The 229,583-nt window shown below is 40.5% G+C and overlaps 3 protein-coding genes across 9 annotated transcripts; 1 reads left to right on the plus strand and 2 right to left on the minus strand.

Moving 5' to 3' along the window:
- Window positions 1-9,248: 9,248 nt before the first annotated feature.
- rnf111 (ring finger protein 111) lies at window positions 9,249-76,757 on the minus strand. The gene is given in 16 exon segments (XM_052040409.1): window positions 9,249-10,399; window positions 11,247-11,368; window positions 11,529-11,624; window positions 11,734-11,814; window positions 17,823-17,955; window positions 18,661-18,786; window positions 20,434-20,752; window positions 22,220-22,466; window positions 24,263-24,567; window positions 26,354-26,527; window positions 31,579-31,742; window positions 48,187-48,313; window positions 75,857-75,880; window positions 75,883-76,183; window positions 76,185-76,364; window positions 76,397-76,757. Coding segments are annotated over 16 exon segments (2,805 nt in total). The 5' UTR covers window positions 76,685-76,757; the 3' UTR covers window positions 9,249-10,281.
- Window positions 76,758-105,401: 28,644 nt separating this feature from the next.
- Window positions 105,402-157,859, plus strand: sltm (SAFB-like, transcription modulator). Of its 4 annotated transcripts, none has more exons than XM_052040634.1 (21): window positions 105,402-105,574; window positions 106,644-106,722; window positions 112,033-112,097; window positions 125,361-125,549; window positions 128,504-128,563; window positions 130,098-130,125; window positions 131,470-131,941; window positions 132,628-132,674; window positions 133,101-133,231; window positions 133,321-133,470; window positions 135,779-135,894; window positions 137,051-137,226; window positions 137,433-137,527; window positions 139,114-139,268; window positions 141,326-141,506; window positions 145,819-145,943; window positions 146,713-146,853; window positions 149,056-149,439; window positions 150,199-150,346; window positions 150,673-150,839; window positions 156,763-157,859. In XM_052040634.1, exons 1-21 carry the CDS (start codon window positions 105,440-105,442, stop codon window positions 156,896-156,898), a joined length of 3,180 nt encoding a protein of 1,059 aa, XP_051896594.1. In that variant the 5' UTR covers window positions 105,402-105,439; the 3' UTR covers window positions 156,899-157,859. The 4 variants fall into 4 exon arrangements, with proteins under 4 accessions (XP_051896594.1, XP_051896595.1, XP_051896596.1 ...); XM_052040635.1 differs by having other exon boundaries at window positions 105,406-105,574; window positions 131,524-131,941; XM_052040636.1 differs by lacking the exon at window positions 156,763-157,859 and having other exon boundaries at window positions 105,417-105,574; window positions 131,524-131,941; window positions 150,673-151,247.
- A 10,271-nt stretch (window positions 157,860-168,130) lies between these two features.
- mindy2 (MINDY lysine 48 deubiquitinase 2) lies at window positions 168,131-229,358 on the minus strand. Of its 4 annotated transcripts, none has more exons than XM_052040519.1 (10): window positions 228,207-229,358; window positions 227,689-227,746; window positions 226,411-226,575; window positions 220,265-220,329; window positions 212,787-212,945; window positions 209,106-209,208; window positions 206,251-206,393; window positions 177,796-177,969; window positions 175,076-175,225; window positions 168,142-172,117 (listed from the first exon to the last, which is right to left on the minus strand). In XM_052040519.1, the coding sequence occupies exons 1-10, from the start codon at window positions 228,912-228,914 to the stop codon at window positions 172,007-172,009; spliced, it is 1,836 nt and encodes a 611-aa protein (XP_051896479.1). In that variant the 5' UTR covers window positions 228,915-229,358; the 3' UTR covers window positions 168,142-172,006. The 4 variants fall into 4 exon arrangements, with proteins under 4 accessions (XP_051896480.1, XP_051896479.1, XP_051896478.1 ...); XM_052040518.1 differs by having other exon boundaries at window positions 175,076-175,252; XM_052040520.1 differs by lacking the exon at window positions 226,411-226,575 and having other exon boundaries at window positions 168,131-172,117; window positions 175,076-175,252.
- Window positions 229,359-229,583: the final 225 nt, after the last annotated feature.

Here is a 229,583-nt window from a genome sequence, read left to right on the forward strand (position 1 = left end):
CTCAAACCCGAGTCAGAACTTGTAGCCGGCGGCAAGTCATCCACATGTATCACTGACCTGCATTGTAAATTGTTACTACAGTAAGTGCCAGCCTAATCCTAAATGTTGAGGGGCAGCTGGGCTTAGAACAATGTAAAGGTGTTGTGTGGCCAGGGGGAGGTCCCAACCATAAAAACAGCTGGAAAAACTGGCAGCTAGCTGACCCACTTGCTAGTCAACTCTCAAACCTGTCAAAGATTGACCGCATATCCCTGATATTAAAACCTATTAAAATCAGTGAAATTAACAAATAAAGCACGACACGTTTAAAATAATGTAAGTTAATGTGTTTGCCCTTGTACCTCAGAGCCCTGTTCTTGGCTCGGGTCTCATCTGCTTCAGTCTGAGCAGGCAGATTCCCTGGAGTAGCTGCTAGGTTTGCATTCTGCTGCCGTCCAGCCAGTTTGGCACCTCCGTGTTCACAAGTTCTAGCACAGTAAGTTATCTTGCAATGGTTATCCTAGTATCCAGTGTTTGCTTAGAGTAGGCATGAATGAATACATTGATTGTTCTTGATCTAAGAAATAGAAATTACATTTAGATAGCACCTTTCATTATCATCAGGGAACCTCAAGGTGTATGTAATGGTTTACTGTATAACTTTTTTAATGCAGCATTTGCATTTGGAGAAGAGATAAGCAGCAGGAGGAACTCAGTGGGTCAGGCAGTATCTATGGAGGGAAAAGGACACAGCTTGGGGCTGACACCCTTCATCTGGATTGAAAGAGTAGCCTAAAGAGGAGAGGGTGGGGCAAGAGCTGACAGGCGATAGATAGATTTACGTTGGGGGGGGGGGGGTTCATCGACAGATGGAGTCCGGTAGGGGAGGGAAGGGTGGAGATAGCAACAGAGGCTGGGAGGTGACGGGTGGAGGCAACACAGGGCTGCTGAGTGGAGAGCAAGGTGGAGCATGGAACCAAATAAGGGAGGCGGGGAGGGCAGATGGGAACCGTGGGAGGAGGGGGCCCAGTGGGAGGGGTGTGTGGGCAAGAAGCAGATGGAGTAGGTGGTGGGGGCAAAGAAATTGGGTGATGGGGGTGGACGGGGAGTTGGAAAGGTGGGTGTGTGGGAGGACCTGGGTAGATCAGAAGGAGCGTGAAAAGGGACAGAGGGGGAGCTGGGAACTGAAATTGGAGACTTCAGTGTTCATGCCATTGGGTTGTAGACCACCTGGATGGAACGTGAGGTGCTGTTCCTCGAGTTTGTGCTTGGTCTCACCCTGGGAGTGGAGGTGGCCAAGGACAGACAGGTAGGTGTGGGAATGGGGAGGGGAACCAAAATGCCTCGCAATTGGGAGCACCAGATGGCCATGGCAGCCATTGCATTTGGAAGCTGTTTTTCATGACAATCCAATGTAATGGTGGCACTCACCTGACGTACCGTGAAATAGTATTAATTGGCAAAGTGATGGTATCTTTCAAGGCATGCCAATGTACTTCACACCACGTGTCTTAGAGACTGAAGATTGGCAACTCATCCATGCATGACAATGTTCCAAGAAAGTGAAGCGAGATGGATGACCAAATGATGTTCAAATACCATTGGCTGAGGGATGCATATTGGCAAGGATACTTAGAAAAACCATCTGCTTCTTTATTTACTGTCCAAACTCATTACGATTTTGCATACCTTTTGTTCAAATCTCCTCTCAATCTTGTGTTTGACCAGAGCAACCCCAACCCCTCCGATGCAATCTTGTGGCTGAAATTCCTCATTCCTAGAAATCCTAATTAATTGATTTTGCACTTAAGGATTCAACATGATCTCACTCTGTGCCTCTATTATAAAACCCAAGGTCCTACACCTGTACTCATTGTGCTTTCAACATGCCCCATCGTCTTTGGAGATTTATGCATGTATACATCCAAAGCCCCTGCTCCAGGATATCTTTAAGAACTGTGCCATTAAACCCATTTTGTCTCCTTTCATTCTTGCTACCAAATTGCATCACTTCGCATTCCTCTGCACGGAATTTCACCTGCTGCGTCCATATCCAGTCTACATCCTCTCACAGCCAGTACTGTGCTTCTCACTGCTTACTTCACCTCTGAGCTTGGCATTATCCACAAATCTTGAACTTCTACCTCACACCCCCATGCCAAAATCATCAATATTTATCGAAAGCCTTGAGATAACCTTGTACTGAAACCCAGAAATATCATTACCCATCGAGCTGCAAACTAAAAACAAAAGTTCCCACAACCCTGCTTTCTGCCCTCAAGCATCTTCTTCCACCCCACCACCTCATCCCACCCAGCACCACTCCTACCTTCAATCCATCCAGTGCCCCAACCTCTTTATTCCATGGATGTTAAATTTTCCCAAGCCCTTTGTAGGATTTTGTTAAAAGATTTTGGGAAATCTGTGCAGAGACCACCTACTGCATCACCTTCACCCAAAAAAATCAAGTTAGCCAAAGATAATTCCTCTTAAGCATCACATACCGGCTCAATCAACTCAAAACTTGTCAAAGTGCCCATTAATTTTTCCTCGACTGTTGTTCTAAAAGCTTCCCTTCCAATGGGGTTAAACTGTCGCCTCTCCTGCATTCTGGGAGGGTATGGCAAATGGTTCCGCAACCTCCATCCAACTTCCTGCAACGACTTGGTGAGCATCCTATTTGGGCCAAATAACTTACATCGCACATTACCAGCCTTCTACTATCCGTTAAATTTCCTACCTCTTATCTTGCAAGACTGTGGGTATTTCCCTTGCTGAAGGCTGATATTAAATGCTTATTGAATATTGCAGCCCTGCCCTGCATCTCTCAGAACTCAGCTCTTTGATTACAAGCTTACTATTCACATGCCGACAGAAAATTATCTTCTTTGTGTTGCACTGCCATTCTGTTCTCATCTCTTTGCCCATTTTAATTTTCTTTTCCACCTCTCCTTTCTACTTACTATATTCATAGTCAGAGAGCATAGAATCAGGCTCTTGGCTCACCTTGTCCATGCTGACGATGAAGTATTTATACTAATCCCATTTACTGACACTTGGTCCTTAGCCTTCTATGCACTAGCAATTCAGTCGTCTTGTCACTCGAATTATTCACTTTAAGTGCATCATGCACTTCTTTGTTTGGCTTTATTCTCTGTCGTTCGGGGAACAATGGCTTTGGTCCAATCCCCCTGTGGGAATGTACTGAACTGGTACTTCAAACATCTCGTTAACAATCTTCCATTATTTTACCCAAAACCTTTCAGTGCCACTTTAAACCGATCAGATTCTCTTCATCGTTTGAAGTTAATCCTCCTCCAATGAAGTAGATTGCTCCAGCTCTCTGCCATTTCCGGTTTAAACCTTGTGTGTGATTACTGTTGCTCCTGGTGACATTTTATCTACTTGACTTACCCCCAGAATCAGACACCGTAATGCCTCCTTCCTCACTGCGCCAAAAGTGTAAGAATGTTCCTGAGTACTTGTCAGAAGTACCCTACCTTCTTCAAACTGAAGTCCTCCAGTTTCACCACTCCATATATTTTCTGCAGATTTGCTCCATTTCCCTCTCACTGCTCAGTGGCCAAAGGAATATCCCTTTCAGCACAATAACATCCTCCTTGCTTCACAACTCCAACTAACAGGATAATGACAGAATGTCACTTTAGTGAGTGATACCTTTTGGGCACAGCATCAAATTGAGACCTTTTCTTTTAAGAGATCCCATGACACTATTCAGATACAACTCTGGAGTCCTCGCTGATGTCTGAGACAAAGTTTATGCTTAACCATCATCAATGTATATCTGGCCACTATTATTTGGAGGTGGAACTTATTAACATGACAGCAAGTACATCATGAAAGTGATTATGAGCTGGAAAATGTTTTGAGACACCCTAAAGTTGCAAAGACACTAAAAGCAATATTTTTTTTTACTTTTATGACTGTATTTTACAAGATGGATTAATGAAAATGATGTTTTTTTAACAAGTTATAGGTTGGTAAAATTAGCATGTAATAACTAATTCTTCACAGAATAACTTTTTGAATTCAATTCAGTTATGGTTTGTTCACCATTGGCAATTGCTGTAGTGCAATATTTCTGTCCTAATGAAAAGACAACTTTCATTGAATCTGAAAGTGTATGATAGTTTCATGACCCAAGAGTTTTGCAAATAAAGCAAGCAGAAGTCAATAAATAACACAGCTGGATCATCCTATTTACCCAAGTGGAGAAGTGTATGTCAGCAGGTCCAAAGTTCCAGGAAGAGCATATGTGCCAATTGATAGTTTCTGCAATTAAATATGTTCACCTTATCAGAAGGCTTTACTGGATGGTTTCCCACTGCCTATCCAGATAACACTCAACCCACTAAAGTGTTTGCTTTCCAGCTTGCACTTAAGAATATTGATCTGGGAATTGTAAATCTTCTTTTAGTTGGTTGTAGTAAGTTTAAATTGATAAAAATATATATATTGCATGTAACAGGAAAATGTTGATTTACAGCAAAAATAGCAATGTGAAATAGATTCTTTCAGCAACCCCCACCCCCCAGAATATTTCTTATTGAACCAAGTACATGTAAAGATCTTTCATAATTTTTTTCCTATAACATCATAAGAACTAGGAGCAGGAGGAGGCCATCCGGCCTGTAGAACCTGCTCCGCCATTCAATAAGATCATGGCTGATCTGGCTGTGGACTCAGATCCACCTACCTACCTTTTCCCCATAACCCTTAATTCCCCTACTATGCAAAAATCTAACCATCTTAAATATATTTAATGAGGTAGCCTCTACTGCTTCTCTGGGCAGAGAATTCCACAGATTCACTACTCTCTGGGAAAAGCAGTTCCTCCTCATCTCCATTCTAAATCTACTTCCCCGAATCTTGAGACTATGTCCCCTAATTCCAGTCTCACTTACTAGTGGAAGCAACTTTCCTAGAGAGACAAAGGACTGCAGATGCTGGAATCTAAATGAAAAACACAATGATGCCGGAGGATCTCAGCAGGCCAGGCAGCATCTGTGGAGAAAAGCAGGTGGTCAACGTTTCGGGTCAGGACCCTTCTTCAGGACTGAAGATAGGAAAAGGGGGAAGCCCAATATATAGGAGGGAAAAGCAGAGCAGTGATAGGTGGACAAAAGAGGGGAGGCGGGGTGGGCACAGTGTGGTGATAGGTAGATGCAGGTAAGAGATAGTGATAGGCAGGTGTGGGGGAGGAGGGGAGAGCAGACCCACCGGGGGATGGGTCAAATATGAGGATAAGAGGGGGGTAGAAAAAGTAGAGTTAGGTTAGGAAAGGGAAGAGGCATGGTTGGGGTGGGTGTGGGGATTTCTCCCAATTTAAGTAGGCATGAATTTTAAGTAATCCCCACACCCACCCCCAACCATGCCTCTTTTCTTCACTTTCCCCTCTTTTTTTTCTACCCCTGTTTTTCCTCCTTACTTTTGACCCATCCCCCGGTGGGTCTGCTCTCCCCTCCTCCCCCGCACCTGCCTATCACTGTCTCTTACCTACATCTACCTGTCACCACCCTGTGCCCACCCCGCCTCCCCTCTTTTGTCCACCTATCACTGCTCTGCTTTTCCCTCCTATATATTGGGTTTCCCCTTTTCCTACCTTCAGTCCTGAAGAAGGATCCTGACCTGAAACGTTGACCGCCTGCTTTTCTCCATGGATGCTGGCTGAGTTCCTCCAGCATCATAGTGTGAAACAACTTTCCTGCTTCTATCTTATCCCTTTCATAATTTTGTGTTTCTCTATAAGATCCACTCTCATTCTTCTGAATTCCATGAGTATAGTCCCAGGTGACTCAACCTCCCCTCATCCCCAGAATCAACCTGGTGAACCTCCTCCAAAGCCAGTTTCCCACAAGTTTAAAAGTCTGAGAATATTCAAGCTAAAAGTGACAACCCACACATTTTCATGTGAAAATGACAATATTTTGGCCAAAGCATCTAGTATTTCTGATAGGTAAAAGCTACATCCATTTCAAAAAAGCAACTCAATAGCTTATAATTCAGCCAAAAGAAAAACTTAAATGGGAAGATGGTCTTCAGGGGAAAAAAAAGTGCTATAGGGTTTAGCATTAATACAGCACTGAAGCTGTATTAACACTAATACAGCTTCAGTGTTTGTAAAGGAGAAATCAATCTAATACGAAACAAAACTCTTACAATGCAAATTTTCTCAGAGATGGAAATTTTGCTAATCGTCTCAGTGCTAATTTCTTCTTTGTGATGAGGATTACTTTTCAAATGATCATGCAATACTTCAGTTCAAAATTAAATGGGAAAGTCCACTTCAGAATGGGAAGAATATCCCGGTTAACATTTTTTTTCCTTACCCTCTCACTGAAGGTAGTGGCCATTTCTAGGATGAGATTTCAAAGGCTCAGCAAGCCCACCAATGTCAGCACGGTTAAAGTCAATGAACTCTTTTATCTTGGAGGGACTGGAAAGGATGATTCAATCCTCCAACAACATCCACTGACCTGAAAAGGCCACTGCATCACTGTTTGAAGCACTGACAATTTTCTCCCATTCCAAGTCCAAGTGTGTCACATCTAACTGTAGTAGCTTAATTACCTCCTTTGGTACAATCAACCTACTCAAAACACATGTTGAAACTATATGGAAATGAGCCTCCTGCTACCCCTGCTGTGACATTACCCTTGTTAGACAACGGACGGGGAACAATTTAAAAACAAGTTAGCAATTAATTGCTGCTTTTTAGCACTCTCCTGTATGAGAGTGGTCTGTCTGTCTTCCATATCTTTTAACAGCATTTCCAAAGTGGCAAATCTTTGGTCAAGCTTTTTATCCAGTTTAGAGATGGCTTCCAAAGTGAGTTGAGGGTCTCTGTTACCCTTGCTATCAGCTCCAGCCTTAGCTCTGGTATTCATTCCAACACTTAGAAGTCAAAAATCAATCTTGTAAAAGTATTATAAAGGTCTTAGTAAAGAGTGGTGCATAAGGAGTTAAAAAGGTAAGTGGAGCAAAGCCAAGATATGACCTACTCCATGTAGCGCCACCAAAAGACTCAAAAACAAAAGTTATAGGAACAAAGTACCAATCTTTTGTTACTGAATGTCAGATCTTCCTAAAGAAAAACACAATGATGCTGGAGGAACTCAGCAGGCAAGGCAGCATCCGTGGAGAAAAGCAGGTGGTCAACGTTTCAGGTCAGGACCCTTCTTCAGAACTGAAGATAGGAAAAGGGGGAAGCCTGATATATAGGAGGGAAAAGCAGAGCAGTGATAGGTGGACAAAAGAGGGGAGGTGGGGTGGGCACAAGGTGGTGATAGGTAGATGCAGGTAAGAGTCACTGATAGGCAGGTGTGGGGGAGGAGGGGAGAGCAGATCCACCGGGGGATGGGTCAAAGGCAGGAAGAGAAAAAAAAGGCTAAGAAAGGGAAGATAAGCAGCATGGTTGGTGGTGGTGGTGGTGGGGGGGTTGGTGTGGGGACTACCTAAAGTGGGAGAATTCAATGTTCATGCTGTTAGGCTGCAAGGTTCCTTGATGGAAAATGAGGTGCTGTTCGAGTTTGCGCTTGGAATTCTCCTGGCAGTGGAGGAGGCCGAGGACTGTCATAATATGGATAATGTGGGAGGGGGAGTTGAAGCGACCGGCAACAGGGAGATGCAGATCGCGGTTATGGAAGGAGTGCAGGTGTTCTGCGAACTGGTCACCTAGTCTGCGATTGGTCTGACCATTGTAGAGGAGGCCACACTTGGAGCACCGAATGCAGTAGATGGTATTAAGGGAGGTGCAGGTGAATCTCTGCCTCACCTGAAAGGACTCTTTGGGTCCTTGGATGGAGGTGGTGTAGGGGCAGGTGTTGCACCTATGGCAGGGGCATTGGAAAGTTTCCGGGGTGGGAGTGGAGGAGTGAACGAGGAAGTCGCAGAAAGAGTGGTCCCCGTGAAAGGCAGAAAGGGGTGGGGAGGGGAAGATATGTTCGGTGGTGGGTTCCTGTTGGAGATGGCGGAAGTGGCAGAGAATGATGTGCTGGATACATGGGCTGGATGAAATGTGAGGACAAGGGGGACCCTATCGCTGTTGACTCTGGGAGGGGTGGGGGTGAGAGCGGAGGTGTGGGAAATGGCAGAGATGTGGATGCGAGCTCTCCTCGACCACATCCTTTATCTCTTACTTCAAGTACACCAAGAAAAAAGGTCTAAGAGTACAAGGTCACATTATTAGGCACTGGATTATGTTTAACTGGGAAGATATGAAACCATTTTCAGGGAGGCACTTGGTACCACTAATGTGGATAATGAAAAGCTCCCTGTCTTCAGCAAGTGAGTGATCCAACACTGCCACATTGCCTAAAATATGCACTCTTAAAGTTGAAGCTATTGGTCCATTTTAAGTTCAATGGCCTTCAGCTGCAGAAGCCAGGTATAAATCTCTTCACTCAGTGATGCTGCTGACAAGTATCCTGTGGCAATCATATGCCTTTGTCAGTGGATGGACATGAAACAACACTAATGTAGGTGATTTATGGATGCTTCTTGGTAGAAGGCTGATTAGTACCACCAAAAGCACCCACAGAACAACACAGAACGCAAGTGCAAGGGTAAAAACCATATCCTGATTAGGTTAAACTGACACTAAGGCATTCTAATGAATGATCAATTTTCCTGTTATCAACAATAAGACCAAAGGTTCTTGCCTTATTACGTTTGTCAGATGGTTTAATCATTAAAAATAAAAATCACACAAAGCATATGTTTGTGCTCATTTATTTCATGTAGTTTTATATATTTTGGTTTCCACTGGCTGTTATATTTGATACATCATTAGGGCCTTGATATTACATTGTGGGAATACAATGGCTTAATCCAGGACTATGGAGCCCCATTGTTCATTATCCTAATAGGGTTGTTTACCTAATTTTCAGCAACTAAAAAAACCTTTAAAATAGTGAGCAAAATAATTTCATAATAGCTGTTTGCACTTTAATATCCATGGAGCTGAATTTCAATGCCCATAATGTTTGTGGCATATCACTTTCCTCATCAGATAATACAGCAACAATTTGGTGTTTCAAAATAGCAGATGTCTGATCACACACACAAGGACTCAATGTTGAACTAGTTTTTGATGCTTACAAATTCCAGTCACTGTATGAAATAAAACCCCCAGCATTCTTTCCATCCTAGCCATGAAAATGCTGCAGATATATTTGACCCAAATGGAAAACAAAAGCATTTGTTGAATGAGGTAAACACTTTGATATGAAGAGAAATACAAACACACATGGAGTTAACTATCTTTATTAACTTTAAAACTAAGTCACCCTGAAAAATGCATCCAGGGACCTTTACAAATCTGTGAATGCATGGATACCTGCCATTAGTACTGCATTCCAACATTTCACCTGAATCTTTAACCATTATTCTGAAATCTGTCTTCAAATTCATTACCTAGATGTGCTCATTGATGACTTCATCAGGAACCCTGTTCTACGATCTGACTAGCTCACCATTACAAATCATCAGATGTGCAAGTATACGCAATACAGCTAATTTACTTAACATTAGTGTTTGTTAGAGCTGTTTAATGGCAGCCAAACAGCTAAAATTGTAAAGAAAAAGGAAACCAAAATAAATCAGAGTGAATGAAGACAATGAAATCAAATTTGTGAGCCTGTTAGTCTCATAGAATATTGACATTCTTAAAAATTACATTTATCACTGTGCCAAACAAGAACGGATTTTTATTAAAAACCTAGAGTTTATATGGTTGGATACATATTTCTTGCAATGGCAATTGGTTGGGATAGGATCCCATCAACTGATTGTTTGCTGTCTGATGAATTTCTACAATACAGCAGCCGTTTTCCTAATCACGGAATGTCTTGATATTCCTCCTTAATGAACAGATCACAATCTATATACACAATCTAGTATAAATGTTTAAATTAAAGTCCAGGGTTAGTGACTGATGACATATTCTATTCCAGTAAAGCAAGGCATCATGAAAATGAATTTGTTTCTATCTAGAGCAGCTAATCTTGCCTGCAAGTCTGAGGACACAAAGCCCGTTATGTGCAAAGAAATGCAATCCAAGGAACCATGCAAAATAAAATGACTTGGAAAAACATAAAAAGCCACATAAAAAAGCTTCATAAATACATTAAAATTTAAACTCTATACTGAAATATCATTGTAGGCCTAGCATAAATTGTACTATGTGGCTTAGCCGCACTCTAGGTTCAATGCTTTTGAATCTGCGCAGGTTATTCATGCCATCTTTGGTTGACTGCAGTACTGAGAAGAGTTAATGAGATGTCAACTATCTGCAGACAGCTGAGCTTCAATGTCCACTCTGCAGATGGGGCATTTCTTGTTGGTAGTCAGCCACTGGTCCACACACACTTGATGAAAGAGGTGCATGCAGGGTAGACGTCTGTAGGAAAGAGGGTAGAAAAAAATGGTCAGAAATATCATTCTGTATTAATTAAATCTACATTTATAGATTTTTTTCACACTTAAGATACATCTAAATAAACAGCCTTGCTCAACTTGTGAAAGTATTAATTTAACACGGGACCCAGGTATAACCCAGAGATCAGAGTTTTAAATACACTTATTTATATTCCCCATTGTTATAGATTGAAGAATTTTCCTATTTTCAAAAATAAGTCTTCCCATCATTTTCTATTAAGATATCTGATATAGTTTTTAGTAAGGAATTTGGATATTAAGAATCTGTGTGATGGAGTAAACAAAATAATTTACAATGATAATAAGTTTAAAAAGTGTACATTATTCAAATTGACATGTATTAATTTTCCCAAGAATGAAAATCAAACAAAAGCAGACAAATTTAAGTAAAAGCAGACAAAAAAATCTTGACCCCAATATTGGCTTGATTCAGCAACCATCACAACCACGTTTCCTTAAAGCAAGACAAGGTTCTATGACATCATAGGCAGGCAGTGCAAACTAGTTTATAAAGGTACATAATAACAAATACATTTTTCATTTTGGTTCAAACATCGATTTACAGCAAGATCTAAGACATTTGTGTACAGAGGACATCATTGATGTCAACCAGGTGCAGTGCCACGAAAGGTCCAATTCACACAACAGTTCATTGACTGGAAAAAGTTCTCTACAACTGTTTGTCAATTAAGATTTTTTCGGCATTGAATTGTTTTAAATCAATTAACAGTCCACTACAAAGTATTCAGACTCTCAGAAATGATTGTTTGGATTTACCCAGAGAATTTTTTTATTAAAAGCTATCTTACCTAACATCTTCTCCTTCTTCTAGAATAGACAGACAGATGGTACATTTCTCCTCAGTGTCGTCCTCTATCCCATCCTCCTCTTCCTGTTTATACTGCAGTTTCCTCTGTAAGTCAGTTATCGCCTTGTTACCACAAATTCAAATTTGTCAGATGGTTTAATCATAGAAATCACACAAAGCATATGCAGTATTCATTTCAACTTTTGCTTAAATATTATAATTTGTTGTAAATATAAAGAAAATTTCTATAATATAAATTTAAAAATACTAAACTAGATTTTACCTTTTTATATTTATGTGGGTACGTGCATCTCTCGATTGTACCCTGTGAAGCACCTCGATTAACATTACCCAGTCGTTCTTCTAAATGTAGTAAATCCTATGAAAGAAAATATTCACATATACATAAAAGCTTTAGATGGTCACATTTCAATATATTATCACATCAACTGTAAGTTAATGTACTTCCTTGTCCTGATTGTACCAACCTCATAGGTGGCTCTGAAGCCGGGAATCCTTGAGGAAATGTAGCGAATATGAGGGTAGCCTGCCATGTCTGGAGGTACAGCCTACGTAAGACAAAAAAATCTTTGCTGAGCTGAAATAATCACAATATTTCTGAATCTTTGATTTATGGTCACATTTGCAGTATCCACATTTTTTTAAAAAAAGATAGACCTTGTTTGTGTGAAAATGCTGAGCAATATTCTGCAGTTACACTTATGGCAGTAGTTCATATTAAAAGTGTTCATGTATTATTTTGGATGTATACAGCTGTATAACGAAACAATTGCAGACCCTTGCTTGTAGGATGGTGTTAGGCAGCAAACATTTGTAACCTCAGGGTTCAAATAGTCTTGGAACCAGCTGTCCACCTGGACTCGCTGACTGCAGTTGCTGCCCACCTGCACCTACTTTTTAAATCAGATACACAGGGCTGACCGAGTTGACCTTCTGCACCCAACAGATATTAGGCAAAATAGAGTGGGCTCTGTGCCATGAGAAAGCCTCAAGTGGGATACACTGAGGCCCTTCACCCAAATGCCCTGACAGCTTGAGCACTTGCTGGCCGCCAGATGCTGTAAAGGGCTTTTCAACAATGTTTAAATGTTCCTAGGTTAGGCATATTTAAAAATTACTGAAGAGTTTTATTTCAAAAATAAACTTTATTCACAATAAAAAAATATACAAAGGGATAAAACAGTGCAAAATACAAAACCTTAACATTCATGGTTGTTACATTCAGTAGTGTAAAACCTGAAGAGAAAAAAAAAACAAACATAACACCATTATGTGGCTCCCTGAGGTGATCCCCCTTTCATTGTTCGAGGGGCTTCCCCACCCAACTCAGCCCCTCCATGTCCTGGAGGAGAAGGAGCCTAGACTGTGGTCCTTCCCCACAGAGCCTTAACATTGGCTGCACCAAGCTTCAGTGCGTCCCTCAGCACGGACTCCTGCAGCCTGGACTGTGCTAGTCTGCAGCATTCCTTTACGGATATCTCACTGTCCTGGAAGACCAACAGGTTTCAGGTGTCTTTCACCCAGTTGATGATCCTCCAGCAGCACTTGATGTCTGCCTCGGTGTGCATCCCCGGGAACAGCCCGTAGATCAGAGAGCCCTCTGTTACAGCTGCTGGGGATGAACCGGGACACAGATCCTTGCATCCGTCTTCACACCCTCTTAGCAAATCCACAGTCTGCAAGGAGGTGGGTGACCATCTCCTCCCCACCACAGCTGTCCCGAGGGCAGCGTACATTGGGGGTGATGTGTCATCTGTAGAGGAAAGCTGTGACTTGGGTGGGGGCACACCTCTCACCGCCAGCCAACTGAGGTCTGGTCAATTAAAGGTAAATATAAAAATACAAATAAATAGTTACCTTACAAGTAGGTAAAACACCATTTCACAGGATGGGGAACCACATTTACATGATGGGGGCTGCTATTCCTTTGCTTGGCACAAAGCTGACCTCAAAGTCAACGGTCAGCCAGCATCACCCAGCCCAGTGGTTGGAAAGATGCAGAAGGGAAATGCCAGTCTGCAATGTGTGATTAGACAGCAAAGGACACATTATAGATATCTAATATCGCTTCAAAAAGTGATACATTTGAGGTTTGACAGCAATTCTCCAAATCACAAAGATGAAGAAACTTCAGCAGATATTGTATATACTCAGACTTCCAAAAACTATTGACATGGTGCCATGTAAGAGCCAAGAGTCTGGAAAAATAGAGGCAAGATATAATCACAGATGCAACTTACTGAGAAACTGATCACTAGTGGTACCATGCAAGAACTAGAACTTGGACTGTTGCTTTTTGCTCATGATTTAGAGGGAGGCAGCTCTGGGGTTTGCAGACATACAAAGATTTGGACAAGTGTTAGAACTGTCACCAATGCTCAGTCTGCTAGGGGATTGCCGTCGTGAATGGCAAATGTTTAATTTGAAGCTGTATAATGTTGTGCATGTGGGCTGAGTGAATACCAAACAATGTAAACCATACAGGTAAAAGATTAAAGTCAGCAAAGACAGACAAAGATCCGCTACACAGGTCTCCATAGATTCACGAGCAATGAACAATGAACTAAAGTTACCTATTTTGAATGCATTTACAGAAACCTCAAGACAACGAGGATGGCACATTGGTGCAGCTGATAGAGCCACTACCTTACAGTGCCAAAGACCTTGGTTCAAAATTCTGACCTTGGGTCATGTCTGTGTGAAGTTTACATGTTCTCCCCGTAATGCTTGGATTTCCCCAGGTGCTCTGGATTCTTCCTATATCCCAAAAATGTGCAGATTGGTAGGTTAATTGGCCAGTGCAAATTGCCCCTAGTGTGTAGGCAAGTGGGAGAATCTGGGGGGAGTTGATGAGAATGTTGGGAGAATAAAATATGGAATTAATGTAGGATTGGTGTCAATGGGTGGTTGATGGCTGGCACACTAAGTGGGTCGAAGGGCCTGTTTCTATGCTGTTTCCCTCTAACGTGTACTGTTTTGACCTCGAAGAAGACCTGAGTCAGGTATTGCCAAGAACAGCATAGTCTAAATTTGCTCTCCCCACGAAGTGAATGATATTGAGACTTCCTGATGGAGAACTTTAAAATGAAAGTAACTAATTTATATGCAAGTTTATTCAAATTAAATAGATTGGGAAAGCATCGGTAACAACTTTTAGTTGTGCAATGTCAGAAGATGGTTCTTGGCCCAAAGAATAGCAGAAAACTAGTTCAGGACACAAGTGCACACAATGGACACAAATTCTTTAAACACCAGCTGAGCCTGTTTTTGTCAGTTCCTGCAAGAGTTAGACATTGGATAGAATTATCAAGATCAGATTAATCTTTCTGACTAGTTTTGAATTCAAAGGGTGAAAAACACGATGATGCTGGAGGAACTCAGCAGGCCAGGCAGCATCCGTGGAGATCCATTCTCCACTGTTGCTGCCTGGCCTGCTGAGTTCCTCCAGCATCATTGTATTTTTCATCTAGATTCCAGCATCTGCAGTCCTTTGTTTCTCTTGAATTCAAAGGGTGTTAGGGGAGTGAGGCAAGGAGTCATAAAAACTTAACCAGGTCTCTTCCCCCAAAATTTGCCTGGGTTTGCACCACTTCCAGGAGAGATAGGTTTTGGATGGGTTAAAGTGTGTATACATTGTTTCCCTACAAGTCTGGCTGGAACCAGGGTGTTTTTTTTCCCAAGTTACCATTGTTCATAACATCTTATTAAACACTCTGCATTAACCAACAGGGTGGGGGTAACTTAGTAGAAATATTTTAAACTTATGCTACTGCTAATGTGCCATAATTTTGTCACATTGGGTAAAAGCAAACTGACTAGATAGTACCATCCTATCTGTTGCTGTCAAGTTTCAAGACTAAGTTGTCCAGCACATAAACTGAAGTCTCATCATCGGTTTCAAGTTCCTTCACAACTTTTCCTACATGGTTAGTCTACTGCAACTCCAAACTTCCCGTCTCTATAACACTGCTCAGCTCCCTTTCCTTTAACTGTGGCCAGTCCTTTGGAGAATACATTTTTGTTTCAAAACACCCTCTTGCCATCAATCTAATTTCTTTTTCCACTTGCTTCACAAGCTGAAAGCACCCCAGCTCACTGCTTTCCTCAATCATAGCTTCAACTTTCTCTTCTCTAGTTTAACTTTCTTTCATGAAGGCCTCTTGAGAAGCTTTCATACATGGAGACAGCTAAACAAATCTAAGCAACTAACATTTGTTACTTTAGTCATGGGTATTTTGTAATAGCCCCCGATTAAGTACGATTGGGAACATGCATTCATAACTTCCTAATGATGGAATTCCCCATGAAATTTAGCGTGGAAGGTTTAAAATTTATAAAATGTTTTATAACCGAGTTTAAACAGCAAAGAAGGTTTGCATCGAGAATGTTTCGTCTCCATAGTAACTGACCTGATGTACTTTCATCATTTTCTGTTTATATTTTGCTTGCTATACTGTGTTTCATAGATCCCAATCAGCTTAAGTCACTTAAGTAACCAAGTGATGGCCAGGACATTTGACCAACTATGAGTAAAGACCGTAGGAAGTGAGGCAGAAACCACTCAGCTAACTTCATGGACCCTGCCAGATTTCAAAATGCCTTATTTACAGATCTACGGTATTAGAACAAAATTATTGGCTTCCAAAGTATATAATTAATCTTACATTTTAAAATCAAAAGCAAAGATTAAACAATACTTAAAAATTTTGAAAATTGCGGGGTTATCTATTTTTCTGGTTTGTGTTGAGAAGTATATTTAGCACCAGTCCTTGCTTAGTTCTGACCTTCCCTGAACAAATCTTGTGCCGGTGTTCAGTTTCTTCAGTGTTGGACCAACTGTAGGTCAATGGGTGAAGTCATTCCCACTAATCTGTTTCTTATTCTGAATAGTTTATCAACCTTGCTTTAATAATGACAGAAGAGTTTTAAATAATATTTAATGTACAGTTTTCAGGTGATAAATACCCAAGAGGAAATATGGAAAGTGCATTTAGGCTCAAGTTTATCATTGTTTCTTTCACTGCCATGAAACTGCTGAAAGCCCCATAGCTTCAATAGTATATATCTGTTTATGAGACTTCCATGGCAGCAATACAAGGCGCACCCAGACTATTCTCATCCTATCTGAACCCAAGCTGAATTTCCAATGCTTGCCTCTACCATTTGTTGAGATCTCATCAGTACATTTAGCTACTTCAGAGTCCTCTTGAACACCTTGTAGCTTCCACCCTCTGCAAACCAAAGCCCATCCAAATTTCTGCAGCCTGTATTGTAACTCACACCATGACCCATTAAGCCATTACCCCTGTAGTTGATGTCCCACAGAGGTTCCTGGTTCCGTCAAAACCTTGAATTTTTACTGACCTCCCATGGGCCCACCCTTTCCCATGTCAAGTAATCTCAAGTCCATAATCCTCCAATAACTCCTTGATTTTCTAATTCCCGATTTACACATATCCACAGGTGACCATACTTTTAGCTCCTTGACATTGCATTGTGCTTTCATTTATTCTATCCCAAAATATTTGAATAGCTTATCTAAAACCATCTGCCTCCATTACAACATTCCTTTAAATCTATATCAGTAACCAAGCCTCCTTCTGTGGCTTTGATAACACCCATGTAAAGAGCTAAAAATGCTATACAAGTACAAATAGTTGACTAATTAATAAATCAGAATCACAAAATCAGATCCTCTCACATGTAGACTTATGCTGTGTAAAATCCAATGCACTCGTTTTTATATTGAAATCTTGAAATGAAGTATTCATTATTTTTCACCTCCCATTAATAAGGAGAATTAATTCAGCAAGATATTTCCTATATCTCGCAATGACATACAGTCCAGAATTCACTGGTTTTCCACAGATATTGGTTTTGGTTGGGAGAAAATAGCTGAACAACATCTGTTCATTTGGACATCAGCACTTTAATCAGCCTAGAACCATCTAACTGATACTCCTAACTTGTGCAACAAATGCTGCTAGATTAAATCTGGGCAGAGCAGAAACCCAAAATGAAAGTGTCAGATAGAAAAGAAAATTCCTCTGGATGCCCTCTGATATAAACTGGTAAATGATTAAAAATTTATGGTTCATAATGGGGAGAGCCTTGTATTGAAAGTACACAGCATAGGCTTATCTTTTGAACATGGTAGTGCTTTTTTACCCACCTGATTCTATGAACGGTTAATTGATATATACCCGCTGTAACCTACTAATAGCCTCCAGTGAAACCAGTAGTGCACAACCAGCACCCTCACACAAATTAGGAATCAGAGACATTTTAGCAACACCAATGTTGCAAGTCTGTAACCTTTTTAAAACAACGTTTAACAGGGTTTTACAGTGCAAACCATATACACAATACAAAACTAGAATTAAAACATCAAAACAATCTATCATTGTGAATTCTATGAAGGTGGATTTAAGTTTAGAACAATGATATTTTGAATATTTTTGCATTGAAGTGACTTGAAAAAGCAATTGTTATAAACATGACATGATCACATTTAGAATCATTTTAAAACTGGATTATGATCCATTAACTTGCTCACCATAAACGGCAATGCTCCAATTGGGAAATGATGTAGTCGAGGAGGTGGAGGTGGGTGGTAATGAGCCAAGTGAGGATGAAGGTGACTTGGTGGATATGGTGCTGCAGTCACCCCTGGTTCAATACCTAGATCCCTATAACAGGTTAAACAAAGGTTTATTAATTCTTTACCCAATTTAAACCCAAACTGCATTACTATACAAAAATTCTCCAATTAATCATAGTTACAAAAATATTTAGCAGAAGAAATCAGTAACTAATTGAGGGAGCCAACAGTTATCATGACTAGAATCACCTGACCAGCACTATAGACCTGCAATGAGTAATTCAAATTCTGTTTTTACCAGATGGAATCCCAGAGCTGTGTGTGGGAGAATCTGCAATTTCTCATTTTTTGTGTAAATTCCAGAATCTATGGCCTTGTGTAAGACAAGTTAGTGACATGCAGAATCAATCATTTTCTGTTAAAGTGACAAATAATTCATAGTATTTCTCTGACCATGATTTTCTATTCAATGTCACAGTGCATCAGTTATAACTAGCAGATATTTATAATGCAAAACAGAAAAGACTGGCAATGCGCTTCAATTGTTGGCCAGAAACCCAGGTTAACATCTTTGGGAAAGAATCTCTTTCCATCTTTGTAGGCAAGTATGATTACTGTTGTTTACTCACTTCTAGATTTACTCAGAACTTACTGATATTAAAAGTTAATGATCTTCAATGAATTAAAAAATTACACCAAAGCATCATGCCATGCTAGCCCCAGCCATTTTGAAAATAAGGCATTAAATGGCTACTGGAATAAACCTCTCCTCTTCAGAGAATTCTCCACTGACCATGTTGGCCTCTCTGGTGGCTGTCGTGGATGCGAGGACATTGTCTGAGGAACATGAATATGATGCCCATGGCCATAGTTAGGATGCATACGATGCGGATGTGGTGGTGGCCGTTCATGTGCTCGACTGGGGAAGAAACACAAGAGCTTATTCAAAAGAAACCCTCTATGTTAATAACTTATATCAATAAAAAAATGCTGATCAGTGAGGATATAAAGTATGTAACTTCAAGGACTATTTTCTTACTGCATGATTAAATAGAATATGTAAATGTTGTATCATTAAAATATCTTAGGATATTTGATCTTTTAAATGGGTTTTGAAAGTAAGTATTTTTGTTAAATTTGCAGTTCTTTGCAGCTTTGAACCTCAAAGGGGTTGGGCAGAAATTAGCATAGAACATCACTTAGGAGAGCCTTTTACACAGTCAAGATGCCAGCTACGTTGACCACATCAAGAAAGTCTGCAACTTAAAAGCTTTAAAGTATTGTACCAGTTACTACGTATCTATTGATATTTGAGTTTTACCAAAAAAAACTGAAAGAATATGAAAGAAAGGGCTATGGGTAAGCCTAGTAATTTCTAAGGTAGGGACATGTTTGGCACAGCTTTGTGGGCCGAAGGGCCTGAATTGTGCTGTAGGTTTTCTATGTTCTAATATCAGTGTGTCCCAGGCCATATACTGCTGCAGCTAGTAAAGCTAATGTCTCAAAGCTCTGGCTACCCAGATTCAATCCTGACCTCTGATGCCATCTACTTGGAGTTTGCATGTTCACCTTCACCACATGGGATTCTTCTGGGCGCTCTGGTTTCCTACCACACCCAAAAGACATGCATGCTGGCAGGTTAAATTGCCCCTAGTGTTTACATGAGTGGCAGAAACCAGGAGATGTTGATAGGAATGTGGATAAAATAAATTGGGATTAATATAGGATTAACATAAATGGACATTTGATGTTCAGTGTGGATTTGGTGGGCTGAAGGGCCTGTTTCTACGCCGTACAACTATATGTCAAACATCAACATTTACAGCTGGGATTTACATGTGCCAAAGGTTGTGGGATCAGCTTTTCCATCGCCCAGTGTACTGCTGGCACTGAATTTGGTGAATTTTCTGTGGTCAGATTAATTGGCAGAACTTTAAATAGGCTGTTGTGGGTATCATTGGCCATTCGTAAAATTTGCCATCAGATTGAGGACAGGTGGTGGTTCTTGCTTCAAGTGTTAGATTGTCACAGCAGTATAACAAGGCGGCAGCCTCACAGAATGCTGAAATCTTCAATATTGGTAGATTTTAATCAATCATCCTACAATCAACTGAAGTGACTACTGTGGCCATTTCTTTTTTTGGTATCTGGTGCAGCTTACACTATGCAGATATTTCCAATGGCACTAATGATGGGCATATATGCAGTCCTATCATTGTGATACTACAAAATGTGGTGGTTAGCTTTTCTGGTATATCTAATGTAGGACACAACAGTGAGAGAACACATTCAATCAGACCTCTCATTAAATGTTCACATTTTGAATCGTGGATTGCGACTGTTTTAATTTAAAATGGTGAAAATAAACAGACAAAACAACAAAAAGCATTAAGTAGCATGAACTGTGTACATTTTGGCTTAGAAAGCTGACAAGTATCAAAACAAGATAATCCAGCTTTTACTTTTTGAAGGGGTGTATGGAAATTTGAAAGCATTTATGACTTAAGTGCCCCAATTTCTACAGTGCAATAAAGAAATTGGTGCCACAGCAAAACATTCAACTTACGTTGGGTGCTGCATCATTCTTCTTCGCTGTACCTCCATTCTCTGAAGCATTTCATGATGGTGTAGTCTCTGAGAAGGCGGCGCAGCAGGGATATGGTGTGGCATTGTTGCTGCTGTTGCAGGAAGATGCGGAGGTGGGGGAGGAGCTGGTGGTACAGTATGAGTTGAAGGATGTGAGGGAAGCTGTGGATGGAAAGGGTGCACTGGGTGTGGAATAGCATACTCTGGTTGGGGAGGTGGTTGTGGCGGAGGGGGAGGATTTCCATGCGCATGTGGGCACGTGGGAGCTTGGTGGTGCAATGCTCTTGACAATGGGGCATCTAGAAGGAAACAATAAATAATCAGAATGGCTAAGCTAAGCTGAAATATCTACATTAGACAGAGCAGAATTTCCAAAACTTCATGGGGATAGAATGAACATGCAAGGAGACAAAAATTCCATTTGTGATTGATGACTGTCCTAATTCTTTCTCATTAACTCCCCATTAAAAGAGTAGAGCCCATGTTGAAAATTCTTTATCTGACATTTATTTGGCCACTTATCATGTATTAGCTCAGAGAATAATATTTCATGGATCAGAGCCAAATTACCTTTGCATGCTCATCATGGAGTGCAACATTCTCCCTGGAGCATGGAGCTATTTCAGACACACAATGTCAGTCCATAACATTAAAGCAGGCAGAGCAGAATTAGATGCAGATTGAAATTCCCACCATTTAACACAGAATGGCATTCTCTTGTACAGGAGTAACAATATTTCAGTTTCTTATAGGAATCTTTGTGGCTCTTCTGTGCAAGATTGAAACCTAACGGTGTAAGTAAACTGATATTGTGCTGCAGGTTCGAGGCCAGTCAGAACTCCAACGGTGGATTCAAATGGTATTTTTCCATGGGACCCTTCCAGAGGTGCAAAACTAATAGTTAACTCATTGCATCACTTACTCCTTCATCGCAAGTTCATATTCTGGATTACTAATCAAAGCAGATAATAAAGTTATTGGTGGTGCCACTGCCACCCAGTCCCAATGCACATGTCTAAATGGAATCAGCTAATTCATCTCCACATTTCAAATTTTTCTGTAAGCAGTGGAAGAGATCCACAAGGTTAACTATACACAATTATACACAGGGTGAACTACGGTTCTAACACAATAACCAAGATGTTCATAATTGACTAGTTTGAAACAGTGCAGATTTTGCTCTTTATACCAATGGTGACAGGAAAGTAATTAGGCACTGTGCAATGTCAAAGGAAATTTCCTCTGTGGTCCTCCAGGAGTAAAGTTCAATTTTTGCCATATGTGTGTAGGAAGTGGTTTTCCTCACTAAGGAAAGCAAACAAAACAAAAATCAATCGATTCCTCAGATCTGAAAAATCCTGGAAACCAAAGCAACTCTTAAGAGGCAGTGAATATGAAGAACCAAACCAGGTTTTGGTGAAAGGTCATTAAAAAGTTAACTGTTTCTATTTCCAGAGGCTGTTTGTCCTGCTGAGTATTGCCAGCATTTCCTGATTTTATCTCAAAACCTTTCCCAACCTTGAGATTTCTGCTCTCAGTCATCTTACAAAAAATTGTTGCAGGGTAAATTTAGCCTCATAATAATTGCAACTAAAAATACCCACTCATTTAAATAATAGCATCATTTTCATATTGTACATATGACTAACTTTACCATTACTGCATTTATAGATAAAGTTTGTTGTCCTCCACAGAGTAAGATTATGCTAGAAGTGAACTTAAATGACAAGGTGGTACTTCAAAAAAAAACGAAAACTAAGGCTTACAGGTAGGATGTATGTAATGTCGACAAGAAGCAAGCGGAGTCTGTGGTTGACCTTGAGCCTGTCCTACCATCCCAGAACTATATCCTTCGACAGTCACAGGCTGGCTTGTCCCAGCTGCTGCTTGTGCTCCGTAGACTGCAGTTCGTGAGGAATTCCCAGGACAGCAGGGATCAAATGCAGAAGTACCATGGAAGCTCCCACTTCCATGGCTTCTAACAGCACCACTACTTAAATCAACAGGCACAGTCTGTTTAAAAAAAAAAGTCAATTATGGAAGCAGCAAATTACATAATGTTTTGTCTATAATTTCTATTGTTATGCATATTCATTTTCCAGTATTTATAGTTCTCTACCAAGTATGGCCTTTGGCATTGGGAAATAGCAATAAATGACAAAAGTGAAAAGCCCTTTGCCATCTTCTGTCAAATGAAACTTTAAATGTACAAGTCAAAACTGGCTTTTCTGATGCAAACCACATTGCTCTGAACATTAATTTTCCTTCATATGCCCTGAAGGTTAGTTCCATTTTATGTTTCCTCATTTTATCTGTCTTTTCATGGAGAGTTATATCAGAAGCCTTCAATTTCTGGCACAAATTCTAAAATGCAAGAGTATTTGAAAAACTTTAGGCAGAGCTCAACATCCTAGAATACCACAAATTAATACAGCTTCTTCAATTGGAATTTTTTCCCCTATAAGTCTTTATTTAAGATGCTCATCTTTATTGGATTATTCTTTGACGTATCTACATTATTTATGACCATTTCTCCTTGTAATGTACTAATTTAGCTTCCTAGCCCCTCAATTTCTTCTCAAATTTTCCATATTCACTTGATTATCTTTAGAACTGTTAGCCATAGTTCTTTCATGTCTTCATGCCTCATCTTAATGTTGTTAATTAATCCAAGAAACTGTTGTCTTTGATGTACCCCCATTACTTTTTGTGGAAATGTAGGGGTGTTTCATGCTGGAGTAGCCAAAAACATAATATGCTACAAGATCAGGACAGAGTCTAGGAATCCTGCGGCGAGTAACTCACCTCCGTCCTCCCCAAAGCCTGTCCACCATCTACAAGGTTCAAGAAAGGAGTGAGAAGGAATATTCTCTACTTTCCTGGATGAAAGGATTTTCAACAATCCTCAGGATGGTTGAGACCATATAGGACATAGAGCGCTTGATAGGGACCCCATCCACAACCATTCACTCACTCCACCACTGACAGACAGTTTGTACTATCTACAGGATGCACCCAGCAACTCACCAAAACTTCTCAGACAGCACCTTCCAAACCCATGACCTGTAGCAGCTAGAAGGACATGGGCAGCAAAGGCATAGGAACACCACCACCTGGAAGTTGCCCTCCAAGCCACACACCATCCTGATTTGGAAATATATCGCAGGTCCTTCACCGTCGCTGGGTCAAAATCCTGGAACACCCTCTCTTACAGTATTGTGGTCAGAGGTTCAAGGCTGCAGCTCACCACCTACTTCTTAAGGGCAACTAGAGATGTGCAATGAAATGCTGGCTCAGCCTGCAAAGCCCACATGCCCTCAATATATAAAAACTTTCTTTCTGTTCAATGGATAAATAATAAACTTTACATATCCCATGCAATTGCTCAGCATGTGCAAGAGTTCAAACAGAGTAGTCAACATTTTTTTTAAACTATTGAAACTGTAACTGTGGAACACTAAGCCTTTGCTTCTCAACAGCATTGCACTCTCCAGAGTTATTTTAATAATTACATATGGGTGTGATAGTTTAAAACAGCTGAAGTTAAAACAGAATATGATTGTATAATTAAACATTTTAATTCTATTTACAAAGAATTAAATTAGAGCAACGTTAAACATGAATTCAATTTAGAATTTTGCAATTTTTAATGCTCAGTTTTCATCAAATACTCCAAGATAAATGAGTTGCACGATACATAGCAGCTTTTGTATCATCGAAACAATATTCCTACTATTAGCACCTCAGATATTTGACTATCCTGTCCCCTGCCCAATTACTTTGTTAAAAAGAGATGGTGGAAAACAAACCTGATATAGGCCACCTGCATTTCCATTAGCTCCACAAGGAGCGGGCACTACAGCAGGTCTCTCCAAAGGACAGTTTGATTCAGGAAACGAAGGCATTGCTGGTGGCACTGCAGAGTGGGCACCAGGGTGGTGCTGAAATTGGTGGCTATGTTGCTGAAGACAGCTTGGATGAGGGTGGCCTAATGAGTTGTGTCCTTGCAAAGATCCGCCACATGGTGAATGCTGAGGGCAGCAGGACGGGAGCCTTGGCATTGCCCCAGGACCAGCTTCTGGCACTGTACTTAACCCAACTCTCCGAACATCATCTTTGAGGAAAAGTAACAAAGATCAAACTCTAGCCCGGCAAATTTTTAGCATCTTTATATTATAAAAATAATTCTGACAGCATTGTTAAAATAGAGATGTGTGACATATTAGCTTCACCTTCCAGTATTCATGTTTATTTCTGCCACAGAAATATAATCATAATTGGGAAACCAAAAGTTACCACTAATAAAAGGGAAATTAGTTTAAAAATCCAAATGTGAATGTTATTTGTCTGTACAGAATGGAATGATCAGACACAGTATATACACAATTTTCTAACAAGATCTGTAATGTTTTCAGGTCAATAAGAGATACACGTGGCACTAACTGAAAAGAACATTTACTTGCCTTCTGTATTAAGTGCTACAGTGACATAATGCTTGCCCAATGCTTCTTTTTTTAAAAGAGAAAACCTTCTGCAGATTGGAAGTCTTTTTGTTAATCTCACCAACCAGCTGCAGTGTGAGAAACAAATCACTTTGATGCACAATTTTGCTTTTCCCACCTGATCTCAGTGCATTATTCAAGTATCTTTCATTTCAAACTCCCCCTACACATTCCCCAGGTAACTGGTTTACACTGCAAGCAATTTTCTTTAATCATATTCGTACCACCTTCTTTTGGAACAGTTGTCACCAGCATGCACATCTACCTTCATTGCACTCCACATAGAAAATCAAGCACCATTGCTCTTCACTCTTACTCTCCCTATGCCCTTTGAAATATTCATTTTCAAAAGATTCCTCATAACTCCTTTCCTTAATAACCCTTCCCTCCAAACTTCTTCAGGCATCTTGGACACCTCGCAAACTGTGCTTGGATATTTTATACGAGAAATTTCAGAGGTAAAATTTATTCCTTTTGTCAATTAAGGCTACACCACTGTTGTACACGATTCTACTGACTTCATTTTATAGAAATCTGTTGCTCTCCCTCAGAAAAGCAAACCATGTGGGACCTACCTAATTGTCTAAATAATGTGTCACATTTCAGGTACACTAGCACATTGTAATGAAAACTTTCATCTTGATCAAAGGCAAGAAAATACTCTTATTTCTGACACTTAATGTTTGCATTCAGCACTCCCAAATCAAAAGCAAATGTGTCCTGCTTAAATACCAAAAGCTACACTTGCCTCCCTAACCTCAGCATTCAATATTCTAATTTTAATGTTTCCATTAATCTCTTGTTAACATGCTGGTTCGATTGTTGGTTATCTCATCAAATCATACCTGGTACGTCTTGATGCCTACATATTCTACGCCAGTGGTATTTCCCCATAAACTTGGACTGATCAGGAGGCAGAAGGACCAATCTTTTTTTCCCCAGCACCTTGAGACAACTGGTCAACAGACTTCATGCTAGAACCAGCAAAGTGCTCACAAATCCTGGCCCTCTGATATTCAGGAAGCATTTCAATCCAAGGAAGATCCAACATTTGCACCCCTGGTCAGATATTCTACTTCACCCAGTTCAGGAGAAGCTCCACTAAGTGGGTTACATTTTTCAATAGTCATTTTCCTTTCAGTATCTTACTCCCCTTCTTATCTATTCAGAGAACAATTCCCTCTCCACTCTATAGGTGAGAAATCCTGCTCGTAGGGCTACCAAAGCATTTATCACTGAGCTTCTCATTAAAGAGGCTTAACAATTCACCACAAACAAAGCTCAGCAAGATGGTGTAATTCAAATTTCAGAGTACTAAAGTAGCACCTATTAGTGAAGTATCCTTGGAATATACAACTTTATCAAATAGCTTCAAGTAAGACAAACTGATGGACGTACCCACTGCTGAAGGACCTGCTGCACCAATGGCCGTAGGAGCTCCTGAAGACTGCGTCACAGAGGCAGGCTGTGTGGTAGAAGGACCGGGAGTTGTACTTATGATCTGGCCTGAGGTAGGTACATTAGCGGCAGGTTGTGATCTAGCAGCAGAGGTCGTTGGCACCACTGTGGGTTCTGTGATCAAAGTACAAACAGAGATCGAAATTCTATATTCTTAAATGTGAAGAATGGACACAAAGTTGAGAGAGTGGGCAAATCTTAATGAATAAACAAACTTTATGAATGTGTTTAAGCAGGAGTATTTATGACTACTGCCAGCTAAAGATTGGAGTGAGGGCACGGCATACGGCTCTCAGCAGTCAATTTAATAATTAGTCTATTTTAAGAGTAGAGGATACAATCTGCAATAACTTGTGTAAAAACAGAGCAATTTCTCCAGAGAAGTGCTACGTGAGAGGTAATTACAAGGAAATTATCTAAAACTGGTTGTAGCCACTTACTGTTGTGCGGTCACCAAGCTTGACTGACAGGAGAATTACCCAATTATCTCCAGCACAGTTGCCAGTGGCATTGCCACTACATGCAGCCTTTTCAAAAACTAGATTAATAGATATAACACCCTGCGGCAGTACTGTATTCCAATTATCTGTCTAATAACTGTGGATAGGACACATTTTCTGAAGGGTGGAAAATAACTGAAAGGGTGCTTAAAATCTATAATCAAAATCTTACCCAAAAATTAATGACAATTTGAACCTTCACCATAATCAGATCAAATAATTATTCAAAACTGATTTACATTAAAGTACACACAAAAGCTACATTGTTTTGCTCTGATTTAAACATTTGATCATACAATATCTATAGCACAATTGAAGTTTCATTACATTTTCCACATGTAGAAGCAAAGCACGTATCAGTAATGGTCATGATAACACATTACAGGTGGAGAGCAGGGTTGCAGAGATAAAAGCAAAAAAAAATCAAAATTAGAAAGCTAATTTGTATTTCCTCAACCATACTGATGAACTCGTACTGTAACGTGGTTGACACTGATGAAAAATTTTGGTGAAGCATCACATTTTTTTTTACTAATACCAAAACATTGACTATTTATTTCCCTCCATAGTTGCTGCCTGACCGGCTGAGTTCCTCCAGCATTTTGCATGCATTATTCCAGATTCCAGCATCCGCAGAATGTCGTGTCTTGTTTTTAGAGCTACTCACGCTAATTGCAATTATTACAAATAGGGGAAAACAAATTCTTTCATATTATCAACACCAAAAAACTAAAATTGATTTCAACATACATAGACAGCAGATAGGTTTGATTAGACTAAATAAAGAGAAACCATGCTTTGATGTAAATTCTGTATGTTGCTCTGATACAATTCTAACCTAGCTGGTTCTACTTCATTCAAGGCTATTGAATAATCAGCTCATTATTTCCGTCACCACCCAATTACAGTTCAGAGGTAGGCAGAAGGAAAGCAGCTGGTTTCTTTGAAAGTTATCTTGCTGCTTGTAATCTTTTCATCTTCCAATTCCTATCCAGCAACACAATGTCATTCACATCAGCATCTGAAGGGGTAAACTGACTATGAAGACTCATTTTCCGTCTAATTTTAGATCTTTCAGTTAAGTACATTGCTTTCACTGATGATTTCTTTGAAACAGCAAAAAAAGGTAGGAAGCTCTTGCTGGGAGATGAATTGATGTGTCTTTGTCCTCAGTTTTAAGTAGCGTCACATGAAGACGTCCAATTGAAATGTGTTAGCTTGTCTCTCTATGCCTCTCTTTCACTGGGTGAGGTGAGGTGAATGAAGTGGGAAGGGGAGGAGGCAGGGAGGGAAGAAATATCAGCAATTCTAACTATAGCCAAAGTGATTTGAAAATTTACAAGGAACAAAATCTAGAAGTAACTATTACAGAAATTCTCATTTCTTACTCTTGGAAGAGTACTTTCTGAGAGATAAATTATTGACCATGTACATTTTCACAAGTGTGAGATGGAAACTGGGTACAATTTTTAAAATACCTGTAAACACACCTGATGTGTGTCCAAATTTTATTACAGTTCCAGGTCTCACCCTTGCTGCCAAGGTGGGCTGGTGATGGTGGAGTGGGGACAAGTGCCCTTCTCCAACAAAATGAACTCTCTGGTTCATGGTGGACAGCTTTTCTATAAAATTTGATAATCAACTGCATAGTGATGAACAAATGAAGAGGATCATAGAATATCAACCATTAAGGTCAGAAAATAGCTCAGAGAATGCCTATAAATGTTCACTAATTCAACTTCATGTCATGGCCTTTCAGGAATGATTTCATGTGTGCCCAGAGCCAAAAAAGAATCAGATTTTAATTGACAAAGCACTGAGGAAATGTTGAATTTATTCATTAAGTGATAACTCTAAGTAGGCTAAACAGAACAAAATATAAACCAGTCCTGTTTTTTTTGGTCGGTGAAAATTTTCAACTAAAGAGACTTGTTACGCAAATGATTTATTCCTTGCTCCTCAGATAAACCTGAGATCAATCATTAGGCTTTAAGAATTCTTACCAACTGAAATGAAGATGCAAGGCTCACAGAATGTAAATAATTCACCACTCTCTGTTGTCACAGAGCTAACAAAGAAAACTCTTATTCTATAAAAACAATCTGACATCGCTCAAATTCAGTTCAATCTATGACAGAGTGATCCTGAAGAATTACAACTTGAATACTGTATGAAACTGTGCAACAGTCAAATGTGAAACTACACTCTAGAACTTTCATAACCTTTGCATTGCATCACAAAGCTTAAAGTCAATGTTTTGTCAAATAACATTCTGGATTAGTATTCCGACCAATATAATAAATTTAGCAAAATTATTTGGGTAAAGCGGTTTTTAAATTCATGCCTGCATGAGATTTTTATGCAACTTTACATTCTTTCTTTCCAAGCTCCATCACGAACATTGTGCTAAAGAACTAATGACTCCAATAGCATTTCTAAATTAGTTGCTCACAAATGACAGCCAAGTTAATACAGGTAATCTTTCAAGTTTCTGGATTTACAACAATAATTCATAGTTAACATTTAGTGATGTCAAAAGCACTGATGATTATTTTTAAGAAGAGGTTTAAGAGTTAAGAACAGAAGTTTCTCTCCCAAACCAATGGAACATTGCAGATTTTAATGAGAGATGTTATCTCATTTAGTTAAGTACTAAATAAATCTTTGGGATTTGCTCATTTTCAAAACAGTCACCACAAATCATTTGCAATGTATATACTTAATTTGCAGTTACACAGTGCCTTTTCACATACTCAGGGAACAACATAGTAAATTACCATTTGAGATGCAGTCACTTTGTTAAATAGCTTCTACGTATATGCACAGGAAATTCTCAGAGCAAATGAGATAAATTGTATTTTTGTATGGAAGTGAACATGGGAAACCATTGTTCAAACACTTTTAGATTTATTTTACATTTACATAAGTCAGGGCTTTAATTTAACATCCAAAAAAGCATCCTTTCACTTGGAAAAGTTGTGTCTGTAGTGATTGGAGCAGTAGCTGTAAATATTTGCTAAAATTTAGGTATGAAGTATGAACCTACAACCTCCAACTCAGTCTAACTGACAGTAATTATTGGTTAAAGCATTACTTGATGCCTGGTTTAATAATAAAGCTAAATAGAAGAAACATGATAGTATTTCAGCATAATGTTTTATCAAAAGTAGACTTGCAATACCAACTTGAAGATGGAATTAACAAGCTCAGAGCAACTTGCATGCTGTGTGCTACTGAAACAGGCTAATAACACCCAATGTTACAGATTAGGTCTGCTTTGAATTTAACACTCATAACCTAGATCATTACAATTGATTTCATTGTCCGTGGATGGTGAAAATTAAAGACAGGAACAAATGCAAAGGAATTGAAAGAATGGAGTGGAGTCCTTAGGAGGAGGCAGGGGTGGGAGAAGTATAATTAAGATAACTGTACTAGTGTGTGGGCTTCGAGTAGATGTTGGTGCAAGCCTATCCCTTGAGATGGAGACAGAGCTCTAGAAATGGAGTCAAATGGACCACGAGGGTGAAAGCAGAATAGAAATTGGCTGCACAATGATGAAATATGAGTTCTGCACAAGTGCAGGAAGCAGCACCAATGCTTAGAGTCAGAGAGAGATACAGCATGGAAACAGGCTTCTAGCCCACCAAGTCCGCACTGACCATCAACCACCTATTTATTCTGATGCTGTCTTAATCCCAGTTTATATGTTCTTCCTGCATTCCCAAAAACTTCCTCCAGATTCTATCACTCATCTATGCACTAGGAACAATTCACAGTGGCTAATTAACCCACTAACCTGCATGTCTTTGGAATGTGGGAAGGAACCTGAGCATCTGGAGAAAACCCATGCAGTCACAGGGAGAACAAAGCAAGCTCCACATGGCCAGCATCTGCAGTCAGGATTGAACCCAAGTCTCAGGCACCATTCTACTAGCTGCGCCACTATGATGTATCAGATAAGGAGTTGGGGAAGTGGGCCAGAGCAGGACTGAAACAAAGACTGTTCCGCATACCCCACAAAAAGACAAGTGCGGCTTGGGCCCATGGCTACACCTTCAATCTGGAGAAGAGTTGAGTTGAAGAAGTTGCTTAATGCAAGGACAAATTAAGACAAGTTTCTTAATGCTAATTACTATACAATGACCACTGAAGAAATTGCACAGATGAATTCCATTTTAATCTAAAAATAACTCCTTCAAGGGTGAATCTAATTTTTTTCAGTGAAGGTATCAGTAACATTGGGAAACTGAATATATACATACATACATATATACATATATATATATATACATATATACATATATATACACATATATACATACATATATACATATATACATACATATATACATATATATATATATATATGTATATAATAAAAAAAATCAGACACTGGCTGCTTGCTCCAGATTATAATCTTCAGGAAACAGCTGAACATTACAGTTGTACTTAATTTCCAAGAATGTACAAAGTAAAACTTGCTATTGAGTGACCAGTGAAACTAATTCAAGGTATGGAACACTGATATGACAACTGATTTAAAAGTCAACATTTCCTTTTATCCATTAGCAATGAAATTCATAAGATCAATTAATGATTTTGCCTCACAAATTTACCGTGAGCTTTGTGCTCTCCCCAACTTCAGAACCAAAACACACTTACCATCTTCATCCACAGTAAGATCTACCACTTCTGCAGTGCTTTGTCTCAACGGCTGGATAACTGTAGATATTCTGTTTCGGCTCCTTTGCTCCTGAGGTCTGTTCTGGGAGCTTGAGCTTTGGCCCCAGTGTACCCTTGAGTGACCCACAAGTGTGGTGTAAGACCTGGAAGCAAAACAAGTGAAATATTAATCCGTAATGATATACAGGTGACCTATGCTCTACCACGGGGGTGCTTTCCTAGAAAACTGTATCGCGATTTTCCGTAACGTGAAGCCGTGCCATCTGTGTCTGCGTCAAGAAACGTGAGTGGAAAACAAAATTAATTTTGTATTTACAACTTTTGCCAATTTAAGAGAAAATTTTATTCTACATCTCAAATTTCTGGGTAGTGATTTGCAAATTCTGTAAGGGTGAATTTCCATTACCCCAATGGCCATAACTCAGGATATCGCCTGTATTGAGGAAAATTGATCATGGTCAATCGGAACTGCGAATCTAGACTTGCTGAGAAAACTCCATGATAATGTTGATATTTTCTAATAGTGCTTACTGGGAGATGAACGTTCTTAGTCTAGGTGTAAATCACATACAATTTTTTTTTGTTTTACTGAATGTCTACAATTATTGCTGTATTATTGCTCAACCATTGTTAAAATCTGGTGGATAATGTGGAAGGAAGAATCCAGGCATAAAAGGCAAATAATCCCACAGATTTTATTTAACTGATGAATCGTACTGAATGCTAACTGCAAAATAGCTCAAGTTTTTGTCATTCCATACATCAGACTATTAGCCTTAAAAGGTAAAACAAAAAATGAGCATATATATCAGACTAAATGATGCAGTATGCTATAATGAACATGGACTTCAGGATGTGAAAGTGCAATTACAACAAATCCATGCCAAACACTGAGCTTTCAACATTCAAGATCAATGTGTATTGAAATTAAGTATGTCATTGTCTGTTACTTCAACATTTTACCTGGAGTGCAAAATCCTATGAGTGCTTCAAAAATACCTTGCTTCTATCAATTTAGTTCAGACAGGCCTCAGTGCAAATGAGATTGAACCTAGGATAACGATGAAACTAATCTTCACATCCAGGCCTGCTCAATTTTACTTTTAAGGTCAAAAAAGTTATAGATAGAAATAATATTGAAGTTATAGAACAGTACAGCAGGGTAGGGGCCCTTCAGCCCATGATGTTGTGCCAATCTATATAAACAGCTACTCCATGGTCAATCTAACCCTTCCCTCCTACACAACCCATAACCCTACATTTTGTGCTGATCTAAAGATCTTTTAAATGTCCCTATTGTATCAGCCTCTACCACCACCCCCAGCAGCACATTCCAGGCACCCATCACTCTGTGTAAAAAAAAAACCTACCTCTGACATTCCCCCTAAACTTTCCTCCTCTGAGCATAAACTGGTGTCCTCTGGTATTGGCTATTGCTGCCCTGGGGAAAAAGGTGCTGGCTGTCCACTATCTATGCCTCTCAATCTTATACACCTCTATCAAGTTGCCTCTCATCCTGAGTCACTCCAAAGTGAAAAGCCCTAGCTCGCTCAACCTATCCTCATAAAATATGTTCTCTAATCCAGGCAGCATCCTGGTAAATCTCCTCTACACCCGCTCTAAAGCTTCCACATCCTTCCGATAACGAGGTGACCAGAATCAAACATAATACCCTCAGTGTGGTCTAACCAGAGTTTGATACAGCTGCAACATTACCTCGTGGCTCTTGAACTCAATCCCCTGACTAATGAAGGCCAGCACACTGTATGGCTTCTTAACCACCCTATCAACTTGCACAGCAACTTTGAGGGATCTATGGACTTGGACCCCAAGATCTCTCTGTTCCTCCCACTGCTAAGAATCCTGCCATTAACCTTGTACTCCGCCTTCAAGCTCGATCTTCCAAAGTGTATCACTTCACACTTCTCTGGATTGAACTGCCACTTCTCTGCCCAACTCTGCATCCTACATCTTGTTGTAACCTACGAGAACCTTATACACTATCTACAACACCTCCAACCTTCATGTCATCTGCAGACTTACTAACCCAACCCTCCACTTCATCATTCAAGACATTTATAAAAATCAAAGAGCAGGGGTCCAGAACAGATCCCTGCGGAACACCACTAGTCACTGACCTCCAGGTAGAATATCTCCATCTACTAGCACCCTCTGCCTTCTGTGGGCAAGCTAATTCCGAATCTATGCAGCCAAGTTCATGACTGTTGTAGTCATAAGTAATACGCTCCATTCTATGGAAGAATATTTATGCCACCATCTCAAAAAAAATCTAAATCACATGCAGGAAATGCTTAATCTGGACCATCAAAATCAAAAACTAAGATGTAAGCAACAGTAAATTTTGTTACAACCACCCCTTTCCTTTTGTTATGCTACATTTGAGCTACCTCCCCAGTGCTACACACTTAGCACCAAACTTGCAGCATGCTTCTGCTCATTTTCATTCCTTTTAACCTGCACCTTGGTGCTGTGTCTGGTGCAATCAGGGTAGCATAACTGATTAGTGTTATTCAGTACACTTATATACCTGATGGGGGGGAAAAAAGCAATTCTTGGTTTTAGTTCAAGGTTACATTAGCTTAGCAAAAATGAACTCAAAATCCCATAGTTCTCCAATAGCAATACTTGCAAAACCTTTCTGCCAGAAACAGGAATACTTTATCTTAAAAATCAAGTTTGCTCTCTTCATTCCAGCCAAAATATTTTCTATAGCAGCACACAAAAGAGCTGGAGGAGCTCAGCAGGACAGGCTGCATCAATGGAGGGAAATGAACAGTCGACGTTTTGGGTCGAGACCCTTCATCAGGACAGAACATTGACTGTTCGGTTCCCTCTGTAGATGCTGCCTGACCCGCTGAATTCCTCCAGCTCCTTTGTGGGTTATTCCAGATTTCCAGCATCTGCAGTCTCATGTCTCCAAACTATTTTCTATCATTGACATATCAGTCTGATGGTTGTTCTAATCAAACAACATATGCCTAATTATATAGAACAGCAAAGAAACAGGCAATTTGGTGCAACCAGTCTATGTGAATGTTAAAGCTTCACAAATGTTGCTGCCCACTTTCCTCATAGATGAGCATTATCTTCCATTTCCTTTCCACTTGATATGCTTATCTAAATCCCTCTTGAATATAGATGCAGAAGCAGGGGTTTGACCCAAAGTGTCAACAGTTCCTTTCCTCCCACAGATGCTGCTCGACCCACTGAGTTCCTGCAGCAGATTGTTTGTTGTTCTACCTCAACAATTTGTAGTTTTGAGTTCCACATCTTCACTATTCTGTCTCTTCTTGATCATCATCATATATTAATGGCATTTTAATTGTACATTTTCCATTAAGTGGGAACATTCTCCCTCTGTACAAAGATTTATTAGATCATTTCATTTAGGAAAAAAATAATCAATCCAGCCTTGTAATTTTTTTTTGTATAACAATCACCTGTGTACTTGTTTGATAATACAGCAAACTGAATTATACAGGTCCCAAACTTGGTGCAACTAAGCTTCAATGCCAGTTTGGGGTAAATTCTCTAATTTTCAATTTTATCCTCGAGGAATAAACCCCAATGCTTGCTTTCTCCTCATATGAACCCACTTCTAAATTTTTGTGACTTGTATATTTGTATTACGACCTGCTCTTCTTCATACCTAAATATAATTCATCTGCTAATTATGTGCTTTTCCAACTTATAATAATTTTGTTGCTGTCCTCCTCAGTACTGATAACCCCCTTAAACCCAGCCCCCATCTTTTTATGCTCCAAAAATTTGGTGCAAATATGATCAAGAAAGTTTGATTCTCAAGTCTAACCTCCGAATATAAATGTGAACAATCATGGTCCTGGCACTGATCCTTACGGGAGCTACTTTTCCACTGTCGGCCCTTTTGAATAGCTCTCGTTAATTCCTCCTCCCCGCTTTCCATTTTGAAACATCAGGGAAAGGAAAATGTGATTGTAACAGAAATATACTCTTGTCCAAGTTCTTGTTTTATAATTTTATTGTACCAAACTTTAATTTGCTAAGTTGTTTATGCAAGGATGTTTTTCCCCCTTCTTCATAGATTTACCATCATCATGAACTATTTCCTTTCGTAATTTTCCTCTGTTCCTTGCAAAGATATTAACCCAATGTGATCAACAATTTCACAAGCAAGGTAATTTCAGTTACAGGCCCTTGCACAAATGCAATCAGTAGCATTTGTAACATGCATATCAAAATACAAAAATTGTACAAGTTGGAGTAAGTGAAAATGTTCATCTGTAGAATTCAGTCATTCATTCTTGCATGGATATTTCAATAACAACCTAACTACTAAAGCTGAATCTAATTAAATGCTCCAAAACCAAAGCTGGGAATCCGAGTTGAGAAGTGATAGAATCAAGGAATATTTATGACACAGCAGATCGTTCGCCCCTTTCAGTCTAAGCTGGCTTGCATAAGAACAATCCCACCAATCTTTCCCCACTGCCCTGCACGATATTCTCTTTCCCGTGTCTATCTAATTCCTTTCAGAAAGTACCGAATAACAGTGAGGTTCTTCAGTACAAGATGACCATGCAGAGTCAGCAAAATTCTACCAAGCTTTAAAAGGTTAAATTACAAATGACAGACTATAAGTTTGGCATTATCTCACTGGATTCAGATGAATCAGGAATGATCAAATTCAGTTGTTTAAAAAAAAATAACTGTTTTCTGCTAAGGCAGATACAGAGAAACTATTTCTGCTAGTGGGGAAATGACTGAACAAGTAGCATGTTCTTTCTATCCAGATGATTTAGGACTTCACATGTTTTCACACAAATCTAGAACTCGCTCTCAGATTGTGGACGATGCTCAAATTAATATTTTCAAGACAAATCTACAGATATCTTTTAATTAATATCATGGGAGATGGAACAAATAAAAAGGGTAAATGGAGCCAAAGTAATGATTAGCTTTAACCTAAATGAATAGAACAGGCTTCAAAAGTTAATTGTCTATTGTGCTTCTATGTTTCAATTACTAAAAGATAGAACATTCATATATTCATTCTCTGAAAATATAATGCCCACCAATACTCACTCAGTATTGAATCACAATGTCTGCCCAAGTTAGAATTTTAAGTCCTTGAATAGTTTGTGAAAAGACACTTAAGTAATGTGCAAGTATTCTCTAGTAATCACGACACAAGTGATCACAAAGTCAGGACTTCTGAAAGCCAGGTACGTTTCAGCAAAAATGTAAAAAGAACTGAATGAACAGATTTTAAAATAGCTCTTCAGAAATGGAATTTTTTCATTAGTGCTGCTGTGGAACTCACTGCAATATCTACAAAATTCATTTTGAAGTGAGTAGATTAAACATATGGTGTTTCTTGAAGATAACAGATCAAAGGTTGAGGGAAACAGAATTCGCACTTGCAAAGGAATTAATAATTAAAGTATTTTTGACTTCAAATAGTCCCGGGCAGACACATCTTGCAATGGACATAATAGAGAGGAAGCCCTAATTTTGAGGTCCAACTCCTCTCCACAATGCAATGGTTTGGGCTGCACAACTTTTGGCCAACTGCTTCTTTACAAGTTTAGACAAGATTTAGTAGTGTCTGGAGGACTGAGTGGGTGCACATCTGTTACATATGCTCCCAAAAGACAAAAGCCATGTTTCCATCTTGACAACAGAAAATCAGACGTAGAAATTACTGTTTCACAATACAGAGCATCATTGTAGTAAGCTTGAGCATGTCTGCACACCTTGTATTCATAATGCACTTCTACTGAAGTTGTAAGGATTCTAATTCTCAGTATTTTTTGTCTACTCTTTCGATTTCACTCAAAGGCCTTTAACAAGGCCCCACATGGGAGATTGGTCCAAAAGGTTAGGGCCCATTTGATCCAGGACAAGTTGGTAAATTGGATCCAAAACTGGCTTGGCAATAGAACATAGAGGGTGACGGTAGTCTTTATCATTGGATGCTGACAGGAATTAGTGCTGGAACCCTTGCTGTTTGCAATATAGGTGAAAGATTGGATCTGGATGTAGGGTGGCATGATCAGTAAGCTTGCAGATGACATGAAGATTGGCAGAGCTGTGACACTGTGGAGGGTAAATCTAAGGTTACAGGGTAATATCAATGTATTGGTGAAATGGTCTGAAATGCAGATGGAGTTTAATCCTGATAAATGTGAGGCAATGCATTTTTGGAGTACTATTGAGGCCATAACATATACAACAAATCGCAAGGTCCTGGGCAGTACTGAGGAACAGAGGCACCTTGGGATCCAAGTCCAAAGATCCTTAAAATAACAGTACAAGTACATTATATGGTTAATAAGGCATATAGGGTGCTGGCCTTCATTAGTTGGAGCACTGAATACAACAGCAGTGCCAACTTTATGAAACATTGGTGAGACCTCAGCTGAAGTAGAGTGCAGTTCTGGTCACCACATGACAGGAAAAATGTGAAAACGCTGGAGAGGATGCGGGAGAGATTCACCAGAATGTTGCCTGTGATTGAGCAGTTCTGTTATAAGGAGAGACTGGAGAAGCTAGGTCTGTTTCCTCTGGAGCGGAGGTGGTTAAGAGGGGACATAATTGATGTATATAAAATTATGAGCGGTATAGATAGGTTAGATGACAGGAACCTGTTCCCCTTATCAAAGGTGAACTATATTAGAAGACAGATTTAGGGTAAGGGGTAAGAGATTTAGAGGGGATTTGAGGGGGACCTTTTTCACCCAGAGAGTGGCAAGTACCCAACTGCACTGCCAGACAGTTATGGAAACAGAATTACTTACAGTATTTAAGAAGTGTAAAGATGAGCACCTGAATTGCCTAGGCATTGAAGGCTATGGGCCAAGTGCTGGACCTGGATGGATGGATGCCCACCGGTCAGTGTGGAATGGTGGGCTGAATGGCTTGTTTTACTGCTGTATTGCCCTATGACAATCTAATTTAAATGTGCTTTCTTTATTAAGCAATAGCTTGTGCTGGCTTCAAAAACTAATCTTCATTCAAATAAAGGTACTTTTAATGTTTAAAAAAGTTGCATCAAAAATTCAGAAGTACTTCTCACCAGAATACATACAAGCTCCCAGTACTTGTTAATGCACATAAGGACAACTCAGTACATCTGAGAAGATGAGAGCGACTGCAGATGCTGGAATCTGGAAGATGACACAGATGCTGCAAGAATTCATTGGGTCAATCAGCATCTGTGGAGCTAAAAGGTGCAAGTCGATATTTCAGGCCAAGACCCTGCATCAAGACTGACGGGGGAAGAGGAAAAGTTGCCAGTATATAGCAGTACGGGGCGGGGGGGCATGCAACATGCGACATGCAAGCAGAAGATACTCCGCAAAATGGTCTCCCAGTCTTCACTTGGTTTCACCGATGTAGAGGAGGACATATTGTGAGCACCAAAATGCAGAAGAACAGGTTGGAAGAGGTGAAGGTGAATCTTTTCCTCAGTTGGAAGGGCTGTTTAGGTCCCTGGATGGTGAGGGAGGAGCTGAAGAGACAGGTGTTACACCTCTTATGGCTGCAGGGGATGGGAGGGGTGGGTGCAGAGGGACAGGTGCAAGGGTTATTCAAGCTGGAATCAGGTTATTCAAGCAGCCTGTGGATGTCAATTCTCAATATACAAGGTACATTAAGACCAGAACAGCCAAGTTACACTGGACGAAACAATCACTTGTGCTGCAACATTCTATATTCAACAACCAGCTTCTATTAATTTCATTAACACCACACACTCATTGTACAGTAAAACTCCCATAATCCACTATCCAACTATTCGAAAATTCCCATGGTTCGGCATCTGCTCAGCAGATGATGTTTGTCGCACTTCCCTTCCTGATCACTGTGGCCCTGGTTCATGGGACAGTTTATTATATATACTAGAACATAGAACAATTACAGCACAATTCAGGCCCTTCAGCCCACAAAGCTGTGCCGAACATGTCCCTACCCTAGAAATTACTAGGCTTACCCATAGCCCTCTATTTTACTCAGCTCCATGTAGCTATCTAACAGTCTCTTGAAAGACCCTATCGTATCAGCCTCCACCACCGTTTCCGGCAGCCCATTCCACGCACTCACCACTCTGAGTAAAAAAAACTTACCCCTGACATCTCCTCGATACCTACTCCCCTGCACCTTAAACCTATGTCCTCTTGTGCCCACCAATTCATTTGCAATGAATATTCTGTGCAATATTTTTGTAAAAAGTGAATTAAAAGCATTTTGGGGTATTATCAGAAATAACATCCTATAGTTCAGAAAACCTGTCAGTCCAGCACCCAAGTCTCACAAGATGCTGGAGAAACTCAGAGGGTCGGGCAGCATCTGTGCAGGGAAACGGACAGTCGACGTTTCAGGTCAAAACCCTTCACCTGGACTTCAAAACTTTGACCGTCAACTTCCCTCCATAGATGCTGCATGACCCACAGTGAAGCAAGGAGGCAATCAACTGTGCTGTTTGTTGCTCCAGATTCCAGCATCTGCAGTCTCTTACGTCTCCAAATGACCAAGTGAGCTAGATTCTAGGAGTTTTACTGCATAGGGCGTATTTTCTGTAACTATGTCATTCATGCAGCAATGAATTGCTCAATGCATTGAAGAATATTTTCAGCTAATCTTGTACTTCAATTGACTGAAAATTAAAAAGGCCGATTCCAGAGCTCAGCTTGGGTAGACAAAAGCATTACCACGGGTAGAAGTACTACTGAATGAAGTACAGGCTAACATTTAAAATTACAATGAGGAACAATTTTAAATTGGCAGATTGAGTTCAACCATGATAAGTGTGAAGTGATACACTTCAGGAGATCAAATTTGAAGGCAGAATACAAGGTTAATGGCACGACTCTTAGCAGTGTGGAGGAACAAAGGGATCTTGGGGTCCACATCCATAGATCCCTCAAGGTTGCCACGCAGGTCCATAGGGCGGTTAAGGCGGCGTATGGAGTGTTGGCCTTCAGTAGTCGGGGTATTGAGTTCAAGAGCCATGAGGTGATGTTGCAGCTCTATAGAACTCTGGTCAAGACCACACTTGGAGTACTGTGTTCAGTTCTGGTCACCTCATTATAGAAAGGATGTGGAAGCTTTAGAGAAGGTGCAGAGGAAATTTACCAGGATATTGCCTGGATTGGAGAGCATGTCTTATGAGGATAGGTTGAGCAAGCTAGGACTTCTCTTTGGAGAGGAGGATGAGAGGTGACTTGATAGAAGTGTACAAGGTGATAGAAGGCATAGATCAAGTGGACAGTCAGAGACTTTTTCCCAGGGCGACAATGGCTCACACGAGGGGACATAATTTTAAGGTGATTTGAGGAAGGTATAAAGGGGATGTCAGGGGTAAGTTTTCTTTTTAAAACACAGAGAGAGGTGAGCATGTGGAATGCACTGCCGGCAGAGGTTGTGGGGGCAGATATATTAGGGACATTTAAGAGACTCTTAGATAGACACATGAATGATAGAAAAATAGGGGGCTATGTGGGAGGGAAGGGTTAGATAGATCTTAGAGCAGGATAAAATGTCAGCACAACATTGTGGGCCGAAGGGCCTGTACTGTGCTGTAGTGTTCTGTTCTACATTGACTGGGTAAGATTTTTTGCATCAGATATTTAGCAACTACAATGTTTATTTATAAATTTGCACTAAATATCAATATTTCTCTCTAATTAACTTTTGATATTTCACTATTGCAGATTAACATGAACCACACAACCAATCTAGTCTTTAGCATAGGAATGTCTTTTATACTCTGTGAAAGGTACTCTTTTGCAGTTACTAACAATCGAGATACCTCATCAAATACTTTTCTGTGAAGCAACGAGACATTCAACTGTGCAGCACAACACCTTTTACTGCCTTCATAAAATGCTTGCAGAACAAACTTTATTAGCAATAACCACAGGAAGGATCACGGTTGAGTGAGGTGGTGGCGGCTAGGGGACAGATTCCTTTCTTCACACAGATGATGTAGAGACCAGTGGTGGCCAGATGCCTTGGCCTAGACCCGGAAATATCATAGAATGGGAAAGGATGAAATGAACACTTCTGACCGTTGATAAAACTATATATTCTTTCATAAATCTCACGACTTTAGTTCATTGCAAACTAAAACAGAGCTCCATCCAAAAGAACAAGGTGGGCTTGATTCATAATGAAAACCAAATACAATTTCAGTACATTAGTAAGAAAAAATTGAACTGTATAGAAATTGTTGTATTAATCTGAAAATGATTTGAATCAGAAATGAAATTTCCAAAGACTGGAAATGGTTCAAGTATGCAATTTCGTTTTACATGTAAAGTAGCTGACTTATTTGAAAATGTAAAAACTCATACAATTCAGTCCTGCTTATTGAGTACCAGTGGCTGTACAGCTAATGCACAGAACTCAAGCCTTCGGTTTGTGTACTTCTTCAAAATATGTCTTTGAGGAAAATACATAGATTTAAGTTGATTTCATCTTGCATTATCAGATGAAACAAGAGCTCTTAAAAAAAATTGCTGAGCTGATTTTGAAGATATTCAAACTTGTACATTATAAATCGGTAGGTTTTACCATATTTATAGGGATTTCATTGCTAAACCATAAGCTTCAGAAATGATCTAATGCTAGCTTTAAGATATTTCTCTATTTGGGCTTCAGATCATCAGATAAAAATCACCAGGAGCACCACATCCTTTTGTTACAATAAATTTCTGATGGACATCCTTCAATGTTTTCAATCAGTACAGATCTTTCTACAGTTATTTCAAAAATAGCAATAAAAAAATTCAGATAATACAAGTGAAAGACATTGCATGCCACTTCATCTTTGAACAAGTCACATCAGGAACCCTGCTTACAAAATCAGTTATTTATTTTTGTTTTTTTTCCAAAACAACTCGTATCTGTTTTGCATATCAAACCCACAGATGCTCAGACGGTTATTTCTCAGATAATTTCAGTTATGCTACTTTCATATAACGCTTTAGGTATTAAGTGTGCCTTTTCTGGCAAAATGCCATGTAAAAGCACGACAAAAATTCATAAGTGTGCATTTGCACTTTGTTGCTGAAGATGTTTGGAAGAGCACTATGTTTGAATTGTAGCAGAAAAGCAGTTGCTGTGAAGTTCTGCCAAAATGGTAACCTTTCTGCCTGCTACTATCATTCATATATTTCATGGAATGAAAACAGCTGCCTATTTCACAATTTTTTTTTTAAATAAATCATCAAATAGGATTCTCTTCATATGTTCAGCTATGCAACTTAGTCTTCACATTGTCACATTGATGTGAGGGCCCATTGAAAAATGTGTTCCTCACTTTACCAAGTAATCAAATTCATTTTTCAGACTTATAACAGTGCTCATGCAAGTGTTTTCCTTTTCTCCCCCCCCCCCCCCCCCCCCAAACAGTTATGGTGAATTTAGGGCTGGGTTAATACGCTACTGGTACATCAGCTACTGCTCAAACAGGTTTGGTGCTTCTCCATCCACTTTCTTATGAGGAAATCGAACTCTTGCCTTGTGCTGGCAAACCAAAGCCTCTCACCAACTGGCTTGCAAATGTTGCCAAACGCATATTCTAGCAGTTCATGAGATACAAAAAGCTAGCATGCTGGTACAACATGCAAGTAGGCTAACAAATAGGAGGGCTATGAAGTATAAACATAGAAAAGCTTGGAGGCACCTTTACAGAGTGTGCCAGGAGTACAAAAAGTTTTGTTCTCCCTATTTAGACTTGTATTGGAGGCAATGCAGTGGAAGTTCACTGTTGAGTCCTGGGATGAAAAGGTTGACATATGAAGGGCAGTTGAGCTGGCTGGGCCTACACCCATTGGAATTTAGAAAAATGAGAGGTGATCTTACTGAAAAATAAAAGATTGTGAAGAGGATTGACAGAGTGGATGCAGAGAGGATGTTTTTCCTAGTGGGGCCATCTAGAACAAGAAGTCATGGTTTCAGAAAAAGGGATTTCCACATCAAATGAGGAAGAATTTCTCCTCTCCAAAGGTTGTGGAGCTTTGGAAGTCTCTACCCCAGAGCAGTAGAGATAGTCACTGAATATCTTTTAGTGGAGACTGACAGACATTTAAACTACGAGGGAGTTGAAGAGCATGGAGAGTGAGGAAGTGGTGTTGAGGCAAAGATGGGATAAGTCTTATTAAATTGCAGAGCATGCTCAAGAGATTGATTGGGCAGCACCCATTTATGTTCTTGTAGTCTTTAAATTTTGGTGTCTTTCTTTCCTGCTCACTCATTAGTGAAAAAACAAAACAAATATGAGGATCAGAAAAAGGAAACGAGGAAAGGCCAAAATAAGAGAATGCAAAAGCTAAAATATACACCATGGCTTATATCTAATGAAATATTAATTTTTTTGTTTTCTTTTCTCATCCATTTCCTTAAAACAAACAGCAGCAGATGCTCACATAATTACCATTAAATGGACCTTTTCCTTGACCCAAAATCTGTACCAGTAGCTTGGCTCTGAGTGAGCATTTTTGTCACAGAAAAGACTGTGGCCTAATCCATGACAAGAACATATGGGTCTGGTGCAACTTTAACGAGGCCATTCAACTCCTCTTGGAATTTCAACCTCTTTTTTGAATGAATACAAAACTTTCATTATCACATTTCTGTCAATATGGTGTATATTTATTGTTCTTATACCAATTCCGAGGCAAGAAATAGAAACATGAAGTCAAATGACATTTTAGTGCGGCTTTTGAGGCCTTTACCACTTTAGATTGCTTCTACCACCATTTTTCTTTAGTTACTGATCAAAATGTTTTTACTAAAAACATTCGAGTTTCGGAGGACACAATCACAATATGTATTGGAGACACAAGAGACTGCAGATGCTGGAATTCACTATATATAGTGGTTTACGTGCATCTCTGTTTAAGTGGATGAAAAGAAAATGTTAGGCACATGAAATTATTCCACTTTCTGATGTCTCTGTGTATGATATTAGTGGTTTCACACAAATTTTGTGCTTTTGTAGAAGTTTGTTTCAAATGAAACATTTTGAAATATTAATCTCCATTCATTTCCACCTATGTGCAGGTAATTTTTTTAATGCTGAAAATGTACTATTCTGTAGATTCACCAAAATACACTAACTTGTACCAAAAGTTGAAAAATTAGATTAAAAATATATTATAAAATCTATTCGAAGTCTCAAATCTGCAGTTAAACATTACAGATTAGTGATCCATGGAAGATAATCCATTCTTGTCACAAGCAATTTAATACCATTGTTTTCTTTGAAGCCAAAATCCTCTCAAAATAATGAAAAACCCTTAAACCCAAGTTAAATTTTTTCAGGTTGACTAACTTTCGTAAAATATCATTCAAAATTCACCAACATGCTGACAGCAATCAAAGTGGAAGCTTTTGTGGATACCAAAGAATAATTAAAAGTAGGAAAGGTCTAGATTTTCCTGCCACTGACTCTTAAGAAAAATGCTCACAAAGCCTCAGTCTCACCAGGTGCATTCTCCAAAGATCTGTGGCACCCAGCAATAGTACGCAAGCTGGCTATGCAGCCAACAAGATTCATTCTGAGAGCCAGGAAATCAATTTTTTCTTAAATAACTTTCAAAACAGAACAGAAGTCACGTGGAATACCAAGGTGAAGTATCAAGTTTTTCAAACAACATACAATATATTAAAATCCATGGAATTTTCAATTATTCAGGGGAATCAGATTCCATATTCAAAACCAGTTCTAGTAACAGGTTATTCAGCATTAACTGTGGTATATCCAGCCACTAAAATCCCAGTTATAATTTATGTGAAGCATACCATGTTTTTTTTAATACAAGATACAGGATGCACTCAGCAGGTCAAGCAGCACCCGTGGTGGCACAGAGTCCATGTTTCAAATCAAGGACCCTTCATTGAAACTTGAAAAATGAGAATAACAAGCATGTTTTAATTTGCAGAGACGTGAAGATTGGTGAGAATAGAGGGAAAGTCGTAAATATTCCGTTCCCAACATCGCCCCCACAAATGTACAAGTCTTGATGAGAATGTCCAAGATTTTCTATTGCTGCTTTGCATTTCCAGCACTTCCAGTTTCCTTTTGCTCCGTGACTATTCAATTCATTGTCATTTCTCTTCCACGTGCGTCCACCTTGAAATTCTGCGCCTCTCTCCAGCAGGATTTCCATTTATCTCTAACTTTGTTTATTCCCTCTAATTTTTATTCCTCCTCGTTTTTGCTAAGCTGTTGACCAAATCTCCCTTCCATAGCCATATCTCTTTCCTTAAAAAAATGTCTCCGGCTCCAAATTATTCTATGTGGATTTCAACTTAAATTCCAGTGTCAATGTTTTGGATCCACTCATCATCATTCAAACTATCAATTATTTCTCGAATCACTGCTCTCCACAGTCCTGAATTATAATAATCTTCTGGAGCTTCCTCCGCCTTCAATTTCCTCCAACCCCACCTCTCCCTTCAGTCCCAACCCTGGCTACGTTTTCACTATCTTTTCTATTATTCTATTCTAAGATTCTGAATGATCGTTCCTCAGAAAATGCCTCCGCTTCATTGCCTACATGCCCAGCTTAATCAATTCCAATGCCCATATGACATTGAACTCTTTGCCACCAACTTCACCTCAGTACCCATTTTTTTTTGCCAAGCGTTTTCACCCAAGACTCTGGATTCTTCTTTCAGAATTCCCAATTGATTTGGACCTATGATTACTGCCAAAGGACATTGCAACCCTCAGGACTTGGCACTGAATTTAACAATTTAAAGTAGAATGTACCCCTACATTAGAGCAGCTCAGGGAATGGAAATTCACCCTTTATGGAAATTGCATATCACCAAAAAATAAATTACATAATAGAAATTAGCTCTTATGGAATTTTTGAGAAAAAATAACTAAAGACAAAATAAGAAACAAAATGTCAATTTTTCTCAAGGATTACATTACTGATAATTGCAATACAGATTGTTTTCTAGGAATGCAACCCCTCATAATGCAGGGCATGCACTGTATTACCCTTCTCTCCCCCCCAAAGGATGCCGCTGTACCTTTGTTTCAATTTTATTTTACCCTTGTCTCTAACTGCTGGCTTTTGAAGTAACTGTTACCATGACAACTTTGTACCCTATCACAGACACTTCCTCTGCTCTTCACCCCTCCTCCTTTGCAACATCAAACATTTTCCAGTTCTGATGAAGGGTACTTGACATGAAACACTGACTCCATTTCTCTCTCCATGGATGCTACTTGACCTGCTGAGGGCTTACAGCATTTTCGATTTTTGTTTTAGATTGCCGGCATCTGCAGTTTTTTTTGTTCTAAAATACTTCAATGGTTTTTTACAGCAAGAAATGAGAAATATCAAAATTCACATCAATTTACTGATTCTGCATCACTTACTTCCACCAAGACTGCAACAGTACACCCCAAGGGCCAGAGTTTCTCTAACATCAAAGTGTGGTACAGCATGTACTAACACAAGAACAATCAGCCATATTCCAGTGATGATTTGATACGTTTAAATATAATCTGCAGAGAAGAATCAGCCTGGTTTCTATTCAAAACCCTTTTTAGGCTTTTTAATCACCCCGCCCCCCCCCCCCCCCCCAAATCAACTGCTGGCAAACCACCAGATTAAGAATAAAATCTTAATCATACACATCGTAATATATCCTGCTATTCTTAGTTTGTAACACATTTGTTTTTACATTCACTGCAAGTCAGAGAAACTCTCAGTTTAACACCTAAGACAGAACCTTTCTTCAGCATGGGATTGAGGTATCAACCAGGATTGTGCACACAGGTCAAAGAAATAAGACTTCAATGAGATAAAGTTCTAGGATCTTTCATACATAAGCGCCTTTAGGGTGCTTCTCTTGGGAATTATTTCTTGCTCAAGGGAACATCTTCTCTGGATAAAGAGTCAGACAGTTAGTACTCTGATGAGGCAAAGCTTTTTCAGTCAGGGGGATGTTAATTAATATTCATCAATTTTGCACTCAAAATCAAAGGGCAAGAATCAGGTTGGAAAATGAGATCAAAATAAAGGATTAGCCATGCTGTCATTGAATGACAAAGCAGGCCTTGAGGCTTATTCCTGCTCCTGTTCCTCTTGGTCTTGACCACAACAAATTGACTCAAAGGCAAGTTCTAACACTAAGTCAAGGCTGACACATTCAGTAGCAATTTTACACAAGGACCATCATCTTCAAGAGATCCTAAATACCATCTGGGACTACCTAACGAGATTCCAGTCAAATTTTTATTATTTTGGATTATGGCTTTAAAGCTATTTGTTAAAACATGTACATGCCAAATTTAAAGTTAATTTTCTTCAGGAAGTATGTGAGGAAAACATTTAATTGTAATTTTCTTAAATTAACAGAATCAAAATGTATGAATGCATGAAGTTGTCCATCCAGAAATGCAAAATCCTAAATCACATTTCATTCATATAGACTATTATTGCTGTCACATTACTGCATCTAGTAATTATAAGTTTTACTTTAAACATTCCTCCTAGATCTTGAAAGAATACGAGAGTATTGCCTTGAAACAAAACAACATTCTCAAGTCCAGCTCACCTGCAATTGTCCCCAACAGTGACAATCTCCACTTCACTGTCCGTTGAGGTAACATTGATTTCTTCATTGGCAGTAACCTGGGGAGCTGAGGTGGCCTCAATCACCACAACATCCTCATCAATATTTCCTGGAAACAACATAAAATTCATAATCAGCAACAATCTAGCATGCATACAAAGTGTGTGGTCTTGAAACTTCAGTTACACCCAATGTGACCTACATTCAGAGGTATCAAAGGCAAGATCACTTCAGGTGGCCTATCATTATTATATAGTTATTAACATTCATCTTGTATATCATCAAAACAAAAATGTTCAAACCTCTTGTTCTACATTTGTTATATTTCATCTAGTGGATTTTTTTCCAGAATCAAATTTGGTCTAGTAATAGGTACACATTACTACTCTGCCTGCATCTATACATCTAACAAACCCAGTGGTGAATGAAAATGCATTGTCCCGCAACAGCCACTTACTCCAGTCACCTTGACTTAGTTTACAGTTAGCTCACCTCTGATTAACAGAAACGTAAGATTTCAACATCTAGGGGAAGAAAAACAAAAAAATTCTGAAATATCATGAGTACTTAATTAGAACAAGCAATGCTAAGGTTTCAAATTCACTATTTAAAATATTAGTTTGCCTTTTCTTTGTCATAACCTAACAGACCTGCTGCATATTTTCCATCTTTACCTGGATGATATCTGTGGCATATTTCTGCACCTGTCACAGATAAACCCTGGGGCAAAAGAGAAAAAAAAAATGTACCTTTGATCTTTTATTTGTGGGCATTTAACTTGCAGATATTAGTTTCAAAATTATGAATCAGTCTGTTAAGGTTTTTGCCAAATACAAAAAATTCAGTTCTGTGGAAAAAAACCAGCACAACTAGTAATGAAACCCAAGTCAATTTCAAAGAAATTCTGCCCGCTTTGCATGGCTACTTTGAGGGCAATTGCAGAATTCATTTGCATCAAAAGATAAAGCTGCAAGTGTTCAGTTTAATACTTCCTCCAAAGAGGCTGGTTATAGTTTAACAAATTTCTGAAAGATTAGTTTGTACCTTAAATAAAAATTGAAAAGCAACATAGGAAATCTGATATTAATAATCACCTTTGAATTACATCCAACACCATTGTCTAATTATTCAAAATTCCTGTCACAATAATCAAGTCATCCATGAGTTAGAATTAACAGGGTTTAAATACAACGGCAGGTTCAGAATTTGAAATTGATAAAAGGAAATCTCAGCAAGAATGAAGATTTTAAAATTCCAAATTGTTCATTTCCTTTGAGGAAGGAAATTTGTTGCCCTTGCCCAAAATTCATAGCACGTGACCCTAGATCACACCTTGGTTAATTCCAAAATGTTCTCTCGATCAAGCTATTCAGTTGTATCAAAGCTCTAAAAAGCATTATAGTAGGAGCTTCTTCATCAGACAGATAGCAATGATTTAAGCTGCCCCACCCCCTCCTCGGTACTACTACAGATCAACGATACTAGGAGTCCCAGGATCACCTGCATGCTACAGTATATTGAAAGGAAAATGATTTAAGGACATCTTCAAGTATAAAGAATAGCAAAAATCTCCCATATCTCTAGCAGTCTTGTATTTCTTTCACTTAATATCAACATTATTTTCCAGGGGTTGTTCTGTGTCCTGCATATTTATGCTAAAATCTTGACAAACTCATTAAGCAGAGACTGGAAATCTGAATTTGGACCTTGGGACTTTCTGGCTTGCATGACTCAGAACAACTTATCAACTGAGCAATGAAGAGAATTTAAGTGGAAAATTCTGACATTTTAATGGTGAGGAAAGGTCACTGGACTCTTCAAATGGTTGAATATTAAACAGAAATTATAAATGAACAGGAACATAGTAATAAAAAATAAAACTGAGTAACAAACTAAATCACAACAGCTGTCTTCTTTTTACCTCAGCTCTCATTAAGAGTGAAAAAAATACTTCAGCCAAAAACAAGTCAAAAGGGCTTAAGTATTATCAGTTTGCAACTAAAGAACATGTTCTGTAGAGCTGCAACAAATGGAATTTCCAAAACAAATATAGCAGAGTGAGCTCATCATCATATTAGAATCTCCTCTAACACTGCTAGTTACTGGCTTGGCCCTCTTCAAGAATACCTCCCACACAAATAAATGGATAATTGCATTTTAAGAATTATACAGAGTTAATCACTGAATTGTTCCAATAAACATTCTCAAAAATTCTGAATTACTTTCCAGAAGTTGGAAGAACCACAGATTAGGCAGTTTAAGCTGTTAAATCTTTCTACTAGCTTTTTTTCCCATGACCACTCAAATGGACATGAACCTTGAAACAATCAGTTTTCATAATCCAGTATGGGAACTCAATATTTTTCATGGTAGTTCATTTTCACTTCAAATTGCATAGTTCTTTGAAGCAAGAAACATTTATTTTAGCATCTTTTATCTTTTCAAGACACCTTAAAACACAGAGCCAATCAAAAGCTTTTGATGGCATCAATATGTTGAAATCAACAATGTGTTAAACAGATTTATCTAGATCCCAAAACTACTTGCAGGTTTAAAGGTAATAGAGTTAGCATGTCTCCTGCTCCTTTCACTCAGAAGATAATGCTAATTAAGTATTTTATAAAATTCATCTTTTTCATGTTTGTAATTTTAGGTTAAAATACCAACCCGATGGTATTACTGGGACTAAGACTATTTTATGTTGCTGCTGATCAGACCCAAAGAAGAATTGTAAAATAAAATTAAATTCAGCATTTACTAAAATCCTATGTCATACACATTTCAACAATTTAATTTCTAAAATACTACTAAGTTTATGCTCTGTGTAGCAGCCTGCATAGAATATGGCTGCATGGTATTTGTCATTCTAGTCTACATGCAAGCCTGTCTTTATAGAGCTGCTCATTTTGTTTTAAACTTATTTAGTTCTCCATTTTATAGTAATAAACTTAATACGTTGCACATTCTATGCAATGTTTGAGCAGAAGTTCCTCTCCCAATCACACTCACACACAAAGTGCAAGAAAACCCTCTCAACAATGTGAAGTCACACCTTAATCTCCTACACCTGATCTGGAAGGACAACTTCAACATTTCCAACCTCCTCCCATAAATGAGGCTCTCTTCATGAATAGGCTCCTTGATGATCTGTGAAGCGTTTATGTTTTAACCGAAGCGAGGTGCCCAGAACTGCCTATAGCACTGTAGCATGAAGTCCTATCAGAGATGAGTAAAATTCTAGTGATTGCTTTTATAATGTAATTAATAAATCCAAATAACCTGCATTTTCCATATACCTTGTCACCTTGCTCTGTACCTTCTAAAATAAACCACACTGGTCCTTTAATACTTGTTTCAAAAAAAGCATACAACTTCAAAATCTGAGTTTCCAGAAAAATACCAAAATTCTAGTTTCCTCTCATTCTAATTCCAGGATTCCCTTTATCCCTAAAGAATGGGACATTATATTCATCTAGGCCAGCATTTATTGCCCTCCCCATCTGTCTTCGAGGAAGCGACGAGTCACCTTCTTGATCTGCTGCAGTGCTTGTGAAAGTGCACCCACAGTAACGCTAGGTGGGAGGTTCCAGGATTTAGACCTAGTGATGAAGGAAGACTGGGTCCTAAATTTCCAAGACTGGATGGTGTGTGATCTGGAAGGGAAACTGCAGGTGTATCTACTGCCTTTGCCCTTCTTGGTAAGAGTTTGTGAGGTCTTATTGGGATAGCTTTGATGAGTAACTGCAGTGCATTTTGTAGACTTGGATATTGCAGCCACAGAGTGCTTGATGTGTAGGGCAATTGATGTAAAGGATGGTGGAAGGTACCAATCCAGAGGGCTGCTTTGCCCTAGACGGTGTCGAACTTCATGACAGTTGCTGGTGCTGAACTCTTCCAGGTAAGTGGAGGGTATTCCATCGCTTGTAGTCGGCGGAAAGAACAATGTGCTCTCACGATGAGTCACTTGCACAGGGGATCCAGCTCTGACCTGCTCCTGTATTTATGTTGCCCATGCAGTTGAACTTCTAGTTAATGGTAACATGTAGAAAAGCTGATCTCATATTTCTTATGACAGAGGAGAAATCATTTCACCCACTGAATCTATGCCAGCTCTCAGTGTCCCATCTATCCCATTCCTCCACATCATTCCCTGTAATGTTTCCCATAATATGCTCATCTACTTCCCTAATTCTCCTACCAAACATCTACATTTGGGCAATTTGCAGTAGTCAATTAACTCACCAGTATCTCTTTAGGAAGTGAGAAGAAATGGGAAAATGTACAGTCACAGAGGGAATGTACAAACTCAACACAGAGCACCTGTTTCTGGAGTGGTGAAGCAGCAGTACCACCTCTATCGTGAGTGGCTTGCAATGGTAATACCAACTTTTGGGAAGGATAGGTTATTAGACTTCCAATGGCTGGAGACAGTAACTGGCTGGAACTTGAGTGGCAGAAGTGTTAATTACCACAGATCAGTCGATGTCTGAATGTCATCTAGATCTTACTGCATGGACTACAGTGTGGACTGGTTCATTTGCCAAGGTATTGTGAATGGAAGTTAATACATTTCAATCAGCAAATATCCCTATTTGTGATGCTATGACTGAAGGTCTTGATGAAGTAGCTTATAAGAGCTGGCCAAGGACATAGACCTGAGGAAATCTTACAGTAATTGCCTTGGCCTGCAGTGATCGAAACCACAACTATCTTCCTTTGCGTGAGGCACGACTACAAGCACTGGAGTGTTTGTGTCTCGATGCCCATCAACTTCACTTTCGGCTTTATGGCTGTTACCTTCAGGAACCCGGCCCCTGCCATCGCTGGGACTTTGTGGCCACCGCTGCCAAGTGTCCCCTCCCCAGGGACCTTTGCCTGTTACTCTTGTTTTCTCTTTGATGACAGGAGAGGATTGCCTGTTGGGGGCTCGAAGACCGTGCAATACATAATTCATTAACAGATGTCTTTACTTTTTATTTTACTTTAATGGTATCTGTGGCATACCTCCACACGTCACAGATAGGAACTAGGGCAGGGGGAAAGAAGTGTACATTTTAAGTAAAGCTGTATCAACACATGCTCTCAGGATTTAATGTGCAAGAGCACCAAGGTCTCATTGATGGTACACTGTTTCTCCATGTCATGACAGCCATTCATATCTCCACACAGATCTCCAATTACCTTGCTGCTGTTCAGATAACCACCCTGTTTATGTCATCCCAAAGTTTATAACTATCTTATTAATTGGTTTGGCAAGTTTCATAGTAGCTCCATACTTCATAATTCTGCTACTCATTAGAGCACCGAACATATTCTAACTACAAAAAGTCACAGGCTCATAACAATCCACCCTCCCCTGTCCTCTATCACCTTGTCCTCACCCCAGCACTAATAGTGATCTCTCTCTCAGCTCCAATCCACTGTCCCATATTACTTTGCAACTAGCAATTTCCTAAAATGGTGGGAGAATGCACAAGAAAATTCACTGTGAATGATGCTTTTAGCTTCTTGTATAGTTGAACTTACAAATTGTGGCCAGCAGGCCAAATCAACACTTGTAGGTCAATACTCTCAGCATCCTTGGTTTAAAAAAAAATTCCAAGCAGTTAACTTTTGAACTATATGCCAGCATCAATTGTCTCTCAAAAGCTGGAAGTGCAAAGAGAGGATGCCAGGTTAGTATTAAGGGCATTCAAAGCCAAAATCAAAGCCACCCAACCTTAAACTCAATTCAATCTTGTGTGCTACTGTAGAGGGGTATAGAAAGAGAGTTTTAATTTAGTGCATAAATTGAAGGACAAATCCAGGACTAGAACAGCAAAATCAAACAGCATCATTAATTTGAGACAGGCTGCCCACACTTCCATGCTGAACACCCGTGTCTTCTTGTACTCGTGATTTTCTTCACTTCCAGTGCCAAGCATTCTTTATAAACTTAGTGAAACTGTTGGTCTGAAATACTGGTAGCTTTTCAATTTGCTGCATGTCAAAATTCCTTAAATTCATTTGACGCTGGAACCTCACATACGACACTATCTGCATTGTACTCAAATTAAGGTTACAGATGAAAGGAAACAAAACTAAAGCAAATTAATTATAGGTCCTCTCTGGGTTAATGAATGCCTGATTGAAAACACAGACAGTACATATGAACGAGTGTTTGGGAGATGGCAGGATGGGTTTGCCGGGTTACTGCAGGCACCTTCTGCTACCTGGGAGCACAGTTTAACGGCCACACTTCTAACTTGCGAACTGTCCTGGTTATGAACAGTTCACAGGAGTGGAACCCTGCTTGTAACCTGGGGCCTGTAATCTGACCGCAGCAACTTGCTTGATATGGAATTAGCTGGTTGCATAAAAGAACTCCAGCAACTCTGTTCTTCACCCTTATGCATGAAAAATACAGTACACTACAGAATTAAAGATTAAGTCCCATTGGATTTAATAGATTGGGTATATAAGCAAATTCAACATACTAATGTTTAAATGTCTGTTCAACTGTGATATGGAGCATTTGCTAATTACAGAAGATTCATAACCATCAAATTCAGTCTCTGTTACATTGCACCCTATCCTACAATTGAGGGAAGGGAAATATTACATTTATCTTTAAATTATTAAAGAAAATAACATGCAAGTTATTTCAAAAATGCTTTTAAAAAGATTACCAGTATTCATTCCAGAATTTTGCCCATAAATTAGAATTAACAACTCATTCTTGCACCAATAATTTCCATCCCTAGTTGAAAAAATCCCACAATGCCTATCACTCATGTTATAATATATCAAATGATCCCGTTTTTCCAGGCATGATTGATAACAATCTAAAAGTGATGAGGCTATAACATCACTTGTTGCAAAAGTTGGTGCCAATTGTAGAGTACAGATTAAAATCTGACTGTTACTAAAATTTCAACATTATTGGAAAAAAGCAAGAGAGTAAGTTTTCAATTACTGGAAATGAAACAATAGCATACCAGAGGGATGAAAGGATGAACAGAGGAAAAAGAAATGCACTAAAAGTTTTTCTACAACCTTAACACTGCAGAAGACCTGTATCACTTAACAGTAATATATTACATCGAACTGCACCAGACAGTTAGCAGCGGAACAAAGACATTTCCTGAACGCTAGAATTTTCTGATGCTCCAAAATGCCACTGCACAGCACAACACTCTAGTATCTTCCTGTTGTGGGTTGCCTACAACCAACTTGCATTACACCACATCTCAATATCTGATCTAAAATATTTTGGACAGTCCCACAGATCATGGGATATGGCCCGGAATCATGGTAAGCTTTCCATGGATCTTTTCGAAAATATACAGGGTATCTCATCCACCAAGTTAAAGGCAACCCCTGCATTATGGCCATTCGGTTGTTGTAATTCACAAATTCACTATGCAAAAATTTGAGATATGGAATAAAATTCACTCACAGAATTTAAGTGGAAAGAAAGTAAATAAAACACAAAATTTTTAAACTTGCATTTCTTGAAGTGTGCACAAATGATGTGGCTTCCCCTTGAAGGAAAAATCACAAATACGGATTATTTTCCCTAGAATCCAACCCCCTGGTATTAGGAAAAGCGAGCAGCATTTTATTTAAAAAATGGTTAGAGCAATTCTATTTGAATCCACCCATCTCAGAGTATGCACAAAACGATTACCAACAGAAAATAGTGTTGCCTTTCCAATGATTAGAGTTTAAAACAAACAGGCTGAAAACAATGTTCTTTTTCAGAATGAAACAACGTATTTTTTTCATTTTAAGTAGACCTTCCAGATCATATTTCCTAAACAATGACGCTAGAAAACATTAACAATTTCAAGCCTAAGGAAAAAGTGGTGGACAAAATTAGTTTGGTGTGGGCAAAAAGGACTTTAGAGGCAGTTTAGCGTAGTGATTTGGCCGTTATATCACAGTACCAGAGACCCTGGATTGATCCCAACCTTGTGTGCTATGTGTGGCGTTTGCATGTTTCTCACCTTTGACTGCGTAAGGTTTCTTTTGGGTATTCTTATGGGTTTCCTCCCACATGCTGGATTATAGCTTATTTGGCAATTCTAAATTGCCCCCAGTGTAAGTGGGTGCCAGGTGGTAGGAAAAATTCCGGGTGGGATTGGGGGATGGGTAATGGGTATCTATCATAAAGTCACACAGACCAGAAACAGGCACTTCAGCCCACTTGGTGAGATAGCATCTGGAATAGGCCAGATGTGGGTTCTGTGCACTTAGCCACGGGGGGGCAGTGAGGGAAGTTTGAGAGGTCCGTGCGCTCTGTTCATCATTTACACTGGCCTTCTCTGTACTCCCTGATAAAGGGACTCAGATTCTCAGTACCACTCTGAATGCTCCATTTTGGGTAGTAATGAGCAAGGAATTCCCACAAGTTGGTGGGATATTACAATTTTTCCAAACAGGCATCAAGGACAAAAAAACAAACCACTGAAGGAAACTCAGGTCAAGCAGCATCTGTGGAGGCACAGACAGCCAACGTTTTGGGTTGAGACCCGGCATTGGGACTGACTGTAGAGGGGAGATAGCCAGTATAAGAGGTGAGGCAGGGGTGGCAGATAATAGACGGAAGCAGATGAGTAAAGGGGAACAATGAGCAGATGGAGTCAGGTAGGGTGGAGGTAATCAAAGGCTGAAAGGTGACATGGAGATAAAGAACTGGAATCTGATGATGAAGGTGGATATTGAACCAGATAAGAGAGGGATGATGGGCAGATGGAACCAGTGGGGGAAGAAGGAAAGACATTGGGAAATTGGGGGGTGTGGTGGTGGGGGGGGGGGGGGGGGTTGGTGGGGTGAGGGACAATAGAACCTGGGTGAAATCAAAGGAAAGAGGAAGGAACACCTGTCCATCATCCCTCTCTTCTCTGGTTCCAGGAGGTGTTGGGTTACCTGAAAATGGAAAATACCATGTTCAGTACCATTGGGTTGAAGACTACCCAGGCAGAACACGAGTACTGTTTTCCTAGCTTGGCAGTGGAGAAGGGCGGCCAGTGACAGACAGGTTGGTGTGGGAATGGGAAGGGGAATTGAACTGGCTTGCAATCATGAGCTCAAGGATGGCCACTGCAGACAGAACAAAGGTATTAAGCAGTCGCCTACTCTAACGCTTGGTCTCCGTTGACAGAGACCACATTGCGATCATGGAATGCAATAGGCAAGGTTGGAGGAGGTGTATGTGAACCTCTGCCTCACCTGGAAGGGCTCTTTAACGTCCCTGGATGGTGGTGAGGGAGGAAGTATAGGGACAGGTTGTTGAACCTCCTACGGTTTGCAGGAGAAAAATGCCAGGGGACAGGGGAGAGGTGGGTGGGGAGGAATAAACAAATCAGGAGTCACGGAGTGGCCCCATGGAAAATAGAAATGGATGTGAGATAGCACAGCAGCTGGTGCAAATTGTTGAAGGGGGACATGCTGGACGCAAAGGCTGTTAGGGTGAAAGGTAACAACCAAGCGAACTCTAATCTTGTTGTGTCTGGAGAGAGGCAGGCAGAACAGAAGTGCAGGAAATGATGGAGATTGTGGTGAGGACAAAGTTGAATTTCTGATCTGAATATTTATTTGCTTATTCTGCCATGGTTTTAAAAGCAGCCAAAATCCCATGCATAAAGGGAAACATTGTGTAATTATTCTGACTTCATAGAAATTTTCCAATGCAGAAATTAGAAGGCTTGAAAGAGCACACTGCATATCAGAGCCACGTGGTGATTCGAGAGCTGTGGTTTGAGCAACGCTGGTTAAAGTATTAAAAATGACAGTGAACAGATTTCCTATTATATACACCACAATTGTACAAGTTATATTATACAAGCCATTCCACCATTTACTTGTTATGTTATTATTCAGTTTCCCAGTCTACTGTATGATTATTTTCATTAAAAAACAGTGAATAATTTGATTTAAAAATTTGCACAGTACAGCACAGGTGAGAATTTGTACCAAAAAGAATTATATCATATGATTAAGCAAAACCAAAAGAAACGTGGGCTAGTCATTTGTAAACTATGGAACCGTTTATTTGCTGATTTGCAACCAAAAAAACTAATGAATTCTAAAATCATTATCAGAAGTTCAACTATCAAACACTAAGTATCGTTGGTGTATAGTACACTATGTACGATTAATGGCAAGCTTAACTTTTTTCCTTAGCTTTGATATATCCAGTTGGTACTCAAAAGATTCAGTAAAATAGAAAGTCCTTTCAATAAATATTTGCATCAAATGTTATACTTCTAAATGATTGGCAAAAGATTCATAGAAGTACTAGAACTTTTCTTCTGTTTTTCATGTCTTTAGGCAGGGGAATAATATTTCAAAAAGCATTAGCTTTTCATCCATTCCACTCCAAGGGAGGATGCAATAGAACACACGAGTTATCTAATGAGATAAATTCCAATGTCCTAAACCTCCTACCTTTAAATATAAATCAGGCATAAAATTTTGTCTACAAAATACTTACAGCATCCCTATGGAAACCCAAGGAGAACCAACACGAATGGTCACTGAACCTGAAAAGTTGGTCATTTCTCTCTCCAACAGATTCTACTTAACCAGCTGATATTCAGCATTTGTTTTTATTATGGATTTATTTATATCACACCAAGTAAAGTAGATCAAGATGGTGCAGTTGCTGGATACATCAACATTCAGAAAGGATTTAACTAAGTAAGTCTGAAGTCACTAAGTTATAATTATAATTAATTGGAAAATGATAGCACCGAAACCAAATTTCTGGGCGGCACTGTAGCGTAGCTGTTAGTGCGACGCTATTAACAGCGCCAGCGATTGGGGGTTCGATTCCTGTCCGCTGTCTGTAGGAGTTTGTAACGTTCTCCCGTTGTCTGCATGGGTTTCCTCTGGGTGCTCCGGTTTTCCTCCCACATTCCAAAGATGTACGGGTAGGTTAATTTGGGTTTAAAATGGGCAGTGTGGACTCCGTTGGCTGGAAGGGCCTGTTACCACGCTGTAAATAAAATTAAAAAAAAATTGACTCTTGGGTGGGGGATGGATGGATTGGATGAATTTCTTGAGACTTTGACGTGGATTGCAATGTTTCCCAAAATGTTTATTTTAACCTTGTATCTATTTAAGATATATTTTTAGCGGCACAGACTTGCACGTATGAAGTATGAAATCTGGCAAAGTGGTAGATAACAATGAAGACAATTTTATGCTTCAAGATAATAAACACAGGATGGTGAAAAAGGCCAGAAGGATGGCAGTTGAAGTCCCATCTGGAGTGTAATGGAGGGATACATTTTGAAATGGACTCATATCCATAGTTCTGAGAAAATGTGGGATATGGGTTTTTATATAGAAAAAATCCTTAAAGTAGCAGAAAAAGTTGTAACTAAAGCATACAGGTTACTTGCTTTTAAAATTTTCTTCCTTTATTTGTAAACTCAAGTGATTTTTAGGAAACATTATAAACAACAGTTAAACCACAGCTAAAACACTACCAAAAATTTAGGTACAAACTTTAGAAAGATTCAAGGCTTTTAGGAAGGGGGTGAATCTTGGAAAATTACCAGAGGAGGCCACTGAACTCATCATGCCTGTGCTAATTGGGGGTAAAAAAAAAGCCTCCCAACCTTAACCAACTATCCACCAGTAGATCCATAGCCCTGCAGGCCACAACTTTTCCAAGTACACATCCAAGTATTTTTTAAAATGTTGCTGATGGCTTCAGCTTCTACCACCCATTCAGGCAGCACATTTTAGACCATTACCAGCCTCGGTAAAAATATTGTCCTTATTTCCTTTCCTAATCCTTCAACAAAAACTTTAAGTCTATGCCTTCTTAGTTTTTGACTTGCCTGAAAAGAGAAATTTTTTCTATCTCAATTCAGTCTCCTTTGCTTAACGTCCCCCATCCCAACTCATCCAATCTTTGCAAAGGTAGGTTTCCATTCCTCAAAACTCCTGCGCACTTCATTTCAGTGTAATCACACCTTTACTGCAGGGAGACCATCAGCCATGACTCTATAACACTAGCCTAACTAGTTGTTATAGAGTCAGAGTTGTACAGCCCAGAAGCTGGGCTCTTCCTCCCTCTCTCCCACAGCCCTTGGGTCTCACTTTTCCCAATATGCCTTGCTTCGCAATTCTGTTTTCATCCTCAGTACATTGGCTTGCTGCTAGCTTGGCCCAGGTGGTTTCCATTTCTGGTTTCAGGCCTCGAGTTTGGTCCCAGCCATCATCTCAGTTATATACAATCCATTCACCGCTGGTCCCAAAGATCTTCCCTCTGCATCCTACAATCTATCATCTTTGCATGAATCAGTACCTTCTGTCCCTTTCTCTCTTCCACAGCTCCAGGCTTCACTTTTTCAAAAGCACCCCTATCTGCAATTCCTTTTCATCCTTGGTTTTCACCTTTCACTCCATTAGCCCCTGCACTCAGCACATCACCCTTCGCCATTTCCGCCAGCTACAACAGGATCCCACCACCAGCCACATTTCCCCTCTCCCCCACTTTGATTTTCCGCAAGGACTCCCTGGCCCACTCATCCTTCTCTACCCATCCCATTGCATCCCCTGCAACCATAGGAGGTGCAGCACTTGTTCCTACACCTCCTCCCTCACCACCATTTAGGGACCAAACAGCTCTTCCAGGTGAGGCAGAGATTCACATGCACCTCCTCCAACCCGATCTAGTACATTCAGTGCTCTCAACGTGACCTTCTCTACATCAGCAAGGCTAGTGTAGACTAGGCAACTGTTTTGTGGAACACCTTTACTCTGCCCAAAATGGCTATGTTAATCTTTCGGCTGCATGCCATTTCAACCCATCTTCCCATCTTACACTGACCTGTCTGTCTTCACCCACAGTGAGACCAAACACAAACAAGAAACTCTCCTCGTATTCCACTTAGGTAGCCTACAACCCAATGGTCTGAACATGAAATTTTGCAATTTTAGATAACCCACACTGTTCCATCCCCCAACTCCTGCCTAGGTTCTCTCTCCCTTTGTTCACCTTTTTCCATTCCATCCCCACCTTCCCCCCCCCCCCCCCCACCCCCGTACTTAGATTCATTACCTTACCCCACACTCCCACCCACCTGGTTTCTTCTCCCTTGGGTTTACCCTTCCTATCCATTAGCCCAACAGGTTCCATCTGCCCATGATCCTTCCCTTATTACCTTCTGGCTTTAGTCTCTACCTTCCCCTTCCCATGGCTCCATCTGCCCAATTTTTTTTTCTTATGTTTCCACCTGTCAGCCATCAGTCTTTCTCAAAACTACCCCCCACTTCACCAAACTCCACCTGCCCATCATTCCCACCCCTCCCACCACCTCATCTGCTCCACCTATTACCAACCAGCATCCGTTGCACCCCCCCCCCCCTTCTCATTTTCATATACTGGCTTTCTTCCATTTATACAGTCCTGATGCAGGGCCTTGATCCAAAACATTAACCATCTCTTTGCCTCCATGGATGCTGCTTGACCTGCTGAGTTCCTCCGCAGTTTATTTTTTCCTACAGAAGTGGACCCTTTGGCCCACAGCGTCCATGCCGACCTTATTACCCATTTACTCTAATCCCATTTGCTTGCATTGGGTCCATAATCTTCTATGCCTTGCCTATTTAGGTACCTGTCTAAATGCCTCTTAAACGTAGTGATTGTATGTGTTCCACCCACCTACTTTGGCAGTGCATTCCACACATCAACCACTCTGTGAAAAAAACTTCCCCCTTTACATTCCCTTCACTCACCTTAAACCTATGCCATCTTGTTTTTGATACCCCTACCAAAGGGAAAGAGATTCAGACTATCCACCTCATCTATGCCTCTCACAATTTTATATACCTCAGCCTCTTGCTCCAGGGACAACAAACCCAGCCTATCCAATCTCTCTCCATAACTAAAGTCCTCCAATCCAGGCAGCAGCCTTGTGAATTCCCACTGCATCTTCTCCAGCTTATGTAATAAACAGCAACTTAAAAGAGTTATCCATTTTTTTAAGCAAGTGAACATCGATAGGATATTCAGGGAAGTGACTGATGCTGTTGGTGAGTAACACAGATGGTGTTAATACTGTGTAGAGTTCCAGCATAACCTCCAGGTTCTTGTATTCTAATTTTCAGTTAAGGCATGCTGTACAGGTCCTTTCCAGGTTATGACAGGGTTCTATTCCTGTAAACTGTTTGCAACTCCATAACAGCTGGCAAATCTAACACGTCAGTCTCCCAAACCCTTGTATGTACAGGCTGTTAGAAGTTGGGTGTTTGTAAGCTGGAGAGACGTGGGAAATCTTACTGAACTGCCCTGCTACCTTAGGGATCTGTGGACATTCATGCCAAAGTCCATTTGTACTTGCACGTTACTCAACATCCTCTCATTCCTTGAATATTTACTTGTTTTGCAACATCTCCCAAACGCACTACCTCACACTTCTGTAGGTTAACTCTCATTCATCACCTTTCTATGCAACTGACCAGACCATCCATATCTTCATGGTGTCTAAAGCTTTCATCCTCACTCTCAACATACCAATTTTATTACCTGCAAACCTCTATCAAACCCCAAAGGTCCAAATCATTAATGTATTTTATTTTTGACTTGGGTGTTGAAACCTGGAAGCACTCAAGCAGCACACAGGTAGTCAGGGATCAGTTAATAGAGCCTCAGAGTCAGAATCCCATGTTCAATCCTGACCTTGGGTTCAGTCAGTGTGGAGTTTGCACATTCTCCCTGTGAATGTTTGATTTCTCGTTTCCTGCCACATCCCAAAGACGTGCAAGTTGGTAGGTTAATTGGCCAAATAAATTGCCCTTAGTGTGTGGGGAATTCAATCGTGGTTGAATTTGGGGGAGTTGAAGAGAGTATGGGGAGTATAAAAATGGTATCAATTAGTGTAAATGAGTGGTTGATATCAATGTGGACTTGGTCTGGAGGGACTGTCTCCGTGTTGTATCACTATGACTATTATCGTTCAATCACCATCACTGAAACAGATTACTAGATCATTTCCACACTTCGGTTAAGGGAGCTTACTGTGTGCAAATTTTCAGCTGCTTCCTACACTGCACAACCTATCAAAATTCTTTGCTTTCACGTGTCCAACATTTGTGAAAGTCAATCTAAATTGAAGGCTAAATATTTTCCCTTAACTGCCTGGACAAAGATATTGCAGATAACTTTTTTTAAACTCTACAAGTCTCTTGTCTGTCCCCTATAATAGAATCCAATAGATTTTCCAAATTATAAATTGAGATCTGCTCAGCTGAGCAAATGAATTTCTTGTAACTTGTAGTCAAAGAAACAAATGAGAACTCTAACAAATTTAACTGCTTCCTTTTAAATAACATTTATGCATACAATTGAAACAATTAATAGTTCTTAAACAATGGCCAGAAATCCATAAATGCAGTAATACAACTTTTTTCTTGACTTGGTTTCAAAAAGGTTTGTTAAATACCACACTGTTTGTTACAAGTCAATATATAAACTTGGAAATTTACTATGACTTACAAATTATATAACTGCTCATTGTTTTAAAATGGAGAATTATTACAAGATGCTAATGTCAATTGTGAACTGAAGATGCAGCACAAGAATACTTCCTGTTTATTTAGTACACTCTGGGTTCAAACTATGCTAACTTTTCTAAGAATTGATGCACATTACAGTACTCATATACAGTGACCATCATGTCTGCCTCTAAATTATTTTTCAACAAATTACTTATCTAATGGGCTGCTTTCAAAACAAATGCCTGTTCTTTGCAAACTTTAAAAAGTACATTTGATGCAATCTTGTGGAGCAGTAATAAGCCAAGAACATGGGTGTGTTCAAAAAGGATTTTTTTTGAGAAACTGATGTATTACACCATAGGCAAAAATCATTTGGCTCATTCCCTTTTCTTTATTTTCCTTAGAGCTTCTCTCTCTCCATCACGCCAAGAGCTTCTCTTTTTATACTCTGCCACTTGCCTACATCGAAGGGTGCATTTCAGTCGCTAATTAATGTGGGAGGAAAACAGAGCACCTGGCAAAAACCCACACAGCCACAGGTGAGAATGTGCACGCTCCACAAAGACATTGGTCAATGTCAGGGTCGAACCCCGGTCCTAGGATTTGCAAAGCAATAGCCTTTGTGAAGTACTTCAATTTTTAACCAATAAATTACAACTCATCTATTCAGGGAAGGGTGCATAAATATTTATTTAATGAACTAACTGACAATTCAGAACTAAATCAGTGTTTCCAATTGCTCTAATAAAATCCATTCAAATCTCAAAGGAAATTCCCAACACTTGAGTTCTGTAATTTTAAGCAGCATTTATATTAATGTAAATTAATGTGTATGGGTACAAGTTAAGATGACTATACACTGCACTTGCACATTAGCTGCAAAAGATTATGAGCTTTGCAGCAAGATAATCTAACAATATTAAGGCTTCAGATTTAGTGAAGGAGAAAAAGCAATTGGACAACATAGGTGCATTATCCAATTCTGGGAAATTCAACACCGTAAATTTTAAATTCAATAAATTGGCATGAAAATATAATTTTGTGATAAGAGTTGCAGTAAAATTCGGTTCATATTCCATGTGGTGATTGTACTGGCTACATGTGGCTAGGTAAGGAATCAGAAGTGCAGTCCCACCCAACTCAATGATAATGAAAGCGCAACTGAGGAAGTTTTTTGATTTAGTCATTTTCCAACAAATCCAGCATTTATTGCCCTTCCCTAATTGTTCTTGACATGATGGGGCTAAGCAATGACTCTCAACAGAAACAATGCAGTTGCTTAAGGCATTCCCACACTGCTTTAGGTAGGGAGGTGCAGGATTTAGCCCCAGTGACCATTAAAGAACAATGACATACTTCACAGAGCAGTGTGCAATCTGTGAGGGCCTCCTGAAAATGGGGGCATCCCATATGCCAGCTCCTTTGTCCTTCTTGGTGGTAGAGGTAAAAAAATTCAGGTGCTACTGGAGTTGCCTTGGCAAGAAATGCAGTGCCTGTTTTACACGGTACACACAAACTGTGCAGGGTAGTCATGTGGAAGTCGAGTAGGCTTATCCCTCCTGTTGGATCACTCCCTAATTTGGCAGCCACATCCATTGTGACTCAGCAAGCTGTCAGTGGTGGTACAAGTAAGCCATGATTGGTGATGGAGTTTTAAAGCCCTCCGTCAAGGGTACATTCTGCACCCTTGCTACCAAGTGTCAGGGGCTTCCTTCAAGTGTTTTTCTAACACTGAGCACTGATTCATCAGCTTATGTAACGTGTCGGCATAACATTGTGGGCCAAAGGGCCTTTACTGTGCTGTAGTGTTCTATGTTCTATAACAGGTTTCTTTGCCCACACTTGACCTAATTTTATGACAAGACAAGGTATTTGAGGTTAATGTGGAGAATTCTCAGGCTACTCCCTTCCAGCTTGGTGGATCCAGAGGGAAGATTTAAAGAGAGCTGTGCAAGTTAAGTGTAACTGCTTTTTGATCCCAACAAGCCTAGCGAGCAGATCCTGGTGGGAAGACTTGAAAAGAGCTGAGCTAAAGCGAAGCAGCCATCGTGAGAGTGGCTGCTGTTAAGGTGCAAGTGCCGAGACTATCTCAAGAGGCTTCGGTAAGGAGGCTGAGTGACTGAGCAGTAGTAAGGCAAGATCGTTTGCTTTCCTTTGTAGTCTTGGTGGTTTAGAGATGAAAGTCAGGGCAGTCATATACTCCTCCTGCAGGATGTGGGAGATCAGGGAAACTTTCAATGTTGCTGGTGACTGTAACTGTGTCCAGCTGCAGCTTGACTGACCACATTGAACAGCTGAAGCTGCAGTTGGACTCACTCAGGAGCATCTATTACGCCAAGAGCATCACAGACAGGAGCTATAGTGAGGCGGTCACACACAAGGTGCAGGAAGCTCGTAGTTGGCTGACCACCAGGAAAGGCAGTAGACCGAGAGTGCAGGATTTCCCTGTGAATATTTTGGTAGCGTAGCAGTTAGCGTAACGCCTTTACAGTGCCAGGGACCCAGGTTCAATTCCAGCCACTGTCTGTAAGGAGTTTGTACGTTCTCCCCATGTCTGTGTGGGTTTCCTCCGGGTGCTCCGGTTTCCTCCCACATTCCAAAGACGTACAGGTTAGGAAGTTGTGGGCATGCTATGTTGGCGCCAGAAGCGTGGCTACACTAGCAGGCTGCCCCCCAGAACACTATTGCAAAAGATGCATTTCACTGTGTGTTTCGATGTACATGTGACTATTAAAAAAGCTCTTATTTCCCTCAGTAACAGGTTTATTGTTTTGGATTCTGTTTGGGTATGTGGAGGTCGTGTTGGCCTTTCAGAGCAGAAGTACACACAAGAAAGAAATCAGGAGGACAAGGGGACATGAGATAGCTTTGGCAGAACAAGGTAAAGGAGAATCCCAAGAGATTCTATAAGTTTATTAAGAGCAAAAGGATAACTAGGGAGAGAATAGCTCCCTTAAGGATCAACATAGTTGTCCATGGAGCCACTGGAGATGGGTAGTGAAGGCAGCTTTTGGCATGCTTGTCTTCAGTCAGGGCACTGAGTACAAGAGTTGGGATGTTATTTTACAGCAGTACGAGACACTTGTGAGACCACACTTGGAGTATTGTGTGCAATTCTGGTTTCCCAAGTATAGGAAGGATGGCATTAAGTTGGAAAGGGTGCCAAAAAGACTTGCAAGGATATTGCCAGGACTGGACAGCTTGAGTTATAAGGAGGGGTTGGATAGGCTGGGGCAGTTTTCCCTGGAGCAAGGGAGGCTAAATGATGACCTTAGAGGTTTATAAAATCATGAGGGGCACAAATAAGGTGAATGGACACATTCTTTTTCCCCATGGTTGGGGAGTCTGAAACATAGGTTTAAGGAGAGAGGGGAAAGTTTTAAAGGGGACCTAAGGAGTAAATTTTTTTCCCCCACACAGAATGGTGGGTATATGGAACGAGCTGACAGAGGAAGTGGTAGAGGTGGATCGCAATGCTTAAAGACATTTAAACAGGTATGCGGATAGCAAAGGTTTAGAGGGATACGAGCCAAATGCAGCTATATGGGACCAGCTCAAGTGGGCACCCTGGTCATTGGCAAGTTGGACTGAAGGGCCCGTTTCCATGCTCCATGACACCCAAAACACCTTAACATATTAATGCACATCTAACACTTGTGGCATGAAATCCCAGCATACTGACACACTTCTAAAATTTACTCTGGTTAAAATCTGAAACATAAGTCTTTGGATAAAGTGGAAACTTGCCAAACTGAAATAAAAAGGGTCCAGCTATTTTTTGTGCATTACTTGTCCTGTTTCCATCGGACCATAGAACAATACAGCACAATACAGGCCCTTCGGCCCACCATGTTGTGCCGCCCCACAGGTCACCTCTGCCCCTGGAGAGATCCCAATGGTCCAAGGACCTGACCCCTTCCCTCCTGCACCAGCTCCTCAGCCACACATTCACCTGCCCTGTCCTTCTATTCCTCCCCTCACCAGCATGTGGCACTGGCAGTGATCCAGAGATTACAGCCCTTTCAATCAATCCTTAACTGTATTTCTATTTCAGTCAGTGTTTGGTGATCTCAAAATGACTTGCACAATATAGCTATCTGCGTAATTGCAATTTCAACAGTCTATTTACATGATTGAAAATAGTTGCTTTGGCTGTATTTGGCTTATTTAGTCTGAAGCATTTCAGCAATTTTCAAGTGGGTCCGAGGTAAACACAATTGAAGTTCTCATTCCCACTCTATGATCTAACTGGTCTGTAGAATTAAGAAGAGCCCCTGGGAAAGGTGCACAATGTACCAATTTCCTTTCCATAAAAGGACAGCGGTCATTATGCTTGGCAGGTTCCCGGCACGGGTCATTAACATAAGGCTTCCAGCTATGTGGGACAACCTTTGCAACCACCTTATAGCAAATAAACTGCTAACTTTCAGTGCATTCTTTCCTTATGTCACTGGGAATAAAACAAGAGGAGATGGGTATTTAGCCTCTCAAACCTTGAAGGGCATCTTTAACAAAATTCACTCAGTTTTGAATTTTCCAACAGACTGGTTCAACAGTGAGTCAGGAAGGAATAAAGAGAGCTTCAGGATTCATCATACTTTGTAAGTGCTTCCTAACATCACCTTTTATCTGGCTTATTTCCAGAGAAATAAGGTAATTTTTAAAATATTCTTGACACCTTGAGAGAAAGGGTGACATTAGTTGTTTCAATTATATTGGGACCAACTCATTAGTTTTTAGTCATTTCTCCCCTACCCGTCCATCACCTCGTGAATATACAGTAAAACTCCAATAATCCAGCATCTAATTATTTGAATATCCTGATGGTTTGGCATCTGGCTCACTCATTAGTCTGGAATGTGGGCTGGGGATTTGGAGTGCAAGCAGGGTGTACAGCCAGAGGCAGGGTCTGGAGTGTAGTTCAAGCAGTGGTGTGGCTGTGGCCAGGTCTGCAGCTGGAATGATATAGTGCTTGTATATTTCCCACTCCATTTAATCTCCAATAGTCTGGAAAATTACTAGTCCAGCACTACCTAAATACTGAGGGTGCCAGATTACTGAAGTTTTAGTGTACTCAGAAACTTTTCTTGAACCCTTGAGTTTCTCACATCCAACTCTACCTACCAGTTATGCTCTTTTTCCACTGCTCAATCACTCCCTCCAAGTTTAGGCCCAAATACATAATTCGCAGTTACCCTGATTAAACACTAATCCCCACATATAATTTGGAACTTGGAATGAAAAATATTACAATGGTTAAGCACTCCATGGACCAAGAATTGGAACATGAGCTGAATTGTCTCTAAAGCCCCACATTTAAATTCAAGAGAGATCAACCAGTTGTTTGAAATGTTAAATTACTTCTCCAACTTCAATGAATAGCTAAATGGTGTTTAACAGCTGCACTACAAGAGCTTGGAAAACTGGGTTGGGGAAGCAAGGTTTAAAATAAGATATGTCTGATAGAAGTTATTAATTCCTCAAAAATAGTTTGATGAGCAGCCCAAGATTGTGTTACATCTTAATTCAGAAGCAATGAAGTTTATCTAAGCTTTGTTGCTTCACCGAAATTCTGCTTTATTAACCTTATATGAAAGGTGTGCTGGCCAGTAATTCTATAAGCCCTCCAGCTGTTATTCACTAAACCTATATGATGTCTTTACTTAGTCATGAGTCACGTAAGCTGGCAAAATACAAGCAGACCATAGTAGTAACAGATCAAGTGTTTTCTTTTTGAGGCTTATAACAGTCACACTGCTAGTCTTCAATTTTCTAATCAAATTGTTTGCACATCCTTTAATACTTTGAGAAAAAAAACTACAACTTCAAAAGGTACCTAAAATGTATATAACAACCACCAACTTTCTCCACCTTGAAATAATATGCTTGAAAGAAAACAATTAAAGCATTTCCAATATAATAGCCCCATAATGTTTAACATATAAACCCTGCTCAATTTGTGTGATGGGATAAATTGAGCGATCTCAGAGTGGGGATGTCAGTGAGCAAGGGTCTGCAGAATCATCTCAACACTGGGCTTTGGTTCAACAGTGTAACATTTGCACCTGTTGTGTAGGTGGTTGGTGAGTAGTTTCACTTTTTATAGCTCGTATAAAGTGGGGGAAAAAGATTGGATTACATTTTAAAGAGAGGCTTTCTAAATTAAAAATTATGGCAAGCAAGCTCAGTCCAATATACTTATGGTTTGCATGGGGGAATTCCAAGACGCTGCTTGTGGTCTGGATGACTACATCTGCGGGAGATGCCTACAGTGTGACCAGCTTGAGCACCGTGTTAAGAACTTAAAGCACCACAATGCATAATGGAACTAGTACAGATGTATATTTGATGGTCAGCACGGACATGACGGGCCAAAGGGTCTGTTTCTGTGCTGCATGGTGCTGTATAAGGCTGAAAGTTCTGTGTATGGCATGTCTTTAGCAGTGTTTATCCCACTGCTTATGGAAAGAAACTAGTGCTCACCAGACAGAGGAAGGGAGGCAGGCAGGCAGGGAAGCCTCAATGCATCTTGCTCCTAAACAGTTTCTTCATGTTAGAAAGAGGTGGGGATGAATGCATCTCTGAGAAGTGCAGCCAGAGCCAAGATCACGGTGGCACCACACTGTGATCACACTCAGCTACACAAGGTGTCAGAAATTTGATAGCGACCAAATTTCAGGTACTTCTGAGGCCACAGACACTAATCTACGATGGTGTGTTGCCTCCCTGATATCAGAATCAAGGATGTCACTGAACAGTTGGAGGGGAAAAGGGGAGCGTAAACAATGAGGAGGGTTTACCCAGGAGGGTAAAGGGTAAACATTAGTACTAATAACATAAATAAAGAGAGATGGGGCCCTACAAAATGAACTGAGAGAGCCGGGTCACAGATTAAAGATCAGGAATTCTAAAGCTGCAATCTCTAGATTACTTTCATAGCTATGTGATAGTGAGTATAGGTCAGGTGAATGTGTGGCCGAAAGGACTATGTAGGAGGGAGCTTTACAGTTCTCGAGAACTGGTACAGTTTCTGGGTTAGGTGGAACCAGTACAAGCTGGACAGGTTGCACTTGAACAAGTCATACATTTTTGCGAGGATGTTTGCCAGAACTGTTGTGAAGGACAACTAAATTGGCAGGACAAAGGAACAGAACAGATGTATAGTTGGGGATAAGATGCAGTCAAATATCGAAGGAAAACTAAGTCAGTCCAGAAGGCACAGAGCAGACACGGGTGAGATGTAGCACATGAGCAATGCAAGGCCTAATTATATCTATTTTTAATGCAAGGAGTTTGACTAGTAAGGCAGATGAACTTACAGCATTGATTAGCACATGGGAATATGGTATTGTTGCTATAAAAAGATGTGGATGAAAGGAGGACAGGACTGGTAACTCAACATTCCAGGGTACAGAATCTACAGGTGTGAGGGATGGGAATGTAAAAGGTGTGCAATATTGACTAGTGAAGCCATTACGATAGATATCCCAGAAGGCTCTTCAAATGTGGCTATATGGTTAGAGCCTTGTCCCCTTTTGTTTTTTTTGTTCCCATCACTTAGCTGGGCGTTTACTATAGGGTCAACAGGAGATTCAGCAGATACGTAGGCAAATCAGAGAGAGGTGCAAGAGCAATAGGGTTATTGTAGTTGGGGGCTGCAACTTCCCAAATATTAACAGGGATTACTTAAGTGTGAGAACTCAAGGGGGTGGAGTTTTTAAAGTGCACCCAGGAGAGCTTTTTGAGCCAACTGGAGGAGTAGTAGTACTGGACCTAATCTTAGAGAATGTAGCTGGGTAACTGGCTGAAGTGGGAGAGCATTTGAGACTGTTATCGTAACTAAGTTTCTAGGTAATCATGGAAAGGGTTAAGGATGACCCAAAAATTAAGGTCTTGATTTGGGGTAAGGCTGACTTCAATATCATAAAACAGCACCTGGGAGTAGCTACTTGCAAATAAGTTGACAATGGACAAGTGGGACTCAAAAAGTGAAACAGTGAGAGTTCATGGCTACTGTGTTTCCATAAGGTTGAAAAGTACAGACAAAGGATATTGAGGGCTGGATAATTACAAAAAAGCATACAGCAGCTTAGAGAACTGAACATGGGAGGGCCTTCAGAAGTGTAGTGAGATACTTAAAGAAATTAGGAGCACAAAGAGAAGGTATGAAATAACACAGAGTCAAGAGTAAGGAAAATCCCAAAGCATTTTATAAACAATTTTCAAGGCCAGATTAATCAGGGGAAGAGGAGGGCCCATTAGGGATCAAAACAAGAATATATACACAAGGGCTTAAATGACTACTTCTCATTAAGCAAAAAGGACATTGTAGTTGGAAAATTTAGGGAAGGGTGCGATGAAATACGTCATAATGTTAGAATGCTAGAATATGTTATAATTGTAAAGGAGATAGCATCTGATGTCCTTGCATGCTTAAAAAGGTGGGTAAATCCCCAGGGGATGACAAGATGTATACCAGGTTGTATACATTTGTTGTTATGGGAGACAAGGGAGATTGCTGGGGTCCTGAGAGTGTTTTAAATGGTCATTGGGCAGAGGCAAGGTACCAGATGATTGGAGGACAGCAAATACAGTATAATTATTCAAGGTCAGAAGGGATAAACCAGGTAATTACAGGCCTGTGAGTCTGACATCAGTGGTAGGGAAGCTATTGGGGGAAAAAAAAGAGGATTAATCTGCATTTGGAGAAGTAGAAATTCATCAAGGGTAGTTAACATGGCTTTGTTAAATTCTGTCTGACCAATTTGATTGAATGTTTCAAAGAGGTATCAAAATGTATTGATGAGGGTAGTCTACATGGATATCAATAAGGGTTTTGACAAGGTCCCACCCGCACGGGAGACTGGCCCAAAAAAGTCAGAACCCAAGGGATCCAGGTCAAGTTGGCAAATTGGATCCAAAAGTGGCTTCGTAGTAAAGGCAGATGGTGATGGCGGAGGGTTGTATTTGCGATTGGGAGCCTATGACCAGTGATGTAGCACAAGGATAGGTGCTGGGACACAAAATGTTTGTAATCTAAATTAAGAATGTCAAATGAATATTAAGTATTAATAATTTGCAGATGACATGATAAATAGTAGTGTTGTTGATTGTGAGGACAGTTGTAGGCTGCAAGATGATATTGATCATTAAGATGGGCAGAACAATGGCAGATGGAATTTAATCCTGATATGTGCAAAATGATGCACTTTGGGATGACTAATAAGGTAGAACATACACAATGAAGACTCTTGGGGAGTATTGAGGAGAACAAGGACCTCAGTGTATGTCCAAGAATCTCTGTAGCATAGGTAGAAAAGGTGGTGAAGAAGGCATATAGGATACTTGCCTTCATTAGCCAGGGCATAGAATACAAGAGAGGGATGTTATTATACAATTTTATATAACATTGCTTGGGCCACGCCTAAAGTACTGGTCATCACACTGTGGGAAGGATGCAATTGCACTGGCGAGGGTGTAGAATTTCACCAGAATGTTGCCTGGATGGAGGAGAGACTGTACAGGCTGGGTTTGATTTCCTTCGAGCGGAGGAGGCCGAAGGATGATTAAATGGAGGTATACAAAATTATGAGTGACAAAGGTCAGGTAGCTAGTTGGAATATTTTCCCCATAGTGGATGCGTTGTAAACTTGAGGGCACAGGCTTAGGCTGAGGGCAAGAGGTTTCAAGGGAACCTAAGGAAGAACATTTTCATTCAGAGGGTGGTTGAATCTGGAATGCAATGCCCGTGTCAGTGGTGGAGGCAGGTATTCTGACATCATTCAGGCATCTGGGCAAGCACTTGAATCATCAACACATAGGTTACAGACTGGTCAATAGGTTTAGTAAGGATAGGTACAGTGGTGAATGGGTTTAGTAAGTGTAAGTGACAAATGGGTTTAATAAGTACAAGGTCAACTCTAGGTGTTGAAAGGTAAATACACCTGCCAATCTACTTCAGTGGAAGGATGATTACTGGCACTGTTAAAAACATTTGCTGCCCCTAAATAATAACAAAATGGCTTGAACTTAGAAGCCTTTTTTCTTTTACTTTAACCTCTAAAAAATTGAAGTTTTTAACCATAACAAAGCACTAATGACAACTTGAGATAAATATACTGAGCTCAATGAGCAATTCCAATGTTTGGTATGGCATTGAGAAACAAAACCGAAGCAGATCTGATCCTGATCTGCAAAATGTTGCCTAATATTAGCCATAATAATGGTGGGTAAATGCAACGGGCTCAACGATCCAAGGCTAAGAAATTATGGAAAAAAGTCTGCAAGTACCTCTTAATTATCATTACACAAGAGTAATTTTGCATGAATATTTGTTGAGAACAAATTTATTCACTTTTTGTTGAGACTCAAAGAAACGATAGAGAATTAGCAATGCCCATAGAATTTACCAAGATTACCACCTTCAAGATGGTAAAAAATATTTACAAGGCAGGACAAAAATGTTTGTCTGCAAATATGAGCCTTTGACAACCAGTTTTTGTTGTACTTACTTAAAAGTAAATAGATAGCAAAAGCTAATCAGCATTGAGGACTACACAGTTCTGATTATACTTTTCAGGTGGGAGAAGGTGCATGGGAGAGGCATTTAAATACAAAATTGAGTCACAGAAGGAAACTGAATTGTGTAGATCTAGGTTAAGGTCTACACGTTTAGGTCCTTGATCACCATTTTGCGTTAGCTATTCTTTATAACACTCCTGCTCCTTTTGCATTCCTATCAAAATAAAAAAAGCTAAGGAAGCACAAATTGTACTGGATAACAATGAATATTTACAGATGCAAGTATATTTACACAGTGCCAACTTGTTTCTGACTTGCATACATTACTGCTTACAACAACTTATTCTGAATATTCACTGAAACACATGGCAATGTACATGTAACCAAGGTTACGTGGCAGGTACCTTCTCCGCGAGCAGGAATTGAACCATGCAGAGTATCATACAACGAAGCAGAATAGTACAGTGTAATCTGTATGACACTGCCATATCTTCATTTACTCCTTCATTCACAATTTAAGCATCTTCCTGGCAAGGCGAACATTTATTGTCCCACATTAATGGTCTTTGACTGGATGGTGATTACAGTCATAGAGTCATACATCATGGAAACAGGCCCTTCAGCCCTAATGGTCCATGCTAATCCATTTCCACCTAAACTAGTCCCATATCTTTCTAAACACTTCCTATCCATGTACTTGTCCAAGTGCCTTTTAAATGTTGTTAATATACCTGCCACAACCACTTTCTTTGGCAGCTCATTCCCTATATTAACTACCTTCTGGATGAAAAACTTGCCCTTCAGATTCCTTTTAAATCTCCCCCCTTTCACCTTAAACCTATGTCCTCTAGTTCTCGATTCCCCAACCCTGGGAAAAAAAAAGTGTGGGCATTCACCCTATCTGTGCCTCTCATAATATTATACACCTCTATTAGATCACCTCTCATTCTCCTATGCTCCAAGGAATAAAGTTCCAAACTGCTCAACCTCTTTCTATAACTCAGTCCCTCGAGTTCTGGCAACATCCTCCTAAATCTCCTCTGCACCCTTTCCAGCTTAATGGTATATTTCCTATAGCAGGGTGACCAAAAGTGAACACAATGTTATCTGACTCCCTGAAATACTGCAGCCCTTTTGACAAAGCAATGCATTTCCAAGCCAAGATGCCATGCAAATTTAAGGGAAATTTTAAGGTGGTGGTGCTCCCATGTACCTGCAGTTTTTCCCCTTCTTAGTGGCCAAATGCAATTAAACTTCAAGGTTCATCATTTGAATACCTATTTGCATTATAATGGTAGAATTTCTGCCATTGTTTCAGTCAGATCAATGCCAGACACAGGATTTGCATTTTAACAATTATCCCATACTAAGATTACCAGTGTGGCACAAATGCCACAGAAAATCAATCAGCATTCTCGACGGTGTGGCAATATCACAACAGTCTAAAACAACAGAGTAAATATTGGGGAAGATGCACAATTAACATAATCGCTCAAATACCGATAATAGTTATATAGCCGCAGTAGCTGGAAGCAATGAAAAACAACCTGAAATCTTTCTTGCAATATAGTAAGTTTCTTCAGTACAACTTCACATCCATTATTTTTCAATTTCTGAAAGCTAAAAGTTTTACCTGAGGCAACTGTTGTATTATTTGGTGGCTTTCATTCCTCGACATATACAAATCCTCATCCCCTTCGGTGGAAGAGCTGGAGGAGGATTCGCTGCTCAGGTCGTTATCGCCTGAACTGCTGGAACTTGACAGTAAGGCATACTTCCTGCGAGCAAACACTTCCCTTTTCTTCCTCTGCAATAAAATCCGTTCCTTTTGTTTTTGTGTCCGTTGAGAAACATTGGGTTTATTAATTTCTTTCTCTGTTGAGGCCCTTCGTAGACTGCTATTCGGGAGACAAGGTCGCTTGATTAAAATCCCTGATATAGATTCCTGTTCAGACCTAGGCCCACTTGTGCATTTTTGAATCAATTGTTCTACTTGTGCCACTCAATACTGTTTGGGAATGTCTATCTGGAACCTCCTCCTCCTCTTCTGAAGTCACTGTATCAGAGTCTCCAAAATGTAGACTTGAAGAAGGTGATGAAACACACTCACTAAAAGAAGAATCATCTGCATGGTCTTGTGACTGTATACGATGGCCTCAGACCAAACATTAACTGGATGATCTTTCAAATTAGAGTTCTGAGTTTCTGACGGACCAGCCTGCTGGCTCTTACGTTTTTTTCTGACAACAATCATTTTCTCCTGTTCTAATCTGTTCTCATTCATGTCCTTGATTGGCTTTCCAGAATCACAAATATGAGAGAAGTCATTTCCAACCTTACTTGCAATCATTTCAACGTCTGTACTGAAACTTTTTGTTGCCAGGATTGGCTCAGGGTTCATTAATGACTCCTTGGAACTCTCCTGTCTTCTGGGTGCATCAGATCTTATCTCAGTCTTCATATCCAGGTTGAATATCAAATTTATACGAGTTACATCTGGAAGTCCGTAAAGGGACAGGGTGATCTTGTTCTTGCACTAATGTCTGGAGGCAAAAAAAAGACAAAATATTAGTCATGTTATAAAACATGAATACAAAATGGGATACTTATTTAATTGGACGATTATCTCTAAAATACAAGTACAATATGGAAACAATGGAGAAGGTACAATGAAAATATTTACAAATATGATATGAGTATGGGATCACTGTCACAAATGATAAGATAAGATCTCTTAGTTAGTCACATGTACATCGAAACAGTGAAATACATCTTTTGGGTAGAGTGTCCGGGGGCAGCCCGCAAGTGTCGCCATGCTTCTGGCGCCAACACAGCATGCCCACAACAGTTCTTTTCTCCAGTAAATTGAAGGCTGACTGGCGATCTAAAAGCCATTTATACATTAGGACATACAAAATTAGTAGTCATATTTTCCAAATTGTTGTTAGTAAATCCAATAAGGAACTAAGGAGAATCTTTGTCACCATGAGTATGATTAGAATTTGGAATGTGTTATCACATGAAGAAATGTAAAAGACTGCAGATGATAGAAATATGAAATAAAAAATACACTCCGGTAAGAGTGATGACCTTGCATCAGAATTAGGAAAGTGAGAAAACAAGAGTATTTTAAGCTGCAGAGAGGGAGAGGGATGGCGAGAACAAAGGACACATCTGTGTTGGGATGGACCAAGATTGCACAGGTGACAATTGATTTCAGTGCCTTCAACAGGAAAACGCAGATAATCTGCGATCCGATTGTTTGGAAACCCTGATGGTTCTGCATCTGGCACACTCACTAATCCTGAGTCTGGATTTGGTTTGCGGCCAGTGTCAGGATTAGGAATGTCAGGGGTCAGGAGGGTGGGTAGATCTGCAGCCGGAACCAGGGTCTGGAGAGCTTACAAATAAAATTCACCAGATTCTGTTTCTGTGCACTCCCTTTAAACTCACTGGGGCTCATTTTCCCACTCCCTCTAAACTCATCAGGCCCATTCTCCCACTCCTTTTAAATTCAGCAGGCTATTATACTACTGTGTTGATTAGATTATGTGCAACATGTAAAAAAAGTGATAAAACTAATGTTGGGCTATGAATAGGAAAAATATCCAATATTCCTGAAAATCTGAAGCACTACCAAAGTCCCAAGGAGCTTTATTGTAGTTAATCATAGCCGACCTGTCTGGATTATAATTAGACAGATGAATAACAGCAGTTAAACCAGCAGTGTGTTCAAACCACAAAATGTTGAAAACAGCAGGTGCGATATCATTGGATGATCCTGCATCAGACCTGGCCAGTTCTGATACAAACAGGAAAGGCTGGCTATCTGAAATTGTTGAATTCAGAGTCCCAAGGGCTACAATGTGATTAGATGGAAAAGGAGGTGCTGCTGCTTAATATTACATTGAACTTCATTGGAATACTAAGAGGCCAAAGATAGGGAGATCAGAAATAACAGACAGCTCGTGTTCTGTATCTCAATTCCAGCAAGCTATTGTTGCGATATTTTCCCTCCTCTCTAACTGCCCTCATTCAACTTTGAATATTTACAGAACTCTAGATGGAGGATTAACAAGATAGTATCTAAAGGAGGAGACTGAAGATGCTGGAATCCGGAGCAACAAACAATCTGCTGGAAGAACTCAACTGGTCGAGTTGCTCTAGTATCTAAAGCAAATGTGTCACCTGGAGAACCTTAGCCTGCACCCAAAGGCATTCCCTTCATTCTTTCCACCCCTCCCCCTCATCCTCCTCTCTGGAACTTCAAATACAACTGTTTTATCAACTTTTCCAGTTCTGATGGAAGAGTCATTGACTTGAAATGTTAGCTCTGCTTCTGCAGATGCTGCCTGGCTGCTGAATATCTCCAGTATTTTCTGCTTTTATACAATATATTATAGGTGAGCTGAAGATCATCAATGCATTTGAGAGAGAAATTAGATAACTATACAAAAGGAGGAAGGAACAGCAGGATATGCTGAAATCTAAAACAAACTAAAAGCACTGGAAATACTCAACAAATTAGGCAGCGTCAGTGGAAAGAGAAACAGAGTTCATGTTTTCAGGTCAATGACTCCTTGTCAGAACTGGAAATGTGAGAAAATAAGTAACTTCTAAGTTACAGAAAAGAATATGCTGGAGTTAGAGAAAGTGAAGGCAGTGCATGCGGAACATAAATTGGCAGTTGGGCCAAATAATCTGTACATTAAAATGATAGGTAGAAGTACTAGAACAGCATTAACATGATTTAATATGAAGATTGATTTTTCAAGCTCCACTCCAAGTACATATTCCAGTTATCATATTCTCCTTTTCTACTTTCTTCAAAATTATGCAAGATAATCATCTGACATCAACTGCACGTCACCAGATACCATTTTGCATCCATTTCAACTTTTTCTTAAAACTTACGTACCTCAAGTTACACATCTAAACCAGATGCAGCTAAATGGGTCTATTGTAGATGAGTATAATGGTCAGCATGGGCACTGTGGGCTGGAAGGTCTGTTTGTGCTGTGCGACTCTATGACTACATCTTCAAATAGAACACACAAAAAGTGGACCAAAAGCTAAGCATCAAGTTACAAACCACATCACAGCCTGTGATGAATATACTTAATTCTACAGACACAACAGTCCTGCAAGCATATGTAGCAATTTAGAATTCTATTCTGATGAACACCATATTCTTTATTCTGTTACCGACAACCCAATTTTACAGTGGCATGTTTATGTAGAGTTAAGGGCCAAAGGGGTCTGATAGGGCTATTTACTCTGATGCAGAAGACCATTCTGCCTATCGAGTCCAGGCTGGCTCCCAGCAGAGAAATCCCAACAATCCCATTCCCCCTCTCCTTACTTCCGTAGAGCCCAACGACCTCCCTCCCTCATGGCCAACAACTTCACTGTTATTCTTTTTGCCACTTGCCTCCACCAAATATCAAATTACTTTCCTTGAAATTGATTTTACTTATAAAACAGAAATCTGGATCTTGGTGCGACCTGTTACTTTACAATGGCTTGAATGTTGTGAGAATACCGACAGTTATCTGTCAAAGTCCATTCCGCCAGTACATCAAGTGCAAGATGAGCATCACCACAAATTTTAGTGGAGATTAACGGCTGTGAGTTAAAGTAAGTTTTAACCAATTTACAATGTTTACATGCTTTGGTTAATTTTACAGTAGAAAGCTTGTTTTAAAAAAATACAATTATTAAATTTCAATATCTTTTAATCACTTTGGAATATTTAGGACATGCAAGCATCTTTAATTTTCTTTTAATTCTTTAATTTTAAATTTTCTTCAATACCTGACATCCTTATTATTTTCAGGACAAATTTAACAACAGAATGGTTGTAATGCTGTTCCTAATATTTACACAACTCAGCACAGCACTGGGTGTGTTCCTGCCACATAGCTCCAGCAGCCTGGAGAGGGTCCTGTCCAAGCGAAGCTTGCATATTCTCCCTATGGCTGTGTGGGTTTCCGCCACCATCTTCCAAAGTTGTGTTGGTGGGTTAACTAGCTACTCCAAATTATCCTGAGTTAGGTGGGTGGCAGAAAAAAAAATCTGGGGTGGGGGAGGAGGGGGAATGAATGGGTATGAGAGAGAATAGTTTACAGGGAAATAAATGGGAGAATGGGACTGATGAGAGAGCACTGACAACAGGCATTGATGCAATCGACTTAACAGACTCCTTTTACTTCATGAAAAATGAGAAATATTGAGGTGGCTAATTGTCAGTGCTTTGTCACTGACATCTACAGAACTCAAAGGTGTCGTTTGCTCTGCTGCATTAATTCACTTATGTCAAGTTATTTATCATATTTACCAAAATTATGTGAATTTGCTACAAGTTGACGTTGCATTTCCTTTTCCGGCATGAGATAATCAGCAGGAAAAGTAAAACTACAAAGTTGTTACTGCATATGACAGGTAAGAATCATTTTAAATTTGGAGGGATTACAAGTGGATAAACCTTAGAATCTGAAAGCCTTCTCTGCTTCTCTGAAAGGTGAGGAGATTTGAAAGTTGTTCAAAATTACAGAAGGATTTAAAGTAAACAGTTGATAAAAGGCACAAATTTAAAATAATTGACGAACAAGTCAGAGAGGAAAGGAGAAATTTGTGTCTGAAGTGTTAGCATTTGCAAAGCAGTGCACAAAAAGATGGTGAATATAGATTTAATACTAGCTTTTAAGAAATAGGTTAAGAAGGGAATAAGTTTATGGGGAATTGGGATTGCACTGAGAGCCAGCATTTATTTGATGGACAGAAAAAAATTTCAGCAGCCAATTCATCTACCATCTCTCCAGGATGTGGAAGGAAAACAAAGCACCCAGTGGAGACCCATTGGACCATCTGGGAAACAGACAGAACCAGAAGTCAGAATCAACCCAGGGTAAGGCAGCAGCACAGTTGTTCAGCAGCTGGTGCCGTGCCCCTTTTACAAACCTCAAACTTTACTTTGAAGAGAAGCTTTAAGTTCCACTGCAAATTCTACATTCATTTTTAGAGCCATACCATGAAGAAACAAAGTTGTTGTGGGTAAGTTATTGGTTGAGTAATTCAAAGGTCTTAGCCAAACAATCCAGGGGAAAACATTTAATTTCTAACATGGCAGTTTGAGACTAAGTTTTAGTTAAAAAGAAAATTGCAGTTATCTATAATGGTGACCTTGAAACTTAAGATTTTCTAGGGAAGGAAATCTGCCACCCCTGCTCCATGTGATCAGTATGGCTTTCAGTCCTAGACCTACGTAGGCTGTTCTAATTGAAGTCACCCCCACGGTCAGGAAAGAAATCAGTGATCTTACCTGTCATTCACACTACACAATCAATTTCAACAAACTACAGAATGGTTGTGCATGAGACAAACTAATATTGCATATCCTGCTAATATTCTGCAGGCCATTGAATTGTTAAAACTTCCAAACACAATTCAAAAATGGTAATGTTTTTACTTGATGCATTGCCACCAGTTTGGACAGCATATCAGACTCGTTCTCTGTCCATTATTCTACTCTTCCACTGTTCATATATTTAATGTGAATGTTATTGTACTTCTGCAGAGAGAGATCATTTAAAGTCCATGTTTGATTTCTTTTTGATTAATTGGCTTACAACAGTAGCAATAAGTGCTTCAAAAGCTGAACAATTTTTTGGGACATCCTGCCTTTGTAAATGGCATTGCACTATTTTCCTTCTTAACATTACCCACATGAGAGTCTGATTCAAAACATCATCCCCTTTCCCAATCATAGCTTCCAAACTCATCCACATTAGAGAGAGGCCAGTGACAGATTCTGCAGTTTAAGCCTGATTCATCCATTCAAAAATAAACATTTCTTCCCTAGGCCTTCAATCTGCTTTCTGGACCTAAACCATACCTGACAAAGTTTCATACAGACTAATAAAGAAATACAGTTCAGTCTGCTCAAGGGTCTAATAAAAAGTGGCCTTTGTTGTAACCCAGGCATTGATGCAACTGGAAGTACACTATCTGGCAGCAACATTCTTACTGGGAATGAAGTAATCTGTAAAACACATAGTACATGGCAGCTGCATATCTTTAGACACTGTCATTATCGCCTCAGCTTAAGGGTGCAAGACGTCATAAAAATATAAAAAAAACTTGTCCAATTTAAAATGCAAATAAAGATTTTAAATTATCCAATGGTGGAATTATATTTATAGGTAGTACTTTATATTTAATTTATAGGTAATTATATTATCAGCACGTATAAATAACATTTATATTTAGCATCAATGTGTTAAGTTATTTTTTTCTACACAAGGACATGGTTCATTATATGTCAGGTAATAGTTTTGATAACATGTTAGTTAGAAAACTAAGGAAGGTGTGGGAAGGGGGGTGGTATGGAATTAGCTCACGGATCAGCCAAGCTCTCAATGAATGACGGAATTGTTTTGAGGCTTTAAATGTTTCTCTTTATATTTGATGGGTGCGTAAAGATTTGCAGCAGAGACAGTATTGTTAAATTCAAAACACAGCTCTTTAATATTCTACCAAAATCTCTAATTTGAGGAAAATGAAGTGTCAACTTGATCCCATAGCAGATTCTGCTCACAATTATCAGCGATAATTTTCCCCTCCCCATCCTCCTAACCATCAACAGACCAGTTAATGCACCCAAACATTATGCAAGTTCTCATCGTCAAGGGGTCTTTTTTCAGGGCTTCCTCAGGAACATTATGTAGTACATAGGTTTTTGTGAATCTCTCAGTAAATAAATGCATGCTATTGTCTAATTATTTCTGACACCTAGTTAGTTGTTAGTCTCGTATGGACAACCAATAATTCTTCCTGGATTGATGAACTCTATCTCACCGTCTCTAGCATTATATAATAAATTCAAACCATGAGGATCAAATACTGGATGGAGCACAGCCATCTAGGGAAGGTCAACCCAAAGAAATCTCCAGCCAAGAAAAATAACAATGAAAGATTAAATAGACATTATTTTGCCTTAATGTAATATGGCAGGATGGGAGGTGTTAAACATAAATCACTTAAGCATACAGAGGCCGGTTAAAAATAATTTTTCTTTGCTTTGTGCTAAGTTGTGAACTGTGGCTTAGAAAATGCCATGCAGAAGTTACCTCAGCTTTCTTGCTGTAGTGGTTAATATGCAAGAAATTTCCACAGCATTCAGTTAAAGGAGGAAAATATGCTTTCACTTCTACAAAATGTGGTCCAACAAATCATATGGATGAGCAGTGCTAAAACTATGATAACACCTCATAACTCACTGCAGTGGAAGTTATTGATATGAATGAGAATATTTGCATATATACTGCATTTCAAAATTTGAAATGTGCGAATTATCTAATGGCCAACAAGTAAAAATGGAGGATTTTCATACAAAACACCATCAACAAAAAGCTGCAATTGAAACAAGGGAACAATGCTTTACAGAGTTTATCCTTTTAACAGATTGAAGAGGTGGCAATGAGAGACAGTGTTACACTGGACTGCATTTGGTAGAAAGGAAGTCATGCAAAATAACTTCTCAAAGTCTCAATTTAGTTCACATTACACAACATTGTTTAAAACTCTGCACTTATTTAATGATAGCACTAGACTGATTATTTGGTTGATAGGTTAGAGACTGATAGATTATTTGAGCAGGATAATGCAGAGGAGGATGAGTTAATAAATGTATATTTAGGCACAGGGATGGGTAATAGATTGCTCTCAAGATCACCTGAAGAATCCATGCAGGCCAGGACCTGAAAAGATATGTCATCTGTTTACAGCTTTGATTTCCTCTGCTTTAACAAAGGCATACAATGGAAAGTTATAAACTCCAGTGCACCTTATGAATTACCTTCTGCAGAGCCAATATGACAGTGGTATTGAAGAGATTTGGATGACAAAACCACTCATCTAATTTAGTACTAAATCTGAGGGTACAGTGTGCAGAAAGAAACTATCCATAAGGCCAATGTCCAATCCTTACCAGCAGTGAAATAACCATACCTAGTGATGGAATTGTCAGAAAAGCAAGGTGGCCAAATGTCACGAGTCACTGATCACTACATAACTTGTATTCTGTGCATCTATTGAAGCAGCCTACATACCATTCATGAGTGATACAAATCAAGAAAACCGCAGTTGCCGGAATAAAAACACTCAGCAGATCGGGCAGTAACTGTGGAAAGTGAAGCAATTAACATTTCTCTTTCAACAGATGTTGCTTGACCTGAGAGTTCACAGCATTTTCTGTTTTTATGATTCATAAGTGTTTTTTCAAAAGCTACCACTTAGTCAATTTTAAGAGGTTATTACATCTCTTACTCAGGAGTGAGCAAAATTCAAAGTGGCCCCTGACATCAACACATTTGTTGGACAAATGAAATAAAATTGATCAAAACAATTGATAAGAATAAAATATTGGCCCCATGAAGAACTGGGGGGGGGGGGGGGGGTGGTGGAAAACAGCCTAATAGCTAACCAGCTTTCCATTAAATCAAAGAAAATAACACTTAGTGTACAATAATGGCATCAGCTATGACAAGTTGCATATCTTACAGCTCATGCTCTGTGCTAATCCAGGTTTACAAGTTAGTTGAAAGACTTATCCTTCAAACAATAGTCTCATGATTGATCTCCTGAGTGCAAATCAAGCAAATTTCAGATCAAACAACAATGGCAGTAATGACATTGAAACTACCAGAAATGAAAATCCAAAAAAAGTGATGCTAGAAGTATGAACAGGTGAAGAGTCTTTGACCTGTAACATGAACTGTTTCTCTTTCCACAGATGCTGTCTAACCTGCTGAATGACACCAGCATTTTCTCTTTTTAAATACAAATTTCCAGCATCTAGTTTTTATTTTATCCAATTGTAGCCTTCTCCACTACATGTGTGCTGAAATCACTATAATGGCCATTAGCAGTCCCTGCAGTGTAAAATAAGCTGCATATACTTAGTATGCCATTTAAAAACTAATGCCCTCATGGAACTGAACCACAATTACAGCCCTATTAATTCTGAAAAAAAATGTGTACAGCAATTTCCATACAAATTATAACTAGGACAAAGAGTCAGTTTCATAAGTTTCAAGGCTAAGGTTTATAGTCAAATATTTTAAAAATTTGTTCTTATGGTTTTGGAGAACTATTTATGAAGATGGCATTTGTCAAGCACTACAATATCAGGATATCATCTGAAGGCTGACATCAAAGAGTATAAATCCATGACTTTTTGCAACAAAAGTCAAAAAGACAGTTTTGATTTTCCTCCATTTAAACAAAACAACCACAAACATTTCATTGAAGATGGACTTACAATTATAGAGCAACTCCCACATTCCATTTAAGGACATTCAAAAGTTCTTTTTAATTGAAAAGTAATTCTCTTGCAATTTTGGGAAAGAAACAACCAATTTTGCCCCCTAAAGATCAAGGCTACAGTGACAAGATATACAAGATTTTCTTTGCTAACATGGATTGGTATGTATATGCTGGCCTGGACACCAGGGATAATCCCCCTTTGCACTTTTGAAACAGTGCCATAGAATCTTTCACATCTGAAAGTGATAGGCCTTTGGTTTTAGGTCTTGTCAAAAGCTGGCATCTCCAACAATGCTATGTCCCTTCACCATTGAACTGCTGTGTTAGTCTAAATCCTGTGTCCCCATTCTGGTCACAAATCACCTTGTGATTCAATGATACACTGAGATCTGGCTGACAACTTCCTGAATTACACATTGAATGTATACCACAGATGTTTACTCTCAAACCTTCCACAACTTCCTCTTCCTCTGATCCTTTAAAGCAAATAAAATAAAAGGACATGTTTAATCATCTCATTTCCCTTTAATTGCAACTATGCTGAATGCATTAAGTTCACATTTTAACTTCTCAATGGGTCATAGTTTTTTTAAATTTATGACTGTTGAGGAACACCTTATTATGATCCAACTGAAAATAATGACAAATAACTTGATTACCAAAATAGCCAGAACAACCCAAGGTTTCAATAGCCAGATGATAAAAACCCTAGGTATAATATTGCTCCCTGATGATTTTCAGCTTCTCACAAAAGGCTATGAACTTAACCGAATGAATCACGTACAACAGGCGCTGGGAGGTCAAAAAAGTTGGTCCTCTGCAAGATTGCATCTCCTGACATCAGATGGGAGATCAATTTACAGAATCTCCTTTGTTGTGCAGAGCATGTTGCGTCTAATCCACTAGGGATCTTGGTTTAAGGCGTGGGGTTTGTACATCATTTTAAGGAAATTAGAGTCAACAACTAGATTATACTTTAACACAAAGAAGAAACTTCAATGTAACTCGCGTCTACTCAGCAATAAATCTGACAAATTTTGCACTGTGGCTTTAACCTTCCATAACATCCACAATGGTGTAAGGTATGTGCATTCAGATTTAATGTAAGCATCCAGGAGAGCCCTTTGTGACTCCCCTCTGCTGCTGAAACAGTCTTCTCAACTGTTCAGTACATAATTCCAGACTGCACTCATGGGTTTATACTACTTGGTTTCCTAACTGGTTTCTTGCACTTAGTCCAAGTTGTATATCACTTTATGAACATTTTTGGGCAGCGCCAGCATTTTCTGTAAAGTTAGAATCCAAATAAAGTAGCACTGTATTAAACGATGGAAGCAGCAAAAATCTCAACTGTAAATGAGAGAGAATGAGAGAAAATTGATAATCCGACTCGATGAGGAGAGTGCACTGAATGGAATGCAAGGCATCCTGTCAGACATGCTTTTCTTTTGAGCTTGTTGCTGCAGAAAGAACAAATGGTTCTTTCCACAGCAGCCATCCCAAACAAACCAATTTGGATTCCTTCATCTTTTTAATTGTGAAGCAGAATAAAATGGCATCAGTACCTTCTCTAGCTGGTGGTTCTGACTTCCACCTCACACTCCTTTTCATGCGGTTTAACTTATTTTATAGAAAAGAATAGAAATTCAGTTTAAGCAAAGTGTAATTCATCCTACCTTGAAAGAGCTATAGTTCTAAAATCCAGACAGAGAAGTGCAGATTGCTTTTCTGCATTCCTTCAATTCTTAACCATCTGACTCTATACAAAATGCAAAGACAATAAACCAAAAAAAATGGATATCCCCATTCAGAACTGTCATGCCAGCTAATTTGTAGAGATTTCCACCAGCAGACAAAAAACAAAAATCCAAAGGGGACTACACTATTTAACTTGTAGGTTCTAATCTCTTCATTACCCTGTTGTCGATAAAGCAGTAACCTAATAGTGAATGTACACTTACAAGCTGTTCAGCCAACTCACATTTATAACTCCTTGGATCTTATTAATCACATGAAAGTAAAATATTTACTTTTAATAAGAGCAATGAGAGATATCCTGGCCAAAATTTCTCAACCATAACTTTTTAAAAAAGTCATGGAAGCACATTACATGAAATCTGAGCCTCTTCTTGTCCACGATTACACCTTTCAAAGGAGTCACAAGTACCAATGAATAAATTGGCTCTGTTGACTGATTTCCCACTCACTTAACCAAGCATGAGAACACTAATACCTCTGGGTAACCTGCTTCGACCCAGCTTTTATAGCTCAGTAGCATACTTTAACAGCACATGGGAAAGCAAAGGTTCTGTTCCCAAAGCAACAGATAGGCAACTATAAAATTTAGCATTTTTAAATTTGGGTGTTCATGGGATGCAGATAACATTAACAATGCCAACATTTATAAGTTGCCCTGTGAGCCGAGAAGGCAGTTAAAAGTCAACAATTCTGGTGAGTCTGGAGTCACAAATAGCCCAAAACAGGCAAGGATCGCAGATTTTCATCCCTGAAGGACATTATGAACCAGTTGAGTTTTCACAACAATCTGACAGTTTCATGGTTTCAGAGTCTAGCTTTTACTTTAATTCTAGATTTAATTACTTGAGTTTAAATTCCTTAGCTGGCAAAGTAGGAATCAACAGTCCTGAGCTCTGATTGTTGTTCCACTGAATCAACCACTATGCCACTGTACCCCACCTGATGGACTGGCTCCAGTCACATCTTTTGAGAGTTTCATTCAATTAAATAATAGCATAATCATGCTTATTTTACCTGAGATGAGATTGAGTTCTGACATAAGACGACCGATGACATCATACACTTCTGGTAGAGCAGTACTGAACTAATACCAGCAAGCTCTATTATGCTATACAGTCACCAAAAAATGATTAATGTCCACTGACCAATCTTATTGATCTGTCGGGTTTGCAATGAGGGGATCAAGTTTAACAAATTCAAGTTTTACTGATGACACAAATCTAGATGGCAGCGTGGGCTGTGAGGCTGAAGCTGGGGGACAGGCTAACTGAATAAACAAGGACATGGCCAATGGAATGTAAAATTGAATGCAGTGGAAAAATGTTAAGACCAATTTTGGTAGAAAACACAGAAGAGCAGAGTTAAATGGTGAGAGGTTGAAAGGTGTTATTGTTCAGAGGGACCTGATGTCCTTGTACAATAATCACTAAAAGTTAACATGCAGGTTCAGTAAGCAATTAGAAAGGCAAATGTAATGCTTTTTTTGTTGCAAAGGGATTTAAATACAGAAGTAAAGTGTTGTAGAGCATTACAGTGAGACCACATGTGGAAAATTGTGCACAGATATGATCTAATGGAAATATGTGCAAAAGACGACATGCAACAAACATACACCACATTGATTTTTGGGATGGCAAGTTTGTCATATCAGGAGGAATTAAGTAGACTAATCCAATCTCACAGAGTTTAGAATACAAGATGGTCACATTTTAAAAAAATGCAGACACAAGAGACTGTAGATGCTGGAATCTACAGCAATGCACAAGATGCTGCAGGAACTCAGCAGGTCAGGTAGTATCAATGGAGGGAAATGGAGAGTCGACATTTCAGGTTGACACCCTTCAATATATTCGGAGGGGTGATGTTGGAATGAGTGCCCCACCCCAACAGAACAGGAATAGATTTCCCCTGCTTGCCCAGGGAGAGAACACATTCTGCCTGGGTAGTCTACAACCTGGCAGCATGAACACAATTCTCCAACTTCAGGTAAAGTGCTCCCCCTCTGTCCCTTTTCTCTCTCCTCCTGGTCTACCCAGCCCCAATCACCATCTCTTTCCCCTCCTCCTCCCTCTCCATCTGCCCATCACTCTCCTCCCACTGGTTCCCTTCCCCCACTGTTCCCATCTGCCCTCTCCACTTTCCCCCATGCTCCACCTTCCTCTCCTATCAGATTCCATCACTTTCAACACTGTCACTTCCACCTATCACCTCCCAGCTTCTGGCGTCATTCCCACTCTTCCCTCCCGCATCTGCATAATCACCCCTCATCTGGATCCATCTCTTGCCTGCCAGCCCTTCCCTCCACCTTTTTATACTAGCTATCTCCCCTCTTTCTTTCAGTCCAAATGAAGGGTCTCGAACCAAAACACTGACTATTTCCCTCCGTAGATACTGCCTGACCAGCTGAGTTCCTCCAGCATCTGTGTTGCTACATTAAAAAATACAACACTTTAAAAGGGACTGACAGGGAGGTATGAAGTTGATGGCCAGGGTATCCAAAACCAGGGATCAGCCTTAAAACATGGGCAGGCCATTGAGGATAGATAAGAATTCTTCCTCAAAAGATAGTGAATCCTTTACCCTACTGGAGAGATTGACAGGTCATGAGGAACTAGAATCATTTTCTTACACTACCCCAGTAATGCCAAAAGGTAATATCCTTATGAATGCTGACCTTTGCACAGAAAGCAGTGAGAAACCCAACATTGTTCTGTGCAAGTAAATCACATTTTTAGTTTGTTAAATAGGATATATACAGTAAATTGCAGGGACCTCAGAGTGTTGACATATAGAGGGAGCATGGGGTGTAAACTCATAACTCCCCAAAATTGGTTACACAGGTGGTTAGGGTAGCAAAGGTGGCATTCAGCGTGCTTGCCTTCATAAGCCTAGTCACTGAAGGTAAGAGTCATATTGCAGCCATACAAAACATTCAGACTATACTTGGGAGTGAAATGTACAGTTCTGGTCACTACACTACAGGAAGGCTGTAGTAGCATTAGTGCAGAAGAGATTTACCTGGGCGTTGCTTGGAATGGAAGGTTTACCAATAAGGAGATATTGGGTAGACTGGGTTTATTCTCACTGGAACTGAGAAAGCTGATCTTACAGAAATCACAGGGTAGAGACTTTTTTCCTGGGGTGGGGCACTCTAAAACTAGGAGGAATATGTTTAAAAGTGAGGGGAGAAATTTAAAGGAGATCTGTGGGTCAAGTTTTTAAAAACACAGAGGATGGTGGTTATATGGAACAAGCTGCCAGATGAAGTGGTAAAGGCAGATACAATTACAATGTTTAAAAAGCATTTGGACAGTTTCTTGGATAGGAAAGGAGTAGAAGGATACGTTCCTAATGCAGGCAAGTGGGATTAGCGTAGATAGACATCACAGTCAGCATGGACGAACTGGGCTGAAGGGCCCATTTTTGTGCTGTACAACTATGACTATAACAACTTACAGCATCATCAGTCCTCAACTACAATCTATAAACCATGGAGTTTGTTTTGCTGAAATCCAATAGTATTACATTTCAACATTAGGCATGATTGGAAGTCCACCTTTAAGAACTGCAGCATCAACTGAGACAGGAATAAAACAGAAAGGTTATTACTAGAGATATAACATTTATTGCCCCAAGACAATAAAACATTTTTTTTTAAAAAAGTCTTCAAAACAATTCTTTTGTAAATATCTAAACAGTTCAGTAAGAGGTCTTCTAATCATTCAAAGACTGGCAATGGACAAAGCCAAAGAACACAGTTCTAGATTAGTTGAAATCACACAGAACACTCATTTGCTCAAGAGCCTCCGGAATTGGGAGAGGCATGGAAAATCTAACTAGGCTTTGTACTCCTGATTATTTATTCAGTGTCTTCTGCTAGGCATGCATTTCAGTGGACTGGACGGAGAGACAATCCCACTCTTCAAAAGACTGCTGTTGGCCCTACATGAAAGAATTGCAGGTGCTAGAAAAAACACAACTGCGGAGTGAAAAACAGGCTGCAATACCTGCCTGTATTGTCCAGACGCAAAAACAAATAATCACTTGGCTAACACATTGCAAAGGGCAAATGGGCCAGAGACCAAACAGCAGATTGCTGCTTTTTTCTGGAGGGGGCAGGCATGTATCAAAACAAGTACATCATGAAAACATCCATGATTAAACAATTTGTTGGGTAGATGGTGGTAAGACATAGCAGGGTAATGATGACACTATGAAAAAGATTTGAGAAAATTTTGAACATGAAATTCAAGATGGCTGCTGTTGAGTAATTTTTGAAAGAGTTCATTAGTTGGCTTTGTAATAGTTGCTGCTTATCCACCGGCAGCTCATTTTTTTTTGCTGCTCAGGATTTGCTCATTTTGCTGTGTACTTGCATTAGGATTTGAACGGTCTATTCAAATCAGAGGATCTGATTGAGAAAATAAGCAAAAAGATGCTCTCAATGCATGGACTCAGCCAAAGCCTTGCGGCAGCCTTACCACCTTCAAGTAGAACAACTATTCATATCCTTTCATGATTTTGCAACAGGAGGGAAAAGATAATAGAGGGTAATACATTTGCTAAATGTGGCTCCTGCTCCTGAATCAATTTCAATATTTCAGGTAAGAACAATTTCTTATGAATGTTTCTGAACTGTTTAAAATTATTTGGCATGCATATGTAAGGCCTCAGTAAATAATATTCTCCATCCCAAACTCAGCACTGCCCTGTTGTATTTCACCATTAATTTAAACAGTTTCATGAAAATGGAGCACCATATTGTATCTCAGCAGAGTTGATGAAACACAATGATGGGAGTTTTCCAGAAATTACAGTTGTTACATTATAAACAGTCATGCTGAATAACTATCTCTACGTCATGAGTGTGCCTAAATTTAAACAATATCTATTTCAGTAAACTTCAATATTTAATGTTCATTATTTTGCTTTTGCCCAGACACAGATCAATTAAAGGCACATTTTCCAAAACTTCAAATGAGTAACACAGAAACTACAAATTTTATGACAGTGCTGTTTTACCTTTTTCTAAGCCAACCTTCAAATTCTGAATTTGGTGGTTTCATGGCAGCACTTTCAATTCAATTTCAGAATGCTGTGTGTGGTGGTGGGAGGAGGTTTGGATTAAGGACTTCAGATGAGAACTTGGGAAATGCAATTGTTGGAAAAGTCATCTTTCTGTTCAGGTGTGAAATCAATACTAGTTTTCTGCTTGTCAGGTACCTTAAAAAAAATCCTACCCAAAAACTGCCCTGATCAAATATTCTTATAAATACAACCATGAACAGAAATTTTTATGTTTTACTTTCAAGGCCCTGCAGTGGACAAAAAGGGTTTACCTACAAACATGGATGACTGCACCTTTAGAATAAGTGGTTTATAAACAACGACATGAGTTACATAATTTTTTGCCAATAATAAAGAAAATGTGGTTACTCGCATTTCATTAATAAAACTATTTAAAATATTTAACAAAATGAACCATACATTTTGCATCAATAAGTACACTCGGAAAAGAGTGTATACCAACAAGTTGTATTTATTTTTGGTTGTATGTTACTGACTCATGCATTTATTGAGATTGGGTAACTCAGAGGAAAACAATCCAGGACTAGTAAAAATGCAGATGACAATGACTAACCTTTAGTGTGCAGGTACTATTTGTCATTCTTCATTATCATGCTTTTTTTTAAAAATAGAAACCAGGAGTGTCCTTGATACTACACTGATACAGCAAGATGAGTGGTTAGCTTTGTAAGAGGCATTGCCAGAGTTTTAAAGGTGTGGAAAAGAATCATGCCCCTGTTCTTCAAAACATACGCTAATAGAAAATAAGAAACAGGAGTAAAATTAGGGTAAATCAGTCACTCTCACCTGCTCTGCCATTCAAAAAGATCAGACCTCAACAGAACTTTTGTGCTCTCCCTCCATATCCCTCAAAATCTTTTAAATATATTAAATTACTGCCTCCCCCAAGTCACAGCCCTCTGGGAGAAGAAACATCTCATCCAAGTCTTAAATGCATGACCCTTTATTCTGAAATTATGCCCCTAGCTCTCAAAAAAACCCCAGTAGGGGAAAATATCCTCTCAGTACCCACCCTGTCAATTCCCCTCACAATCTTTCATGTATCAATACAATCATCTTTCATTCACCTAAATTCCAATCTGTACAGGCCCATTCATCCCAATTATAATATGGAGACCAAAACTGTATGGGGTCACACCAATACCCTGTAAAGTTGGATCAAAGCTTCCTTACTTTTATACTTCATACCCCTTCCAATAATAGACTCCCAGATCCCTCTGTAGCACAACGGTCTGGAGTTGCATTGAGTCGATAATTGAATTTTCTCTGTGTGGGAAAATGCAATTATCTTCATTTTGCAGAGTATGCAACCTGGCCTCTCATGGCCAATGAACTCCTGTTAGATTCACATAACCCTCAACCACCCCCCCTCCCCCCCAACCCCAATTCTTTCAAATATTTATTACCTCCACTTTAAATACTTCTAATAAGCTAGCCTCCACAACTCTCTGGGGCAGACAATTCTAGCAATTCACCACCCTCAAAGTAATTTTATGTACCTCAGTTTGAAATGACCAAACCTTTATCATGAATGTATGTCTCCTTGTTTGAGACTCACCTAGTAGTGAAAAGATCGCAATATCTCCCCTGTTATGTCTCCATAGGATCTTATATGGGCAGGCACTGTAGTGTAGCAGTTAGCGTACGTTATTACAGCTTCAGCGACCCAGATTCAATTCTGGCCGCTGTCTGTAAGGAGTTTGTACGCTCTCCCTGTGTGGGTTGCCTCCGGGTGCACCAGTTTCCTCCCATGTTCCAAAGACATACGGGTTAGGAAGTTATAGGTATGCTATTTTGGCGCCAGAAGTGTGGTGACATTTGTGGGCTGCCCCTAGAACACTACGCAAAAGATGCATTTCACTGTGTGTTTTGATGTACATGTGACTAAGAGATCTTATTTTATATGCTTCAATAAGATCACCAAGCCTCCCCTGACAGGGCACAGCACTCCAGGCGTGGCCTCACCAACACCTTGTACAATTGTTACAAAACTTCAAGCCAACGTGCCATTTGTCTTCTTCACTATTTCTTGCACCTGCCAACATTGTGATTTATGCCCAAGAACACCTAGATCCCTCTGTACTTCACTCATTTGTGCTCTCTTCATCAAGATAATAATCTGCCTTTGATTCCTCTTATGAAAGTGCATGGTCTCTCACTTTCCCACGTTAAACTTCATTTACCAAGTCTTTGCCCACTCACTTGATCTATATTCTACTGTGATCATAAGATCTTCAACACAACTTGTCTTTCTGCGTATTCCCAAATTGCTGGCAAACAAAATGAAGTCACCTTACCAAACACAATGAAAGGCATCATTGATGCTCGAGTTTAGCTAATCTGTGGTGAACATCTGATCTTTCTTTTGCATTGATTGACTCAATTAAACATTTGCATTGCAACAAAATAACAGATTTCCTATCAAAACACTTTCCATTTGAACAACTGAGCTTAAATACCAATTACTCATTGACATCATTACTAGCAGAATCTCCACACAAAAGTTTAAAAATGATTGCAAGTGAGTACTGCAACAATTTTGAATTGTTTTTGCTTGAAAATGATTCTTCTCACAATAAATTAAAAACTGCTGCATTCAAAATACACTATCAGAAGTCAAGGAGGAAAAACAATAGGCAGTTTGGTATAGAACCAGATTGCTCGAGGGTGGACCAAATACAAGCCGAGTAACTTGTTCAGCTGTATTTTCAAGATTCAAGGTGATAAGAGTTAGAACTCTTCCATAAACAGTTGTGGAAGCTAGTTACTTATGAACCCAAGGTTTGTGTTAACCAATGATTAAGGGAGATGGCACAGAACACATGAAGCCACAGATCAACCACGTTAACCTGAATAATCATATCGGCCAAGTGATACCTGGCACATTGGCATAGCAAGTGGTATGGCTCCGTCTCAGCTCCAGGAGCTCAGGTGCTGTGCTCCAGTTTCCTCCAACATCCCAAGGATCTGGTAGGTTAATTACTTTAAATTACTTCAGTGTAGATAAGTGGTAAAATAATCAAAGGGAAGTTGGTGGAAATGAGAAAACAAATACATTGCAGCACAAGAGAGAAATGCGAGGGGAAATGAGATTGCTATGCTGGAAGCCATTATGGACCCAATGGCCTGTATGTTATAGTAAGCAACGGTCCATCCTATTCACATATTGGGTATACAAACCTTCCCTTTGCCTAATTATCCTTGCTGAATATTGACCGAAGTCTATGCACTTCGCATAACAATCACTAACCCTATTTCCTGTTGAAAATGTACCCTTTGTAAACATCACCTTAAATTTTTCTGCTTTGCTTTTAAAATTCAAAAGTGATGCACTGTGTTCATTCTTATATTATTCATACAGAGCAATCTACTGAAAGTTAACAATGCAATTCTTAACTAGTATTTGTAAATTCTCTTTTGCTCTTTGAATTTATACTTTTAAGCAGTCAATTATTCTACAGTCTTCTCAAGTGCTTGACTCTGACATTGAAGCTTAACAGTCCCAACACACCTACCACATCTCCTACAATAAATCCAAGTCCCATCACTTTTGATTTTTCCCTATGTAGGCTCTCCTTCAGGGTCATCAAAATGGATGAATAGGGAACATCTTCTAAATATATACAGACACCAGCCTCTGCCTCTTTGCCACACCTTTTTAAATACTTAGCTAATATCAAACTTGAATGAGCAGCAATTTCCTTTAAAACCAACTTAATCAAGAACAAAAAGACACTCATTGGCTCCTGTCTCACTGTTCATCCACAGTCCCATCTCTTACCAGCTCACTTAATCCAAGCCCAATGAAAATCAACCTTGGTGTTTTGGTTTACCCTGAAATAATCTTAAAATTCCACATCATTGTCTCTCCTTCAAAATCAAACCACAAACACTGTAGAACTTAAGGCTTAGATAGTTGTGACAAGCTGTCAATACCATTTTTAATATAAATGTTGCAGAGTCATTTCAGAATGTACTACATTAAAAAATCTACTAGGCGAAAGTGTTAACTGTTCCATTCTGTTCATTAACATCGAATTTGCATAAAGGAAAATTCAAGTATCAAATTTGTCACTCATTTTGCAGTGAAGGACCATTGCAGAACACAATAGAACTTGGTCTTATCAGAAGTAGCCCACCAACTTCTTTTCCAGTATCCTCCAGAGGTTTAAGAGAGGCCTTATCAAATCTATAGAATGAATTTAAAACATTTTCTTCTTTAACCTAACATTCTTCCTTTCTGTATGATTAGTGCTGCTAATTTGTTAATTTTCACTCATGCGGTACCCCTTTCAGAAACAAAGACTGTGGTTATGAATAAGCTGGTATGCATACACCAGTGCTAAGGCAGCAACATGAAATGGTTAATCAGGCTGCAAAGCTCTCTGCCATGGAAGTTCTATGCATTTTTACAAGTGCAAGCTTTTACTTCCTAGCTAGTGAATTTTGATTCCCCCACCCCACTGAGCACAGGTATGAGCATCCACCATTTCAAAACATTAAAAGACTAAAACACACTTTGAAACTATTGTAGCTCAAGATATCTACCCCAGCTTTACCAGAAATGCAAATACACACTTCAGTGCCAAGCCTCAATGACACAAGGGTTAGACACCAACATATTGCTGTGGACCATCACACACAGACCAGGCAGGGCAAGTTTGAAGGGGTTTAACAAAGATGTTAATGAATATGTGACAAAGTTAATCTTTTACTAAATCCAAATTTCAACAAATTTAAATTCCTCTGAATCCAGATCAGTAACCCTGGTTTCTAGATGCTTATTCAGTAACTTAATTATTACATTACTAAACCACCAGTAAAAGCAAAATATTAAAGCATTATAACATTTTAAAATCTAGATTCATTGGAATAAAATGTCTATGTATATATTACCCACACTTCATCTAAGTCTAGATGAAGAGCCTCAGCCTGAAACATCAACTGTCCATTTTCTTCCACAGATGCTACCTGTCCTGCTGATTTTCTCCTTCAATTGTTTTTTTGCCGTGTGTCCGCATTCAAGTATCACGGAGTTGTAAATAGCACCAGAAGAGGTCAAAAAAGTAAAAAAAGTCCCCAAAGTCATACATTTCAATTGATACATATAATTTGAACAGCTAAGAACAGTTATAATATAGGACAGCTGATGCTTTTATCTGTAAGACAGGAAAAGATGGAGGGGTGACTTGAATATTAAACAAAAGAGCTTGAAGGGTCTTGAAGGATGTGGAGAAGCTGTTTCTTTTAGGGCAACTTAAGACTAAGGATCTCTATTTAAAAATAAGGAGACACCCATTTAAGAAAGATATGGCAAATTTACCTCAGTGGGTTATGAATCTTTGGAACTCCCTTTCTTAAAGGGTAGTGGAAGCAGTGTCTGAATTTCTAAGGCAGATGTAAGGAAGTTCTTGGTATGCAAGAGGGCACAAGGTGGAAATGCAGGGTTGAGGTTAGAATCAGATAAGCCATGATCACATTGAGTGGCAATGCATGCTCAAAGGACCATGTGGCCGACTCATACTCCTGATCTTTATGTATAAAAATGCATTAATATTACTCAATAATGTCAATTCTTAACCATAAAGACCAATGGTCTTCAAGCACTATATTCAGTAACTCCACCTGTGGTTTATTTCAGTCAAAGCTATCTGTTTGACAGGATTGTCAAAATATATTACCCTAATGGAAGTATTTTCAATATTATAGAAAATGTTCAAACCTGTATTCCCATTAAAAATTGTGTTGTGCACACATCTGAGGTGTCAACAGCTAAACAATTTTGACTGTAGTCACTGTAGATGCAGCATTAAAGCTGCACATGCTGTTAATGTATTTTCATACAACTGTTACACAGATGGAGGCCATTCTGCCCATTAGTCTGTGCTGGTTCACTGTAGAGGAGTCCAATCAGTCCTCATCTCAGACACACACGAGACTGCAGATGCTGGAATTTGGAAAAAGTAGGCAGTCCTCATCGCAATTCCTTCCCCACAACACTTCAAGTTATTTACTTTAAATATTTATCCAATTTCCCTTTGAAAGTCACAATTGTATTTGCATTCACCACACTCTGAGGCAATGTACTCCACTTAAATAACTACTTGCTTTGTAAAGATGTTTTTCCTGGACTTTTTGCCTATCACTTCAAAGCTGTACCCTTTGGTCTTTCATCTTCTTCTAGTAATGAAGCCAGTTGCTCCATTCATCCTATACCTTATGATTTTGTACACTATTTTGGTTGACTGTAGGATTATTCCATAAATCTGCAACTGCAAAAAGCAGAAGTACACATATAATTGAGGTTCATGTAGTCCTGAGAGTATTTTGCTCAAACTAATACATGTTTTTGTCAAGGAATAGTTAACAAGTAACTCACTGTAGAGATTTCTGCCTCATTACATCCCAAATCCAAGACAACACTCAGAAAGAATAAAACAAGTGAGGGAAAAAGTGACAACATGGAGTTACTGGAAAACTGCAGGCCCGATTTTAGTTGGGTTTAGTAAAGCACATACAAGCGGTTAAACAAAAAACACTATTAGCAAAAATTGCTATTGGTGAAAAGAATAAGTAGAGGGAGGGAAAGTGAAGGCACGTGTGATCACATTCAAAAGAGCAGAAGTGAAAGGGGACAAAAAAGGGAAGGGATTAGAAGTAAAAATGACTAGCTATGAAAAATGTTTTCTTTCATATTGTGACAAGTTGTATGCAAAAGGTAGGAGAATAGAATCGCCAAATTTGGGATTTGAGCAAACCTGGGCTTTGTGAAAAGTTATGTTCTTGAATACTGAATCATCTTCCAACCATGGTCTGGAACTTCCTTTTTGGAATACAGAAACTATATTCTTGTTGGATGAAAAATTTATTTCACTTGCATGTTTAATGCTAAGATGAAGGTGGCTATATTTTGCTTTCTTTGATATGCACTTACTATTAATAACAAACTGTACAATTTTGAATAGTTACACATTGTGCAATGGAAGTGTTGAGCAAATCAGTACTCATATTCAGCTGAGTTTTTGTACCCAGTGAGGTTTTATTTGCATTAAAATGGATTACTCATAATATTGTTCTTGTTTTTCTGCTATTTGACTTGCAAGAATAAATTCATTTCTGAATTAATAGTAATCTTTATTCTGAAATTGCTTCCAATATATTGAAACATTCAAAATAACAGCTTGGCATTTCATAAATTATGCAACTTTTTTTGTTAAGATTAGTCCTATTTCCCTGTTGGTGCATAAAGTTAAAACTTTAACAAGACCTAAAACTACAAGATACTATTGATAACATGAGGCCTTTGCTTAAGCAAATGTGAATGGGAGGAATATGCCTCCAATGGAGATTTAAAATATATTAAACAAAGCCTTATTGCACAAATGGCATTCACCATGATAGCTTGTGGAAACTGCACCTTAGCTCAGAATATCCATCCTCAGCTAGGACTTCAAGAAATAGGGAAGATGTATTCAAGATTAAAAATGCCCATATGGCCTGCATAATGTGCCATAAACCCATGCTGTTAAGGTGGAGTAAATGAAAAGTTGGAAAAATTCAGTTAGTTGTTGAAATTTTGAATTATTTTTGTCACATTTTATTGAAAGGAATATTTAATACTTCCTGCAAGGTTATTGTAGTTGTTGGTATGTAAAGCATGGGTAGAATATTGTCCGTAAAGTGCCTCTGTTGGAGTAGAATCATTTAGGTACAAATCAACTTGCCAGAAATTTTTTTCATATAAATGGATGATTTATGTTTAAATAGAAATACGAGATAGGCAACTGAGTCATTAAGTTGAAATTTCCAAAGGCTTCTAAATAAAAATGTTTGAAATAGAAAACATTTGTCCAGAAATTGGACCCAATCTGAACCTGTCTTTCATGCATAAATAATAGACAAAAAAAATTGAAGTGTGCCCTCTCCCCCTCCTTTCGGGAAATTGGAATGGACACTTCCTGTCCTGCTTCACCTGAAGTGTCACCTTCCTGTCTCATTTCATGCATGTGAAGGCGTGATCAATACCAACAATGTGCATCAGACTTGTGACCTTTGTTATGAATTCTCAGTTGAATAAAGAGAACATCATGCCAAAAGTACTGAACCTTGCATGATTTGCATGTCCCCACTAGGGCATCATTTTTATATTTTCAAAGGACTTGTAATTGAAGGGGTGGGAGTAGTTTATACTATATTACATATCTCATTGCTGGAAGCCCTGAGCACAGATCAAAGCAAGCTAACGCCAACCATGTTGGTTTGGGGCCAGCCACAGCACAAGCCCAGTAAAAGTTGGTGAGTGGGTCAAGGGGTGGGGAGGAAAGAAAAGGTGGGAAAGGAGAGGGGGCTTTTAGCTGGAGACCCTTTCTCTTCCCCCCTTCAGCAGTTAGGCAGCTATATGGTCCCAAAGAATCAAATCCAGTGGCCTGGTGCTGCCTGAGCTACATATGGCACCAGGCCCAATTAAGACATTAAACAGCTCATAGAATCCTCCCACAAATTGTCCTGCCCACCTCAGTGTCTCATCTCCATGACCCCGAATGGCTAGCAAGGAAAGATCCCTCGAACAATGCTGACCCATTTTCCACAGACAGCATGCAAATGAAACAGCAGGTTCCCACTGCTGCTATTGGTAAAAGTGCAGGACAGGTTTAATACTTTTACAGCAAATAAAAGTGAAACTACACCAATCTCATCATTTTTTTTGGGTGGCCTCTGGTTAGGTATGACAACAAACATGGCATCAATTTAGTGCACCAAAAGTGGACAAAATCCAATTTCCAGCCAAAAGAATCCTTAATTATCTTCCAGATACATGTTGTTTTCTGCTGCTTCTCCCATTAAATATATTCTTGAGTGTATGTTTCTTACAAGTACATTGCTTCCACTTATTTGGTCTTCAATAAAACCTAAATATGTTGTTTTAAAACCCAACAAGTTCCAAAAATATAAGTGAAAATGTTGTTTCATCTTTTCCGTGAAAAGTGCCATTTCTAATGATATATGCATTGCATTATTATACTTCAAACATTTATAATAAAATTGATTTAAACTTGTTTCTCACCAAAATGTTCATCACATTTAATATCATGACTTTCAATTTTGAATGACCAATTCATAGTCAACAAAACTAAGCACCAAGGACAGTTAGTATTTCTCTTTATTATTCAGTTTGAATGTATCTTGTTTGTACACATTTAAAGCTTACGTCCCATCCAGACTTGCAGCAACTCATTATCTTTATGATAAGTGATTTTCAAGACTGATAGTTCCCAAATATATATTCGAGCAGAAGTCAATATAACGACGTAGCAAAATAAACTACATCTCTACACCAACTGCGTCATTGATTCACCAGAAATTCAACATTTCTTCAGACCAAATAATTCATTCTTCAATTCAGTAATAATCTGTAGTCAAGTTTGAGACCAATATAAATCTGTCACACTCCTCTTCTGACTTATTACTGCACCATTTAAGTACATATGTAATTACGTTAACACAAACACAAACTCCATTCAGTAATCGAGTAGGAAGAGAGAGGATGAGCTACAACTGTTGATTTGAATCAATTAGATCCTAGCATCAACAACTGGCCAACTGTCTTTTGTAATTGAAGTCTTTGATCATGCCAATCATAATAACAATATCTAATGAATTAGAGGATATACAACACTGAGCAGGCTATTCAGCCCAGCTGATCTGTGGCAGTATTTATACTCCACTGAAGCCTCCTCCCAAACTGTTCCAAACTTATTTGCGTTTGCTGCTTTCTCCCTCATATTTAACTAGCTTCCTCTCAATGATATCCAAGCTTCACCTCAAATACTCTTCCCTGACAAATGTCAATGCACACACTGGAGACACAAATGACAACAGGAATCTAGAGCAAAACAAACTGCTGGAAGAATTCAGCAGCATACGTGGAAGCTAAAAAGATGGTCAACGTTTTGTGTTCAAACCCAAGACAAACATGGGTTCATTTAACTGTGGACTTATATCAATTATAGCCTACTGCAGCTTAATAAGATAAAACTATTCTTAATTTCTGGAGAGAATTGAATATAGAAATATTAAGAAAAATGCAACTACCATAGAACAATATGTTGCAAGCACAATATTCTTCAAAACAGTCTAATTAAGTATTAAAATGCATTAATTTAAATATTTTATACTGACAGAACAGTCTTTTTTATGAATCTCAAAGTTCAGCAATGATTACAGTTAAATCAGACTGAATACAGATTTATATCAGAGTTTGTTTACTGTGCAAAAAAATGATAAAAAAATTAAATGGAACTCTTCATTTATCTTTGTGTCAGCTTATTTATGAGAATAGCATAAGATCCAAAATAAATTCTATTTCATACAATTATTTGTTTGAATCAAACAAAAATATACAGCACAAATGCAAGTAGCATTTGGTGGAACAACCTTAAAAATCAGATGGTCTATCCAAAACCCACAGACACTTCATTAAATACAGTTAACCTCAAATAAATTTCAGCTAAGAAAACGGAATTTTGTATCAGCCACATAGCCTGATGATATGTATGCCTACTTGAACAGTCAACTAGGTCATGACTTTATTAGGAGCATGACAACCCTACCTCTCATCCAAAAGGCAAACTGCGAAACCGACAGCCAATGGCTAGGTAACAAAATGGATAACAACATTTTTTTTGGCACAAAACAAGAATACCCATAGGATAATACTCCAGTCCAAGTGTTTTGGAGAAAATGTGTAAAAATTAGTATATATCAAACAATATTATATCCTACATAACAGAAATTAATTTGTAATCAACTGCAACATTGTGAGCTTATGTTTCATCCCACAAGTCCCAGGTACTTAAAAATTTAGCTTTACAATAGTTTTATTTTAACTATTTGCTTTGAGTTATTACAACTGCATAATCAATTTTCAATGGGTCTGGTAAGTTTAATTTTGATAATCTTAAAAGCTCCCCCCCCCCCGTTTAACCACGGTATTCATACATGAATTAATTTCAAAAGACAAAAAATACAAATTGAACGATAAAGAAAAGGCTTAAATTCAAGACTTGACAGACTACTTTGAAACATTCACTCTCAGAACCAAATCTATAGTGTTGACTCTTCCCCCAAAGAAATTAATAACTTTTAGTTGAATATGAAAATAGGAACCCACATAGACTGAATGTTCTTTTTTATGAAGCATTTAATCAATTAACACAGATAGTTCAACTGCTAGGGAGAATCCTACCTCTCTCCCTGGCAACCAACACCTACATAGTTAAAACAACACACTTGAAAATTTCCACTGCGCATCTGTTAAGATTTCGACAAGACTTGCAAGAGAATATCGATGGGTTTCAAAGTTCTCCCCAACCCCCACACCTTCCTCACAAGTGCTATTGAATAAACAGTGCGGAGGTTGGTGGGGGTGGGGGGGGGAAAAGAAGAGGTGGGGGGGTGAAGAGGTTAGGGGGGGTGGGGGGGAAAGGAGGTTGGTGGGGGTGGGTGTGGAAGAGGTTGGGGGGTGGGGGGGAAGAGGTTGGGGGGGGGGTGCGGGGGTAGGGGTGGGGGGAGAGCCACACTCAGCCGACAGACGTCAGCAGCTCCCAGTGAGCTGACCAGGCCGGGACTTTACATTCACTTTTTAACCGGCCGGGAACGCGGTCAAAATAGGTTTTAAAATTTTTCTTAAAAATGACGGGTGACGTAAGAAGCAGCTTACCGAAGCTTCAGTGCAGGGTGGCGGCGGCCGCGCCTGCTGTGGCCAGGGCTTTACTCGGACATTCGTGTGGAGAGGCGGCCCGTTGTTTACAGCGGCCCCGCAGCGCCGACGCTCCGCTCCGCCGCCGCGCTCAATCCACCGCACGGCACACCCCTGGCTTTGCGACAGACGTTGTCTTACGACACCGGCTTTGTTTGCCGGTGCCAAACGTGAGAACGCCGCCACTGAGAAGACGCTCTGCGACGTTCATTTACCCACCCACCCCATCCCGACCCGCCCCCGCCTTGTCTGTCAATGGAATAAAAGTGAACCGCGGGGGGTCCGGCCCGATGGGACCTTCATTGGGAACCGCTTCCAGGGACAGGGCGGGGTGATGGTACGGCGCATGCGCGGTCCGGCCGGCGTTTGGAGCAACTTAGTCTGCGGGGGCTGTGGGTGCGGGAGCGGTACAGCGGGGGTTCCGCAGCGGGGGCTGTGGGTGCGGGAGCGGTACAGCGGGGGTTCCGCAGCGGGGGCTGTGGGTGCGGGAGCGGTACAGCGGGGGTTCCGCAGCGGGGGCTGTGGGTGCGGGAGTTTTACAGCGGGGTCTGGGAATTGGAGATGTACAGGGGGGTGTGGGGGTTGTACAGCAGGGTGCAAATCACCCCCCCCTTCTCTGAAAACACCACCAATATCATGTCAATAAATCTAACATCCACTCAGAAACACTGAGAACCCGCAGCCAATCAGCAAGCACTTGTGGAGAGGTTCAGGGTGAAGATTTTCAGCAGGACAGTAACGTTCTCGGAAAACTAAGTGTTTAAAAATGAAGAATTAAGATGGTGCATCCGCGTGGGGAGAAACATTCAGGTCAATAGCCTCTCGACAAAGAGGCTTATGTTCCCAAGTTAAATGTTTACTTTTAACATAAGAAACAGTGAAGACCACGAAATTTCTGTTGTGTTGTCACATGTTTAACGAAAGAATAAAACATTCGTGCCTTCGAGTGAAAAGGTTAAAGCCCCGCTCCCTGGAATGCGTTGATGCCCATTGGAAGCTCTGCTTAAATTTCCTACTCTGACACCCCCTGCCCCAGCCCCTGCCTCTGTCACCCCCTGTCCCAGCCGGAGGCCGAACCCCTGCCTCTATCACCCCCGCCCCCTCCTCTGACACCCCCAGGCCGACCCACTGCCTCGTTTGTCACCCCCGCCCCAGCCGCAGCCGCAGCCGGTGGCCGAGCCCCCTCCCCCGGGCCGCCGGCAGCAGCAGCAGCAGCAGCTGACTACATCCGGGTGCCGGGCGGGGGCGGGGCCGGGGCCGAGCGCTGGGTCGGTGGAGACGCGTGAAATGGCGGCGGCTGCCAGCGCCGCCGAGGCTCGGTGCATCACAGAGCTGCGTGTGGTAGATCTGAAATCAGAACTCAAGCGGCGGAATCTAGATATAAACGGCGTCAAAACTGTACTCGTTGCAAGGCTGAAACAGGTGCGAGAAGCCTCCGTGACAGTGAGAGGAGGGAGAGCCGAGGCGGCGGTTACCGCCGCCTTCAGTGGGCCTCTCTCCCCAGCTCCAATGGGAGCTGTTGTCAACGGGCTCAGTGTCTCACTGAGCCACCACGGGCAGGTCATAGTGAACTAGATTTCCTGTTATCGGTGAAAATGTTTGAAACCTGTTTTGTGCCTGAAGGTCGTATGATTTCACTTCCAACAGTAAAAGATCCAAGTAACGTCGGTTAATAACATTTGCTGTCTTCATCAAGATGTGTTTATTATCGATTACGTTTGATCAGAGTTTGCATTAATAAATAGGCAGGGATCTGACTCTGATAGAAAGTTTACAAAAAACACGATCGAAAAACGACCTATTTTCTGACTTGCATATTCGGGAGATCACAGTGTATAGGCTTAAAACGAATAATTGTGACTTGCCATGAAACCTATTCACATTTTCCTTTCTAACTGGTATTTACTTTGTGTATGACTTTTTTAAAGCAAACTTTTTGAGAATTAAAAATCAGCAGATACTGGAAATCTGAAATAAAAAAAACAAAATTCTGTAAACACTGGGCAGATCAGATCTGTGAAAGAAGAAACAATGTTAATGGTTGTAGACTTTAGCAGTATGGGAAAGTTGTGATGAAAGGTCTTTGACGTGAAATGTTAACTCTGTTTTTGTTCTGCAGATGCTGCCTGACCTGCTGAGTGTTGCCAGTGTTTTCTGTTCTTGTATTATAAAAATGTGATCCTTGTTTGTAGAGATCCAGAAATTTAGTCTGCTATACTTCCTTTACTGCAGTATTTAATATTAACTCATGGTTATTCAAAGTTCATAAAAAGTCATTGAAATTTGAGGTAGTTGGAAAGGAGAATAATTAATTAAATGTAGACTACGGTATTTGCTTGGAATATGAACCATGCTTTTCTTCATGTATTCCAGAAGTATACAGATTTTCAAAATGATCTTGCTTCATATTTTTTGAATTTCTGTAATTGCTAATGTATTAGTGGCTGATCTAGGTTTTGGAAAAAAAACTTGTTTTATTTTACCAAAACAGGCAATAGAAGAGGAGGGAGGAGATCCTGATAACATTCAGCTTTCAGAAATACCGTCAAAGAAAACAACTAAAAGCAAAGGTTATCCCCTTTTTACTACTCGTTGTACTCAATTTACAAAAGGAAAACTGTCATCTTTCCTAACAAAATAACTAAACTGTTGTGTTCTCTCAAAAATGAAGATTTTTTTTCTTTGTCTCTTCCTTATTTTGCTATCTAGGTTATATATTAGTTTTGTGTCACAGTCAGGCTTTTTATTCATTATCCCTGAATACATTCAAGGAGAAAGTTGAATGCTTTCTTTGTTTTTGAAGAATTTTAAGTTTAGTGTGTTTAAGAAGTTGTAAGAGAGTGTGTTTCAGCATTTTGACTCCACTGGCAGGGAAGACTTGAGATGTTATGAGAGGAAGTTATTAATTGCTGTGAGAAGCCCACTTCTTGACACCAGCACGTTGCAACTGTTGGCCGTGGGATTGTGCTCTTGTATGCATTCAAGAAATTTTCTACTTTGGCGTTTACTCATCCTCAGTTGAACTATTTTGCCAGGGCATTGGCAGTCCTGGCCTTGGCAGTCACATTTGGGATGTTGTTTGGGCTGTGTCCAGTTTCTTGAGATCACAGTGAATCAATTTAGCTGAAAACTATCATCCATGGGGATCTGAAAATCAAGATCAACCATCTTTTTGGTGCTCTTACTGGATGTTATTTGTGGTGAGGTATGTAATATTCTTGTTAGTTGTCTACCACTGCTTGCAGCTGAACGTGTCAACATTGCAGAGGGAGTTTGGTGAAATAAAACTAGTTGTTTAAAGTGGGATAGAAACTATGAAAGTAATGTTACGTTCATTTCTGTGCACTTTGGAAGCTTTTCTTTAAAGTAATAGTTTTACTAGTGATGTAGAGATAGACAGAAGAGAATGAATAGTTTAAAGTCACGAAGGGATAGACAGAAAAGCAATGATAAAAATTTGGGTTTTTCTCTCATTGGGAATTTAAAGAAAAATCTTTAAGTGTAATATATGAATCACTTGAATTTTGATTGGTGACCAGTGTAATATGCTCGAATGGAATAGATTGCTTTGGACATGTACTTCCCAATCTGTTTAACTAGTTGGACTTCCCCACCATCATGTCCTGTTTATTGTAGGTAGAGATTGCTCAGAAAATCAACAGGTCCATTATTGTTGTAATGTGAGTACCAGAATGAGTCTTAATTTTTCCTGAGTCTAGAAATGTCCATATTGACATTGTGCTACTTTTGTGAAATTGTGGGAGCATTTAGTACAAAAGATGGTGTTTTATTCTTTTGGAATTATTTGTAACATCCCTAATGTTATAGGTCAGGTTACCAACAGCACATTTGTGTGAGAAACATTGGACGTTGCTGCACAGGAACAGGCCCTTTGGCCCACAAGGTCTGCGCCAAACTCGATGCCAAATTAAACTAGATCTCTTCTGCCTGTATGTGATCCACATCCCTCCATCCTTGCATATTCATGAGTCTATCTAAAAGCCTCTAAAACGCCACTATTGTATCCACTACTCTGGCAGCCTGTTCCAGGTACTTACCACGCTGTGTTAAAAACAAGAAAAAAACTTGCCTTGCACCTCCTTTAAACTTTCCCCTTCTCATCTTAAATGCATGTCCTCTAGTATTTGACATTCCTACCCTATCTATGCCTCTTATAAACTTCTATCAGGTCTCTCTTCAGCCTCCAATGGTCCAAAGAAAACAGCCCATATTTGTCCAACCTCTCCTTATAGCTCATGCTCTGTAATCCAGGCAGCATCCTGGTGAACCTCTTCTGCACCCTCTCCAAAGCCTTCACATCTTTCCTGTAATGGGATGACCAGAATTGCACGTGATACTCCAAGTGTGGCCTAACTGAAGTTTTACATAGCTGCAACGTAAGTTGCAGTTTTCATTGGATTTGTATATGATCTAGTTCTCATCTTATTTTCTAGGACAATACAGTTTCTGCGCTCTCCTAATTGCACCAAACTGTTATCTTTGGTTACCTATGGTTTTCTTTCATTCTTGTGCAAAGCTTCCGGAACCTGGGAGAAGTTCTTTCTTTGATAGAACAATAATTTCTCGCTTGCTTTAATCACTTTCTTTCCTTTTGGACTTGGTAAGTTAAAAGGTATCCCATTTGTTCTTAATAAAATGTCTAGGTGACCAGGACACTATTCCAAGCTGAATTTGGCCTTTCTGCTGCAATATAAGTTCCAATATAATGCAACTATATTGTATCTCCTTTCATAGTTTGGTCACTTAAATAGAAATTCAGGAGGGACAAAAGGAGACCACATGGCCCCCAAGCTTACTCTGCCATTCAATCTCAGATGTCAGCAACGTGATGGAAGGTGCAATGCTATCAAGCAGCACTTACCAATGACTCACCACCAGCACCTCTCCTTCCCTCACGGTGCCCAGTTCAGCACACCCACCTGGCTCCAGATGCAAGGACAACCTTTGTCCAAAAGTGGAGCAATGAACTGAATTCTAGAAATGAGATGAGAGGAATCACCTTGGCATCAAGGCAGCATTTGATCGAGGCATGTTGTCAAGTTGCTCTGGTAGAACTGAGATCATTGGGTATCAGGAAAATTGTTGAAGTCATGTCTTGCACAAAGGAAGATGGTTGTTAACCGGAGGTCAATTATCCCAGCTCTGGGATATTGCTGCAGGGGTTCCTCAGGACTATATCTTGAACCCAACCATCTTCAGCTGGTATTATCAGTGATCTTTTAATCATTAGTTTATAAACGAGCATGTTCCTCGGCAATTGCGCCATGTTTAGTTCCATTTTCAACTCCTCAGAGAATGAAGCAGACCATAGTTGCATGCATCAAGACCAAGATGACATAACACAGGCTAATAAGTGCCAAGTGGTATTCAACTAACATGCCAGTTAATGACTATGTCCAACAAGTGAGTGTCCAACCACATGTCACTGACGTTCAATGGCATTACTGTTGCAGAGTCCCCCAGTAATTGCTACATTCTGGTGATCACCGTTGATGGAAATTCGACTGCATCGTTTGTATAATTACTGTGACTTCAAGGATTGACAGATGCTGGAGATCCTGCAGTGAATGACTCACCTGCTGGCATTCTTTCCACCATCTACAGAGAACAGGTCCAGAGCCCGTCGGAAAATGCTCTACTCGCAGCTGCAACAACACTTGGCAACATCAAGGACAAAGTGCTCTGATTAGCATTCCAATCACCATCATAAACCTGTCATTGCTAATATCACCATCGCATTGTGCCCGCATTGTACACCATTTGCAAAATACACCACTGTTACCAACCTAGGTTACTCCTACAGCACCTTGCAAAACTGGAACCTTTACCACCAAGAAGGACGTGGTTCCTCTCTAAGTTATGCACCACATTAGATCATGCTGTTGCTAGGTCTTAATCCTGGACTTGCCTACCCAGCAGCATCTTGGCCTTGCTAGCAATGCCTGCATCCTGAAAAATGGATACAAAAATTATCATGGTGGATCTTATTTTGGCTTTGGTTTTGTTTTTCTGCCTTTTTCCCATAATCGTCAACTCTCCTACAGGCCAAAAATCTGTTTGTTTCTGCCTTGAATGTATTCTGTGATTTCACTTGCATGGTTCTATGGGTGGAGAATGCCAGTGAGTCATGACCCTCAGAGAGAAGAAACTCCTCCTCATCTGTCTGAAATCAGCAATGCCTTATTTTGAAACTGCTCCTTAATTTTAGATTTCCCCAAGAAGGAAAATGCCCTCTTTTTGTTTACCCTTGTAAAGCCCCTTTGGACTCTCATTATTTCAAACTTCAGCGAGTTTAGGCCTAACCTCTTTGATCTTTCCTGATGAGATGATCCTTTCATTTAGGAATCAATCTTGGTGAGCCTTCTGTGAACTGCCTTCAATCAAAATATATGCCTTATCAAAAATGATCGAAATGACACAGTATTCCAAGAAGTGCTGTACTGTTCTATGTGGTTTCACCAATGCCGTTAATAATGTAGGAAGATTCCATTACTGTGGTATTCCTCTGTGTTAAAAGTCAACATTCCATTTGGCTTCCTAATTACTTCTTGTACTTGCATGCTACCTTAGGGTTTTATGTACAAGAACAAGGTTCTTGTATCTATTTCTGTTCAAGCAATGTTCTGCTTTTCTACTCTTGTTACCAAAGTGGATAACCATTTATTTTCCTACATTATACATCACTTGCCAATTGTTTTGCTAATTCACTTGATCCCTGTGCAGACCTCACAAGTTGCTTTCCTACTTTTTTTTTGTACCATCAGCAAATTTGGCTACAATCCACTTGGGTAATATCTCCAAGCAGAAATCTATCTGCCCAGTTGGAGCTGGGAAGCAATGTGTATGATCAAACATTGCTCTGCCTATTGAACCTATTGAAGTTGTATTTGGCCATATCAGAAGCTGCTTATTCACAAAATGGTTATGCTTTGCCAACTTAAAAGATGTTCTCTCTTCCACATCAATTCCAGAAATTAATAATTTATCATTTGGTAGGATGTGCTACCAGTACAGTGGTCAGATTTGTTCTCTCACTCCTGAATGCCAACAAAATGTTTTAGAGCCTTCAAGTTGAACAGCACGTAAAAAGGCCCTTCAGTTCATTTAGTCATGGGCTGGCCATTAAGTACCTATCAATACTCACCCCATTTTCCAGCACTCGGTCCATTTTGCAGAACTGCCCTTTGTGATGTGGAATTGGTACTTCTTGATTGACAACAAACCAGTTAAGGTGCCATTGTGACTGATGTGTGAAAGAATTCTTTTCACTCAGTAAATTTCTTCAGATAACTTTATGTCTTACATGTATGGATAATGATCAAAGTTGAGACACTGATAAATGATTTCTTTTCCCTAGGTGGAGGGAAAGGGGTGTTGATTATTATTTGGAAAACTTTGACTTTGCTTGGCAGTGGTTAATTTTACAAACTTTGATTTTTTTCTATTATTCCAGAATTGATCAGTTTTATTGTGAGCACCTTTCTGGGTTTTTCAGTGGAATTGAGAAAAGTTGATAAAACTTGAACTTGCAATGCTTTTGATTCCATCAAAGAATCGGGCTGTTAATTTCAAGTCCTCTACTGAACCGTTTAATAATGGAGGATTGTTGCTTGGGAGTTATAAAGAAAACATTCTTGGCTTTTTCTGTTAAATCAGAGTCAAAATAAATTTTCTCTGAAATATTCACCTGTCATTCGATCAACATAAATGTATATTCTTAAATGTAAAAGCAGTTGAATGAAGTTTTTAAATTGTTATGGAATAATCAGTAACTGAGAATATAGGAAAATTTGAACATTGCAAATGTGTTTTACTTTGGATGGAATTGCATTGGTTAAACTGTACTATTTCATTTTAAGGGAAGAAACAAGATACTGATGAAGCTGGTGGTGATGTCAGCACAGAAGAGGATGGTAATAGCAAGGTTAGTAAGAAGTTCATTTTTTACGTGATTAAAATCAGAACTATGAAAGGCAGTAACAATTGTGAGCTTCCAGATGCCTGGTTTTTAATATTTGTTCATGATTTGTTTCCAGATGATATCTAATATAGAAAATAAGCAGACAAGAATCTGGTCATCTGGGCTCTTGGGCCTCCTCTGGCATTTAATTAGATCATAGCTGATCCTGAGTCTCAGAGTCCTCTTTTGTGTTCACTTTCTTCTGATATTCTTAACATTCAAAAGAACCTATCTGTGTCAACTGTAAATATTTTCAATGACTGAGCGTCCATAGCTCTGAGGTAGAGTTTTCCAAAGATATGTTTGAAGAAACTTTTCCTCCTCTCAGCTTAAAATGATTGTCCCCTTAACCTGACACAACACTCCTAGTCCTTGACCAACTAGTTAACACTCCTAGTTCTTGACCTAGTTCCTCCATCTGGAGGAAACCACCTCACTGCATCTATTCTGTCAATAACACTTAGAATCTTGTATATCTCAATGAAATCACCTCGTTTCTCTAAATGCAAATGCATCTAAGCCAATTTTCCTCAATCTGGCATCTCTCATCCTTAGAAACAATTGATTGGACCTATGCTGAACCTGCTCTGAGACAAATGTAACCTCGTAGGTACACTGTCCAAAACTGCATGGAGTGATCTCACTAAAGTCCTATAAAATCTTGGCAGGGTTTTTGTACTTCACTCTTTGCAGTAAAGACCATCATAGTTTGTCATTCTATTCGCTTGCTGTATCTTCATGTTTACTTTGTGTTTGATGAACTTATGCACCAGATCCCTCTGTATTGCAGCATTTGCTGGTCTCTTTCCAGTTACTTTTAAGAAGTATTTTCTGAGTTGTCCTACCATTTCATGTGAGCCATACATTGATTCTTGGCATCAATTTTATCATGAACAGCATTACGGTTAAAATCATTTTACTTTATGCTGTTTACATTATATATAGTTTCTTGTGCAGGTTACTTGGTAAGAGTAAAACTGCAGTATTGCCAGATTCTTCATAGTACCTTGGTTGTAAATAGAAATATATACATTTAAGCATTGTCCATTGCAAATGTTTTAAGGTATTGGTTGGCATTACACTAAGTAGGGCATATTTTCTGGAGTTTACTTTTCACATATTTAAAACAAAGATGCTTGAGAGCATATGTAGCGATGATAACTGTAGAGATGGCTATTTGACAAACATTTCTAGTTGAAGAGAAAGCAGGAAAAGTTGACTTTTGTCCACATTCCATCTTATTTCCATTTAATTATGGCTGATTATAAAGTTAATGTAATAAACACATTTAGAACTGTGTATGATCAAAACGTTTATATTTTGTATGCTAGTTCACTGTAAACTGAAATGGGGATTTTTTTGGTTGGTTAGTGTTAATTGGGATACTGTTAGAGTAAAGGGAAGTATTTCTGAATTGTGTTCAAGAGAACCTTCTTGAGTATGCTCTGAGTTGGACCAAGTTGACTAAGTGACAGTGGGGAAATGTGATTTCAATATCATAATATTTACTTTGTGCACTGGAAAGGGCAATGAGCAATCTCAAATAGAACTTAATTAGAGGAGGGCCAGCTTCAGTGGGATGAAAGAATATCTGGACTGGGTAAACTGCAATGAAGATTTACAAGCAAACTGTAAATAACAGTGGGAGACTTTGAAGAGTCTGGTTGAATGAGGTTCTACATTTCACGTAACTTCAGATTTTCTTATCATGTAGATAGTGGCCATTTGGCCCATTGAGTTAATGCTGGCTCTCAGTATGTTGCCATAAGTCCCATTCCCTCACTCATCAGCTCCTCTGCCACAGTGTATGCATTTATAGCAGCTAGTCAACCTACCAGCATATCCACACTGTAGGCATTTATAGCAGCTAGTCAATCTACCAGCATATCTTTGGGACGTTGGAAGGCATCCAGGTGGTCACAGGGAGAATGTGTAAACACGACACAGACTGGTCTGGATTGCACCGAGGTCACTGGAGCTATGCAGTAGTAGTTCTGTCTGCTGTGACATCGTACAGGCTGTCCTCGGGAAACCAAAGTGTTCTGATTTTACAGATAGCCATAAGTCAGTTTGTCCGCAAGTTGGAAAATGCACAAAAATCACTTGATAGTGGTAATCATGCCTCATCAAAAACATGTAAGACTTGTAAGGAAGAATAGCTACTAAAAGTGGGGAGAGAGGGGGGAAACTAGTCCTGTTGTTCATAAGAATGAATGTATGAGGTTGGATTTTTTAATAATATGGGTGCTCGTTAATATGTTCAGGTGTTCATAAGTCAGGCATTGGTAACCTAGGAGTGGCCTGTATTGCCCTATTGGCATTTCTCAGTAAATGTGAAAATTCCGAACTCAATGGTTTCACTGACAGTACTCCATCATTAGACTCATTGCGGAGTCCGGTAGAAGCACACAAACTAGCTGCCATCCTTGGGTGTCCTTAAATTTCAATGCAGAGGAACAGCTGTGATACACTGGATTGAGTATGCAAATTTACATTATTTTAATGAACTGAGTTTGATCAAATGTGCAGAAATTCTTATGTGTTTCTTTGAATTTTTAGGCTTTTTAATTCTTTGTTTTTAAATTGTTGAATGGCTATAAATGTTTCTGAATGTCACAGATACTCAGAAAGATTAGATTATCTAACAGGATTAACATTGGATAATCCTTGGGATGTAGCTCAGCTAGCTATCTTGGATTTTTCTGCTCTTCCTGGATAGCATTTGTTGTGGCCCATCTTCATGACCTCAATGAATTATGCAAGAGCAGTTACTGCTCAGGCCCTCACCATTTTGGATCAGATGCCTTCAGACAACAAGTCAACACTGGTAGTTCTGGAAAAGTCCACATTTTAAAATTGTTCTCGGTAGTGAGCCGAATATGCTTGCTGCTGATGTAAGTTATGGCCCATTTGGAGTTTGGTGAAGCAGAAAAAATGGTTGCGTGACATGCCAGGTTGATAGTATAAATGATAACTAGGTTGAATGCAGAAAGCTCAAAGGGGAAGTGAGAAAGAAGTAACAAGAGTAAAGCAAGAATATAAGAACAAGCATGCTGCTAATGTCAAAGTTGACTTTGGGCATCTAAATGGCAAGAGGACCGGTTAGGAACCAAAAAGATGCAAGCTCATGGAAACACTGAGTGTGAATGGAATACAAAATGAACACTTTATGTTGGTCTTGACCAAGGGAGAGAATGTTGGCAAAATCACAGTAAAAGGCAAGATGTTAGGGAGAGTGAGTGTGAAAATTAATAATAGTTATTAGAGGGGCAAATAGAACTGAGAATGCTTAAACTATTTAAGATACCTAGTCTGGGATGATCCTTGGATGTGGAGGGAAGTTGGGTGGGAATTCTTGGAGTAGGTGTAAGTGGGCTGGAGACTGGATGCATTACACTCTTGTTCAGAAAGTGATGCAAGGACAATCTGGCAACTGCAGGCTGGTCAGTGTAATTTTGGTTTAGAGGAAGCTTTTGGAAAGCATTAGAAAGAAAACTTTAATAACTTGGAGATGTAAATTCATAAAAGAGAGCCAGCACTGTATTGTTTAATGGCAAAATTGTGTTTGACTCACTTGGTTGAATTTTTTTTTGATGAATAAATAGGGAGGGTTGAAGAAATTAATGTGGTAAATGTATAGCAGGATTTTTTGGCAGGTATTTTATAAAATCCTACTTAAAATACTATTAGCATAATTGAAGATCATGAATTAAAAGGGCCAGGGAAACATGGAGAGGAAATTGAACTAGTGACAGAGAGCAGGGGATCATGGTAAATAGTTGCTCTTTGTTCTGGAGGGACTTCAACTATGGGGTTGGTGCAGGGAGCGCTGCTGTTTGTGGGTTTTTATTAATGATTAGACACGGGCGCCCAGAGTAAAATTTCAAAATTCTTGTATGACCTAAAATGTTAAAATGTGTGGAGGACTGTAGTAGATTCTAAGAGGACATGAGCAAGTGGAATTGGCAGACAGATAGCAAATGAAATTTAATACAGAGAAGTGCAAAGTAAATTGTTGTAGTAAGAAGCACAATGGGAGACAAAGCAATAAGTGGTACAATTCTAGTGCGACTCAGGAAAAATAGACAGATGCAAGTGTTTAGGTGCCTCGTTGGGAAAGCAGGTTTAGAAAGTGGTTAACAGTGTACGGGGGCTCCCTGGGTTATGGAAGATCTGACTTGGAGAAATCTGACTTGCACCAATTCTCCCATAAATTTTGAAAGAAATTTTCAAGATGGGAAAGTTAGTTACAGAAATGCAAACAGGTATTCATTAACAGCTGGATACAGTACATGTTCCATTAGTTTAATTGTGGGTAGTTTTAGGGTGAACATAGAGGAGATTCATTGAAATGAAAGAATTAGAAGAAGTGTATGCAGAGCAATATGCTGGAGGAAGCTACGTATGTAGTCTAGTGAATGGAGACAATTCCACAATATGGGGCAATTTTATTTTGATAATATTTTCCAGTTCTCAATTATATTTCGTTTTATTTTTGAGAAACCTGGTTTCATGGTTGAATCATTGGGTTGGCTTGTACAAATCTACCACATTAATATCAACAAGTCCTTTATTAATGCATTAAAGAACAGATAGTAGCTATATACACCCAGGGATCATTAGATATAGTATAAAATACAGCATTGCTGTGGAATTGAGATAAAATAAAACCCTGCTGTCCACCTCCCAACTTGCACCAAAGTGCCTCTTGTCAATCACTGCTGTATTCGCTGACCTGCATTGACTTACGGAAAAACTGGTTTACGGAGAGCTCTTGGGAACTGAACCTTTGCATGACCCATAGATTGCTTGTATTTAGATTCTGAAGTTTCATAAATATGGGCAATTGTTGAACCATTGTGAAACAGTGCATAGGCCACAACTGGAGCATTGTATTCATTTCTGGCCATTACATTTTTGAACAATTGTGAAGATTCTATAGATATGTGCAGTAAAGATTTACTGGCATGGTTCCAGCAAAGAGAGATTTGCGAAGACAGGAAAGAAAATTTGGAGTTTCTCCTTGGATTAAACAAAGTGAATAATTTCTGAAGAAATGTTATCAATCTGAAGTATTAAACCTGTTTCATTCTCTACTCATACTGCCTGATCTGCGAGTACTTCCAGCATTTTATGATTTATTTCAGATTTTCAACATTAGCAGTATTTTGCTTTTGGTGTGTAAAAAGAAAAAAATCATTACTGGATTAAGAAAGGTTAAATGGAAACTGAAGATATTACTGTAGGGTTTAATGACCAAAGTGGACAGATTTAAAGTGACTGGCAAAAGATCCAGGAAAGAAACTTATTTATGCAGTAAGTAGTTACGTTGGGGAATGTGTTGGATTCTGATTCAACTGTGACTTTCAAAAGGGAACTGAATATATACCTGAAGATAAAGCTGCAGGCCTGTGAGGAAAGAAGGGGATGGAGGGATGGTGATTAATTGATTGCTCCGTAAAGAGCCTCCTTTGCTCTTATTTATGATCTGTGATGTTTTATAAACCATATTTCCAAGTTTCAATATTGCGCTATGCAGCCAAGGCTTCCTAACTTTTAATGAAAATCGTGTTCTTAAGCTAAATTTGTCCTGGTGAAACATCATGATCTTTCAGAGCTTTATTGATTTTAGGAATTGTGTTACTAGACTAATAAATTAGTCAAGTCACTCAATTATTTAACAAGAATGGAAGAGAGGAAAACTGGCAACTTCATGTTTGGCAGTCTAAGTATTAAATAGAAATAGGTTACAGTTGGGGGACAGGGTGTTAATAAATAACTTAAAGGAGTTGATGTATCTTGCTAAAAAAATAATTAGCTTAAAGGGTTCCTTTTTATTTTCTGTTCAACCAGATGTATTGTTTGTATTATGACCACCTCAGCTGTTGCTATTAGTACTCTAGACTGATATGAGATGTGGGGAAGCTATCAGAATGTATCATTAGTGTAGATTTACTGAGCGCATGAACAAAACTGAACATGAAAAAACACCAATGTTGCTCTAAGTGTAAGTTCCATCTGACTATTTGTGTGCTAGATAGTCTTTGTGAATGCATTAAAAATTGTTCAGTTCATAAGATTGTTAACAAAATAATGAGATTGTACAGAATTGGTAGCCATTTGAATTTGTTGAAAATTGGAGATGTGAGCTAGAGGGATGAAGAGATGGAATTATGATTAAAGGCATTCAGAAATTGGTGAACAAAAGGGCTTAGATTGAGCCATAGGTCAAAACTATGGAAAATAGAAATTAATGAGTACAAGTATGGGATTGTTTACTTCGAACTCAAAGATAAAACCTAAATATTTTCCACTGAGAGGAGCAAAGAAAAATAATCAAATGGATTCTTGGAACATTGGTTTTATCTCAAGCATCCTCCAAATACTAAGAAGTACTGATTCACTTGAGCATAAAAGTTTTGAGGGTTGTTCTGCTTGAGGTGCTTAGAATATTAAATTAATTTTGGTGAGGGGGTGGGGAAACAGCTGGTGGAACTATTTTCTCTGGCAGGAAATGCAGTACAAGAGGGCATAATAAAATTCTAGCTAGGCTGTTATAGACAGTGGATGCCAAGACAATTGGTTCTTTAAGGCTGCAAATTTTTTATTAGGTGGGTGTATCAAGGAAATGGAGTCAGAATGACATCAATCAACCATGGTATAATTAAATGGTGGAGTTGCCTTGTAGACCCTGGATGGGCTTCTCCTGTTCTACTCAAAAACGTGATACTAAAACTGAATGATATGCGCATTTGGATTTGGAGCAGGAGCTTTGAAAAGAGGTGAGCCTCTGTGCTTGTGAGTTTCACCTTGCAGGAGTCTAAAAGAGACATTTGTAAATTGTTAATAGTTGATTGGCTAATTAACAGCAGCCAATAAAAGGAAGGTAGTTATAAGCGGAGCGGCCATTTTTGGAGTGAACCAGGGTTAGAGTGGAGCACTTGCAGCTTCTGCGAGAGGAGGTGGAGGCTAAGGTAAGTCTCTGGTAACTTTCTTTCTTTTGATTTTTCTGGAACTGCAGCTGGATGACCTTCGGCTCCTACGGGAGAATGAGGAGTTCATAGATAAGGGCTACAGGGAGACAGTCACTCCTAAGCTGCAGGAGGCAGGTAGCTGGGTGACTGTCAGGAGGAGGATGGAGAATAGGCAGGTAATGCAGAGTACACCTCCAACCATTCCCCTGAATAACAGGTGTACCGCTGTGGATACTGTTGGGGGGAGCGACCTACCAGGGGAAAGCCACAGTGACCAGGTCTCTGGCACTGAGCCTGGTTGTATGGCGCAGAAGGGAAAGGAGGAGAAGAGCAGAGTGGTAGTGATAGGGGATTCAATAGTAGAGGGGGGCCGACAGGAGATTCTGTGGACGTGAAAGAGACTCCTAGATGGTATGTTGCTTCCCGGGTGCCAGGGTCAGGGACGTCTTGGATTGGGTCCACAGCATTTTGAAGGGGCAGGGCGAACATCCAGAAGTCATGGTGCAAATTGTTAACAGTGACATAGGTAGGAAAAGAGATAAGGTCCTGAAGAGGGAATATAGGGAGCTAGCTAGGAAGCTGAAAAGCAGGACCGCATGGGTGGTAATCTCTGGATTGCTGCCTGTACCACGCGCCAGTGAGGGTAAGAATAGGTTGAGTTGGCAGATGAATGCGTGGCTGAGGAGTTGGTGCAGGAGGCAGGGTTTCAGATTTGTGGATCATTGGGATCTCTTCTGGGTAAGGTACAACCTGTACAAAAGGGACGGGCTACACCTGAACAGGAGGGGGACAAATATTCTTGCAGGCAGGTTTGCTAGAGCTGTTGGGGAGGGTTTAAACTAGTTTGGCAGGGGCATGGGAACCCGAGTGATGGGTTTGAGGTTGGTGCATTTAGTGTACAAGTAAATGTAGCGTGTAGAAAGATTGTGAGAAAGGATAGGCAGTTGAAAAGACAAAATTGCAGTCAGTTGGATGGGCTGAAGTGTGTCTACTTTAATGCGAGAAGTATCAGGAACAAGGGTGATGTTCATGAGTAAGTATGTGGAACTGCAACACTGTGACCATTACAGAGACTTGGCTGACACAAGGGCAGCAATGGCTGCTAGATATTCCAGGGTTTAGATGTTTCAAAAGGGGCAGGGATGGAGGTAAAAAAGGTAGGGGAGTGGCTTTGCTGATCAGGGACAGTGCCACAGGTGTAGAAAGGCAGGACGTCCTGGAGGGGTCGTGTACTGAGTCAGTGTGGGTGGAAGTCAGAAACAGGAAAGGAGCGATCACTCTATTGGGAGTATTCTACAGATGCCCCAATAGCAGCGGAGACCCTGAGGAGCAGATCGGGAGGCAGATTTTGGAAAGGTGCAAAAATATCAGGGTTGTTGTCGTGGGTGATTTCAGTTTCCCTAATATTGATTGGCACCTCCTTAGTGTAAAGGGGATAGATGGGGCAGAGTTTGTTAGGTGTGTCCAGGAAGGATTCCTGACACAGCATGTGGACAGGCCGACTAGAGGAGAGGCCATTCTGGACCTGGTACTGGGCAATGAGCTTGATCAGGTTTCAGATCTCTCGGTGGGAGAGCATTTTGGAGACAGTGACCATAACTCCTTGACCTTTACCACAGCCTTGGAGAGGGGAAAGGAGCAGATGATATGGGAAAGTATTTAATTGGGGGAGGGGGAATTATGATGCTATTAGGCAGGAACTTGGGAGCGTAAATTGGGAACAGATGTTCTTGGGGAAGTGCACAACGGAAATATGGAGATTGTTTAGGGAGTACTTGCATGGAGTTCTGGATAGGTTTGTCCCATTGAGGCAGGGTAAGGATAGTAGAGTGAAGGGAGCATGGTTGACAAGAGACGTAGAATATCTTATAAAGGGGAAGGAAGAAGCTTACCTATGGTTTAGAAAGCAAGGATCAGACAGTGCTCTGGAGAGTTACAAGGTAGCCAGGTGGGAGCTTAAGAATGGACAGGAGAGCTAGAAGGGGAGCATGAGAAGGCCTTGGTGAGTAGGATTAAGGAAAAGCCCAAAGTGTTTTACACATATGTGAAGAATAGGATGACTAGAGTGAGGGTAGGACTGATCAAGGATAAAAGAGGAAATGTGCCTGGAGTTGGAAGAGGTAGGGGAGGTCCTTAATGAATACTTTTCTTCAGTATTCACCAGTGAGAGAGACCTTGACGTTTGTGAGAATGGTGTACAACAGGCTGATACGCCAGAGCATGTTGACGTGAAGAAAGAGGATGTGCTGGAACTTTTCTAAAAAAAATGTTAGGATAGATAAGTCACCGGGGCCAGATGGGATATATCCAAGGTTATTTCGGGAAGCGAGGGAAGAGATTGCTGCGCCTTTGGCAGTGATCTTTGTGTCCTCACTGGCCACAGGAGTTGTGCCAGATGATTGGAGGGTGGCAAATGTTGTTCCTTTGTTCAAGAAGGGGAGTAGGGATAACCCTGATAATTACAGGCCAGTGAGTTGTACTTGAGTGGTGGGCATATTACTGGTGAATATTCTTAAAGACAGGATTTATGGGCATTTAGAGAAGCATAGGCTGATTAGGGACAGTCAGCATGGCTTTGTGAGGGGCAGGTCGTGCCTCACAAGCCTGATTGAATTCTTTTAGGATGCGACAAAGCACATTGAAGGTGGAGCAGTGGATGCGGTGTACGTGGATATTGATAAGGCGTTTGATAAGGTTCCTCATGGAAGGCTCACTCAGAAAGTTATGAGGCATGGGATCCAGGGAAACTTAGCTGTGTGGATTCAGAATTGGCTCGCCCATAGAAGACAGACGGTGGTGGTAGATGAAGTGTATTCTGCCTGGAGGTTGGTGACCAGTGGTGTTCTGCAGGGGTCTGTTCTGGGACCCCTGCTCTTTGTGATTTTAATAAATGACTTGGATGAGGATGTGGAAGGGTGGGTAAGTTTGCAGATGACACGAAGGTTGGTGGTGTTATGGACAGTGTAGAAGGTTGCTGTAGGTTACAACAGGACGTTGATCGGATGCAGAACCGGGATGAGAAGTGGCAGATGGATTTCAACCCAGAAAAGTGTGAAGTGTTACACTTTGGAAGATCGACTTTGAAGGCAGAATACAAGGTTAATGGCAGGACTCTTAGCAGTGTGGAGGAACAGAGGGATCTTGGGGTCCACGTCCATAGATCCCTCAAGGTTGCTGCGCAGGTCGATAGGGTTGTTAAGAAGGCGTATGGTGTGTTGGCCTTCATTAGTTGGGGTATTGAGTTCAAGAGCTGCGAGGTAATGTGGCAGCTCTATAAAACTCTGGTTCGACCACACTTGGAGTATTGTGTTCAGTTTTGCTGGTCTCATTATAGGAAGGATGTGGAAGCTTTAGAGAGGGTGCAGAGGAGATTTACCAGGATGCTGCCTGGATTGGAGAGCATGTCTTATGAAGGTAGGTTGATTGAGCTAAGGTTTAGCTAATGTTAGATCTAGTCTTAGGAAATGAACCGGGACAGGTGAAGGATCTATTGGTGGGTGAGCATTTGGGGGACAGTGACCATTGCTCCATAACCTTTAAAATTGTCATGGACAGGGACAGGTGCAGAGAGGACAAGAGGTTTTTCAATTGGGGAAGGGTGAACTATGAGGCTATAAGGAGAGAACTTGGGAGTGTAAATTGGGATGTCCTTTTTGAAGGAAAATGTACCATGGAGATGTGGTCGATGTTCAGGGATCTTATGCAGGATGTTAGGGATAAATATGTCCCGGTGAGGCAGAGAAGGAATGGCAGGGTGAAGGAACCGTGGGTGACGAGAGAGGTGGAACGACTTGTTAGGGAGAAGAAGGTAGCATACGTGAGGTATAAGCAGCAAGGTTCAGACAGGGCCCGTGAGGAATATAGGGTAGTGAGGAAGGAATTTAAGAAAGGGCTGAGGAGAGCTAGAAGGGGACATGAAAAGGCTTTGGCTAGTAGGGTTAAGGAAAATCCCAAGGCCTTTTTCAAGTACATGAAGGGTAGGAGGATGGCTAGGGTGAAGGTAGGTCCGATTAAGGACAAAGGTGGGAGAATTTGCCTGGAGGCGGCGGAAGTGGGAGAAGTTCTCAATGAGTACTTCTCTTCGGTATTCACCAGGGAGAGGGGTCTTGATGATGCGGAAGGGAGTGCTGGTAGGGGTAATGTTCTTGAGGTTGTTGATATCAAGAGAGAGGATGTGTTGAAGTTGTTAAATAATATTAAGACAGATAAATCTCCGGGGCCTGACGGGATTTTCCCCAGGCTGCTTCGAGAGGCTAGGGAGGAGATTGCTGAACCGCTGGTAAGGATCTTTGAGTCCTCGTTGTCTACGGGGGTGGTGCCGGAGGATTGGAGGATTGCGAATGTGGTCCCCTTGTTCAGAAAAGGTAATAGGGATAGGCCAGGGAATTATAGACCGGTGAGTCTCACGTCTGTGGTGGGTAAGCTGTTAGAAAGGATTCTAAGGGATAGGATTTATGAACACCTTGAGAATCATGGATTGATTAGGGACAGCCAGCATGACTTTGTGAAGGGAAGATCTTGCCTCACAAGCCTGATAGAGTTCTTTGAGGAGGTGACCAGGAAGATTGATGAGGGCAGTGCGGTGGATGTGGTTTACATGGATTTTAGTAAGGCGTTTGATAAAGTTCCTCATGGTAGGCTTCTTCAGAAGGTCAGAGGCCAAGGGATCCAAGGAAGCTTGGCTGCGTGGATTGGGAATTGGCTTGCATGTAGAAAGCAGAGGGTTGTGGTGGAAGGAGTGCCCTCGGATTGGAAGGCAGTGACTAGTGGTGTCCCGCAGGGATCGGTTCTGGGACCTCTACTTTTTGTGATATTTATAGATGACTTAGATGAGGGGGTGGAGGGCTGGGTTAGTAAGTTTGCAGATGACACTAAGATAGGCGGTGTTGTGGATAGTGTGGAGGGCTGTCGGAGCTTACAGAGGGATATTGATAGGATGCAGAGCTGGGCTGACAAGTGGCAGATGGAGTTCAATCTGGAGAAGTGTGAGGTGGTACACTTTGGAAGGACAAACTCCAGGGCAGAGTACTGGGTGAATGGCAAGGTACTTGGCAGTGTGGAGGAGCAGAGAGATCTGGGGGTTCATATTCACAGTTCATTGAAGGTTGCCTCACAGGTGGAAAGAGCAGTTAAGAAGGCCAATGGGATGTTGGCTTTCATAAATCGCGGGATTGAGTTTAAGAGCCGCGAGGTGATGATGCAGCTTTACAAAACTCTAGTTAGGCAACACTTAGAGTACTGTGTTCAGTTCTGGCCGCCTCATTATAGGAAGGATGTGGAGGCGTTGGAGAGGGTGCAGAGGAGATTTACCAGGATGCTGCCTGGATTAGAGAGTATTGAATATGAGGAGAGGCTTAAGGTGCTAGGGCTTTATTCACTGGAAAGGAGGAGGATGAGAGGAGACATGATAGAGGTATATAAAATACTGAGAGGAATAGATAGAGTAGACAGTCAGCGCCTCCTTCCCAGGGCACCAATGCTCAAGACGAGAGGGCATGGCTTTAAGGTTATGGGTGGGAGGTTCAGGGGAGATGTCAGGAGGAGGTTTTTCACCCAGAGAGTGGTTGGTGCATGGAATGCACTGTCTGGAGTGGTGGTGGAGGCAGATACATTGGACAGGTTCAAGAGCTTGTTGGATAGGCATATGGAGGAATGTGGGATGGGGGGATATGCGGGAGGAAGGGGTTAGGTAGATGGATGGCACAACGTGGTGGGCCGAAGGGCCCGTTTTGTGCTGTATGGTTCTATGGTTTTCTCTTTGGGGTGAAAGAGGTTGAGAGGTGACTTGGTAGAGGTGTACAAGATGATAAGAGGCATAGATCGAGTGGACAGTCAGAGACTTTTTCCCAGGGTGAAAATGGTTAATACAAGGGGGCATAATTTTAAAGTGATTGGAGGAAGATATCCCGGGGGGGGGGTGGGATGGTGGTAGATGTCAGAGGTAATTTTTTTTACACAGAGAGTGGGTGTGTGGAACGCACTACCGGAAGAGGTGGGTGGAGGCAGATACATTAGGGATATTTAAGAGACTCTTAGGCGCATGAATGATAGAAAAATGGAGGGCTATGTGGGTGGGAAGGGTTAGATAGATCTAAGAGCAGAATAAAATGTCGGCACAACATTATGGGCTGAAGGGCCTGTATTGTGCTGTAATTTTCTGTGTTCTTTGCATTAATTGCTAATTTTGCCTATATTGTCTGAAGGTCACTTTAAATTTTGAGTGATTTTGAGAAATATAAATATCTTGTAACAGATGGAAGCTGATATGGAAACAATCCAGCATGATTTTCAGGACATAAGTGATCAAGATGGACTTGATGAGCAAAACATCAGAGAAACCAAGGAAATTGATAAAAATGGTGATTCATTCAGTGGACAGCTGCCTGTGAGTGCAGGTGAACCTGGTGCTGAAGCTCTGGGTGACAGAGAACCAGAAGATCAGGTACAGGAGTAGTTGACTTTTATAAATTAACTATAGCAATTGATAATCCAGAGTTAAACAGACTTTCTGTCTGAAAACAATTGTACGCTTAAACATTTTGTGCTTGTTCAAACATAAGTTGTGGTAGTTTTTCAGTGCTTAACTGTATAAGAGCGTGTAATATAACATGCACTAATTAGTTTAAGTAACTGCTTGTGATGAATTCCTTAGAAACTCTTATATGTTCAGAAGTTTTCCTTCTGTCTATTCTAATACTAATGCATCACTCATTTTCTTTCCCACTAAGGTTTTTCTCTCACTAGGTATTTAGTAGACTAAGGTGACTGGAGTTCTTCATATTTTAACTGATTTTAGAATCATGCAGAATCTGCCGATGAGCAAACACTAAATTAAGCACATTGCATTCGTGCTTAGAAAGTTGGGCTGCGTGCACCAGTTTTGCAAGTTGCAAATTAGTTCCTGAAGTAAATGCTTTGGCTAATAAAAGAAGATAAATACATCCTTTTATATCTTTTGGTAACCTGCAGTCTAAGCTGTCCCTGGTCTGCAGCTGAATAATTCTTCCCATTTTGTGCCGATTCAAGTTCTTAGTGATAGCTTGAACTGATGTCAGCTGACTACATTTCTAAAATTCAGATGAAGTTTTAAATTAGTTTGTTAGCCTGCATCATTCTCAAGTGCACAGCAGATGAGAACATCAAGTGGCTAAGGAAGAAAAGCAATTTTACCTATTTTTTCAGTGATAACAGGACTATGTACAGTATGGTTCAGTAGAATAGCATGCAGGTTTCACTGAAAGGAGGCATGTTAAATTAACAAGCGCATGAAGGTAAAAAGCACATGTATAGATTGGTACGTTATTCATTTTGGATTGAATAAATTGGAATATTTTCTGCAGTGTGAAGAACTAGGAGTTCGGAAGAGCCAAGGGTTTTGGGTATTTGTCTACAAACTATAATAAGCTGGTGCAGAAGAAAGTTAAGTAATCACTGAGGTAAAGGAATGGTAGAGTATACATTGGAAACTTGCTCACTGCTCAGGATGCCTTCCCAGGAATGAGAGTGCTAATGGAATCAAAGATAAAAGGGTTATGAGAGCTTTTTATGTTTGGAGAGGTGTTATTGAGAGCACAGTTTTGCCAAAATGTTCATGTACCTCTACCCTCCCCACAGCTGTGCCAGAAACCTGTTAAGCCCACCTACTGTTAAGCCAAGAACCTGGAGCAAAACCTTACTTCACTGCTTGCAGCTCCTGTGCCAGGAAGCTGGCACAAATCTAGCAATGAATTGCCAACAGCTGGGTGTAGAGAGGCTGCCTGTGAGGGTGGGTACTGGATGGGCCAGGGCAATCACAAACTGCTGTGTCCTGTTTGACTGCACAGCTTTTCTCGGCCCAGAGAACTCTCTTTGGTAACAAGCTCCATGTTGGTTGCTAGCAAGGTAAACAAATGACGAATAGTCGAACAAGTAAAGGAGATTACAGCTTCCATGATGTCCAACGGGCAGTGATGCAAGAGAGATCACGGGATCTAGAATTTGTCTGCACGTGGAGCAGCTGCTGCAGATTCCTAGCAATGAGCCTCATGAATTATGTCAAATAGGGTGCAATCGTAACCCCACATCTCAACGTTCATGGCTGCATTACTATAGTTGTTGTAGGTAGCCTTTCCACACTGTGCCATGGAGTACTATTGCTCTGAGAGCACCAGTTGAGAGCAGAGTTTTGGCACAGTTTCCTGTGTACAATTATCCCATGATTTAAAAATATTCCATCTATGAATTTTCAGTGTGACATAATTGACTGCTTAAGATACCTGTCCTCTATTTACAAGGGTTTTATTTACCTGAATGAACAGTGCTCAATGTTAGTAATAAATGCCAAATAAAATCCCAGTGGAGTGGGGGGTGATCTTTGCTGATGCAGCTTCTCACAGTGGGGGTGGGGAAGGAGGTTTGGACAGGGAGTGGGGAAAAGAAAGTGTTGGGAGCATGACGGGGGAAGGAGCTGCAGTGAAGAGTTGGGGGGGGTGGTGTTGCATGAGTGGAAAGAGAGACTTGCATGTTTTACTTAGGGAGTACCTGAAAGGGTGCACTATATCAATGTTTTATTATCTTAAGATTTAACTGTTGATAAAATAAAATGATATTTTAATATTTTGGACATTTTTGATATTTGTAATGTTTAGATTTTTTAAAATTATGATTCTTTTTACATAGAAACTGATGGGAATGTCTTTTCAATTTATTATTTTTGTTTTAAGAAACGATTTCTCAGAAAGTGACCTCTTTTCTAAATTGAAGGATACCTTTACAGACTTAAGAACACCAGTCATGTTGAGAATGTTGAGACAGACTTGAGGGGTGGAATAACCAACATGTGTCCCCATGTTCCAAATGTCAGTACATTAAATGATTGGAGCCATTTCAAAGTACACGGAGTGCTCCCAGCCCTCTTGAAGCTCTTCCAGTTAAATGGTACCTTTGTGTTCTAGGGTATCAGCTACTTGGCCTTATAGTTCAGCAATACTGAAGATATATAACTTTAAAAATGTGTAAAATTGTATGTAAACTAGTTTTTGATTATTTGGAAATTTTGCCAAATATAATGCTGAGGCAAAGGGACACTTTTAAAACTTTGCCAGCTGCATGTTATTAAAGATGGTTGATAATGTTCATCTTATTAACTATACTGAATATTTGAATGAGGAAAAATGAATAACTGCACAGGTAATTAGACAATCCTCAATTGAAGCTATGTGTAGTACTTGAAATGGTGTGTTGTAATTTCATGTTACCATGTGATTGTGTCATTCATTAGTACTACAACAATGTTCCATTGCTGCTAAAGATTTAAAAGTGGGCTTAGCTGTTTTACAAAGGTATATTTTGGTTATGTATGAAACATTTTGAGCTGGTTGAAATATGATTGAATTGAGATTCATATTGTTTACTCAGGCAGAGGAAGAAAATGAAGAGCTTATTCTTGAAGAAGTGGATGTCCTTTTACCTGAAGAGGTTAGCACTCCTATTTGGCTGGGGTTTTCCTGTACCTTTCACTAATTTTCACCTTTTCTCCAAAGTGGTGACTTCTTGTTGGATCTATAGGTATTAGTCACTTTTATGTTTTACCTAGATGGTCAGTAGAGCTGCACAACAGATGAATGGTGTGGACTGGGGCATCAAATAGACCTTTTTATTCATTCATAAACATGGGTATCACTGGCAAGCTCAACATTTATTGTGCATCTTTAATCCTCCTTGGGGAAGTAGCAATGAGCTTCAGACAATTTGAAAGTATTTAGAGAGAACTGTAAGGGAGTTGCAGGTCTTGGTCGGTTAACCATGAAGGAATGGCAGTAAATTTCCAAGGCAAGTGTGTGGCTTGTGAGGAAATAGGAAGTTTTAGTGTTCCCATGTGTCTGTTGTCTTTGAGTTATAAAGATAATTATTTGGGAAGAATTGCCAAAGAAGCAAGTAGTCGAATGCATGTTACTAAATAACAATTGTTCTACTATTTCAAATTTTCATGTTGAGATATGAGGTCTGTAGAGGTTTGTGATTAAGCATTACTTTAGTTTGGAATAGAACTTGGGAAGCCATTGGGGGGGAAAAAGAAATTCTGGAGAAGTCAAGCTTAGGGATAGAAAAGTGTGATTAGAGTTTTAAAATGCAGTGAGATAAAAACAGTTGGGTAATGGTATGCAAGTAATAAATAATCTTAATAACCGATATGATGTAAGGACTGAAGACTTGGTAAAAGTTGAGCAAGACTCTTCTCTGTACAGCTTCAGCCTGAAGAGCAAAAACCTTGAATTCCAGCAGAGCTGATTGAATAGCGGTCAAGAATTGAGAGATTTTTTCCATGGCTGTTGCCCTAGTAGTTATTGACTAACTCGGAACGTCTTCCGTTGGTATGGTTTAGCTTTTCATTGGACAGTCTTGTTGAGCCATAGCATGGGACTTGATACTTGTTTGGTTAATCGTGAACAATATATTGTATAATATTTTTGTAATGGCCAATAGAATTGCACTAATTATTTGTAATTCTTAATGATTTAGTTTTATTGAAGTAAACTGAATGTATTTTTGACATAAGTTTAAAAGTTAATTGTTTCTAACGTGATTTTGCACATAGGTTACTGGCATATTCAGTTGTTACTGGCACTGGACACCTTTTTTTGCTTTGTTTAATAACTAAATGGAAGCTATTTTGGAAAGGTGGCTTCTTGCAAGTTAGTTTTAAATTATTGGTGGATGTAGAAATACTTTTGGTTAGAACTCATTATCTGCTTCGGAGTACTAATGCTATTTGTTCTTGGGATATGATTTCATGAGCACTGAATTTGCTCTGGTACCATCGGATAATTGTTTATACTTTAGGTATCCACCTAGACTTTGGTAAGATATTCTTTTCCCAGTGCTCCCCAAAATCAAACTTGAGACTCATTAAGTCTATTGTTTCATAACAGTGTTATTTTTTTAAGTATGAAAATTTGATAAATTCAGCAACTTTATGTTTTTTAAAAAATGTCTTAAACTGATATTTCAGGAAGCAGAAGAGGATGAGAATGAAAAAGGTATGTTATGGTCGCCACACCTTCTGCAAAGTTTGTATATTCCCTTTAATTTACCTAGACTTGCACTGTATCTTATGAGTAGATGAAGGTTGGAAAGCCATTACAAGGCACTGGAACTTGCATAAAAAGGAATTAATGATCTACTATTTTGTGGAAAATTTATATTTAAAGAAAAATCCAAATGTGACTTGTAAAAAGGTGCAAAGCTAGACTTGCCAGTTACTGTAGTGCATGTATGAATATGCACAACACAAACTGAGATGCAATAATTTCCATTTTTTCTACCATGAAGCTATCAATGCTTTTTATCTGTTTCAGTAAAACCTAGTGCATTCTCTCTTCTTCACGATCTAGATGACTAAGTCTTATTGATATTAAACAGATGGGATAACACCAGATAATTTGTTTTCTTTCCCTTGATGTTGGAGTAATTTTTTCTTCATTTCATCAAATTGTCCTTCATTTCTCTGAAATCTTATCTGCTTTCACACTTAAGAAAACGCATGGTTCTTTCTACTGATTGTGATATGCATTTCTTTTACTTGCACTACTAGAATTGGTAGGCTAGAATCTGAAGAGTAGAGATTCTGATTTTTGTAGTTAACATGGTTGGTACAATGAATCAAAATAAATAGAGGCAAAACTCTATGAACATTGATCTGCTTTGGAACTGTGGAGGACTCAGCGGAATATAGATGTAACTTTATGGGGAAAAGAACTGTTGAAGACTGTCACTGCTGTGTCATCTAGATGGGAAATGAAAAGTGATGTTGATTTTGCCGAAGACTTTCATCCTGATCACTTTGACATCCATTCTCCATAATGTGTGATAAGAAGATGGACAGATGACTTCTGTGAGATGTGGTATAGAGTGTGGAGTTATTTTGAAGACAGTTGATGCCCTTCAGAATCTGGATGAACACAGTGGACAGCGTGGCTTGCATGGACCATTTCATCAAATGAATTTTGCCAGAAATACATGATGGTCAAATCGAGGATCTTGGTGGACATTTACACTTTTTTTTTGAAGTGATGAATGCAAACAGAAACAAACCATGGCTGGATAAAGACAGATTGCATCATGTAGAAAGGATTGCAATTGGGATTCATGCACCAAAGAATATCTCCACCTAAGGATGTTTGTATTACCATGGAAAACTTTGTATTAAAGGTATTGCACTTTGTCACTGAAGAATTCAGATTTACATGCACCTTGTAGTTTTCTAACCTTCTCATTTTAGGTAAATTGTATTTTTTGATATCAATGATAAGGTCACCTACTAGGTAAACGTTTTGACATTTAAACCTGTATTTTGCCATGTTTATTCCTGTTAAATCCCTCAGATGTAGATGATATAGATGACGGTTCTCGTGAAGTGTCTAAATTTCTACCTTCAGAGCAAGGCCTTGCAGAGGCTCAGCAAACAATTCAAGATGAAACTGAACCTAATGCATCTTTGAAAGAAGTGGATGATGACAATATATCAGTCACAATCCAGGCAGAAGATGCCATCACATTGGACTTCGATGGTGATGATCTCTTGGAAACAGGTAAAACACTGAAAATTCCAGAATGTGAGAATAAAACCATTGCTGAAAAGGAGTCCCAGTCCCAGGAGGATATGAAGGGAGAAGTCAAGAATGAGGGAAAGAAAGAAAAAATCCATAAGGAAGGAAGAAAGGAGGAGGGAACTAAAGCAGAGTCAGCGAAGAAGGAGACCAGAGAAGGGTCCAGAAAAGTTGAAGCTGGAGAGAAAGAGAAAGATTCTTCAAAGAAAGGCCCCTCATCTTCTGGGGCATCCAGTCAAGCAAAGAGGTTTGTTTTTCTATGTCAATTTATGATACTGAGTACCAACAGTAAGATCAGTCTGCATTTGTGAGTAATCATGGTTCTTAAACTGAGAACTAACAGTATATTGCAGTTCATTTTAAAAGGATTGACATGGTTTTTTTCAAAGACAGATGCAAGACTGACTTTGATTTTTTTTTGCTATCATATTTTTTTTCTCTACTCACGGTTAGGTTTTTTTAATGTCAGGTTTTTTGTTTTTGTTGCAAATTTACAAGATTTTTTTTAAAGCCTTGAGTTGATCCTGAACAATCGGCACTTTGGTGTGAAAATTTTACAATCAAGTAAGGAGAATTCTTGCATATGGAATCAAATCCACCACTCCTGATTACTGGAGAAGATTATGATTTGCTCACTGAATAGAATTGGCACAAATCTAGATCTTCATTCAGCTTTGGAAAGTCAATGCAAGAGTCGATTTTGGAACCATTCTGTTCAAATGTAGGCCTTGTTGGCTTTGGTACATTTGTGACCAAAGAATCTTCATAATTTTATAATTTTGTCTGTAATCTTTTAGTTTTGGTGCTTTTTAGGGGAAAATCGTGTTCTTTTGTGCTAATAAATACTTCTAGTACTACTTTGAAAAATTACCTCCACCTTTTTCTTATTCGAGCTAGTGTTTCCATTATTCTAACATTGTTTTGTGTTCATAGTTCAAGTAAGGATTCGAAAGATAAGACTGCTTCTAAAGATGAAAAAGGTAAGACTATATTAACTCATCAGTCTTCTGTTGCAAATGTCAATTTCTGTGAAATTTTGGAGATTCATGTTACTTTAATGTTTGACAACTGAGCAAGTGAAAGAGACGATTGTGGAGCTTAGGATCTAGCCAGTTGAAACAATGGCCACTATCCACATCGTAAAGAATGAATGTCGGAATTGGAAGAACACGTCTGAGGGTTTGGAGCTGCTTCAGATTAGTGATGGGATGGTGGGATTTGAAGATGAGGATGAGAATTCAAGCACTGATGTTGCTCACCAGGGAATCATTGTGGGTCAGTGGGCACATGGTAGATGGGTGGATGTGATCTGCAGTTCAGAGAGAGAAAACAAAACCTGTATACTTTGAACATACTCAAATAATTTAGTGTCAAGGTAATGATTTTATTTTTGGTCCATATCATAGGAATTGGTAATAGCAGTACTGGGATCACCAGTGGCAGCACTAGCAGTTCTTCCAAGAACCTATGGATTAGTGGCTTGTCTTCGAATACAAAAGCAGCTGATCTAAAAAATCTGTTTAGTAAATATGGCAAGGTATGTACTCATAATTGTTTTTCTACTAAGAGTAAATTACTTTCCTAAGAAACTGATTCATGATTTGTATTGCTTACATTTTGTTATAGGTTCTGAGTGCCAAAGTAGTAACCAATGCACGGAGTCCTGGTGCTCGATGTTATGGATTTGTGACCATGTCTTCAAGTGCAGAAGTGACGAGATGTATTTCTCACCTTCATCGCACAGAGCTAGATGGACAGCAGATTTCTGTTGAAAAAGTAATTATTCAAAAAATGTTTTTTGCCTATGACTTAACTGTCTAAGTGATTACTTCACGTTTCTTAAAAAAATAGAAATGAGATGAAATACGTATACCCTTCCAAACAGCTAATATGTATAAGTATTAATAGGCACAAATGTCAGCCATTATACAAATCTCCTAAGACCATAATTCCAAGTGAGAAAATTCATGACAAGCTTTTTCTCTATTACGGTGTTCTGTTATTGCAAAAAGAGTGATGAGCACTTGGAAAATATTTGAATTCAGCACAAACTCCTGAAAACAGTATAGTTGATGGGTCAGTGGAGCATAATGGCAAAAATTTACAAAAAACCATGTAGTTAATGCATCAAACAAAGGCCAGAGGAACAGTAATTCAAATGAATAATAATACGTAGAATGGCAAGTTAATTTTTTTGACTGAGTACTGTAGTACATCTAAAACTGTTAAAAGTAATCTGAGGCAACAAGGCAGCACATAGAGGTTTTCAGGCTTATCGTATGGAAAATGATTTTGTCAGAATAGCTTTTAGTGACTTCATTTTAAGATGCCTTTGTGTCACTGAGAAAAGTGCAGGTCCTTAGGACAGCACGTACGACTTTTTGAATGAAGACAAAATGAAGTTCATATGTGATGCACCAATTCCATGCCATCCTTTCTCTCTACTTCCCTGCTGTCTTCACCCCTTGCGACTGAACAGTTTGTCAGCGCTCAGAGTTGAGGCTGATCTGGGAACATCTGGGTTTAAAGCAATAAACATTCCTATTCAAAAAATGTATCTTAGAATTGTGGTCGGTCAGCATGGAAAAAAAAATCCAGGACTATCAGAGATGGAGAACCTCAATTCTGAAGGTACAGATTTTCTTTAGTTCAAATAGTTTTATTTCTAAGCAGAAGGAATGATGTTTGATAACTTGAGTTGTGAAAATTTAAAAGATCAACTCGTGAAAACAGTACAATTTTGGGTAAGGGTGAAAAAACATACACGTAAAGGAGTATTTTTTTTAACATGTACAGTAAATGGGGAGAATAAACAATTGGTACTTTGTCTTTTCCTGAATGTTAATTCTTGTACTGAAATGTTGCTACATGTTCCTGTCATATCACAGAACTCCAATAGTTAGATGGAGTTATGAAAAATGGACTGAATCTTCGAATTTCCAGTATTATTGTAAAACTAGCTCACTTTAATTTCATTGTATTAGCTGAAAAAAAATTATGAATTGCTTCTTCCACATATCGTTATTTTAAATTCTCTTGGCTATTTCTTTTCTAATCATAATTTCTGTATGTAAATTTATTCAACATGTTAGCATGATCAAATAATAACAGGAAAAATATAACACAGTTTGTTTTTTGTATATGTCAGAGATTGTTGTAATTTTATGCAAATAGTCAATTTCCAAAGATACAATATTCTATCCAGATGAAGCTGGGTTAGAGGCTGTGCTAGGGCTGTACAAGATCAAGGTTGCTGTTCAAAGACCTTAAATTTAACATCTGGGGCAAATAATGCAATGAGGATTTGAGGGATATTTTTTAAGTAGAGAAAATGGTGGTGATACGAAGTTTTCCCTCTGTAGTGGCACTAGAAGCAGAACCTGCTGGTGCATTGAGAAGGGAATTGAATCCTTAGTTGAGGGGAATAATTTGCAGAGCTGTGGGGAAAGAGCAGAGGAATAGGACTGCCCTAGTGGGTGCTCACATTGATTGGATGGGCTGAGTTTTATGGTTCAGTATTAGACCATGTAATTCAGTCCTTATTTGAAGTTGTATGTTAGTCCCTTAGCTTTACATTTTAAATGTGGACATATTGAAATATAAAATGACTATATAAACTTGTGCTCTAGCCATACACTCCTGTAGTGATCGTATTGGTCCAATGCCTCAACTATGGAGAGAGTTTTCTTGCTGTGTGGCAAGTTTCTGTTGGAAATTACTATTATATATGTGAATATAAGAAATTATAATGGAGAATAATTATAAGAAGTGCATGCGGGCATAGATGCTTTGTGTTATAGATGAAGGGCCATAGGTAGATGTTAGCTCTCAAGGAGGATGTTGGCTCTTGAAGTAACGATTGTTGATATTCAAAATGAGGAACTGCATGTGCTGATCCTGGAATCTGCTTGTCATTTCAGTACCTACTATTTTTATTATTTACAGATAGCGTCATTTTTCTTGGAAAGCAGTTCTGCAACTGAGAATTTTGTCTAATCCTAAAATTGTAGCCTGTAGTTGCATTTGAAGTGATTGCATTTTGATCTTTTTCCAAAATAATTCCATTTATCATTTGTTCATGCAGGTTAAAAATGATCCCTTTAAAAAAGAATCCACAACAAAAGATGGGACTGGAAAGATGAGTTCAAGCAGAAGTAGTAGTGATAAAAAGAGTTCAGCTAGTGGAAAGGCCAGTAGCAAGTAAGTGTATGGTGGCTAATGATTCAGATTTGCGAAAAGAAGGCTCCTTTCAACATTTATCTACTTATTCATTCCTATCAGCTTTCTTCCTCATTTAATCAATTTACATTTTCCATAATTTTTCTCTACTCTTAAAAGGCTTGTCACTTTTGATATTGATTGGCTTTCTGATTCTCACCCAAGTGTTATTTTTCATATCTGAGCCTGATTAGTAAACATGTCCAATTATTAAACACTGAAATATCATGGTCAAGCCTGACTCTGTCAAAACAGAAACACTTAAATTGGAATTGCTGGTTAGCAATCAGAAACAACAACTTGTATTGCTGTTTCTTCCTTCTTAATTCTAGTTCTTGGAGGCCAATTATGTGATGATATATGCCAGCTGAGATCAATTAGTCTGGTACTTATTTAAGCAATAATAGTATTTGTGCCCACCATTTGCAAGTAATAGAGCTTCATTGCTTTTAAACTTTAACTGGATTAAAAGAACCAATAATCTGGCCATGGGCAATTTTGTCTTGTATGGTTTGTAAGAGGAGTTATTTAGTGAATCACCAACATCTGCTCCAAGTAGATTTATTGAGGGTGGTATGGTTTGTGGATTGCAAGATTTTTATGGCATTCAATTCACGGAATCTAGTAACCTATTAAGTTTTTGGATTGGGATGAATTTGCCTTCTTTTTTTGCGCCAAATCAAAACCATGTTCTACAAGGTTCTCATGCTTCCAAACCACAAAGCATACTGGCCAGAATTAAATGTCTGTGGTAATGTTTGTGTTCTGGAGGGAAGCAAGATTAAATGTTGACTTAAAATTGTTACAATTATGGTTGTAGCCTTAAGTCAACAATTTCCACTGTATATTGCAATTAAATTTGGTTATGTCAACTGTCAGATTACAGCTTTGATTCTGGATCATAGGTGGTGGTTTTACAGAGTGGTTTCTGTTGTCTCTTCCTGCCGCTGACCGTAAGCCATACCTTAGGAAATTTTTGAGTGCATGAACTACTCAAATTATTTCAACACTCTGTACTTAATCTTGAACTGTTTTTATTGTAACTTCAGATTAATGTTCAGGCCAGTCTTAGAAAATGTTGTAATATGAGTGAGCCTATTAATTTCATTATTTAACTTGTCTGATCCTAAACATAAAGGGCCCAAGTTTCTTCCAAAAAAGAGGATAAGAAAACCGACAAACCTGGGGAAAGAAAAGAAAGCAAGGATGGGTCAAGTTTCACAAAGAAGCCAGAAAGTAAAAAGGATGAGAAAGAAAGCACAATGAGTATTAACCACAGCCATTCCAAAAAAATGGAAGAGAAAAGGCGAAAGAGTATGTATCTCTGTGTATAATGTGAAATACTTTAAATTGTAATTTTTTTTTTGTGACCAAAGATTGTGTCCAGAGTTGAAACACTTTTTTTTTGCTCTATTACCTGTCATGAATTTCAAAAGGAATTAATAGTCTTAAAGATGCTGGGTAATTGATAGCTGTCATATTTCATTAACTTTCCATGAATATTCCATTTGTCTTTTTAGATGTGAAGAGTCCTCATCGGATGGTGGTTATAGACATGGCTAAAGGTGAACCAGTTGTTAGTGTGAAAACTGCAAAGAAAGTCAAGAGTGAGCAGGTAAAGATCCTTGGGGGATAAAGCACAATGTGTGTGTAAAAAAAAAAAAAAAAAAAAAAAAAAAAAAAAATTCATTATACGTCCTTTTAAAAGTTTGTTCCAAATGTTTGGCAAGTCAATCAGTCTACTTTTACTTGAATTTTCTCAAAACAGATTATGAAAGGCAGCTATAAGCTTGTAATTTTCAACACATTAGAGAGGAATTTTCTGTTGTATGATGCTTAAACCTTTTATGTTTAGTGCCATTACAACAGACAACGAAACTGACAGTGACTTCTGGGGACTGCCCAAAGACAGTTAATATGCAAGTTCAGTAGCTGCTGTCATTGATTCCCTGCTTCTCCATGGGGTGTACTGTTTTTCAGTGTGATTTCCAGAAAATCAGGAAATTGACAACTTAAGATATTTATAAACTATTCTAACTGCAAAATACCCTACACCTATCACCTGCTAGCTCGTGCTCCTCCCCCTCCTCCTCCTACCCTTTTATTCTGGCTTCTGCCCTCTTACTTTGCAGTTCTGATGAAGGGTTTTGGCTCAAAACGTCGACTGTTTATTTCCCTCCGTAGATGCTGCCCGACCTGCTGAGTTCCTCCAACATTTTGTATTTGTTGGTCCAGATTCCCAGCATCTGCATTCTTTCTTGCGTCTCCATCCTGCATATATTACATTTTTTTGTGAGGTGTGGATGAACTTTAATGCTGTTGTTCTGCTTGGTAATTTTTCTAGTCTTCATGAACTTGCAATCCACATATACGCAGAACTATTTTAATTTGTTGCGGTAAATGCTTTGAAATTTAATTTAGAATATTTTTATGGTCGCTATTTCAGACACCACGGGAAGAACAAGTGTATATTGAAATTTTTACCTTGTGCTCTTTTAACTGTTTAACCTAATAACTAAAAACAACATTGTTTATTTCATGGCTTGCTAACTGTTAGAACTCTTCAGTGTGTGCTTGATGATATTAAATGACAAAGTCCCATGCCATAGTAACTACTAGATGATTTGGGCAGTTTCCTGTGATGTCAGCTGCAAATACCATTATCTTTCCACTGACTGAATTTCAGGCCAGTTCATTCCAAAAGTCCTCAAGGCTATTTAGCAGGAATGGGATGATGATAAGGGGAATAATAAGCTCTCTTTACTCAATCTGCTTTGGTTGGCCTTGGAAGAATCTCAAGAGATTTTAATCTGTGGGTACTCCCAGCTACAGACTTGAGAGAAAAAAAAAGGACTGAAAATATACAAGACTTAGCTTTGCTTTGTTCTAGAAAGGCGTTTCTGAATTTTCCATAAAAGTGTAAAAAATTGGTTTTTCAAGGTTGTATTTGGAGCAGCTGAATCATCAAACATTTGGAATGTGCAGAAAGACACTTGAATTCTAACTTTGAATGTTTGTTATTTGGCTGCTTCACCGATGGTATATTCTGTCAACAAAGCAGCCTAAACAAAGTGGTGGATACATCAACATTGACTTGATTTATCGGTGGAATAGGAGCATACATTAAGAAAATTATCATTAACATTTTTGAAGGTATGATGGTGATTCAATAAATATCTTGTCTTTACTAATATTTTATAGGCATCGACTTCTAGAAGTAGAGAAAAACGTATTCCAATTAAACCAAACTCCAAGGAGAGAAAGGATATTCTGCCATTTGAGAAAATAAAACAGCAAAAGATCCGTGAGCGTTTAATTCGACTGGAGCGCATCCGACGTGCAATAGAATTAAGAAGGTACATGGAGGTTTACAACTCATGAGAGGGAATATAGAACAGGCTTTTTCATACCACAAACTTACATTTGTTTGGACTGTTTGTATTTATTGTAATTATTCAGATAATCTCTAATGGCATCAGCTATGGCTCAGTGATTCTGCTCCTTCAGCTAAATTGGAATCCAAGTCCCAATGAGGAGACTTGAGCATTAAATTAGCATTGATGTTCTAATGCAGCACTGAGGGAGTGTTGCATTGCCTAGGATGCCTAGGTTATTAAAGTGGAGTCCTACCTGCATTCTCAGGTGATCCCATGATAACATTTCTGAGACCAATGGGGAATTCTCCAAGTTGGTTTAACTTTGTTAAATACCTATATATTTAAAAAAAAAAGCTCATCATTGTTGCATATGTTTGTAGGAACCAGCTGTGTGCAAATACGTTGCTTTGTTTCCTGCAATGACAACAGTGACAGCATTTTGAAAGGAAGTTCATTGGCTGGAAAAACTCATTTATGATGTCCTGAAATCATGAATCTTTTCATATTGGAGACCAAGCGCTGGTGCCTAGTGCCCCTTAATCTTGGTTGGATTTGATCCTGTGAGTTCACCACACTGTTTTAGAATCAGAGTTGTACAGCATAGAAATGAGCCCTTCGGCCCTCCGTCCATGCTGACCTTTCTACCCATCTACACTAACCCCACTTATTCTCATTAAGTGAGTACCGTTCTGTGCCTTATTCAAGTGCCTTTCTAGATGTCTCTTCAGTGTGGTGATTGTATCTGATTCCACCATCTCCTTTGAGAAAAGGTTCCACAAATTAACCATTCTCCTTTTTAAAAACTTTCTCTTCAAATCCCCTTTAAACCTTCCTCTCACATTAAACCTCTGCCCTCTTGTTTTTGATATCCCTACCATGGGAAAAAGATTCTGACTATCCACCCTCCATTGCCTCTTTATAATGTTATAAACTTCTCTCAGGGCCCCCCTTGGCCGCCTTTGCTCCAGGGAAAACAAGCCTATCCTACCCAGTCTCTTCCCATGAATAAAGTCCTCTAATCCAGGCAACATCCTGGTGAATTTTTCTCTGCACTCTCTCTAGTGCGACCACATCCTCCTTGCAGTGTTCACCAGAACTGCACACAATACTCCTCTAAGTGTAGTCTAACCAGTATTGTAAAGCTGCAACAAAACATCTCAAATTTTATATTTTTTGCCCCATCTTATGAAGGCAAGCATGCCGTATTAGCACTCTATTTACTTGTGTTGTCACTTAAGGGAATTATGGACTTGAACCCCAAAGTCCTTCTGTTCAATAACAATCCCTAAGGCCCAACCATTTACCGTACAAGTCCTACCCCTATTTGACTTATCAAAATGCACCACCTCACGTCTGATTCCATCTGCTAACTTTCCACCTGATCGCTATCCTGCTGTTGTCCTAGAAAACCTTCCTTGCTATCCATAACACCACCAATTTTTAATGCAAAATTATTAATCATTCCTCCGACCTTCACATCCAAGTCATTATCGAAAATCACAAACGACAAGGGTCCCCGCACTGATCCTGTGGTGCACGACTGGTTGCAGACTTCCAATCAGAAAAGCAGCCTTCCATTATCTCCCTCTGCCTCTTATCACCAAGCCAATTTTGAATCCAATTAGCCAGCCTGCCTTGGATCCCATGTGCCTTAACCTTCTGGACCAGCCTGCTGTATGGGATTCTTTGCATTTTTAAACTTATTCCAGTTTTTGCATCAAAATCTTCTTGTGTTACAAGAAGTTGCAGAGGGCCACGCAGGGGCATGGTAGACAACCCAAAATAATCACCAAAAATCAGCGTGGAAGTTGGGAGGCCGTGGACAAGTGCAGTACTTAGTGACTTTTAGTCTAGCTTCCAAAAGAGCTCAAGTTTTACATTTTCACTTGCACTATACAAACAAATTGGTAACTACGAAGCTACTTATTCTGACTGTGTTATTTCTGAACACCATGCAGACCGTTTTGCTTGGAACAAGTGATCTGTTCTGCCATATCCACTCTGCATTTGTCAAGTGTGTACTTATTGTTAACTAGGCGACGCGAAATAGCTGAAAGACAGCGTCGTGAGCGGGAACGCATTCGTATGATTCGTGAACGTGAGGAACGTGATCGGTTGCAGCGAGAGAGAGAACGGTTAGAAATTGAGAAACAAAAGCTTGAAAGGGAAAGGATGGAACGGGAACGACTAGAAAGAGAACGCATACGTATAGAACAGGTGAACAGATTCTCCATTATTCTCTGGTGATATACAAATGATTTGGACAAAAATGTAGATGGGGTGATGAGTAAGTTTGCAGACAAGACAAAACTTAGTGGCCTTGTGGATAGTGAAAAAAGTTGTCAAAGGATGCAGCAGGATATACGGTAGATCAGTTGGAGATGTGGGCAGAGAAATGGCAGGTGGAGTTTATTCCAGACAAGTTTGAGGTGTTGCTCTTTGGGAGGTCAAATTGTTACATACCAGCACGTTACGTACCAGCAGTTACGTTACTGGACCTCTCGTACCAGTCTTGAGTTCGATCTCAGACCACTCTTGTCAATCTTGGGATCGATCCTAGACGAGCCCCCAATTTTGTTACGTACCAGCAACAACAGAAACACAATGAGCCATGTATAAGTGTTAGAATCTATTTGTTAATAACTATTTGTAATAATAAGAGAAATAAAAACGTTAGATATTGAACATTGACCCCAAACATATGAACTCGAAGTGTGTGTGTGTGTGTGTGTGTGGCACATTCCCAAACCCCAAGTCTAGGAATAGTTCTCAAAGTTCAGTTCAGCAAGTCAAGGTAGGACGATGAGCAAAGACTTTTGGAAAAACCACAGTAGGTTGTAGAGAGAATTTACGAAATCCACATGTTCCACGATGGGACCCATACGACACCTCAGTCACCAATGATCTCCATTGCTTTGTTCTGAAGTATCTGCCACACCTAGGGCATTCGATTCGTGGCCGGCCACAGAAATACCTGCTTTCCAGTACAGGTTGATGACAAAGTGGACTCCACAGATTGCTCCAAACACCCATACATAGATATTATAGTGACAGTCACAGCTATTGATCTTCATCCATAGATACAGAGACCAGCTCGCTCTCTGTCACTTGCTGTCTGTCTGTCGCTCGCTCTCTGTCTCTGTGCAACAGTCAGTACGCTCCAGTTATAGTTTTGCCGTCGTCAGGTAACACCACATGCGCACGTACTACTACACTACTGTCCAGGTGCCTTAAAGGGACATTCACCAAGTAGCAACCTGGCTCGTAACAAAATGTAAGGGGGAATATACGGTAAATGGCAGGACCCTTAAGAGCACTGATGTACAGAGAGATCTTGGGGTGCAAGTTCACAGCTCGCTGAAAGTGGTAACACAAATAGATAGGGTGGTAAAGAAGGCATATGGAATGTTTGCCTTCATCGGACGGGGTGTTGCGTTTAAAGTCGGGAAGGCATGTTATAGCTGTATAAAACTTCGGTTAGGCTACATCTGGAGTATTGTGTGGAGTTCTGGTCGCTGTGTGTACAGGAAGGATGTGAAGGGCAGAAGAGGTTCACCAGGATGTTGCCTGAATTAGAGAGTATTTGCTATAATACTGTCTAATCCAGGTTGGACAAAGGGATAGTTTTCACAGCGTGTCAGAGGCTGAGGGATGGATTTGATAGAAGGATATAAAATTTGAAAGGCATAGATAGGTTATATAGTCAAAGTCTTTTTCCCAGGGTGGAAATCTCAAAAGTTAGAGGGCACAGGTTGAAGGTGAGAGGGGGGAAAGGTCGTCCCGTTATTTCTGCCTCTCGCTCTCGCGCGCGCGCGCACACACACACTGGTAGGTGCCTGGAACATGCTGCTGGGCGTGGTGGAAAAGGATATGACAGCAACATTTTTAAGAGGCATTTAGACAGACACATGAACATGCAGGGAATGAAGGAATATGGAACGTGCAGGCAGATGGGTTTAATTTAATTTGACATCATGATTGGCGCAGATATTGTGGGCCCTAGAGCCTGTTGCTGTGCTGTACTGATCTGTGTTCTATGGGCAATATTTGATTCTGTAGTTTATGGTGGAAAGGGTGTGGAGCAAGAGGTGGGCTTTTTCCTTTTAACTAATCTCTGGTCATCCCAAGATAGGATAGGGGTGCTATCAAAATCATGTTAGCTGGATAGGTTGTTGAGGATCATGGAAAAATTTCTTCAATGATTTATTCTTGATGAGAAACTGACAGGATAAATGCAAATTTGACTTTGTATTCTAGCTGCTTGCTGTTCCTTCCAACGTAATGTGTTCCCTTTTTTTTACAGTTTGTGTTTGAGCATGGACTTTTTTTTTAAACTTCTGTGCTTTCTTCTTTACCCACTTGAAAAATAGCAGGCCACGTTGGGATTTTCTTTAGCAAGGTTAGACTAGGAAATCAGCATAAGGGAATGTGTGTACTAACCTTCATCATTAACTCTGGTACTTGGATCCCAAATGCAACATGCAACTCTTAAGGTCTAATTTAATTCAAAATTTATTGAGTTCATGGGCCCTAAACTGTTAATTTTATGCAATTACCCCTCTCCACCACCCCCCCCCCCCCCGGGTGTCACACTGAGTTAATGATGTGCTATTAAAGACACTGTATTTCATGAGATATAAGATTGAATTCCCAAATTGCGCAGCAGTTGAATGTAACTTAGTATGTTAATAACAATGATTTATCATTATGTTTGAACTTCATGAACTTTTAGTTCAAGTTCCAGACTGCAGTGTTGGGTACATCACAACTGAGAATTTTTATGGTTAAAGTGATACAATAAATCTCTGATAATTCGCCACCTTTGGGACTTTGGTAGTACATTTCCTGGAGTTTTGGATCTTACTCCTAATAATATCCAACTCAGACATTTATTTTCATTTCTTTTACACACTACACTGTAGTATAATAAGTTTTCCAGTAAATCTGTTGAATTTAAAGGGATTGAGAAATATACAAGCACTCCAGATCCCCACTCTAGCTGCAGACCTGTCCACATTCCTAACCCTGGGTTCTGGAACCCACTCCTGGCCTTGAGCCACACTCTGCTTCACCACCTCCAGTCGCAGTCCTGACTCGCACTCTGGGGCCCCAGGCTCACATCCCAATCTAATGAGTGATCCAGATACCGAACCATCAGGATCTCCAAATAATGCATGCTTGATTATCAGAGTTTTATTAAATCTAAACTGATGGATAGGATTGGACAACAGTTCAATAAAACAAACAAAAATGAGGTTGCTGGAAATATGAAATTAAAGAAAACGCTCAAAAGATTCAGCAGGTCAATCTGCAGAGAAATGGGATGATGATCTACCATCAGAATTTTTAAAAGTTTAACGTGTAGCAATGTTTAAGTATGGTACAGGGACAATGGGGAAGGGTGGAGGGAGAGAATGAGATAAAGTTTATAATGTAAAAGACAAGATATTAAGAACAAAGATTAGAGAGGCGAATTAAAATGCCAAATATGTTGCTCCTGATTTGCATGACCTCCGTGTCATTGCTACTTAGGAAGCTCAAAGGAATGAGAGATGAAAACGTGATCGTTGCCTTTGTTACTTTGTGACTTGAGTATTTCTGCGCATTACTAACCCATCTAGTTCTACCACCATAAACAAGCTCATTCCATAGTCTCACCGAATCTCGTTCATCCAAGAGTCCTGTGCTTGCTGTTCTACACTGAATCCCCTTCAACAATGTCTTGATCCTTAAAATTCACATCCTTACTTTCAATTTCCTTCTTCGTTCTCCATCTTTTTAATGTTCTCCAACCCTTTCAGATATTTGCGCTCATATTCTGGCTTTTTTAAACCTCTGAATTTAGTATCTTTGCCATTGATGGTCGTGCATTCAGCTGTCAAACCTCTACACTCCGAACTTCCTTCTCAAAACCCCTCTAGCTCACTGTTTTACTTTAAAATATCTCTTGGGCCAAGTCTTTGCCTAGTTGCCCTAATCTCTTGGTTCTGTATCAAACTTTGTTTGTGATGCGTTGGACCCTTTTCCAGTATTGATGGTGCCGTGCTGTTTTCTCCCCTCTCGCACCCTTTTTCCTGCTTCCTCAATGTGGAGGTAAATGATTTCTTATCAATATTCACTGTTCCCATTTTGTGTACATTTTCCTCTTGTTGCCGTGCATCATTGCCCAAGTACATTTTCAATATTTTCTATTCATGTATTAGTTCAATAGTTCTGACTCAAAACCTTAATACAGCAAGATAACGACTGACATTGTTTTGCAATGCTATACATCTTAAAAAAAAACCATTCTCAAATACTTAAACTTTAAAGCATAATTTCATTTCCTGTGTGTTAGCAAGCGAATTTCAGAGCTGCTTCAGTAGTGTAGAGTCTCTTGTTGGACTAGAGCTTGTCATTCCATAAAAGTGCCTCCTGTCTGTTAATGTCACAAATGTATATCAGTAGGTTCAAGGGTGGAGAATAGTGTGTTGACAAGACGATAAATAGTCATGGTTCAGGAAAACAAATAAAACTTCTGTTTATTTAGGAACGTCGTAAGGAAATAGAGCGTATTGCCCGGGAACGTGAAGAACTCCGTAGGCAACAAGAGCAACTCCGGTACGAACAAGAAAGAAGAAACTCTTTAAAAAGGCCACATGACGTAGACAATAGGTATGTTATAACATGACAGAATTACTGGAAAATCTTTCGTGTTCTCATTGGATTTATTAAAAAAATGTCTTGGTTCTCAATAGGGCATAACTTTGATGACTTACTCTGTGCATTTGATGGATAGGCTTTTGCTGATTTTGATTTATAAGTGTTATACTAGTGAGCTTTATTATCCTTACAACTTTGTTAGGGTTATCGAAGTAATAGTTATTTTGCATATATACAATGTTCTGTTTATTAAGAACTGTTTGACAAGATTGGATGTGGTCAAATCCATTTATGTATCCATTCCTCATTGCTATCTCTCCTTCAATACTTTTATTTCCCATCGGCATCTTTTATCTCCTTCAATACTCTTATTCCTTGATTTCATTCTCAAGCCTTGATGTTATCTGTCTTGGCAAAATCCTTTAGCATTGTATTGCAGTATGAAGCCTCATTCGTTTAAATCTGAATCACTTTGTTTTATTTTTAGTTCCCCATCCATTATGTGTGTTTTGCGAGTTCAAGGGTATCATATAAATCTGGGAATCTTAATACATTTAAGGCTTTGTTAGGCTATAAGCCGTAGATTTTATTTTAATATTAGAAACCTCCATAATAACACAGCTGTAAAAAGCAGATTTTATAAATGTAAAATTTGGAAATTGGCTCTGTATTTAATTGTGTAGCTGTTGTGATGCTTGATTTTTAATGAAAAGTTTACTTTTGAGATGTTTCAAAGCTGGAATATCCTCTGATTAAAATCTCTCAATGTCATAAAATGTAGGCGTGATGAACCCTACTGGAATGATCATAAAAGGAGGGCCATGGACAATGATGTCCGTTTTAGTCACAGTTCTGAATACAGTCGTCAAGAGCCAAACCGTTACAATGATTTTGACCACAGGGTGCCGTCTGCATTTGATAGGTGAGTGCTGGTTTTTGACCACACCAAATGAAACCTGATGTTGCTGCATAATTGATTTGAATAATGCTTTTTTTTTCCAATAAGGGAGGGAGACAAAGCAGGAAAGTATGAACCAGTTGGTTTAACATCTCATAGGGAAGATGTTAGAAGCCGCTTTCAAAAGTTATGGCAGGACGCTTGGGTTAATTCAGAGTCACCACGAAAAGTCAATATGGTTTTGTGAAAGAAAAATCATGTTTGACCAATTTTATTGAAGTTCTTTGAAGAAGTAACATGTTCTGTGGATGGAGGCGCACTTGTGGATGTACTAAATTAGATTTCCAGAAGGCATTTGGTGAGGTGCTACTTCAAGGGTTGTTGGGGAAAATAAAGGCTCTTGGTGTAGGAGGCAATGTATTGGTGAGAATAGATTGACTAACAAGAAACTGAGAGTAGGCAGAAATAGATCTTGTGATGTAACTAGTGGTGGGCCTCAAGGATTGATGCTGGAGCTGCCTCTTTTATCAATTTATGTAAATGACTTGGATGAAGCCACCTAAAGTCTGGATGCTCAATTTGCTGATGGGAAAGTAAGCTGTGGAGGACAATAGGAAGCTCTGGTATAGATCGAGCAAATGTAGCATAACATGGGAAAATGTGAAAATATGCATTTTGGCATTTTAAAATATTTTATCTTGTCCACTCATCTCTCCCCACCCATCCCCATCCCCCTCCCCCTCCCTCCCCAGGCACTCTCCCCTGCAACCACAAAAAGTGTTACCGCCTGCCCCTACACCTCCCTCAGCACCATCCAGGGCCATAAACAGCCCTTTCAGGTGAGGCAGGCTTTCACAAGCGAATCCCGCGGTGTCATTTATTGCATCGGGTGTTCCCGTTGCGACCTCTAAATCTGTGAGACAGGATGCAGATTGGGTGACCTCTTCACCGAGCACCTTCACTCTGTCTGCCGTGCCAGCCAGGATCTCCCGGTGGCCAGCCATTTTAATTCCACTCTTCATTCCCACACCAATGTGTCTGTCCACTGCCAGGTCGAGGCTAAACGCAAATTAGAGGAACAGCACCTCCTGTTCTGCTTGGGCAGTGTCTGGAGGCATGAACGTTGAATTCTCAAACTTCCGGTAACCGCTCCCCCTCGATCTCTTTTCTCTTTTCTTCCTGATCCATCCCAGCCCCCATTAACCTATCTCTTTCCCCTCTTCCACCCTCTCTATCTGCCCATCACCCACACTCTCCTCCCACTGGTTCCCCTCCCCACCTCCTTCCCTTTTAACCCATGCTCCACCTTTCCATCAGATTCCATCATCCTCAGCCCTTTGTCACCTCCACCCATCAACTTCCAGCTTCTGACGTTATTTCCTCTCCCCTAACCCCCACTACCCCCCCCCCCCACCCATCTGCCTATCACCCCCCTCACCTGGATCCACCCATCACCTGTCAGCTCTTGCTCCACCCTTTCCCTCCATCTGTTTATACTGGCTATCTCCCCTCTTTCAACTGTCAACTGTCCATCTCCCTCCATAGATGCTGCCTGACCCGCTGAGTTCCTCCAGCACTTTGTGTGTTCCTCCAGATTCCAGTGTCTGCAGTCTCTTGTGTCTCCCAAGTACTTTATCTAAATGGCAAGTGATTGCAGAGCTCTGAGACGTAAAGATGTCTGGGTATTCTAGTGCATGATTACAAAAGGCTAGAATGTTGGCTTTGCAGTTAATAAGGAAAGCTAACAGAATTTTATATCTTATTTCTTGGATAATTGAACACAAAAGTAGGGAGGTTATTGCCTCTTATGTAAGGCATTGATAATATCTCACTTGCTGTAACAGAATTGGTCTCCTTAATGATGTTAATCTGCTGGAGGAAGTCAGAGGTTAACTAGACTAAAACCTAGAATGGGTGGGTTGTTTTATGAGGAAAAGTTGGATCGGCTGGGTTTGTATCAGATGGAGTTTAACAAGTTAGAGGGAACGTGGTTGAAACATGTAACTGAGGAGTTTTCACAGGGTGGAAGTGGACTCTAGAGAATCTAGAATTAGGGATCATTTTTTTTTAAATGAGGGTTGTCTTTTAGGATGGAGGGGACACTGCTGTTTCCAACAATTGCTTTAATCCCTGAAAGAGTTTGTTCATACACAAACATCCCTGCTACTGAACTAAGAAGGCTGGTTCATGAAGCTAATTCAAGTTGTTAATCCCTAAACTGAACAGGCGAGGAGATCGTTACAACAATCAAGGAGATGGGAAAAAGAATCGTTCTGGTAGTCGCAGAGAGGATCCTGGCTATAACAGATATCCAAAACCATATAGTGATTCCCGAAGACCAAGTTCTCAACAAAGAAATGAACTTCATGGAAATAATGAGCGGAGAGAAATCCGGGATCGAGATGACCGTCGAACTGTAACAATTGAGGATCGGTCAGGAGGCACTAGGGGTCATAACCATCTGGAAAAGATGTCACCGTCAAGAAGCTTTCCTGATAGAGCTAGGATGGGTGACCATGGAGTCCACCACAGTCGACCAAATCATAATTCTTCTAGACCCAATGATTGGAAGCCAAGTGGTGGTATGGGCTCCACAAAACGCGAATTGAGGTAATGTTGAAATACTTTGCATATATCTTTGTATTGTGCACATAAAGGGTTTTCTTTTTCACAATTGACTTTCACTTTTGGGCTCATTTTAACATTCTAAAAAGCCCTGTCATTTCAAAAAAAATACAAATATTTAGAATTAAAAAAAAGTGATTTCACATGTAAGATCAGTCAGATTTATTTACAGCAATAACCCCCACAAAAATTTTAATAGAAAAAATGTGACTGACTGGACATTTGCTTTTACTTATGGGTTTACTTCCAGTAATTCAGTGAGATTGCTGCAATGAGGATTTATTTCTGAATTAGAATTCAGAATTATAAGGTTCACTGGGACTCATTGATATGTTAATTGGGATCATTATCTTCCTAGTTTGAGAAACCAAAGCTGGTTTAAAGGTATTATGAAAAGCTTGGATTTACACCTGCTGTTTTTCAAAGAATGTATCTTGGTTCTTTTACATTACTTTGGGGGGGAAAAAAAAATTAATGCTGCAGAATGCTGTATTCTTTTCCATTAGTCTGAATAAGTCTCAAATAAAATTCCCTAAAAGACACTCTAGGAGTAATGGATTTGTATTTCTGAATTAATTGGATTAGACTTTGTTCTGATCTATTATTGCATACCTGTTAGCTGGTTTTTAACTTTGAGGTTCATTTGTGGAACACTGGCTGATTAAAACTAATTACTGCTGGTAAATTTAACTTGAGTTACTTAGAAATCATGGGGAAAATGTTAACTAATTTTTGACAATTAAGGAATTCAAGAGAGAGAGAACGGATACGGCCAGAGAGGTCCGGACAGAATATGCGAAGTGGCCCACCAAGTGGTCACAGCAGTATGGCTGGGTACAGTAGCCGAGATGGAGGAAGGCCTTCTATTGGGGACAGAAGTAATAATCCTCAGGTAGAGAACCATTAATTGGACTTGATAGATGATGCATGTGGGGCAGTTTTGTTCTATATAATTTCCTTTAAACTTTAAATCATGGTGTCTTTCTAATGACCTCCTAAGTAACATGGTACCAAATATGTTTCCATTTGGGATAGTTGTTCCATAGAAAATAGTTCCCACTGTGTTTGCATAATGTCATTGCTGGGGCGGGTGATAAATGTCACAGTTTATTTTTGACCAGTGGAAATTTAAAGGGTATAATTTTGCGATGAGGCAAAAAAATTGAAATTAATCTGAAATATTATTGTATTCAGATTTATTGCAACCTCTCTTCCCAGGCATCTCATTATCATGAAAACAGACATGTAGTGATAGAACGTCATGGTCGAGATACAGGAGGCCCACGGAACAGTTGGCATTCTGGACCCAATTCTCAAGGCAGTGGATATCAAGACATGCGGCGAATGAGTGACAATCGTGGTCCTGGCATGATGCCACCGTCCAGGTACTAAAGTTGCATTCTGTCAGCTATTCTGGTTGCCTGTAACTTAGAATGTGTATTGTAAATAATCTAATATTCTCTACGGTATATTGCATTTTTGACTGGTTTTATATTAAACAGACTCACTCTTTCTGACGACCTATTTGAATTAAGTGTGTTACTTGTGTTGAATTTTTTTTTTGGATAGGTACTTTTGTGATGCCTATTAGCTATTCATAGTAAAAGGTTTGTTCATAAATGAGTATAAATTCAACATCAAAGAATGCAAATCCAGGAAGATAGTTTGTTCAATCATTTAGTCAAATGTTAAGGAGATGATAATTGTATCTATATTGGCAAAATTACATTAAACATGTTTTACTGTATTTTAAAAAAACTTGTTTCCAGTACATTAAAACCATTCTCAACTAATAATGTGTATTGTTTCCATTTTTATACCTTTTTGCTTTTGTAATATAAAATAAGTGTTCTGAATATAAGCAGTCTGAAAACGTACAGTTGTACTTAATTACATAGGGCTAGAATTATCGTCCTTTACATTCATTGGCAACCGAACTATGCAGTACATCTTGGAAGAGGCAGGGCTGGGAAAGAAATTTTACACCAATGATTTTCTGTTTCCTGTCTTTGTATGGAACTCCTTTCCTCTTACATTTTCTTAGATTTTGATGGCTGTAATTTGTGGGTAGTCTGTAGACTCGTGTTTGATTCCAATACATTTCTTCATTCAAGATTAGTTTTTTGCAATTATCGCCAAGCATGACTGGTGTCTTTTATCTTGTTCAGACACGAAAGGCTGTGGAAATATTAAATTAAAATTATCCCATACCATCTATTTCTCTTCTCATTTTTCTCAGCCTAACTATAACCACTGTGGTGGATGGCTGCACTCACCCCTGGGGCCTTTCCATCTTTATACTGCTGGGTTGGACCACCCTTCTCATTTTCATCTATCCACTCTTACACAAATGCAATGGTTTTGATACTTACTCCCACAATGCGACCTCTGTTTTCTCCAAGGATCTATTTTTGCCCCTCTTTTTTTTTTCTCTCAAATGCTGCTCAAAGACTTTGGCCAAGCTTCTTCAATATGGTGGATAGAGTTAGACCATGGGATACACAGGGTAAGGGCAAATAAAATTAATTAACCTTCTGTTCTTGATGGTAAAATGTTGATGGATGTCGGGTGACTAGAAGAGTGTTTGCAGTGGTATTCTGCAGGGCTTGTAACTGATTCTATAACTTGAGATATTATCATTAATACCTGAATGATTTTAAAGTTGCATTTTGATGCAAAATTTATTGTTACTCACAGGGAGAAAGTAGTTTAAGACAGCAGTGGACCGGTCAGGTTGGCAATAAGTACTAAGAAATGTAGAGGAATAGAAGGTCCTTGGAAAGTGCATTCATAAATTCCTGAAGATGGTAGTATAAGTAGGACATAGTTGAGGTGTATGGGATACTTTACTCTTATTCTATGCCTTGGTGACAAAGCAATGAGATTAATACTTCATCATTGACCTTTCATCATAATGTCTGAAGTGGGGACTGATAGCAAATGTTCAGCTTTGTTTGCAACTCCTCACAAAAAAATAAAGCTATTCGTGCCTGTGTATGGCAAGACCAGGAGAGCACTTGGACATGGGTTGACATGTAGCAAATAACATTAGTGACACAAAAGTGCCAGGATATAGACCATCCACCACAGGAGAAAGCCTAGTCAATGGCATTACAATCTGGCCTTCAATATCCTTATGGTCTATATTGATCATAAATTTAACTGGATGTGCAACAACTCCTGTGGCCACAGGAGTGGTATGAAGGCAATTGACTTGTCTTCCTGCATCTCAAAACCTATCGTCTACAAGGCCCATCAGGAATGAAGAATATCCACCGTGTGCTCGGCTGAGTGCAGCTCCTACAGCATTCAAGCCTGCCCCAATGCAGCACAGTCCACAATTCACCCACACACTGTGGCAGCAGCATGTGCCTTGTACATATGCACTGCAGTTTCTTGCCTGGACCTCTTAAATGTGTGCCTTCTACCACCAAGCAGAACGAAGGCAGCAGGCATGCCGTCAGCTTCAGGTTCTCCTTCAAGGCACACATCAACCTGACTTGGGAAATATCTTGCTGATCCTTCATTATTGCTTGCTAAATCCTGGAATTTCCTACCCAGAAATAGATGGGACTACCATCACACAAAGGTCTGCTGCAGTTCAAGAAGATGGCTTGAAGAAAAGGGATAGTCAAGAGCTGCTGCTTTGCCAGAGCAGCTACATGCTGCCAATGAAATTAGTTACCATAAAAGACTAGTTTGGTTGGTAACCGCATTTACCAGAAAGATTTATTTTAATCTTTCATTATCTGGGCATCACTGGCAAGATGAGCATTTCTTGCCCATGCCGTTTGTCCTTGTGAAGGTGATGGTGAACCACTGCCTTGAACCGTTGTAGTCCTGGTGAAGGTACTGCAGTAATGCTGTTGGGGAAGGAGTTCCAGTTTAGACCTGGCGACAATGAAAGAACACCAATACATTTACAAGGAAGGTTACATGCAACTTGTTGAAGAATGTTCAACTGCTGATGTTCCTGTGTGCATTGAAGCCCTTGCCCACCCTTATGATGTGGATTTGGCAGGAGCCCAGCTGAGTAACTGCGGTGTATTTTATTGATGTTACCCAATGTTGTCATTATGTGCTAGTTGGGGAAGGAATGAATGTTAGTATTTGATCAGTTTCAGAGAAGACGACGATTTTACCAGGACTAGATTATTTGACTTGTGATAAAGGAGGTTGAAGACAGATTTAATCAAGGTGTATAAAATTGAAGCTGAGAGATTTTCTTTCTATTTGTCCTTCACAGAACTGTGTAACTAGGGGCCTCGTATGTAAGGTAATTGTAAATGAGATCAGAGATAGCTGGTGGGGTATGCCATAAGAAGTGATGGCAGCAAGGACATCACAAGAACAAAGTACCTGGATGAACTCCTGAAGTGATGTAACATAAAAGGCCCTTGAGAACATGGGTGGCTTTTTTTGTTTCAGCTGACATGGACATTCGGGTTAAATAGCTGCTAGTTAGTTCTGCACATTTCTGATTTTTTTTTCCCCTGGAATTTGTCTGACGCTGTGCTGGTGTTTTTGCCAGAGGCAGCTACATAGTACAAATGAATTAAAATCCAAAAAAGACTGAAAAATTATTGACTTTCCAAGAAGGATTTATTTTTATTGTTCAGGATCTGGGCTTCACCTGCCAGGCGAACATTTATTGCCCTTGCAAAGGTGGTGGTCAACTGGTGCCACGTATTGCTTCAGATCACAACTATACCATCACTAACACTATATTGTGATCTCCATCACCTTCACAACTCTGTTCAGGCTTCAGCTTATCCCTTGATACACTCATGCTTTGTTCCCTCTAGATTTTAATATCCCAATGCATTTCCAGTCTTGCTTTATTCTACCCCCACAAACTGGTGGTCACTCAAAATTCTGTTGTCCATTTCCTCATTCACCCAATTCCCATTCACCCATCTGATGACTTATACTGACCTCTGATTAAGCATACCTCCATTTGAAAATTCTCATCCTTGCAAACCCTTCTGCAGCATTCTCGCTCTTATCTTATTTCCTTGCACCGTAGAATGCTCTGAGATATCTGTGCTCCTTCAATTCTGGCCTCGAGGTAAGCCTCACTTTTAATCACCCCAGCCATGCCTTCAGCTACCATGATTCTCAGCACTTTAATTTCTTCCCTGAACCATTCCACCTCTCTTGCTTTTTCCTCTTTTAAGACACTCCTTAAAGACTTGGCTTGTTAACTATTAACAACATTTCAAATTGAAGAGCTCAAGCTATTTTCCTGCATTAAAGGAACTATACGGATACCATTATTGTTGTTGAGCATTAAGATTCATAACTTAATGGCTGAGATATAAACAAGTTCCAGCATATAGTACATTATCTGATTCTCTTTTTCTTTGTAATTGATGTGAGGTGAGGAAGGGCAATGTGTAAGAGTAAAACGGTAATTAGCACCACAGGTGAGCATTTTGCTACTCCAGTTGAGAATGGTTAATTTCGCAGCCTAGCAGGTCAAATCTTGGACCTTGTTCCTCTATCCCAATACATAGCCACTGAGGGGGATAAACTGGAAGATGGTGAAACATGGGATATTTTCTGAAGACATTGTGCACCAGGATTCATATTCAGAATTGAATTTAAAAATCTCAGTGCTCCTAGTTGAGTTCTACTGCCCAAGTTTTAATTTTATTTTGACAAGTCCAATGGCATTCATTCCTTAGAAAGGATGTACAGGTTCAGCCTAGTTAAAAAGGTGGCATCTGAAACATTTTGGAGCCCTTTAAAGTTCATTTATTTGAAGGGCCTGTGGGCTTTATTGGTGTGAACAAAAGGAATCTTATTTCACTACAATCAACTGGTTTTGGATTTTGTAATTTAATTCGGAGAGGATATGAGACAGGAACAAGATGAGACAGTTTTCTCTCCACTGTGTGCCAGTCAATATGGCAGGTCTCAGATCGTCTGATTTGGGTACTGATTTTTGCTTCCTCCTTTAACTGGCTGGTCTGCAGACCTTTGCCTGATGTTGTCAAGTCATGAAGCACTAAAGACTGCTTGTTTTTAAGTGTCATTTGCTCCACAACTTTGTAACGTGGTAACAACAGGTGTTTCCTTCCTTTTTAGAACGTGCTCACCCACTTGAAGCGGATGAGATTACTCAAACTCATTCTCTGTAAAGCAGTTATACTAAAGAGAGTTACATTCATGATCTGTGTGGACTGTGTTCTCCCACTAGGAATGGGAGCAAACCATCTAGTTGCTTGAGCCTATCACACCAGTCATGATTGATTTTGCTAACCAGTCTCTATTGATCTTGGAAATTAACATCCTCTCACTCTCCAAGTAGAAGCCTTTCTTACCTTTGCTTCTGAAAGCCCGGCTAATGTTTCAAACCATGATGCTCCTCACTGACTGCTCAGTTTGTGACAATGCTTTCTCTCTACTAGTTCCTCTCAATTTCTTCAAATGAATCACCTTACAGTGAATGGAACCCTCGTTTGTATAATGTTGCCTTGTAATTTAACCCTTGATGTCCAGGCATAATTCTGGGAAATCTAATTGCATTCCTTACAAGGTCAATACATCATTCACAAGGTGAATGCCAAGAATTACTTAGTTGTGTATGACTGTAGTATACCTCTTCCCCACCTTTACTCTAATTCTCTCAGCATAAGGACCAACATTATATTGGTCTTTTTGACATGTTTATAATCTGTCTTTAATATTTTAATAATCTATGCATGTATCTTTAGATTTATCTCTTCCACCTCTTTATCACCGAAAGCTTTCACACTGAATTTTGATGAAACAAACAGATAAAGCCATGTTTGTGCAATTTACAGATGCACTGTCATTTTGCAAGTAGTATTTATTTGATAGTTAAGTGGACACGCTCCTCCACATTCAAAGCTTCAAATAAAAGCATTCCACTTAATTAGCTACCAGTCATGTCAGAAGTGTGTTATTTTTGCTTTTCAAAGGGAGTAAATGCTGCTATCAATACATCTTTTTGTTTCTGCCACACAATAACAGGGCCTCATGGCTTTGTAATGCATTCATTCACTTTCTAAACTTGTGTATTGGGAGTTCTATGTATGACAACATAATTTAGAAGGGAAAGTCTTGCGGATTGTGGCAAGTCCCAAGTGATTTAATTTTTTTTACAGGCTGTTTACATACTAACATTAATTTCATTTTCAAAAACAGTTTTGACAAATGTCATGTTACTAAATTCCTTCTCAACATGTTTTGCCAGTTTTCAGATACAGGAGTAGCTTGATATTTTAGCCAGTGTTGGCTTCAAAGGTTTCTTACTGTTTCTTTTTTCATTGCCCTCTGTAGTCCTGTAGCAAACAGAATTGTGCAGATCACCAACAACACAATGCAAGGAGGCAATGTTTCAGGCTCCAAAGGACTGCATGGATCAGGAGATGCTCGTTTTAAGCCATTCAAAGGGGGTGCTCCACGAAGATTCTAATCTACAGTTGTTTGCAATAGACGGTTTTTGTTTTTAGATTTATCTGTATTTGTAGATATATTCAATCTGTACAACCTACTGTTTTCATGTTTTTTCCCTGTTCCACAGACATTAATATGTCTGTATTTTCTAGAACATGGTTTTGTGACTGACCTTTTTGCTGTTTGTTTTACTTCTGTAGCAGGACAGCTATAGAAAATGGGGGGGGGGGGAAGGAGGAGAAGTCACTTCTGTTTTCAATCGGATTTGTGTAAACGTCTTGTATTGGAAGAGAGCCTGGCAGTGGAACCCCAATTACCTGCTCGTACACAGATTGGGTGGGGAATTCCCTTTCCTTGGATAATGGAAGTTGGATGTTTGACAGGTCTCTACGCTCAGTGAGCCTTTAAGTTTGGTGTATCCTTTGGATGCCCTAATCAAGCTGCTAGCACCATGTAAATCACAGCCAAAAATGGAGCAGTTCTTGCTTATTGACAGCCTTGTCTCCATTCATTTCTTGTCCACTAAATGTCAGCTCTCTGGGTAATAAATATTAACCCAAAGATGTAACCACTCATATACCCAGCTGAATCAAGAATGGTCTGAAAGATTAATTTATAAACTGTAATTGCAATCCCATGAATAATTGCAAAATGCATAAAGGAAGCACAGATAGCTGAGGCTCTACTCTATGGTCAATTATTCAGAAGTTCTTAGAAGACAATTGTGCAATTCACTACTATCTATAGTAATGTAGTTAACTTTCTACATTAATGAACAGGACACAGGGAGGGGCAGCAGGCTCCACCATTTTGCAAAATAGCATATTTATTGAGAATTAATTTTCTACATTTACCAGCCACAATTTAAAAATATTAGTAATTTTTTTCTCAAAGGATTGTTTCATTACAAGTGTATAAATGTGGCATTGATGCTGGGAAGATGTATTAGGTTTTGGAATAAATCTTCATGACATTGTTATCTGAAGTTAAGTCACTTTTTTATTTCCATTTCCTGCTTTGTTAAAATATTTTGATTCACAAACACTAAATTATTCATGTACATATCAAATAAATGAGTTTTAGTCAGGTTTACTTAACCATATTGTTACCATGCACCAATCAGCATCCAAATGCCTATCTCCAAGCATTATGTTATCAAACATTACATTTCATAAAATTGACCATATTATGCACCTGTTATTTTTAAGTACTTCTCTACAGATATAACTTCCCAGAAATTCATCTTGGACAGTGATGGTAAAGGCATTCTGCATCCTGTTAGGGACAGAGAAGATGTCAGCATCCTGTAGAAGGAAAACGTCAAAGAATTTCTCAGTTGTGACATTCTTGACTCTATTCTGTGGTAACCGATCCAGTCCAGCCTTGCTGCCACTGCTGAACAACAACAAGTTAAAGGCTGCATACCAGCTGAAAAATAATAAGGAGCAGATGGTTTCCTGGCTGATGCTCTAAAACTTTTTGGGGGAACTTCAATCACAAACTCACCCCCCTAACTGCCACAGCAGGATATGCCAAGACACCTAATGGGACTGTAATTGTGACCATCTTCAAGCTAGGAGACAAATCCAAATGTGCTAACTACTGAGGGATCTCCCAACTACTTGCCAAGGGAAAGCCAATGCCAGCATTCTTGGCCAAATTCTCCCAGTGGATAAAGAGTTGCTCCCCAATTCTCAAATTGGATTCTATCTGTCTGAAGGCACAATGAACATGGTCATCACCATGTGCCAAATCCAAGAGCAATACAGGTAGCAGCAGCAACTATCATATATATTCCAAACCCACTGGCCGGATAAATGGACAAATGGTCTCGCCCAGGCCAACATCCCGAGTTAGGGACCTTCATTGATTTTGAGGGGCAGGCTATATCATTGCCATGACTAATACCAGACTGTTGGAACTAGCACTCTATTCCATGCTTTATCATAGCAAGAGAGTAGCAGGTGACAGGAAAAGATCTGAGTTTGTTCTCAAAACCTTGAAAAAAAATATAACATCCCCACTGACTTGCAGTAATCCCTGGGCCTTGAATGCTCAAAATGGAGGGGGATCATTCAGGATGGCATTCATTTGTGAGGAGCATTCAGGAGCCCAGGGTAAATGTAGGAAGCACTGCACCACCTCCCAAACTATTCACCCGGGTGTCCCATAAAGCATGTCTGACCTTGAATGGAAGCATATCCCCCTCCGTCTTGAGGGATTGTTTCAGAAGGAAATTGATATAATTGCAGCAGCATGCTGTACCCTGTTTCTAAAATTCCAGTTTGAGATTTAGTTGACAATTAATGACAGCTCTAAAACACACACCCAGTAATAATATTATACATTATACCTCAAAACCACTCACTTCTTCTAATGGATAATTCCTAAACAATCATTTGGTCTTGATGTACAAATGCAGGATGTAAAATGCCAAACAGAAATGGTGTCAATTCAAAATTAATTTGAGGTGAAGCTGCTACAAATTAGGTGATTGTAATGTTTGGAGACAGCATGCATCAATCAGCATCCAAATGCCTAACAATTAAGTCCTTGAGGGAAGTGCATGTTGTGACGAGGACTGTGATTCTTCAATGGGATACAGATAGACTGAGTGATTGGGCAAAAACCTGGCAAATGGAGTTTAAATATTTGAAAGATTGAGGGTTACACAGAACTGGCACAGAAGAGGAAGCCAGCATAGATCAATCATGATCACATTGAATGGTGGGGCAGGGTTGAGGGGAGTGGAGGCCTATCCTTGCTCCTGCTCCTATTTTCTTGTGTTCTTGTAGTCTTATACATGATGAAATGTCTTTTAAAAATAATCTTTTTTAACTGTGGGCCATTGGTGGTGGCGAGGGTGTGAGAGAAAAACGTGCAGTTTCATATGATCTGGCTTGGATTGTACTGGCTGTTGGGAGATCCAGTTTGTCAGTTTTTTGGCCAGCAAATTGGACTGGGTCTAGAAGAAACTGATTTAAAGAGTAATACAACAGTGAAACAGGCCTTTTAGCTCACTGTGTCCATACCAGCTGGTCTTCTGAACTCACACAGATTAAAGGCACACAACAATTAGCTTTATTCAAAATCTTAATTGCAAAGACAAACTACAAACACAGTTTGCACCATATACTGCCTGTCAAGGTACAAGGTGATCAGTCTTGGACTTGTGATACCCAGCCTCCCCTGAATCCCCAAAGCAGGTATCTCCTTTCTCAATGTTGGGCTGTGTGTTCTAGGGTTCAGTAAGGAGTTAAATCCTGTTTCCTGGACCCATCATCCTCCTATTCCTTCCATTCTCCTCCAATGAAGCAGTATCACATCAGTAGTTCAGTCCTGGTCTGACCCATTTCAACTACCTTCGTCCCATCGCAGGTTGCCTCAGTACCACCTCCATTTTCCACACCAATTGTGGAACTTCCAAATTACTGATAATGAGCCAATCAGATACAGAGAAACATGGAAATGATTGCACCTGACAGTTCTTGCAATTCCTCATTCTCCATGTGAGTTTGATGACCAAGCCTCATCACAAGTAGTTCTTATCTTAACTAGGTCTCTAGTTCTCTCTTTTTATCATAGAACCATACAGCACAAAACAGGCCCTTCGGCCCACTGTGTCGTGCCGTCCATCAGACCACCCTCACACTACCTAACCCCTTCCTCCCGCATATCCCTCTATCTCACGTTCCTCCATATGCCTATCCAACAAGCTCTTGAACCTGTTCAATGTATCTGCCTCCACCACCACCCCAGGCAGTGCATTCCATGCACCAACCACTCTCTGGGTGAAAAATCTCCCTCTGACATCTCCCCTGAACCTCCCACCCATAACCTTAAAGCCATGACCTCTCATCTTGAGCATTGGTGCCCTGGGAAGGAGGCGCTGACTGTCTACTCTATCTATTCCTCTCAATATTTTATATACCTCTATCATGTCTCCTCGCATCCTCCTCCTTTCCAGTGAATAAAGCCCTAGCACCTTAAGCCTCTCCTCATATTCAATACCCTCCAATCCAGGCAGCATCCTGGTAAATCTCCTCTGCACCCTCTCCAATGCCTCCACATCCTTCCTATAATGAGGTGACCAGAACTGAACACAGTACTCTAAATGTGGCCTAACTAGAGTTTTGTAAAGCTGCATCATCACCTCGCGGCTCTTAAACTCAATCCCGCGACTTATGAAAGCCAACATCCCATTGGCCTTCTTAACTGCTCTTTCCACCTGTGAGGCAACTTTCAACAAACTGTGAATATAAACCCCCAGATCCTTCTGCTCCTCCACACTGCCAAGTACCTTGCCGTTTACCCTGTACTCTGCCCTGGAGTTTGTCCTTCCAAAGTGTACCACCTCACACTTCTCCGGATTGAACTCCATCTGCCACTTGTCAGCCCAGCTCTGCATCCTATCAATATCCCTCTGTAAGCTCCGACAGCCCTCCACACTATCCACAACACCGCCTATCTTAGTGTCGTCCGCAAACTTACTAACCCAGCCTTCCACCCCCTCATCTAAGTCATCTATAAATATCACAAAAAGTAGAGGTCCCAGAACCGATCCCTGCGGGACACCACTAGTCACTGCCTTCCAATCCGAGGGCACTCCTTCCACCACAACCCTCTGCTTTCTACATGCAAGCCAATTCCTAATCCACACAGCCAAGCTTCCTTGGATCCCTCGGCCTCTGACCTTCTGAAGAAGCCTACCATGAGGAACCTTATCAAATGCCTTACTAAAATCCATGTAAACCACATCCACCACACTGCCCTCATCAATCTTCCTGGTCACCTCCTCAAAGAACTCTATCAGGCTTGTGAGGCAAGATCTTCCCTTCACAAAGCCATGCTGGCTGTCCCTAATCCATGATTCTCTAGGTGTTCATAAATCCTATCCCTTAGAATCCTTTCTAACAGCTTACCCACCACAGACGTGAGACTCACCGGTCTATAATTCCCTGGCCTATCCCTATTACCTTTTTTGAACAAGGGGACCACATTCGCAACCCTCCAATCCTCCGGCACCACCCCCATAGACAACGAGGACTCAAAGATCCTTACCAGCGGTTCAGCAATCTCCTCCCTAGCCTCTCGAAGCAGCCTGGGGAAAATCCCGTCAGGCCCCGGAGATTTATCTGTCTTAATATTATTTAACAACTTCAACACATCCTCTCTCTTGATACCAACAACCTCAAGAACATTACCCCTACCAGCACTCCCTTCCGCATCATCAAGACCCCTCTCCCTGGTGAATACCGAAGAGAAGTACTCATTCAGAACTTCTCCCACTTCCGCCGCCTCCAGGCAAATTCTCCCACCTTTGTCCTTAATCGGACCTACCTTCACCCTAGCCATCCTCCTACCCTTCACGTACTTGAAAAAGGCCTTGGGATTTTCCTTAACCCTACTAGCCAAAGCCTTTTCATGTCCCCTTCTAGCTCTCCTCAGCCCTTTCTTAAGTTCCTTCCTCGCTACCCTATATTCCTCATGGGCCCTGTCTGAACCTTGCTGCTTATACCTCACGTATGTTACCTTCTTCTCCCTAACAAGTCGTTCCACCTCTCTCGTCACCCACGGTTCCTTCACCCTGCCATTCCTTCTCTGCCTCACCGGGATATATTTATCATAGTAATGGCCAGCTCTTCTTCCCATCCTTGAGGTTTGAAATGCTACTGGAGATGTCTTAATGGGTCCACTCTGTTTCTTTGCTCACTACAACCAGCTGTTCAGTCTTGTTGCTTCCAGTTTATTAAACCTGAGTCCCTAGGTCTTGGTAAAGTGAGCTAACTTCCCAATTCATTACTGAGCTTAGTGAAACAGAGAATATTACACTGGGGCATGGTCCCTTCTCTCATGCCCGTCTCCTTCCATCCTGCAGTTATTTATGATTATTTCACAGGGTCTAAAACAATCTCCAATGGCTTCTTAAGATACTTCTTGATCCCGAATCCTGTGATAGGTCAGTACTGGGAATTCCTTCCTTTGATTAAGTCATCAATCTCATTGCTTATGAGCTTTATAGCAGAAGCAGTGGCTAAAAATCTGCTTAACATTTTTGGATATGACAATGGTCTAAGAATGTGTTTATAATTGTGCGATCTTATATTTTAAAATTACATTTTTGACTGTCCATGAAGGTCCAGTTGTGAGAGTATGCAGGTTGGTATGGATGTGACACTGTCAGAGTGACACTTCCAATGCTTTAGACCCGCTAGATGGGCGATGCACACAAGGGCTGACAGTGGAACTACATGACACCAAAAGCAAGCGTGTTTAGGAACAGAAATTGGAAAATTAATTAAAACAGAAAATGGTGGAAACACTCAGCAGGTCAAGCACTATCGGCAGAGAAAAAAAAAACAAGGTGAATGTTTCATCAGAGAAAGTCTCAGACCTGAAACATTAACTCAGTTTCTCCCTCCACAGACATTACCTGACCTGCTGAGTGTTTCCACCATTTTCTGTGTTTATTTCTGATTTCCAGCACCTGTAATTAGCACATAGAACTGTACAGCACAGGATCAGGCCCTTCTGCCCATGATATCTGTACCGCCCATGATGTCTATGCCAACCTAAACGAATCCCATCCAACTGCAAGTGGTCCATATCCCTCACTCCCTGCCTGTCCGAATGCCTCTTCTACGCCACTATCGTATCTGCTTCTGCCCCTTCTCTGACAGCACGGTCCAGGCACCTACCATTCTTTGCTTAAAAAACGTCCCGTGCACATCCTTCCTGAAAGCAATGCATTCGAGTCTTGGACATTTTTACCCTGGGAAAGGGATTCCAACTGTCTCCTCTGTCTGTGCCCCTCATCACCTCACATCACTCAGGTCACCTCTCAGCTTCCAACGCTCCAGAGAAAACAGCCCACACACACACACGCCACCCACACACACACACACACACACACACACACACACCCCCTACAACACCACACAACCCACACACCCCCCATACACACACCCACACAAATGGCCCTGCACACCCCCCACCCCCACACACAAATCCCACACGGCCCCCACACACACCCAACACACACTCCACCCCCACAAGGCACCCCCACGCCCCCCAACCACCAACCCCAACACACACAACCCCCCCACAAACCACCCCACCCCCCACACAAACACCCCACACCGTGACACACACCCACATCCTCCACAACACACCACCCACACAAAACCCCCAGGCACACCGGCCCCCACATGCACCCCGCCCCACACACATAAACCCCCCACACAACCAGACCCCAAATGCACCCCCCACACCCCGGTCCCACATGCACTCCCCACACCCACCCCCTCCACACACACACAACACCCCGCACACGCCCCCCCACACACACACCCCACCACCCCACACACACACCCCCCTACGTGCACCACAACCCCCACACACACACCCCACACACCCCCCGCACATAGCCCCCCACACACACCACACAACCCCACATGCACACCCCCGCACACACTCACCCCACAACCACACAAACCCCACACCCCCACCGCACATACCCCACCCACACACACACAACCCCCAACACAAACAGCCACCCCACACACACACACCCCCAACACACAAATCCCACAAACCCCCACCCACACACACACCACAGACACCTACACACCCCCCACACCCACCCCCAGCCACCCCACACACAACCTCACACACACCCCCCCACCCTCCACCCACACACACCCACCCCCCCCACACACACCCCCACACACATACACACACACCCCCACACACACACACACCTACATAGCCCACACCCCCCACACACAACCCCCACACACCCCACCAAACACACCCCCTGCACACACAGACACCCCCCACACGCCCCTCCCACTTGCCCCCCCACACACACATGCCCACATACCCCACACACACCCCTCACCCCCACACACAAACCCCCAACACACACCCCAAACACTCCACGCACACACACCCCCACACACCACCCCAACCCCCACACCCATCCCCCAAAACTCCCCCCACATGCACCCCCAACACCCCACACACACACACACAACCCCCCACACGCACTCCCCAACACACACACCCACCACGCTCCCACGCACCCCCCACACCCACATGGCACCACCACACCCCGCCCACACACCCACCACACACATACCCGCCCCACACACACTGCCCACACCCCCACCCCCCATACACACCACACCCCCCCACACAAACAGCCACCACACACACACCCCTCCAACACACACCCCCACCACACAAATCCCACAAACCCCCACCCACACACCTTTACACACACTCACTCACCACACACACCCACACCCCCCACACACACACCTACACATGCACCTACACAACCCACACAAACACCCCCCACCCTCCACACACACACCCCCACCTACATAGCCCACACCCCACCAAACACACCCCCACACACACACCCCCTACACGCCCCTCCACACACACGCCCACACCCCGCCCACATACCCCACACACACACAATCCCACACACACCACCCCCGCCCACACACAACCACAGACCCCCCCACACACACCCCCCAAACACTCCACGCATACACACCCGCACACACCACCCCAACCCCCACACGCATCCCCCAAACACCCCCCATGCACCCCAACACACACACACAACCCCCCACACACCCCCACATGGCACCACCACACCCCGCCCACACACCCCCCCATACACACACACCCCCCACACACATACCCGCCCCACACACACTGCCCACACCCCCAATGCCCACCACACACACCACCCCTGCACGCGCACCACACACACCCTCCACACACCACACCCCCCACACACCCCTCCAACACACACCCCCACCACACAAATCCCACAAACCCCCACCCACACACACACCCCCCGCACAGACACCCCCCACACACACACGCCCACACCCCGCCCACATACACCTCACCCCAACACACAAACCCCACACACACCACCCCAACACACAACCCCACAGACCCCCCCACACACACCCCCCAAACACTCCACGCACACACACCCCCACACACCACCCCAACCATCCCCCAAAACACCCCCCAATGCACCCCAACACCCCACACACACACAACCCCCCACGCGCACACACCCACCACGCTCCCATGCACCCCCCACATGGCACCACCACACCTCGTCCACACATCCCTCACACACACCCCCCACACACACATACCCGCCCCACACACACTGCCCACACCCCCACCCACACAACCCACACCCCAATCACCCCACATGCACACACCCCCAACGGGCACCGCCTCCCACCCACCACACACACCACCCACACATACACCTACCCCACACAAGCCCCTAAACACATCCCAAACACACACACCCCCACCGCTCACACAGACACCCCCCACACGCCCCTCCCACACACCCCCCACACAAACACACCCACACCCCGCCCACATACCCCCACATGCCCCCCCACCCACACACAAAGCCCCCCCACCCACAGCCACACCCCCACATTCACACCACCCCACACCCCCACCCACACAAACCCCATACACCCCCACACCCTCCCACACCCACCCTCCCACACCCCCCACGACCCCACTCACACCCCCACACAGACACCCCCAAACACACACACCACCCCACACACACCTCCCACCCCACACAACCCCAAACACACCCACCCCACACACCCCCCACCCACTCCACACACCCCCCCACTCCGTCACACACCCCCACCCCCCACATACACACCACCCTCACTCACCCCCCACGCACACAAACCTCACACACCCCACATACACTCACTCACCCCACCCCATATGCACATCCCCCCACTTGCACCGTCACCCACCCTCCACACACCACCACTCACACACTCACCCCCACACTGCCCCCCACACACACCTACATACCACACACACCCCCCAAAGACAGCCACCCCACACACACCCCCCACACACCCCTCCCACACAGCACCCCTACAAACACACACACCCACACAGTCCCCCAACCCCCACCTACACCATTCCACACCTCCCACACACACCCTCACACACACCCCGCCCCACACGCAACCCCCCATAAACACACCCCTCCACAAACACACCCCCCCTCAAACGCCCCCTACACACACATCCCATGCCCCCGACACACCCCCACACAGCCCCCCACCCACAACCCCACACTAACAGCCCACCACACACACCCCCCACCCCACCCCACTCACCCCCACACCCCACCCCACTCATCCCCACACCCCACTCACCCCCACCTCCCCACCCCACTCACCCCCACCCCCCCACCCCACCCCACTCACCCCCCACCCCCCCCCCCCCACTCACCCCCACCTCCCCACCCCACTCACCCCCCACCCCACTCACCCCCACCCCCCACTCAACCCCCACCCCACTCACCCCCCACCCCACCCCACCCCACTCAACCCCCCACCCCCACACCCCACCCCACTCACCCCCCACACCCCACCCCACTCACCCCCCACCCCACTCAACCCCCCACCCCCACACCCCACCCCACTCAACCCCACACCCCCACCCCACTCACCCCCCACCTCCCCACTCCACCCCCGCCCCGGAAGAACTCTCCGTAATCCCAGGTACTGACACGTGACAACCAGCGGCTCCGCCCAGCAGCCCCTGAACTTCCGTTCCTGCGCACTGTTGCACGGAAGTTACACCGGGGGTCATGACCTCTGGGTCCAACCGGAGTGAGGGCTCGGGCCCAGCTGGCCAATCCCGTGCGTTAACCGTGGCCCCGGGGGCGGAGCGGCTGCTCTGAAACCTCATTTAATGTAACCGTCCCGTGAAGCATGGCCTCAGTTCACTGTTTATGCAATTTAACATTTGAATTTACGCTTCGAGAGTCTATGAACATCTCAGTGCGAGCTGCCAGGCGACCAATAGGAGGGACGATGGGCGGGGCCGCTGTCAGGGAGCCATCAGAACGGTTTGTGGGCGGTCCTTGATCATCTGACCAATAGGACGGTAGGTGGGCGGGGCTGCTGTCAACCAGCCATCAGGCGCTCAGCGGGCGGGTTGTTGAGATGTGGCCAATAGGACCGTAGGTGGGCGGGGCTTCTGTCAAGTAGCCATCAGGCACTTAGTGGGCGGTTAGGAGGCGGGTTCTTGAGATCCGGCCAATAGGACGGTAGGTGGGCGGGATCAGCAAGCCCCAGGCAGCTGCAGGGGGTGAGGTGCTGACGACTGTTGCAAGGACAGACTGTGTCAATGAAACAACGCCAAACACAAAAGTCATTGCAAGAAATGATTTTTTTTATTTTAGTCTGGAGTATTACCAATTTCAACATCATTCTGCAACTGAAGTTTTTGCACTAATTGATATCAAATAAATTAAAGACAGTCACCCAAAATGTTATGCTCCAATGTAACATGATTCTCAATGTTTCACTTGTAAAACCGCAAATAAAGCCACAGTTCACTCTTTTTGATGGTTATCTAGGCACTAATGGGTGTACAGTTCAGCTGGTAGAGCTGATTTGGTCACAGTATACCTTTTCCTAAAATTCCTTGCAAAGTTTTATACGAGACTATCTGATACCATTCAGTAACCCATGCTTGTTCTATGCCAAATACACAGAAAAAAAGCTGCGTAACGAGACACGTCAGTGAATAAATGTACATGTCAGTTTTCTGGTGTAAACATCAGTAATTCTGACATAGTGTGGGCAGTGTTTTTCTTATCATTTTGATTAAGCTCATAGTACTGATGTTCCACCTCGTGTACACCATCTTCCACAATTTCCCCACAACTATTCCCTCATTTTCAACACTTTGGTTCAGTTTTCTACAGATTATTTCCCCCCCTTTACATTTTCCACATTACATGTGATGCCTTTTTATCCTATTTTAAGATTTCATAAACCTAGAATAAAACTTTACTCAATTCCTAGTCGATTTCAAAACAAAAATCATGAATGAAAATACATAAATGCCTCAAATCTATTACTGTAAATATGGAATCTTTAAAACCATGGCACAATATACCACTGTCTCCTCCCATTTGTCCCAAACTGCACAAAATGAATACAGTAAAAAATTAACTATTTTGTCAGTTACAGTCATTTAATGCCAGAAGTACAAACTGAAGAGAGTTGTCTACATTCAATACAAAGTCATTAAAAAAAAGTTAGAGTGCCAAGTGCCAAATAAAATATTTTTGTGCTGCTGTAGGAAGGAAGGGGAGGAGACTGTTGAAATTCATGTGATCCACACTAACAAGTACATAACACACATCAAGGCAGTATGCTACATACATGTTTGGTCAAATATAGAAGAGAACAGAATGTCTTGTAATCAGCATCAACCATGGGGCAGACACTCACAAATGCAGGACTTGTAACAGTACAGGTATACAATATTAAGTGGAAAAGTAGCTGCAATTTAGAAGACATCAAAAGTTACAGACAGCAAATCATACATCTTTTCCATCATGTATATTAAATATAATTCACAAGTATTTTGGTAAATAAGTCTCAAAATAAGCACAGCAACAAAATTTAAAGGTGCAACAAAAGTTCTTGTAAGTAACAGGTTCTGGTCAATACTTTCCTCTTCTGTTGTTAATTATGGTGAAATACACAGGTACAACGGCTTGAACTATATTGTGCATCCTGTTGTAATAAACAAATGACAAAACCCAATACCCGCTGGTGTTGTAAGAGATTAAGTCTCCAAGAGAGAAGTTGACATGATTAAAATGTCTGGCCAATATTCCATCGTGAATGATGAAATAGCAACACATAGTTTTTAATTGAGCAATGAAATCTTCAATGAGCTCTCACATGCACCGAATTTCAGTAAAGCATTCAGAACCAACATTCAGAAAATCTGCAAAATTCCCTTTGCAGAATAGTTCAATTACACCCATCCTTGTGGCAGACAACTGTGCAAAACAAGGTGAGATTTAAAGCATAATCAGTCCTCGAGACTTTCAGCATCATTTTGATCAATCCTTGTGAAACATTTAGCATATTAAAATAGTTGCACACTCTGGGATGTTTACCAGTCAAGGTACCACAAACAGGCCTACACTTGTGACTCAAGACTATGCCCAGCCCCCAACTGAAAGGCCAATGTAGCCCTGCACTGATAATAACTTTCAATGCAACTCCCCTGTCATAAAATGGACTCGAAAGGGCTATTATTGGTGACCAATTCTATCACAATGCACCCCCTGCATCAGTCTGGTCTAAATATATTCACAATTTAAAGAAAACACAAATAATTGCTCGTACAGGATTGCAAATAATTAGATCCATACATATTTGAAATCCTGGTGCTTTTAATATCAACATATTTTGAAGAGGAAAATACAACTTTACATAAGCATTTGTGTGAACATTTACCATATGTACTACTAGAATTGTCATGCACTATAAATGTGAGCAAATTCACAATACATCTGGGCAGTTCAATGCAATCTCCCTCAATAATCTTCATCATATCTGTTCCTGGTAAAGAATTTTTGATAAAAGGAAATTTCTAAGTGCAACGTGATTCTTTCAAAACTCAAACAAAAAAGATTCTCTGGGCTGCCCATCTCAAAATAATTTAACAAATTGTTTCTCAATGAATAAATATTTATGACTTAGTAAACAGGTTAAATGCTTCATTTTCATCCCTCTCAGTCACTGACAGGTTGTTGATCTGGTTACATAGCTGCTTCAAGCACTCTAACTGAGGGTGCCTTATTAGAGGTATTCAAATAAATAAACTGGTCAATGTACTAAAATCTACAAAACAGCTACATTATTAGAGTGATAATACTAATCTGAAACAGTATAAAATGATCCTTCAAGACAATTTTCCTTCAACATCAACAATTTGGTATTTACTTGCGTTCCAGCAACAGTGCCCAGTGAACAATATATGTGGAACATCTTACCATCATACCAAAGGAAAAATAACTGTTTAAACGTACAAAATCCACATGTGACAGTATCAAAGTTATGTTGTTTCTTCCTTAATGTTTTAAAATTCCCCATTTCTGAATATTGGTCCCCTTGAGAAAAATAACTTTGCTACTGTCTACGGCATGGATAATACTTGACCAAATAAACTTGAAGGTATTAGTAAAGATGAAAGATCACAATGACTGGGTAAATTATTCATCACTGAGGAATTCAGAACCAAAACTTCAGTCACTGTAAAGCTGACGGCAGTTCTGCTTTTCACTGACCGATCAAAGAGATCCAACCCTTGGAGAAGGGTTTGCAACATCCTTATTCAAGCAAGAACTTTATCATCTCTTAGCCAACCTGAAACTATTTTCTTATTTGCCAGAAAGTATATTTGGTCAAAATACTAAGCTTACTCACTTGCTCTTCTTTTTAAAACAAAAACTTCTGATATTTTACATAATCAAATATCTGTTACACACTTCCCCAGAGTGACTCTTGTTGGAACAATTTTAAAACCATGCAAAATGCAGCATATTCAGTTAAAGAAAACTTGAAGCAAGACAGACCACTACTGACAAATATTTACCCCTCTCCTTGCATCCCTTATTATGGCTCGTACAAAAAAAATGACTCTTCATCTTTAGAAAAGATTGTCCAGTTCTACGTTTGTACACCAGCAGAATTTGTGTTAGCATCTTAAACAATCCCCAAAGTGAATGACCTTTTAAGTGTTTTGCCTTTATCTCCCTAAGAGTTCAATTCTAGGAGCAGTCAAGGAAAGCTAAAAATATTCTATTTTCTCTTATTGTAAGCAGAGAATGAAAACTAAGGAAACCATGAAACTGCCAATCATTGTTCTATAACAAAACTGAGGCAGTATTATCCAGAATAGCTTATTAGCTGATTGCATTAATTAATGCACAATATTGAGAAGAGGCATGGCAATTTTACTGTTACATGTAAAGGTGCTTTCCACGTTTTAAACAATGATTTATGTCAAATGAAATGTAACTGCATCAACCAATACCGTAGAAACTCCATTGTGAATATAGTGCATTGTGCAACAGAGAGAGTTTGGCCGACTGTATTAAAGAAGTCATCCTTTCACTTCTCAAAATACAAACAATTAAGGATCAGGCACAGACGGCATATCACTGGATTCTTTTAAAAGGGTTACGCATTTAGTTTCTGGTAAAATTCCATCTCCATCACAAGAGAATACACTTGTCTTTTTCCTTCGCTTCCTTGCGCTGTTTCCGTTCGGTGCCTCCTGGCTGTTTCCCAGCAGCTGCTACTGCTGCCTGTGATTGCTGTCCTTCCTGTAATGTTAGCAAAAGCATTCATGTAAAGTGAAAGGTGTTAAGTAACACAAGAGCTTAATGCTGAAAGAGATCCGTCATTTAGCAGAGTGCGAAACTGCAGCCTACAGCCAGCGTACAACACCCACTCGGCGTAACCGTTCAAACCTCCGCCACACTTCTTGCTCACTTCAGCAGGTTGGCTCATGTGACAAAGGGACCGATTCAACTGGACTTCTAATTGGATGATCAGATTATTGAGGACAATGTGGACAGCCTCATAATCAAAGTGCCTTTTGAAGAGGAAGTGAAAATGGCAAATAGTTCTTAAAATATTTTAATTCATATACGGGTTGTGCTTATCACAAGCCGATCATTGGCCAAGCTGTATCACAGATTAACTATTGATCCTGAATTGCCCTCAAGACGGTGCTGAACTGTTCCTGAAAGCCTTCCTACTGCGAGGGGACTCCCACAGCACAGGTGGACGGGGAGTGCCAGGATTTGGACCCATTGATGAGGGAACAGCAATCCGTTGCCAATTCGGAATAGTGAGTGTTTTGGCCGGTTCCTTCGTGAAGGTGGAGTCTGTGGGTTTGAGAAGTCACCAAAGCAGGCATGGTGCAATACATTTTGTAGACTGTACATACTGCAGTTACTGCAGTTGCAGCAAAGGTGGAGGGAATTTAAGCTGGTTAATGCTCTGTCAGTGAATGATTGCTTTGTCCTGGATGGTGTCAATGCTCTTTGGTGTGGTTGGGGCTGCATTTATCCATGCAACTGTAAAGTATCACATCTCATTCCTAACATGGCCATTATTTGGTGGAAAGGCTTTGGCGGGAGGCATCGGGAGGCTGGTTATTCACTACCAGACACTCAGCCTCTGGCTCTTGTAGCCAATTATGTGATTGTTCTACTTGGTCCAGGGTACTGACAGTGGATGAAGGTGGCAACACCAGTGCCACTGAACATCCCAGGCAGGTGGCCACTTGTAGAGCTGGAATATTACATGCCACTTTTCAGCACATTCTGTGACGTTCTCCAGGTCCTGCTGTACACAAACATGAAATGCTTCATCTCCTGAGGAACTGAACATTGTGTAAAATTTGGGAAACATTCCAACTGCCCTAACAATGGACAGGAGGTCATTGATAAAGCAAGTGAAGATGACTGGGTTTTGCACACTGCCCTGTCGAACTCCTGAAGTGATATCCTGAAAACAAATTAACTCTAACAACCAAAATCATCTTTCCCTGTGAGGTACGACTCTCTGATGGAGAGCTTTCCACTTCACTCCCTTTCACCACAGTGCCTTGATGCCACATTCAGCCACATGCTGCCATGACATCAAGAGCAATCACCACCAGAGCCCCCAGATTTCAGCTCTTGGGCTCATGTCTGAACCAATGGGGGGTGAGAGCTGAGTGGTCCCGTCAACACCCAAAACCAGCATCAGTGAGAAGTTTTGCAAGTTAGAACTGCTTGTAATGGCACTGGTGAGGAAAGAACGATTTTACAATCCATCTTTTGTCTAATCAATAATTTTTTTCAGCTTGTGAATGGAAACAAACACAAGCACAATGTATTTTAATTCAATATACTGGAAATTTAGATCTTTATGCAGGTAAGAAACTTTATTGCTTTCTAATCGATACAATGTAAATACTATTTTCCAGAAAACTCATGACACATTATGATGCATCACAGTGCACCAAATTCCTACACTTATGAAAAAGAAAGAATTCAGCACATGATTTTCAAAGTCCTGCTCCCAATTTGACTGGGGAGGCAGACGACCTGCAGAAAGGTAGGGAAAGCAAGACAGTCTAAAATGCTTACATGACATCTAGTGGCGGGTTCAATAACAACAAAGGGTAAAAAGCCTGGGATCAAGGCCTTCTGGTTTCAAATCGTCCCTTAGTCTACTACAATGAATCAGAGTCCATCTTCCAACAATCTGAGGACATTCTATTTAAGCAAAAGAACTATTTTCCCATATTATTTTGCTGACCTGCATCAACTAACTGTTAACATTGTGAAACAGCCCAATGCCATTCACAGGATCATTAAACTGAAATCGAGATATTAAAGCACAAGTTTTTTGTAGAATACTGAAGGAACTAAGCAAGATAGACAGATGCAGAGGTTAAAGGAAAAAATGTCAACGCCGAGGGTTTCCCACAGGTTACAATATAGTCACAAATTGTGAAGGAGTCAGAATAGGTCAGGAAGCACAGTGTGGTCGGTAGAGGAGGAGGTACAAAGGCTGTCATGAATGGGCAAATGGGGAGAGTGAAGAACATGCAAGTTAGAACATGGGCAGCTGAGCTTGGATGATCTCAGGTCTGCAGAGAAGAGAATGATGAAGGCTGGCCTGGTGTGTATTGAAGTAGTTACATTGAGCAGTAACCAATGATTGGAAAAATGTTTCAACAGATAAAGGAACTGGGGGCAGAGTCCTGTGTCCCTTACCCACAAATGCATCCAACTAGCCCTCACTTTTTGTTCCATTTGAATTAAAGCTTTTCTCTGATAAATTCTCAAGAATAGTGTCTTTTGGATGGTGTTTTCCATCCACACACCCTTCTTATTCTCATCTTAATCATTTTTCATATTGCTCCATTTTTTTAATCCTTCACCGTTTGACCCTTACTGAGATCAACTGCTCAATTCTTTGTATATGCTCCCAAGAGCAGCAGCATCCTTCCTTAGATTAGGCAACCAGACCACACAAAAGTGGTCAATGTATTTGTTATAGAGTTGTTTTCTACTTGGTAAAATGTTACATGCAAAATGGAAAATGCTGCAACTACTCAGCATGTCAATGATCTTTCATTAGTTCTAATGTCAAATCGTAAACTTGAAATGTCAACTCTGGTTCTCTCACCACAGATGCTGCCTGTTCTGTTGAGTATTTCCAGCACTCTCCATTTTTAATTCTGGTTTTCCGCCCCTCAGTTACGGGTAAAATGTCATTACCTGGCTCTGTGCTGCAGCGGCTTGCTCCTGTTCATGATAGTACTGGGATGCTCGTCGGTCTTCTTCTTCCTGCAGTTTTTTTGCCAGCTCCAGATCACTAATTCCTTCAGGTATCTGCTCCCAGGTTAAATCCTGGCTTTGCTGTTCCTGCTGTAAGGACAAGGCCATCAGATAGTCCTGAGAGAAGAAATAATGTCCAATCAGGAAATCCCTGGATAAGGGATCAATAATTACCCTTAAAGTACAAATAAGAGTTTTGCTAATATTCAGTAGTGATAAGTCAAATAATAAACTAAATGTTTAAAAGGAGCTTCTCTAATTTTGAAGTCTTACATTTTAATCTTAATGTACCAAAAATGAAAATTTCAACAAGCTCTTATATTCCTTTCCGTCAGATGTGGGTTATATAAATGCTCTGTTTTCTTTGGTCAAAGAGCAGAATCTGGAGAACATAAGATCACAATACATTATGCAAATGGTAACACATAAAATAACCACATGGCAGTATGTGAGCTGGAATCTTTAAACTGAAGCCACTGGTGTAGAAGCCAGATCACAAAACACTGCCTTCAGGTGGAAATCGCAAAGGTCATAAACAAGATCCTATTAAATGACCTTACTAGTAAGGGTCAATAAACCACAAGGGAACAGCATTGATTAAATCATTAGACATTGTATTATAAGAGGTTAGGTTTTTGCTTGTTAAAATGGAAACTTTATTGGTATACTGATCTGAGTGGGAATGCTGGGTGATAGTAACATTGCTGGGCTTCAGGATCACCAATTGTTCAATAAACGACAGAAACGGGTCATTTGGTCCAACTGTTTGGTCCCAGCGATTTTGCCCTGGATACACCTTTTCCTACTAAACTGCATTAAACCCTTTCAGCACGTTTTTTTTCCTTTCTTGTTAATTTTATGTATTCATTTCCTCCTTAAATACATACATAATGTAGACCTCAACTGCTTAATGCAGGAGCAAATACTTAGTAATTACTCAAAGCAGCAATTAGAAATTCCCACTCCCATTACTGAAAAAAGGAGAGAACACATGGTTTATTGCTGGCACCAGATTCAGGAGAGGTTCTAAATACAAAGGTAGAAACATTCCAAAGAAGTTGAACTGCTATTTTTTCTACAAACACACATTCACAGCAATAGTTGTGTGACCAACAACTTATCAAAATGCTATTAAGTAGGCTGAAGCTGACACCATAATTCAAATGTCAGAAGAATATCTAAAGTGTCATCACCTCATTAACACATCCATTTAAAAGTTCGGGCCAGTACTATCTTTAATCATACTGTTGGAGAGTTTTAGAATACAAGGGAAACCTGGGGCATGGAGGAAGAGTCAAATAAAACAAAGTTGTAACAAATTATTCAAAGGAAAGCACCAATGAGAAGTTTTGATTTTGGAAGTTTTAACAACAATTTGCTCTTTGAAAGTGTATTTTTTAAAAACATGGCAAAAAGTTCCACACATCTTTGTGCAAGAAACAAACGCCAGATGTGATGGGATGCCAGAAATGCTTCTAAAATTATTACAGAATTTAAGTTGTGAAATGGAGAAAATGAGTAACTATAAAACACGCTTTCCATTTAAAAGCTTACAAATTATGTAAATTAAAATAAACAGAAATGCGGTTATGGTGACAATATAGCTTTTACATACTTCAATGACCTTTCAAGCTAAGAGACTTCCAAACCAAATGAAAAGCTTCACACGTGTTGTAGCACGATTACTAAATCTTCCTTGGCAGACAATTTCTACATTCCCTCTTTTCCCTTCTCTTGCCAAGTACAATGGCTCAAAAAGATATGAAGCTGACTCAACTCATTGGTGGCTCACATAATTCAAAAACGTGTACCAAATTAAAAGCTCCAATTGAAGCGAGCAAATGCCTCCAACACATGGGGCAGCAGATGAAGGCACTAAGAACAGAAAGCACTCTTCAGTGATCCCTTGCAGGACTGAGTTCAGTTGTTCCACAAGAGGCCAGTGAGCTACTGTACTCCTCTCCTTGAAACTCTTCCCTCATTCCTTTTACTAAGCTTTCTCCTTTCTTGATTCTTTTCAAACATTCTCTCAGTTTCCATCCCTTAGAGTTTACACTCCACCCCCCTTCATCAAACAGGATTCATTTCCTTGTTCATTAATATGAAGAGTCTGGAATCAAAGCACGACATGAAGGTGGCCACTGTAAAGTTTGCCACATGTAAAGTAACTCTTTAAATGCATCTGGTTGGAGCAATATGATCCATGTGAAGAATGGGTACTGATGAAATGCATCGAACACAGATTGACAAGCTACATCTGTGGAGGTTTACCCATGACAATAAAAGCAAGTGACCTAACTAATTATAACTAAATATTCTAAGTTTACAGCTGACAGGTAGATAAAAAGTAATAGGCAGCTCCAATTCTTTCCTGACCTCAGTTCTACCTAATTCAGATATTCAGGATCATACAAAGGTGAAAGCATGATCGGAATTTAAAAATGAACGTACAAAATGTTGTAACAGCCTCACCCGAATGGGTGGATAAATGACTTAACTACAGGATTGTTGAAAGATAGTCAGCCTAAAGGTTTATTGTCTCACATCAATATGGCCTGACCAGAGGAGTATTTCTAGTATTTTCTTTTGACTTCAGTCATCCAGCATCTACAGTTCTTTGCTTTTCAATCTTGGAACGAAGCCTGCACTTCATGGCATACCTGATCTATTTGATCCTGCTGTCCTTTGTACACAGTTTCTGGGTCAGATGGAGGTCTCAGATGAAAATCGGAATCACAGAAATTCCCATCTCCGTCCACATTGTGCAAACTTTCCCAGACCACTTTCTCTTCTGTAAGGAAGCCCTGGTCCGTCACCAGTAGGTAAAGTTGGCCCTAATAAATCAACAAGCAAATAATGCTTAAATATGCAAGCACAACTAGGAAAATCAAAATATGAAAGCTCCTTGGCCTGAACTTCTGCTTCTCTTTCCACAGATGCTGCCTGATCCACTGTATTTCTACCATTTTCTGTTTTAAATTTGTTCAACTTGGACTTCTTTTGATGGAGTCTTACCAGAAGCAAGCAACAAAAAAAGACCATGTGGAAGGTTCAGCGACCTCAGCTAATTAACTGCAATCATTAAGTTCATAACAATTCCTGTTCTCTGGATTGACAAAGATAACCTAATGATAAGGATATATTTAAAACAAAATCCAGGGAGTACTGGGCCATTTATAATTTAATTCTGGGGGAAAAAAAATGGAATTTTGGCCTGTGCATCATTTCCAAAGTAAATATCATTTCAAACATCCATTAAAATTGGTATTAGTTGAGATTTCAGCCATTAGCACATTCATCACAATGCTCTTTCCAAAAGCTCTTATGCAGAATTGCATCCCACAGCCCATCAACTCAGTCCTTTCCGCGGAATGGAATCCAGCCGCTGCAGCCCCGGCTCCCTCCACTCCACTCCCACCCATCCCCTCCCCCTGAAGCCCTGGCTCCCCCACCCCCCTCCTAACCACCCCTCCCCCCTGCAGCCAAATGAAACCAATTTGGATTGTAACTACCAAGGTCTTAATATCATGTCTCCAAACTCGAGAATTCAAAAGGCCATGAAAGATGTCTGGTGCAGAAAATTAAACGTTTACACTGGCACACTCGCGTGATTGGGGCTGTCTGTCCTGATCCACGTTTAATCCACGAGGTTGCACTTGTTATGTACCAACAAATTGGTATCGATTCCCTTATGACAAAACTAAATCAAGTCTATGAATGTACTGTCACCTTCTACTCAGTTTACAGTTGAAAAGTTAGCCATTTCAGTTCTCACACAACAAACCTCTCCAGGGCAAAATTAAGTCCAGACATAAAACCATAAATAAATACTAATTTCTGAAACGTACTGTATACTCTCAAATTAATGCTTTTTAAACTATTTTCCCCAGTCTCCTCTTTTTCCCTCTTCCCATGAAGGAAGAGCTGCTGTCTTTGCCTTAAAGCATTCGTGCATACAAAGCAGTTCATGTCAAAGGGTTGTTAATAAAAGACATTTCAAATGGAAAAGATAAACATGCACATTAACCCATTAATCACATTTCTCACGCAGTATTTGTGCAATTATCATAAGAAACCATTTTTGAAGAAAAATAACAACTGCATTCCTTGCTAAAAGTACAGAAATATCCATTTGACTACTCTGGGAAATAACAGATTGCATTCGGTTACAGACTAGGAAAGAACAAGTTCAGTCAGTACAACAGATGTGATTTTGGAACACCATGAAGTGTTAACTGAGTGCAGGTAACTGACTTGACAGGAAACAGGAACCCTACACACTTACACACACACACCCACGGTGCTATTAAACTTGCCATTTACCTACAAACCTAAAGACGTGACTAAAGATCCACACCCAATTCTAATCCATGCATTGCCCAGGTATTTTTCTTTCCAATTTAGGAAAGAGATTCCATTTCTCTCTCCACCCAGAGAGTATTGCTTAAAAAAAAGTGCTGTATACACTCGACAGGTCAGACAGCATCTGTGGAAGAAGAAACAAAGTTAAATGTTTCAGGTTCAAGACCCTTCATTAGAACTGGGAAAGGGCTTTGATACAAAACATTAATTCAGTTTCACCCTCCATAGGTACTGCCGAACAGGCGAAATGTTTACAGGATTTTGTTTTTATTTCAATCTTTCAGTTCTGCAGTTCACCTTGGCAGACTTGGCTCAAACGGTGTAAGGGCCATGTCATAAACAAGAGTGCCAATATTAGGAACAAAGGCAACAATTTCATTATGCGGTGTTTTCAGGATGCACCAAAGTCATCAACAGCCAGTTCTAAAATTCTGATACTGGCCCAGCACTTGGTCCTCGCAGCTCCAAACCACCAAGGTCCTGGTCCAGCAGCCATCCCACCAGCAGAGAAGCTGTAGTTGTAAACCAGATCTGTCCACATCACATCCAGGGACCCCGGCCCAGGCCCTGCCCTGACGGCTTTGACAACTTGAGCCGTCGAAAATTTAAAACTACTTTAAAATATATTAAATCCCTATTAAGTAAAACAGTGGAAATATATAGTGGAAATAAAGAAAACTAAATAGTAAACAGCATCCTAGTGAAAGTCAGCAGTTCCATTCAAATGGAGGGGGCTGCCCTTGATGTGCGAGCCATGGCTGGGGTAAAGCCAAGGGCCCAGATGGGACAAAGTTGCATAAGCTTCTGATGATAGATCATCCACACAACATATTAACAGCTTCTCCCTCCACTGGTACCACCTGACCTGCTGAGCACTTCCAACATTTTCTGTTCTTATTTCAGGTTCCCAACATCTGGAGTATTTTGCTTTTTCCTGAAATTAAATAGTCAACCTGGGGCAGAGTGAGATCAGATGTGCCCAGATCTGACATCCATGTCCTGTACTTCTCTGCTGCAGTGCGCAGGTACTAACGTTTGGAACACACTGCAGGTTGCCAGCAGTTCTCCATGGGACTGCCAGCTGGATGTCACTAATGTCCAGCCAGTTATATGAGCAAAGGTGGCAACCAATTATCACACAACGTAGCGTTATGAATGCAAATTAACTGGGCAGATAATCTATTTTGTCATTGATGCAGGAGGGAGGAAATATACTTGCCAGTACTCAAATTAATAGCTTACGGTGTCTTTGAACAATGCCATAAACAGATGGCAATGGCAGGTTTCATCATTTATTGGCCATCATAAATTATGTATTATATTCACCCTCTCCACCCCACTCTCAGGCACCCTGCTCAAATGAGATGTAGACTTCATTTTCTTCTCGTTCAACACTAGTTGTAGTTTTTGCTAAATCAGGGAGAATTATTACCAATAACCAGCACCTTAAGGTGATGACAGTTGACTCAATTTTTATCCGTTTCAATAATAAAAAAAATGAATTTCAAAAATGTGATGCAAGCTTGACACTTACATGGAATGGAAAAGCAATCTGTCCATCTAAAATTTAATTTATACTTTAGTATGTAACACTAAACTTCTATCACAATAAATTGTGAAATATTGGTGACGTAATCCATCTGAATATTCAACTAAAACAATAATGACTAGTGCTTTGGAAGCTTAACTACCATATTGCTAGGAACCTGGATGAGAGATTTCTATTGAACCCCGAACATAATTTACGTCTACACCCTTTCTTCCTGCTTTGGATATTCCAAAAGGAGATGGCCGAAGACAGTATTTTCCCCCACTACCATCTGTACATGCTTACTGGCTAACCCAAGAGTATTACAGCATTTATAAAGTGAGCGACCTTGTATTTCAAATCAAGCTATATGATGTGAACCTGAAGGAACAGAAGAAAAGATGAAAATGTATTTCAGACTGAGTATTAAAATGGTTCACACAAGTGGTTGAGCGATCTACATTGAAACAATAATTGCAAAACAAATACAGTCCTCTAGATGGAGATGCAGAATTAAAATTTTTAAGTCTTCAGTCAAATTTCTATTATAGAGTTAGAGTTGCACAGCTCAAACAGGCCTATCACATCTATGCTAACCTAATCCCTTCTCTGTCTTATCTATTGAAGTGCCTGTGTAAATGTCTCTTAAACAGTGATTGTATCCGATTCCAGCACCTCCTCTGGCAGTGTGTCCTAGATATCAACCACTCACTGCAAAAATAAAGTTCCCCTCAAATCCCTGTTAAATACTTCATTCTTTTGCAAGTTCTGGGGGCACTAATTTTAGAACCTATTATCTAGTCTGATTTTGACACTACCTGTACAATTGCTGATTTTGTCCATCGGAAGAGCTGATATGAACAAAAGAACCATTGCTATTTAAACACCAAGAATTATGTCAATTGCACAGAAAACATGCTGCGCTGTGATTTCAAGCATGCTCATCAAGTGAACGGCAGAAAATGTTCCAGTTAAGAATGATTAATTAGTTCAAGTATAAATGAAACAAAAATAGAACCAGACTAGAATTGTAGTTTGTAGCTATGAAAAGAAAACAAAATTATGGTAAATAGGAATACAGCTAATATTTAAAATACAGATCAAATCTGGGAAAATTGTAAAGAATATCAAAACCACAGTAAAAATAAGACATTTCAAACAACTCATGGAACTGTTGTAACAAAGTTGAATCCAACAAATTTTAAAACTCTTTAGAAAATTGCTTCAGTGCTATACAGATAAAACTACACAACCATAATTTTAATTTAAAGCAAAGTGGTAAGTTTCATAACTGAGACTTTAAGAACGGAACTAAATACAACATGAAAACAGAAAATGCTGGAAATACTCAACAGGTCAATCAGCATCAGCAGAGAAGAAAGCAGAGTTAATGCTTCAGGTTGATGACCATTCATCAGAACCGGAAAAAGTTGTAAAATATTCCAAATTTGAAATTGCAGGTCAAGGAGGGTTTGGGCAGAGGAAAAGGAGATAAATTCTGTGAGAAGGTGGAGAGCAACCTTTAGTCTACAGAGGATGATCCACAATAGTGGAGGCTGGTGGGGTGGAGGGTGAAAATCAGGTGAACCCTGTCAGTGTTCTGGCTGGAAAGAGGGGCCCAGGGCAGAAACGTGGGGAATGGGTCAGATATGGTTGAGGAAAAAGGAAGACGTATCAGCGACATTGGTGTGGAAGATAATATTAACAGAACAGATGTGACATAGCTGGAGAAACTGGGAAAATAGAATGAACTCCTTACAGGAAGCAGGGCAGCAATGGGAGACCAACGCAACTGTGCAACTCCGACTCTATAATAGAAATTTGACTGAAGACTTCAAAATTTTAATTCTGCATCTCCATCTAGAGGACTGTATTTGTTTTGCAATTACTTATTGTTTCGATGTAGATCGCTCAACCACTGGTACTGCATATTGGTTGCTCACGTATCCTATGAACTGTGGGTAGAGGAGTTAAAAAGAAAATGGAAACAGTTTGAGACAGAACAGGCAAAAGTGAGAGCAGGCTGGAAACTGGATAAGGTGATGAAACTTTGCAGTTCGGCACGAGAGCAAGCAGCGGCACCAATACAGTCAAAACATGATGTGGTTTCCAGGCCAGTGTTACCCCTTGGGATGATCTCACACATTACAGTCTCTGCTACTGAAGCAAGCTGATGTATCAATTTCTTCACATCTTTTAACATGATGTTACTAGTAGATTCTGATATTTATACAAATATGACAACAGATTGATAATAAATTTTAAATGTAATGACATTTGTCAACATATGCACATCTTTAGTTTACTGAGCATTAAAATGGGTTCTCTCACATTTTCTGAAGTGATAGTTATACTAATCTTCATATTACATATTATTTTGGGGGTTTACAATTTACAATTTATTTTACTAATTAAGTACTATTGTATGCTGCCTATGGGCAGTTGAATCTCAGAAGGGTGTTCCACAGTCCTTCCTGATTCATGGTGTCAAAGGGGTTGGTAAGGTTGAACCCCCTGCGTTTTCCTTACAGTTGTGTGGTGAAGATCCTGCCCACTTGCCTGCGGATGGACAAAACCCACGGTGATTCAGGGAACAGCTCTCCAGCCACTGGGAGGAGATAGCTGCGGAGAACTCGGGGGGGGGGGGGGGGGTGGTGCAGGGGCTTCCACAACTGCCACCTTTTGGTGAAGGCAGACATCAATGACGAAATCAACCTCCACCAATGTCTTTGGTCAATTGAGGGAAAGGTATCTGAAGCTGAATTCCTCAGACCTGGCACACAACTCATGATCTATTGGGAGCAGAGATGCCCATCCTCCTGTACATTCTGAGACAAACTACCTGGAGCTGGCATCTCAAGAGAATGCCATCTTCATAACTTGCTCTAAAGTCACTGGAAGATCAAGCCAATTAATGTCAGTGTCCTCTCCCAGGCTAACATCCCCAATACTCTGGCCCTTGTTACACTCAGCTAGGTTGGGCACACTATATTACTTGTATACCTCACACCAGGCTGCTAAAACAGACACTACTCCCAGCTCTCTTGGGAAGAGATTGCCAGGTGGACAGAGAAGGATTTAAAGATATGCTCAAAATCCCCCTGAAAAAATGTGGTCATGGACTCTGGCCCATGACCACTAAGTGGCCAAGTGGAGATGAACCACCTCACAAGTTATTGACTTGTGGCATCAGCTACCTTCTACCCCTTCTGAAAGAGTCCAGTCCCATCATTAACTGGCCCAAAACCCACAAAATTGAAGTGGAAGTCATCCTCTCATAAAAAGGTACAAAGAAGCTGATACTTCAGTTTGCTTAAACAGTAGAAACTGATCTGCAGAACACTGTTCGTGCCATCTTCTTCCTTTGCCTGCTGTCTTTCTTCACATGCCTTTATTATAATTGTCATAGCTTTTCATGTGCAAGCTTCAACTTTGGATGTTAGTGAGTTATTCAGTCACAGGAGATCACTCAAGACAAAACAATGGATCAGGTTCTGCTCTGCATCTGCTCAAGCTCACTGCACCAGAGATCCATGGATTATGGTCAGAATGCCAAAATTGGTTTATTTTCTCTTCTCTAAGGTGGGTCACTGAGGCCAATTGTCATTGTTATCCTGGCTATTGTTGGTGATTCAGCTTCAACTGGTGTTGTGACTTGTCATCTCCTTGTTATGATTCAGCTACCAATGCCTGAACCAGCCATGTCACTCTTATGCCAAATCTTTATAAAAGACCGATTTGGTGCTCACCAGACTGTTGCTAAATCTTGGCACCGTGTTTTAAGAATAAAGTCCAAGTATTTCAACATTTTATTCAAATTACTGCAGTGATCAAGAATTTCAGATACATTGTTAATGAGAAAAACTGGGATTGCTTTCCTTAAAACAGAAAAATGTTATGGAGACACTTGTTGGAACTGTTCAAAACTCAAAGGGATTTACATTTCAAAAGGGAACAGGAATAATTTACAGAATGACGGTCAAAGAACAAGGGATAGAAATGAATTGCATAGTGTTTTCTAAGAGCCATCACTGGCACTACAGGTGGAATAGCATGGTTAGCACTATATTTCCATGAGATTTATCAAGTAGACAAACTTAAGGTGTATTTAAGACACTGCTTATAATGGTTCTTCATCAAAATAATATTGTTGACTGTGGAGAAAAAAGTTTCCAAAGACACTGTGGAACAGAAATTTAAAAATTTTTATAATTTGTTACAAATGCCATTTGCTGCAAGAATCTCTAATCCTATAATTAAAATATGTACAAAATACAGAGCTTATCCTTCTGGGAAAAAAATGGATATACTCCAATAAAAGATTTATGATTTTGCTCCTTTATCTCATATTTTGCAGTCACTTTCCCCACACAAAAACCACATTCTAAAAAGATTAAAAGGATCAAAAAGTTCTTGCAATTCCCATCAATAACCATTTCTATCCCCACCCTGGTTTTGCTTAATTAACCTTTCCACACCCTTGCTTCCTTCCTTTTAGAGAGTACAGTTGTTTTTTTGTCCTTAACGTTCCTTAGCCAAAGAGATGCCTACTCTAAACAAATACAGTATGAACTCAGGAACACATCCTTGACCTTTTTCCAAAACCAAAGATGCCAACCGAGTCAGGCAGACTGCCTGGATGGAGATGTAATATGATAGAGCTGATGTTAGCTGCTTAGACCTCTGGATAGTTATCCTGTCATATTTTGAAACACGTGTCACGTCAACAAGGCAAGACAAGACTTCCAAGTCAGTAACATGCAAGTTAGTAATTCTGCATCAGAAAATGTATAAAACTGCAATTACTTGATTTCAAATCTTATCTTGAGTGGGAAAACTCTAAATGTAGCTGCCATTTCCAAAAGAATTAAAAGAGTTGAATCTTCTCTCAATACCTTAAGCAAATTTATTCTTTTTAAAAACTGGCTTTAGACACCAAATTAAACAGTGTTTAAAAAAAGCACAGCTGCAGGCTGTGCACCACAATATTTTCTGTGAGTGTACTTGCTCTTTGCCAGTGGGTCCACACAGAAAACGCAGACCATCTCTTGCTTTGTGCAGCTCACATTCAGCTTCCATTCCTGTGCTGAAATGCAGAACTGGGCGGAGTCAGCTGGTGGTCCACTGCTGGAGTCAGCAGTGGATCCAGGGACATGTGCTGACATGCTGAGGTGAGACCTTGGATCACTTCGGAGCTATCCCCTCAGTTGTATGCCAGCCATGATTGCTAAGTACAAGCCAACTTGTGAAGAGAATTATCAACCCTGTGAAAGGCAGCAAGTGATTCATTGGTTGACTTATTTTGAATTAAGTATCATTAAGAAGATTTAATTTAAACTTACATTAATTTTTCATAGCTTTGTTTTAACTGTTAGCCCTTTTGAACAATATTTAACAGCAAGAGCTTCTGAAGATCAGTGTTCTGGGAACAGGTCTCTAGATACAACAGAGGCCTGCTCAGAGTACAGAATCAGCTCTCCCTCACAAGATGCCTCTCCAGTATTGAGGGAGGGTTAACGTGGCTAATCTTTGTATTTTTGTTTAGAAATAGCATATTGAATGAGGTCACGAAGCTTACTGAAACAGGGCTAAGAGCTTCAATTTCTCAATGAATTCAAGTTATGGAAGATAGAGGTTGGAGGAAAATCACCAAAGTCACCATGTTAATCAGAGATTGAATAGAAGTCATCGACCCAAATTGCAATATAGGTCAGTATTAGCAGAAGGGGAGGAAAGTAAATTAATTCACTATTAAGTAGATTACTCCACACCAAGCTCACTTCATAGTGTGGCACTGTTGTACATAAAGTTATAACGTGTTTAGATATGCAGGAGAACTTGTTCTGGGCATGAAAGGTTCCACACACAGAGACTTCACTGTTGCAGAGTGGACTCTGCTGTAACAGGAACAGCATCAAAATTGATTCCATTTTTACTGTGTCACAGGCACTCTATGTCATGTTTACCCTGTGCCAGACACACTGAATTGCAGGCTCATTTCTAACTGAATCTCTTTCTTGACCTTTGTTGTGCTTCAATTAAAGAAAGCAATTTCCCTGGGCATTTGTTTCCAAAATTCCAAAAGAATACAATTATTGATTGATACTTCTACAAGAATTTTTCAATTCTTAAACATTTTCTGATTTCCCTTTATTCACTCCTCCTCCAGATTCACAGATATGCAATTCTGCTTTTCCATTATCAATTACAATACCAAAACAAAATACCAATCCTCTGCTTTATGATGTCTCCTTGCAAAAAAAAAAGAAAAATATATAAAAAACAAAATGAGATGCAAGAACAGTCCACTTGAAGTCACCTCATATTTATAAGGGGCCGGTTGTAGCACAGCATCAGTAGACGAGCACGTAAATATGTAGATTCAAGCAAGGAATGATACAACAAACAAGGGCAATTTAATCTGGTTATAAATGTGAGAATTGTTAAAATAAAAACTTATTTTCTATCCTTTACACTCATCAACTTTTGCTCAATAACTCTGAAATAAATTTAAACATTGGCTCAATATCTTCCATTCAAGCTTCAAAAAGAAAAGCTTTAGAAAATCCATGGGGACATTGCTTTGTGGATCCAGAACTGGCTGGCCCACAGAAGGCAAAGAGTAGTTGTTGATGGGTCATATTCTGCATGGAGGTTGGTGACCAGTGGTGTGCCTCAGGGATCTGTACTGGGATCCTTACTCTTTGTGATTTTTATAAACGACCTGGATGAGGAAGTGGAGGGATGGGTTAGTAAGTTTGCAGATGACACGAAGGTTGGAGGTGTTGTGGATAGTGTGGAGGGCTGTCAGCAGTTCCAGCGGGACATAGATAGGATGCAAAACTGGGCTGAAAAGTGGCAGATGCAGTTCAACCCAGATAAGTGTGAAGTGGTTCAATTTTGGTAGATCAAATATGATGGCAGAATATAGTATTAATTGTAAGACTCTTAGCAGTGTGGAGGATCAGAGGGATCTTGGGGTCCGAGTCCATAACACGCTCAAAGCAGCTGCACAGGTTGACTCTGTGGCTAAGGCGGCATATGGTCATAGAGTCATAGAGCAATACAGCACGGATACAGGCCCTTCGGCCCAACCAGTCCATGCCAACCACAGTACCCACCCAGTTAGTCCCAATTTCCAGCTTTCAGCCCATATCCAAGCTCCGCCCCTCCATGTACCTATCCAAGTGCTTCTTAAATGACGCTGTTGTACCTGCCTCACCCACTCCCTCTGGCAGCTCGTTCCATACACTCACCACCCTCTTGTGTGAATAAGTTGCTTCTCAGGTCCCTTATGAATCTTTCCCCTCTCATCCTAAATCTATGCCCCCTAGTTTTGGACTCCCCTAACCGAGGGAAAAAACTTACCTATCCCCCTCATGATTTTTATACACCTCTATAAGATCACCCCTCATTCTCCTACGCTCCAAGAAATAAAGACCTAGTCTAGCCAACCTCTCCTTATAACTCAGGCCCTGGCAACATCCTCGTAAATCTTCTCTGAACTCCCTCCAGTCTAACCACATCATTCCTATAATAGGGTGACCAAAACTGTACCCAGTACACCAAGTGCAGCCACACTAATGACTTACACAACCGCAACATAATCTCTCAACTCCTATACTCAATGCCCTGGCTGATGAAGGCCAGCGTGCCAAATGCCTTTTTCACCACCCTGTCTCGTATCATCCTTCATCAATTGTGGAATTGAATTTAGGAGCCGAGAGGTATTGTTGCAGCTATATATGACCCTGGTCAGACTGCACAGAGTACTGTGCTCAGTTCTGGTCACCTCACTACAGGAAGGATGTGGAAGCCATAGAAAGGGTGCAGAAGAGATTTACAAGGATGTTGCCTGGATTAGGGAGCATGCCTTATGAAAACAGGTTGAGTGAACCCTGCTTTTTCTCCTTGGAGCGACGGGGGAATGAGGGGTGACCTGACAGAGGTGTATAAGACGGTGAGAGGCATTGATCGTGTGGATAGTCAGAGGCTTTTCCCCCAGGGCTGAAATGGTTGCCACAAGAGGACACAGGTTTAAGGTGCTGGGGAGTAGGTACAGAGGAGATGTCAGGGGTAAGTTTTTTTTTAACTCAGAGTGGTGAATGCGTGGAATGGGCTGCCGGCAATGGTGGTGGAGGTGGATACGATAGGGTCTTTTAAGAGACTTTTGGATAGGTAGATGGAGCTGAGAAAAAGAGAGGGCTATGGGTAAGCCTATTAATTTCTAAGGTGGGGACATGTTCGGTACAGCTTTGTGGGCCGAAGGGCCTGTACTGTGCTGTAGGTTTTTTATGTTTCTAAAATCAGAACCAGTATTGTAAGCTGCAATACGTCCTGTTGTGGCTGCTTTGATGATTGATATATGCACAAACAAAACAGCACAGAATATTTCTAATGTTTGAAAAGACTTTCTTTTAAGTGTCCTGAAGATGCCCGAACCTCATTCATCTGATATCAAGGTACTTGGTTGATCCCCTCAGATTGCGCTAAGCTTATTCAACTTTTCTATTTGTTTTTAATTCCTTCCATCCACATCTTGTCCTATTAAAAGAACATTCCAAACGACTGTATTCCAAGCTAAAAATTCAAGATACTTGCTCCAAAGGATGGAATTCAACCAGAGAATCATTCATAACTATAGAAGAAACAATGAAACAGCTGAAAACTACATACATCCAAAGGATTGCAATGGAGGCAAATTTGAAATTCAGCTTTATTCGTACCTTTATTTCTGAAATCAAACTGAAGAGTATGCACTTATACTTTCCCATTCTCAGTCACATGGGAACATGAAGACCAGAAGAGTTTAGTCATTTATGTATGAAGAATAAAGGGTGTAAATTTGATGAATAAGTATGAAATCAGATGAATTTATTTTCAGAATTGTTGAGCAGAAGTTTACATGTGCAAATTTGTGTCAACTTGTGAAATTCAGCAATCTTGGTGAACTTCAATTTCAAATATGAAAATAAAGACCTGGATCCAATTGATTTCAACTACTTTATAATTTCAAAGTTCAACCTCTTTGTTTAAACTGCTGACTTCAGTAGTTCACTGATCACAAGTCTGCAAGATCCATCCTGCAACTTAAACAAGCCAAGAATCTAATGTTGATGGCCAATAAACTATTGCCTTTCCATGCTGTCTGGTATATGAACTTACTCTAATATTTGGAGTAATATTCTATCAGCAATTTGATATTGCAGTCATATGGGTTTGGGGGGGGGGGGGGGGGGGGTGGTGGTGGTGGGAACTGAATTTCAATCTGTGATTTTCCCAAAATGGTGGGAAATTCAACTACATGCAACAAGCAGTAATTGTATTTCATTAACACATCAGTATTTATAATACATTGCTCAATCTTGAGGTCATGGAAGCCTCTTAAACTTGTTGACCAGAAACATGATCCTGGCTAGCCTCTGTATATAATATGGAATATTTTCCCGAATGAAACCAAAGTAACAACAATTCAGAGACCCAAATAGAAAAAAAAACACATTGAAATCGAAATGTACATCGACTTCAAATTTAAAGAACTTGTATAAATCTGTATCCAAATGTTAAAGAACCAGGGTTCATTAAGAGCAATGGAACTCTGCAACAAAAAAAAATCACCTGGATTTACTAACTATTTCATGCACAAAACCTTAAATGGATAGTGTTTCATAAAATATCAAAGTTAAAATTAAATTTTTAACAACAGGTATTCACTCAATTGATAAAATACATCAACATGAGTCAAAGCTTGGCTTCCAAAACATTCATTAATAAACATCTGTTTCCTGAAATTTTCATCATTAATGAGAAACTTCTGTTCACTGATGCAGATAAGAATACCCTCATGTCTTCCTTAATGTACAGGCAAATGAAGGATGGAAGTAATTTATTACTCTTATCTGTGCTCAGTGGCGATGCACAAAACAGAAAATAAACAGGCACTACTTATAAAAAGGTAATACCAATCACCAGAAGTCTGCAGTCCAGCCAGACCCATAGAAAATGTTAACATCCTGCTTAAGGTCTGTTTTTATGGCCTGCCCGAGATTATATTGCCATATGGTACAGTCTGCCAGACTGCTATTCAAAATAAACAACAGCATTTTAATCCACAGGAATGAATACTATTTGCACTGATCAGATTGGCAAAATGTCAGCTGATTAAAAAATTCAAAACAAGGAGACACTCATTGTGCTTAACTTACCCTAAACAGATTGTCAAAGCAAGATCAACATTTAGCAGAGACCTGCAAGTACGATTTAACTCATGTGCTTGGCCAGTACAAGGTGGCTGGACCACTACAAGTTTAAAAAACCCTTAACGCTCTGATATGAACTCTTCCGTAAAAAACAATTAGCTGACAGATTTTTCTAGAATTTCAGAACAGATGGAATTGTAGAGCCATGGTTTTGGCTTCTGTGGGTCTTTTGAGGCAATTCTGGTTAAGTTAAACACATAACTAAACCCAAATGCATTTTCAGCTTTTAGTGATGTATAAAAGCACAGGGGGAAAATATGCAAATACTGAATCAAAATTAAAAAGGTTGGCGGAGGGGGTGAGTTAATAAATGTAGTGAGAAAAATAAATTAATATTTTGGATATTGTGCTCATTCTGAAAATATAGACCAAAATAGAGTATTTTATCAAAATTCAGAAAGCAGCTACAAACAGAGGTAAATAATATAATTCAGAGTCATTTTAGAGGTTCAGAGCCTTTAAGTGTTTTTTTTTAAACTTCTTGTAGATCCAACCAAATTGCACCAGCCTTGCACAGATGAAATTTTTTTTATTTCTACTGAAATACTTTACTTTCAGCTCCGAAGGATGCTGTCTAAGGTTAATCTGACTCTCTCTATGGATGCTGACAAACCTGCTGTAATACAAGGAAGATTCCTAGACACAAACTATTCTCCTTACAACAAATAGGGTTAAAAGGAACTTTAAGAATTGCCTTAAGTCATGGAGGACGTTTTTAGAATGAAGTGGGAAAGCCAATTTGCGAGAAACCATTGCTGGTGTGACAGCAATTTCAAATGATGAAAAAAAAATCAAAGAATCAAGGAGAATTTTAGTTAATGCAGAGGTGTTGAGTTGTCAAGTCCCTTTTTGTCATTTGGAGTAGTTGAGACGGGCCACTACATGTTCTTGTGAAGAGCTGATAAAAAATGTGAAGCAGGGAAAGCTATAGAAAAATGGGGAAAAAGGAAGGCAATTTGATTACATTTGAGATAGAAAATATTGGATGAACTCAACAGGTCAGGCAGCATCAGTGGAAGGAGAAGCAGTTAATGTTTCAGATCTGGGACCCTTCATCAGTTCTGCTAGTGAGTTCTGATGAAGGGTGCCAGGCCTGAAACATTAACTGTTTCTCCTTCCATTGATGCTGCCTGACCTGAGTTTTTCCAGCATTTTCCATTTTTGAGACTTCCAGCATCTGCAGTTGTTTTCTGATTTTCATGAATTATATTGGAACTGCTCAAGCACAGACCTAATAGGCCAAAAAGTCACATCTAGATTATAAATATTTATCGCCCTATTTCAAACAAGGATTGTTTAAAAAAAACTCTTTGCAAAGCACTGGTGCAGTAACTTGTAAAATTTGATCAGAAAATAGATAAACAATGGACATAGACATGCAAACAGAACTGATGTAAAGCCTGCAACTGTTAAACCTACTAACAAAGCATTTACTGAAGGACCAAGGTAAGCAGGCTTCCAGTTTACAACCAGTTAGTTTTGAAATAAAATGCAATTACATATTTAAGATACTGAGGGGAGTAAGTGAAGTATAGGTTATGCAAACAGTAAAGAAAAAATCCAGAACATCTGTTTATGGTGGTTAATTTCGGGACAAATGTTAGCAAGGCCACCATGAAAACTCACTGATCTTTAAATAACACCATGGGATCTTTTAGGTCCACCTAGGCAGACAGAAAAAGCTATAATGTAATGTCAGATCACAAGTAGCATCCTCAATAAGCCATTAATGCTAAACTGTAGAGACTAGCTGATTATACACCAGCTGACTGAAAGTGCTACCAAAAATGTTACACACAGCATTTTCAAACAATGAAATCTTTTGACAAAAGATAGATTTCAAGATTTCATTAACCATGTGGTTAGGTGTGATTCTTACCTTGCATTCCTGAGAGTGCGTTTTTGTGTTGAAGGGGGGAGTGGGGTTGAATTTGGGTTAGAGAATTAATACATTGACGGAGAAAGATCAAAGCCAAGTTTCCAATTTTGACTGCATCTGAAAGCATTTACCATTGGTAATAGGTTAGACAAACTAATCACAAGAATAAAGATGAAAAGGTTCGACCTAACAGCAGTTCCAGAGGCATGCTTTCATGGTGACCAGGGAACGCAAGGAACTATTCCCAGGTACTTGACATTTGGAAAGGACATCCAAAAAAGGAAGCATGGGGTGAGACAAACTTAATAATATTGACCATAGAAGTGATCTTGGCCTGGATGAACAGTAGATAGAGTCTGTACAGCTGGAGATGAGATAAGTGTGAATATTTGTAGGGCTCCAAACAACGGCACTACAGTTGGAAAGAGTATTAATCAAGAAATATGATCTTATAGTAAAACAAAAAGCAATTAAATAGAAATGGGACGAGGCTTTTGGTCTACATGAACAAAATCAAATTGGTAAAAGTAGTCAAGAGGATAGCTTCACAGAATACATTCAATATAGTTTTCTGGGGCAACATGGAATCAAAACAAGATGGTCGGCTTTATCCAGAGAACTGTACAGCACAGGAATAGGCTCTTCTGCCCACCATGTCTGCGCCAACCATGCCGCCAAATTAAACTTGTCCAATTTGCCCACACATGGTCTACATCCCTCCATTCCCTGCCTGTTCACGTGCTTGTCTAAATACCTCTGAAATGTTGCCATTGTACCTATTTCCACTACTTGCCCTGGTAGCACATCCCAGACCCCTAGCACTCTGTAAAAAAAAAACTTGCCTTGCACATATCCTTTAAGCTTTCTCCCTCTCACTTTAAACCAATGCCCTCAAGTATTTGACATTTTCATCCTGGGAAATGAACTAACTATCTCCCCTATCTACAACTCCTTAATTTTATAAACTTCTAGCAGGTCACTTCTCCATCCAAAGAAAACGATCCAAGTTTGTCCAAAGTCTCTTTAGAGCCAAGACACTCTAATCCAGGCAACAGCCTGGTAAACCTCTTCTGCACCTTCTCCAAAACCTCCACATCCTTCCTGTAATGGGGTAGCCAGAACTGCATACAATATTCCAAATGTGGCCTCATCAAAATTTTATACAGCTGCAAAATGACTGACTTTCATCCTCAACACCCCAGGCAATGAAGGCAAACATGCCATTTGCCTTCTTTACCACCTTATCCACCTGGGTTGCCACTTTCAGGGAGCTATGGACTTGCACCCTAAGATCCCTCTGTACATCAGTGCTCCTAAGGGTCCTGCCATTTACTGTATACTTTCCTCTTACACTTGACATCCCAAAGTACAGCACCCCACACTTGTCCTGATAAACTCCATCTGCCATTTCTCTGCCCATATTTCCAGCTGATCAATATCCTGCTGTATCCTTGGACAACCTTCCTCACCATCAACAATTCTGCCAATTTTCATCTCATCTACAGACTTACTGATCAGCCCATCTAAGGTTTTGTCCAAACCTTTTTTTTATATATACGTCACAAACAACTGAGGTTCAACACCAATCCCTGTGGAACACCAGTCAGAATAACATTTTCCACCACGACCCTCTACCTTCAATGGCCAAGCCAATTTTGAACCCAATCTACCAAGTCACCATGGACCCCATGTGCCATAATTTTCTGGATCAGTGACAAAGGACCTCTGTCAAATGCATTAAAGTCCATGTATACAACATCCACTACCCTAACCTTAATCACCTTCATCACCTCCTCAAAGAGCTCAATCAAGTTTGTAGGATTATGACCTCCCCTGCACAAAGCCATGTTGACTAGCCCTAACAAGTCCATGCTTTTCCAAATGAGTAAATCCTATCCCCAAAAATCTTCCCCAATAATTTCCCTACAGCAATGCAAGACTCCCTGGTCTATAATTTGCTAAATTATCCTTGTTGCTCTTCTGAAAGAAACAAACGTTTTGCTATTCTCCCCTGGGACCTCAGATAACAAGATCTCTACCAAGGTCCCAGCAATCTCTTTCTCTTGCCTCCCTCAATTTACCTCCTCTACTTTAATGTCTTAATGTTCTTCAAGAGACCCAACCTCCTCCTTCAAAATGCCTCAGAATATGAACATGCCCCTCCCTGGTCTCACCATTTTCCAGGTCCTTTGCTTTGGTGAACACCGATGCAAACTAATCATGCAGTACATCGCCTACTTCCTCTGGCTCCAGGTATAGATCCCTCCTTTGCTCTCAAGTGATCCTACTCTTTTCCTAGCTACTCTCTTCTTCTTAGTGTATGCATAAAATGCCTTGGGACTTTCCTTAATCCGAGTCACCAAGGACATTTCATAGCCCCTTTTAGCCCTCCTGATTTCCTGTTTAAGCTTTTTCCTGCTTCCTTTATATTCCAGCTCTGACACAGGGTTATTGACTTAATTTTTCATAATTTCTTACAACAGAGAACGTGGGCCCTCAGCCCAATGAGTCAATGCCAGCTCTCAAGAGTAATCCATTTCACCACTTCCCTGTAACTGAGGTTCTCTCACCTTCCCATCAGCTCCACCCCGATTCTCCTCCCACCCACCTGCACAGTGGCCAATCACAAGTAGCCAACCAAACAGCGCAGCTCTGGGATGTGAGAGGAAACAAGAGCACTGGGGGGAACCTACACAGTCAAAGGGAGAACGTGTAAACTCCACTCCGACAGCACCAGGGGTCAGGATCAAATGTGGGTTGCTGAAGCTGCGAAGCAGCAGTACTAGTTGTCACTAATGACCTGAAACATAAGCTTTGTGTTTCTCTGCCCAGAATGCTGCTTGACCTGCTGACTACTTCCAGAAATCTATTTTTATTTGATTTCCAGGCTATTTTATACAATAGCTCATGCAGTAAACTCCGTTAAATCAGCATACAGGGACTTTGGTAGTGCTGGGCTGACAGATTTTGCAGAGTAACAGATGTTACCCCAACATACTGCGCAGTATTTTTCCCAGGATTGGGAAATCGAGAACTAGAGGGCATAGGTTTAGAGGGGAAAGATTTAATAGGAAGTTGAGGGGCAACTTTTTCACCCAGAGGGTGGTCACTATATGGAATGAGCTGCTAGAGGAAGTGGTTGTGGCAGGTACATTGACAACATTTAAAAGGTACTTGGATAGGTATATGGATGGGAAAGGTTTAAAGGGATATGGACCAAACAGGGCCAAAAGGGACAAGTTTAGATGGGATTCATGATCGGCATGGATGAGTTGGGCCGAAGGGCCTGTTTCTGTGCTGTACAATTCTATAACACTTATAATTCACTTTTTTTACAATAGGTTTACCAGTGAACCCAGAAGGTCTAAAGGGGGGTGCAAGAAAGGGGGTCCCGGTGAGTTGAAAGGGAGTGTAGGAAACATTACCTAGTGAGCCAGATGCTGCACCATCATGATTTCCATATCATCAGATAGTGGATTATCAGGGCTTTACGTTGTACAGAGACAGGGTTAGTTCATAATCTTATAGTGATGAATTCACGAGAAAAAAAATATGGTCAATTTCTCTTCAATTGCAAACTAAAATTCAGAATTTAAATGAAACCATTTACACAAGTATAAGGGAAATTAGATTGAAAGGTTTCCCAGCAAATAAACAATCTCAGGGAATGTTTCATAATTCACAAATGTATATTTCACCGAAAAATAAATGCACAGGGAAAATAATCCATCTGTGCTAACTAAACAGTTTAAAAAAGCATTAGAGGCTTAAAACATCAGCAATATCAGAAGCCTGAGGAAATGGCATTTTCAGAACAAGCAACTGGGGACCAAAAAAATTGATAAAAGAGCAAGGTGGCAGAATATGAGAGCTGATTAGGAAATATAGCACAACATTTATGTAAAAAAAAAGTGAAAGATGTGAATCACTTCGAGGCAAAAGGTGAAAAATTTATTGAGGGGAAAGAAAACTGATATTATGGACAAATATTTTACATGTTCTTATCCTGGAAAATACAAACTAACAGAAATATGAGGGAATCAAGAGACTGATAAGTGATGTATTTCAGGTGATTGGTGTCAAAGAGAAATTGAGTTTTAAAAGACATTTCCTGGCTTTGACAATTTACATTGCAAGCTTCCAGAAGAGGTGGCCACAGAAATCGTGGATGCATTAATGATCTTTCAAAAGCACTAGCTTCTATAACTGCTCCAGCAGATTGAAAGTACTGATAACACTGTTCATATTTCTCAAAACACAGGAGGTTATTTAGCCCATCAAGTCTATTCCAACTCAGCAATTCCATCTATCCCATTCCCCCACTTACTTCCTCATCAGATGTTCTTTTTCATACGATCCTGAAGATCAATACGCCATTTGCCTTCCTAACTATCTGCTACAGCTGCCTACTTTTTCTGTGATTCATGCACAACCACTTGATCCCTCTGTACACAGCTCCATCTGCAATCTTTCTCCATTTAGATAATAATTCAGGTGCAGGAGATTTGCACACAGTGAAAGCAGGAGATTGCAAGTAGAAGAGAATGAGAGAAAACAAAACGAGAGCATAGGACAGGAAAGTAAGCAAGGGTGGGGGAAGTGGGGGGGGCCTGCAAAAAAAATTGTCTCCAAGGGTCTTTGAACAAAAAGAAATGGCCAATTAGTGCACTTTTGATATTCAAAGGAGAATCCATCTAACAATCCCCTATTTTAGAGCCATACATATGCCTGAATTTCAGTGCTGTTAAACTCCATTCCAATGGAATTAATTAAATTTAAGCTTCCTTTCAACTATTTTACTAATGAAAGCAATGCTCACTGAACAGCAAGCATTAAGGAGTTGAGAGCAGAGGGGCGACCACAATAACTCATTACTGAGCAAGAACTGTTATCAATCAGAGGTACACCACGGAAAAAGACCCTCAGGCTCACCATGCACATGCTGATCATCAAGTACCAATCTGCACTAACCCCAGCACTTTGTCCCTGGTCTGTGTGTTGTTTCATTATAATTTTAAGTACTGCAATGCTTTTGAGGTTCTGTCGGGCTCACCCGTAGTGGATAATGCAAGCCTGGGAGGAAACTGGCCAATCATATCAGTCAAATCCATTGGCAGACTGGGTAACAAAAATATCCAGGACATCTCACACATTCCCAAAGATAGCACCAGCTTCAGATGTCTCATAATGCAAAACTGTTAGGAGCTGACATGCTGCATTCTTACAACACTGTTCTTTGTCAGATACAGTATATCATTATAAACTATCAAAGGGACAATAAGGTGCCAGTCTTTCATTGGAAGCTGAAGTATACATTCTGGATCATTTCCCATCACCTCACTCCCTTTCCATTGTTAAGGTTTGTGTTCACATCAACCTCATATCATCATAAATAGGAGCAGGAGGCGGCCATTTGGTCCTGCTCCAGTATTCATGAAGATCGCAGCTGATCTTGTATCTCAGCACTATTTCCCTGCACTTCTTCCACATCACATCTGTTTTGAATGAACTCATTAAACGTAGAGATTGTATCTAATTCCACCACTACTTCTGGCAGCAAGCTCCAGATATCAACCACAATCTGTGTAAAACATTTTCCCCTCAGATCTCCTTTAAAACTCCTTCCTCTCACCTTAAAGCTATGCCATGACCTCTTGGTTTTGATACCCCTACTGTGGGGAAAAGCATTTTGACTAACCACCTGATCTATGCTTCTTGTATACTTCTATACTTACAGTATACAAGTATATACTTAAACACTTCTCTCAGGTCATCCCTCAGCCTCCTTCGCTCCAGGGAAAACCAGCTCAGGTCCAATCTCTCCCCATATTTAAAGTTCTTCAATCCAGGCAACATCCTGCTTAATCTTCTCTGTATTCTCTCCAGCATAACAACATTCTTCCTATAGTGTGGTGACCAGAACCGCATACAATACTCCAAATGCAGCCTAAAAAATATTTTGTAAAGTTGCAACATAACATCCCAACTCTTATATTCTTTGTCCCAACTTATGAAGACAAAGCATGCCATATGCCTTCTTAACTACACTACCGTGTTACCACTTTCAGGAAACTATGGACTTGGACCCCTAGGTCTCTGTTCATCAACTTTCCATAATGCCCTACCATTTAAAGTACATGCCCAACCCCTAATTGACTTCACTAAATGCATGACATCACATTTGTCAGGATTAAATTCCATGTACCAATGCTCCACTCAATTTTCCAACTGAATTACATCTTGCTGTAGCCTTTAACAACTTTCCTTGCTATATACAACACCACCAGTTTGTCATCTGCAAATTTACTAATCATACTTCTTACATTCACATCTGAGTCATTAATATACATTACAAACAGCAAAGGTCCTACACCAGTCCCTGCAGTATACCACCAATCACAGACACAACCAAAAAAAAATCTTTCCAAGTCTACCCTCTGCCTCCTATCACCAAAGCTATTTTAGATCCATTAAGCAGTTTGTCTTGGATGCCATTTGCCTTAACTTGTGGACCAGCCTACCATGCAGAACCTTGTCAAATGCCTTACTGAAGTCCATATAGACAACAGCTACCAAACTGCCTTCAATCTCCTTAGTTACCTCTTCAAAAAACAAATTAGTGATGCAGGTTTTCCCCTGCACAAATCCATGCTGACTATCCCTAATCAGTCCCTGCCTTTCCAAATGAACACAAATTTGTCTCTTAGAATTTTCTTCAATAATTTCCCCACCACTGATACAAGGCTCGCTGGTCTGTGGTTACCTAGTTTATCCCTGCTGCCCTTCTTAAATAAAGGAATAACATTAGTGATCCTCTAGTCTTCTGACACTTTGGCTGTGGCTACCAAGGATGCAAAATTCCCCACCAGGGCCCTTACTATCTTCTTTCCCATGACATTCTGGTATACATCTCATCTAGCCCTGGGGGATCTGTCCACCCTTTTGTGTTCCAGGACATCACACTCCCACCTTCTCAATATTGACATTCTCCAGAATATCAACAAATCCCTCCTTGAACTCACTATGTTCTATGCCCTTCTTGGGGAATTCAGATGATAAGTATTTACTCAGGACCTTGCCCCACACTCCTGGGCTCCACAGCAGGACCCACTCTTTCCCCAGCTACTCTCGTTCCCCATACTCAATCTGACATGCAAAGCATATGTCATGGCCTCCTTTTGCCGTCCTAATTTCTTTAAGTATTCTCCTACACTCTATATTCCTCAAGGGACTCGCTTGATTGTAGTTGTCTATACTTGTCATATGCTTTTTTTCCCCCCGATCAAACAAGTCAATAACTTCCATCACCCCAGGTTCCTTATTCTTGCCATTTTTACCTTTCACTGTTATCAAAATACGTTGGCCCTGAACTATTGATAACTCTTTTAAATGACTCCTACATGTCAGAGGTTATATATCCCTGATTTCAGATTCTAGGATTTTCCCTACCATTGACACAAGGCAAATAGATTGTTGTTGTTTGGTTGTCTAATTTTGCTCATTAATTTATCAACCAGATGGCTTCATCACCAGCACATCACTGCAATAACCCTAGTCCCAAGACATCCCCTTAATTCAATCTATCCCTGCCCCACTGTCTGCAACTTAAACCTACTTGATTTTCCCTCTTTCCCAATTCTGACAATGAGTCTTCGACCTGAAACAATAACTTTCTCTCTTTTCAAATGCAGCCCAAAGTGCTGAGTGTTTCCAACACCTTAAGATTTGATTTTATTTTCTAAATTCCTCCTCTATCAAATTAAGTAGCCACACTTGTTACCCTCCAGTTCACAGGGCCAATTCCAGATTCTATAGAATTCTGGAAGTTGATTACCAGAGTGCTCACTATCCCCATAGCCAACTCTGGGATGTAGATCATCAGCTCTTTAGGACTTTCCAGTTTTACGTCTTGCAATTTCTCTAGTACTTTTTTGTTTAATGCTAGTACTTAACCTTCTGCTTTTTTGATAATGCATAAAATTGGTCTCAGCCTGTTCTGCCACCTTCAGCTCTGTCCCTGCAGTCTTTAGAATTTGCCCATTTCATTCATTTGCCTCTTTGTTCTTCATCTACCACATAACTGCCCATTCCACCTGCCTTTCTACATCCTCTTGAAATCCATTTGAATCCTGCTCATTGCTTACCACATTTCTAAGTTTTGTGTCATCTGCAAACTCAAGTAGTCCTTGCACATAAGAAATAGGAATAAGTTGTCAGTTCTATGGCCCCTTGAGACTGCTTGAGCACTCAATGACGGTTAGTGTTCCTTGTAGCAGAGACAGCAGAGGGGTTCCTAATGGTATTATACAAAATAGTGAGGGGCAGAGGTAAGGGAGATAATAGGAGACATTTCCCCCATAGCACACCTAGTTAAAACCAGAGAGGATATGTTTAGGTTAAGAGGGCAAGAGGTTTACAGGGGATTAGTGCAAGAAGTTTTTCACTTGTGTGTAGATGTGATCTAGAACACATAAGTGACGGTGGAGGCAGTTATCCTCAACAATTAAGGAGCATCTAGACCAGTACTTAGATCACCAATATATAGAATGCTTCACAGCAAATGCTGGTTAAAGGGATTAGTTTCAACAGGTGCTTGATCGTCAGCGTGGACATGGTGGGCCAAATGGCCTGCTTCTGTGCAGAATAACTATGACTTATTTCCTTCAGATCCACATCCTCAGTCGAGTCTTTTTTTCTGAGATTTCCTCCATAAAAACAATGTTTTCTTATTCCCCATTATAAATTCTCCCATCTCTGTCACGTAAGGGATTCACATTTGACCTCAGTAGCTTTTTCCTTTTTACATACTTAGCATCTGTTTTTAATGTTTCTTGCCAAGTTACTCTCATATTCTAACCTGCCTTCTTGTATCAATTTCTCAGCCAGCCTTTGCCAAAGCTCTCTATGCTCATGTTTTTGGCAACTTGAAACCTGTTCTTGGGTTTAGTACCATCTTTAATTTCTCCTGTTAGACACAGATGGACCACTTTTCCTGTTGGATTTTTGTGCACGAAAGGAATATTTTTTCTGCTGCATATGCATTATTTCTTTAAATGAAAGCTATTGTCTATCCACAACCATACCTTTCAATGTATTTTCCCCATCAACCACAGCCAACTCTCCTCTCATGCCTTCATAGTCTCTGTTTTGATTTAAGACCCTAATTTTGGATTATTTTCACTCAGTGCAGAATTCTATCATATCACAAGATCACAAGATAAGGGAGCAGAAGCAGGCCATTCGGCCCATCGAGTCTGCTCCAAGGAAAAGGGAAAAAGAAATGGGGTGGGAAAAAAAGAGAGAGAAAAAAAAACTATTCTAATCCCATTTGCCAGCCTTATCCCCATATCCCTTGATACCCTGACTATTTAGATATCTGTCTATCTCCTCCTTGAACACCCCCACTGATCTGGCCTCCACTGCTGTGCGTGGCAAGGAGTTCCACAATTTCACCACCCTCTGGTAAAGAAACTTCTCCTCATCTCTGTCTTGAAACTGTACCCTCTAATTCTAAGATTGTGCCCTCTGGTCCTGGACACGCCCACCAAGGGAAACAGCCTAGCCACATCTACTCTATCCTTACCTGTCAACATTTTAAATGTCGCTACGAGGTCCCCTCTCATCCTTCTGTACTCCAGCGAGTACAGTCCAAGAGCCGACAAACGCTCATCGTACTTAAGCCCTTTCATTCCTGGAATCATTCTCGTAAATCTCCTCTGAACCCTCTCCAACGTCAGCACATCCTTCCTAAGATGCGGGGCCCAAAACTGCGCACAGTATTCCAAATGAGGCCTCACTAGCGCCCCGTAGAGCCTCATCAACACTTCCTTACTTTTATACACTATACCTCTCGAGATGAATGCCAACATAGCATTCGCTTTCTTAACCACCGATCCAACCTGGTGGTTAACTTTTAAGGTATCTTGTATAAGTACCCCCAAGTCCCTTTGTACTACCGCACTATCAATCTTCTCTCCTTCTAGATAATAATCTACCCGCTTATTTCTACTTCCAAAGTGTACAACTGCACATTTCTCAACATTGAATCTCATCTGCCATTTTCTTGCCCATTCTCCTAAACTGTCTAGGTCCCTCTGCATTCTTTCTATTTCCTCTATGCTCCCTACTCCTCCACTTATCTTGGTGTCATCCGCAAACTTAGCCACACAACCATTTATTCCATCATCCAAATCATTGATGTACAAGGTAAAAAGGAGAGGCCCCAACACCGACCCTTGCGGCACACCACTAGTAACCGGTAACCAACCAGAACGAGATCCTTTTATTTCCACCCTTTGCTTCCTGCCAACCAGCCAATTCTCCACCCATTTTGCTACCCTGCCCATAATTCCATGACCTCTCATCTTATTAATCAGTCTCTTGTGAGGCACCTTATCGAAGGCCTTTTGAAAGTCTAAATACACAACATCTACCGCCTCTCCCTTATCCACCCTACCTGTGATTTCTTCAAAAAACTCCAATAGGTTGGTCAGACAGGACCTCCCCTTCACAAAACCATGTTGACTAGGTCCTATCTTGCCTTGCGCCTCTAGGTATTCGGTAACCTCCTCCTTGAGGATAGACTCCAATAATTTTCCCACCACTGACGTCAGACTAATAGGTCTGTAATTGCCTTTGTGCTGCCTCCCACCTTTCTTATATAACGGAACTACATTCGCTACCCTCCAGTCCTCCGGAACCATGCCAGAATCTATCGATTCCTGAAAAATAATCGCCAACGCCTCTGCTATCTCCACAGCCACCTCCTTCAGAACCCGGGGATGCACCTCATCCGGTCCGGGAGACTTATCAGCCTTAAGCCCCTTTAGTTTTCCAAGCACCTTCTCCCTATTAATCTCAATTGAACTCAGCTCCAATTCGTGAGACTCCTGACTAACGGGCACATTGCTTATGTCCTCCACGGTGAAGACCGATGCAAAATATTCATTCAATTCCCTTGCCATCTCACTATCATCCATTATAATACCTCCTGCACCGTTATCAATTGGTCCTATGTCAACCCGTGTCTCTCTTTTATTCCTTATGTATTTAAAAAAACTCTTAGAATCCTTCCGAATGTTGTCCGCCAGCTTCCTTTCGTAACTCATCTTTGCTTTCCTAATGACCTTCTTAGTTTCTCTCTGCAGATTTTTAAAATCGTTCCAATCTTCTGTTTTCCCACTAATTTTTGCTACTTTGTACGCCGCCCCTTTTGCTTTTATTTTATCCTTCACCTCCCTCGTTATCCACATCTGTGCCTTTTTTCCATTCAAAACCTTCTTTTTTCTTGGAATATATCTGTCCTGCATTGTCCTTATTTCCTGTAGAAATTTCTTCCATTTTTCCTCTGCCGTCCCTCCAGCTAACTTACTCCTCCAATCAATTTGGGCCAACTCATCTCTCATACCTTTGTAATTTCCCTTATTCCACTGAAATATCGATACACCAGTTATCAGCTTCTCCTTCTCAAACTTGAAACTAAACTCAATCATATTGTGATCACTTGTTCCCAGTGGTTCCTTTACCTTTAGTTCCCTAATCACCTCGGGTTCACTACACAGCACCCAATCCAAAACAGCCGATCCCCTGGTGGGCTCCTCAATAAGTTGCTCCAGAAAAACATCCCTTAGACATTCCACAAACTCACTCTCCTGAGTACTACCGCCTTGCTGCATTTCCCAGTCCACCTTCATGTTAAAATCCCCCATAATTATCTTCACATTGTCACTCTGACATGCTTTTTCTATCTCAATCTGCAACTTATGGTCCACTTCCTGACTGCTGTTCGGGGGCCTATATATGACTGCTATTATTGTTCTTTTACCCTTGCTATTTCTCAGCTCCACCCATAAGGATTCCACCTCCTCTGACCCAATGTCCTTCCTTTCTATTGATTTTATATCGCTACTAACCATCATGGCCACACCTCCCCCTCTGCCTACCCTCCTATCCTTCCTATATACTGTATACCCCTTGACATTCAGTTCCCAATCACATCCATCATGAAGCCACGACTCAGTGATTGCAACGATGTCATATTTATTAACCTGTAGTTGTGCCACTAGGTCATCTACTTTATTCCTGATGCTACGTGCATTTAAATATAGTATGTTTAGACTGGTATCTGCTATTGATTTTATTGTACCTCTATTGATCAGCAGATTATCCTGACTTTCTACCTGTCCATCCTTCTTACTATCTTCGCTACCTACTATCTTAGACATGTTCGTGTAGACCTCATCCCCTATCCTAACATTCGGTATCCGAACATCCTCATCCCCGATCCTAACATTCTGTATCCTAACATCCGGATTTGTTGTACTTCTATTATTCAGTAAATTATCCTGACTTATCACCTGCCTGTCATTCTTGCCATCCTCAATGGATTCGTTTCTATACACTTTCTCCCTCACCTTAGCATCTTGTAACCTAGCATCCTGGTTACCATCCCCCTGCCAGATCAGTCACTCTTTCCTTAAGATCCCTTTACAACACAATTATCAATTTTAACCCTTTCTCATTGCCTTTTCCCTAGTTGCTTCCTCAACATATTGATGCAGAAAGCCATTGTGTAGTCACAGTGGAGTGTATGACCCACCTGTAAATGCCTTGGGATAAATATAATGAGGGTAAACATTGGAAACAAACTAACAATGAGATACATCAAATTACATTTCATTTAGATCAAGTCTGCACGCAGGAACTTCTGATTCAATTCTGAAGTCCACTTGACTGGGTACAAGTTGATTCCCTGGGTAAATTTACAACTTGACCCAAGAAATATAATGCCAACTTGCTAGTTTTCATGAAATATTTCCTGCAACAAGGATCAACAGATGCAGGTGTTACAACAGAACACAGAACAGGACAACACAGGAACAGGCCCTTTGGCCCAGTGTCTGTGCCAACGGAAACTAATCCCATCTGCCTGCACGTGGTCTATTTCCTTCCATTCTCTACTCACTCTTGTCAGTTACTATACTTGGAAGGCAATCTATTTGGAAAACTTGTCCTTTTTTCAAGAGACAGCATTTCGAATACACAGTATTAAGTCTTAAGCTAAATATTTTAAAATGTGAAATAATACCTTGCATTTTGTCATAGTGCTAAAATGGTTATTTCTGAAGAACACACACAATTCTCCTTCTTCAACCGTAGAAATCAGTTCACATAACCCATGGTATGTCAACTGAGTTGCCGAGTTGTTCAAAAACTGTTCTGCAACATAACCTAAAGAAACAAGAAAGCTATTCAGATTATTCCAGCTAAACAGAAATACTAATCGGAAACTTATTAGACACATTTAGAGCTTGGAATTCAAGCAATGGGAATGACAAAGGCCTAGTCTTAATTTTAAGGCTAATTATCTAGATTTTTATCTCAAAAATGCTTTTACGTTGTCAACTGACAAAATGAAGAAAATTCCCAAGACTGATATTAAGCTTCAAATACAAGCTTCCTCCAATATTATATAACAAAAAAGTGAACAGCTTTATTTGCAGTACTAAAAATTTGTTAAATATAAATTTCATTTACAAAAAATTAGGTAAAGGTTTTAAATGTCAAATAATAACAGTGTAACACAATAAATATGTCAGATTGCACCAGCCAGAAACAGTCTTGCAAAGCACAGACAATCAGAACCCAAATATTCTTTTTTATATGTGTATGTATAGATGTGTTAAGTGTCCTTGGGTGATTGAGGTACAACTTCCAAGTAGTTCACAATATCATGCATTCATAACAAGAATAAAAAGGCAACTACAACCATCTGCTGATCTCCCAACTCACCACACACTGTTACCTTGGGGATCCTGTGGCTCTGCTGAGCTCAGGAGGCCAACAGCAGCCTCCACTCCATGTCAATAAATTCAAAGACAACATTGATAACCCAGAATGAGGAGTAAAATTTAAGTAAAATCATTGTTTACCCCGACTGTGGAAACTAATACATCAGCTTGTGTTGCTCATGATGTTTTCATCACTTACATCCTCCAAATCCTCTTTCACCCAGCACCTGTACAAATCCAAGAGCACCACTAAAAATAAAATGCGTGAAGCAACTCATTGCGAGTTTTGCCATTCCAGAAAGAAAGCAGCTAACTGCAGCATTTCTTCACTCCCTAACTGACATCAGAAACTCAACAGAAATCACAGATGTGCATCAATGTCTGCCAGTCTGCAATGCCAAAGGAATGCCTGATAAACAGAAAATTTTTTAAAACCAGCAATTTGCATAATTTTATGCCAAATTAAATCCCAATATTTAAAGTAGGACCCACTTCTGTGAAATGAAAACAATTTTTAATTTATACTTGTGCTTATGTAGCCTCTAATTGTAACAGGCTGTTCTTTCTGAAGAGCTGCCCTGCTGCTCTCCCAACCCGCCATGCACAATTACCCTGGGATCCTGCGGCGATGCTCAACCCCCCCCACAGAGCTCAGAGGGCCAACAGTATCTCCCAGTCTTTGTCGGCAAACGGCCCACACTACAAGCAAACCAGGCAGTGCCGACGTGAATCAGTGCATCAGGTCTGCTAACTGACAGAAGGCACATGGCTGTCTGCAAAGTTTAAACCCAGCTTCCAGTGAACCAAGCTAACCACTGTCCTTCTCCGAGCTCTCCAGTTTCCAGCCTCCCAGCACTTCATCTCGACACACCCAACCACAGCATTCTTCATGCCCCACAGGTCCTTGACGCTGGCCTCCCCCCAGCTTCCCCCAGTGCTCCAAGCTGCCCAACCCTAAGCACCCAGCTGCATTACCGGACACATCCCTGCCCCTCTCCCACCCCACCTTTTCCCAGCCCCCACCACCTCTGGATCTGGAGCATTCTCCACCGGCTCTTAAATAAGTTTATTATTGTCACATGTACCGAGGTACAGTGAAAAAATGTTATTTTGCATGCCCTCCACACAGATCATTCATCACATTGAGGTAGTACATGGGAAAAGCAATAACAGAATGCAAAATAAAGTGTTACAGTTACAGAGAAAGTGCAGTGCAGGCAGACAATAAAGTGCAAGGTCAAAACAAGGTAGATTGTGAGATCGAGAGTTCATCTTATCATAACTAGGGGACCAATCAATAGTCTTATAACAGCAGGATAGCTGTCCTCGAGCCTGGTGGTACGTGCTTTCAGGCTTTTGTATCTTCTGCCCAATGGGAGGGGGGAGAAGAGAGAATGTCAGGGGTGGAAGGGGGTCTGTGATTATGTTGGCTGCTTTACTGAGGCAGTGGGAAGTGTAGAAGTCCAGTGAGAAGTCCTATGAGAACAGTGATATTTGGGACAGGGCAAACCAGTTGGTCAGAAAGTCCCTGTGCCCTGCAGACCCTCATTTGGCTGGGGCCTGCCACCAGTTGGGAAATTGCACCTGAAAGCTCCCTGGAAGATACAGTGTACTCTTAGTGGCACGCAACCAATGAGAACAGGCAGGAGATGTAGCCCAAGATTTAGTTTTATTGATTAACAGGGCTCAGAAACAGCACCTAGCTCGGTTACAGGTTAACAGCTGAAGCAGAGATTACTGTTCGATTCCTCTCCACTTTTAAAGATGCTGGAGAGAATAGGTGATTCAGGATCAATGTATCAACAACTTTTAATTACCAGGTGACCATACAGCAAAATCCCTTTTATTTATACCATCAAATTTTAAAAAAGGCATTGAGGGGATTCTTAAAAAATCATGCCTCATCAGTTTGCTCCGCAGCCAGAATTACTCGGCTGCTCAAAGCTAATTTTCATCACAATGGTTAGTAACTGTTAAGCTTGCAGATTTGGAGACCTTTTCATTACATTGTTTTCAGTCATCTTTGCTAAACATCAATTATCACATTGCATCAAATGGGTCCTGCACAAAACTGCATTTGAAATTGCTCAACAATACTCTAGTTTTATTTCTTTGTACAGACTATTATTGAATGGACTTTCTTTTCCCTTACCTTCACTGACTAGTTCACTGTTCTCTGACTGCTTACAGAAGATAATCTTCTCCACCAGCTGGTTATAACTGCACATTCCCACTGCTTTCGCTAGATCAGCATTCTACAAAACAGAATTGTCAGCAGAAAGTTAAATTTGTTACTTGTAACAGACTTGAGGCTATATAACCCTCATTTTATACAATTTGCAAACTCAAAATATACTTTAAACAAAGGGTCTAAAGCTTCATAAAACTGAAATTACCAAGACTACACTTACTACTGCGCAAACTGATGATGTTTATTCTGTCCAATGCTCTGAAAATGTCATGTCCGAATGCAGGAGGATGTAATGAAATACGGGACTCAATGGCCTAGTACTGTTCCAGCTCTGTGAGATGAATGTATACATCAGACCTTCCACTTCAGTTCTCCATTCCACTCTGACCTACTCATCTGTGGCCTCTTGGACTAGTCCAATGAGGACTAGCGCAAGTATGAGGAACAACATCTCTGTCTGGGTGAGCTGCAACCTACTGGACTCAATAATAAATTCTACAACTTTAAATGACTTGAATTTTCTGCAGCCGTCTGTCTATGATATTGGCTCATCTTATTTGTTTCCCACCTGCCAACCCCCACCCCCCCCCAGTTTTCTTCTTTTTCCCCCTCTGGGAGTGGAGTTCATGTCCAGCTTGACCTTCCATTCACGTCTTCACACTCAGCTTTTCACAATGTCTACATTTTTCTATCAACATTCTCATTCCCTCACTGCTCCCACTCATTCATTGACCAGAAAACTTCGTTATAGCACAATCACCCTGGTTTTACCCGATCATGGGCATCGCCCTTACCCCCCCTCCCTATAGCTTAATGTGCTTCTTCCCTCTCCTTCAACTTAAACCATCAGCCATTTCTCTGCCTGCAGATGTCTCCTGACCTGCTGAGTGTTTCATTTTATAACTCATCATGATATATTTATTACCCACTTCTTGCCTTCTCCTTCAAGGGAAATAGGCCCTTACAATTCCCCCTCATCTTGGCCTCTCAATTTTGTACACCTTGATTAAACTCCCCTCAATCTCCTCTGTTGTAAAAAAAACAATTCCAACCTATCCAAACTTTCTTCATCTCTTCCAGCTCTAGTAACAACATCCACACTTGCTTTGGTGTGAATGATTTTTTTTGTAACAAGATGCCCAGATCTGTGCCCAAGCAATGTCCTAACTGGCATTTACTGTTTGCCTAGCATGACCTTCCCGGTTTTGTGTTCTCTCATTACGCTCCATTCAGGGGTCTCTGGACAGGAATACCAAGACTCCCTGACTTAAGGTTTCCAAAATTCCTAAGCTCTATAATATTTCCCATATCAGGAAAGGAAGCTGTCGGTTCTCATATTCCATAAATATTGCACCATTTTCTTCTGTACAGCCAACAAAAGCTATGGGAGCAATAACAGGAAATAGGACAGCCATAAATGGAATGAATGCTGGCATCATAAGCCAGTTTACCCTATTGACTGCGACAAGTGCTCTACTGGCTGCAGCTGAAGACTTGATCAAGGACTTGACTCTCACCCTGCTTTGTGCCCAATCCAGAGCCCAATCAATGCTGGAGCCAGGGATCGGCCTAGCCTGGGCAAGGCCTTCGCTAGTACTAACCACAATTCCAGAGAATCCTTTTAAACAGCTGCAAAATGACTACAAGATTCTTTGAAGTACTGTCCCTAACTTGGCCTTACTCCCAGATGTTTACTAGTTAGAGATGAGCACGTTCATTAACTCGAGGCATTCACGGACTCTGTGAAGGACAATAGTTTTTGAGGGTGGACAGGAAGCAAATGTGTCTATCTTCCTGACTTAAGCAGTTAGGAAATGTTTGTGTCAAACATCAAAATATGAAATTTTCTTTTTCTACTTGCCTATTATATTGCATAAAATGTAAACCTTTATGAGAGACAGTTTGCCCCATTAAACCAGTATTGCTTCCTGGGATATTCTGCTGTTCACTGTGATCCTATCTACAATCAGCCCTACCCACAACCTGCATCATTGTTGGACCACAATGTTTGAATGTACATTAATAGTCCTACACCTTTTTTCAACCTCTGTCACAGTTGTTAGGGTGAGATTTCATATCACTGCTGCCCCATTGGTTGTGCACCTCACAAATTTACCTTCACATCTGCTATCTTTTCTTCCTCTAAATGCTTGGCGGCCTGGAGCGCACTCCCAGCTCTGCAAATGCTGTCTTATCCCCCCCCATTCCTCAGTTCAAATCTTTTGATCTCAATGGTTAAATTTTTAATACACCACCACTCATTCTAGATGTAATTGTTTCAACAAGCATCACTTCCTCTCCTTTACTATCTTCATCTTTTATGAATCAAATAATCAATAATGTTCAATTGCTACTCCTGCCCTTCTCTAAGCCACGTTTCAGTAAAGCTACAATATCATTCATCCATATATGCGCCTTTGGGTCATTTTCTACAATGGTTAAATTGAAGGATATGCAATTAGGCACTCCAATCTTCCCTGCCGACTTTCTTCCAGCTTTCTTCCCTCTGCCTTCCACAACTTGCTTTAATTGTTTATCTTCTCCATCTATTTCCTTCTGAAACTCCTCTCAAATTCCCAGTTTCCTGCCAACTACATCTGATCCTTCCGTGGCACTAAACTCCCTTCAAGGATTTTGGTCCCAGTTCTGTTAAGATACAATCCACCTGGCTTATGGATTCCACCTCTCCCTGAACAGATGCCATTTCCGCAGGAATCTAAAGCCCTCCCTTCAGCCCACCTCTTCAGACACACATTCAATTCCAACATCCGATTTTTGCACTTACTGCGGTATGCCAACAGTCATGCCCTGGAGATTTCTAACATTGAAGTCCTGTTTTTCATCTATTTCCTTGCTACAAATGATAGCTAACAAAAGGCGAATATTTTCAAATATTTGTTGCAGAAACAATTACGCTATTGTTGAAAGCAATTCTTGCATAACCAACTGCAATAAATCACATTCCAAATTAAAAACAATCAAATAATACTAATTACATCTTTCAAAGTGTACCCTGCTGCTTTGACAATTTAGTCTGAATTAAATTCAACTGCTCAAGAAGTTTAATTTATCAGAACATTGATGAAAACTTAATTTTAAATATCATGAAGCAGTTTTATTTCCTCAATTGGTAATTTATCTGAATTTGAGAGTACAATTCCTCAGTTGAAAACTACTAAGTATCCCAGAATTCTTGGCGTGCTAGTCTGTTGTCAAAACTAACAGTTCTTGAATAAATGTAAAATTTTAGACAGCATATACCTTGGCAGTGCCAGAGGAGTGCTCATTAAGAACAGGCAAATTGACTTTCAATTACAAAGTTGGTGGCAAGTCAAAAACTGCCGAACAATTAAAGTTAATCTGCTTCAGATCAAACATTTCATCAAGCTTCTGCAGTTGGCTTCTCTGTTACGGTAGCTGCTAGACTGCAGATATTCAGGGAGGAGGCATTAAGAACAGGATTTAACTTGCCATTTCTGGCCTTATTTCTGTATACTGGAACTTCTCACATTGCCTACCCAAAAGGCTGAAGGAAATAGAAACCATGGGTGAACATGGGTAGTAACAACAGCACAAAGTGAATTTAAAGAAGCATTGCAGATTATGCATAATTCAAATTATTTCTATTCAATGAATTCTCACCTGAGGGTCCACCAACCATCCATGGTAAAGTGCAATATCAAGGAGGTCAAATACAATGCACTCAGGTGTATATTCAAATACTCTTACACCAGTAAACTTTACATTTACATCCAATCCCGTCTGCAGCTTGTGTAATATGGCCATTGCATCACTCATGTTCTGTTTCAGAAAAAGAATAGGATTACATCAAGATTTATCAGCATTATAAAGTGGTTAAAATAAATCCAGCCAACCGCAAAATGTGTGAAAATTTCTCCAATTTGAATATTGAAACTAGTACATTGCCCAAACTGCCATTTATCACTAGAATTTAAGTGTTGTTATCTCATTGTTTAATTGTCAAAGACCTATAACCCAAATTTGATCCCACTCTCAACCAATGTCCATAACTGAAGGCTGGGAATTGGGAAACACCGAGATAATGTATAATAACACATTGATGCAATCACGAAGAAGGCACGCCAGCAGCTCTACTTCATCAGGAGTTTGAAGAGATTTGGTATGTCACCAAAGACTCCTTCAAATTGGTAAGAGTCATCAGGGACATGCTGAATTTCCTTAGCCTTCAGAGAAAGTAGAGGTGTTGGTGTGCTCTTTTGGCTGTAGCTTCCACATGGCTGGACTCTTGCAAACGTCTTTATGTCTTGCACTGTACTGCTGCCGCAAAACAACACATTTCGCAACATAGGCCAGTGATAATAAACCTGATTCTGAATGATAAAGAGACGGACACAACGTCGACACTAAACTTAGAAGAATAGTTGTGGAACTGACCACTCAAAATTACCCGTACCTTGGACTCGGTATCGGTTTATTTTTGTCACACATACCAAGATACCAGTGAAAAACTTTTACTCTGCATGACATTCAGACAGATCATGCCATACATGATTACATCAAAGTATTAAAAAGAAATGGAATGCAGAATATAACATTGCAGTTACAGAGAAAGTGCAATAGAGGTAGACAAATAAAGTGCAAGGGCCACGACAAGGTAGACTGGGAGATCAAGAGTTCATCTTTTAGTGTATGAAATCTCTGTTTAAGAGTCTGATAACATTGGGATAGGAGTTGTCCCAGTCTGGTGGTTCATGCCCTCAGGCTTATCTTCTGCCTGACAGGAAAGGGGAGGACAGAGAAGAGAGAATGACTGGGGTGAGAGGGGTCCTTGATTATGTTAGCTGCTTTCCCAAGGCAGCGGGAAGTGTAGATAGAGTTAATGGGGGGGGGAGAATGTTGGTTTAAGTGATGTACCGGACTGCGTTCACAACTTTCTGCAATTTCTTACTATCTTGGGCAGAGCAGTTGCTTTACCAAACTGTGATGCATCCGGATAGGATGCTTTCTGTGGTGCATCTATAAAAAATTGGTAAGAGTCATCAGGGACACGGTGTATTTCCTTAGCCTTCTGAGAAAGTAGAGGGTGTGGTGTGCTCTTTTGGCCATAGCATCCATGTGGCTGGACCAGGATAAATTGTTAGCGATATTTACACCTCGGAACTTGATCTCCACCTCAGCAAAACTGATACAGACAAGAGCATGTATTCCACCCTCCTTCCTGAAGTCAAAGATCAGCTCCTTCATTTTGCTGACGTTGAGGGAAAGGTTGTCTTGACACCATGCCACTGGGCTCGCTAGCTCCTTCCTGTACTTCTCATCATTGTTTGAGATCCAGCAACATTTACCTGCCACTTTGTTGGCCTCGTGCTTCATTAAGTGGTTAAGAGAGAAGGTGCCTTCTGTGGTTCTGTATTCCACCAACATTTTTCTCCAACTCTACCAAATTTTAAATCATCTTTGAACAAACACAGTTCCACTATTCTACCCAGAAATATCTGCTTCCTTCAGTTTCCTTGTATATTACACCACTATATGTCAAGTTACTACGACATATAACGATGATTAAAATTAATTCAACAAGAAACAATGACATGTGGTGCATCAGGAAGCATTGCTGCTAACAGCTCCAGCAACCAGGTTCAGTTCTGATCTCTGATATGCCCTGTGACCATGTGGATTCCCCCGAGGTGTTCTGCCTTCCTCTCGCATCCTGATGTGCTCATGATTAATTGGTTACAGTAAATTACCTCTAGTCTCGGTGGCTGGCAGGAGATTCAGGATGGGAGGGTGGAGGGGTGTTGATGGATATCCGAGAGAACTGGTCACAGGGAAATAAGTAGGGGAACGCAAGTTGCCATTGAGTCAAGGGGACAAATGGTCTCCTACAACTCGAGAAAATATGAATACGAAATGATTTTTGTCAACTTCTGTGCAATGTACATTCATGATTCTTAGACTTATTTGCACTCCGATTAAGAGTCCTTGATTTTAGCATTTAAAAATACTCTGGTGACAAGCAGCAAAACGCAGGATATTTACAATTAATTACAATCACTAGGCACAATTAAAGGAATTTCATCACACTTCAATAATACTGCAGTGATTAATTGGAGCTTAAATCTCCACTTATAAATAGGATAAATAGGCTGAGATAAAGAATGTAAGCAAATTGCAACCAGCTCACTGTCCACGTAGTCTTTCTTCACAATTTACCTGAGACAGATGTTATCATACTTCATACGAGCTGCAAGTGTCACTATTATTTAGTTCCAATTTTCTCAGCCCAAGATGGTTATAAATCAATAAAAACACTGACGTTCTGAACTTCATGGGAAACAACATGATTAAAGTCAAAGCAAACTTCACCCAACTATATTGGCCCATTATGCTGGATTTTTATTATTAATCATCTTGCTTTCTGATTTATGCCTTTGGCAAACTAACAGCATTAGCTGCCCGCTGGAGGAACTTAGCAGCATCTGTGGGGTGGGGGAGAAAAGAGGAACAGTCGATGATTTGGGGGTCGAGGCCCTGCATCAGGACTGAGGGTGGAGAGGGGGAGGGATGAGACAGGAGCTGGTAGACCAAGGAGGTTTGAGGGTTGACGGGCAGGTGAGGGGGGGGGGGGGGGGGGAGGCTGGAGTTGGGAGATGGAGGCAGGTGGGCGATAGGTGAAAGGAGACAAGGAAAACAAAGAGGCAGGTGGAGCCTTCACAACTTTCTGCAATTTCTTACTATCTTGGGCAGAGCAGTTGCTTTACCAAACTGTGACCACATGGACGCTATGGCCAAAAGAGCACACCACACCCTCTACTTTCTCAGAAGGCTAAGGAAATACAGCATGTCCCTGAGGGGAGGGTGAAGGTGGAAACAGAGGATGGAGGATGATGAACAGGGACACAAAGGCTACAAGTGCTGGACTTTGATATAAGAAAGGCAATAAGGGGAACTACTGAGGGAGAGTTGAAGGGCAGAAGGAACCTGATCCGAGGATGGAGATCCTGAGGTAGATCAGCCAGCTCTGATGCTCAGTGGGAAAGGTAGGAGTCAGGCAAGTCAAGAGTGATAGGAGATTCAATAGTTTGGGGGACAGACAGGAGATCCTGTGGCCACAAAAGAGATACCAGGATGGTGTGTTGCCTCCCAGGTGCCAGGGTCAAGGATGTCTCGGAGCAGCTGCAGAACATTCTCAAAGGTGAGGGTGAGCAGCCAGTGGTCGTGGTGCACCAATGTTGTAGGTAGAAAGAAGGAGAAGGTCCTGCGCAGTGAGCAGAAGAAGCTAGGAAAAGAGGCCAAAAAGCAGGACCGAGTACAGTAATCTCTGGATTACTCCCAGTGCCAAGTGCTAGGAGGACAGGAATAGAAAGATAGAACATATGAATGAATGGCCGAGGAGCTGGTGCAGTGGGCAGGGTTTCAGGTTCTTGAATCATTGGAGCTTCTTCTGGGGCAGGGGCGATCTGTAGAAGGGGGATGGGTTGCACCTTAAATGAAGCTAAACTCCTGGAAGGGAGGTTCGGTGGTGCTACTCAGGAAGGTTTAAACTAGTTTGGCAGGGAGATGGGAACAAGAACGTCATGACCAGTCAGTCTATAAAGAAAGACAGGCACGAGCAAGGTAATACACATTGTTACGAGTCAGGTTGATATTTGTTGAGTGTCCCTTTAAGGCACTTGAACAGTAGAGTAGTAGTGTGTGTGTGGTGTCATCAAGACAGCAAGATAACAACATGCTGGCTGTTTTGCTCAGTGAGTCGAAGAGAGTCGGAGAAGAGAGAGAGAGAGAGACAGACAGACACTGCTGGTCTCTGTAACAATGGATGAAGAACAATAGCTATGTCTGTCACTACAATCCATGTATGGATTTTTTTTTGGAGAAATCAAGTGCAGTCCACTTTGTCATTAACCTGTAGTGGGAAACAGGTATTTGTGTGGACGGCCATGTATTGAATGCCTTTGGGGTGGCAGATACTTCAGAACAAAGCAATGGAGATCATTGGTGATTGAGGTGTCGTATGGGTTCCATCATGGAACACGTGGATTTTGTAATGTCTCTCTACGTTTTGTCTTCAGTCAACGGTGGTTTTGCAAAAGCCTTTGCTCACGTTTCACCTTATGACTTGAACTGAACTTTGAGAACTATTCCTACATTTGGGGTTTGGGAATTTGCCACACACTTCGAGTTTAGTTTTGGGGATTATGTTTGATATCTAACATTTCTACTTTTCTTATTATTACAAGCAGTTATTAATAAAATAGTTTTTAAGCACTTATACATGACTTGGTGTGTTTCTATTGTTGCTGGTACATAACAACACAATGAGACAGAAGGGTTGAAGTGTGTTTATTTTAATGTAAGGAGTATTGAAAGGTAAGGGAAATGAACTCAGAGCATGGAATTATGATGTTGTGGCCATTACAAAGACTTCGTTGAGGGGGGCAGGACTGGCTGCTTAATGTTCCAGGGTTTGAATGTTTTAGAAGGGATAGAGAGAAAAAATGAGAGAGAGAGAGGAGTTGCACGACTAATCAGGGGCAATATCATAGCTGCACTCAGATTACACGAGGACGGCTCATCCGCTGAGTATATATGGGTAGAACTCAAAAATAAGAAATGTGCAATCCCTCTGGTGTGATTATGCTATAGACCCTGAACAGTCACAAGAACACCAAGGACAGATATGGAGGCAGATTAGGGAAAGATGCAAAAATAAGGGTTGTCATACAACTTCCACAATGTCGACTGGGACTTCCTTAGTGCATGAGGTTACAGGGGATAGAATTCGTTAGATGCATCCAAGTTTGTGGAGGTGACGAAGGTGATTGATGAAGGTAGAGCAGCGGATGTTGTTTACGTGGATTTGAGTAAGGCACTTGACAAGGTCGTTCATGGTAGGCTCATCCAGAAGATTAAGATGTATGGGATCCACGGTGACTTGGCCATTTGGATTCAGAATTGGCTTGCCCATAGAAGACACAGGGTAGTGGTTGATGAGTCTTATTCTGCCTTGTGTCCATTATACTAGTGGTGTAACACAGGGATCCGCAGTAGGACTTCTGCTGTTTGTGATATATATAAATGACGGATGAAAATGTGGATGGGTGGGTTCGTAAGTTTGCGGATGACAAAGATTGGTGATGTTGCGGATGGTGCAGAAGATTGCCAAAGGATACAGTGGGATTATAAATCAGTTGCAGAAATGGATGGAGAAATTGCAGATGGTGTTTAATCCAGCCAAGTGTGAGGTGTTACATTTCATATCCCAAAGTGCAAAGTGAAACTACACAGTTAATGGCAGGACCCCTAACAGCATTGACGTGCAGAGAGATCTTAGGGTCCAAATCCACAGGTCCTGAAAATGGCCGCACAAGTTGATAGCATGGTAAAGAAGATAGGTGGCATGCTTGCCGTTATTAGTCGAGGCACTGAGTTCAAGAATCAGGAAGTTATGTTGCAGCTTTATAAAACTCTGGTCAGGTTGCATCTGAAGTATTGCATTCAATTCTGGTCACCCCATTATTGGAAGGATGTGGAAGCTTTGGAGAGGATGCAGGAGAGGTTCATCAGGATGCTGCCTGGATTAGAGGGCATGTGCTACAAAGAGTGGTTGGACAAACTAGGGTTGTTTTCTCTGGAGCAGCAAAGACTGAGGTGAGACCTGATAGAAGTTTATAAAATTATGAGAGGCATAGATAAAGTATACAGCCAGTATCTTTTTCCCAGGGTTGAAAGGTCTAATACTGGAGGGCAGGGCATGCATTTAAGGTGAGAATGGAAAAGTTCAAAGGAGATGTGCGAGGCAAGCTTTTTTAAAAAAAATACAGAGAGTGAGTAGGTGCCTGGAATGTGCTGCCAGGGGCAGTGGTGGAGGCATATGATGGGGGTGTTTAAGAGGCTCTTAGATAGGCACATGAATATACAGAGAAGGGAAGGCTATGGACCATGTACAGGCAGAAAGGATTAGTTTAATCAGGCACTATTAGCTTAATTAGTTCGGCACAACATCGTGGGATGAAGAGCCCGTTCCTGTGCTGTACTGTTCTGTGTTCTATGATATTGATGAATGGTGGAGCAGGCTTGGCCTACTCCTTTTCCTACTTCTAAAGTTCTTAATGCTTTCTATCATTATGCATTAGAAAAATCTTTCAGCTTAAATATAAAGGGTTTCATGTCTCCACAGTTTAATCTGCAGTGAAAAACCAAAATTGCCCACCTTCCAATAGACTGTAGATACTTTGGTGCCCTTGCAAAAATCTGCAACAACTTCAGGTGAAAGCAGCAACTCAAAGTTCACTGACGTTACATAAATGAAGTTACATTTCAGAAACAGAGCGCTGTGGACTGCATGACAAAAATGAATGATTTTCTTCCTATTTATAGCTGAGTTTTGAAAGAGTTTAAATATATTTACTATGAACTAAATGTACTAAACAAGCTACTGTAAACATTCTAGATAACTGACTAAAAAAAAATCTGCAGGGGTACTTATCCCAGCCCATTTTACTTTCATTACAGTTTACCCTGGAACTGGAAGAAGTCTAGCCTATACATGAAGGAAACCTGGGAAAGCAACATGACAGATGTGACTCAGTACATTTAAAAGCAGAAAAGTATATTTCAGATCTAAGTGAGAGACTTCATACTTTCAGCAGAAAATGGATTCCCAGCACTCCAAAAATAACATTTTAAATGTTTTTAAAGCATGATGGGGCACATCCTCAAAATATATTAAACTCAACCTATCTCCCAACACATGCACCAATTTACAACAGTCTCTCCAAAGAGGCCTTTTGCTCTATTCTCAGCCTTCAGCTAATTTCCATGGGGTTTGGAGTTTAAAAGTGTTAAAACATGCCCATCATATGATAATTCCACAAATACACCAATTGATTTTATCTATTTTTAAATTCCATATGTCCAAATCAAAACAATTGTGTTGTCTCAATTTTAAACAGTTAAGTCATAGCAAGATTGGTTGGTCAAATAATTCTGTGAATAAAATCTCTACGACTCCTATTCCTTTGGGGGCATCTTGAGATGCAGGAGAAATATTATAGCAATGTTGCTGTTAGGGTTACTTGCAACCCTTTTCACTTAGGGCTCCATCTAGTAAAAGCATACAGTCAACAGATTAGTACCTGCTCATAGTTCAGTCTCTGAGCATCTGTGATCTCTTTTGGCTTTGCGTCAAGAATATAATCACCTGTGGAAAAAGAAAAAAATACTCAAGATCTTCAATGCTCATTAATAACCACTTTAATATTTTACATCAATTAGGTTCATGCACTTAAACATTTCAACCTGTAATTTCTGAGTTCTACCCTTCCTTCATTAATTTACTCAAACATCAATAATAAATAACCATAGATTGCTAATGGAATTAATGGCGCCATGAAGTTCAAAAGACTGCAGTGACGTGCAAAATTATCACATTGTCGACCAATATCACCTTGACAATTCAATATTCTTCAGAATTAAACTCCAAGTATGGATGTATCTCAGAGGCTATGAAGAAAATTAACAAAGTAAATTGTTATCATTGCAAAAGTTTATTTAATATAACTTGACAGAACAAAATACAAAATTGCAATCTTGTGCTGCAGCTCTTGAAGCTAAAAGCAGGTAAAAAGAAATCTAACTGTGAACTTGTTTATACTGCAAAAGGGAGAATCAGTGAATGACAAAGTGATCTATTTGGGGATAAAAGGAATATATCTCTATAGTTTATTTTCCAGTTAGATTAAACTTAAAACTTAAAAATATATACTCATTAAACTTGTCAGATGAAAACCAGCAATTGCCATGATATACCCCTGTGAATCAACTGGCGACTATACCATGCAGCATCAAGCCGCCATACAAAAACTACTGTTCCAAAGAAAACAAAGCAAATTATATAGCTGACAGAAAATTGGGCTTTTAACTGTTGCCATTTCTCTCTGCAATTTAGTCTCTCTTTTATAATCATAAAGCTACAATCTCATTTCATTTTGTGTCATTACCCAAAACCAACAAACACATCCCAATTAAGTAAACTTAAATCTGACAAGCAGAGGATCAGTTTCAAACAAGATCTATAAATGAGGTAGAATAGTTAAATCTTTGAAAACTCCACAAACTGCACCACAGGGATCGTTTCAAATACCCTATTCATTGTTTTAATCACAGTTTCTGATTATCAATTTAGGCCTCACCAAATAGCAACAAACACTAATGCTCATGAATTCAATTTATTTTACTTTTTGCACTTTGTACAGAACAGAAATTGCTTCCCACCCACTCCAAAAAAAACATCTGAAAAACAGCGGAGTAAATCTATCAAATAGATTTAACTGAGCTTTTCCATCTTCCCCACCAACTTTTAACACTCTCCAAGGGGCCTTTTGCTTCATTCTCAGCCTTCAGCTAATTAATCTACTGTGCATGCATCAATACCAACCTTTGCAGAAGTTCTACCTTCAAAGAAAAATTTTAAACCTTGCATTATAAGAGAGTTGCAACTAAGTCTATGTTATCTATTGACTTGTTTACAAATGACCAAATATTTTAAGTACTGCAGGACAAAATTATAATTCGGGATCTACGAAGTACAACCTTATTAACAGCCATGATCACGACAACATAATGGATTATACAACTTTCAATGAAGCTTCAAAACTTTACTGTGAATGACAGCATTAATTCATATCCCAAATACACAGAGTTAACTGCCAAATATTAATAATTTTGATGGCTTTTTAGTTTAGAAGTAAAGAGTTTAGGGCCTGTATTAGGCAGCAGTTCCATTATCTACAGATATTAATTATTAAAGTACAAACCACTAAATTGCAGCCCCACAGGAATGACTTGTACTTCAAAGATAATGCTCAATTGAAGTAGACATATGGATGTTATTATCCTTCTTCTCGGGACCTTTCATAAGGAAATATTTCACTGAGCTGGTTCAGAAGGTTAGAACACATGGGATCTAGGGTGAACTAGCCTACTGGATACGAAATGGGCTTGGTAATGGGACACAGAGGGTGGTAGTGGAGAGTTGTTTTTCAGATTGGAGGCCCGTGTCCAGTGGTGTGCCACAGGAACCAGTGCCGGGTCCTTCGTTGTTTGTCAGATACATTCATGATTTGGACGAGAACGTAGGTGGCATGATTTGTAAATTTGCAGATGACACCACAATTGCTGGCATAGAAAGTGAAAGAGGTGGAGACACAAGGGACTGCAGGTGCTAGAACCTGGAGCAACAAACAAGATGCTGGAGGAACTCAGCAGGTCAGGCAGCATCCATGGAGGGAAATGGACAGTCAACATTTCAGGTCGAGACCCTACATCTGGACTGAAAAAAAGATTGTCTGAGTTTGCAACAGGATCTAGAACAACTGGGAAAGTGAGCAAGGGAACAGCAGGTGGACATGGTGGTGAGAAAGGCACATGGCGTGCTTGGCTTCATCAGCCAAAGCACTGAGTACAAGAGTTGGGACATCATGTTATAGTGGTACAAAATGTTGGTGAGACCACACTTGGAGTACTGTGTACAGTTCTACGTACCACAGTATGGGAAGGATGTGATTAAGCTAGAGAGGGTGCAGAAAAGACTCTCAAGGATGTTGTCTAGATTCAAGAGCTCAGATTATAAAGAGAGATTAGATATGCTGGATGTGTTTTCCTTGGAGCAAAGGAGGCTGAGGTGACACGATAGGGTCATACAAAATTGAGAGGCATAGATAAGGTAGACAGCCAATGTCCGTTTCCCATAGGTGTGTCAAAAACTAGGGGGCATGGCTTTAAGGTCAGAGGGAGGAGGTTTGAAGGGGATCCGAGGGTAAACTTTTCACACAAAGAGTAGATGTTATCTGGAATGAGCTGCCAGAGGTGCTTGTGGTGGTGTCAGGTACATTAACAACATTTAAGAGGCATCTGGACAGGTACTTGAATGAGCAGGGCATGGAGGGATATGGAATTAATGCAGGCAAGTGGAATTAGTATAGATAGGCATGATGGTCAGTATAGATGCAGTGGACCAAAGGGCCTGTTTCTGTGCTATACAACTGTCTGTACGGCCCTTTGTTGCACAATAAATGGGCAGACACGGTAGTGTAGCGGTTAGTGTAACGCCATTACAGTACGTGACCCGGGTTCAATTCCGGCCACTGTCTGTAAGGAGTTTGTACGTTCTCCCTATGTATGCATGGATTTCTTCCCACATTCCAAAGATGTACGGGTTAGGAAGTTATGGGCATGCTATGTTGGCGCCAGAAACGTGGCGACACTTGCGGGCTGCCCCCAGAATACTCTACGCAAAAGATGCATTTCACTGTGTGTTTCTATATACATGTGACTAATAAAGACACCTTAAATCTCTCATCTTAAAAATATCACAAATTCAATTTGATATTCTATCATGAATTGCTGATTGGCTCATTCGTTTTGATCTGTTATTCGAAACTTGGTTTTAACCAACTTTATGCAAATTTACATCAAAAATCCCATATATACCCTTTGCATCTTGTTATGTGACATTTTGACAATAGTTAAGCATTCACTTGTTAACACTGAATAATACATAATAACTGAATAACGCATAATAAGTCATCTCAAGAAAACCAAGGTTTCTGCCCTGTCATGTTTTTGCCATTTTATTAACAAAGTCACTGCTTCAAAGTGAATGCTAGTACTGGGAAATGTGACATCTATTTACACTGGAAAAAGAATGCAAATTAACTTAAAAATAAAAACAAAACACTGCAAGCAAATCTCTCCTCTGCACTTTATCACCTACATCCTGCAGGACCAAGATGCAGCGAGAGTTCATGACAATGATGCATGATGAAATTCCAACTTTTGCAGAAGCAGAGACAGCTTAGTTTGTAGGTTGTACATTTGAAATGAGACAGACTCACCTCATTTGAGTGGAAACAAGCACAGACTTAAAGCAGCTGAGAGCCAGCTGAGCAGACGTAAATCTGAGAAGACGTATCAAACTCCCTACTCCATTACGCCCCCACAAATAAATACTCGTTTTCTTCAGTAAAAAGGCTTAAAATTCCTGGATAAAATCATTGATCAGGCTTATTATGGAGTCCATTTGGTCATGGTGCACAACATTCAACCTGCATGTGCTGTCCTCACACTCCAAATGACACTGGGCCCCGAGTCAAAACTGGACAGCATCTGTCTATTTTGTCTTTGAAAGTGACGAAGCATATCCGTGTCTGGTTTCGTATGGTTAAAACAGGCGTGTGCTGGACAATTCTAGGATTCTTCTTCTTGAGTGCCTTTCCCGAGAAAAAGGACGTGCACCACTGCAGAGGCTAAAGATGCCACAGCTTTGCCAATAACTTACATAAAAAGGATTTCTCTTTCAATCTTTTAAACTCAAACTTCCTTGAATTGTGGGACTCACTGTCAAAGTAACTATTTATTAATTTGTTTTTTTTTGTCCTGACAAAGATGTGATAACATTGTGCATCAAATGAATAACATACCAAGCCACTTGGGAGGGCAGGTGAAAACCTACAGCTGAGTTGGAATGCAATCATGCAAGTCAGATTAGGTTAAGGATGGCAGTGTTCCATCCCAGAAAGACACCAGTCTAAACAGTTTTTTCTTTAAAACAATCCAATCACCTCACCATATTTTAAACTTTCCTCAAGATCCAGATCTCTGGGCCAAATTTAAATGCTCAAACTGCCATTTCATATTAATTTTTCTGTATTAAATATTTAGGCCCACAGATTACTAAATCAGTAATTTAACTCAAATGTTGTACCCTTGCTTTTAACTGAATCAAATCTTTAGCTTATTATTTCATGTCAATGCAGCACTGAATTCCAATAAGGAATAGAAAGGTGGACAAGATCAGTTCAAATCTACCTACCAGGACCTACTTCAAAGCAGGGCAAAGACACCATTTTCCCACTAGCACACACATTCATAAATAATGATGCACCACAACTCCAAAGCAGTGGATTTACACCATCTTATGCCGTTTGTGAACTTCAGCTGACTTCATCAGTTAAAGCTCTGAGCCTTCTGACATTGGTAGTAGGAGGCTTTCATTATTATTCCTGAAGAGTTCCGAACTGCAGAACTCTTACAAGAAATGACATTTGAGGATTCTACATTTCTCAATGCAAACATTCAAGCTTTCTGTGCAGATTTGTTTAATTTTTGAAGTCAAGAAATAGGTGGTATTTTGCTTTACAAATCCTTAGAAAACCTCAGCACAATTTTAAAAATATAAAATGAACAAGGTTCTAATTTATGAGACAAATGAGTGGCAATGGACTGCAGAACTATTTGTTAACTCCTGACAGGCAGGTAAAGTTGAAGTGATCTGCCGTTATTCACTTCATTGCATACAGTATATTACACAGGACAAATTTTGTCTTGGTGAAAATTAAATTATTCAATGAAACAAATTGGGCTTGATCCAAGATATGGGGCTTTTGTAGTTCTGGTCTCATTGGGATAGCTTTGGTCACATTTCTTTCAAGGAGGATCCCGCACCCTCTGTCAAACTTTTTGACCATCATTAATTGTAGCAAGGCCTTGAAGAATCCAAAGCCATTACCTGGATTTGGTACCTTGCTTTATAAAATTTACAACTGCGTGGTATTCTACCAAAACAAAGTTCCTGGCTATCTACTTTCCCATTAAATCATTTGGTTTTGTGGTTGATAGCTCATAGTCAGAAACTGCATTTTGTTACATCTTATCAAGTGTCTTCCACCCATCATCTATATCCCCCTTTGTTTTGTTAAGAGTTACACTCCACATTAGATGACAGATACAATAATCATTATCTTCAACACCTCGCAATGCAGTGACAGAACTTCAACTTGCTCTGATCTCCACATTTAAAAAAAGGTAATACAAATGTTTTAAATTCCTGAAAGACAATTTCTTCTCAGCATACTATTTTCAGAGAGCTATTCAATTCAAGAAGTTGTCTTTTGCACGATGACTTTAAAATTTTGTTGATTACAAGTTTAGCTCCCACTACTTGCATCTGACTACTTAATGCAAAGCTCATCAAGTCACATCAGGCGTTACAATCTTATCAGATAGATATGTATTTACAAACTCCACACAAATCCAAAAACTAGATCACCTACAAATAGTTTATACCCCTGAAGCTCAAAAATACCATCTCCATATATCCAAGTTGCTGTTCCAATTGTTCCCTGATGCCAACAGATAAAATTCAAGTATGGACTTAGTTGCACGGTAGTGTAGCGGTTAGCGTAACACTATTACAACGCCAGTGACCCGGTTTAACTCTCACCGCTGTCTGTAAGGAGTTTGTACGTTATCCCAGTGTGTCTGCATGGGTTTCCTCCGGGTGCTCCGGTTTCCTCCCACGTTCCACAGACGTACAGGTTAGGAGTTGTGGGCATGCTATGTTGGTGCTGGAAGAGCGGCATCACTTGCGGGCTGCCCCCAGTACATTCTTGGTAACACAAAAAGCAGCGTTTCACTGTGTGTTTTGATGTATATGTGACTAATAAGTAAATATCTTATCATTCCCATCCTCTTTTCAAGCATAACATTCCAGATCATAATTTATTGCATGAACAAGATTTTTCTTCTGCCCTCTGGTTCTTTTGCCAATTATCCTAAATCAGTGTCTTGCCTTTTCCCAACTCTGAAAAGGATTTTTACTTTATCATATCAAAATCCCTCTGGAAGCTTTAACCTTCTCTGCACTGGAGGGAACTCAGTTCTCCATCCCCTTCTGCTTAACAGAAGTTCCTCATCCCCAGTTATCATTTATAAAGGCAAAGATTCCATAGGCCTTTTGAAAGAAAACAAAACGGCTTTTGTGACTTTTCCTACCAGCTCCAAAGATTTCTATGACTACGACAGTTTCTACAGTTTGCAGACACAGCCCATAAGTGCTGAAGCGATCAAGTGGATTGCCTTTTATTACAGCGTTAGACTTAGTGCTGTTACAACATGCAAGTCAAGAGTATTCCATTACACTCCAGACTTGTACATTACAAATATCCACTGAGTGCCTAGTTACCATGACATTTGACTATTGCAAATGAGCTCCTAATTGACAGCGTCCCAAAATATTGGTGTAGGGAACCTCAGCGATGGCAATGCAACTGAGTAGTAAGAGGAGTTGGTTAGATTCTCTCCTGTTGGAAATGGGCTGCACAAGTGCAATCAATGCCCAAGTAGTTTATGAACCTAGATATTGTTCAATCCCTATTGCATCTGGAGAAAGCTGTGCCTTAACTAATCACAAACAGTCCCACTTCCCATTCTATAGCAGAGAAAGATCATTGATGAAGCAGCTGAAAGTTCCCATGAAGATATGTTACAGAAGAGTGTTTTACAGTTCAACTGAAGCAACCCCTAACTTTGTAATGAAATATTTCAAAAACACTCAATACTGTGGAATTTGTTTCCAGTCTTTCAATTGACAAAGCAAAAAAAACTAAAAAGATTTACGATAAACAATTAGCAGAAGCTTCACATTAAGGACAATATGATGAGGCACCATTTCAAGTGAGTAACAATTCACTTTAGGATCAGCCAAAAAAAGCAATCTTACCCAAATACTCCATTAACTGCTCTGCTGTTATAATTTCGATCATGGGTGGTAGTTTAATCTATAATAAAAGTGGATATTCATAAATCAGGTGAAATGCAGAAACTTATGTTTATATAGCACCTACAAAAGTAACACATCCAAAGTGCTACATAGGATTATAAGTGAAAACAACAAGGACATCTTAAAAGAAAAAGAAAACAGCGGTTGAAGTGCTCTGTTCCTCCAACTCTTGCACATTATGTACTCCCACACTTTCTTCACCCATCACCGGCAAGAATGCCTTCAGCCTTCTAGGCCAAGCTCCAAAACTGAACATATCAAAGCATTATAGCCTGGAGGAGGATACAAAGACAGTAAGGGCTAGGTAGGACATGCAGGGATTTGAAAAATGAAGAAATGAATTTTAAAACTGAGGCATAGACAAACCGAGGCTTCTGCCTTTCAGCGAGTACAAGAATGTCGTCAGCTAAACAGGCATCACCATATTATTAAAAGATTTTTAATATTTTAAATTATACCTTCCATGCCAAAAGAAGCACGTTCATGATTGCAAGCAGAGGACAAGGGCCATTTTCATTCTGTGTAATAATGGGCGTGTTTTCTGTTTTCCATTTGATCCACTTAATATGATAAACTGACTGTCCGGGAAATCTCTCCTTTGAACCGGACGGTTTGGCAAGACCGTCCTTGTTGTTGTACTCTTCACTCTGCAGAGCGAGAGCCAGGGCTCGGTCTTCCGTCCCCTCACTGTTCAGGTCAGAGCTCGGACAAGAGTTCAAATTGGAGAAGGACTCGAGGGAGTCAATGCTTCGCGATTCGCCAGGCAAGCTTTGGTCACTGGCGCTGTGGTTGTGGTCACCCTCGGGGGTTCTCCTCGGGCTGCACTCGTCCTGCGGCTGGTGATCCGTGTGGTGCTGAGCGAGGCCGGGCGGAGCGTCCTCTCTCGGCCCGGCGGCAGCCTCCTCCCTCACTTCGCCCATCTTGTTTACCAAGTTTTGCAGAGGGCCGTCCCGGACTGTTCCTTCCCCGCCGGGCGCGCCCTCCGCCTCCGCCTCTCCCACATCCTCATCCCGCCGCCGGCACGGACACGGAGCAGCGGGGCCCGAAGCCGCCCCCGGGCCGTCCGGACCCTTCAGCCGCTCGCCGTCGCCCCTCGCAACGGTGGGCCCCGCTCCGGCTAAGTCCCCGGCCACGCCACCCCGCTCGGCACCGGCATGACTTTCCATGTGTTTGGAGGCAGGAGGGTGGGGGGAGAGGGAGGGAAGAGGGAGGGAGAGGAGAGGAGAGGAGAGGAGGGAGCGTCGAGCTGTTTACATGGAAGAGGCTTCCAGCCGCTGACAGGCAGCCGCCATGACACGGCCAGCAGCCCGTGACGTCAGACGCCCGGCGGGGGCGCGCACCCGTGCCCGCGCCCCGCCCTCCCGCAGCTCAGCCTTGCCTTGAAACTCCCTGTCAAACACCCCGCAAGTCTTCACAGAGATAACCATGCCAGTTCTATGCAACAACACAAATCACGCAGAAAGTAGTGGGAGTCTGTTTCCCCTTTACGTCCACCCGACCTCGTTCGTTGTCTTCTGCAAAAGGCAGAGAAAAGTGTTTGCAACAGCAGCAAGGTCTGATTTCCTTTCGGGAGAGCTAACTTTATTTCATGGCTCTGTCGGTGGGGAGGATTGCGATCTTCCCCGTTAATGCAAAGAAATGAAAACAAAGGAACACTATCTGGCAGGAAATTGAGATGAGTGATTGTAAGCATGCGCTGTGGTAAACACGCCTACTTTCTTAAAGAGGCATTAACAATAAACTGCAGCAACTGTTCCACATCAAAAAGTAGTGGAACCAAAGTTTAGCTAATTTTGACGAGACGGCCAATTAGAGCTTTACTTCGCATCTTATTA

This window comes from Pristis pectinata, chromosome 28 (assembly GCF_009764475.1).
Source record: "Pristis pectinata isolate sPriPec2 chromosome 28, sPriPec2.1.pri, whole genome shotgun sequence".
Classification (NCBI taxonomy): Eukaryota; Metazoa; Chordata; class Chondrichthyes; order Rhinopristiformes; family Pristidae; genus Pristis; species Pristis pectinata.

What these genes read in the sequence shown, in the direction of transcription:
- mindy2 (XM_052040518.1), bottom strand. Translation starts at nt 228,914, where the DNA reads ATGGAAAGTCATGCCGGTGCCGAGCGGGGTGGCGTGGCCGGGGACTTA. An exon ending in AGAGACTGAACTATGAGCAG is followed by an intron (nt 212,946 to 220,264) that starts GTACTAATCTGT and finishes TTTCTGAAACAG; the next exon opens with AACATGAGTGATGCAATGGC. An exon ending in CAGTGAACTAGTCAGTGAAG is followed by an intron (nt 206,394 to 209,105) that starts GTAAGGGAAAAG and finishes TTGTTTCTTTAG; the next exon opens with GTTATGTTGCAGAACAGTTT.
- sltm (XM_052040634.1), top strand. Translation starts at nt 105,440, where the DNA reads ATGGCGGCGGCTGCCAGCGCCGCCGAGGCTCGGTGCATCACAGAGCTG. An exon ending in ACAGAGAACCAGAAGATCAG is followed by an intron (nt 125,550 to 128,503) that starts GTACAGGAGTAG and finishes TTGTTTACTCAG; the next exon opens with GCAGAGGAAGAAAATGAAGA. An exon ending in GTGCCGTCTGCATTTGATAG is followed by an intron (nt 146,854 to 149,055) that starts GTGAGTGCTGGT and finishes TAAACTGAACAG; the next exon opens with GCGAGGAGATCGTTACAACA.